The sequence below is a fragment of the Heliconius melpomene genome, chromosome 3 (assembly GCF_056956725.1).
Source record: "Heliconius melpomene rosina isolate 202511_hmr_F chromosome 3, ASM5695672v1, whole genome shotgun sequence".
Classification (NCBI taxonomy): domain Eukaryota; kingdom Metazoa; phylum Arthropoda; class Insecta; order Lepidoptera; family Nymphalidae; genus Heliconius; species Heliconius melpomene.
The window spans coordinates 763494-1051851 of NC_140391.1; the positions used below are offsets into that span (position 1 = coordinate 763494).

Sequence of the window (288358 nt, forward strand, 5' to 3'; positions counted from 1 at the left end):
TTTAAAATTAAAACCTATCTGCTACCTTAAAATATATTTTACATAAAAAATCTACATATTTCATTTTCAATAAATTGACTAGTGTTGATCTAAAACTATATTTAATTATGTAATGATAATATTTTAACTATAACCTATACAAATTATTAAAAGACATTAATTATCAATAAATAAAATTGTATTATAACATAATTTTAACTATAATGATAAAAGAATATCAGGCAACAAGTACAGGGAATTCCAAATTTAATTTAATAGTTTACCTATCCTATAGCTGTATGATTAACATATAGCAACTATTTAACAGGCGGCGTTCTCTGTTGCCAGTATTTTTAAAAAAGTATATTCTATGTGTCTATGCGCAAATCCTCGCCAGTGATTGGCCCGCAGATTCTCTTCGAGCTTCATTCTCTCTCTGAAAACGCCAAATACGCTTTCAAACCAAAATGGAGGATTTGTCGGTCGAGGTGTACGGTGAAAATGGTGCTTATTATAAGGTTTGTAAATCGTGAAGTACGTTTGAGTTGTACTTAAAACGCGTCATTTTCACTAGTGGTTCACATATTCAGTTATACCGAGCCGTTGTTTTCCAGTTTTGTCACATACTTACTAAAATATTTTTCCGGGAAGATCATCGCGGCTGGAATGGACGCCATGTCCGACTGACAGGGCGTGAATTTTCCATGTGTTTTATTGGTATCGCCTTCTGTAATCGTAGGCGTTATTGTGAAATTTTATCGGTGCTTTTATTACTTGAGGCTGATGCGTGAACTCTCCTAAGTTTGACCTAAAAAAAATATTTATTTCTAGCGCATTACCAAGTTATTGGATCATCTATGTTCTAAAATTCTTCTATATTTTTAGGCCATTGTCACCGACGTGCTCGACAACGAGGTTCTCGTAGCCTTTGAAAATGAGTGAGTTAATATATTACTTTTTGCGTTCAATTTTTTAAATACCGACTCTTTATTTACACATACCGTTTTGCTTCTAGCTGGCAGCCGGAATCTAAATTTCCATTTTCCCAAGTGTTTTTACCACCCAAGGATTCCGGCAAACACACAGAATTCGTTGAGAATCAAGAGGTCGAGGTATTCGCGAGGTCAAATGAGAAGGAAGCATGTGGGTGGTGGACAGCAAATATCAAGGTATTAAATTACAATATCATTACATATCATGTATAAACTTTTTTTATCTTTCTAGAAGTCAATAAACGAAATGTATATACTTTTAAATGTCTACCCTCAAATAAGTTAATAGTTTTTGCAATCTTGCTTTATTGCATATTAGTGAACAGATTAAAAAAGAGTAACATCTGCCTTTTATATTGATTGGTCAATAGAATGACCATGCACAATATAAACCAGTATTGTTGTCCTTTTTATATCAGATCTGTATTAGAATAATACAAACTTTTATATGGTTCATTAATGAGCTTTTTTGAGAGACCTTATGTGTTTTAATTTACATTAAATATAAAATATTTGATAACAATTTGGAACTTAAGTGGAGATCAGAAGTCCTAGTGTCTTAACTGTAAGTTTCTCTTTGCTTGTATTTCTTTATGTAAATAAAATAAAAAAAACTACTGTTATATTTTTTTAATATATCGGTTTAAAATAAAACACAGGCTGATGATATAAAACAATAATCAAGTAACAAATCTAAATCACTCATGTGTGGAGAGCAATTAATGAAGAAGTAGGTACTTACTAGATATTGTTGTATCATGCAAACAAAAGAAAATGTACTGCTAACTTGAAAGTGAGCATTATGCCTTTAATACCTATATAATTAAAATAATATAAATTTAATTTAAATAATTATTAAAAGGATAAACACATTAGTGTCTTGAGGGCTACAGGCTATATATTAGGCTATATATTATGTATTCATATTTGGAAATTTATATTTATATTCAATATCTACAATATTTTATTGAGCATTCATTATATTTGCAATTACGAGGCCAATCATGGATCAAAAGGTCAGTTGTGAGTTGAAAAACAATGAATTATTTTTTACCCCATTTTGGGAAGACAGTGTAAGGTTGTTTCACCATTCAACATGCAATGTTTTGAATTTAGATGGGAATTGTAGAACAGAGTGCTTAAACACTCTTGTCTTGTTCTATCTGCCTACCTTGCGATATGTGGGATACTGTTTATGCGAAAACATAATAACAATTACAAAGTGAAATCTAATTTTGATACAGAATAACTTTGCTTTTTTTTTGTCTCCATCCCTTTTTGCAAAATAAATTTCTCTAAACATTTACTTTCTTTGCTATATTTAGTCTTATACCTTTTGTTAATTTTTTTATAAGGTAATTTTGTTTGAAGGGCAATGACCATAACATCTTTTGCTGAATAATTAACAATTAAAATGTAATTGTTGAAATAACCTTGATAACTAAAAATACATCTAAAAGACATTTTAGTTCATTTATTAAAAGAACTATTTTTATGTTTCAGAAAAAAAGAAAGATGTAATAAGATTTGCAATAATGATATAGTAAAATAATTTCATTATGTTGAAATTTTATATATAAAATTTGTTTAAGAATGAAGCATAGATAATAGAAAGTAATGTCATGTTTTACAAGAAAAGACCTACTTGATTAAATATTATAATTTGTTTATAGTTATATTAATATTCATAGTTATTTTAAAATGTTTTTTTTATTTTATAAAAATAGATATTTCTCTTTATTTTGTGTAGCAAAGAGTGTTATTAATATTAAAAATGATTCTCATAATCAATATTTTTTGACATATTTCAATATTTATTTTTTAAATTTACAATATCCCTCGTATAGCAGGGTAGGCAGAAAGATCAATACATTCCACATCTCCACTTTCAGCTCAAACTCTAAATATTGCTGTTGATGGCCGAACTCAACACCATACTTTGTCCAGAATAAGGAAATGAGAATAATTTGTGTCCCTAAGTTGGGTTGAATACATAATTATGCTTACAGTCAAACATCCACTGTGCCATATTGGTCTTGATATCACTAGTCTTGTATTATGTTGCTATTATGTTATAAGATTGTCTTACTATCACTTATTTTAACCTAATTAATATTTTTTCAACAGTTTAGTAAAATTAATTACATTAGATTAAAAAAAAATCATTTAATAATTTAAATAAAATAATATTTCTTGTAGATCATGTATAATAACAAGTATATATTGTAATTTTTAATACTTACATTTTTACTTTTTTATTTTATTTTATAAAACAAAGGTTGAGGTCGTCGGAGCGGAGCGGCAGTGTCCGACTTAACGCGACGGTCACGGGTTCTCTTCATTTTAAGGAATAGATTATTTTCATTTCTATACTCTGTTGGTAACACGATAAAGACTTGAGTTTCACCGCTCAACATGCAATGTTTCGAAATTGGCGAAAAGTGTTGTATACAGGTTACAGCATGACGATTAAATAATACCAAGGGCTGCAACATAAAAGAATAGATCAAATGTCAGCTGCCTCATTTTCTATAAAAAAAAAACAAAAATAAAATAATATTAGAGATGATACCAATAACCATAAAGTAAATAATCTTATTCCTTTGATTAGCAATGTAGTAGTATACTATAGTAGTCTATATCCAGCCTTGACTGCGAAGTGGGGCGCGACCCGTTTGAGCGTTTCTCGCGTGTTTTCTCAATACTACCCAAAACTACTACTATGCTGAAACAGATTACCGTCCTACGCATTTTAACGAAAGCGTAATGGCGCAGTGAGTGGGATAGCGTGTGACTAAACGTTTTGGTCCTCGTTCGATGCCTGCTCGGGTGCATAAAACATTATTATTTCACGGCTCTGGTTAAACAGAGCAGCGTTGAATCCGCCATACTCGCAATTTTAAATCAATGATGTTAAAATAATCTATATTTTTATAGTACATGGGAGTATTATTTATTCTTTTACTCATGTTGTTTGAGGCCGTAGTGGCTTAGGGACACAATCGTGTCATTGTAACGCGATTGTTTTGGATTCGATTTCTATTCGGGGGGGATTGAATTATTGCCTTTTTTACATTATTTTTAATTCAAATAAAAAAATAAATATTATTACCATTTTCTGTTCTCAATATAAAAATATTTAGTACTTTAAAAGCGGCATTTTTCGCTTTTCACAAAATGTATAGTCTTAGAGATCTTATTTTCTATTTTACATTATCTTTTAACATCTTGTTTAATATTTATGCACTTGTTGGAGATCTCGTCCCCAATATGTCAAATTGTTATTTCTATATCAATATTAAAGCTTAATGTCTGAAAGAACTTCCTTTCACACTTTTAAAATAGGCGGTAAAAAAGGAATACATATATCCCTATTCTTTATTATTTACAATTTTTTTTATTATTTAAAACTGATAACTTTACACACATTCGATTCGTACCCATTCACTTCATATTTTTATGTTAATATTTAAATATTCATTCTGAAATTAAGCTACTATTATAATTGTTCTACTTTTAGTTCAACGCTGTATTTCAGCAGGGTAGGCATAACCTGGGAACCTAGTGGCATGCAGACACTCCTTTTCCCGAGGCAGAGCAAGTAAAAGGATTATCTTTTTCCCCCGTGTGGGAATTGATTCCACAACTGTCGCGTTTTTCGGTCGCACGCTTTTGCCCGTGCGAGACTACGGCCTCCAAACGTATTATAAATATCCGTAACAATTTAATAAAAATATTAACCATTTACTTATTATTTACAAAGTAGGCCCTCCTAATAGGGTTTATACATATGATTGTACGTTATAATCCTTCTATACGTATAATATTTAGACGCGTGTGTATAATATATGTTGAATAACTTTATCAGAGACCAACTAGTACGAGATTCTATTAATATTGCCAAACTTAACCGCGCCGTGGTCGCTCGTTCGTGACTTAAGTGAATAAATAACACTAACAATATTACTATACAAGAAATATTTGTGTTTTTATTTTCTAAGTTAAATAGTTTACATGTGTAATTGTGTTTTGGGCTTATTATTATAATTGGTATTGAAATGACTTGTTATTTTTAGGGTTCAGTACCTTTTAAAGAAAAAAGGAACCCTTTTAAGATCACTGTTGTCGTTCCGTCTGTCTGTCAAAGAGCCTTTCCCTCGGGAAGGTAGGAGATATTGAGATAAAATTCAAACCAAATATCCCTTGATTTCCTGAAAAAATCGTATTTCTACATTTACTTTTAAAAAAACATACGGCCGTTATATGCAATGTAAAAAACGCGTATTCTGATACTATAAAGGGAATCAAGATTAATAGCGTACTGCCTGCCGTTGACCTAGAATTATGAAATTTGGCAGCTAGCATCTACAGTAATCTGAAAGCTATAAATTTGTAGTTAAATCAAAAGAAATAATAGCCTTAATAAAAGGGCCAAATTTGGTAAAGTGATGTGCCGCTAGTAAAGTGATGTATCAGATCAAACGGCTCTGGCTAAGCTAAGCTTGAATTTCAGAAAAAGCTGGGACCTCTAGTTTTTGTACGGAACCCTCGGTGGGCGAGCCCGACTCGCGCTTGTTAATTTATTTTATTTCAAGTACGACGCAATACAAGGAAACGGTTGCATTTATTTGGTCGACTTTAATTTTCTTATACGGTTATGTGTGTAATTTTTCGCCTTTTTCACTTAATATTAATATATGGAAATTTTAGTTTTTATAGGTTTCCCATATTTCCACTGCCTACTCGGCTATGTGCGGGATACAGCGTGAAGATAAATTGTAGATTATACTCGGAGAAACTCTTCAATTCATTTGTAATCTCCATGCACCTTGCGTTCCGCACGTAATGTCTCCAGAATGTCTTCGACGGAAAGTGGGGAATGGAGTGTCTTAACATTAGGTTCCCTCTCCGTACCCTGCTGTGTGCGAGATACAGCGTGAAGTTATTAAACAAAATGTAAAGAATTAATACACATAAATAACTTGGTTGTGGATTCGATTACCACTTGAGAGAATGAATTATTGAATATATTTATTTTTCGCGCTCTGGTACCAAGACGAAGTATGATGTTGAGTTCGCCACCCAACACGCAATATCTTGAAAAAATCGATAGAAAGTGAGGAATAATCAACTACAACATCACCACTAGGTTCCCTCTGCTTGCCCTGTTTTATGTGAAAAAATCGATAGTTTAATTATTTATAAACAAGATATTCACGTGTCTATTTTCGTTTTCCTTCCTTTATCTCAAAACTTTAACCCTTAAATGCATGGATTTTTTTATTGTGATAAGAAAAATATATGTTATATATATAGGGGTAACAAATACGGGAAAAATAGTAAAATAAATATTTAAGTAATACTATCATAAATATTTATCAAAAAAGTATGGTATCATTTTTGATACAACATGCATTTAATACCTAATCAAGAATTCACGGCCCTTAGAGATTTTGGTTTTGTGATAAGGCGTTTTTTATTTTCAGGAATAATGAAAAATGTTTGCAAAGTAATGAATTATTTATTAGGTATAAGTAATTAAATGTGGAATTTGTTAAAACAGTCAGAATTTTTTTTTGAACACAGAAAAACTTTGCATTTTTCACATTTGATGCTGCTTAGCAGCTTACACCCTGGCATCATACACCGCATGCGATTATCCGTGCGTATTTGTTTGTGGTCAGTACCATCGTGTATAATGTCTGTTGATGGCACTACCTGAAGGGTATTCCTCCGCTTAGGAGCTGGTTCCTCTATAGTACCCTTAAGAATACTACAACTACTACTTGGTCGACCTCTTGCAGGTTGGGTGTGGATTTTATATTTACATAGAACATCTGCAAGTTCTGATCTAAACTCTGCTAAATTCAATATATCTTTCGCAGCTATCTTCTTTTTATAGCAAACCTGCTTATATAAGACCCACGAATTAATAACCGTCAAGTCAAGAAGATGATAAAATACTCTAATGTACCACTTCCTACTTTTCATGCGGATTCTGTATCTGCCCAAGTACGAGTCCATTAAATCTACACCGCCCATATGTGCGTTGTATTCTTTCACAACCTTTGGACACTGTATAAATTTCTTCCGCTTCTCAACCTTATCGTAGCGCTCAATCGTGGATATAGGCTCAGCGCCCACATAAGTAGACAGCAAAGTCACTTGTCTATTATCCTTCCAACTCACTGAAGACATTTCAATTCCATCGTAGCTGGTCACGTATTCTTCATAAGATCCCCTCTCCACAGACTTTGCCATCACTTGTTGCTTTGTAGGCAATTTGCAAGATTTTCCAAGACGGTTTCTCTGCACAGTTCCTAAACACCAAATGCCTTGTTTTGCCATATAGTACATGAGTGGCAAAGAAGTGTAGAAATTGTCAAAGTAGACAATGTGATTCATTCTTCTTGGAATGGCTCGAGCTAGTTTTATGACGATATTACCAACGGTTCCTACATCTGTTTCATTTTCTAACATGGGCTCATTGTCCTTTCCTGAGTATATAATGAATTTGTAGGCATATCCCATCAAGGAACAAAGCATGAACAATTTGAATCCCCACTTATGTGGTTTCAAAGGTAAATATTGTTTCATGAAATGACGTATTTTAGTAGCGCACATTTGCTCATCGATGGATAGACGTTGATCCAACGGTATGCTAGAAAATTTTTCGTTCAGATGATCTATAACTGGACGCAATTTGTGAAGTTTATCGTGATTGGGATCGTTTATAGGTTTGTGCTTATCGTTGTTATTAAAATGAATTATGCGCCTTATTTTTTCAAACCTGTTTACAGGCATAGTTTCAGATATGGGCCGAAAGCCAAATTTAGTATGCCAATAGGATCGAACGTTTGGGTATTGGTACACAGACATGAAGATCAATACCCCCATATATTTACGTATTTCAACGTCAGTTACACAATCAGGACGATCCGGTTGCTTTTGAACGGAGTATCTGTTCGATTCTTCAGTTATATTGCTGAAGAAATCCGGAGTAAAATAATAGGAGAAGAATTGAAAAGGCGTTTGTAGTGTCATTATTGATGCAGGAAGATCATTACAACCTTGAAATCGAATATTATCTTCTTGGGATATAAGTGACTGCTTTTTCCATATAAGCCTTTGCACATCAATAGTTTCATGAATTGGTTGGCTACCACTACTAGTATTATTGTGTATACCTGGCACAGGGTCTTCAATTAAAGGAGGATCTTCTATCACAGGAGGGTCTTGCACATCGGCTTGAGGTTCAAATTGCTCACCATCTTCAATTACCGCTCGCAGCTCTGCAGTAGTTAGAATTTCTTCAAAATCGTTTTCATCTACTTCGTTACCGTCGTCGGATAAGTAACCACCTTCTAACTGGCTTAAATAATCTTCAATATCCTTATCGGAAATTCTTTTACGTTCCATTCTAAAACAAAATACATAAAAAGCTGAAGCCCGCAACCAAGCGAAAATGTATACAAGTCAAAGTCCCAAATGCATGATGTCTCATTTTTGATACAAGCAAAAAAAATACTTTTATTATTTATAATATAAAATTCGAATGTAAAATATTATGGTACCATGCGATCAAAGTACTTACCTGCGATAAAATATTTTTTTTATCAGGATTAGCTTCAAGATTCATTCAATAACACCTGATGAAAACTTTCAAATTCACTTGTTGTTGAAACTTGTAACTGACAGCGAACAATGACATATTAACGCATCATAAAATGGCGGACCAATCACAATGCTTTACTTTTTCGTTCAGAAACTACTATTCGTTTATATTATAATTCAAAATTATGCGTAGTAAAAATTTTAAGGGCTCTGAATCGTGTAAAACTTTCTGTTTCGTTTTTGATACAATATGCATTTAAGGGTTAAGGTTTTGCTGCACTCGCAGACTTTAATTAACGATTAATTGACTTTAAATAAGTACTGATGCTTCTTGAGTACCGCTGTTAGAGAAATATTACCAAATCGATGACGTATGCTATGCAGTAAAATTACATGCTCGTGACTATATGTATATTACGTAACTGACTTTTCTGTTTCTTAATATTCTTCTTGTAGTAAGTGTACAAGCAAGAAGAATATTAGGATAATATAAAGCACTAACCTTTCGAAAGTTTTTTTTCAGAGTTTTAAGATAACACACATCTTTTAGTTAATTAAGCGCTTGTTTTTCTATTTTTCGTCTTTTTTACCCGACTGTGGCGCTGCTCAAAAAGAGGTTATGTTTTTAGCACGCATGTATGTCCATTATTTTGTTACCTTTTAACTGTTAATCAAGTGAACCTATTTTGATAATAATACGTCGTTGGACATGCTGTGATGGCGCGAGTGTTTGTGGATACATTAAATTAGCTTATGCAGTCGGGTTTTTTTGTTTTGTTTATAATTCAATTTTCTGATTGAGTATTAAAGTTCAAACCCAACGCTCTAATTACCCAAATGCAACTCGAATCTGCGACAATCGAATTTTGTCAGATATGCCAACTGTGATACGATAGCGTATTTTTATCTATACTTACTCCTCTCTAACATTATAAAGTTGAAATGTTTGTTTCGTTGAACACGCTATCTCAGGAAGTATTGGATCGAATTGAAAAGTTATTATTTGTTGTAGGATAGTTTGTTATATCCACATATATAATACATCACTTTAATCTCTCTGTATAGCTCGCGGTACGAGGGTACAGTGGATTGAGTTACCTTCGGACACTTAGAATGTGTCATATACAGACGTCCCTCGTATAACACGGTACTTGTACAACACGGTTTCGATATTACACGGTCCAAGAATTGCGACTAATATAACACGGTTTCGATACTACACGATGCAAGAAATGATATTAGTATAACACGATTTTGAAAAATATGCATTTTAAATTTGAACTTTTTTTTCGTTCAATAAGCTGTTTCTACTTGTTTTATACTATGTAATTATTATTATTAGTCTTTGAATATATTTTATTGTTGTATTTTTTAATTATTGTATTTCATCATAAAATAGAATTTAATTTATTTTTCTTAATATAAACTTCAAGATAACTTCCTTTTTCATTTATGTAGTATTTGGAACGAAATTTCAGCTATCATAAAATTTTACACCTTAAGATTTGGTTTCGATATAACACGGTACGCATTGCCTTTATTTGTATGATTTCAAAGTCTCGTATAACACGGTTTCGATATAACACGAGACAAGGTCTCGATACTACACGGTGTACAGTATGGTATACCTGGTTTCGTATAACACGGTTTCGATATAGCACGGTACGAATTAACCGTGTTATACGAGGGATGCCTGTATACTCTTAATTATTTCCATTTTGCCACGTACATAAAAGCAAGTAATATAAAAAAATATTTGTTCCGAGTAACTCAATATAATTATTATATTTATTTTCCTTGGACTCGGTCTTGATCTTGGCGATTATGGTAATTGTTGAAACCTATTCTAGGTGAGGTGTAAATCGCTTCTTCTATTTGAATTACATAATTATGTCTATCATAAATGTTTCTGATTAGAAATATAATATTTTCATTAAACGCTTAATAAAATTCTTAGTTTTTACAATAATTATATTATATAATATTATTTACTAGACTAGCTTTCACCTATGGATTCCCCTGCGTTTACAAATGGAAATTACTAAGAGCTTTATGTGACACATCAAAAGAGGACAATGCAACTGTGCCAGGTACCTAGTGAGTTGAAATATTCGAAACGCTTAAAAAGAATAATTTTCCATAGTCTTTCTCAATAGATAGACCTTCCAGTCACAAAAAAAAATGACTCTAAGGAGTAGTTCAAACTCTTACTGTTCAATTAGTATCAGTTAATTAGTAGTAGTAGTTTCAGTTAATATTTAAATTTATATTTATACTTATGATAAAATCGTAACGGATCTGTGTCTTTACATTGAAGATATATAATAAAAAAATGTTATTGATGGCATTTATTAACGTCATAGAATCAAAAACAATGATGTTTAAAACTTAGTCTCTTTGTCTGTGTATTTGTTTCACACTAATCTCAGAAACGGCTTAATCGATTTAATGCAGCTTTCTCTACTATATTTTGGCAAGCCTCCCTTGACATTGTTTGCTTTATTGCAATCAGTTTATAAATAAAAAAAATCATAAAGTTATTACAAAAAAATTATTAAGTTAATATTTTAAAGACTTATTCAACATAATTGCTATAAATAACTGTTTTATTGAATTAGCTGAAACTTTGCAGTATAGGTATAGATATTATTTATAAAATGATATTAATAATAAAAAACGGAAGTAGTGCATTAGTAAATTAATAACTATAAAGTTCAAGCGGGCGAAGTCGCGAGCGGGTCGCTAGTATATATTAAATATACTATTATAGTTGGGCGTATTAAATCTTTTTTTTTACTGATGCTAAGGCTATTTTCAAACACGCATAAGATTTCTAATTTTGATCCATGTCGCGTCGTGGTGACAAATTGCTATGTTTTGTCTGCTCAAGACCATTGATTGAGGAGTGTTTAATTTATTTTTACGCTTCTTACTAATGTGTCGTGTTATGTGTAATTGTTACATGTCCTAAATATTTTAATTTTTATTTGAGAATTTACAAAAAAATATATTTTTAATGTATTATCGCATTCAAGTCTTCCGGTTCATTAGTGGGGTTGTCACAAGCCTACTAAAATAGAATTGCATTCTAGGCACGATGTGTCAACAATAAAAAAAACATTACATGTCTCCTAGTGTGTAATATACTTTCTTTTTTACCGTACAATCTCCTTTGTGTGTTCTCCGTACAACCTGCCATTGGCGAAGTGATTGGTGCGCTCAACTGGTACGCTCGAAGCGTCATAAATTAAGAACTGAACTGAAAAAAATCATTGTTTTTTTTTCTTTACGCTGTAGTTACTCTTCATATTGCCAATGTAAACAAAAGGAATCTTGTATTAAGATAATAAGTTCCCCACGCATCGCCCAATTTTCGACACATTGCGTGACGGCTCAAAATCCACGCTTTGTCTTGTTATGGGAGCGAGGATATGAAAATATTTCTTCTCTAACTAGGAGTCGAACGCACAGCGTAAGGTATATCTAGTAGATTTTTCATGAAAATAAAATTCAATTATTATTTATAGCAAAGGAAGAGACATTTTACTGTCTTCGACCCGTGACCGCAAGATTAACATTACACATGACATGAAAAATTAAAAAATACACTATTTTTATAGATGTCTATTTAAACAAATTTTGGTCTACGTTTGAAATAATTATTTTGTTTCTATTTTGAATACGAATGTTTATTATTGTATTCTTGCAATTAAGTACAGGTGGTCTTGTTTAATCATTATTATGATTTATGTTTTAGTGTATATTAATCCGGATACATTTACTTACAAAAAAAATAGCTTCCAACTTTTCGATTATTGTGCTACATTTTATCTAACCAGAATCGGGAAAATTAATATATTTATATACTTTTTTATAACATAATATTTTTTCTGCATATCAGGAAAGGCAGAGGGAACCTAATGTAAAGAAATTCCGTTCTTCACTTTCTTCACATTTTCAAACATTGCATGTTGAGTGGCCGAACTCGTCAATGCGCTTTGTCTACCAGAACCAATATTTTTTTTGTTTATCGCACATAGCAGAATGGGCAGAGGGGGAACCTAATGTTAAGACATTCCATCCGCCCAATTCTGGACTATTTAATCTAAAAATATTGTTATTGTTCACAGATGATGAGAGGAGAATTCCTCGTGATAGAGTATTTGGAATGGGACAATTGCTACACAGAGATAGTGCCAAAGGATCGCTTGCGCGTCAAGACGCCGAAGACGCCTATCGACAAGACTACCTTCCACAAATTTGAGATCACCGTGCCTGATGATCTTAAGGACTAGTACGTATTTTATTTTATCAATTTATGTATAAGAGACAAGACTACCTTCCACAAATTTGAGATCACCGTGCCTGATGATCTTAAGGACTAGTACGTATTTTATTTTATCAATTTATGTATAAGAGAAAGCAGATTTCTGTAAGAAAACTTTTGCTCAGTATAGGTACTGGCCTTATATGAAACAGTTTTTTACAACATAATTAACGTTGCTTCTTCGCGTCTGTGGTTAAATGCAAATAACTAAGAGCTCTTAGTAACATAGCTATGTACATAGCTATGTATAACCCATATTTATCTGTAAACTGCTCTCAAATCTGAGATTACCCTCGAGATGCCATTATCATTCACAGATATAATATAATTTATGAATGAAATCGGTATCTCAAGATTGATCTCAAAGTAACGATTTACAAATACGGGCCTAAGCGTCCTAGGAATGGCTGGGTATGTTCTGGTAACATGTAGTGCGTGATTGCAGCGCGAAGGTGGAGAACGCGCACAAGGAGTTCCAGAAGGCGATCGGCGCCGCGCTGGTGTGGTATGTGGCGGAGCGCGGCGTGCTGGCCGTCGTGTCGCGCTGCGACTCCTCGCACAAGCGCGCGCAGATGCTGCAGGAGATGCACTTCAGGTAGCACCATATACACATGGGAATTATAGATCATTTACGTATTTATGGTATTAGTAAATAATCTCCAAAAATATATATACAAACATGATGATGAGTTTTATATAATAATGTGATTTATTAAAGCAGACAAAAACGTGGAAAGTGAATAAAGTACATATTATTTCCATCGCAAACACTTGGCACGCGAGCGAGCTCCAGTCGTTCAAATCTAACGATTACTCCTCAGGATACATAAAATTTGTGTTTAATACGTTATTTTATGATTACCTAATTTAACCGCGTTATTTTGAAATTAACACCATTTTGTTATGTTATTGACGTAATTTTAGCATTTGATGGAGTGCTAGGTAAGATGCTTATCTATATATATAAAATCGAAAGGTCACTCACTCATCACGAAATCTCAGAAACTACATGTGCTAGGAATCTCAAATTTTGCATAGGAGTTATTTATAGGACGTAGGTGCTCGCTAAGACGGGAATTTGCAATATTCGACTTCTAAGGGGTTGTTTTTGGGGTTGAAAGTTTGTATGAAACTTCGTTACTACAAATACTAGGAGTCTCAAATTTTGCGTAGACGTCACTAGGACGTAGTCATGGAGACAGAAATTAATAATAACATAGTTCACGCGGGTGAAACCGCGAGCGGGCCGCTAGTACTTTATATAGATATTTCCACCTTTTATGTCTAGACAAAGACTGACTTTGAGTCTATTCTATATACAATTTTTCTAAGTTCATTAACCTTGATAACTTAATGATAAAACAAAAAGTAAATATGTGTTAATAATACTAATCACATTTTTTTTACATTTATGTATTCACATACCCTAACGCGGGGGTGATGTGTCGACCGCCACTCTACGCGCAGTATTAAAAAAAATATTGAGCAGCTCTTGAGGAAGGGACTGCTTGTTGCACCAGATTCTCTTTGCCCGTATCCATATAGGGATATAGCTCAAAATACTTCTTAATTTCTATTTTATTTAATATTATTAATATAGGAAGAAGTATTGATTTCCCATCCAACTCACAGCACTTTAACGAAATTACAAATATAAGATTAATTTGTGATTTCATTTACTCTGTCAGCCGACTCACTGGTGGTGTAAATCTTGTGCTTACATGAAAGAAAGTCTCAGGGCCACTGGTGTTTAGATTTCCACCAAGATGGTAGTATGCGACTTGCGACACTCATATTGTCTTATTCATATCTCTTTTTTTCTATTTAGGTTATTTTTTTCCTAAACTAGCTTTTCACGCTGTATCCCGTGGGGAAAGGGAGCGTAGAGTTAAGGCACTCCCTTCCCCTGTTTTCTGTGGTGGAATTCAACGCCGCGCTTTGTCTTGTTACGCGAACGGACAATTTAAACTCACTTCCACGAGTAAGGATCGAATCCACAATATTGCATTTGCAGTCATGCAGTCGCACTCTACCGCAGCGCCTCGACGTTCAGTTTTAGATTTTTTTTTAATTTTAATTTTTTTTAAGTTACTTAAAGTTAATAAGTATAGTCTTGTTTTATATAAATGCATAATGATCAACAATCTAGCACTGGATATATAATACGATAAAACTAGCTAAAACTAAGAAGTAAAATACTATGGGTTATAAATAAACTGGGTTCAAAGTTCAAATTTTTATATTTTCTCTTAAAAGTATTTTTCTATTCTAAGTGGAAATAACACTTCAAAAATGTTAAAAATAATAAAAACTTTTTAAGAAGATATATGTAAAGTATAGTAACAATTTATTTCTTTTTTAGAAATTTAACGCAAAAGCTGCTACTGCTGAAAAAGACTGAAGAAGCCGCGAGGCAGCTAGAGTCTACAAAAATACACAATCGAGGAGGGTATGTATACAATAACTAAATTAAATTGCTAAATTAAAAAAATGTTATAAATATCGACGGAATGGTCGTCTTGTCATCTATTTAGTATATATGTTTTTCCCATGTTATTATTACATAAATGTTCATATTGTCGTATAGATACCAAGACGAGTTCAGCGTCCGCGAGGAGCTGATGGGGCTGGCTATCGGCACCCACGGCGCCAATATCCAGCAGGCGCGCAAGGTGCCCGGCATCACCAACATCGAGTTGGAGGAGGTCACCTGCACCTTCAAGATTTGCGGAGAGGTACCTTGCATTATGATATATATTCACCTAATAACCAATACGATCGTTGAGTCGTGGTCGCCCTGAATTTATACTTTCTGGACGTTGCTTATTGTACACTTAAGAGGAAAAGAATCAAAAGTAAGGAAAAGTCTAAAATGAAATCGAGCAGCCACGACCAGGACTTGTAACCGGCACTCATAAAGGTACTGCTCCGTTTAGAGACGTGCGCCGCTGGGTGGCGGCTTAATCTCTAAGCGGAGCGGTAATGTCGCAGTACCTTTATGCATACCAGTTACAAGCCCTGGTCACAACTCATTGACCACCCTGCTATGTGTACAGTGTATACATAGTAAGCAGGGAGAAACTAGTCTTAAATCTTCTTCACCCCAAAATTTTCGAGACATTGCGTGTTGAGGGGCGGATCTTCACGTCTTGTTAATTAATTCCCTTTAGTGCAAAACTGTAAAGTCAGACCTGCCGTATTTGAAGTTGTGCCGCTTTTAAATGTTATAAATAAATGAATATCAACTAATATGTTCCTCAATTTTCCAGAGTACAGAAGCAGTCCGCGCCGCTCGTTCCCTCCTCGAATATGCCGAAGAATCGGTCAAAGTACCCCGCGATTTAGTCGGCAAGGTGATAGGCAAGAACGGCAAGGTCATACAAGAGATTGTGGACAAGAGCGGCGTGGTGCGCGTCAAGGTGGAGGGCGACAACGAGCCCCAGCCCTCCACCCCGCGCGAGGAGGGCATGGTGCCCTTCGTGTTTGTTGGCACTAGGGAGAACATCGCCAATGCTAAAGTGTTGGTTGAGTACCATGTCGCTCATCTTAAGGTTGGTGGACTTTTTTATTACACTTTTGTATGTGTTGGTGTACTTTAAACGACTATACGGCGACGAAGATTCTGTAGCTGGAATTTCGATGAAGTAATCGAAAACGACATTCGACCACCCTAACCAAGAAACATCTATAAAGTATTTGAGGAAGGTCTACGTCGAGATATAGATGAGATCACCGATAAATGAAGATATACCTGATAGTATACATTAGGTACCTTCAATATGTAGTATTCAATTGTACCTTCCACCACCAAACAGGTCTATAATGGTGCCTAGAGGTAACCAACCGAGGGCAATCGAACCAAATCGGAAGTCAATTTTACCCGCAATTGTCAATTTAATATATTTACTGGAATAATAGAGAGTAAGATTTTTCTATCATTGTACTAACTGGCATTTTCCTTGGAACTTATTGAAGATATATTGGATAATTAATAATGTATACCAGGGTTACCAGAAAAGCCTCTTATTTATTGAACCTAAAAAGGAGGAGCTTCTAACCTATTTTACAGGTGTGAATTTCCTTGAGTTATGAAGAAAAGACGAAGACATGAATTCGAAAATGCAAAGCTCCAAATTAGTGGCTTAGATCGTTGTGGTATCTTTTGAACATTGTATTCGTTATTTCTTTCGTCATTCATAGACTTTTAGGAGAAAAGTCTACCATACAAGATTTTCACTCAAAGTTGGTTTTCACTAAATGAAAAATACTTGTCAGAAAATAAAAACATCTGTGATAAAGCTTCAAATAGTGACTAAATCTAAAAGGCGCTGAGTTCAAAAAGTAGCCAAATTCAAAAGGCAAATCTGATAATTCTACTCTGAAGTAGGTATATATATCAGGTCAGTTCTGTGAACTAAACTTTAACTTTATGTTAAGAATCCGTATTCAGCAATGCAATTTGACAACTTATTGAATCAATATCGCTACTAAATAAATAACTTCGTGAAAATTTACCCCACAAACTTATAAAGGTTTCGAAAATATGTTACACATAACGACTCTCTTCGATATATTATACCTCTTAGTAAAGTTTTATAAATGAATATTCTCCAATTTCTATTATTTAAAAATTATAATTGTTTAGATTATTTTATAGATATAGATATAAAATTTAGTGTATAAATCTGGTATATACGGGTATATCCAAATGTGTTATTTGTAAGTATTTATTTTTTTATTCGAAGAGTACCGGTGCCTATTAAATATACTGTATTGTCTTATGGAAGCCAATGTAAAGTACCAACAGTTAAATGTTTTATACCTATATATTTTACCCACTCAAAAATCTGATAGACTAAATAAGATGAACAAATAGTAAAAATAATTAAAATTCAATAACCAAGATATGTGAAATGAAAAAATCTCAGAGAACATGATGATGACCTTCATATCTATATATATCTGAACATCAAAATTATCGATACATTGTTGCTATATGTATTTACATAATGAAAACGTTCAATGACCAGCAAGTTGCTCGATATTCCTATTCCTAATCCTATATTCATCCTATATATTTGTTTAACATGTTCTTTGAACCAACTCGTATAACGAATACGTCCGCTACTTGTATAGATAATGTTTTTTGTCATTGTGGGCCTGTAGAAAAACAAATTATTACTAATCTGAGCTCGGATCATTGTGGGCAACTGTTTTCGGTAATAGATAAAACAGTCGCAGAACGTAAACAAATATCAATTAGACCAATTACTGAAAATAAAATTAATCTTTTTAATAATAGAGTGAGTGAAAGAATTGCAAACTTAGAAATAACCGGATTAAATCCGAATCAGCTATATTGTAAAGTTTTTAATTTACTCTCTACAGAGTTTGATAACATTTTTAAAGTTAAACAAATATATAAAAACTCGAAATTAACTTTTAGCGACTGGGCAACTGTTGGTATATACCGAAGCAGAAACACACTATACGAATAATATAATATGAGGCAATGGAATCAAAATCCGGAGTTCTTGTTAAAAATTAGAAATTTTTCAAAAATATTTAAAAAAGTATGTGGCCGGGCTAAGTCTATGCATATAAGAGCAAAAATTTTGAACTCTAATAATAAAATTAAAGCTACATGGGATGCTATTACTACTGTAACTGGGAGATCTAAAGCTGTCAGTGAACCTATTAAATTAAAAGTTAATAATATAATCTTAAATTCAGATTTAGAAGTGGCAAATACTTTCAAAATTTTTTTCTGATATATCAACTGAAGTAACACGTTCACTGCCATCATCTCCTTCGGAAGCAGAATTAATACTAAAAACCCATGTAAATAGTTGTAGACAAAATTTTGTGTTTAAGAATGTGTCACCAGGAGAAATTGACAAAACTTTTAAAAGCCTTAATTTAAAGAAAACTGGTGACTTATGGGGCATGTCTGTTAAAGTTTTTAATTCAATTATACCTAATATTGCTCCTTACCTTGCTTTAATTTTTAACAATTGTGTAGAATCCGGTACTTTTCCTGATTTAATGAAATATAGCAAAATAGTGCCGCTTTACAAAAGTGGAGATAGATCTGAGCCTGGAAATTACAGACCGATTTCTGTTTTGCCATCCTTAAGTAAAGTATTTGAAAAAATAATGTTCAACCAACTCACAATTTTCTTAAATATTACCAATTGTTTCCATAGTGAGCAATATGGTTTCACCAAAGGCAAGTCCACTACGGATGCGGGTGCTGCACTCCTAAAGCACATTTATGACGCATGGGAGAGGTCACAAAATGCAATTGGAGTGTTTTGTGACTTATCCAAAGCCTTTGATTGCGTAGACCATGTAACTCTGTTATTAAAATTAAAACATTATGGTATACAGGATACTGCCCTTGACCTTGTTGCCTCATATTTAAACCAAAGAATCCAGAAGGTTAGTATAAATAATGTAAAATCATCTGGATCTCCTCTAAAGATGGGTGTTCCACAAGGATCCATTCTTGGTCCCCTTTTATTTCTTCTTTACATTAACGATCTACCTTTTTATGTGAAGAACCTATGTGATATTGTACTTTTCGCGGATGATACCTCTTTAATATTTAAGGTTGACAGAAATAAAATAAACTATGACGATGTGAATAGCGCATTATCGCATATTTTTCGTTAGTTTGATGTTAATAATCTAATGTTAAATGCTAAATAAACTAAATGTATTGAGTTTGCTTTACAAAATGTTAAAAAAAATAATTTCAGTCTACTAATTAAAGGAGAAACTCTCAATTTGTCGGAATCAGCTATTTTCTTAGGCGTAACTATAGATTCCAAACTCAGTTCAACAGTGGAACGCTCATCTGGAAGCACTTGCGGATAAACTCAGCTCTGCCGCGTTTGCAATTAAAAAAGTAAGACAAATGACGGACGTTGACACTGCCCGACTAGTCTAGCTATTTCCATAGTATTTTATCTTATGGAATGCTGCTATGGGGCAGTGCTTCAGACATAAATTCAATATTTATCCTCCAAAAAAGAGCCGTGAGATATATTTATAAACTAAGAGCGCGAGATTCTCTGCGAGATGTTTTCAAAGATGCAGGTATTCTTACAGTTGCTTCCCAATTTATATACTATAATATTCTCTTTGTCCGACAAAATATACATTGTCATAGTAAACATAGTGACAATCATACGATAGAAATGAGAAATAAAGATAAGATTGTTACTCCAAGTTTTCGCCTCCAAAAAGTTAATAAATCTTTTATGGGTCTGAGCATACGTGTATATAATAAAATTCCACAGTGTATTCTAGATTTGCCACTTCCAAAATTTAAAATATCAGTAAAAAAAATTCTAACAAGTAAAGATTATTACACTGTTCAAGAATACTTAGAGGACAAACATGTATGGAATTAATGTCTATTGAATGTAATGCAGGATAGCTGCCAACTAATGTAATAGATTGTACCATAAATTTTGAAAAGAGCAACTGTTGAGTTTCTTGCCGGCTCTTCTCAGCAGAACTGCCTTCCGAACCGGTGGTAGCTTTTTTGTTCATATGTTCATTCGACGATTCAAAAGTGCTTATTATAAGTTTATTTGAATAAAGAATATTTTGAATTTGAATTTATAAAGTTAGTAACTAAGTTATAAATTTGCTAAAAACTTTAAGATCCTTTGAAATTGCTTTACTCCCCGGAAGTGGAAACTATTTTAAGATGTATATTGTGAATTGCAACCAAATATACATTATAGTGTAAGTATAGCGAAATTATTATTGTGATAAATTACTCAATAAAAAATATTTGGATAATAGCGTCATACATTGGCTTAGAGAACAGCAGATGTGACATTTGTAGTATGAAAAAGATTCAGTCGAAGCCTTACAGTAGATGTTGTCACTGTATTTTTGTGTTTCAATGCATAAAGAACTGTTTTGTTGACTATATATATTTAATCTATATATATAAAAGGACTTGTCCTCACTGACTAAGGTAAGACGCACGCACAGCCGTAACCGCTGTGCGTAGAAACGTGAAATTTGGACAGATGTTTACTTTCGTAATCTGGACATCCACTAAGAAGGGATTTTAAAAAATTATAACCTTAAAGGGGTGAAATAGGGGTTGTAAGTTTGTATGGAAAAAAATTTAAATCGGCACTGATTTTTATAAAATTTGAAATTTAGATTTTTAAAAGTATTTAATTAAATATGTGTTTTAGTTTTCTAGAATTCTCCCGCTAAGGGTGCAAATAAGGGGTTGAAAGTTTGTATCGATTTTTTTTTAATCGGCACCAATTTTTATAAAATTTGAAATTCAGACTCTTAAAAGTATTTAATTGAATACATGTTTCATGGTTTTCTAGAATTCAACCCCTAAAGGTGCAAATAAGGGGTTGAAAGTTTGTAAGGAAAAATCTTCAAATCGCCACCGATTTTTATAAAATTTGAAATTTCGACTTAAAAATATTTCATTGAACACATGTTTCATGGTTTATTAGAATTCACCCCTAAATAAGCTAGCGAAGCTGCGCGCGTCCGCTAGTATATATATATTTATATATATTTTGTTTAATATTATAATTAGTTGGTCTCATAATTTTTGTCCTATCAAATGTCCTATCGAAGCTCCTTACAATATGGTACCAGAAATCCCTGACGGTACTTATTGGTCTAGGTACTGAAAATAGTATTTCTAGATACAGTAAAAATCTAAAAAAAATATATCTGTTTATTTTTGCCTAACTTATTAAAATAAATGAGTTGAAATAAGGATTTTTTAAAAATATCTATATCCCGACGGGAAAGGGCATAAAATTAAAGGCTTAATCAAATTATAATTTTGATAACATTCAAAATAATCAACATTTGTGTTTAATTTTTTGTTGGTCTCTTCTATGCACTTCTATACACTTCTTACACTATACATTTGTCTTCCAGGAAGTAGAACAGCTACGCGCGGACAAGCTGGAGATAGACCAGCAGCTGCGCGTGGTGATGGGCGGTACGGTGTCCTCGTACCCGCCACCGCGGGGCGCTCCTGCCGCCCGCGCGCGCCGCCCGCGACCTCCGCACGCCAGATACCCGCCTGGTACTGTTATCTTGTTCATTAAATCTTTCTTTTCTTTCTTAAATTTAAGAATACGTAGGGCAGATTGAGAGGCAAAAAGACTCTTTCACGGGGTGGTCAGTAATATGGAGCGCTACGCTACGGTTCTTCTTTTCAGATTAGTTACAAAATAGACTGTAATATGGTATAACGACGGAAATTAATTCAATTATCTTTTTTGTTTGTACTGTTCTTAATATTTATATGACATTGTGTTTTCAGGTGCTCGCAGGACGACACCAGAGCTGGGAGAGGAACGCGGGGAGCGCGGTGATGGCTCGTATCGTGGACGTCAACGCCCACAGAGGCCCAATAGGTTAATATCATTATTTTATTTTTTAAATTAGCAAACGGGATTGATAAACTCACATATGACACCCAGCTATAGGTAGAGAAAAATGTAGAGTGTAGACACACTTCTCCACTGCATATATTTGAGACACTGTGTGCTCTAAATCTATGCCTCATATTGTCTACCATAATAGGAGATAATAGTATTCGAATTAAAATTTACGAACTCTTTATTCTAATTACAGTGGTATAGGCAAAAAGAATCTAGTGTTATGTTACTCTATTCTGTTTTCTGCCTGATTTTGAGACATTACATGAGTGGCGAAAATCTACGCCGCACTTTGTCAACCAGAGCAAAGAATAATATTGTTATTTTGTAAACTGTAACAATGCAATTTATATAATTACACATTTTTATATATCTTTTCATATAGTGTAAAATATGTAATAACAAAATCTACCTTCGAACATGATATAAGCCTAGTAGTAGTTTAGTGGTATGGTATTAGTGTAGATTAACCTAAAGTGTGGTGCACTTGGTTGCAGGTCGAGCGAGCGTCGCGGCGAGGAGCGGCGCGTGCCGCTGGAGAACGGGCGCGCGCACCCCCGGCCGCCGCGCGACGCCCGTGACACCCGTGACACCCGTGACACGCGGGACGCGGTAAGAAAAATCGCTTGTTGTTAAACACCTTTAGTTGGAATCGAACCTTCACTTTTACAATCAGACGCTATTTTTCACATTTTGAACAAATTGAACAAAGTATTTAAATCTACTTTTAATGTGAAATGAATTAAAATAATCCTCCTATAAGAGTGGTGGAAGGGTCTGCGCTCTTTTTACGGGAGCAGTACATAGTATAAAATATTGCAAAACCATACCTACCAGAATTAATCAAGATTCGTCAACAGTTTAGACGTAAGATTATTATTTTCACGATCTGCCACTTTCATTCTCAAAAACATACTCGAACAATAAACAGATATTTCTCGTTCTGTTTTACTCCCCTACCAGTTACCTATTTTCTATAATAAACCTAAAAAATGTTCAACTTCACCTGCAATACCTACGACTTGACTTCGTGAATTTCTTCTTCGTGTGCGATGTTGTTGTAGAGTAGTTAAAGTTAAAACTGCGCTGTCATTTAAAGTGGTGAAGACAAAAACACTTTCTATATTTTAAACCTACTTCGATCAAGTAAATAAAGAAAATTTATAACAAAACTAGAGCGGGCGGCGACGTGATGACCGTCGAAGGCAGCCGGACGAGAACAGCTCCGCGCTCGACAGCCAGGATGTGTCCAGCGCCGACAGAGGTCAGTCACCCACCTTAATTAGTAGTCTTAATGTCGTAGTACTTAGGTGTCTCAGTTCCCTAGTGCTCTAAGTACTGTAGTGTTCTAGTACCGTAGTTTGTAAGTGTAGAATGCGATTCAAATAAGAATAGAATCGCCATAGAAGCGCCATATCGTGACTTCATAGCTGTCAATTCAATCTACTTGAGCAGGGTCAGCAAAACAAGAATTTGTTAAAACAAAATTTATATTTACATAATATGTTGTGTGAAAATAAATTTTACTTTATTGATTCTAGCATGGCACACCACCTAGTTTTCAGGTGAATTGTATGTAGCCAACAATAAAAAAGAGAGAGAGTATTGTTTTTGTAAGTACATATCTCTCTAAACTAAAATGATATTTAATGTGGGTTACGTCAATATTAGTTGAAGAATTAGTTATAAAAAGTAAAATAACCGTTATTGGTATGTTAATTATTAATTTTCTATGCAAATGATGAGTTTCAAGTGACACTTGACTGATAAAGGACATTAATACTGCAATCATTCTACCATAGTTTTGGTTATTGTTTGTATTACATTATGTTACACTAATGTAGTAATAATGGATGGGTTTAAACAGCAATAATTAATGCTTTATTCTCCAATATATACCTCGTCGTCATATCGTAGAATGGACAATTTCGTGAAATTTATATCCTAAAATGATGCCCATAAAATATTTAATAAAAATCTCTTACAATGTCACATCTTATGAAATGACGTAATTTTTAATTAATCCTGTGTCTAAATAAAAAAAAATGATTTATTTAAATTAAATTATTTTATCCAGTGAATTAAATTAGATTACATTTATAACATTAAATTGGTGATTAAGCTAGGAGTAATTTTTGTGGTATTATTTTATAAAATAAATACTAATATTTTATTTTTTCGGTATAACACAGTTTTTTTACTCTTGGTCACTAATAAATTTCGTCTAGCAGCTAATCATATTGTTTAATTTTGAAGATTCAAAGGTCCGCTAAATACCATGAAATCTTTAATTATTACAATGCTACCACGATATATACAGTAAATACTTTGAATAGAATTAATAAAATAAACCATTTGTAATCTATTTTCTATAATACTTGGTCCTTTTATAAATTTTGCTTGTAATTTTTGATGGATAATTTAGAAATTCTATGAAATCTGAAAATATTACTGAATGTGCTAGTTAAAATGTAGTGTGTAGTGGTAATGGTAAATATTTATTTTATCTATGCTTAATTGTTTTGTTTTTTTCAATTGTGATATATAGAATAAAGTACCTGTGTACGTTACTTTTATAAGAATGTTTTGCAATAATTAAATTTTATATATAAAACCAAAGCATGTGACTGTGAACGCGAGAGATTGTGGGTTCGATTCATACTCTAGCATAAGAAAAAGAAAAATCATTTCTTCACTCTGGTGACGTTCCGTCATTAAACAGCAGCAGAATTGCCTTCTGCGTTAGTGGCAGCTTTGTTAGTTTTATAATTCAAAAGTAAAAAAAGCTTGAATAGTCTATTTGAATAAAGATTGTTTTGAATTAGAATTTTACAAAACCAATTACAATTATATGTAATAATACAAAAAAATATATATTTGTGCTTGTTACTCTATTCTATATATGAGCTGTCAATGGCAAAATTCTTTACATTTTAATTAGTACATACAAACTTGTGGTTTTTATTTATGTAGTGTGGGAAAATAACATTTTTTATCTGAATATTATATTCTTTATATATGTTTGAGTTTACAATTCAAGGTATTTAAGTTTTGTATTTGAATATGCTTATTTAGTTAATAACACTATGCTAGTAGATATAGAAAGTAGTATTCAGAAGTGTTTCTCCTGCGATCTAATGACGGATATGCTTTGAAGATTGACAAATTTAATCATTACTTCATTTATATTACAATATGGCATATATTATATAAAACATTACAAACAACAGCAATATTCAGATTTTTTTTGAAACAAAGTTAAATGTTAGTGTAAGAATTTTGAGGCATGTCCGTCGTGTGGGGGGATGGGGGCTAGGCAGTATGGGACACGTGTGTGTGGTGTGCAGAGTCCGCGTCGTCGGAGGACACGGCGGCCGGGGACGCGTCCGCGCCGCGCCCACGACGGCGGCGACTGCGGCGGCAAGGTACCCTGCACGCGCACACACATGCACACGTACACATATACACTTCTGAAATGCATGTATATACACATGTACATAGACCTGACCTATACATTACACTTATGCACTTACACTTCAGATGAGTTTTAAACTTTCTTTTACATGTACATGTTTTAAAATTTGTATTAACTTTTATTAACATGGCAATAATTGTATTTAAATGTATGTCCGTGAGGGGTGGGTTTAATGTGTTGAAATAAAACTTCAATTTATATTTTACTCACATTTAGATTATATTCATATTAAAAACAAATGAAATAGATACATACACATTATTAATTAAAACGTTCATTAAAGATAAACTTTTACTCACTAACATAAATTTTGTGCAATGCAATATTTTTGTGTTTGACTAGAAATATATTTTTATAATTACAAATACAAATATCTAAGTAATTAAAGTTTCTCAGTCATCTCATTTGCCGCTACACTACTAACCTTTTTGTTATTTACATGATCTACTTATATACTTATTGCTAGTGATATAGTACAGTACTGCTTATAAATACAGCATGTTAATTAATATATTATAATGTTTATTTCATGGGAGATTAGTTTGTGCATGTTATTTTGTATTTAGTATTTTTTGTAGTAAGTTTTTTATGACGTAAGATTTTCAGATTATATATCATATAAATTAAAAAAAATAATTATTTATAAGCGATTGCAGATTATATACTGTTTAGCAGTATGTTATGCATTTTAATTGTTTAATTCTGTATCGCTGTTAATAATATAATTGTTGTTATTTTTTGTATGATGTACATGTTGTTGTATATTAAAGGTGGCGGATGGAAGAATGGCGTGAGCGCCCCTAACGCCAACGCCAGCGGTGCGGCAGCCACTGGAGCCGGAGGCGCCGGGGCGGCCGGAGCGGCGGCGGCGACTGGAGCGGCGGGCGTGGGGGCGGCGGCCGGCGTGGGGGCGGCGGCGGGTGCGGGGGCGGCAGCAGGCGCGGGGGCGGCAACGGGCGGCCCCAAGCGCCGCGACGCGCCCAAGCCGAGCGCCAAGAGCGAGCCGCTGGTGAACGGCACGGCGTAGCGCGCGGCCCCCCACTAGACTTACTCGTATTATGCTTTTGTAAGAGATTCGTGATTTGTATTCCCGATTATTCGATATTATGAAAATTACACGTGTACGCTCCTCCACCGGTCGGGCCGGCCGCGGAGCTCTCCCACGAAATAAACATACTTCTGTGTACATACTTTGAATCGTATATTTTCTTGGCCCCGGCGCGCGGCGGCGGGCTCGTGAGATACAGCGACTAGTCAGACGTAACGGATGCGACTACCCGCGAGCGAGCGCTCGCGACTCTCGGAATGATTCAAACAAATAACGATTACAAATTATGTACGTACTCTAAGATTTTCACTTAGCCTATACAAATTCGAACCGACACTGCGGTGCGGGAGTCGCGCATCGAGCATCGTTGCCGGGCGGGCTCTCTCACGTTCGACATTTGGACTGTTTTGTAGACGTTTCGTAGTTTATAGGAACGTAACGCGGACGCCGATTTTTTCGTTTCGAACTGAATAAAAGATGACAGTGATGGAAAACGGTATTTTTTTTTCTTTGAACATTCAGATTATTTTTGTGATGTAAACAAACAATGTGTTGTTTTCCTTTAAGTAGACATTTGCCTCTATTTATTTCACTTACATTATATATGTAAATCATACTCTGATTTGTTTAGACTTTACTATTGTATCTAATAAAATTTGGAACTGATGGGGGTTTTTATGTTTTCCATGGGAAGTGCGAGATGAATGCAAATTCAGAATATTTTTCGTATACTTGAAATAAGTATGATATGTTACTCCTTTTTTTGCCTTATCCTTGTCTATAATAAAATTGATAAGAACACTATGGTTTAATTTTGAATACTAGAACGTAATTTAAGTTATGGCATATAAAAAAATCATAATAAATACCCTTTTGCTTCAAGTATCTTAATGATAGGCTAAAATTGCTGTTTTTAAAATAGTTTTTTTAAATGCCATACATTATACTCTGAACCGTTACATTGTAACACAATAAATAGTACATTTAAGCTAAAAAAATATAAAAAGAGCACGTTTATAAAAAATAAAATATATTAAAAACCTGTTCCGCAGTAAAAAGGATGTATAACCACTGTTGTCAAAAATGTGTTTTTTTATACATAAAAATGTAATCAATTTTATCCATTGCTTTTTGTTTTCTACAGCTCTTATAATTTATAATTTCGATCCTATATCCTTTTTACTAATGGCATAGATGTGTAAAAAAATTTGCACGAATTCATCGACAAATATACTGGACAAGTGTTTGATTGTATGTGTAATCTAATGCTTAATGTTTATATAAAAGCAACACCGCGATGACTTAGTTCATGATTGTTTTAATTTTGTGCTTTTTCACGCCTACATTGAGTGTAGATACGTTTTCTTTAATAAAGAGGTAGTTAATGTTTCGCATTTGCTTTTTTTATATTGTTTGTTTTGATAATTCGTCTTTTTTACCCTTTTTTTTTGTAAGAAAAACTGTTTTTTTTTGACACCTTGGATTGATTGTTTAAAAAGGTATTGAAGCTTGTACCTTCATTTTGGTGTTAACATATTTTTTGTTCTACAACGAATTCCTTTATATGTCATTACAAAAAGTAACTATAACTTGACTTAACGAAAGGAGATTGTATTTAAAGAAAAAAAAGGTATGACGACATACAGCCAAAAAAATGAATAAGTTATTTAACTATAGTGGTAGATTATAAACACTATACATATAGGGTTGCCACTAGTACGTAACTTGTATATCTTAGTGATGTAATTTAATAATCATAGTTTATAATAAAAATATATAGCAATAACTTCAATGTTAAAATTGTATTTTTTTATTATAAGTAGTTTTTAATCCAAGTAGTTTTTTTCGTAGAATTAAATAGATGGTATTTGATATGCATATAATTTTATTAATTAGTTTGAATCCTGTTTGAACAGTCCTTTGCCCTGCAAAGTTTAATAAAAAAACTTTGTAGTAGTAACTACATAAATATTATGCACATTTTCTTTAATGGAAAATGTGCATAATATTTGGTTGGTTTTGCATATTCTTAACTCCAATAATTAAATCTTGTGATCTATACTGATATTATAAAGCTAAAGAGTTAGTTCTTGAACATTTGTTCTTGTATGAAAATTCATGAACAGTTAATTAAAATTTTGTGGAATAAAGCTGATAAGTATCAGTTCATTTATTTGTAGGACTATACATCATGTAGAGGTTAATCGTTCTGATGTAGCCCACTGTATCAGCCATCAGTGACCTAGCACTTCGAATACGACTCTTAATTATTTCCTTCCTATTCCACGAGAGATAACGTAGGTAAAATCTGCTCATATAATAATATTATGAATTTAATATCTTAAACAATACAAATCAAATCAATACAAAGTTTTTCACATTAAAAATATATACGAGTACATACTACTTATTAAGGCTCATTCAAAAGTAACAGATTAAAATATTATTCTCTATATTTGCTCTGTGATTGTTACATGTGAAGTATTTTAGAAAATGAATCTGCTACCGTAATTTATTTAGATATCAACTGTTTTTGCTTATCAGTAAAAAAATCGTCTATACTTCATATAACGAGTATTTTAAATAACTTGAATCTGTACAAAAATAAGCTGTTAAGCAAGGTAATCTACATTTATATCAAATGATATAGTTTTTTATATAATTATTATATACATATTGCCCCATATGGGTCACTAGTAATACTAGTAATATGTATATAATTATTATATACATATTATTAGTGGGGCTTCTCTCACTTAAATTTATTGATATATTATAGACAAAGTATACAAAATTGCATAAATTGTAGGCTAAGTGTTATTCTGATATGTTGTAACTGTAAAGTTACACCTAAATCCGTTCAGACAATTAGTCTCAGTGTAACCACTTCTGTACACTTCAAGTGAAACCATTACTAACGGGGTTTTTTATCGAGTTCTCAATGCCATTCATATAAAATACATTGAAAGTGCTAGATAACAATATATTTTTTTTATAAAATGTAGTCTTCTAATCTTTAACTTTTATATATGTATATTATGTTTATATAATAATGTATTTAGTTTATCACTATGGTTGTCTTACCATCATGTCATTATGAAATCAGTGATCTATCTTATAAACTTGTTTGGTCGTAAACAAATATATACTTACAGTCAGGTTTTTCAAAATTAATTCTTTGTAAAATTTAATAATTTAGTAGGTAACGGTTTTACTTTAATGTTGTTATATTATTTTCTTTTGAGTCTGTGATACTTAATGTAGAAGTAGTAGTTATATATGTCACTGATACTTAATGTAGTAGTAGTAGTTATATTAGGCACGTCCAGTATTAATGTCGATGTACGTATATACTATATAAATGCATTTTATTTGATTTGAAACTAACAATATCGTCAAACCAATATGTCGATATCTTATGTTGGATATACAGCTTGTATTACATAAAAGTAGAAAACCACCACTGTGGGGTATAGTATACCTAATATTTACAGAAATTTTTGTTGCGTTCGCTGTTATGTAATTTTCGTAAAAATATAATAAAATATATGTAAATAAGATATTTAAAGATAATTTATTATTTCTTAGTATGTAATAAATGCAATTGTTAGATTTGAAAAAAAAAGATTTATCATTCTTTAGTGTTGCCATATTATAATTGGAGTTTAAGAAATATTAAGATAATTTTTGTGTAGAAATTAATTTAATATTAATTAACAAGAAAATTACACAACGCCAAACCAGCCCATATCCAACTAACATATCGTCTGAATTTGCATTCCCTATATCTAACGTTAAGCTAAACGAACGTGCCCAGCTCGTTGGGCCTGTCCCCGGCAACAATGAGATGGTGGCATTATAGCAGTCGATGTCGGTCGCAGTCGTCGCTGTCGTCGCTGTCGCTGTGCGAGCAGCAGCTGGAGTCGCTCCAGTGCTGGAACTCCTCCTTGTGGTGTTCCAGAGCCATGAGTGAGGGGAACAGGCTGTCGCAGGCGCTGCATCTGGAATTTAGGTGTGGGAGATTGAGTTGAAGGAGTTTATTTAGTAGTAAACATATGTTAATATATTTTTTAACTTCATGCTTAATCTGACATATATATAATAGGATAGCCAGAGGGAAACTAGTGTTAAGATACATCATTCTCCACTTTCCGATCGTAATTTCGACTCGCTGTCTGTTGAGTGGCGGAACTCAACGCATTGCTTTATTTGAGCGAAAGAATGGACATTTTAAATAATTTATTTCCCAAAGTGGAAATCGAATCCACAAGCGTCGCTTTTACAGTCATACCTGTTTGTGGCATTGCGTGGAGTTTATAAAATTATACCGTGTGGACATTGAAGCCTTAAATTTATTCAGTTACTTAATTATTTATATTTCGGAAACTGTGATTGCATAAAATGCGTTATGGAGGAAGAAGGAAATTGAATAATTTTGTTTTCTTTAGCTGTATAATATAACGTTTGTGTGTGTGTGTGTTTTAATGAACTATAAACTGAATTATACAACTATTTGAATTCGTACAACAACATAATATGATTATATAAGTACTTATATGAATATTGGTTTAGTTGATCACAGTCAGGCCTAGTAATAAACTATACTATACTTACGGGGTACTTTTAATGAAATGGTTAATGAATATATAAGTAAACTAGTGGATCCGTACGCGGCTACGCCCGCTTGAACTATACGAATATTTATGAAATTATTTTCAGTTTTCAATAGAGAGATGCGTTAAGCAAGCTCATTTTGGGAGACGTTTTCTAACAACAAACTTTGCAAATCTTTGCTTAGCAACGGTCGCCTAGCGACGGCTGTTATTAACATGGCGGAATAAAATGCATGTCAAATTAATAAATATTTTAATATATTGGTATATATCGAAAATATTACAAATATGAGAAAAAAAAAGTATCCTATGATCATCCCGAGACCCTCAAGTATCTCTATATGAGTATTTTATCACAATTGAATTATCGGTTTGGCCCTGATTGCGTAAAAGACAGACAGACAGACAGCGTTGCTTCCGAATTTATAATATATACTTAGTGGGTAAAAAAAGTATTTGCACACCTTAATTTTTTGAAGTTACACCTACAAAAAACAGAATGATTTTAGTTAGTTATTGTATTTAATAACTTATTCTATATATATTTCGAATTGGTTAATAAAATTTCTTAGAAAATAGAAAATAAAAAATGAGATGGTAAAAACACATATTTTAAAGTCAAATAAGTATTTGCACACCAACCGGCTTGTACGTATTTTGTAAAAAAATCAATAATAAATGAAAGAAAAGACACTTAATATTTTGTGTAGGTACATTCCATTAACATCAATGATGGCTTGCAATCTCCTTGGCATCGATTCCAATAATTTGGACGTTGTTTAAATCGAGATTTTAGCCCATTTCTCCACCAAAGCATTCTTCACATAATTTTTATTTAAAAAATTCATTTTCCTCACATTTTAATCCAGCAGATGCCATAAATTTTCAATTGGGTTGATGTCTGGCGTTTATGGCGGAGTTTTCAGCATTCTACGGGCATTGTACAACACCCATTAATTACGATTTCATAGCTGTATCCTTAGGATCATTGTCCTACTGAAAGTAGTCTGTCTCACATACGTCTAATTTTGATGCGCTGCAAGATAAAATATCGCGCAACACTTCAACGTAATCTACTGCTTTCATTATTCCTTCGATAAAAGCCAAGTTTCCGACACCATTTGCTGTCCTGCAGCCTCAAACCATCACAAGACCACCGCCGTGTTTGACTGTATTATGCTCATGTTTCGCCTGCAGTTCAGTATTTGGCTTGCGCCACACAAATCTTTATCTTTCCGATCCAAAAAGATAAACTTTGCTTTAGTCAGAAAAACATAAAATTGTTCCAAAATTGTAAAGGCGTATTTACGTATTCTTTCGCGAAAGTTAGTCTTTTTGCTATATTGGCCTCACTTATGAAAGAATTTTTCCTCGCTGCTCTGCTGCGAAGACCACCATTACCCAGTACGTTTCTTACAGTTTGGGCACAGACAACCTTACCTGAACTTGACGCGATATCATTTGCTAAGCTTTGAGCGCTTGTAAATAGTTTATTTTCTACCGATTTTAAAATTTATCGCCTTTCTCTCGTACTGAGCTTCTTCGGAAGACGGGACCTTTCCTTATTTTCAACAATACCCATTTCTTCTCGGTTTTTTAAAGTTTAGTAAAGTTAAACTACTACACAGTTTAGTAGTTTAACTTTAAATTTAACCCGATTTGGCGATAACTTCAACCTTCATTACGTAGTAAAATAACTTCTTCACGCGTCGATAACGACAGTTCAACTTCTTTCGGCATGTTGGCTTCAACATTTTTTCTGAACACTAAACAAAACTCTCGATATTAGGATACGTTTCCCGATGTTTACATGTATACAAGCGATGTTCAAATTTTACCTAAAGTGACAAAATGTCGCGGGAATAACATTGTATCAAGAGAATGGTTGGTGTGCAAATACTTATTTGACTTTAAGGAAAGGTGTTTTTACCATCTCATTTTTTTATTTCTATAATCTAAAAATTTTTAATAATCGATTCCAAATATATATAGATTAAGCTATTAAATACAATAATTAACTGAAATCATTCTGTGTTTTTGTAGGTGTAAATTCAAAAAAATTAGGTGTGCAAATACTTTTTTTACCCACTGTAGGTATGGATTGAAGACTCAACGTACAAAATTGTATCAAGATTTCCTTTTAGAGTTATTTATAGTATGCGTGATCTAGACCTGTTGAATTTAAAGTTATTTCCAAAACATTTCTAAAAAATATAAAGTAAATATTGAAAATAAATGTCTATATAATACATATAGGTATACAGTATACCTACATATCTCTCTCTACGAAAAATGTCTGAAAAATGAAATAGAAGTAAATGTTAGCTTACCCAAAATGTCTTTTCTTCTGCTGGTGGTCACTCAGTTGGCGTCGTGAGGCGAACGACCTGTCGCACACGTTGCAGGTCAGCGCCTCATCTGCAATATTCGATAATGTTCAGCTTCATGCTGTAGCGAGCATTCCAGAGCGAACCACCACACGTAACTGGCTTCACAAGTGGATTATTAATCTTTAATCTTAAAATAATTAAAGATCCTGCAAAAATACTATGGACACGGTAACACAAAGAGAAAATGAAATCTCCGATTGGAGATGGAACTCACAACCTTCGCGTCTACGGCCACTCCCACACCCACTGCGCCACGACCGCCTCACCTTACATAAATGCTACCATTAGCATTATTTTATAGATACAAGTATAATATGCAAAATATTACAGCGCGTGCGACAATCCTATCACAAATAAATACTTCATAATTATTATATAACATGTTCATAATCAACGTTCCATTTAGTTTGGTAGATTAAATTGGATCATCGCGTTCAAATAATTAATAGGCAAATATTTTAATTAAGGCTTCATTTATTATTATCGTAGAAGCTTTCATTATTTTTTTATATTTAATGTAAAATAGGGTGGCGGGTGCAGGGGGTGTGGTGCTGCACGCTGTATCCCGCACACAGCGGGGTAGGCAGAGGAGACTTAGTAATAACACGCTCCGTTCCCCATTTTGCGTCGAATTTTAGAGGTATGGCGTGTTTAATGGTGGTACTCAACGCCGCGTTTTTGTTGTTTCTGCCTGGATAGCAGAGCGAAGAAATAAAAATTTAATTAGATATTTCATTTTCTCGTGAAAGCGTTTGAATGTACATACTTATGCTTGGATTATAACAAGGTATAAATAAAACACAAGTAGAGTTTAGAAATATGTAATACAAAATATTAAACAGTTATTTTTTAATTATGTGCATAAGGCATATGAAACACGAGCCAGTTCAAATCTGGCCTCTTATAAAGGAGTACGATTGTAAAATGGGGTAAACAGGATTTATAAATTATAATTACATTTAACTAACATTAAATCTGTATCTGTGTATTCATATTGGCTTAATGTAATTTAAACTATAATTAAAGTCTATTAATACGAATAACTGTTAACGTTATCCAAAATATAGGTATGTTTTTCTTTACAATTTTGAATTACTTAATTATATAAGTTTCCTTTAACAAAAATAAATTATGTAGCTTCACCATATATCTCACATCTAGGTAGGCAGAGGGAACCTAGTGTTGTCTATTAGAACACTACCATCCGCCCAATTTTCGAGAAATTACGTGTTACATGGCCGACCTCAACGACCGCTTTCTTTTGTTACCAGAGCGAGGAAATTAAAATAATTCATTAGGTACTTAGTAGTGGAATTTTAAATTACGATCGTCGCTTTTACAGTCAGATGCTGTGCTACGACGGCCTAAACTTATTTGATAGATATATTTCATGTCATTTCAAACCATAATCATATAGATGATACTATAATCTATATAGTAGGAGAGCTGGCACCAATTTTTGAGTAGGTATTTATGGCAAGCTGAAAATTGCTTAATTATATACATAAGTACGTTCGTATCACCTTGCCTGAAATACGAACCCAAAAATAGGTTTCAGCTCTTGAACTAATATGGGTGCATATTACATAAAAATAATATATGAACGGAATCGATACAAACAGAAATTAATTGAACACTCACTGGAGAAAAAGGAGCATGTTAAATATCAAAAACAAAAACACATGTAATTAAATGTCTTATAATATTAGCTGCTTAATTATTTGTGCGTTTATCGTGATATGTAATTATTATAGTTATATTCAGTATAAATAGTAGGTACTCTATAAATTTATATTCTCTTTTCAAATACTCAATTTGTTTGGGGTAGCAGAGGGAACTTAACTTACTCCGTTTTACATTGTTTGATGGGTTTACTCAACGCCGCGTTTTCCTATATGGGAAAATGAAAATAATTTTGTTAATAATTGGGAATCGTACCCACAACTATAGCATTTACAGTAAAAATCTGTCTGGCTTCACTACACGATCACGGATAATTTATTAACATTAATTTTCTTTCATAATATATAAAACTGAATAATTTAAGACGTAAAAAATACACGTATGTAAATGTTAAATATCAAACACTCCTTTAATATTAGTAGGTTTGAGGCTAAAAACCATTCATATTTAAAACAGTCCATTGTAGAAATATTTACATAGGAATTGAGAAACTCCTTACCTCTTTAAAGAAAAATAATTAAACAATAATAATTATCACATAGTTTACATACTATACCACCTCACTCATAGACGTAAATTAACATTTAACTGATTATTTTCTTTAGCTGCAAGCAAAAACTACATATCGCAGGTGGACAGGATTTAGTTGAAAATCTCAAATTTTCTGCCCTCAATCAAATCAAATTTTGAGATATGGTGGCTTAAGCGGCGGAACTAAACCCTGCGGTTTGTTTCATTATATATTTTTTTAGTTGAGTTATATGCTAATTAGAAGTGCGGTCAAATAAAGGATATACCTTTACCTTTTATGTTTAAATTTAATCCAAGAAGAGAAATTTAATTGTTTTAAAGTAGCTAAAAAATCAAGACATCAGCTAAAAAACAATAAATTCATCTTTAACTTTTAGAAAACAAAAATGGTTGATAATTGATTTTTCAAGAAACTAAAGTAATTCATAAAAATATACATTCTCTTAAGCAGTGATACCTTGCCCACTTAAAAGTCAAATTAAAAGTTTAAATTAAATACAAAAAATAGTGTTGGCATATACCATACTGTTTAAAAGAACTGACACCACTTTTCGTAATTTTAAATATAATTATCTGTTAAATAGGCAAAGTGTTAGACACTGAAGACTTAAACATGCTTCCAAAGAATCTCGCTCCCGTGGAACCCCCAGGAATAGAACCCAACATCATCCACATTAACGCCATAACTTGTGCTATTGCACAAAGCACAGTCCACAGTGTACTTTCTAAGTATAAAGCACAGTATAATGTAGCTATTAACGTAAATCCATAGAGTAGCGTGTTAAGTACTTTCTCTTTGGAGAACAGCGATTTCATATGCGCCCATGGACCGTATAGAAAACTAAAACTGTAAACAAAATATTGAGATAAGTATAAAGATCTAAAATATACACAGTAAGAAAATAATAGCAAAAGAAAATGCAATATCATGCAATATTATTCCAATATCATGCTTCTATGGCTAAATTAGAGCAAATCTAGTTTAACAACACTGCATTCTTTGCTTTCGGCCTGAATTTGAAGTATTGAGAGTTGAGTGGCAGCAGCCAACACCCGACATTGTTTTTGCCAGAACAGAGAACCTAATATAATTTTTCTTCCCTTAAGTGAGATTTCAACCCACAACAATAGTCTACAGCCAGACTTTGTTTCACTGCACTACAAAAACTAGTCATATGTTATACCATATAAATGTTAAAAATATCCCCAAAGATAAGAACCCAAATTTTTTTTTCAAAAGTATATTTTATATGTCACAATGTTAAACTAATATAAGCCGTGGAAATGGAGCAAACTTTACATACAACCATTAAATCATTTGAGATAAAATATGAGCACATTGTAATATTGATAACAGAATTTTACGATTGGATTATTGTAATACTAGCTTTTAGTTGCAGCTTTACCTGTATTTCCAAATAAATATTTCAGTTATGTATTATATGATTATATACATTAAGCATGTCAAGGGACTGTGGTAACTCTGACCATCACTTCCATATACATTACAATGAAATTATTAATGTGATGCTTATCCCTTCTGTGATAAATAGACTATCCAACACAAGAAATATTTTTGAATTTGAACTAGTAGATCCCGAGGTTGAACAATTAAAACAAAAACTTTTTATATTAGTATAGACATATCAAATACTGGTGCAAATGAAGGAATGTGGTTCATCATACAAATATTATCAGCAATATGTTTATAGAGGTCATTGACATAGCATTGTTGTGGATGAATTATTTAGATACTTAAGATTATTAACATTGAAGTTATATTAAAATTAAATTGTCATAAAACTTACCTAAATATAAAGAAAACACTGCCCAATGTAAATAGGAGAGAGAATTTTTTGGCCTTCAATACTAAAACTGGTATATAAAGGAATGACAAAAAGAAACACAGAATGCCTAAAGCGAGGCATATACCAAATCCCATAAATCGTTGTGTTCGACTCTGAAATACAAAACGTAATTAGTAGGATTACTTAATAGTAAAAAATGTTGCGTTTTAAAAATTAAATAATATTAACAGATATCAAGATACAAGTTGTTTACTTACCAATGTAAAATATTCTTTCTGAACATTATCAAACCAAGTTCCGGTAGAGCTGTTAGAGCTCGTGGGAGTTTCGTCATTGCTGCGCGAAAAGAAACTAGGAGTAGAGAATGGTAAACTAATTTTATAGCTGCGGCGGTTCTCGTTTTGGAGTAAATACTCGTCTAAATCTGACTTTAAATTAGCCATGTTCACCTTATATTTGATTATTAAGTTGTATTTTATTTATCTATCGTTCGTTTTTTGTTATTTACAAAGTATTGGCTATAAATTCAATTGCAAATAGCAATTAATCACAGCTTAGTCCTAGTTCGCTATTCCAGTCAACACAACAGAATTTGCCTTCCGAGAATGACAGTGACAGCTGACATGAGCTATGTATGACTAATACAGACTATACCATAGACAAAATACTTTAGCCTGTACAAATGTCAATAGCATAATATTTCTTCATTTTAATCATTTGATAAATATATTTAAATAAAATGTTCGTTATCGTGTTAAATTAAAACAATATCATAACAATTTGTTAAAATATTTTTGTAGTATCAAACAACAGCACATTTGCTACTAGTGATGTACACGCACGCAAATTTCTAAGCATCGATAATTGTTGTAATTGTTAAAATATGAATAATTAGCTTTTACAATTATTAAATTACACCGAAAATATTAAGAGTCTTCCTCGACAAATAGTCTATCCAATACAAAAGTAACTTGTCAATTCGAACTTTTAGTTCCTCAGATTAACGCGTTCAACCAAACAAAGTGTTCAGCTTTATAAAATTAGTATAGGAGCATAAAATAAGTTTAGATAAGAAAATATTTTACCATAATCGCTATCGTCGCTAAAATCATCGTGTGCGTGTCGACGAATATTGTTATTGTACCGATCATGCGCACAAGGAGGGCAAACACCGCGCGTATCTCTCTCCTCTAGGTCAGTGCTGCTCGCGTCTGAGTCTGCTTCAGCTTCGTCTATGTGAATATCTTCGATATGTCTGTTATCCAGTTTCTCATTTGATGACAACTGGTTGTAGTCTTTGCGCTGTGGACGAGGCTCTGTAATAGAATAAAAATATTATGTATATAACTACAAATAAAAGGTTTGTTTATCTTATTTTAGCATTAATTTATTTTTATAATAAATAATTAAACAATATTCTTCAAGAGCAGACCTGTATTACTTAATCCTACAATATCAAAGTTATAAGTGCAGAACTTTAAAGTATAAAACATTTTTGTAAAAGTGAAAAAGTGTATTCGAAAGAAAGTAAAGTAATGACTGTAAAGTAGAAAGATGAAAGGAAAAAGTTTTATATTGTTATAAATTACTTTTTTTGGCTTCATGCTGTATTTAGCACGTAACAGGATAGGCAGAGGAAAATTTAAACTTTTTTTACTTGGTACTATTTTGTAAAGTATTATTATTGTCTGTAACATTATTTATAGACTAATTATTCCATTACATTTTGCTTTGAAGCAACACTGAATATATTAATATAGGCCCTTGCTGTTCTAAATTTCGTAATTTCGTATTAATTAAGCCATATTAGTACTGTTTATAGTGTCTGAAGTTTAGAAGCAAACTAATCATTTAATTTACGCTCATAATAACTCATGTAAGTATTTGAAATTACGTAATATAAGATACGTAATACGTACGTGTAAATTGTTATGAGATAAAATTTATTGATAACTTATTATTTATACAATCAAATATTATATATTTTATAAACAAATATAGACTGACTGATTAAATTTATTTATATTTTTTATTTTGTTAATTTTCAAAGTCAGTCTATGTTTTTGTATGTGATTTGTTCATTTCGGCCCCTCTTTACTTTTCACCTGGTCAAAGTGATGGCATAATTTAATCAATTAAGTTTTAAAGTTGCAGCGGTACAGCATGTGACTGAAAACGTGACTGTTACGGGTTCAAATCCCACGCGAGAGTTTTCCTATGGTAATAAGACAAAAAGAGTTCCAGTTCCTTCATTCAACACGCAAACGAAAACGGAATAACTTAGTATTGGGTTTCCTTTGCACTCCCTCGTCTATATGCGGGATGTAGCGTAAAGCTAAAATAAAACTTAATTAAGATTAATTAATTCAAGGTAATTTATAGTTTAAACGGATAAATATTTCGTGAATACTAGAATTATTTTTAACAATATTCTACATTTATTTTTACTAAATATTTTTAGTCAACCATTAGAATGGGCATATCTAATTTAGGAACAATATATGGGTCATATAACAATTTTATAAAATTAACCATCGTATTTTCATATCGGTAATTAGTTTTCATGGAAATCATTATTATCGTTAAGTATTATCTAATGTTTTTATTTAGTAATTACTAATTAATATAAAAGAATTCTTTTGTATACAGATAATAATGGATGCAGGTTCTCCGAAGTTAGCTATTCTGGGAGCGGGGGTTATCGGATCTACGGTAGCCCGTATATTGCAAAAAGAGTTAAGAAACGTTGATGTTACGGTAATTGCAGAATCTTTTAAAGATGATACGACTAGCGCCGTCGCCGCCGGACTTTTCAGACCAGGAACGAGCTTCAAAGGGCCGACGAAAAAAATTACCAAGAAATGGATCGATAATTCTTGGTATTTTTGGCAAGATATCCTCAAAAGTTCAGACGCACCACTGGCTGGTATCATGGCAGTCTCAAGTTACATTTTCTCAAAAGAAAATTATCACGTTACAAGGAACCATCTCATCGAGGATCTTGTACCTGTGTACAGAGCAGTGGATAAAGACGAATTAAAATTGTGCGGCGAAGGCTGGAAGTACGGTTCATTTTATTCAACCGTGAAAATCGGTTGCGATAGATATCTACCGTGGGCAGAAAAATCGTTTATCGATAACGGGGGTAGGATTTTAAATGAGAAAATCAATAGTTTTACATCACTATCTAATTACGACGTGGTATTTAATTGTACGGGCTTGGGAGCAAAGTATTTGTGTAATGATCACGACTTGGTGCCTCTACGAGGGCAGGTCGTAAAGGCGAGAGCGCCGTGGTTGAAAATGGCTTATTATGGGGACTACGATACTTATGTAATACCTGGTATAGACGGGGTAGCCACTTTAGGTGGGGTGAGGCAGTATGACAGCTATAATAAAGGAGTCTGTAAGCACGATGCCGCTGCTATATTTGAACGTTGCTGTGATCTTTTGCCTGCTCTTAAAAATGCGGAGATAGTAGCCCATAAAGTCGGTCTCAGGCCTCATCGTGTGCCCGTGAGAGTCGAGCCTGAGATAGTCGACGGTGTGAAGGTGGTCCACTGCTACGGGCACGGCGGGTACGGGGTGATGTGCGCTCCGGGGACAGCTATAGACGCTGTCAAACATGGCTTAGATTTGTTAAGGGGTGGCGTACGAAGTAAAATATAATTATATAACAATATAGTGTAATGCAATATATTACTTTTCTCAATACAATATGTTAAATAAAATTTCTTGTTTTAATTTTGAGTTTTTAATTTTTTCCTGTGTTTAAGACCAAGTAAGTATTCTTTAATATCTCAAGTTTTCATGTAGATTGTCAAATGACAATCTACATGAAAACTTGAGATATTAACTATTTATGTTTTATAGGAAAACGCTTTTGAAATTCTCCAATATTATCAATGTTTGATCTCACGGGCATTCTATCAAGATTCAATCGTGTTTTCAATTGACCTGAATTCTCATAAATATATTTTTATTAATCTATGAGATATTAAAATAGAGCCCAAAAAGAAAATGTTCAGGGGCCTTTCGTTTGGTTTAATCAATTATTTAGTGTACATCTAGTTCAGGTATTCTCCTATGGGAATATGTGAATATCGGTATTAATTAATGATGCAGTAAATATAAAAAAATATTTTCTACAGATTTAAATTTTAATAACATACCAATTGTACTGATTAGTGGTTAGGTTATAACTTAACGTTATATTATTATAGTTACGAGTTCAAATTTCAGTTGAATTATTTTATTAAGGACAAAAGAATAATAACTTCAATGAAGTATTATTAGTCTCACCTCACAAAATTCAGGAGTAAATAATATCTTTTACTATTTTCCTGTAAAAAATATGTTTATTTTGTATTCTACTCCACAAGTATATGTATGCTTGAGGCTGTGGAGTGTGTGTGTGTGTGTATTGTTTTATTTGAAGTCTTCGTGTAAAAGTTGGAGAGATTCCAATGGCTAACATAAAGTTTGGAGGTTTAAATTGGCCTTAATTTTAAATCAGTAGGCATATCCTAAGTGACTACAGACGATGTATAAAACACGTTAAAAAAATCTACAAGAGTTGCTTAAAATGACGCGATCGATGAAAACATATTTTTTTAAAATTTCAATTAGTATGATTGGAAAAGTGCCGTCGTGACTCTCTCGGGAGTTGCATGTATGTATGTACATACGTCATACATGTTATGAAATGAGTTTACAGTGTTCTATTGAAATATTCACATTTTCTTTGAGCAGTCGGTTAAAGGCATTTAGCTCGAAACGATATTTGTAGGTGATGACCAGGGCAGCACCCTCGTGATATCCATTCATCACTCAAATTATGAAATATATTAAAATATAGCATTCCATATTATTAGGACATAATAAATCGTACCCTAGTCACCATATGGACGGCTTTACCATCACAGCAAGTTGTAACTCAAAACAGCTCAATTGAATAAATCCAGAAATGATTTGAAAAGTCATGTCATGTTAAATAGCGGAACTCAACACCGCATTTTGTCCTGTTACCGGAGCGAGGAAATGAAACTGATTCATTTACCCGAGAGGGAATCGAACCGCCACATTAAATGTAAACAGCCTCAAGATATAATTAATAAGAGGAAATACAAAGAAAATACACAATTTCACTTGAGAGTTAAAGTTTTAATATCAAACATCTGAAAGTCAGTAACTCTTACCTCACGCTTCGAACAATCTTACTTGAAAAAGTAATTTATCTTTCTTAGTAGAATTTGCTGAAAACTGCTAAGATAAGTATATTGTGTATTGACTATTATACATCTATTTTCTCAGTTTGACTTGAAGTTTTTTTTTTTCCTCAAGTTGTATTCCGCACACTGCAGGGTAGGCAGAGGGAATCTAGTATTAAGATACTCCGTTCTCCATTTTCCGTCGAATCCTGGACGCCACTCAACACACACTGCCTCCAGAAAATGGCAGAAAATGCGAAACGTAACATATGACTTTTCTTTTTTTAATATTTCAAATAAATAAAATAAGCTACAATTAATTTTCTTTCATAAAACCCATTTATAATTAGTATCTGTACGGGAGTAGGTACAGGAGGATCTAAGCCTCGCCTCATTATCGCGTGAGGGATGGACGTACATGACTCTACACTCTGAACGGGGATGAAGTTTTTGCATAAATAATTATCATATTTTTCATCGTCATTTAGCCGCTACAATTATGCCGTTGAGCGTCTGACTGTGAAAAACTTTTGTGGATTCTATTCTTACTTAAGAAAGCGGCTTGTACTTTAAATATCTACATTATTTTTCATTTTCTCAAGTGGGATTCGAATCCATAAGCTGTCTTCCTCCTCTAACTACTCTGCTGCATGCGGGATCCAGCGTAAAAAAAAAAAAAAAAACAATAAAGGCTTCAACACACGACACGGCAGGTGCATAAGTGTGTCGTGTTGTGGGGTCGATTCCCACTCGGGAGAATTAGTTATTATTTATTAATATTTTCATTTCTTCGCACTGGTAACAAAACAAAGGGCGTTGAGTTATGCCCAATGCTAGAAAATTCGGGGGACAGTGAAAGCAAAAGCTTCTTAGAATAAACATTAATGTAATGTATCTACTGCGTTTTGGAACAGACAGACTGACAAAACGAAAAAGTTGAATTGAAGGAATACCTATTACGACTTAAAGCAATATGCTCATACTTGTAAGACGAGTTTAAGCCAGCGTTGTAACGAGGGACTGTAGAATGGGATTACTTTATATGTACATACATACATATCTATATATGAATGTATATTCTTGAAATATTAAGCCTTAATAAAATAAATTATTATCATTTTTTTATTAAATGCAGCGTTGACTTTTGACACTCATTGCCTCGAATTTCGGAGAAGGCAAAAGTAAAAGAAAAATGATTAATGGAATAAAGGACATTTTGAAATAACTCGTCTTAAATATTAAACTACTAAAACAAACAAAAGAATAAACGAACGCTAATGAATCTAAAAGATTTTTTATAAAAATATTCCAAATTACACGATAAATACTTGTTTTATTGTTTTCTTAGTTTTTTTTGTTTTCGTGTTTTGTTTTATCTACAATTTACTTTAAGCTGTGAAGATTGTGGCTTCATGTTTTTACTTTGAACGTAAATGCTAAAGATTTTTTTCGTTTGTTTTTAAAATAATTAGGAGTCGAACTGACAATTGTCACATTTATAGTCCCGGGCTGTGCCGCTACGCCACGACGACGCCTGTACATTAGAAAGAAATACTACAAATTAATTTTAATAAAAAAATGTGTACTTTAATAGTAAATTGTATTATATTTATAAAGTATTCATTTGTTGCGTGAGCGCAGTGCCCAAGCAATCGCAAAGTAGGTCGAGTCTTAATCTGTCTGTCGTACAACACATTACAGGGATTATTCGAAAAAACTACGGTCAATTAAATTTATGGACGTTTAAAAGGAGTTTATTTTTTAAGAAACCGTATTTTATTGGTGATGTATGTCTTCTGTATTAGTGGCATAGTGTGGAAAAGGGCTACTTTCAAATCTTACTGTAAATAGGATGTTTGTGGGTTCGATTCACACTCGGGGGATTGAATTAAATTCTTTGCCCCACTCTTGTAATAAGGCACAGCGTGGTTCTCTCTACCTTCTCTGTTTTATGGAAATGAATGTGAAGCTAAAATTAGAATAATAACTTTGCATAAATTAAGATTGACGAAAAATAGACTAACAGAGATAGTTTTATAGGCACTGACAGACAAACTAAATTTATTACCTACTCAAAACAATTTCAGCAAGATTCTTCTAAATCACCATCTAAAGTTTCTGCTAAGTTACAAACAGTTTGTCCTTCTTTCTTTGTTTTTCCTCAGGACGACATATTCTGTGTCTGACAAGTGGCAGAAAAACTTTCACCAACATTAATTTATATGTTGAGATTGACGGCGACAGATGGAGGATTGACTTGAAAAATATATTCGACTAAACGTTAAATCTTGTTTGTTTCGGTTTACTCTGACAGAAGAATTCTGAATGTATCTATACTAATATAATAAAGCGGAAGAGTTTGTTTGTTTGTTTGTTTGTTTGTTTGTTTGAACGCTAAGATCTCTGGATCTACTGGTCCGATTTTCATTGTTTTTGTTTTATATGAAAGCTGCATTCTTCAGAAGTGCTATAGGCTATATAACATTACATTACACATATATACTAATATATTTTAAAGTACATTCTAATTTGACATGCAATTTATTCTGCCATGTTAATAACAACCGTCGTTGCTACGCGACCGCTACCGCGACGTTTTGATATTCATCCTTATGAAAATAAATATAATAGTCACTTTTAGCATTTTATCTAGATTGAAATTACAGTTTACTGTATAACATTCTAATAAATAATTAAGGAGATGTCACTGATTCCAAATGACCTAGCCACCTAGCGGGCGGCACAGTATGACCGACGCGAACGGGCAGATGACGTTGACGGTTTTATAAATTTTCATACATTTTCGAACTTTATTTGTAGTTTATAATTAATTTCAAATACACTTTGATTCTCTCCTTATTTTATTTAATATTGCCCGCTAAAATTATCCTACTTAATAGAGAGAAATGTTTAGTTATTTCGTAGAGTCGATATCTATGTACGCACGCACGGAAAACTTTAGGTACTTTTTCTAATATTAAGAATACCTATCCTTTAGTTACTTTTAATCCTTTTGTTAGTTCATTTCAATAACTCAGATATTTTTTTCTAATAATGTGTATCTACTTATTATTCTTTTTGATTATTTGAGCTTATATTTTTTTACTAATTCTATTGAGAATTGAAAATAATTTCATGAATATATTTAATAAATATTCTTATAGTTGAAGCAGGCGTAGCCGCGTCCGGGTCCACTAGTAGAATATATTTTTTATTTTTCATTATCTATACATTACATATATGTATGTAAATAAATAATATTGAATGCCTGTGATTTTAAAATAATCGTAGTTTCCAAGTGCATGGTTATTTACGATATACCAGAACACAAGCAAAAGATTTTAATTAAAGATTAAAATTTTCGTTTGTCTGTTTGTCCGGACCAGCTGCACCGATTAATATGGGACTAACATTGAAACATAGAGCGGGCTGTGGAGCAACATAAAGGCTATTTTTATACCGAATTTTATATTTAATATTTTCATTTTCTTGTTTCTTGCGGCGTCAAGTTTCTTATCAATAGGTTCCTTGGTTCCCTCCGCGTTCCCTTCTTTGTGCGGAATGCAGATAAAAAATAATTATATTAGTCAAAACAAACTTTCATATCGAAACCAATCCAACAACCAGTATATTTTAGTACCAAAGACCAATACCTTTTGAGAACGGAGTGTTCTTCGATAAAAGTTTCGCCTACTTTCGATAGCGATATGAAGCCCGCGGGGGCCCTTCACAACTACCGTGACCCTTTTACCCTAATACAGCTGAACTAGGGAACATTGGTGCGTATTGAATGTGTGCTGTGTTTTTTGTTCTCTTTCAAATAATACAATTTTGTCGGTGTTTTCTATAGCGAAAAAACATACAAAGATTGTACGCCCAAATTCTTTTGAGGGTATATCTTTCAGCTTCACTGTTATATCAGCTAAGACCACATGCATCACCCAATTTTCAAGAATATACGTGTGTAGTGACTGAACGCAGCGGTTTGTCTTTTTTACCAGAGCGAGGAAATGGAAATAAGTAATTCCCCGAGTGGGAATCTAATCCGTAATTTTGACACTAATAACAATCTAAAATAGGGAACATTGTTATGTATTGAATATATGCTGTATTTTTTTTTCATCATTTTAATAACATGATTTTGTTAACGTTACTCTTATTATAACACTCGCTGCTTAGCGCGGCACTTTGTGTTCTTATCACATAGAGGTAATGGAATTAGTTTGTCTAGATAATGAAATTCATTTGTTGATTTCTGTGGAGTCAAACCTATACCTCTCACCTTCACAGTCAGCCACTGTGCCCCCGCGCCACTATTTTTTTTAACGTTTGATATAAATTTTGGGGTGTTTGATGAAAATGCCTTTGAAGTTGCTCGCAGTGGAAAATCAACAAGCGTCCAGAGTTCACTCGAACACGTTTCAATTGCGTCATCGAGGTGCAGCGGCGAGTTGCTGGTTTTACCAATTGTGTGTGGTCAGGCAAGGCAGGTAGTGAGTTCAAATTAATATATTTACGGGCATACTTATGTGTTAGTATCTATCTGCAGAATGTGCCAAACCAAAGCTAAACTACATTAAATTATTTTAATGTTTTTAAAGTGTTATTTCACACTTGGGTAAGGAAAATATTTTTTAGAAAATGGCGTGGTGGGATTTGGGGGGATGTTCCCCTACTTTCCCGTTTCATGTTAAATAGGAAACTTAAGCTTAAACTTATACGATTTCGTGTACAGTTCATAATTGATATTAATATCTGTTAAGTTGCAAAGTTTGACCGAACTATCTTATTTTTTGCAATTTTCAATTTTTTTTAATAAATTTAAATTTAAAACTGTGGTTCAAATGAGCTGAGAGAAATTGGCAACCTCAAGACCTCTCGCTGTGATGAGGTCGCTGTCTTCATTAGCGAGAGTGGAGGACTGGAATATCGTGATGTTCTATCATTTGAACAAGATGCTCTTAGATTTTAAAGTAGAAATTTACACTTTTCCCCGCAATGCAGGGTGCCCACTGTTAAAATACTCCGTTGCTGATTTTCTTCTCAATTTTCGAGACATTCACATTGGTTTTTTTTTCATGTTCATTTGTCACGACAGACGGAGCCTAGTGTTATAACAGTCCATTCCCATTAAGACACTTCCGTTTCCCACGCTGAATACTGAAGCAATTGTGTGTTAAGTGGTGGCACTCAACGCCGCGCTCTGCTTTGTTACTAGAACCAAGAAATATAAAGTAATAAATAATATTAAATAAATATTTCATTTCCACGAGTGGGAATCGAATCCACAAAAATCTTTTACATATTTGATCTTCAATATTACCCAACTACAGTCCTATAACAGACTAAACTTCTAAATCAGCGTGCGGTTGGCCGAAGTCCAGTAATATTGTTAAAACTTCATTTAAACTCAATTTAAATATTGATTTAACGTTTCAAAATATAAAGTTATTATCATTTTAAGTGAATCCAGTGATTGCCAAAGAACGAATTAGAACAAAGTAATTAGAAGGCTTGTTTGAGATGTTATGTTTGCATCAGGATTCATTAAGTCTTGTTTGATTAGGTTTATTTGTTGAATTTTAATTAAATGCAGTTTAATTTATGATAATAGTCATACGACTATGAAGGCGAAAGTAGTGGGTACGATTTCCAGTCGGGGAACGAATTTTATCGCCCTGGTTACAAGACATTGCGCGCCGTTGAGTTACGCCACTTAACACGTGATGCCTCGATAACTGGCCGGAAAGTAGGGAACGAAGTATACTAACACTAGGTTCACAGGTTCCCTCTGACTGAGTAGTCACGAATAAGGATTTCGTTGCAGCTTGAATATAATATAGGCATAGTGGCGGTGATCTGTTTCCAAGAGACGCGGGTTTAAATCCCACCACGCCATTTTGAGCCTGTGAACGCTGTGTGCGGGATACGGCGCGAAGCTTAAAATAAGGTCGGTTAAAAAGGTGTTTTTCGGTAAGCTTGTAGAAATAAGTGTAGTGATTGAAATGTAAATGATAGTTATTTTAATATCTCAAAGGCAAAATTTAACTAAAATAAATAGTGTTCAAGATGTTTCTTCTTCAAAAATATGAAAATTATAAGGATTTTATCAACGCAATCCCAAGAGACTTGTAAATTTCGAAACAAAATAACTAAAAATAGTTAGAACAGTAACATATTACATCTAGTTCGTCTGCAACAAGATCAAAGAGCCGACCCAAGCCGGTAATTTAAGGGTTTCCCAAATATCGGATACGGATCGAGTGTTAGTGAAGGGTCTGTCGATGTGCTCTAAGGGGATCTCTCCATTGGAAGAGGTGTAGCCTTCATCTATATATATAAAAGGACTTGTCCTCACTGACTGAGGTAAGACGCACGCACAGCCGTAACTGCTGATGGTAGAAACGTGAAATTTGAACAAAAGTTTACTTTCGTAATCTGGACATCCACTAAGAAGGGATTTTGAAAAATTTTTACCCTAAAGGGGTGAAATAGGGGTTCAAAGTTTGTATGGAAAAAAAATTAAATCGGCACCGATTCTTATAAAATTTGAAATTTAGATTTTTAAAAGTATTTAATTGAACACGTGTTTCATCGTTTTCTAGAATTCTCCCCTTACGGGTGCAAATAAGGGGTTGTAAGTTTGTACAGGTTTTTTTTAAATCGTCACCAATTTTTATAAAATTTAAAATTCAGGCTCTTAAAATGATTTAATTAAACATATGTTTCATGGTTTTCTAGAATTCTTCCCCTAAGGGTGCAAATAGGGGGTTGAAAGTTTGTATGGAAAAATTTTCAAATCGCTACTGATTTTTATAAAATTTGAAATTTAGACTCTTAAAAATATTTAATTGAATATGTGTTTCATGGTTTTCTAGAATTCTCCCCCTAAGGGTGCAAATAAGGGGTTGAAAGTTTGTATAGGTTTTTTTTAAATCGTCACCAATTTTTATAAAATTTAAAATTCAGGCTCTTAAAATGATTTAATTAAACATATGTTTCATGGTTTTCTAGAATTCTTCCCCTAAGGGTGCAAATAGGGGGTTGAAAGTTTGTATGGAAAAATTTTCAAATCGCTACTGATTTTTATAAAATTTGAAATTTAGACTCTTAAAAATATTTAATTGAATATGTGTTTCATGGTTTTCTAGAATTCTCCCCCTAAGGGTGCAAATAAGAGGTTGAAAGTTTGTATAGGTTTTTTTTAAATCGTCACCAATTTTTATAAAATTTTAAAAACAGACTCTTAAACGTATATGATTAAACACATGTTTCATGGTTTTCTAGAATTCACCCCCTAAGGGTGCAAATAAGGGGTTGAAAGTTTGTATGGGAAAATTCTTAAATCGCCACCGATTTTTATAAAATTTGATATTTAGGCTCTTAAAAATATTTCATTGAACACATGTTTCATGGTTTATTAGAATTCACCCCTAAATAAGCTAGCGAAGCTGCGGAAAATGAGGTACGGAGGAACTCTACACTAAAGCCACTCTGCTAAAAATACACCTAAAAAAACACATAAATCAGTCGTAACATTTCCCTCTACTCGTACAAGTCTTATTTATGTCTAGATTTAATCTCAACGACGAGCGTTGACACAAATCTTCACAACTATTTACTAAAAAAAACTTAGGCACTATATTTTTATATAGAAATGTTTTCTTCCAAGTATACTTACTTTTACATTTTCTTTTATAGACGCCGTTGGGGCTGAGTTACACGCTATTTGACCAAACATAAGATGGTAGTGAATTCGATTCTCATCAGAGTGAATGATGATAATATATAAATTATATTTCTTTTCACAATGTATAACGTGACAGTGTCAACACGATTATTGCGGGTCCTATCCTCAACCGGGGGAATCTATATATATAAAATCGAAAGATCACTCACTCATCACGAAATCTCAGAAACTACATGTGCTAGGAATCTCAAATTTTGCATAGGAGTTACTTATAGGACGTAGGTGCTCGCTAAGACGGGAATTTGCAATATTCGACTTCTAAGGGGTTGTTTTTGGGGTCGAAAGTTTGTATGAAACTTCGTTACTACAAATGCTAGGAGTCTCAAATTTTGCATAGACGTCACCAGGACGTAGCCATGGAGACAGAAATTAATAATAACATAGTTCACGCGGGTGTAACTGCGAGCGGGCCGCTAGTATGATATAAATGAACATATGTTTTGTAATAAGTTTGAGTTTAATTTTTTTTCACGTGTTGGATGCTGTATTGTAGGTAACTGTACAAAAAAATAATCTTTCTTAAAGATATTCCTTCTTTCTAGAAAAAGTTTAGAATAGAATACTTCACATTAAAAAGTTAAAAATTAAAGGTTTAAGAGTGGACGAATTTACATCCTAACCTTCGCTTAACCAGATCAGGAATAAATATGATCTTGAAACTTTTAAACCGGATTAGTCGTGGTCACGGGAAGACTACGGCAGCATCTGTCTGTCGGCTGACGAAGAAAATTCACACTTAATTTTTTGAACGTTAAATAATTTAACACCAGTTCACGAAACTAACAGCTTCCGTACCTAAGCGGTACCGGCGCAAGAAACTCTGTGGGACTTTTTAAAATCGATTAATTATTTAGAGATCTATATTTATTAAGTAGTGACAATGATACCTTCGAAGAAGACTAAAAAAAATTAAATACACCAAAAAAAATGTAGCCAGATATAAGACATCAGCGTTATCGGCGTCGTTCTACCAGTGGAAGGTTAGTTTTAGAATGTAACCAAACGTTAAGCATTCAAAGGACGTGTGAGATCAAAGAGATTCACGTTCTGCAAGTCGTGACGGCCTCGACCAAATACACCTTGAAGTGACGATGCTTATTTACAGTGAGGTGTTCTAATCGATCACGAACATTTGGACCACACCTACTTACTTATATAATGTGTTTTTTTTTAGCTTCAGGTAGGGTAGCAGGATAGGCAGAGAGAGTCTAGTGTTGAGACACTCCGCTCTCCATTTTCCGACGAATTCTGGAGACATTGCGTGTTGAGTGGCAAATCTCAACGCCGCCCTGTGCCTCGCCACCAGAGCGAAGAAATAAGAATGTTAAATATTTCATTTCCTCTAGTGGGAATCGAACCTGTAATATGTTTACAGCCACACCATGCTTATGCCCCAGTGCCACGACTGGCCTCAGGTCTTAATAATATATGTATGTATTTCTAGTAAATGAGAATTTTGGTAGAAATATAATGCGTAGATCTACAAACATCTAGAGTTAAGCTTTATTGAAAGTAAACATGTCTTGTTTGTTGGACGTTAAGTTTTCTATTATAAATAGTTTTTTTAGTATATTAAGTACTATCGGCTAAGCGCAATTGGCGTATAATTTTATTAAAAATATTTTTATTTTTTGTGTTTTTTGGCTTTGCCCACCCACATTCATTAACCACTACTTAATTAATATGATATCGTATCGGATCCAAGGTAGTGCGGGCTGGGAGTACTCAACTATGCGAGGCACTTCCCTCCCGTCGAGAGTCTCTGGGTAGCTGACAGGGTAATCTTGATGCACTCCGATCTTGACTTACTGAATGGAAATTCACGTCTTGAAATATATGAAAAATGGAAGTGTCTTTCTATATATAGCTCTGTACGTAAAAGGGGATATTTAAAAATTGTATTTACTTATATATACTAATTTAAACTTATTAAACTCATATGAACATTAGGTTCCCTTTGCTTATATTCGGGAATATTTAGCCAATTCGGCGTGAACCTAAAAAAAAATAAAGTAACACAAACTTTAAAAATCAATACACTCAATATAAATTTTATATGAAGAAGTCTGTCTGTACACAACAAGTAACAATGTTACAAGTCAAGTAGTCAGTCATCCTCTTCGACTTCTTTCTAATGAACGCGACATTCACTAATTACCGCCTCCGGTAGCTCATAGAAGGCTGTGGGATCGTTAAGGTGTATTGATGGTGAAGAAACAGTATGTCGTTGCCTTAATTAAGATTTTCATTCAGGATTTTTCAAAACAATTCTTCAATAATATGAAAAGATATTTTTTGAACTTTGAAGTGGTCTTAGCGCACTCAGCATGCAATTACCAACTGGAATTCCTCGGAAAGTGGAGAACGGATGGTCTTAAGTCTAGATTATTAGGTTCCCTCTGCCTACCCCGCTATGTGAGGGACACAATGTAAAGCTAAAAAAATATAATATAGACCAGATATTAATGTTAAAGATATAAATATCTCTATACAAACAACACAATAAACATATCGCCTATTATATCAACAATATTCTTTTATCAAAACAAAATCTCAGGGTTAATAACTAGGACTATATAGGGCAATATAGCTTACGATATTGGTTATAAGTTATACTTATTACCCAAAGATTTCAATAGCACAGTAAAATAAATAAAATGTGTTATTATATTATTATATTTATATTATTATTAATATTGTTTAGAGGCCAGTCGTAGCGCAGACGCATAAACGTGCGACTGAGAAGGCGACGGTTGTGGCTTCGATTTCAACTCAGGGGATTGCAAACCACGGTGATTGATGAGCTTAGCCACTCAACACACAATGTCTTAAGAATTCGAGTGTCTTAACAGTAGATTCTCAGAGTCCCTCGCCTGCGCGTAGCAGGGACTACGTGCGAGATACAACTTCTAGTTAAAAAACTTATCTTGTTTTGACATCTACCTTCCTAGAAACACTATTAATATAGATAATTCTATATATATAAAATCGAAAGGTCACTCACTCATCACGAAATCTCAGAAACTACATGTGCTAGGAATCTCAAATTTTGCATAGGAGTTATTTATAGAACGTAGGTGCTCGCTAAGACGGGAATTTGCAATATTCGACTACTAAGGGGTTGTTTTTAGGGTTCAAACTTTGTATGAAACTTCGTGACTACAAATACTAGGAGTCTCAAATTTTGCATGGACGTCACTTATAGGACGTAGGTACTCATGGAGACAGAAATTAATAATAACGTAGTTCACGCAGGCGAAGCCGCGGGCGGGCCGCTAGTGTTCTATAAAATTATTGGAGAGTAAAACAGTTATTTAATATAAAAATATTTATTGGAACATAATATGTAAGGCAAATAAAGCACTTTGGTATAGCGTGTTTGGTTAGGACTGCCCTGTGGCTTTGTGTTTTTAGTGACTACTATTCACCCTTTTCTGTATATATACGAGTATGAGCATATAATTTAAACATTATATTATGATTATCAAAATCTAAATTAAATTTAAAGGCCCAGCGGCACACCGTCTTACTGAAAACGTGACAGTCGTGGATTCGATTCCCATTCGGGGAAATAAAACTTTTTGAAAATTGGGCGGAGGTAAACAGCTTGCGTCGATGTGACATATTCCAGATGGTTTAACACAAAAAAATGCTAAAATTTATGTAAGTTTATTCATAGAATATATTATTTTCCAAAGTGTAAAACGCGTTCCGAATAGAGACACTGACGCTCGGAGTGACGTGACCTAAATGCTTCCTTTAGATGATATACCTTTGAAACTGTTTGAGTGAACTTGAAAGAGATTATTTTGTAGTGTTCACTTCGTTCTCTCACTCTGTATTTGTAGTATGTTATTTTTTTTTTGTTTTAAAATGTATTCCGCATATAGCATGGTGGCCAGAGGGAACTTGGTAACCTAAGTATTAAGGCACTTCCGTTCCTCACTTTTCGCCATATTCTGGAGTTATATTTCAGAGTTTGGCTTAATTAATTAGCAGAACTTACCGCCGCGCTTTGCGTCTTTACCAGAGCGAGGTAATGAAAATATTAAATATTTAAAATCCTCGAGTGGAAATCGAACTGGAATAGTCGAACTTCGAAAATAGATCGAACTGGGTTAAGTAATAAATACTAAGAGGTGAGTTCAATTTTATTTGAAAAAAATAAATACAGCATTAAATTCCGCAAAGTCTCACATTAGGTTATACATATATGCCCATCTTAGGGAAGGGACAAATCTATAAGTATACACCCAGTAGAAGAAAAAAAAATATAATATAATAAGTAAAATGATAAGAAATATATACTTACTATCATATAGTATTATATTGTGTCAAAAGCTCTATCTTAAGCCTTAATCCGTCGTAAGAACAAAGACTTCAAAGACCAGTCAACTCAGTATACATGAACGTAATCCTTGGATGAATAAATAATTCAGTATAATTGTGAACTTTAAGCTTTGTTACTCAAAATCTAAATTAGTAATAGTCAATTACATATTATAATAGTTAATAAACTAGGGGCTTCTGCGCGGCTTCGCCTGCTTGAATGATACAAATATTTATGATAGTTTATTATTTAAGTACATTTGGGCAAAATTTATAGACAATGTTTCTTCCATTTCTTCGGTTCTTCTCGCGTAAATCTTTTGCCGTGAACGTCACATTCAAACTGGTTTAGCTGTTGTTGTTGGTTGTGGTGATTGGCCGGAGCCAATCGGGGTTGCATCTGGAGCAGATGATCTTCTATCTTCTGGTATCTATCAAGTGCATCTCTCATAACCGTATAGAAATTGGCAGCGACTGCGCAAACTTTTTCCTTTTGTTCATTTCTGTGCATTATGTGGTCGAAACTGACTGAGATGACATAAATAAACCTCAATTCCTACCAGTCATTCCTGAGATTAGTCTGTGCAACTACACATACAGCTTTTTATTATTAGTACAGGATATAAACATTCCTTCAAAAATAATGTGAACCAATAACTATTGCATACTCACTAATCACGACTATCTATTTGAGCCAAAAGATCTCAATAATTTTAATTTATTCAATAAACATACATAGTACGTCCTACATCCTCCTCCAAGGGCGTCTGGTTTATGATATTATAGTGAACCGACTGTAACATACTTGTCAAGTGCCAAAGTAATTATAGTTTTTATTTTTATTATCTTGTCAAGTATAAATGTAGAAGCCAGGAGTTGAAAGGAACCAGTAAGTGCAAATGGACCATTTATTTTAATTGAGGCTGTCGTGGTGCAGCGACACGTATCCGAACTGTAAATGCAACTGTTTTGGGTTTGATTCTCACTTGAAGAGATGAATTATTTTTAAAAGCTTTTATTTAACTTGCAATGTATGTATGTGGGTTCGGGTGAAATCTTAGAGCTCAATTTTGAAGTAGATATCGTCAACCGATTGAGCTGAAATTTTGTATACACGTTTACTTTGGATGACAATGCATGATAAAATATGTGAGCAACTCGAAAAATAATGTGATGTCACTCTAAATCCCATAAGATGGAAATTGAAGATAGCCGAGTATCTATTTGGTCTTCTTCTACAATATAGATATTAAATGAAATGGGTCGTTGACCGTAATTCTAAAAATAATGTGACGTTATACTAAATCCAATATGGCGGAACATCTAAGATGGCGGAATAGTTATTATTTATGCACTACTGCAATATGGGTATCAAATGAAAGATCTTGCCGAGAACAATTAGAAAAATAATGTGACATCACTTGAAATCCAATAGAATTGACACGATTCAAGTTTTTTGTGCTTTCATATAATGAAAGGTATGTTCGTACGATTGAGCTGAAATTTTGTATACACGTTTGGTTTGGATGACAATGCACGATAAGGTTTATGACTTCATTCTAAATGCAATATGGCGGACCATCCAGGATGGCGGAATAGTTATATTTCATGAACTTCTATAATATGGGTATCAAATGAAAGGGCTTGTTGAGAGTAACTGGAAAAATAGTGTAACGTCATTCTAAATCCAATATAGCGAACCATCCAAAGTAACAGAATAGTTATTTTTGATGCACTTGTACATTACGGGTATCAAATGAAAGGGCTTCTTAAGAGCAACTTGAAAAATGATGTGACGTCATTCTAAATCTAATAAGGCGGACCACCCAAGATGGCGGAATAGTTATATTTAATGCACTTCTATAATTTGGGTATCAAATGAAAGGGCTTCTTGAGAGCAACTTGGGAAATAATGTGACGTCATTCTAAATCCAATATGGGGGACCATCCAAGATGAACGAATAGTTATTATTTTTGCAATTCTGCAATATGGATATCAAATGAAAGGGCTCATTGAGAGCAACTCGAAAAATAATCTAACGTCATTCTAAATCCAATATGGCGGACCATCCAAGATAGCCAAATAGTTAATTTTAGTCTACTTCTACAATATGGATATCTATTGAAAGGGCTCGTTGAGAGTAACTCGAAAGATGTGACGTTTTTCTAAATCCAATATGGCGAAACATCTAAGATGGCGGAATAGTTATTATTTATGCACATCTGCAATACGGGTATCAAATGAAAGGGCTTGCCGAGAATAATTAGAAAAATAATATGACATCTAGTGTGAGAAAGCTTCTTCCTTCTGGCATTAATCCCGGCTATTGCCAGGGTCTGCCTTCCTACTCAACCTACTCCACTTTGCGCGGTCTTTTGCGTCCTCGGTGGTTAGACCATTGGCTCTCATATCCGGCATCACAACATCCAACCAGCGCTTCCTTGGGCGTCCAGGAGGTCTCACTCCAGGAACTGATATAGCAAGGCACTTGCATCCGACATAGTCCTTAGACCGGCGCGTAACGTGGCCAAACCATCTCAGGCGGCGCTCTTGGAACTTATCCGCTACGTCACGGGCACCAAGACTACCTCGAACGAATGTGTGCGTATGCGGTCAGACCGCGTCACGCCGCACATCCACCTCAGCACCTTCATTTCCGTGACGTGAAACTCCTGAGTGTACCGAGATAGTGCTGGCCAACATTCGCTGCCGTATAAAAGAACCGGTCGTATGATGCTCTTGTATATCAGGCCCTTGAGCTTGGCGGTTTTCTTCGGTCACAGACCACACCAGTGACCTCCCGCCATTTGGCCCAGGCAGCACTTATCCGGCCATGGACATCGTGATCGATGCCTCCAGACTCGTGCATAACGGATTCAAGAAACCTGAACTTTTCTAACTTAACGGCTGGCTCAGGACCTATAAGGATCGTGCTCGAGTCCGGACTCCCGGAGGCCATGTACTCGGTTTTCGACACATTTAGTTTAAGACCGCCGTTCTCAAGCGTACCCTTCCAGAGGTTCACTTAACGCTCCAGCGTCAGTCGGTTCTCGTCAATGAGTGCTATGTCGTCGGCATACATCATCAGCCATGGAGGCTGCACTACATTGAATAAGAACGGACTAAGAGTCGAGCCCTGGTGAACCCCCACTGTAATCGGGAAGGGTCTAGTGTCGCCAACAGCATTCCTAACCATAGAAGAGGAATCGTGGTACATGTCTCTAGTGTGAGAAACCTAGCCAGTGGTAACTAAAAAGTAAAAAATAAATTATAAGCAAAAAATCATTTTTAGAAAAAGCTTTTATTTAAACGCTTTAAAGGAGAAAATAAAATTTCTCTTTTAAATTTTAACTATCAACTCATAACCTCATTGTACACAATTTATATGATCATAAAAGCTTGTTAAAGCTTTATATGATCATAAAAGCTTGCATTGTTATTTTAAAAATACAATTGGAGGCGACAGGTGGCGTTTCAGTCGACGTGTATTATACCACGTCAGCTAAACTATAAGAAATATAGTTCTGTCGACAGAATAATTATACATTTGCCAAACCCATTAAAATTTTCCTCTAAAATTTGTATGTAATATCCAACTACCCGTAAGGTATAATTTACATACCTCTATATCATGTAAACTGATGTAAATGTTCGATAGCTCGTAACCTAAAATTATCGTATAATAGTTGTTAGTAACTGATAGATATCAATTTATAAATTCCTTTGAACAATTCTTACCACGTGTAACGGGCAATGTTTTGAATTCGAGCGTAATTCTAGATATTGCGCTTGGAGTGTCTTAACACTTTTCACAGATCACCACAGATTTCCTCTTCTATGCGAAGGAAAGTTTAAAAATGCAGTAATAGTTATAGAATAGAACCCCACTTTTCGAGATGGTCTCCGCATAGTGTCTACTAGTTGCTTATAATAAATAACACTACCTTCAGAAAATAATATTTCGTTAAAAAACCTTAGTCTTTTCTTATACACCATCCTATAAGTATATAACTTGGTTCAAAGGGCAGGTGAGAGAATTGATAATCTCTCAAACGTAGCTTCAAAGGTTTTTGCAATCACTTTGTGGGATTTCAAATTATTTTCGTTATATCTCACTAATAAATCGTTGAAAATAACCAAAAAAATATTTATGGTGAATTGGTGAATATAATATTATATTTAAATCTGTTGTTCTCAATTAAATGGGAACGGAATTACTTACTTAACTTAACACGCACAGGGTCCCTTTGCCTAAGATGGTTCATTAAAAATATATCAGTGCCGAATATTGTTTTTTGATTATATTTTAAAATTAATAAGATTCGTCGTTGTGTAGAGACTATTGGGACAGCATTTAACTAAAACGTGACTATTGTGGGTTTGAATCCCACTCGGCGGAATAAATTATTTTTATTTTCTCGTTCTGGTATCGTGGCAATGCGTGGCTTTTAGTTTTATAGACTCAACACGCAATATTTCAAAAACTTGGCAGTACTTGGGTTCGGGGTGTCGTAAAACTTCCCTTAAAGGTTCCCCTTTCGTACTCTGCTAAATACGGGATATAATTCGAAAATTGGGTATGAAATAAGAAAGAAACATAATTTACAATTGATAAAGCCATTTCAAAATAAATAGATATAGTTATTTCAACAATGCCGTCCCTAATTGATTTAGAATATTATTAAATCATCAACGCTGCTGTATGGACATTTGGGCTTCCAATGAAAGTTTTATGTAGGTATATAAATTGATTGGTATGTGCTCGGAGCTTGGAAAAGTTAAATAATTTGCGGTTTACCTAGCACGGTTTTAGATGATTATTAATAATGTTATTTTGTGATAATTAGTGGGGTCGTTATTTTAGAATATGAGGATAGAAGATTTTATTTAAACTGATAGAAAATATTTAAAGAGACTAGCATGCCCCGAGTTGGAATCGAATCCACAGTCGAAAACGACTACCTCAAACATTTTACGAAATTTATATCACTAATACCTTCGTGGCACAGTGGTGCAAGCATGTCTCTGTAAGCTGCGACGATTGTGAGTTCGATTTCCACTCGGGAAAATGAATGAAAAAAAGGAAAAATGAATTATTTATTCTTATTTTTATTTCTTTGAGCTGGACACAAAGTAAAGTGCAATGTTGAATTCCACTACTCAACAAGCAATTCCCTGAAAATTCCTCGGAAAATGGGGAACGGAGTATCTTAACACGAGGTCTCTTGTATCTTGCTATATTAAAATAAAAAAAACTCATAATAAAACAAAAAGAAAAGGCAAAAGGTCAACAGCATTATATAAATATTAAGTTATAGTTTCGGCCCGAATTTAATAGCGGTTTGTTTAGACACCGTTCAATATTCTACTATGTAACGCTTCAGCTGTCACAGAGCACGGGTGTATCGTGGAGGTCAATTTAACTGGAAAATTAGAATTTTGGCTCAAAATAATTTGTAACTAAATGTGGGAGAACTCAGAACCCGACAGGGTAGACCTAGGGAACCTGGGAAAACAGCTTTTGAATTTTTAGGGGTCGTTTAAGCTGAATTTTAGTATTTGAGTCCCATATACAGTTCCTAGCTCTATCTGCAACACAATAAATCTAGGATAAATCTTAAGATAGATGAGATAGTGATTTTCATTTTCCTAATTTAATTTTAAACTTTGTTTAAGTATCAGTAACTTTCGAAAGATCTTACAGTCGATTGATTGACTTGTAGAGGCGTTTAATTATAAACGTTATAAATATCACCTTGAGTGACTTTCCATCTTGCTCGATATTGGAAATTATTCATTAAATTTATTTATAATTTAAGTAAAATTGATTAAATTATCATCGTGGAAATATCTTTCATTAATATTTTGAACTTAGTGTAGGGGACTGCACAGTATGTAATGTTACTTAAAACAAACATTTGTGAGGATGCAAAAAAGAATATTTTCTAAAGCGCAGTTGTGAAATCATTTTTAGTTATTGTTTCGTGACGTACGAATACTTAATTTAATATGTACTATAAATCAGTTGAATATTAAGCTTTTGATTATTTCTATAGCTTCACGCTGTATCCCGCACAAGAAGGGAAGACAGTAAGCCATCTTTGCAGAAATGAACCCCTTCATTATAGAAGTCCTAGACTACTAAACCACGAGGGTGTTAATTGAAAATCTATTACCATTCGTTTGAAGTCCATCAGAGTGTAATTATCTTTGTAAATTTATGTACGCACCTACGGAGCACTGTCGGTTAACTTTCACTCAAAGGCATAAAGGTATTCGTGACTTTATATTCATAAAGAATAAATTATTGATTTTCTTATTCTTTTTATTTTCCTTAAGACTTTCATGTTTAATTGGTTTCAATTTATAAATATAAGGTATTTTTTTAAATGGTGTTATATTATTTAATTTCTTGTAACAAAAAAATCACGTTGAATTTACTTTTTTATCTTCACACTGTATCTCGGACACTCCGTTCCCCATTTTCCGCCGAATTCTGGAGTTATTGCGTATTAAATGGTGGATCCCATAATAAATGTAACTTAATGCTAGTTTTAACGATGATTAAGCATAGCGCACTAACCAAAGCTATCATTTACTGTACCTAGTTAGCTTCGCTTCGCTTTGATTAATTGTATTTACTTAAGCTCGTAAGCTTTATTTGACATGGAAACTTGATAGACGTCGCGATTTACACCGAACTGGAATACGTTACTCTATGTACGAGTATATTATCATTTTATATTATGTGGCACAAGCGTGCGACTAGAACCGCGATAGCTGTGGGTTCGATTCCCACCGGGGGAGTGACGTATTTGATATTGTACTGTTTTGAATAAATTACGTAATGTCACACAAAGATTGTTGATTTTAACCTAGAAAGTAAAAGATTACTGCTACTAGGAAGAGTGTGTCTACAGGTGTATGTAAAAGAACACCGTCCAGAGCGAAGAAATGAAAATAACTTACACCGAAGTGGGAATCGAACTCTCAACCGTCGTTTTCAGTCAGCCACTGCACCACTACGTATTAAATATATAATACAGGCAGGCTTACAAATCTTAGAATTACATATACCCGATGCCAGATGTCGTCGTAAGTGTAAGTTCTCACGGGTCGTCAAAAACACGGTAGGGTATCCAATCTGAGTGAGGCGCGCTCTAGGAAATTTTTAGGGTAAAGAATTTTTCTTTTCATATAATATGAAATTTATATTTCGTATATGAAAGTGTTACTTTTTAGTCTTAAATATGCTATATATTCTATAGATTTATTTTCTTGTAAGTTATTTTATTTACGTTAGTTTTTTTAGCTACTTTTTGTATATAGAGAGAAAGTAAATGTTCAGAGGCGGAACTCTTGCAAGCGTTTATTTATTTTTTAATCTTTATAGGTGGGATTGGGAACGCACAAACATCGGGTTTACAGTTAGATTTCATTTCACCATGACGACCTCATATTGAAATATCATATAATTTTTTTTATCCTATATCCTCATATAAAACAATCATCTCAATATAACACTCATTAGATTCTGTAGGAACTCACTCGAGATTAGCGTTTCAAAGTAAACGTGTAAAAATAAAAACTGTATTAAAAAATGATTTAGATCTCGTTACGAGCGCCGCTTGCGAGCGTCTAACCATGCTATAATTAACCTAAGCTTTCAAATGATGTAACATATCGTACGCAATTTTAAAGATTGCGAGGGAAATTATGTACAAATATATACGTTACATTTAATAAACGTGAAGATTGTGGGTTCGATTCCCGCTCAAAGCAAGAAGGCTTTATAAGTTTAATGATTTGAATTAGTTTATTATTCTCCGCAATATAAAATGTCTCGAAAGTTGTAAGGAAAATTCGAAATATGTCTTAATACTTAGTTACTCCTAGCTAACTTAAAAAACGTGAAGCTTTCTTTTTCATATAAAAAAATATATATTCGTTCATTTTAGCGGTGAACCTTTGTAATCCATACCTATATTATAAATTCGAAAGTAACTCTGTCTGTCTGTCTGTCTGTCTGTCTGTCTTTTCCGCAATCAGGGCCAAACCGCTAATTTAATTGTGATAAAATACTCATATAGAGATACTTGAGGGTCCCGGGATGAACATAGGATACTTTTTTTTTCTCATATTTGTAATATTTTCGTTATATACCAATATATTAAAATAATTAATTTGACAAGGAATTTATTCCGCCATGTTAATAACAATCGTCGCTACGCGTTGCTAAGCAACAGCTTGCAAAGTTTGCAGTTTTAAGAAAACGTCACCCACAGTGAGTTTGCTTAATGCATACATGGTGCGCGCCGATATAGATTTATACAAATCTCTTTATACAAATCATTAACAAAAATTTGATGATTTCTATAATTTGATATTCATCCTTATGAAAATAAATATAAGAGTCACTTTTAGCATTTCATCTAGATGGAAATTATAATTTACTGTATAACATTCTAATAAATAATTAAGATGTGACTGATTCCAAATGACCTAGCCTACGAGTGGTATAGTATGAGTATGACCGACGCGAACGGGCAGATGACTTTAATGATTTTGTAATTTTTTATAGATTTTCCGATTTACCGATGTTATACACTTAACATATCGTAATTTTAATCATTTGAGATTTTATTTAATATTGTTCGCAAAAATTAATAATTATTTAATATAGAAAAATGTTTAGTACGCGCGCACAGCAAACTTTAGGTTTTCTTTTCTAATATTAAGAATTTCCTTTAGTTACTTTTACTTCTTTGGTTTGTTCATTTCGGTTACTCAGATATTTTTTCTAATAATAAATCTCCACTTATTATTATTTTTTAACTTATTTTAATGATTTAGGCTTATATTTTCGCGGGCGTAGCCGCGTCCGGGCCCACTAGTTAAAAATATGTAGCGAACATAATGTTCGAAATGGAAACCGTTACAGGCTTAAATGAACACAAAATGGGAAAATTGTTTTTAATTTTATATAACGACTTGACTGGAACTGAGTAGGTACCTACTGATATTATAGAGCCAGAATATGTATATGAAAAAAAAGAGACTATATTCTGTGCGTCACCAGAGTGGAGAAGTGTGAATGATATTAAACATTTTATTTCCCCGAGTGGGAATCGAACTCACAACCATCGCGCTTACAATTGCATTCTTGTGACCCTGCGCCACATCTGCGTAAGTTAAATTATTTACTGGTAACAAGAGAAAGCACAAAATGTAATTTCAAAAATTGTTTGAAAAGTGAGGAACAGAGGTGACCTAACACTAGGTTCCCTCTTTCTACCCTGCTATTTACGAAATACAACGTGAGGTAAATGCAGAACGTATACAGTAATGCGCTTTCAGTAAAACTGTTTGTTTTCCAGAACGCCGTCGCTCACATTATGCCTTGACAGGTTCAGAAACGCCCGCCCTGTAAGTACTGAGCTGACGGATCGTTTTAATTGCATTGCGCTTAAAATGCAAATGTCGTTTTCCTTTATAATTTTTTTTTCAGCTTCACATGTATCCTGCATCTAGCAGAGTAGACAGAGGGAGTTTAGTGTTAAGACACTCCGTTGCCCTTATAAGAAAAAAATAGAAAATAAAAAAAAACAAGATAATAATGTTTAAAACTAAGTAAGTTATTTGTATTATAATAAAAAGGGCTGTTTGTTCACCGCAGGGCGCACATTTCAACGTAAAAAGGTTTAATCAAGAGAATAATCGACGGTGTAGAAAAATTCAACTGCTAAATTACTAGATAGATACAAAATTGGCTTCGTTTCGCTTAAAAATTATTCTCGAAAATGTTTTATTATTTTTAGACAGGTTTATATCTTAGAATTTTTCTACGTTACCGACTTATTATATCTATATTTTTACAAAGAACAAAGAATATACAATAAATATTGTACAACATGAAAGTTAGGGCCGTTGAGGCGCAGAAGCGTACGGCTTTTAATGCAACATTAGGAGTTTCGATTTCCACTTGGCGGTAATACAAAGTTTCTACATTTAACAGTGAATGCCCCGCAAATTGGGCGAAACGTGAAGTACGGAGTGTCATAACACTAAGTTCTCTGTGTCTATCCTACTATATGTGGGATACAGCGTGATCTTAATAAAACATATCTAACAAATTAACAATTGATAATAAATTAACTATTTTATCGATAAATAATTAAACTTGCTTAATAGATTTATGTTTCACAATATATGTACTATAATTGATTTAGAAGTTTAAAATTAATAATTAATTTAATATTGGGTATATTATTGCGTTATTGGATATGTGAAGTTCTCTAAATAATGTTATATTAATATTGATATGTGGCGAGGCCGTCGTAACGTAGCGGCGTATCGTTACACTGTAAACGAGATGGTTGTGTGTTCGATAATAAGATAAAAAGGAGCGTTTAGTTACGTTATTCAACGTGAAATATCTTGAAATAGGATGTGTGTGATGTGCCTTAATACTAGATGTCCACACGGTTTTACCCGCATGTCAGGGAACGCTTGTCGAATTTCCAGGGGACTTGGACTTTAAACAAATGAGAAGAACAGTTTGAGAAGTTCGTATAAAGGTTTTTATTATTTTTCAGGGTTAATTTAATGTTAGTAATATTTTTGGAGTAGGCTATTATGGGGTGGGCACGGACTATCCGGCCACCTATTCCTACGCCTATGGGCAAAGGCAACCTAATGTTAAGATTGTCGCTAAATTGAAATCATTGCACGGTAACTCAACGTTGTGCTTCTTCTACAAGAGCTGGGAAATGAGAATAAATCCTACCAATATTATAAATGTAGAAATTTATGAGGAGGAATATTGTCCCTTTTTCACGCAAATATTAATAACTAGGTATATAGATTTTGATGGAACTTTGCAGTAAGCTTATACATTAGTATAACACATGACTAAAATTTATGTAAAGATTTTGTATCTATATATATATAAAATCGAAAGGTCACTCACTCATCACGAAATCTCGGAAACTACATGTGCTAGGAATCTCAAATTTTGCATAGGAGTTATTTATAGGACGTAGGTGCTCGCTAAGAAAGGAATTTGCAATATTCGACTTCTAAGGGGTTGTTTTTGGGGTTGAAGGTTTGTATGAAACTTCGTTACTACAAATGCTAGGAGTCTCAAATTTTACATAGACGTCACTAGGACGTAGTCATGGAGACATCAATTAATAATAACATAGCTCACGCGGGTGTAACCGCGAGCGGGCCGCTAGTAATCTATATATATAAAAGGACTTGTCCTCACTGACTGAGGTAAGACGCACGCACAGCCGTAACCGCTGATGGTAGAAACGTGGAATTTGGACTGATGTTTACTTTCGTAATCTGAACATCCACTAAGAAGGGATTTTGAAAAATTTTAACCCTAAAGGGGTGAAATAGGGGTTGAAAGTTTGTATGGAAAAAAAATTAAATCTGCACCGATTTTTATAAAATTGTAAATTCAGACTCTTAAAAATATTTAATTGAATACGTGTTTCACGGTTTTTTAGAATTTACCCCCTAAGGGTGCAAATAAGGGGTTGAAAGTTTGTTTGGAAAAATCTTTAAAACGCCACAGATTTTTATAAAATTTGAAATTTAGACTCTTAAAAATATTTAATTGAACACATGTTTCATAGTTTATTAGAATTCACCCCTAAATACGCAAGCGAAGCTGCGCGCGTCCGCTAGTTGACTATAATGTAACAATAAGTTCACACGGACGAAGCCGCGCATGTGTTGCTAACTAGTATAATCATTCCAAAAATTGGAATCGAACCCGCAACGTCTACCCTTCCGTTGCGCCACAACGGTCGCTATACCTATGTAATTTTACACAAAATAAACTTGTATAGCTACGAGTAGGTTTAACAAAGGCCAGTGTAATTCGCGCGGGTCGACTGACTTCATCAACTCCGCGGCCCTGTGGAGGCACACTGTGAGTGTACAATGTGAACTGGGTCTGGGGGGAATACGTTTTTGATGTTATTCTATAGAAAATGTGTTAAACAATGGTGCTTGAGAGTATTATTGTACAAGTAACGGTTCCCGGTTCTATTCCCGTTCGAGGTATATTTGTAGTTAATAACTGTATATACAAACAAACATCCTCATCGAATTTTCATAGCAGAACTTAACTCAGTGCTTTGCCTTGACAAAGAAGTAAATTAATAAAACTAACAAATATTTCTCTTCCTACTATGGGAATAGAATCCATAAACTTTTACGTCGATAGTTGCTCTACGACTGACAGAATACAGCATGAAGTTAAAAAAATGATATACATAAATATTGAGGAAGTAAATTTCAAAAGATGAAATAGCTCCAAGTCGCTCGTTTCTAAGCGAGCTCTATGTGCTTGTATATATTTTCTTTAAGTAAGTACCTGGTGGGGAATATTTTAGTTTCAACTGTCATGAGAGATGGCATTTTTATTTGAAAGCCAAACCAACTTGCATTTATATGATTATTTTTGTACATATTTTTAGTTGAAGATAACTAAGAAAATATTTTTATACGTGGTGGTACTCAAGATCGTAATGCAAATAATTAAAATAATTCATTGTCTCGCGTGAGAATCGAATCCACCATAGTGGCGTTTACAGTTGCTTCAATATCTTTCTAACGCCCAATGTTAATAACCAATCCTAATCCAAGAATTGCAACCATAGATTGAAATAGACAGAGATGGAGGACGGCATGCAGGTTAGTGATTGGATAGACATGTCGGACAGTACGAGATAGACGTTAACTGGAGATAGGAGATACATTATTAATATTGGGCGTAAAAGATACTCCGTTCCCATTAAGTCTCTTCCGTTCCTCATTTCGAATTTTGAACGCATTGTGTGTTAAGTGGTAGAACTCAACGCAGCCCCTTAACGCGCTACCACAACGAGTAATATTTGTTTTTATTTCCTCGAGTGGGAATCCCAAAACCCCAAACTGTCGTCTTTACAGACGCACGTTTTCTGCTCCTACGCCGCGACTGGCTTCTTTCTATATATGTATAGGCATTTATTTATAAATAAGTCATACAATAATCACTTGTCACAATATTTCACCTTCGCCTTATAACGTTTATAACAATGTCCTCCAAAGTCCTTTGAGCGCTTTGAGATCGAAATAGGTGAAGCCTTTGTATATTTGCTCTATATTGTTTTTGTAAACATCAAACAATTACGCCTGCTATATTATTACACTAGTATTAGATTTTATCTAAACTTCTATACAATAAACTACTTACTATTCTTTACTATGTCCAATATATAATTTATAATTTTTTTCATATTTCATGAAATATGTATATTCATAGGTGTATATAGAAAAACTTGTATTAGCCGATCGCGTGGACTGTCAACATTTAGTTCACCGCTTGAAGAACGATGGTCTATTAAACAATACTTTATAAGTGTTGTTTGCTGTAAAAGATTTTGTTATATTGTTACGCAAATATAAAAATTCAACAAAAAAATCTAAAGGTCAATGTAAAGTACAACTTGTAACAAACTTAAGTTTGCGTGCATTTGCACACGTTTTGTATAAAATGAACTACAAATATAAGTTTGCAATATTTTTTTGAGTTCTGTGCCTCAAAAGGTAATACGGAACTCTTATAGGACACAAGCTTAATAAATCCTAATATAAAATAAAGATAACATAAATAAGTAACGATTATTTCAATCGCACAATGGGTAATCACGATGCTATACGACCTAGACAGCTACTCGCAGGTCTGAGCGGCGATTAAACTTTTGTAGTGCATTTCGTGCCAGGAACCATGTTCAAGTTGAGTTTCTTTCGATGCTAATGTTAGTAGTAGAAAGCTTATATAAATATTCATATCGAGGGTTCTGTACCCCAAATTAAAAGAACTAAACGCTTTTAGGATCATACTTCGTCTTATCACATAACAAAAATGAAAACAAATTTAAATATAATCTTTGTACCTAGCGAGAATCGAACTCACAGCCATCTTACCATGATGGAGTCATAACAGATGTAGATTTCTACTAATCGAGATATTCTCAGTGGAATTTCTCACCTTAAAATAGTAATTGGAAAATAGTAATTCTAACGCAATTGTTAAGGTATACGCTTTAGTTGATAAGCGAGTCCCGATGGATGGTTAATATAATATCAGTATTCAAGTGAGGTCCAAACTTAACCAATATCGCACTTGGCTGAGCTAATCTAATATAAGTTGTCAGTTTGTTCAGACGGTATATATTACAATTAGATGGGAACTTTCGTTCCCAGGAGAACACTGTTAGTTAGGTATTTGGCAAAAAGTCACATAGTGTTTTGAGATTTTTGTTTTGAGTTAGTGAGTTAACCTTAGGCGTAGATTGTAATTAGTAAAATGGCTGTAAATTTGTTCAGCGGCATCAGTTTGTGCTTCACATGTTGTCCTCACGTAAGGTATGCAAAAACAATCTACTGTCTAGATACTTCGGTGTTAACATGTAAAGGTTATGGGTGCATTTGTGCTATCATTTCCGCAATTATCTCAGAGAGAAGAGAGAGAAAATTCAAGAGACAGACAATGCGACTTAAACGGAATCCAGAGTATTATTAAATGAAATGGAATCAAACACAGCCGGACAAATATTAATAAATATATCCAGTAAATAATTAAATATTTAGAGAAAAAAGAATATTTTTGTGGTAGATCAGCATATTACCTGAAACAAATAAAGCTAAGGTTATTATATAATTTTGTTTCAGCTTCACGCTGTATCCCGCACACAGCAGAGTAGGCAGAGGGAACATAGTGTTCAGACACTCCGCTCCCCACTTTCCGCCGAATTCTGGAGGCATTACGTGTGAAGTGGCGGAACTCACGCCGCGCTTTGCCTCGGCACCAGAGCGAAGAAATAAAAATATACATTTAAATAAATATTTCATTTCAGTGGGATCGAACTCACACTCAGTTGCGTTTATAATGCCACTTTGTGCCCCTGTGCCCCGACAGGGCTTAAATTATTTATTAAAACAATATTTATAATGGCCATTGTATAAAAGACAGACAAAAAAGGATCTCAAATCAATCACTTCCACTACATTGGGTCTAGTTGAAACAATAAGATCAATCACCAGCCGATAACCCGAGCTTTGATAGCTGACACCATCCAATAAATAATTTACACTAATATTCCAACAGTATATATATATTTCGTCATATTTTAAATAAAATTGAGTGAGTTTAGTCGAGGAAATAAAGAGGTTAGTCGAGGAAATAAAGTATTAAATATTTTTTTTACGTTCTGGTAAAGACGCAAAGTGCAGCGTTGAGTTTCACCATTCAACACGCAATGCCTTCAGCGAAAATTGGGGAACAGACTGTCTTAAAACTAGGTTCTCTCTGCCTACCCTGCTGTGTAGGCAGAGAAAACAATTTACGGGATACACGTTGATGTTAAAAAAACTTCACTAAGTTTTAGAGACCAAATTACATAAATAATTGCGCGAAGCTTCTAGTTTACACAAACTAGAATGTATTAGGTTTATTTTAAACTTTTAGACAATCGATTTAGACACGACGCGGACGTTCCAAGCGCTTTGCACAATGCAATGTTAAGTACATATTTAATTTACTTATTTTGGTAACAAGACAAGGAGCGGCGTTGGGTTCCACCAAATGTTTTGAAAATTCATCAGGTGCACAGAGAATGGAGTGCCTTGAGACTAAGACTAAGTTTGCTCTATTTACTATACCATTTGCAGGATTCATCGTGAAACAAGAAAAATATATGAAAAAAGAAGAAAACGGAGAATTATTCCGTAGTACTTATAAAAAAAAAATAAAAAAAACCATAGATATATACCATCTTCATAAAAGCTTTATCGAAATGTAAATGAAAAATCTATTTGAAAGGAAACGTCCAGTAATGAAGCGCGATAGAAAATTACCATTGGAAATGAGCCCACGCTGCCATCATTACTATTTGTATTAACGTTATAGGTATTACTAGCGACCCCCTTGCGGCTTCGCCCGCTTTTACTACTGGATTATTCATATAATGTATGTTTGCAAAGCACTTAAGATAATGTGAAAATTAATTAAACCCTAATGCAACCCGCATTTTCGTAGTGTCAATAAGGATTTTCCAATTGTTTTACACAGCAAGGATTTTTTAGTAGGTACCGTAATTTTAAGTCTGTGCTACTAATCTTTTCAAGTACTTATTAAAATATATTTAAATGACTATTTTTAGATATTTAAATGACTATTTTTAAACGGAAGAAATTATAAATAAAAACCTACCTACTAATAACTAATAACTACAAAAAATATGAAATCAAATATATCGCGCTGAAATAATATACATTCAACTACAATTATTCAATACGTGCAAACGCATCTAAATCTTCGTTACTATGCCTCTGTAGCGGGCGGGTTTTTTTTTCGAGCTTGTGGTTAATGCTGAAGAGGGTATTCTGTCCCTGATGAAAAGCAAGCACTACGTGGCTGCCTGTGAGGAAAATTAAATAGAATGCATTGGCCGGGAATCGAACCCGGGCCGCCCGCATGGCAAGCGAGCATTCTACCACTGAACCACCGATGAGTGCTCATGACGCGCTTGTATAAGCAAAACGTCGCAGGGCGCGTATCGCAGCAAGGATGTTTTGATATTGTAACAACTTCTAACTTAACTTATTAAAATGAAAAACAGTAAAAGACAGTTTTGATCTACATTAAATGGCCAACGTAACTAATATACTTATTTATATGCTGAGAGTAAGGGATAAGTAAAACTTGAGTCGGCACAGCTGATGAGTCAACGGCGTGATGTGTCAACAATTAAATGCGTTTTTCTCTAAAACTATTCGCAATTTCGAAATAGTGTAAAAAGCAAATTTTATCTTCGTTTAACGTAGAAAATTAATAAAGTATTTTAAAGGATAAGGATTAATACCATTATGGAAAAATATCCCTCACAATAAAAAATATATTGAAATTACTATTTTTAGACAGAAATATGATCACTACACGTTATCCTTAAAAGATAAAAATATGCTCTCGCGGACTTTTTTGTAGATCTTATTAAGAGGAACAATACTCTAGTACATTTTTTCATGTAGTACTTACCATTAAAGCAGCGCATGCGCGAAAGTGTCTCAACGGGTAGGACTTTATACATATTTATCGTATTTATGTTAATTTACATAAGAATGTACAAATAATAAACTATATATAAACCTTCCCTGAGAAATACTCGACCTAATGGTGAAAACCGCATTAAAATCCGTTGGGTGGTTTAGAAGAAGAAGAGTTAGAAAGTTCAGACAGACACAAAAAGCGACTTTGTTTTATAAGATATAGGATATTTCTTAATAAGTTAGAACGGTTAAGTTGTTATTCACACTAAAGCTTTATCGTGAAACCTTCACGCCGTATCCCGCAAATGTAATATGTATGTAGGCTGAGGGAACCTACAGTTAACACTCACCGTCTGCCAGTTTGTCGTCTGTTGAGTGGCGGAGTTAAAATATATCCATGTACTCAGTCGAACTCAAACTTGAGAGCGGTTTATAAATGCAGGCCATAGATAATAATTTATGAATGAAAACGGCTTCTTAAGATCGATTTCTGAGTTGAGAGCGGTTTATCAAAAGTGTAGATATATTATATTGTGTAATTTATTAAAAAAACTTAACATTTATATATTTAACTATTACAAGTATCTTAATAAAAAAAGTAAGTGGCAATTTTTTATTATATAAAATTTGAATCTACTATTATCGTGACATACGAGTACACAGTAAACTGCGCCACAACGGTGTTGAACTACGTACATATATTGCTATTTCCCACCGCCCAGTAATGGACGGTGATGATTGATGAGTTGATAGTACCTTCGAGAACATCAATCAATTATTTTAATACGGCATCGGATTTGTTATCGCTATAAGCAAACTGTTATAAAATAAACATGGTTTGTATTTTGAATGTTGATATAATTATTTATGATACAATATTAATTTAAATTTCAAGCCAAATTTAATAAAATTGAAGTGGCCGTCATTCATACGATAATAAAATAAAAGCAATTTTCAAATATTTGCCCGACCGTCTGTCTTTCTGTTTGTCCGGAACCGCTGGATTTTTTTTCTATTAAAAATATTTTTTGAGAAATTACATTAATTTAAATTACAATTGTGTTTACGTATAATATCCTAAATACACTTAAATAATAGTTGAGGCGGGAGAAGTCGCGAGCGGTCCGCTATTGACAGAATGAGAAAAGTAAATAACTGAAATATACCTATCCAATTGAAAAGCACATTCCAAAAATACAAATAGCAATATATATACACATCTTCAACGTTGTCGCGTAATAAAGGTAAAAAGATATCGTCCTTATCTTTCTTTACCTCGAGTCGTCTATAAGTCACGTACCAGTACAATTTGTATGGCCCGCGTTGGGCTGTGAAGGGAACTTATTTATTTACTTGTTATTTTTTAAGTCGTAGGTAGAGACGGCGCTTGGGGAGATATTTCAAGTTGTACTTTAAATTTATTACTTTCGATAATGATGCTGAAAAGATCTTCTGGCACAAGGATGAAACTAAACGCGACGGTTGTGGATGAGTTCTGGGACTTTTGGTAACGGGGCAAAGAATAGCGTTTAGTTCCACCATTCAACATGCGATGCCTCAAGAATTTGGTGAAAAGTGGGGGCGAAAGTGTCTTTATTGCTATAAATACTTTCGACACAATCGAGTGTCTTAATATTAGGTCCCTAGGTTCCCTCTGCGTCCCTTCGATTTTCGTGATTATTACACATTTAAAGATCAAATTTAAAATTAAATCGAGTTAACCGGGATTGTGTGTGCTTAATTTTTAATATCTCTGATATTAAAAATTAAGCAAATTCAATATCAGACGCATAGAGTTCAAGCTAAATAAGTTCCTTTTCCTTGTTGGCTTTGTTTCGTCAACAGGGCGAAATAATTAAAATATTAAATATATCACATTCACATAAATGGGAATCGAACCCATAACCGTCTCGTTTATAGTCGCATCCCTTCGCCACGTCAGCCTCCTAACGATTCTATTAATTTGTATTTTAATTTTTACAAAAAAGAAAAGAATATATAAAATTATAATTATTTTACAAACCTGCTAAAGTATCATGAGCTTTTTGAAAAGCTACCTAAGTTGTTTAAAGTTTGTGTTCAGATAATTAATTTAGTAGTTCTAACGAAACTTTCATCAGCAATTAGTCCTAACAGCGAGTCCATAACTTGTTAAACAATACCTTTGGGAAAAACATAAAATTTTAAAGTAATTATGAGTTTCTGAAATCTATCACTAATTGATCTATCTCTACACTCTATACAACTCTATACTTTTTAATGTCTGTAATTCGAGAAGAATGTGGAGAATTAAATGTTCTGATACTGGTTCTTTCTGCCTACTTTGCTACTATGGATGACGTAAAAAAATTAGCTGTACGTTTTAACTAGTATTCCAGAGTAGGTAGTTCCCTCTACCTACTCTGGAGCCTAGTACTTCCCTCTACCTAGGAGGGATAACTAGTGTTAAGATACTCCGCTCCCCACTTGTGAGGCCGTGCTTTGTCTCGACACCAGAGCGAAGAAATGAAAATATTAAATATTTCATTTCCTCAAGGGAATCCAATTCCTATATAATGCTGTCATCCATAAAAACCACTAACAATTTTATCATTAAATCACGATTTAGTTTTATCAAGCGTCATGATTACCAAAACCTTAATTAAGTTTTGTTAATTGCTTCAACCGTTAACGAATGTTTGTAGGTAATTGCTCAGAAACGTTAAGAACTCCTTTAATTAAATCGAAAATGACTTACGACTGTTTAAGAGGGCGATGAGGTAATCAGCCATATTTGCAAAGAAATGAGGGAGGGAAGGAAATTTTGCAAGAAATGAACTTGCGGCTTCGTCTCTATTGTCAAATGGAAATAACTCTAGATCTACTAGATCCTTAGACGTTGGCGTAGAGTTGGCTCGTTGTTAGTTTTTTTATCGCATATATTCCGACAACAATGCTTTGGAATTACACAATCCAATTCCAGCTACCCCATTTTACCATGGAACCTTTAGGAATACAGCTTCACGCCATCCATACATGGTGGAAATTCCGGATTGTACAGAAGAAACACTTTAAGATTTCACATTCTTCATTCGCACAACCTCACACACACACACACACACTTTTACAAACTTAGTAAATTCTGAGACGAAACAGCGTGCAAGAGCTAATAATATATAATAATTAATACAAATATTTGTATTTCAGAAACAGATGTTAGCTAATGAGAACAACGCACAAAGTTATGCTAATAGACTCAATCAGGCGCTACTTGTTGAATTAGCGAACGGGCGACAGTTCAAATAATCGCGCTCAAATTATAATTTTCAAGGTATTTTGAAGGATTTCGTAATACAAATGTAAATATAATTGGTGAATATTTGAATATATATTAGTAAATATAATTAAGAGGCAATTGTAGCACCGTTCCATGGTGTAGCCGTGTAAGCCTAATGTTTCTGGGTTTGATTTCCATTCGATGAAATTATATATTATTTTTATTATTTAAGTTTTCCCGCTCTAGCCGACAAGGTGCAGTGTTAAGTTCCGCAATTTAACAAAAAAAAACAGGGGCTATACATTATAATACATTAAAATGTCTTTGATTCGGGCGGAAAGCGGAGAATGGAGTAAACATACCTGTGTCTTTTTTCTTTTGTGTTAAATAGACACAAGTAGGTACCTATGAATTTTTATAAATGTATACAATAAAAATTGTTAGAACTTTAAACTTTTCCACTCAAAACATTTTCTACTTGGTTGAACAATTTAATTTAAAATTCTTTTGATGTAACTCACGTCGCTGTTTACTTTATGATATAAAATTTAACTGAGTGAGGCCAAACTGGTATGTTGTTTCAATATTTTACAGTGTATTATAAACTTGTTAAAAATTAACCGGAAAGTAATCTTTTATTTTTTTAGTTTCATGCTTTATCCCGCACATAACAGGGTAGGCAGACGGTAATTGGGAACCTAATTTTAAGACACTTGTTTCCATTAAGAAATTTTCATTCGACACCATGCAGGTGCATGTTGAGTGGCGGAGCTCAACGACGCCGAAAGTATAGTAAGAACTGTCATAACCAGTTTAAAAGTGAGACATACGACGGGAGATGTTTACATTTAAGAATGATTTTATCTCTTGTCACTAAATGGTCGGAAATTAAAGAACGGATGCCACGTTCCATAATTTCCGCATTTCCTTTGGATACTTAGATTAGATTCTCTTTGTCAACCCTAAATTAAAATGCGAGTGAAGCGTGGACGTAAAAATGTTAAGTCCTGGATCTGAATCCCAGAATAAGTTAAAGTGGAAGTTATATTTTTAAAAAACATTATCTTAGTCCAGGTTTCGGATCCAGGACGTAAGGTTTTCTGGGTAATGTTAAAATAGGAAGAAAGAAAACTGAAATGTGTCGGAAAAGGTCTCGGCTTCCGGCTCAAAGCTACTCAAGATACGAAAGGTTTGTTTTCAGTTTCAATAGGCCGAGACAATCTAAAGACCGAAATTCGAATACAAGCGGAAAAGGGTTTCCGCTTATATTCGAGACATTATGTATTAAATGGCGGAGTTCAACGACGTATTTTACCTTACTAGAGCGAGGAAGTGAAACCAATTCCTTTATGCCTTAAAACGTGTTTTATGATTTGATCTTTTGGGATAAGGTTTATTTTAAAAAGTTATTAACGATCGCGCTCCGTAACTTTTATACCGAATATTTCGTACAAAATTGATCGAATTCCTCGAATTTTCTTTTATACTTGTCTAACACAATTTATCTTGAATTGGCAGTATTTTAATATTTTATGAACAATTTGTAAAATATTATCTCTATTTTATTACAAAATTTGCTTTTAAATATATAGGGAAATAGACTACTACTATCATACTAATGATCCATTATTTTCTACTCTTTCTTTTATTATTGTTTAATTTCACGTCTCACGTGGAATAGTAGAGCATGCCAAATAAAAGAAGTTCGATATGAAAAAATATTTTTTTGTTGGATAGTCCATTTATCTAGCAGGGCTATATGCTTATATTACATGACAGAGTCAGAGTTACTTTGGGTATTTAGAATGTAAATTTTATATACAACTAATATTTTAGTAGTACTTTATATATAATTCAAATGTATAGGGCACTTAGTATTCAAGCACTTATGCTATAAAGCTTTTATCAATTCGACCACAAACCAACAGACGGTGCCTTCTGATGTTACACTTTATATGAATTTCATATTTAATAATATATTTAGGAGTTTGTAGAGTGTAATATTTGTACAATATTTTTAGTTTCACGCTTTATTAGATATTTATTTTTTACTAGCTGTCTGAATTTAAGATATTACGAGTTGTGACGCGGAATTTAACACCGCGGTTTGTCAAGCTAGAAAGGAAAATAATGTATTGCCCGAAAAGGATCGACCTTACAATTATTGAGTTTCGAGCCAGACACTGTCCCCCCTAAGACTAGGTTATAATGGTTTAATTAATTAGTTTGTAACTCAATTAAATCATTAATAATTCAGTGAATTAAAGCAAAGTATTATGAAAATAGCTGTCGTTTTAATCAAACATGATAGAAATTATTTACGCTGTAAAAAAAATATATATTTTTGCTGGTCCGATAAAAGATAACTAAAGCATAGAGTTATTCATTCTTCTTACATTTATAAGCTGCCACTTTCTCTTCTTACTGCAAATATCAATACAAATAACATATTTATATTAAATTCTAACTTAACATACATTGAACCTTTATATCAAATATGGTTCAGAATGATATTGATAATTCATAAGGATATACATTTTCTGCGATTCCTATGACCTCAATAAAAGGAAAAAGCTGCCTTTTCTAGCCATTTTTCTTATATTTCATAACGTCGATAAGATGTATTATATGTTCGAAGAAAGTATCTATTACGGACGCGTCGTGGCAAATAAACGTGGCGGCTGTAGGTTCAATTGAAAAACAGAACTATAAATTATTTTCATTTTTATAAAACAATACGTCTATTTTACGACATATTTTATTTATATGAGTATATAATGGTCAACTCAGTTAAAAATTATATTTCTAGACCAAATATTAAAGCACAGTTTAATCTAGAACAAACAGATCCATCATAAGATCCATTTCCCAGAAAAACACCGTAGAACATTTATTTTCACTTCACCTAGAATTCTTGTGTAATCTATATGGATGGAACTTGCTATTGACAGAATAATATTTTACGTAAGGCAAGTCTCGATATTATATGAAAATGACTGTAATATTACATAAAAGCTTATAGTAAGATATAATATTTATTTGAGGGTTATATATTTTTTTTCAGGTTCACATATTGCAAAATAGGCAGATATGCACAAACAGGGAGCCTAGTGTCAGGGCACTCCAAACTCCACTTTATTGTTTATTTAAAGACTAGCGGACGCGCGCAGCTTCGCTTGCGTATTTAGGGGTGAATTCTAATAACCCATGAAACATGTATTCGATGAAATATTTTTAAGAGTCTAAATTTGAAATTTTATAAAAATCGGTGGCGATTTAAAGATTTTTCCATACAAACTTTCATCCCCTTATTTGCACCCTTAGGGGGTGAATTCTAGAAAACCATGAAATACGTATTCAATTAATTACTTTTAAAAATCTAAATTTCAAATTTTATAAGAATCGGTGCCGATTTTAATTCTTTTCCATACAAACTTTGAGCCCCTATTTTACCCCTTTAGAGTTAAAATTTTTCAAAATCCCTTCTTAGCGGATGTCCAGATTATGAAAGTAAACACCTGTCCAAATTCCACGTTTCTACGCACAGCGGTTACGGCTGTGCGTGCGTCTTACCTCAGTCAGTGAGGACAAGTCCTTTTATATATATAGATAGACTAGTGGGCCCGGACGCGGCTACGCCCGCGAAAATATAAGCCTAAATAATTAAAATAAGTTAAAAATAATAATAAGTGGAGATTTATTATTAGAAAAAATATCTGAGTAACCGAAATGAACAAACAAAAGAAGTAAAAGTAACTAAAGGAAATTCTTAATATTAGAAAAAGTACCTAAAGTTTGCCGTGCGCGCGTACTAAACATTTTTCTATATTAAATAATTATTAATTTTTGCGAACAATATTAAATAAAATCCCAAATGATTAAAATTACGATATTTTAAGTGTATAACATCGGTATAGATAACCGAACTGAGATAAATTAATTATAAGCAGCAAATAATTACATAAAAAATAATAGTAATTCGAAAATATGTAAAAATTTACAAAATCATCAAAGTCATCTGCCCGTTCGCGTCGGTCATACTATACCACTCGTAGGCTAGGTCATTTGGAATCAGTGACATCTCCTTATTTATTTATTAGAATGTTATACAGTAAACTATAATATCCATCTAGATGAAATGCCAAAAGTGACTATTATATTTATTTTCATAAGGATGAATATCAAATTATAGAAATTATCTAATTTTTGTTAATGTATACAAATCTATATCGGCGCGCGCCATGTATGCATTACGCAAACTCACTTTGGGTGACGTTTTCTTAAAACAACAAACTTTGCAAGCCGTTGCTTAGCAACGCGTAGCGACGATTGTTATTAACATGGCGGAATAAATTGCTTGTCAAATTAATTATTTTAATATATTGGTATATATCGAAAATATTACAAATATGAGAAAAAAAAGTATCCTATGTTCATCCCGGGACCCTCAAGTATCTCTATATGAGTATTTATCACAATTAAATAAGCGGTTTGGGCCTGATTGCGTAAAAGACAGACAGACAGATAGACAGACACACAGATAGACAGACAGACAGACAGACAGAGTTACTTTCGAATTTATAATATAGGTATGGATTACTAGCGGACGCGCGCAGCTTCGCTTGCGTATTTAAGGGTGAATTCTAATAACCCATCAAACATGTGTTCAATGAAATATTTTTAAGAGTCTAAATTTCAAATTTTAAAAAAATTGGTGCCGATTAAAAAAATCGATACAAACTTTCAACCCCTTATTTGCACCCTTAACGGGAGAATTCTAGAAAACTATGAAAGACGTATTCAATTAAATACTTTTAAAAATCTAAATTTCAAATTTTATAAAAATCGGTGCCGATTTAAATTTTTTTCCATACAAACTTACAACCCCTATTTCAACCCTTTAGGGTTATAATTTTTTAAAATCCCTTCTTAGTGGATGTCCAGATTACAAAAGTAAACATCTGTCCAAATTTCACGTTTCTACGCACAGCGGTTACGGCTGTGCGTGCGTCTTACCTCAGTCAGTGAGGACAAGTCCTTTTATATATATAGATTATTCATCGTAATAAGCGTGTGATTGTAAACGAGACGTTTGTGGGTTTGGGGAATGAAATATTCAATATTTTCATTCTCTTTTTTTTATATTCCTCACTCTGGTCACTTCCTCACACCACTCCATACGCAATGCCTTCAGAATATGTTGGACAGTGGGGAATGGAAGTACCTTAATGGGGACGGAGTGTCCTAATACTAGATTCCAGGTCCTTTCCTTTTACGCTGCTATGTGCCGCGCAAAATTAGGCTACATACAACTTCATACTGTTGTATATTTATCCTTTTGATGACCAAAAGGTAAAAGATAACATATATAAATAATTCAAATGATGAAACGAGGCCTTGACCTAGTAGTATGAAACCTTTCCTTACATATGTGGATTTTTGCGGAACAAATAGAAAAAAAACTATAATTATGAAAGTCAGTTCTTTCCTCTCAGCTATTATAGCACTATATATCATTTTTTTTCCAGCCGTCTAAATTGTATGTTCGTTTCTAGAAATATGAGCATATTTGTATGTTAATAATTATAGATTTTTTTAAGCCACCGAATTTTCAAGGCATTGGGTGTTGAGTGGCGGAACTCAACGCTGCACTTTAGATTCGGGGCTATATTGCGAATAATTCATTCCCCCGAATGGGAATCGAACCTGCAACCGTTGCGTTTCAATCACACGATCGTACCTTTAAGCCACGAGGGCACTATTATTCAGGTTTATTTTTTTAAGCAAAATGTAAAAAAATATTATATCTCTGTTATTTTAATCTTATGCAGTGCCTTTGAAGTGAAATCCCACTGTTACTGAGACAGGTGACAAGGGTATTATCAAATGTTTTCTTGATCTGAAACCTAGTAAGAATGGAGATAGTACTGTCGAAACACAACGCCCACTCTTTGCGTATTCAAAGAAGATAAATATTTAGACTAACATAAAGCTTACGAGTTTATTTGAACACCCAAATCTCAAGAACTACTTTTACGAATTGAATAAATCCTTTTGTATTAGATAGCACACATATAGAGGAAGCCTATATGCTAAGGTAACTCACTGTACCAGCTGAGAGTGTGTCAGAGTTACTTAAAAATGTGTCATGTGTCATATACAACTATTAGTCGATATAACTATTTGAACACGGATGCCAAACTGCAAGTAAATTCTAAATAAAAATACACCAATGGTCTTAATTTTAATATGCTTCAAAATTCGTAATACAATATTGTTTTTAAGTATTTTTAGGAAAGAGGTGGAAGGGCACAAGCGTGCGACTGTGGTTGTGGGTTCGATTCCCAGTCGATGATTAAATATTTAATACTTTTGAAAGATACCAGAAACGTGCAGCTAAAAAAACATCATCATCATCATCATCATAATGTAAAACAATTAGAACGTTGCAAAATTTCAACCTGCACCTCTTAAAAAGATATATAATATCATACCTGTACTTCATCCAAAATACATGCTACTATATATCTTCTATATACTCGTATATTAGTCTATGAACCTACACATCGCACGTTCCCCGACAATGCATTAGCCGCCGCGCGAGCTGACATCCGGTAAACCATTAAAGTGGACCGATTTACTTTCAACTTTGTCAAACTACCCACATATGTAATGTATATGTATGTGCAGTCTGTACTTGTATAGCGCTGGTAATCAACAGTGGTGTTGTCTGTGGAGCTCTGTGATCATTTTATATCTAGTTATAATTTTGGAAGATTATAAATTGTATTGAGGCACAGGGGAGCACATGCGCGAGCTTGCGACTGTAAATGTGAAAGGTTTTGGGTTCGATTCGTACTCGTGTGAATAGAAATATTAAATATTTCATTTTCTCGAATGGGATCGAACCCACGACCTGTGACGTTTACTGTCCTCAAAATTACACGTATAATTAAACAAGATAGAGCTTCACGTACAAGTATGAGAAGTCACATTGTCATAACACCAACTTCTGTCACAAAAGCACACACTCGTATGGCGGACAAAATTCCAACCTCCTTTAATACCTTTATTGAACATAAATCAAGGAAATTGCTTCCTTTGTTGCTTTCGATGCGGAAATCTATTGTACTTTTATAGTTACATTATATTTAATGTATCTGGTACATTTTAGCGAATATAAAAATTTAAGGTATAATCATCAAGAATAAAGTAAGTTGACAGTGAAGGCCAGTCGTAATGCAGGGACATAAGGGCACAATTGCAAACTTGACAGGTTCGATTCCCACTCAAGGAATTTAAATATATAATATTTTAATTTTTTCATTCTGGTAACGAGTGGGTGTAACTATAATTACGTAACATGTCGCCATGGTGTTGCATTTATGCTTTGAATATTTTCGTTTCGTTGGTCCACTTCGGCGGAATATTTTCGGTGTTGTGTTACGCTACTGACAAACTCTGTCTGCATTTGGCCGGGGATAAATGTTGGAATGTTGGATTTAAAGTCTCTTGCGAAGAGTATACCTAATAGCTATATTTAAATTTTTTTATTAAATTCCATTTTCCATTTTAACCAAAGCGTGCAAATAATTTAAAAAAGTAAATTTACCTATTACGTGTTATATAAAACAAGTTTATTATCTGTATTAACAAACTTCGCAGAATTAAGAGCGAGGTGGGGAAAATTAAACTGCGGGAGGTTCTAAATGAAGGAAGCCGGTGAAATGTGGTTATTTTATACTGTTGTTATAATTTTATACATGTAAAGTATAAATATATGGTTTTTTATAAATAAAATTTTGTTTTTTTTTTTTATTTTATAAGAATACCTACCATCACAGTCGTAACGTAGCAGAATAGGCAGACTGAACCTGGGAATCTAGTGTTAAGATACTCCGTTCCCATTAAGACACTTACGTTCTTCATTTTGCTCCAAATTTTGAGTACATGCGTTGCATGTTGAGTGGCAGAGCCTCGTTATGCACAACCAGTCACGTTCACAGTCGCACGACTGTGTCTACTAATATGTTAATGAATATATTCGTGTAAATTAGACTAAGAAACTATTTAAAAGTAAGAACGAAACAGATGAACTCGTTAAAAAGTAATAATAGAGTTGTAACTTATTTCTTCTTCTTCTAGGAAACGACGTAAACTGTTACGTTAAAACCGTATAAATGCTAACCCGGTAGGGATACAGATTGATTATTTGCAGAGAAAATAGAGATTATTTGTATATTATTTTGTGCAGTGGGAACGCTTCTTTATTAGCGATGATTGTGGGTTCGATTTCCACCCCGAGAAATGATTACACTTAAACTATTGTAACAAATTTCCTGTGTTGGTAAGTAAAACGAGTTTTTGAATTCCGCCACTTAGCATACAATGTGGTGTCTGTGGTACTTTTTACCATTTCGCAGAAAGTAAAGAGCGGAGTGTCTTAACACTAAGTTCCCTCTGCCTCCCGAGTTAAACAGAGAATTGCGTGAAGCAGTAAAAAAATACCTTCGTATCAATAAATAATTTCATATCTTGCAAAAAAGCATAAAAAAGCCAACTTCGAAAAGAGCTATAGGTACAAAACTAAGATGCATGCCGCATATAGCAGGGTAGACAGAGGGAACCTAGGAGGGAACTAATAAGATACCATTTCCACATTCCATATTTTTTATGCGTGTTGAGTGACAGAACTCTACGCCGTTATCTTTAACTGGAGAGAGTTATAAAAGTTGTAGATTCAATTCCCAGTTAAAGCAATACAATAAATGTATTAGAAACAGATACAAGTCAGCCTAATAATTTTCCTCAGTTGCTTTGCAAAATAGTTAAAAGTCATATACATAATTATATATACTCGATACAAAGAAGTGCTGATTTTCGTACATTCTTCGTCCACCCATTGTTCCTAAAGCACTTCGAAGTAGGCTGTTTATCTTCCTACTGCTAATGGATGCTCCATTGTGTTAGAATAATAGTTCAATTATCTAATAGCTAATAGTAATAAGATTTTTAGTTTTTGTACCAATGTGTGTAGAAAATAGGCAATTTCACAATTTTTTTCCGTATGGTATTGTAGGAGAGAATTTAGTGCTAAGACACTCTGTTATCCACTTCCCGTACAATTATTGAAATATTTCGTGGTGGGAAACTAAAAAAAAATTTCAAGATGCAATACTTGGTATATACACTATATGCGTGATAAAGCGTGAAACTGATAAACTTACACGCATAAACTACTATTTAACATAATCTTTTCATTGTAACAAAACAATCGAATGTTTTACGATGCAAAAACACATAAATGTGTATCGGCTAGTACTGTAGTATAGGAGTCCCGCAAGGTGGTCGTATATCGTCATAAAATGTCAGTAAAGTGAATTGTTCCGCTGTTGTCTTTATTACATCTGTGGCATATTTCAATGTAAACGATAATATTGGGTTTTTATAACACTAGTTTCTTTTATCTGGTTTTACTATATAGTGAATTTGGCTATACTCAATCAGCTTCACGCTTCAGCCGCACACAGCAGGGTAGGGAGAGGGAACCTAGTGTGAAGACGTTCAGTTCCCCAATTTCCGCCGAATTTTGGAGGCATTGCGTGTTGAGTGGCGGAACTCAACGCCGCGCTTTGACGCTACACCAGAACAAAGAAATGAAAATATAGATTTATATAGATATTTCCTTTTCTCGAGTGGGGATCGAACCCACAACCAATTGGTTTACAATCACACTTTGTGCCCTTACGCTTGTCACTATTTACAATATAAAATACCAAGAACGCGGAAATAAGAATAATTGTATTACACAGAGTTTCCTCATTTCATTTCACAGTAATTGTTCTGCTTCTTTTATTACTAAAGAACCCAATAAAAGGCGAGTAAATATTGTTTCTCATTAAAATAATAACACGGCTTAAAAATAAAAGTATGTTTTTAAATTGCCTCTTAATTTTGGCCAGTAGGTACCTATTCTTGTACTTTGAGTAATATGTTTTAACTCTGAAATTACTTTGGAAAATTTGAATTAAGTTGGAGACACTGCGTATTAAGTGGCGGGACTTAACGCCGCATTTTGTCTTAATATAGAATGAGAATTTAAAGAAATTTAAATACACTCGTACATAATTTTATTATTTTGTCAATTGGGGACGTAGAAAAAACCTCAAAATCCCATTAAAAGTACACATTTTCCATATATTCAAGTGATTTTATATACAATCCACAATATTTTTCTTACTCTACAGCTAGAGCACTAACCTACCCTTTTAAACAATTTGTTTCAGCAAATATACCTTTTGTATTCATTCCGCGAGCAAAGAGCACTCGCTTCAAGAACGGTTGACGGTTTTTGTTCTTTATTTATTCAAAATAACGATATAAAAACATCGTATGTAACATACATATACGAGTATGATATAAGACTCTAGTGATGAAAATATATGAAAATTAAGTTTTATCTATTTGGATGATAGATCTCTCGTAATCTTATCGCTTGTCAGGTTCTCGCTCTGACTGCTTAGTAGGGTAGGCAGCCAGAACCTATTATTAAGATACTCCGTTCCTTACTGACGAAATATTGCGTATCAAATTGCACGTCCGTCAAGGAAAAACTTTATCCAGCGGGGAAATGTAAATAAATTGAGTATAATTAATTCCTTGAATGAGGATCGAACCCATAACGATAGTTTTAATAATCAAATACTGCCCCACTACAACAGCTTTGATTTTAAAACTAATTTAGTGAAAATTATATTGTCTCTACGTTTCTTGGGATAACAATCGCTACGCCGTAGACTTTATATAGAATCTTCGTAGATTCTACGTTGGTAATTCTAGTCTGTACCGTACGAACGTTTCCAGGACGCGCGTTTAAATCCCGCTACGTTAAAAAAAACCTTTCAAATACCGAAAGCTAATTTTTGTGCTTAGAACATTCAAAAATAGAAATTATTTGAAGAAATACAGGGTGTCCCAGGAGTCAACGATAAAACGAAACCAGGTGATAGACCAAGTTGTGACAGTTATGAGAAAAATATAAAAAAAAATCTTTGTCAAGTATTTTTCATATTATATTGATTTTAAAAAATATCGGAAAAACCGACACCCTGTGATGATTTTTCAAGTCCTAAGACTACAAATATTACTCTTTCTTAATTTTTTTTCTGTAATGTAATCATGAGTAACCCTTCTGTAAATTATAGTTTAAGATTTAAACATACCTGCATCAATTTTCAATAAAATGTGGTGTTTTTGCCAAACATTAAATTGAAAATATTTACTACACCCAACTTTAACCGACTGTACTATAAAAAAATGTACTACACTGTTTTTGCAAGTAAGTTTAAAAGATGGCGCATTTAATCTGGATTCCGAAATGGTACGACGCTTGCTGGATTACTTCTTTGTTGGAGAGAGAAAAATCGAAATACACGATAATCGGGATGACGTTCAGCTTTTTGGTATCTTTTCCGATACATTCTAGCTGCAGCATTTGCGTTACATAACCATTCTCCATTAATGAAATACATATTGGCAATGTGTCAAAGACCGAGTATATGGCCTGGGAAAGTAAGTTGGAAAAGTTCAGGTACCTTGGATCCGTCATGCACGAGTCTGGAGGCATCGATCACGATCTCCTTGGCCGGATAAGAGTTTGGACGGTATCCTGCGATCACAGACCACACCAGTGACCTCCCACCACTTAGCTCAGGCAACGCTTATCCGACTTAGGAGCTGGCCCAGGACTTATAAGGACAGTGCTCGAGTCCGGGCTCTCCCAGGCCATATACTCGGTCTTTGACACATTGCCAATATGCATTTCATTTATGGAGAATGGTTATGTAACGCAAATGCTGCAGCTAGAATGTATCGGAAAAGATACCAAAAAGCTGAACGTCATCCCGATTATCGTGTATTTCGATTTTTCTCTCTCCAACAAAGAAGTAATCCAGCAAGTGTCGTACCATTTCGGAATCCAGATTAAATGCGCCAACTTTTAAAGTTACTTGCAAAAACAGTGTAGTACATTTTTTTTATAGTACAGTCGGTTAAAGTTGAGTGTAGTAAATATTTTCAATTTAGTGTTTGGCAAAAACACCACATTTTATTGAAAACTGATGCAGGTATGTTTAAATCTTAAACTGTAATTCACAGAAGGGTTACTCATGATTACATTACAGAAATAAAAAATGAAGAAAGAGTAATATTTGCAGTCTTAGGACTTGAAAAATCATCACAGGGTATCGGTTTTTCCGATATTTTTTAAAATCAATATAATATAAAAAAATACTTGACAAAGATTTTTTTTTATATTTTTCTCATAACTGTCACGACTTGGTCTATCACCTGGTTTCGTTTTATCGTTGACTCCTGGGACAACCTGTATATTACGGTATAGTAAATAAGTTTTCGTTATTTTTTCAGACACTCAAACTTAAGATATAAGAAATCATCTATTATTCTTATAATTTCTCAAAAAATCTGTCAATTTTGTTCCTCGATTTTATTTGAACCTAAATCTACATACGCCCAAGTTAAGGGGTTAGGCCACTGTAAATTTTTTGATTCACCCTCTAAAATCTAAGCCATCACTATGTTATCTGCATCTAACATGTACTGATAATGTCTATAATACATGTAACTAATATAATTAATTAACTGAAATTAGCTCAATACAAATAATTATCATAATAATGAATATAATGTACGAGAATATAAAGCTGTCTCACTGTTAACGCGACGGTTATTGGTTCTATTCCCAATCTCGGGGATGAATTATTTTCATTTTTTCATTTCTTCCATCTGGTAATAAAACGAAGGGGGCGTTGTGTTATCATCATCAGCATCATCATCATCAGCCTGTCCTCGTCCACTCCTGGACATAGGCCTCTCCAATGGCACGCCACTGAGCTCGATCTTCAGCTCTTCGCATCCAGCCGTGTCTATCCAGTTGTGTTGTAGTGGCGTCCTATTACATAATAATCTACTTCACTTTTTTATTACATATTTTTTTTTAATTTCTTGTGACTGTACATTGCATATTCCACTTCTGCTCACCATTGCCTAGTACCTACTAGTGCCAATAAAAAAAACTAAAAAAAGAAAAATATTATAAAATTGACAATAAAGGCGTTAAGTTACAAAGAATAGTCTGTAACATCGAGAGCGTCAAGTGAAGTCCTCCGATAGCAGTGATAAACACTCCTCAGGGACAACAGGATCGTGTTTCAGAAGCACGTTCGAGTGCCAGTTAATAGATGTCGATGAGATGGAACTATTTTTATTAGTATTATATAAATGTTGAGGTCAGAGTGACCCATGTTCTGGTAAAGATCGGCAATTCTAGTGGACAATGAAGTGTCTCGGCACTGGGTTCTCTTTGTTTACCCTTCCATATTAAACGGGATACAACGGGAAACTCAACAAAATGCCATTTAAAATACAAGTGAATCAAATTTTATCGCAACCTGGTAGTTACAAGTCATTTTATTAGTCTAACAAGTCCTTATAACCTAATTTACTAACAATATCTATTGAAAAAATAAAATCTCCAATGATCCATTATACTCCAATTCTAATAACAAGAAAGTAAAGCGAAAGCTTTTTGGGAAGTTAAATGAGCTTTCAAATATAAATAACAATTCTGTTTGAGTTTGTTGTTTGTTATTTTGTTTTTCATTGAAGCGTTCCTCAACGGTATGTTATGAACCGTCTGACTATAAACGCAACAGTTATGGGTTCGATTTAACCTCGCAGGTAGGAATTATTTTCGCTCTGGTATGAAGAATCAATTATTTCCTCAGAAGTGCGATATTGGGATCTCTAAAAAGTAAGTTAAAAATTATAAAAGCTTTTTTAAAACGAGTTTGTTTTTAAACTGCGCCACGTGGGATACACTGAACAAAGAAAATATCTACTCGTATATTACGTAATAGGCTTAGCCCCTTAGTCTCTGTGTGGATTTTATGATGTCAAGTTAAAAATCCTCTGCTTTGCAATTTTGAAAATTTCAAATTTCAACTTTTTTAGATCGAGATCGTTTTTTGAAATCATTTTCATCATAGATTATTAAAACGGTAACTCAAAATCGCCGTTAAGTTCGTTTGCAGAGTTGAGAACTACTGAACTAAGTTAGTAGGTTCGTATCTCATTATCATTAAGTATGTACATATGTATGTATGTGTATACGTAGAGCTCTCTCACCGCACGCGGAGGCACGAGCCCGTACGCTTCATTAACCGCGGACGTGATGGGGACACATTGGTGTTTAGATTGTGCGTAATCGCTGTGAGCCATTTTGTAACGTTCTGAATTATATTTTATTTGTATGTATATTTTTTTAGCTTCACGCTTTATCCCTCACTTTTCACCGAATTCTGGAGGTATTGTATGTTGCTTTTTTTCTTGTTACCAATAAATGATAGAAAAATAGAGTTTTTATTATCGTTGGTTAGAATAATAACAATATTAAATTCCATTTCACTTCAGGAACAGAAATTACGTAATTATCTGTTATATATATGCAAATGAATATTGATATTAATGCGTCTGATAGGTTACGTCATTAGTCTTGTATTGTAGGAATTTAGATATGTATATAGATTGTGTACCAATTATTTTTTTTTAGTTTCACACCGAATCTCTCAGCCAGAGTGGGTAGGGCGAACCTGTGGGGGAAACATAGTGTTAAGAAAATCCGTATCCATCAACACCTACCCTGCTACGTGCGAGATGTAGCCAATAGTTATTTCACTTTATATACGGTTCCAAAAACTACAGAAAATGTACCATACATTTCTCTTTGTTTGCAATCAGAAAATTTTGAATGGAGCGTAACTCGAATGAAAAATGGTCCGTTATTACTAGAGCGGCGACACATGGCTCGAAATGCTAAAAAGTTTTTTAATTAACGAATTTGGTGTGTTTGAAAGAATTTACTGCTTAAAAATAATAGTTGAGTAAAGATAGTATGAGATAGTACAACTATAGGTGCAGTGGCACATGCGTACGACTGTAAGCGAGACGATTGTGGGTTCGATTGCCGCTCAAGGAAATTATATATTCAATATGTTTATTTGCTCGTTCTCGTTTGTTGCGTTCAGTCTGCCGCGTGTGCCCCTTCTATATCGTAACTAATTCTTAATTTTAAAAAATATATATAAAATTGGCAAAAAAGTTGAACTTACTTTGAAACAAAATTAAGAAATATGATTCTATTTGAACATTTCTTTCTACAATATTTAAGTCAAGAGGGTAAAATAATTGAAAAATTAAGTGAACCAGCAAATTCAAAGTCAATGGAAGCGGGTCGAGCTAACAAAAAAATTCTTAAGAAAGTAAGTCGAGTTCTTAAAGGGCTGTTAGGGGAAAGTGTTTTTTAACTGGCGATTATTTGTTTATACTAATTCGTCTTGTTAGGTATAACTTTATATTGCGATGGGAAATTATTCTACTTTTATATCTTTTTTTCTATCTTCACAGAGAGAGGTAGAGGCTAAACAAAAACATTGGCTCTCTTAAACTCTCCAGCTTTATAATATTAGTATAGATAGTAAAAATTGAAACGTCGACTTTCCTATTGGATACAAATTAAACAGTATTGGACACTTTTAGATTTATACTCGGGAAGAACATGAACACACGAACACAATGTGAACACATAAAATATGAGAAATTCATAAATAAAATCTATTTGATTTTTTCACATTTCTAGAGTTTCATGCTACAAGTAGGAAAGAAAAATATTCCTTTTAGAAAAAGTAAAACAGAATTAAATGTAGCGGGATGCGAACCCACTAAGCTATACATTGAAGTTGACTTTCGTGACTAAAAAAAAAATAATTAAAATATTTTTGTCACAAAAACTCAAGCAAAGAAAGGCCGTAGAGTATTATTGTAAAGGAAAGCGGAAAGTAGGTCGAGGCTTAATCTGTCGTAGCAGGTTGTAGGGATTATCCGAGACGAGACACTTGAAAACCAGAGCAACAACTTTACACGACTGATACAAAAGAGTGTACAAACTCTTCTTGTATTTTTGTGACTGGATTTAAAAATATTTACAATGGATATATACATACTCGTACATTATTATAAAATTGTGATTATTGGGAGTTCGATTCCTCTTCGGAGAAATAAGTAAATTATAAATGTATAAGTAAATAATAAACTAGTAAATAATACTATACTAATTTAATAGATTTTATGTTTCTTACTATGGCAACAATACCAACGACCAAAGGCCTTGAGTTTCTCGTTTCAATTCGATTCTCGAATATTTTGGGAATGGGTCGGAAATCCAACGGGATGGAAACGGAATGGCAGCGTAACTCTGCGTCACGACGACTTCAATAGCTTTAATATTTATATTACGAAACCACACAATTCCACATTTTAAATAACCAAAACGAATAAATCAATTTTAACGTCGTAAACCTCCACAAATGCCTACATATTATGAGGTAAATAGTAAAAATACTTTACTAAAACAAAATTGTTATATTTTTTTTACTTCACTCTGTATCCCGCATATAGAAGGATAGACCAAGATAACCTGGGAACCTCATGTTATGATACTCCGTTCACCATTTTACACCGAATTGTAGAGGCATTGCGTGCTGAGTGGCGCACCCTATTTACCAGAGCGAAGAATAAAATATTAAATATTATATTTCCTCGACTTGACAATCGAACCACGACCTGTCGCGTTTATCGAGATTATACTATCTGCACGCTTGCTGCACTTTATTATACTTTTCAAAATTATAATTTAAATTCATTTACTTCTGTAATCTACCAATTGTAGTCTAACGTATTTATTTTGTTTACAAAATAGAAGTTGTAGCAGATGTTACGAAAAGTAATGGAGACCTTTCGTTAATTCTGTATTGATAAAGTGAAACTTCTGCGTTCATTGAATTGGTTGAATTGGGTGGTTCATTGAATTTAACATGCCATATGGCACAGTTACTAAATGCATGCAGCTATAGGTGTGGATTCGATTCACATTTGTAATTGGTTATAGTGAAGTAATATTAGTTTATTTACAAGAGTATTATTAGTTTATTTAAAGATGTAAAATATTCGTTAGTAGATATATATTTTTCTAAGTCCAACTTATAAAACTATGGTTATAAGTTAATAAGTTATTTCTGAACTGCGCTTCAATGGTCTACAGCGCTATGATGTCGTATAAAGTTGTACGATAGGACCTGTACTAGGGCAAGCCAATAAAAAAGGTCACACGAACTGCGAAAGTTCCCTTAGGGACGATAGAGAGGAAAAATCGGGAAACTAATGAATTTTTATGGCGAGAGCTCCACTTTAGTTGTTTTATGTTTATTGCATACGTACTCGTGTGTGTATTACTAACACCTGGTGTTCTGGACAAATGGAGAAAAAAATAAACTTCTTCGTTTGCTTAGGATATATTTTTTTAATATATTTATACATTAAATCAGATGAAACTTACAGAATTTATCCAAAAATGGTAAACAGAAATGTCTTAATTGGAACGAAGTGTCTTGCATGGTAGGTGACGTAACAGTTTATTTTCATTTGTTAACGACAACGTAAAGGTTTATAGAACCGGTTACTTGTAAAACTAACTTGTCCAAGAGTTTTACACATATCTGCTTTATCCTCCTAATGTGAGGATAGGTAGAGAGAACTTAATGCCAAGACACTCTGTTTTTTACGCCCGAATTGAAGTCGCGACACACGGGCAAAGGCACAAAAAAGCACGGACAAAAGAAAGTCTTAACGCTATTATATATTTTCCTTTTGAAATAGACGATACAAGTAAATTTTCTCTCTTTAATCTTAAATTCAATTTTCTTTAAGCACACACGTTTTAATTATGTTTATTTCCTATTAAAACGAATACTTTAAAGTGTGAGCAATCTCTCAAGATCGCAGCTCTCAACGTAATGAAGTCGCTACCTTCATTAGTGAGAGAGGCACGGATATGGAAAAGACGACGCTTGTGCTTTTTTAATTATTGCTACGTAAAAGTTGTTTTTTTTTTCTCTAGTTTTTGAGTATGTGTGTTTAATTTTTTTTAAGTGTCACCTTGTATTCTACGTATAGCAGTGTAGGTAGAAGGAAAAATCTGGTGTTGAGACACTCCGATATCCATTAATATTCTTTCCGCCGAATATGTACGGCTATGCGTGTTGAGTGGCTGACCATAGGAAGGAAATTAAATATGAAATATTTTATTCTCTCGAGCGAGAATCACATCCACAACCGTCGCGTTTACATTCACACGTTTGTGAAATGATTAGGGTGATGTTATATAGTCTAAAATCTGCCTCATCAGATGGACTTTTTAAACCAAACAAATCTATTAGTTTCTGAGATTAGAGCGTACAACCAAACAAACTCTTCAGCATACTAATATTAGTATAGATTGTCTATTACAAAATTCTATTGAATTTCAAGTTAATAATCTTATTTTTAGCCTATAATAGCGCTTTGTGTGATGGAAATTAACGCTGTTTTCTTAGTAGAGTGAAAATAGATTACAATATAATAATTGCCACAAATGAGACTCAAATCTAAAATAGAGAAATAAATAATATAGAAACTTCATTATAATTAACGAAAACCGTGTTTTTATCTCGACGTAAACGAGCGTCCAGACTCCAGACGGCGGCGCGACGGTAAATACTGAATACACAAATTAAAATTACTTTTAAATTTATTAGAAAAAATATGCTAAATTTAAAATATTTAATGTTAATAACATGAATTCAAAACTGAATTTGAAAATTTTCATGATTTTTTTTCAGTAAAAACTAGATTGTGGACAGTAGTTACTTTTACATATAAAAACATTTTGTAATAATCTTCTAACAGAAATCTTGGAAATAACTAAACTGATTCTTACATATTAATTTAGTAGATTTTTTTAAAAAAGGCGTCACGATTTTTCAAAACGAAAGACTAGTGCTCTAGACTAGTTTTCAGAAAGTAAGTCTTTCAGACAAAATGTAAAATGAAAATTTATTAATGTTGCCGATTGGGAATGGAATCCACAAACCGTTTTTTCCGTTTTGTTTTCTATTGAGATATAGAACCCCAAAAAGGATGTCATTTTAATAAACATATTTAGTCATTCTACAAAAGCTGTCAAACTGTCGATCGAGGTTGGATCTAAATATACCCACTAAAGGTGGCTGAAGGGCTCTGTGACGAGAACAATGCGGTCCTTATGTAGAAAACGCTTTTATATAACGACTTAATCGAGTAAACAAGATATTATGCCTAATATATTTTAGAAAGCCATCGTGGCGCAGTAGCCTATGAGTGTGATTGTAAAATACATTGGTTGTGTGTTCGATTTCTATTCGGAGAAATGAATTATTAAATATTTGAATTTCCCTTCTCTGTCTTCACGTTCTGGAAACAAAACAAAGCGCAAAAGCCCAAAAAGAATAAAAAACTGATTGTCTGCTAAATAATTTTTCATGATAACGTCAGGAGAAAACATTGGTGAAAAATTGAACTTGAATTGAATAGAGCTTGAGATCTCTCTGCGATTTTGAAATAAATGGTTTTGACAGAAATAATCTTTAATAAATAGTTTTTTTAGTTTTACATTGTATCCCGCATAGAGCTGGATAGGCAAAGGTAATCTATTGTTAAGACACTCCGTTTTCCGCTGTCCACCGAATATTGATACCAAAATGTTTGAAATAACCATATTTAATCTTTAATTCTCCTGAATGGGAGTCGAACCCACAACCTAAAATTTCAACAAGAAGCAAAATCGCAAAATAAAGTTAGTTAAATATTATTAATATTAAGTAAAAGTTGTTTACTGGCGTCTATATTTAACCTGATTTGCAAACTAGTTTAATAGTATTTATTACTCTATAAGTCATTCAATATAATTGTTATAATAATAGTAAAAAAACACAGTAGTTAATATTTACTTAGTATACTTGTAGCCACCGTCGCACTGCAAGCTTACTAAAAAACTTAAAATTTATATTCTTTTGTGTAAAATAAAGTTTGATAGGGACACTTTGAAAAATTTTGTTGGTGAGCTTCATAGTGTTTCAGATAAGAAGAAAAATAATGTGATCGGTCACTCTTCTCGCTACTTACTTTGCAAGGTAAGTTTCAATTTGAAAATTTTGCAGCGTGTCCAATGAAAATAATTATATAGATATAATTTTCAGGAAGACCTTGGCCTTAGCTTTGAATGGATCTTTTGGTTTTTTTTTCACATATTTTTTTGGCTTTAATATATTAAATAAAAAAAAATCTTAATAGCAACATAAACAATCTTAATTAAATTTTTATAACATAGCTTTATTAGTAATTTAAAAAATTCTGGCCACCCAACTTTTCTTCAAGAAGATCTTGTGGCCATCCCTTAAACAACACTTATCCGACATGAAATTAAATTTTTTTTACTCGCATTTACCACGGTAGAAACATGGTATCCTACTGTTAATATTCTCCTTTCCCCATTGAGATACTTCTGTTCCCCACTTTCCGCCGAATTCTCGAAGCATTGCGTGTTGAGTGGCGGAACACAATGCCGCGCTATGCCTCGTTACCAGAGCTATTATCAAATACTTCATTTCTCTCAAATATCCTATATTCATTGCATATCGTCAGCAACTATATTAAAACAGTCCCATACAATAGCACGTTGATTATAAATATATGGACATCGAGGTTATTCATGCCTTCCATAATGACTGGTAGGTACGGTACCTGTAACAAATGAAAATGTGGATAGATTAATATTCGGTATTCATTTGATTTTTATCTGCCTAATAATTACGAATTATATTTAAGCGATAGTGACGTAGCGGTATAACGCGATGGTTGTAGATTCGATATTTTCGTTTTATTATAAACTTCATACGGGATAAACAAACAAACAAACAAACAAACAAAATACTCTTTATTGTACTATAGAAAAGACACATATACATGTATTTAATACATAGAACAGTACAATTGGCGGCCTTATCGCTAAGAGAGCGATCTCTTCCAGGCAACCTTTGGGTAGAAAAGAGAATACATTGTCTGAAAAGGGAAGGGGTGTACAGAGCTGATATCTAATTTTACACACACATACATAAATACATAAATACCGACATACATACATACATACATACATACATACATACATACATACATACATACATGCATACATACATACATACATACATACACACATACATAAATATATAAATAAATACATAATACTTTGGTTATAAAATAATTTCTTTTTTTTTTTTTTGAACATAGAAACAAGAACATGAAATAAATACAAAAAATACTATCGAAACCTAGGTACTTATAGCGTTAAATAATAATCTTTCAGCCTCTTTTTAAATGTTTGTATAGTCAAAGCTTGTTTGACTGTTATGGGTAAGGAATTCCACAAGCGGACAGATTTGATAGTGAAGGAATTGGTATAGAAGGAAGAAGAAGAACGAGGAAATTCAAGGGTTAAACGAGACTTAGAGCGGAGTGGTAAATTATGTGATTCACATAAAAACTTAAATTGTTCTTTAAGATATGAAGGGGAATGCGTAGAAAAGAGAACATTATACAAAAGACAGAGAACATGAGTATTCCGGCGAAGTCGAATAGGGAGCCACTTGAGTTTTTTACGAAATTCGGATACGTGGTCGTACTTGCAAAGTCCAAAAATGAACCTTATGCAAACATTTTGGAGCCGCTCAAGCTTATTTAATTGCTCCTCTTTTATGTCAAGATAACAACAATCAGCATAATCGAGAATTGGTAGTAGGAGTGATTGTGCCAGCGCAACCTTAGTAGGAATGGGTAAGATATTACGTAGACGACGTAACGACGCAACAGCTGAAAATATTTTTCTACTTACCTCACTAATTAACGGTTTCCAGGATAAATGCTGGTCAAACATAATTCCTAGATTTTTAACTTTGTCAGTAAAAGGGACGCAGGTTCCATCAAGCGATAATAATGGCAATTCATGAAACGTAATTTTAGAGATAAGTCTTGGACTACCTATTATAATTGCTTGAGTCTTTTTTGCATTTAGTTTTAAGCCTAAGGATTTACTACGTACTGTAATAGCTCTCAGTTCTTCATTTAATGCTAAGATTGTGTTTGAAAGATCGTGCAACGAACTTTGACGACATATTTGCAGGTCGTCAGCGTAAAGGTGGTAGGGAGAAGCAATATTATGACAGAAATAATTAATAAATAGTGAAAATAAGAGAGGGGACAACACGCCACCTTGTGGAACGCCAGCAAGCACCGGGGACCATTCAGAATAAGAATCCTGTGTCCGGATACGTTGCTTGCGACCATGCAAGTAAGAATGAAACCAATCAATCACTTTAGGAGATATGTTAAGAGAATACATAATGGCTAATAGGATATCAAAGTCTATGGTATTGAAGGCGTCACTAAAGTCAAGCAGAATCATAACGGTAACTTGTAACGGATACATCGTATATAGGAGTGTGGGTGGAGGGAACCTTATTTTAAGACATTCCGTTCCCCACTTTCCACCGAATTTTCGGGACAATGCATTTAGAGCAGTGGAACATAATGTCGTGCTTTTACCGTGGTACCAGAGCGAACATACAAAAAATGCTATCTTAAAATATCTATACTTAGAAAAAAAACGATGAAATGCCTTTGTTTACAAAAAAAGGGGCATGTGGATAGAGACGGCGCGATCAAGCAAAGCAGTCACGTTGTCTCATAAAGGAGATTGCATTGCGAATAAAAACTGACGCTTTAAATATTCACAGGTCTAATGCAATATACATACTTGGATAATGGAGGAAAATATTGTATTAGTATGTTTTTTATTCGAGACCGAGTGGCGTAGTGAGGTAACGTAACGCAATGGTTGTGTATTCGATCTTTATTCAAAATTAATTATATTCAAATGAGTAGTAGTATCTACTCTGGCAAATACCGAAATCCATCGTTATGTTGGTACTCTTATACTTATATTATTCGAAAGTGTAAAAAATAAAAAAAAAATTATTTTAAAATATTTAATATCATATAGTAGATAATAAAAATCAATTTTTGATATAGTAAAAATCTGATAATATATGTATACTCATTATTTTTATAAAAAAGTTTTAGGTTTTCCCTGAGAATTTGCTTAATAGGTAGCAAGCAGTTTACACTCTACGCTGATGATATTCCAATAAGGTTGGGCTTTATCCACCAAAGCCAGGATATCCTCGCTTAACGCCCGACGCCATGTTAAGTCCGCCACTCAAAAGACAGGGCAATTTTCATATTTTTCATTCAATACTTCGATTTTTTATACTATTTTTAGTACTTATAATAGATATCAAAACAAATATTTAAATTAACTCATAAGAACTAAGCAATTAATAATAAAGAGGCACCAACACAATCGTGAACCAAACATCGCTCGCAAGAACAATATCGTCCTTCGAATATCTCGAGCATGGAACGGAAATCTCAAAGGAATGCCTTTTGTTCGCTAACAATGCTCCGTGTACTTCAATCTTATCTGTAAGTGGTGAATTTATCTTAAACTACCTACCGTCTGCGAATATATAACTCGAAGAAATTTAATTTATGTATTTGTGAAATAGGCTTCGGGTTTTTTTTATTATAATTATAATAAATTATTTTTTAACAAAAAGAAAAACCGACTTCTAACAACAAACTAAAAAGTGAAAAATAATTATATAAAAATTTTATAATTTTGAAGTCGGTGTCAAATCTAATTACTAAGCCTTTTTGTTTTACTTTGCACCGACTTCAAAATTATAAAATCTTTATATAATTATTTTTCACTTTTTAGTTTGTTGTTAGAAGTCGGTTTTTCTTTTTGTTAAAAAATAATTTATTTTACGATTTTTAGTGATGGGTAGATCTTAAAATGATGCTTCTTGAACGAGTGGTGATGGTGGTGGTAGTGGTTGTCAACGAGTGGTTGTGATTGTTCTATGTAAAACTTCATTTAATTAGGTATTATTTTTGTGCAAAGTTACATTTTGGTATATTGACAAGAACATACATAAAAAGTATTCGGGTAAATTCGGAATCTCCCTTTTTTGAAGTTGGTTGAAAATGAGAACATCCTCTTTTTTGAGATTGGTTGAAAAGAAATGCAACGATCATGAATCTCATTTCTGACATCAATTTAAAAAGTTTTTGCTTGTAACTATTACAGTATAATCAATTTTTTACCAAAAAAAACAAACTTTCTCAATTTTCTCCGGATTCCATAATCGAAACCTAACCAAACTTTTACAAAATTATCCTTGAAGTGTATCCTTTCAAATAAAAAAAGAATCATCAAAATCGGTTGGCGCGACATTGAGTTATTCGGCTATTAGTCGCGCACATGCCTAATGCAAATTTAAGACTTATGTGATTTTCTCATGGATACCATTGTGAGACATGGACCAAAAAAAAATGGGACCATTCGGGAAGCTATACCTTTCAAACAAAAAAAAAATTATCAAAATCGGTTCACCCAGTTAAAAGTTATGAGGTAACAAACATAAAAAAAAAAAAAAAAAAAAAAATACAGACGAATTGATAACCTCCTTTTCTTACAGAAGTCGGTTAAAAAATATAATAAATAGTTTCAAAATTATTAATTTAGTTCATTGAGCAAGGCTATCTTATCTCTTAAGTAAGCAATATGCCTTATATGGCAATAAATAAAGAGGAAAAAGAGTTAGTTTAGGTCTTTTCATTCTCCAAGCCTTCGTATCAGGTTGTTTGCTACTTGGGTGGTAATTAGCTCGGCACCGAAACGGCTTAATTGCGACAAACAAAAGGACGCAAAACATTAGCATTACCAACGTTTCAACATTTAACTCTTAAATAAGAGGTTCACAGTAATTTATTTTTTAATAACATTTTGTTCTTATAATTTATTCTTTGGTTTTCCTCATTATTAGTATGAGGCTCATTATTAGTTTAGTATTATAAATGATGTTTAGATTTCTTCTTCTGTTGTCTGTCTGTATATACAATTTTTCTATACGTGTGTTGTCATCTTACTTCTCCCAAAAGGCTGGACCAATTTGGATGAAATTTTGGATATATTTAAAAAGGTTATTGGATGGTTAGAAAATATAATTAGCCCTGATAGGTGTAGATAGATGGTGGTGTTTAGTCACTGTTTACTATAAAATTACACAAAAAAAATGTTTAGTGTAATAAGGACATTTTGATATGGAACAGGAGTCCGCCGAATTTTTCTCATTAACCTTTATTTTCAGCTTGACACATCTATAATAATTAAGATTAAAATAAATATAAATACTTATATTATGTTGGTTCATTAAATAATAAATCTCTTTAAAATCTAAAATATTAATAAAAGCAATTAAACATTCATAAACATCTCAAAATATTATTTTAATGACCATCAAAAGGTAATTATTCCGTAACATTAAAGGAGCTCCTTTAATTATACCGAAACGAGCTTCTAAACACTTTTCAAAGGTAAATTGTTATGGGAATTTCAGTCATGCGGGATAATCGCCAGCTGTAATGCTACAAAACGTTATTAATTACATAGATTTTTAAAGAAATTAGCATAAATCACTTATCCATACCTATATTATAAATTCGAAAGTAACTCTGTCTGTCTGTCTGTCTGTCTGTCTGTCTTTTACGCAATCAGGGCCAAACCGCTAATTTAATTGTGATAAAATACTCATATAGAGACACTTGAGGGTCTCGGGATGAACATAGGATACTTTTTTTCTCATATTTGTCTTATTTTCGATATATATCAATATATTAAAATACTTATTAATTTGTCATGCAATTTATTCCGCCATGTTTATAACAACCGCCGTTGCTAAGCAACGATTTGCAAAGTTTGTTGTTAGAAAACGTCACCCAAAATGAGCTTGCTTAACGCATCTCTCTATTGAAAACTGAAAATAATTTCATAAATATATTTAATAAAAATCCGTATAGTTGAAGCGGGCGTAGCCGCGTTCGGGTCCACTAGTGTAGTTATATAGAAGAAAAACCAATGTGAAATCAGACCGCAAGTTAAAATCTTCGTCGAGTAAAATCGAGTAAAAAGTAAGCAAAATCTTCTCAATCATTTTTTTTACCTTCATGCTACAACGTACACTAGTACATAGTACGATAGTCTGAGAGAACTTGGGTACTAAGTGTTAAGACACTCCTTTCAATTTAAGACACTTTCGTTTTATACTTTCCACCGAATTATCAAAACATTGCTTGTTGAATGGGAATGGGAATCGAAACCGCAACCTTCGCGTGTACAAGAGTTGCACGCCAAGTTCTCTGAGCCACTACGACCTAACTAACTCTTGTGTTATATGCATATAATTTCTTTTATAATGCAGAATATCTGTGATATTCTAACTTATCATAAAATAAATCTTCTATATCTTCTTTTTTAATTTAAATTTGAATTGTAATTTAAATTTCGTCAGAAAAAGTATGTTATTTTAAAATAATGGAAAAAATTCTGGTTCCAATTTTAAAGTATGAAGTTTCAAAGTTTTTTCAACGTAGAAGAATATTTTTTTAAATTAGCAGTCTTTAATTTAATAATGTTGGAATAAATGAAATACATATAAAATATAATTAAATGGTGAACTGTAGAACTGTAGAAATAATGTAGTCATGATTTTATGAAAATCTATAAAAAAAAAACAGTCGAATTGATAACCTCCTTCTTTTTGAAGTCGGTTAAAAAATACACTAATACTAAATTACTTAAAACTTTTTAATTTTCGAGTTTCGGAAATAATTATTTTAATTTTTTTTTCTAAAGAAAGTTACTCTGCAATAGATTTATATAGAAATAAACAGAGACTGTATTCAGAATTTCAAATTTATACGATACCTTGTGTGCGTATGGTAATTTATACGACCACAAAGCTTTGAGACTCACTCATACAGGTAAGTTATATTTTAAAACTTCGTAGATAAGCGTAGTATTATTGTTAAACATACATACCTATTTTAAACATTTTAAAATGTTGTTTCAAATTTAAGAAGGAAAAATACTTTTCATAAGAACCTAGCCTACTCTACAAAGCCACGCTTCGTCTTCTACAGCCAGAAAATGAAAAAAAAATATATATTGTCAAATGGAAATTGAACCAAGAACTATGCTATGTTTTTACTTGCTTCCGTCCTCCTGGCATTAATCCCGGCTATTGCCAGGGTCTGGCCTCCTACTCAACCTACTCCACTTTGCACGGTCTTTTGCGTCCTCGGTGGTTAGGCTCTCATGTCCTGCATCACGACATCCAGCCAGCGCTTCCTTGGGCGTCCAGGAGGTCTCACTCCAAGAACTGATATAGCAAGGCACTTGCATCCGACATAGTTCTTAGGCCGGCGCGTAATGTGGCCAAACCATCTCAGACGACGCTCTTGGAGCTTATCCGCTCGTCACGGACGCCAAGACTACCTCGAATGAATGTGTTGCGTATGCGGTCAGACCGCGTTACGCCGCACATCCACCTCAGCATCTTCATTTCCGTGACGTGAAGCTCCTAAGTGTGCCGAGATAGTGCCGGCCAACATTCGCTGCCGTATAAAAGAACCGGTCGGATGATGCTCTTGATCAGCCCCTTGAGCTTGGGCGGTATTCTGCGGTCACAGACCACACCAGTGACCTCCCGCCATTTGGCCCAGGCAGCGCTTATCCGCCCTTGGACATCGTGATCGATGCCTCCAGACTCGTGCATAACGGATCCAAGGTACCTGAACTTCTCCGACTTAACGGCTGGCTCAGGACCTATAAGGATGGTGCTCGAGTCCCGGCTCCCGCAGGCCATGTTCTCTGTCTTCGACACATTTAGTTTAAGACCGCCGTTCTCAAGCGTACTCTTCCAGAGGTTCACTTTACGCTCCAGCGTCAGTCGGCAATGAGTGCTATGTCGTCGGCATACATCATCAGCCATGGAGGCTGGTCCTGGATGTGAGCCGAGACAGTATCGAGCACTACATTGAATAAGAACGGACTAAGAGCCGAGCTCTGGTGAACCCCCCACTGACACAGGGTCTAGTGTCGCCAACAGCAGTCCTAGCCATAGAAGCGGAATCGTGGTACATGTCTCTGATAATCTCAATATAGGCCTCATGGATCCCTTTGGATCACAATGCCCACCAGATACACTGACGAGGCACACAGTCAAAGGCCTTACAAAACATTACAAAAATATAAATAGCATTTTTTTGGTCTACTGCGCTACAACGGTCAGAAATTTATTTAATACTCGAGAAGCTTAAAATCCTCCTCAGCATAGCCATTAAAGCTTACTAAAGCGTTAGACCGAGAAATGAAGATCTTTTCAAGACAAAGATTAAACGATAAAGGTTAAATACCGCCATAATTTTTTTTATATTATCGGCATATATTTTAATGTATATAGGTATTAGTATTTGATTTATTGGTGCAGTTCACTATGATAATAGTGTAAGGTTCAAATTTTGAACAAAAACTAATGGTAGGTTTGCAACCCAAAATGGGAGAAAAACGAGGAATTGAATTCTTAGTCTTAAAAACGAAATAAAGAAAAATTCATATAAGAAGAAAAAAGAGATTCTATTGTGATTTCAGTCCGTTCACAAATTATTGCTATAGATAAGTTTTACTTATACGCTATAAAGACCGTCCTTAGAAAAAAGTATAAAAAATTACAATCCGCCATTTTGTTGCGGCGGCCATTTTGAATTAACAAATATATAGATTATAAGTAATTTTATATTCCAGTTTACATCATTTCAGATCCACTAACACACATACTAACACGACAAGTTAAAAAAATCTTGTAATTAGACAGAATAATTAACGACGACGTTGTGACGGAGACACGTGATTGATTACACGCGATGTGAGCTAGAAAGTGATAAATACTCGCCACTATCATCACGAGTCAAAAGTTTTTCTGTGCTTGCATGACATATTTTTTATCGCTTCACGCTGTATCCCGCATATAGCAGAGTAGGCAGACGGAATCTAGTGTTAATCTTGTGGCTTGTGGATCTCCACCACGAACGGCCTCACTACAATTAGTCTAAGAATGTTGAAATTTGCTGTGTAGGTTAGAGACAGTAGATGAGCTCTAAGCGGAGAATTTCTCAAAATTCCTGCGGCTACGGTAAACAATGGGATTTTCCATTGAATTGATGTAAGCGCAAACTAGGTTGCGGCCAACAACTAATATTCGAGTTTGTTTCGTTGACCGCGCTGATCCCAGGAACTATTGTATAAGATAATCCATTCAACGAGTAAGACATAATATACCACTTTATGTTTTCAAAGGAAGCTGCAGCTTTCCCTGCAGTCGGACTTACCTAGTAACTTCCACTAGACCACTTGGGGGAACCCGCAGTAAAAGCTAGTATAGTATGAAACTAATTAAATTGCCCTCCAATCAGTTTAATAAGTCAAATGTCGCGCGCGAAGTTGCCTGTACTTTGCGGTCCCGTATGAAACTTTAGCCACACACTTTGCAGTACAATGGTTTCAGTTCAAACTTAATAGAATTTAAGTGAAAATACTATACAGATAGACTCGTAAGGTGATTGTCAACTCTATGGCTTAGTTAAATAACATTTATTTATTTTATTCATCTATATATATAAAATCGAAAGGTCACTCACTCATCACGAAATCTCAGAAACTACAAGTGCTAGGAGTCTCAAATTTTGCATAGGAGTTACTTATAGGACGTAGGTGCTCGCTAAGACGGGAATTTCCAATATTCGGCTTCTAAGGGGTTGTTTTTGGGGTCGAAAGTTTATATGAAACTTCGTTACTACAAATGCTAGGAGTTTCAAATTTTGCATGGAGGTCCACTTATAGGACGTAGGTACTCATAGAGATAGAAATTAATAATAAAGTAGTTCACGGAGGCGAAGCCGCGTGCGGGCCGCTAGTTTATAATATATTCAATATTTTCCTTTTCTCGCTCTGGTAGTGAGGCAAAGCGCGGCGTTGAATTCCGCCACTGCTTCAAGAATTCAGCGATGGGGCACGGAAGTGTACTAACTACCCTACCCTAGATTCCCTCTGCTTATCCTTCTATGTGCAGAATACTGTGTGAAGTACTGAAAAAGATAAAAAGTAAAATAAAATAATATTAGCATTATAAATTTGTACCAACCCTTATCAAAAGTATTTAGATAAGCATAACCGCAGGATTATAAAAGGAAAAATACCTAAGCTTTGTAGAGATTACAGTACTTGAAACTTTTGTAATCGTTATTCGAGAGACATAATAGTTAAAGTTTAATTAAAAGTCTCTATTTATATTAGACAATTATAAGTTTAATTAAAATTTATATATTTTATTTACAGATTTGTTTTATTTTTACTTTACCCAGTTTCCGCCGATTTTTTGAGGTATTGATGAATGCCATCAATGCCTTTAGAATTCCGTGGAAAGTGGTAAACGGAAATATCTTAATGGGAACGGAGTGTCTTAACACTAGATTCCTAGGACCTGTCTGCCTACCCTGTCACTGGTTAGGGGAATAAAACTAAAAAAAAACTCACGGGAACAGAAAAAAGGCCACACAAACAAAATTGATAATTTAATACAAAAGTAGTTTCATTCAAACAATTTTTATTAACAGCTTCACGCTGCTTGTTTTAAGAGGGAGGAAATGAAAATATTAAATATCTCATCTTCTCGAATGGGAATCGAACCAACAATATTATTGGATCATCATTATGAATACGCACTCTATAATATTCTAATGTGTGCATTTGTATGGAACAAACCAACTTTAATATAGAAACCATTTCATTCAACTTCTGAACAAACTTCGCATCTAACTAAATATGTCATCATAATGTAAATAGAAGCGAATGCATTGCCATAATTAAAATTCTTGGAAAAGAGACATAACTATATACAAAACACAAAATTGAAATGGAATACTAATAAACTGGATTGTAGTCGTTGTGGCACAGTTGGAAAGAGTTTATATGCCATGGTCGTGGATTTAATTCCTTTTTAAGGAAAAATGAATTTATTTTTGGCATAGGTGGACAATCTGTTCTTCGCCTTCGTCTGCATTAGCGGCATTAGATATTATGAAGTGTATGAGTTTTTATCTTGTTTTTAAAAACGGTAACCGCTTCCGATTTGCAAACAACAACAGAACATTATTTTATATAAGCCTGTAGATAATATATACAATACTTAATTAAACGGCTGCTCTTAATTATTCATACGCTTACCTCGTTCAGTTCGGGGATTACCCGTGACACGTGAAGCGAGCATTACCGATACGCTATGGAAGAGTTACATTATAAATTATTAAAGTTTTTTGTATATTATTAGTTTCGCAAAATGCTGTTTTTTGTCGTTGGAATTTAGAGAAATTGGTTCGTAATGCCCGAATTCCGTAACTCCCCTATCCATTTGGTGTCTCTCCTAGTCTCTAAAAGGAACCTATATGCCACAGGGTTCTACGCCGCGTAGTCTCCGCTGTGCGTTGTTTGTAAGTTGGAAGTCGGTTGGCAGGTAGTGGAAAAAATTTATATATATTTTTGTGGAACCAGACTTTTTGGACAAGACGGAACAGAATTTAAACTCATGAAACTTTTTTAAGAATCACGATTCTCTTTTGCATTCAATTAAATAATCTATCAATCCATATAAGAGTAACTTATCTCTATATTTTTCACGTTAGATATATGTTCTATGAACCCACCAACCTACCAAGTAAAGACTTAGGAGAGCGTTTCAAAAATATGTCAGCGTAACCCTCATAGTTACTGAGCCTTTGTCATCCGCTTGTCCGCCCTTACATCAACCTGTCAGAAGTCCAATATCCCTCAGGTAAACTATCAATATTGTCATATTATATTACTATACTAGACCGTTTATTTCTGAGATGTAACACTCTTGTAGCCCAATTGTTATGTTGTAATTTGTTTAATCTTACGCGTGGTCGTAGGTTGCAATATTTTTTTCCCGTAGGTAGAGGAACTTGACGCTTCATCGCAATTCTTAAAGAGGAAATTAATTTTTAGCCTTCACTTTTTATCTTTCTTATAGCATAGAATATATAGAGATTGACAACGCATTTCGTCTTGTTATCTAAGTAAATGAAGATATTTCATTCTCCCTAGTGAGAATCGAACCCACAGGCGTCGCGTTTACACTCACTGCGCTATGACGGCCTTTATAAATTGCATGGTATGTATTTGTATAGTGAAACCTGCTTGTAAACTACTTTACCAGAGTATAGCGTTTTAAGCAAAGACGCTGTTGAGCATCGTTGTCGCTAGCAAGTTCCTTTGTACATGATATCTTGTCTACACTATGTGGGACATTCGGTTCTTGTACCACGTACTTTAATATAGTATTTTTAAGCACTATTTAGAAAATCCAATTTAAACTACAAAACAATTAGATTTTAATTAATTTTAAATATTTCAAGTAGAAATAATCCTTGTCCTAGATTCTTCGTTTTTCATTAATCGATATCAATCACAGCACTTTATCTCACCTGATTGAAAAATCGAGAATATTTTAGGTACCTCAGTTGACCAGCGTTCGAGAAAATGTATGGAAAGGTGGGTTATGAAGAAGTTGATGACAGCGAACGAGAAAGAGAAAGAGGTATGGAGAAACCGTAGTGTGAAGCTAAAATATGTTACCACGACTGAGAATCGAACCTTCATCCGTCGCGTTTATATTCACACTGTTCGATTACATCATAATATCGAGTTATTTAGTAATAACAAAGTTTATCCTTACACAGCTTACATATAATCTCTAAAATTATATTTATTACAATACAAGTTATAATAAATGCGCACCACGTATCGTAGTTTGTGAGGGGATGAAGTACAAAGCCGGGCTCCGGTAGATGTCAGATTATCTGCGGGGTATAAGGCCGGTTGGTTTCATTATAGTTTTTTTGTCTGTGATACACTTTTTTTATTCTTGGCTTAGAATAGGTTTTGTAGAGAAGCTCGTCAATTTGTGCGAACTGAAGTCTAATACCATGAAGCAGACAGATTTCAAGTGTGTAATAGTGTAAGATTTTTGTTATTCTGGTTTTAATGAAAATTTAATGGAAATAATTGAGTAGTATATTAAACTTTTCCATTACTGAGTGACTAGGTACTGTATTTACAAAGTTGAAATTTTAAACAGAGAAAGGTTACGGAGTATCGACTAAGATAGGATTTATCAAAAAATCTTACGGGAACGGGGAAAAAACGAGAATGGCTATATTACGCGCCATGTTCTTAAGATATATAAAAATAAATTTCCTATATGCAATGTAAGAAAAGAAAAAAATATTAGCTTATCATTCCATCATAATATATGTATGTATGGTAAGTAAGTATATAATATAATGTTATGGGGAAGCGCGACACGCTGATTCCCCGTTATATACAACATTCAAAGTTATCTCAATGACACGGATGCTGTGTTCGAGATCGTTAGCGGTAACGGCGTTACCCATAAGAACATATACCTAATTACAAGTGTATTACAATTTTTGAGAACGTCGTGTTAATATTTCACTCAAACAGGGGCACTCAAGCTATCTATATTATATTCTATCAGTAAAAAATATAAGAAAACTTCACTTTATATATTTTATGAACCGATGAGAAAACCTACACCTACTATTTGTTTCTACTGTTAGAGCGTGAAAATTTAAATATAAAAATACACCGAGTGGAGATCGAACCTACAATCATCGTGCTTTCCATCAGATGGCCTTAATAATAATTTACTTTAACCAAATATAGACCATATTTGGTTAAAGTAAATAAATGAAAGCTTCACATTCATGTAAGCTAGCCAAACCACATTTTCCTATTACTTTTGCGAAATAGAACTTGATTAAATAAATTAAAAAATAAATAGTTTCACTGTATCTAGCTTCACTGTACAGCAGTAGCAGGGCACACAGAGGGTACCTAGTGTTAAAACTTCGTTTAATTTTTCGTGTTGAGCAGTGAACCTAAACGCCATGCCTTGTCTTGTCTAGGGTAGGGTAAGAAAATGAAAATAATTCATCATATCAAAATGATTCTCCCGAGTGGGATCGAACCTACAACCGCCATCGTGAAGCTGCAGTTATGTCTTTTAATTATTTTTTTAATGTATAATTTTATACACCATGAGTTGTCGTATTAAATCTGGCTACTTGCTATTCCGTGCGCGAAGAAATTTGATGTGATCCTTTTATGATAGCAATAAAATAAAAAGCGAAACCATCATAAAAAACGGGCTCGAAACATTTCATAGCGCCTATAAAACATTTATAAAAGCTGTTATATGAAAAATGGACCAAGATATATTTTTTTAAATTTGTTTTTTTACAGTAGGTATTCGATTCGCAGGTTAAATTGCAATTAATTAAGTTATTACTTTATATCAATCGTGCGGCTGTAGATGCGGTTGTAGCTTAGATTCCCACTAGTTATAATACTTGTATAATTATCTCCTATATCTCGTTATCTATCTCACGTCCACAACGTGAACACATGTGTGGACATGTGGACATACGATCTCTTGTGTGAAAATTTTTATATTATTAGTATCTACAAATATTTATTAGTATGCGACACCCATATATTATAGTACGAATGCATCCAATTTTGATTTTGTATATTAATTAAATAAGCAGGCGAAGTCGCGAGCAGGTTGCAATTATGTATATACACATGTATATAAAAGCTAAATATATGTCTTATAAGCAAATATATTTTTAATATAACTGTATCCACTAATAAAAACTATATAAAAATCTTATTTATAAACTGACGCAGCCAAGTCTCATGGGTACCTACTCCCTCATAAACCAAAGTAAATATTAATATTTCATTATAGAGGTTTTAACTTAAAAATATTTTATAGAACTCTGTTAATGAAAGCTAGTATGTTTGAGTTTATTTTAGTTTTATATATATATCTCAATTATTTACGTCACTGCGATCCCTCTGTTACTATTTAGGGCTATTGGGGCAGTGGTACAGTGACTAAAAGTGAGCGTGATGGTAACGGATTCGATGTCCATGGAAATTGAAGCAATAATGAATTCCCTAGATTCCTACTCTGATTTGTTTAGTTACACAGTTGTACATGCCACGTTTTAAACGGAGTGTATAAAAAATTATATTATTGTTTTTAGCGTTATGGGGACGAAGAGTCTTAACATTAAGTTCCCAGGGTCCTTCAGCCTATCCTGCTACATGCGGGATATAGCGTGAAGGTATGGTTCTGTGGTTATGGCGTTCCGAGTGCCAGTTGAGCACATACCACTTCCCCAATTATATAATTGAAACATATCCTGCAATATAACTATCAAGTAGGTATAATGCACATGACGTACTGCCTCTATAAATCCACGTTTGGACACTTGCCAGCGCCGCAGCTGCACCGCGATGCATCGTTGTGGAAGAATTTAATTTTAAAAGTGAACGTATCAATATTGCATCAGTATTCCTATGTGACCTGGATGTGGTCAGGTAGGTAGGTAAATATGTTTTGTTATATCTACCTCTAAGGGCATCATTTTTAAATCACAGCAAGGTAGGAAGAGGGCACACGGAACCCTAGTGTTAAGATACTCCTTTTCCATTAGGACATTTCTGTCTCCCATTTTCTGAATTCTAGAGGCATTGTGTGTTGATTGGTGAAACTTTACGCCGCGGTTTCTTTATTCAAGCATATTTAAATCGTTGGATAACATAATTTAGTTTTAGAGAATTTTGTGGACAAAAATACAAGCACTTGCAAAATTAATTCAGGTGCTTCGAAGCCTAAATTACTATACCACAATATTTGAAACTGAATACCTCCTTTTTACAAGTCGGTTAAGCACAAGAGCCTTACATTTCTCTCATAAAAGATTCATTCATAATGAAAAGCATTTGAAAAGAAAAGTTTCCTACTAAAAGAAGCTAAGAAAAAGGCATCGGGGAGTATAAAACACAATAAGCTCTTTACAAAAGTCAAATAAATCTTGAAAACGTCGTTAAAAGTTTAGATTCTGAAGCAAATATGAATATTAGATATTCTGATGATCCATTTAATATTGAGCTTTGAGATGTTGTTATTTATTCTTTTTGGAAACTTGTATTATTTGTGGAAAATAAAAATAAAGGCTTCAACCTGCCCAGTATATACCGGGGTAAGAGAAAAGGAACTTGGTTAAAAGGCACTCTTTTTCCTGCTTTTCACCCAATTTTTGAGATATTGCGTATAGAGTGACCAAACTCAACGCTACTGCACTTTGTTTAATTAGACAACCTAAAATATTTTAAATATTTCAGTTTTTCTTGCAAATATTTCCATTTCGATTATTATCTCACAATTTTATACTTTGTTTGTCATTTCCAGATCTAGTAAGAACGTTGAATTCCGTCACTTAACATGTAATGCTTGGAATTCGGGCGGAAAGTGGTCTAGGTTTACCCTAGGCTATGCGAGATAACGCACTAGGCTCTTTATAGACATAATTATATTGAAATTTCTATAATATTATACAGTAAATACAATAGTGAAATAGATTCTAAAGAAGAGGTATGTCGTGGTGCTTGGGAATAAGCGTGTGACTGTAAATGTGACAGGTTTTGGATTTGATTCCCACTCGAGGAAATGAAATACTTTATTTCTTCGTTTTGGTGAGGCAAAGCGCTTCGTTGAGTTCCACCACTTAATATGCAATGCCTCCAAAGTCTCGTCAGAAAGTTGGGAATGGAGTGTGTTAACACTAGGTTCAACGTGAAACTGAAAAATAAAATGTATAATAATATAAGAAAATTATACACGTTGTATTAGAAATGTCTATATTAATATAGAAAAATGTGATTCCAAGCCACAAAGACATATAATTTAACTAGCGGCCCGCTCGCGGTTTCACCCGCGTGAACTATGTTATTATTAATTTCTGTCTCCATGACCACGTCCTACTGACGTCTATGCAAAATTTGAGACTCCTAGCATTTGTAGTAACGTAAGTTTCATACAAACTTTCGACCCCAAAAACAACCCCTTAGAAATCGAATATTGCAAATTCCCGTCTTAGCGAGCACCTGCGTCCTATAAGTAACTCCTATGCAAAATTTGAGATTCATAGCACATGTAGTTTCTGAGATTTCGTGATGAGTGAGTGACCTTTCGATTTTATATATATAGATGACCCTAACTTCCTCGCGTCCCTTCACGCGGTCCACACTTCCTGCTACCATCGATTTGTTTACTACGTACACTGCGTACTGCACCTTCGCATATTGCGCAATATCTACTATGAATATATAGTTGAGGTCGTTGTGGCGCAGTGGTAGTAAGCGCGACGGTTGTAGGTTCGATTCCCAAGGGGAAATTAATTATTATTTATTAATATTTTCGATTTTGCGATCTGGTAACAAGACGGAGTACTTTCTTTACGTTACAGTGTAAAACTATAAAAAATATCTTTGATGTATTTTTGAGTTAGTGTTCCATTCGCCTTTACGTGAATATTATGTATTTTTTTCTAAGTCAACCAACACCTAAATAAAAATGCGTTAGACGCATATAATAGAATAGTGACTATTTTGTAATTAGGTGGAAAGCGTGGAAAGGAAGTAAGTATCTTCATAGGAAGGAGTACCTTAGAATAATATTCCCGGGTACCATGTGCTTACCAGATAAAAAAAAAGTTTAAATCCAAATTTTACTGAAATTGAAACTTTTGTGACGTTTTATCTTTTTCGTTTGATGCAAAAGTTGAAGTGAAGTCGGTTGTGGGTTCGGTTGGGGAATAAATAATTATTTATTATTATTTTCATTTGATCGCTCTAGTAACAAAACAAGGCGAGGCATTGAGCTGCACCACTCAGTACGAAATATCTTGAAAATTCGACCGAAAGTGGGCTACGGAGTTTGTTTACATTTTCACACTACCCTCTGCCTACCGTACTGCACGCATTTTCATTGATGATTTCAAAAAAGTACGGGTTCCAATCCTGCTATGTTAAATTTTTTATAAGTGTCCTAACATATTACAGAATTTTTTTTATTAAATTAAAATTGAATAAATAAAAAAAAATTAAGAAATTGACGAGGCAAGAAAATAAAATAAGCAGAATAAATAGACTAAAAATATATTTGTTCCTCCTGTTTTCGTGAAAATTGCTAAAATAACTCTGATATTACGTGTTGAATTGCTAAACCCGACGCCGGGGTTCATCTAGCTACGAGTAGCTACACTGGGGCAACGCAAAATATTTTGAATATAAACATTCTCTCTAATGAAATATAAATTACCAAGGGCTTCTAAATATAGAATAGAATATTTCAACCTTCTTCCAACTATAAAAAATGTGAAAACACATTTGATTTTCAACTGATGTATCTTAAAGGGAACCTACTAGGTTGCCGGGTTCAATTTGCCTACCCTGCTAAAAGAAATAATATCTACAAGCTTTGACCTGCGGCTTTGCCCCTGCAGTCCACTGAAAATAACTAAGAATTGTGTGTGTGAAGACAGATAATACTCTAAGTGCCCCAAGTATTATGGCTTCAGGTACAGCGGTTTTAAATTCATTAACGTCATGTTTACATAGCCATCTTATAACACTCTCCAATAAATAGGCTATCCAAAACAAAAAATAAATCCAATTAGAACTAGTATTTCTTAGAGCGCTTAAGCAAACAAACTCTTAAGCAAAGTAAATATTTGTAAATATAATACTATATTAATATTATAATATTACTATGTTAATATTCTAAGACTACGATATTAAAATTCTTAAAAAAAAAGTAATGAAGCTATATTTAATATTGTGGCTACTGGATGCCTTTTATGTACTCAATTTTCATAAAGATTATTATTAATAGCCTTAATACAAAAACTTTTTTTTTTATATATGAAAAGCTACTTTTATTAAGGAAACTTCTGAAAGGTAAGTCTTCTATGGTGCAGGAGCACAAGCTTGTAACTGTAAAAGCGAGAGGTTGTGAGTTCCATTCCCACTTTAAAAAAATGAAATATTTAATATTATCATTTCTTCGCTCTGGTGTCGAGGATTCCCTCGACATACCTAGCCAAGACACTCGTCTAGGCTGCCTCTGCCTACCCTGCATGTGGGATATAGCAAAAAAAAACATTAAGATTATTAATACAAGAAAACGTTTATTTTTATATCTGGAAAGCAATTTTTTAATAGCAGAAGAGATTACAATTGAGAAAAAGAAAATTACACGCCTCCTTTGTGTATACAGACGCTTGCATTGTTTCTAAGTATTCGTTTTGAAGTGGCACTTCCGCCCGCTGACTCGCACTGTACCTACAATTTTATTCAATTTTCAAGCAACTTTGCGTATTGCAATGGAAAGTTTAACGAGTTTTTAAATTATTATGCTTTTATTTTCATTTCTATTAAACTTATTAGATTTTGAGAGCTTAAATACTATATATATACGAGAATATAATTCTTCTGTATGTGTATTTGTCACACACACTGAGTGTGTACTCACTAGAAACGCAACATAAAACTAAGTTTAACAGTTACGAGGGAACAAAGGAAGTAGGAACGGACACATACATATACATACATGCACGCTAAAATATAACCCTCCTTTTAGATTTCGCTGCAGTTGGGTAAAAATGTTCACTACCCAAAAGCTTAGTGCCTGTCGCTAATTAGAACTGATGTTGGGACATTTAGCTAATTACAAAGCTTGTACCATAACCTTTTACAAGACGAAAACTTATTTGATGAAGAGAAATGGAAGATATTTTCTTATGAAAGAAAAATATATAAAAATAATGAAATCAGTTAATAATATTATTATATTATTGGGCCCGTCGTGGTACAATAGGACGGTCTGAGGGTAAACTTTAAATCCTGTTCGGGGGAATAAATTATAATATTTTTCTTGCTCTGGTAAAATAACAGAGCACAGCGTTGAGGTCGGTCATTCACAATATCTCATAAAATAAGCGGTAAGCGAGCGAGAAGCGTTCTTAATACTTGATATCATTTGCCTTTCCCGTATTAAAAAATAATAATATTCTAGGCTCCAGCCTGTGGTCATCAGATGGACTTTTACGTAAATTATAATTATTATTGTTCGTTCAAAAGAATCCCTGTGCCTACTCTGCTATAAAAAAATATAACTACACCAGGAGCTCGTAGCTCGCAATTTTATGTGCGAGTAGGTACTACGAAAGGAAAAATCTCATTCTTTTCTCGTTCTCGAGGGAATTTCATGAAATTGTCTCTTAGTATAATAACTACGTGCTTTCCAGTAATTTGAGCTATGCCTTGTTTGTCAATCACTATTACTTTTATACAAACTATGTAAACAGATTTTTTTAATAATCTTATTCAAAGAGTGCGGTGTTGGTTTCAATTATTATTTGACAAGACGTAAAATGGAACATCCTGTTTTTCAAGTGCTTGTAAATATTTTGAAACATCTTTTTTTAATGCTCCCCTACACTCCCTAACCTCCTCTATCACTCAGCTAATTACAGAAGAATTTTATGTTTATGTATAGATTGTGAACTGATACTATATTTCTGCTCCAATACTACGAAAAGAAGAACACTTCTTTGGCAAATAACAATACTGCTATAATAAAAGAAGTAGGTATATATATATACTTTTTTTCTGCTTCACTCTGTATCCCGCACACAGCATGGTAGGCAGTGGGTATTGCGTGTTGAGTGGTGGAACTCAACGCCGTGCTTTGCCTCGACACCAGAGCGAAGACATATTTTAGTTCCTAGAGTGGGGATCTAACTTACAACGAGTCGTGTTTACAGGCACACACATGTGCCCCTGCGTTGCGGGGGGGGGACTGACCTCGGTATATACCTACATATTCGTAGTATGTGTAAGTTACTTCAGTCGATATGTAAGCGTCTCTCAACAAGACGCGTTAATGAGAATTTGGCTGAGAGCGAGAGCAAATACGAAGACGATAAAATTGATTTAGTATTCTAGGTGGAATGATTTAAAGCTATTGTTAAGTAATTATAACGTGTTATACTTATATAATCGTGGTAGAGTTAACTAATATCTGACTGTACCTATTCGAGGGTTGTGGGCTTGACCGCTCACGCTGTATACATATATACTCTCGCACTTAGCAGGACAGGCAGAGGAAGCCTGAGAACCTATTGTTTACTTCGTTCCCATTAAGACTTGCTCAACGTCGCAAGTTCCCATTAAGGCTTGTCTCGTTACCGAAGCGAAAAACTGAAAATACTAAATATTTCTTTTCCTTGAATGGGAATCAAACTCAAAACGTGTCGCATTTACAGTTTCCTTTGCCTCTTTTTTCTACGAAATGATAATAATTAAACATAATCATGATCAAACCCATAATCATCGCGTCAGACGCTGTTCCACTGGTGGCACACATAGACCTTAATTAATTTCATACCCTACATAAATAATATTTTACGTTTAAACATTTCAGTACGAATGTTAAAAGATAAATAATATTATAAAAACACAGTAGAATTTTTTCAAATGTGTGAATGAATACCCCGTCGACCGCGGAGTGGTCCGGTAACGAAGTTAACGCGCACAATTTACATAGAGAATAAGCTAATACTTTTTACCAATTTGAATTTCATTAAAACTGACCTTTTTGGTTCAGATATAACGTTGTGAGGCTACTGTGATACAATCCTGTAAATGCCTGGCCTGGCCGTAAATGGTGTCCATCACAGTGTCTGGCTGTAAATGCTCTCCACTCGTGGAAATGACTGATGAAAGACTATTTTTTTATCTTCACGCTGTACCCCCTACATAGGAGAGTAGGCAAGTGACCTGAGAACCTAGTGTTAAGACACTCTGTACCCATTACGACACTTCCGTTCCCCTCTTACGGCCGTATTTTGGAGGTAATACCTATTGGAGGTGGAACTCAGGGCCGCGCTTTGCCTCAACACGCCTAGAATTCGGCGGAAAGTAGGAACGAAAGTTTAATGGGAACAGAGTGATTTATCAAGGCTTTCCAGGTTCCCTACCTGCTTGGTCCACCCTGATAAATGTATCAGGATATAAATGTGGACCTTAAAAAAATAAAGGTTTATATATGGTAAAAGACGAACAAATCAACATCCCCATTTATATTCGATTGAGGTTTGCGATCTATTGTTTTCTCAACAAACACGAACAACAGTATGAAGAAGCTAATTGAACATTTTAATTGAATATTCATTGTTCAGAGTCAGCTCGTTAAGTATTGAAACACAAAAGGTGAATGATTTCATTATTTTTTCGCAGAATAGGTAGAGATTTCTATGTATTCTTATTTTCTATTCAAAATGGTTCTAAAATGAGGGTAAGCGGACGTTCCTTTTAGAAACATTTTGTGCGGATGAGTCCAGTCGTGGCGCAGGGGTACAAAGTATGGCGTAATATTTAATTTCCTCGATTTCTTTGCTCAGGTGTCGAAGCAAAGCGCGGCATTGAGTTCGGCCACTCCACACGCGCTGCTCCCACAAATTGATGGAATATGGGGAAAGTAGTGTACTTGCACTAAGTTCCCTCTGCCCGTTGACGTGCATGACGTTCACGTAGGTGTATATATTGGGGTTTGATTATTACTAGAGCAAATATAAAAGTTTATGAATATATTAATTTATTCGAGACCTATTCAGGTATAACTTCTACTTGTATGAAATTTATTTTGTCAATGCATTAACTGACGCAGAGAGGGAGAGAGTATTTTCCGAAACCCCAAAGAGAACCAACAAATAGCAGGGAAGGCAGAGGAAATCTACTATATTTTTCCGCACTCAGCAAAGAAAAATACATTTTAGAAAACACACAAAAAAGTTTAACGTCGCAGGATTCGAACCTGCGCCTCTATCGGATACCATCCAATTCCTACTATAATTGCATAACGTTAGTGTCACAATACATACATATAAATATCCGAACACAGTCAATAGCAATTGTTATCGAACGGAAACAGCGCTAATAAATTATAGCGACCGCAGTTAAGCTGCCAGGGAAGTGCTCTAAGGCGATTTCCTATACCGTTTAATAAGATATATAAAGGCTGAACGATACCTTTGTAAAAAATACTGTTATATTTAAAAATATATCCAATTTTATAAAAGTATCGATGAAATATGTATAAACACTAGAAATATTTTTTTTAAATAATTATTGATTGAGGCTGTCCTGGCTGAGCGAGTAGTTGTAGGTTCGATTCTGGTAAGAGGTATGGAAATTCATTTTCTCGTTATGGTAACAAAAAAAATTAAGTTAAACATTAAGTTCCGCCATTCAACGAGCACGATCCCGAAAATAGAGTGGTGCATAAGTGTTAAGACACTCTGTTCCCATTAAAGCACTTCCATTCACCACTTACCGCTGAATCAGGTTAATGGAAATTATCCATTAATAAAAATAGTACTTATTGTGTGTTGTATAATAATTTATATGGCAACATTAATTATTTTAATAAATGAAATTCATTAATTGAAGCTCAACTTTTCAATACAACTTTAAAAGTGTTACTTCAGCTAAGTATGTACTACAGACAAGCGAATGGTTACTTCATTTTCATAATATTAAGATATAATATTCTTTATAACCTCTTTTTAACAAGAATAATTAAAAAGAAGCCTCCTGTGAACCCATTTAATTAAAATACTTAATTAATTGTTGTAAAAAAATGTCAGTTACTAGACGCGTACTCTTATATATTTAAATAGAAAAACATTTAAATGAAAACCCATGACGTATAATCTGTGTCTGTGAAAAACTTTAATATTAAACACCAACCAAGTGATGATACCTACACATTTAAAAATAAAAAAAGTGCTTCACGCTTAGCAGGGTACATAGAGGGAACCTAGTGTTAAGGCACTTCATTCCTCACTTTCCGTCCAATTTTCAAAACATTGTGTGTTCAACTGCTGCTGAGATAAGAAATTAAAACATTTCATTCTGGTGGTGTCTTTTACATTATTTTTAATACAAAAATAAAATATTTTAATATTAAATTTCTAATTTATAATACCAGAGTGTTACATACAGACAAATAATGCAATTAAAATGACAAAACAGTAATTTATATTAATATCAAACAAAAAATAATAATAAAAAAAACTAATGAATATCATTTTATATATACGAAATAAATAATAGTTTTTTTTCAGAAATTTTTACTAAATAAATTGATTATTCGTAGACTCTGTTGAAATATGTTAAAATTGTAAATTTTCTTCGTATAGAACCTTTTAAATATGCATTAAGAATAATGTTTTTCGTTGTATCTCTCAATGCCAGACAGACTTAATAAATATGTTATATAAAATAAATTAATGAAATATTAAGTGAACATATTTTTTAACCAAATTTATTGAATAATTGTATTTTGTAATAATTTCTGCCCTCAACTTAGTTGCGTAGATTTTAAGCTACTTCCATTTATTATCCGTTGTCAATGAAACTTGCAGCATGTAGAGAAAAAGAACTTATGCCCGTGTTTATAAATCGCTAACAACTCTTAGATCGATCTTGAGAGCGATCTTTAAGAATTGAGAGCAATTTATAAATACCGTTCTACCTTCACGGTACCGTTATATCGGTATATAAAAAACAAAATTGGCGAAGTGATTAGTGCTCAACTGGCACGCTCGAAGCGCCATAAATAAAGAACTGAACTGAACTGAAAAAAGAAAATAACATTATAGTCCTCCTATACATAAAAATTAGCAAATGAAAAAGTATAGTTTTTGAATATTATTAAATGCCAATGCCTCCAAAATTGGGCGAAAAAATGAGGATTTACGAGAGAGAAGAATTTACGCTAGGCTTCCCTCTGCCAAACAAAGACAAAAAAATCTATTATAGCATCATACATACAATTATTTATGATAAATTGGAGCCCATTCGTAGCTGACTCCTGTTCAACAATATCACGTCACAAAGTGAGAGTAAGAACAAATAAATAACGTGTCTGTTGTTGTGTTATATTACTTGGATAGCACCGTCGCGTCGCGTCAGTTACGTCGATTTTTCACTGACAATTTATACGGATTGGGGTGTCGTATGTACAATTTTTACGTAACATTTATATTTTATACTGTATTTATTTTATATTACGTCGTTTTGACGTAATTTGAAACGTTTTTAGGGTTCCGTACCTCAAGAGAAAAAAAACCTTTATATTATCACTTCGTTGCACGTCTGTCCGTCTGTCCAGACCATTTATCTAAAGACCATGTGGAGATATCAAACTGAAATTAATATCAAATATCCAGGTCTACGGCTCCTTAGAGCATACAAAAAAAGGCTTCTAAGTCAACACAGTCAAGAGCAACGAGCTTTTAACATTGTACAAACTTAAGTTTGACCTACACTTCTAGAATATATACGGAACTCTGGGTGGGACATAAACGAAGAATAATACTAGATCCAACACCCACACTCAAAAATAAATTCCCATATTTCCCATTAAGATTTACCCAAAAAAAATAATCTACAATAAAAAGAATTTCATCAAAACATCTATCTACCCTACGTACCTTACCTCATATATAGTATGATCAAATAAAAAGAAGATTGTTAAGGCACCTGAAGCGTATAATAAGGGCACATCACTCATGCCCACTCATTTCACGTATGACATCCGCCGTATGAAAATGTCGGGATAATATGAATTTGTTTATTTAATATTGTAATTATTGTAGGGCTCGAAATGTTGACACATGCTCAGTATCGGAACACAACGCCGCGCTCTGTTTTACCAATATACGAAACACAATTGATTCATTCCCATGAGTTGGCATCGAACCCATAACGATTGTGTTTAGATGCGCTCTGATCTGTATTTATAAATCGGGAAGGTTTTGTGTTACTCAGTGACTGAGAGAACGTACAGGCGAAAGTACTGGACTCTATGTTGAAAGGAAAGTTAAGAAGTAAGGCCAGTCGTGTGACAAGTGTGCGTGCAAACGCGACTAGTTGCAGGTTCGATTCCCATTTGAAGAAATGAAATAGTTACTATTTTCATTTGCCGCGACTTGACATGTAATGCCTCCAAAATTTGGAGAAAAGCGGAGAACGGAAGTACCCCAACCCAGTGTTTTAATACAAGGTTCCCTATTCCAATCCTTCAGTGTGCGGTATACAACGCTAAGCTAAAAAAACGTGAGAAAACAAACATTTCTCCATTAAATATTCCCTACTTAAAACACGTCTAAATATTTAATCGCTTGTCTGCTCAGTACCTTTTTCTTCATGTTATTATTTTTGAACATCAAAGGCATTATTATGAAAGCATTATGTTATAAAAGTATCTTTATCATGTTAAGGTTTTTAGTTTACTTAACTGATGTTGTTTTTGAGACGAACTTTTTTCCTTCATAATACCTTATGAAGGAAAAGAGACAGACAGCGAGAAAATAGTGTTACGACACTTTGTTCTTTGTGTATTACAGGTTTATTAATATCACATTGTATCGCATTGCATCGTATATAGCAAAGAAAACAGAGAATATCTAGTGCTAAGACACTCCGTTCATTACTTTCCGCCTAATTTTCGAGACATTGCATGTTGAATGACAATAATTCATCCCACCGAGTGATTTACTTTCTCAATTTTTCACCCTTGCCAACATAACCCAAGGCTGCTTTACGCTTACTTTCGCTTGATGACTTCTCAGAGGTCAAGTATGAAGAATTTGATGACAATAGTCGAAGTTATTTTTCAGTAGAAAATTAATTTCTATCTAAATTTCAAGGTGTAAAAATATTCTATAAAATAATTTCCAATAAATTTCTATAAAACGCACTGCCTAAAATATCTAAAATTCCTTTTAAGGTCGTCTCGTGATTTAGAAATATTGCAGAATCCAACAAGAGGCTGTTTTTTATCGACGTTATAAAATACAGTAGAGACATACTTTTTTTTATTACAGAATACTTTTCTTCGTTTTATTGCTTTCACAAAGCGATCGAAGTCAATTCCATTTGAGGACTTTTTCAAGTGAAAGATAATTTCATATTTCAAGGTTTATTTGAATGCTCTGTATATGTTTTATATTGATATACCCATAGTAATATGTCTTGAAGAACTAGATAGTGTTCTTTTTTATATAAAAATAATCGTTTTCGTTTTACATAATACTTCTACCTGCCTCAATAAAAGAACTATCTAGCTCATAAGCAATAACAATTTCAATTAAACCCAGTAGTTTCTGAGATAACCGCGTTCATTCAAACAAATTTTCATCTCATTATATCCAGTCTACACAAAAATAATTATTTATTCCATACAAAAGACAACAAATTGAAAACAAATTACACAGTCCAATATTCCAAGAAATCAACCGTAAATAATTGAATATAACAAAAAAATCCAGAAACACCTGCAGAAAGTTCAAACGAAATAAACGAACGACAATCGTAAAAAGGAATGGCCGATTCAGAGTTTTGCGCCGTTGCCTTTAAGCTGTTTATAAAATCTACGCCAATTCTCCTTTGCTTAAATGTATTTTCTATTAGCTTATTTTTATATGATAATTTTTTAATGTTGTAATTATTTTTGCTTAGTCCTAAATATTTGTCAGAATTTGGGCCTTCTTGGACTCAATTTCGTCATAATATTTTTAATTGCTTGGGAACAAGGTAATTCCATACAAACCCTTTGTTATATAAAACACATTACGACTAGGATATACTATAAGGGTCGTAGACATAACTTCTCACTCATAGGCTTATTTCAATTAAATTTACAAAGTTCAGGTCAGTGTAAATGAGGCCCTAAAGTCTGTTTTAATGCCCACGAAACTACTTAAAGTTTGGCTTGTTAATTAACTTAAATAATCTCGTGTGGAAGAGATATCTTATGTAGCTTGTATTTTTAGGGTTCCGTACACAAAGGGTAAAACTATCAAAATATTTAGTTTATTACTACTCTGTTTGTCCGCCTATCACCAGTTTCACCACTGCGTGTCAAGAACCTTGATAGTTAGAGAATTGAAATTTTAATACAAGATATATTTATGTTCCCGTAAACGTTAACGTGCGCACCCTGTTTGGTAAAGAAATATCTATAAAATCAAAAAAGCTTTTAGGTTCTTCGTGGCACTTGCAAACGTACTTATACTGACAAACAATAAAACACTAAAAACAATCAATTGGCAAAGAATGTCGCTGTATCTTAAGGGCAAATATATATTTTTGCATTTTTAACAAGCGTAGGTAGTTACCGGTATTTACTCGTAAAACACAAATCAAGAACGCGAGGGTAACTACAATCCAGATCCCCCGCGGGTTAATTCATATCCCTTCTAACTTACACAATTCAATTACAAGAAAATTAGTTTCCCTATGAATACATAACACACTATTATTTGTGTTAGTATTGTTATTTGAATTGAGTTTAAGTTCAGAATTTAATCACTATATAAACAAATATAAATAATATATTTATAAATAATACGCGGCGTTAAGTTCCACCACTCCATGTCTGTTAGGTAAAGGCTCCAATTCAGTTGCAAAGAGTTTAAGAGAAATGCATTATTGGCATGTGGAAATTAATTATTGCATGTCAGTTTTTTTTACTTCACGCTATATCTTACAAATAGCAAGGGAGGCATTGGGAACCTATTGTTCGCCGTTTCCAATAAGATTTCCGTCCCCAACTTTCCACGAATTCTGGATGCTTTCAGTGTTGTCATTTTATGTATCAGAGTAAATAATTCAAGTATAAGCATTCCCCCAAACGTGGATTGAACACGCAACCATTGCGCAGACGCTGTTCCTGGCCTCATTTGATATGTAAGTCATTCCTATAATACCACGACATTATGATCACATCTTTTATCTACAAGTGTAATGGCACTAGTACTTAGTTTTATTCTAAAAACCCACATAATAAAATCATATAAGGGTCATAATCAGAAAAGTGGACATTTTCGAATTCGTAACGTAACTGATAAGTAACAACACTGATAAAGTTTGTTACGAAACTGATGACATAAGGCATTATACACAACAAAATAACGATATTATATGAATAAAACTATTGTTTTTTTTATTTAATGAGACACAGATCAAAATTTTAAAGGTTCAATCGTTGAATTAACAGATTATAAATGTAAGAAGAAAACATAACAAAGTGAGAATATTAACAATATAATAATGCTAGTTCGTAACGTAATAAACTTATATTTCTAGTTAGAGATCACAAAGTTAATGATAAAATTAAATTCACTTTAAAATATATCAAAATTTGAGTCGTTATCATTGGAATTAAGTTTAATTCTTTGTAAGTGTTTATTCCGCATATCTTCATATTTAATAGGATTGGTCTTTTTAAGACGTTCTCTATATCTAAAAAAAAAAAGCATTTGTTTCAGCATTTGACATAGGAGCTTACGCTTACTGAAAATACAAAAATATATATCAAAAAATAAAAATCACAAAATCAAAACTAATTTCAGAAAGAATAAAAATAAATTTAACTAAATCGGTTCAGCTGTTTCTGAGATTAGCGTGCACAAACACATAGACAAACAAGCAAACAAGCAAAAAAACTTAAAAATCATTATTTTTGGTTACTTTACGTTATGAAAAGTCACTAATAGTTTTTTTCATATGCCAGCAATTTTTTTTTCTTATATACATATCTTCCATATACAAGCACCGGTTCGATAAAATTTTATTATAAACATATATAAGAAAACATTGGTACCGTAATTGTGAACTAGGCTTCATATTTTCTCAATTTCGTTACGTAACGAAATATAACGAAATTGAGAATGAAGTCTGAGAAATTCTAACCTTTTTAAATATTTGCTCATAAGCCACGTGTTGCATGTGCAAGCACTGACGTTCTTTTTTGAGATTTTGTAAAAAGAAGCAAATAACATAAACAAGAAAACGAAATTATAGAATACTTACCAAAATAAAAGCCGTTTATAACCCTGAGATGTAATTTTACGCATTCTCTTTAAAACATTTGAACCCCTCAACTGCTGCGAGAACACTACTGGTTGTAGCTACGATAGCATTGACTTTTACAATTATGGTGCCACAATAAAAACTAATATTAAATACCATCCAAAATAATTGCGTTCATATTTTAATTGTACGTTACTAGCCCTGAGTAACAAAAAGACAATATTTTGGGACAAATTTACTTAATTAATATATATTATTTATTAAATAATGTATCAATAAAAGTAGTTCTATTTAATATTATGCATAAAGTAAAGTAATATAAACATATCTGAAATCAAATAAAACCATAAACATTCGTAACAAATCAATTTTTAAAAAGTAAAGTGGTGAATGGGACACGAAAAATTGTATGGAAGCATTTTGAAAAGTTTTTTGCAACTAACAAAAAATACTATTAAAAGCCTTAATACATTTAAAATATTACAAAAATCTTTAAGTTAATAAGTAAATTTATCTTAAATGGCAAAATATTTAAATTATCTTTAAAATTGTATTTTTAAAACGCATTCAAAGTAGCGGGACAAGAAAAGACACAAAATGTGCACTTTTTCTGATTATGACCCATAAATGTCAAAGGATTTACTGAAACAAAAAAATATATATTCTTTAAAAAGCTTTAAATTGTTTTTTAATGGTTTTACTTAACTTTAATGTTTTAAAACGAATATAAAGTCTGAGATACAAAAGTAGAATTTCATATTTTTTAAATTATATTACAAAGAAAGTCTATAAATAGAAACTTCATCAAATAAAAAACTGATTTGTTAATTGTTTGAAAAGTTTCTGAAAAATGATCCACGCTTCTTAGTATTGTAATAATAGCAATTTTTATATTAAGTAAAAGTCGTCACTAATAACGCAGGCACCTGGCTGTGAGTTCGATGGTTATCTATTTGATAGTTGGATAGTCCGTAGGAAGATTCTCACAAATTTCCGCTACCCAAAGATGATTCCTTAGAATTATGACTTGGCGAGGAAAAAAAAGGGGATTTTTAGGAAAAATGCAAAAATATGCAACTACCGAGATTTCAATGCTGTGCCTCTTGGAAACTACCTATCGTTCCAAGTAAGCCATACAGCAACATATATAAGCTATAAACAGAAAATCTTACAATGTTATTCCCAACAGGTCCAAGTTAGACTGATCTTGTAAATTTAACACTAAACTTAGCTTGACTTTAGACTCTCCAGTTCCAGCAGTAACCTAATAATAGGTAGAGCAGTGAGCTGACGCAGTTCGCATACCAAAAGGCAAAAGTTGGACATAGTAGAGATGCAAGATTTATAATGACTATTGAATTTCTTTATTAAACTATCCCACTTGCATTATTAAAAAATATTACTTAATTCTCCGTTTCGCTTTTTTTTAGCTTCACGATGTATTCCGCACATAGCAATCTGTTTCTATTAAGGCACTTCCGTTCCCCAATTATTAATATTTTTGATTAACAAAATCAACAAATCCAAATAATAAATTGAACCTACTATCTCTAACTTTATAATATTTGTGCACATATCACCAATCCATATCAAAACCGAACACAGCACAATATGCACCATGCCGTAGAATTACAAATGGAGTGGTCCAACCTAAACGCAACGAGGACTCTTCATGTTGTTCAATATTCAAGAACTTCCTCGAGTTTCAGTTGTTGCAGTAGAGCTGAATATTTGGAAGCAAGGTACTAACAAGTAATGGTGTTATAGCTACATTTGTTAAAAGGTTCTTGTGGGTTAAATATTTTTTGTTTAAATTTATAGTATACTAACTTTTTCTTGCGGCTTTGCCTACGTGGTCTAATGGAATTATGTCAAAATTGAATGAAGTTAGAAATGGACAATCCAAAAACGCCTTTTAATTTGAACCAGTGGCTATTTTATTAGAATAGATTAGTTTAAATGTAGGATAAAAAAGTTATTTTCGGTTACTTCATCGTTGTTAGCCCTTTTCTTAGGTTTATACCTACGGATCACTATAATAATAATAATAATAAACTCTTTATTTCAAAACCATTTATCTTAAGAGCGCCTGGGGGTATCAAGCTGAAATTAATATCAATTATTCTGGTCTACAAACAGAAAAAATCTACCTACCTCCTAATCCAAGTCGACACAATCGCCGTGTAATCAAAACGTATAGGGTGCTTCCAGTGGACCTATTGATATGAAATTAAGCACGAAGTGAGAATTTACAATAGAAATAATGAAAAAAATTGGAGTTTAAAATTTTAATTTATTATAGAATAAGGCAACAACTTAACACATAAGACGAAGTCCAATACAAAACAAATACAAATATCAAAACAAACCTGACCTGACTTAAAGTTTCCACTCAAATATACGGTATGAGGGTCGTGCAAACCGAGTTGTTCTAACAATATTTATTTAGAGTACCGTCCGGATATAACACCACTAGCTTATTTTATTCAATTCTCTAACGTTATAGAAATAACAATAGCTGTTCGTGTGGGACGGTTGTGGATTGAACTCCAACTCGTCGTAATGAAATATTTTTTTTAAATAATGATTCATTTTCACTCGTCATAATGAATTCTTTTCACGCTCTGGTTATAAAACAAAGTGTGACAAATCTACAGGTAACTAAAATACTTTACGATATGACATATGCGGCATACTGCGGAAATAATAAAATAATACTTTTAAGTAATAAGATTTGACATCATTTACATTATACGTTGTAAATTTCTAAACATGACATGAAAACATTTTCTGAGGAGTATGAATATATTTTTTTTAATTTTCGTTTATGTACTTAAAGCACTATACACATCTCGACGAGAGCGGAAAGTACGAAACAGTTACATCCATTAAGATCGCTTTGTCTAGTTCTTTGATAACGAGCAATGCGGTTAAGACACAAAATAATTATTAAAACAATTAAAAAAATAAGAAATTAAAAATAAAGAGTATCGCCTCTAAATACCTCCGTCGCTCTAACCATTTAATCCATACATCACGTGCCATTACAGGGAAGCTCTACCCTATTAAGTTAGCACGCTCGTCCGGTCAGGGTTAAATTTCTATTAAATTGTGGTAATACTGTATGAAGATATACATATACTCGTACATATATTTATTATTAAAATTTTTAAAGTGCTATTCCACACTTATGAACTCAAAAGACACTTCTTTGTACAATTTATATAAGTTACTTAGGTTGAGGGCCTAAGCAATCATTTCGTATGAAATTAATTACAATATTGGTTTGTAATGATTTTTAGGGTTCCGTATCTTTTAAGGAAAAAAGAAACTCTTATAAGATCACCTTGTTGTCCGTTTGTCTGTCTGTCAAGAGCATATACTTTATGCTGGAATAAGGGAAACACTGTGAAGCTGCTTTTGGCATTGTTAAACTTTTCCTCATACAAACAAAATTTAACATTTTATCAACGTCTCTATACAGCTTAGCTCTAAACTAGGTCAGAGACGCCCGACTCGATACAGGTATAATTAATCAAATTGTAAACTATTTAGTAACTGTTGTTTGAAACCACTAAATGTTTCTACGAGTATGTAACAATAATAAAGTGGATTTTGCAACTATACTTCAATACAATCATTCGTTCATTGTTTGTAGGGATGCCAGTTGAGCAGGAATAACTATACCGATATAGAATAGTATAGAAGATCAAGTTGTATGCGAGAACAGTAGTGGCACAGTGGTACAAGTGCGTGACTCTAAACGCGACAGGTTGTGGTTTGATTTTCACACATTTCCACTATTTTCATGTCTTCACTCGCTGGTGTCAAGGCAAAGCGCGGCCTTGAGTTCCTCAAAAGCTACTGAAAACGCAATGTCTCCAGAATTCGGCAGAAAGTGGGGGGTGGAGTGACTTAACACTAGGCTCCCTCAGCGTGAATCTGAAAAGAAAATATAATTCACAGCACCTATGGTTAGAGCTACTACGAGCATTTACAATGTGCGGTACGCAACTCTTCATGTCAGTCGATACATCGGGGATATCGCAAAGTGCCTATTTAAATTTACTCGTAAATATGAAAATAGTAAATAACGCTTTCGAATTCGTGATGGCAATTTGTGCCCGATGTGGCGGAAATAAAGCGGAGAGTGATGGACGAAGCTATTTTTGACTAAAAATAACACTAACAGTAAAAAAATATTAAAAGAGAGAGTGGTTAAAACCTAATATAATGAATGAATAAATTGTTATAAACAACGCTATTATTATATCAAATAACACTATAAACGTTAACATTTACGCATAAATGTCAGAGTCGTTTCATTCATCAATATCCATTCCTTACTTTATGGCCCACACAAGTCCCCCATAAACTTTCACCTATTAAATAAAAATTGAGTTTTTAAAAATTTCCTTGAACAGTAATTGTATAAGAACAAAAAATCCATATAAATTAAAAGAACGTAGTGATAAATCACTTCTAGCTTCTAAGTTGAGAAGAATTCCGTCCTCAAAGGCGAAACTCATACAATGTCTCACTAGAAATGGATAGTAAATATTGTATCTAGTGTTAAGACACTCCGTTCTTCACTTTCTTTCCACATCCTGCACATAGTAGGATACGCCTGGGAACATGGACACCTAGCACTATTTCTCCGTACGTAATTAAAATGCGCATTTAGAAACGGGACTCAACGTCGGACTTTGCCTCGTTACCAGAGCGAGTAAATACTTAGTTCTCCCGAGTGGGAATCGAACCGTCAACCTTCGCTTTTAAAGTCGCACACTTGTGCTCCTGCCTCACGACAGCCATATACAATATCATGCACCATCAAACCGTCGATAAAATAAAGTGTGTATATAAAGCTACTGACAAGCCTCCACCCGGTAATGAAATCAATCCCCACCGCCGATATTTCGGAAATCCCGCGCATAAATACATGATATTTACTTGAAATTTTGCTATTTCCAAGAGATTGGAGATTATGTTAAATTGATTGGATTTTATTAAATGTACTGCTTTTTAGTTTGAAATTTTTGGATAATATTAATTATTTGTGGGCATTATCCTTTCTTTTAAAGTTTTTTTAAAGGGGGCTCAAGCTTGTGACTGTGAATGCGACGGTTTTGGATTCGATTCCCACTAGAAGGAACTAAACATTACCTACTTATTTTTATTTATTCTCTCCAATAATAAGAAAAACCCGGCGTTGGTTCCACTAGTCAACACGCAATGCCACGGAAATGTTAACATTACGTTAAAAGGTTCCCTCTATCTACCTACCCCCTTCCCTACTATGTACAATATACAGAAAATAAAAAGAGCGAAGAAAAATGACATAATCAGAAATCAGTTTCCCAAAATCCATTTGTTAAATTAAAAGGACAGATGGAAAAAAATGACAAAGCAATTTATAATTATACTCACACAGCTTCCTCTTTAATCATTCTTGAATGACAAGGACAGATAAATTATCTGACAAAATTTGTCATTTGGTCTACAGATGAACTGACTTAACTACCTTCGTTTTTTAGCTTCACGCTGTATCCCTCATATAGCGGGATTGGCAGACACTCCGTTCTCTACGTACCGTCTAATTTTCGAGACATTGCGTCTTTAAACTTTAGTGGGAGAATTAATACCGCACTTTGTTTTGTTCCCAGAGCGAAGAAAATAAATAATTCTTTCCTGAGAACGAGAATCGAACCCACAACCGTCGCGCTCACAGTCTATGCTGCAAATTTAACATATTGCTTATTTTATAATATTTTACATTAAAATATTATTCAGATGTTTAAAGCCGTTTATAAAATGATAGTTTTACTATTGGTTTTCTTTAATTCTTGATGCCTTGAAATATACCACGGATTTTTTCTATCTAATTTTCTTTATGCGGAAAAAAGCGGAAGTTGCATTTTTACTTTCAACAAAATGATCGCCTACAAAAACTGAGTAATCAAACACGTGCCAACCTCACCCATTACGATCAACTTCCCAAGACACGAACTAGGACGCTTCTAAAATGACTAACTAAGTAACTAACTTAATAACCACTTCATAGCGCTATTACAATATATATTTTCGCTTAAGTATACGTAAACTTAAGACCCCGTACGTGGAATATTGGCAAACTTTTAATTTAATGTATCGGGCCTGTCCGAAGTAATTCGATAACTGATGAGGTTTCCTTATCGTAGGTAGATTTGAGCGTTTATGGTAGTGGCGCAGTTGGATAGCGTGACGCTAAAACTTGTGGTAGGTTGTGGATTCGGTTCTCTATCCCTATTCTGATATGGTGTGTTCACACGCGTGACAAGCAGCCTGACAAATAACGCAGCAGGCAGACCGACACGCAGCCCATGCGTTTGGGCAGACCAAGTGCGTTAGTCACACGCTAGGGGCATATTCTTCATTGCCATTAAAAATAAACTTAATGATTTGCATCCTAATACTTGTTATTTTGGGGGTGCCATATTACTGACTCTCCCTGATAACTCTCCAGGAAGTATAATTTCTGATTCTGAGACCACTCCGACATAGACATAGACATATGGGTGGATCGATGCACAGTATATGTGGACGTCGCAGTACGAACATCCGAACACTATGAATGCATTGAAAAAGACAATAAAAAAAGCGATCATCAATAAATCTTTGCTTATTAAACTTTCCTTCCTGGCTACAAGTGTCTATAGGTAATATAACATATCTATCAATTTTATATTTCCTTCTAAGCCGAACTCCTTCAAGTGTCTACACCGAGTACGGAAGAAATCTGTCGAAAGAAAATTATAGTGCAGTGAATGTGACAAGGTTTGTACAGAATATATAATAATATATAACGTCAGAGTTTCTGGCTGTAAACACTTATGGTTATGGGTTTGATTTCCAGTCAGGGAGACTATTTTCATTTTCTCGCTCTAGTTAGAAGAGAAAGCGTGGTATTGAGTTTCAATGCACAAAATGTTTAATATAAATTTCTCACATGTATGCAGACAGTACCAAGAGTAACGTCACTCTTTTTCCCCTTAAAAAATAATGAGTGCTGGCAATCTGACAACGTCCCGTTTTTAGGGTTCCGTAGTCGAATATTAATTATATGAAATATTTCTTCGAGTACGCATCGAACCCACAACCAGTCGCTTTTACATTGAGTCACACACTTGGCGCTGCGCTACGGCGTGCCTCGATATGTGAAAGGCAAAAAATATTCACATTCAATTATTTTAACAATTTTCCTGAAATAACTGCTAAGTTTCTTGTTGTGTCTCAGGGGAAGTGCCCTATAAGCGACTTGTAGATCCCCGATGAACTACCAACTCCGATATTATTTTATAATCAATCAACTGAAAAGTTCTTATAAAGCCCTGATATCAGAATATTTTAACATATCTTTTCTAAAATAACAAACAAAAATAAAATTTCAATTTAAAAAAAATAAATAAAAAACAACCTTTCTACATTTTTTCGGTATTGTATTTTACGAAGCAAGCCGCAATAATTCAGCTTTTGATACCTTTATTAGGTGAGTTGTGCAAAAATTTGTAATCCACCGCCGTGTTGCCTGGTTACTAGAGGAAAGAAATTAGAATATTAAATACTTCATTCACCCGCGTGGGAATCGAACCTTAAATATTCGAGAAGAAAAATACAAAAAATAAAGCAGTTTCAAACACGTAGAGTGTCAACAGTTAACATCGTAAAGGCGCGAGAGAAATTAAATTATTCCTGAGATGATCCCGGCGACGATCAAAATCCACTTAGCTTTGCCACTTGCTACCGTAAATTACTGAGTTAATAGGTAAATATAGGATTTTAATATTTTTTTTATTTATGTGTAAATAATACACAGTGAAAGTGTTTGACATTCTATTACACAAAGTGACAAAGACAAAGTGTGGCGTTGAGCTTCGCGGTGCACATGGTACCGAAATGAAGGAAGAGCTGTTACGCTAGGTTCCCTCTGCCTACTTCCTATTTATTATATTGCGTAACGTGAAACTAGAAAAAGATAAAAATATTACAAAACGTAAACTAAAAACGAAGATAAGATTCAAGACAAATGTGAATTTAAAAAAAGCTTACAAACTCCATAAACCATCTCGTCTACAGTCAGGTCCTGACCCACTGCATCACGACAATCTCTGTAAATATAAGTAAAAGTCAAAAAATCCTCGTCTCCACCAGACCTGAAAAATTTATGTACTGTAGCAAAGGTCCAGCCTCCTCTTTGTTGCGGATACAATGAATAACGTTTATTATTTCGACGCCACCGGTTAAAATAGAATAATTGGGTGTATTATATTAATATATTTTTGAAATAATATTTTTTATTAATATATTCTTATATTATATCTAAGAATGTAAAGTAATTTTTCAATCCTTCGTAATTTTCATTTCCAATCGAGAACATGACTTACTTTCACTTCTCCTCATGCTTTTTACGTGGCCTATTACAAATCAGGGAATAATATTACCACACATTACTTCAAGGAAAAGCCATTTTTATTAGTATTTATTTAGTTCATAAGGCATTTTTATATGAAGGATTTCTTAGTAGTCGAGAAACATAATAGCAAACCAAGCCTATTTTTTAGGTTAATTACACAATGCGCTAAATTATTACTGCAGTGGTTATACATGAATCTAAAACAAATAAAATGTTATGCTTTTCATAACATTTATTTTACATACACATACATACGTACATTTATTTGAGTTGATTGAAAGAAGGAAAAATTCCATAAATTACTTTTACATGTGTGACTTCGCCTCCGTTGATGTTATTGATCATTAAAAAATAATTTATAATGTAAAAGAAAAATAAAAAACTGAAAGGCTACGCAACGCTACTAGTGTTTCACTAGTAACTTTTAAAAGTTTCGCTATTCAGGTTCTGGCTCTATCATCGACTCTATCATATCATATTGCTTTATTGTCTAGGTAACAGCAACGAAAGAAGTGGACCAATTCAGTTTCTTAGACTCTATAACATGGTTATAAAAATACAAATCAATGTAATTCGTTTATCACGCTTTCATGCCAAAACTACTCGACCGAGGATCGTGAAACTTTGTACTCATAGTTGACTATATTTTTACAAACATTTCTAATAAATAAAAAAAAAACTTTTGCAAATGTCACGCTTTGTCTTATTTCTAGAGTCAGGAAATAAAAATTATTTACTCCCACTGTGGGTATTGAACTCACTACTATCGCCTTTACAGTCGCGACGACGCGACGCTCTCTACTAATTCTGAATACTTTTTCTTAATTTTGAACTATTATTTAAACTGCACTGGAAAACTTTGATTTAGCATTATTTGCTATATATGATTAGTAAGTATTTAGATGAATAACTTCTAGGAGTCTCTTCAAATACCGCCGAGTTAATGAGCATAAAATACCAATGTAGCGTGACCATGCCTTTATTCATTTTACATGTTCACATATCTCCCATTTTAAGATCGCTATGTCTCAATCATCCTGATTGTAAACGCGACGGGTCTGGATTTCATTTGCATTTGAAGGCCTGAATCTTTTTCAGTTACTCTTTCTAGTAAAAAGACCAAGCGTGACGTTGAATTCTTCAATTCCACACGAATGTCACGAAAATTTTACGGCATGTGAGTTACGGAGTGCCTTAACACTACATTCCCTCTGAGTACCCTGATATATGCAGAATACAGCGTAAAGCAAAAATATATGTTATAGACGTAAAACTCTTATAAATAACATAAAAATCCACCTGATGCCACTTTTACCAAAATGCTGGCTAAATAAACAAAGTTACATACTTAATATTTGCCTACACTTTAAGGAGGTGTTTATGTAAAAAATATACTTGAAATTGTTAGAAAAAACTCGGAGCCACTCTATTTTAGTGGTAAATTCACAATTTTCGTGAAAAAGTTATATAAGCAACGTAAAACCCGACGGTTTCCTTCCCTGAGTGGAAATCGAACCCACGACCTGTCGCAATCGTAGTCGCAGGCTTGTGCCACGCCACAACGTGCCTCAATACATTTTCACTTCTACTTTAACACATTTTATAAACACAAAATATTTTTTCTTCACAAAAAACCCATCTCGATTATAGTCATCATCTTCAAACACTTGACTCGAGTACTAAGATTACCGCAAAGCCTACTCACCCTACTTTTCAAGCACAAGAAGGAACTTGCGGGGCCGGCACGCCGTATAATCAACCCATTGACATTGGAATGACAGTAATATAAATATAATACATATCTACATTATAGTAGGAGAGATAGAGATGTTAAATTTGCAATTACTTAGTCATGGGGACCTCTATAGGTCCCCAATCCTATGATTGTGATGATTAGGTCCCAAAACGAATAAGAGCTTTTGTTAAGTTTTCCGTAGTTTTAGCGAGCAGAAGAGCGTGTACAAATTTTCTAAAATATAAAGAAACTGTCAGATGGAGATACTCGACCGCGTCAGATATTCATAATGTATAAATAAGCGCTGTCTTTCTGATAACCAAGAGATATAAATCTGACGAGTAATTAGGGGAGGATAGCAATTTATATATAGCAACATTATAATACCTTATTCCCATAATAATAATAATCCTTTTGGCAATCCGGTAAACACTATGTTTATGTTCGAGTGGGCTCGGGAGATTAATCCATTTTCATTTCTTCACTCTGGTAATAAGACAAAAAGCTGCGTTGGGTTTCGGAATTCAATATGCAATATATAATATAATTGGGCAAAAATTAGGGAAAGATTTTTCTCAAAATTACCTACAATTTGGAACCTAAGTACGTAAAAAAGTATTGTAAAAATTTATACTTAAGCTTATCGTTAATGTTTCTACAAATACATTAACTTTATATTGTATGGACTTTTATCTGAATAAATACAACAAAAATATATAAATATAGAATTATTCCGTTATTGATTGATTGAAAGTCAACGCACAGACAATAATTCGCGGAGTAGAACGCACAAATTAGGGGGAAAATAGGGATTAATAGGGGAGCGCTAAAAGAGGATATTTTTTGAAACTCCAACGGAAAAAAAAAACTATTTAAATACATAAAAGAAGTTGCTGGCAGCTTATACAGAACATTTAAAAACAAATATTACAAAAAACAATCAACCAACTGATTTTAAATAACCTGTTATATAAATTTAAAATCAATATAAAAAATAAAACGTACGAAATGTAATGCAAAGTATGAATTGCGATACCGCCATTTACCCGGGTAGGCTCGATAAGCACGTAACACCTTTATTACGCTGCCTCCATATTGGCACATTTCTATTGATATCCCTCAGGAATAAAAGAGCTGGAATTAAAATTGGCGTGACGTAGAGGTAGGGCGTCTGAATTTAAACGTGACGGATCTGAGTTCGATATCGACTCGAGGTATTTAATTATTTTCATAAAGTCACGCTATCTATATCTTGAAAATTGGTCGGAAATTGAGGATTGCTATGTCTCGTTCTAGGTTAAGACTATTTATTCATCATTCGGAGAAAATCATGCTGTATGAGGCCTTCATGGCAAAGCAACACAGCTTCTAGAAGGACGTATTCAATTCTCATTGACAGACAAAACGAGGCGTTAAGTCCCGCCATTGAACAAGCCGTATGCAATATTGGGATGTAAAATGCGTACCTTGCTCTATACGAGATTATTAATGACAACTTTGACAGAAGACTTTCCGAATAGAAAAAACAATTTATGAAATGGAAACATCTATTACTTTACATAGTTTTGAAAAAGAAAAATATTAAAATGAAAATGATTCTTCTTAATTCATTGTTGTTATTTTGTTATAAAAATATTATAGGAAAATGTTGGTAAAACATATGTATAAAACTTAAAGGTATAAACCAGTTGCTCTAAGTAAACAACGTTTAAAATCTAATTAACTTGCACTGCAATAGTCTAAACGGACCTGTCTTAGCAATGTTGTTATTCGTAGTGCCGGCTGCTTGGCTAAACAACGAAGCCCCAGTAATCCGAGCGCGGCGTAGAATCCACCACATGTTTATACTTTTCCAGCACTATACACTCAAAAACTTTCTAAATATATCAAAAGCACAATATACTGTAAAAGCTTTAAAAGTTCAAAAAGCTCAAAAATAAAGTTTTCTTTTAAAACTTTTTACTCATCGACTGTATTTTTACGATTTTGTTCAGTGGTAGCTGAAGTACAGTCTCGTGCCTTTGGAGGCTAACGCCGAACTGACGGTGCCGGCTGGAGAGCAGATCATGCGCATTAGAATTATCATTTAAACAGGTAAAATCGTATTAATAATATAAATTCCTTTTTCTGTATTTGTATTATAAGTTCTCACCTCGTGCAATTTCATAATTGCAGGTCCACGAGAAGTAAGGTGAATATACAAAATGCAGCAAAATCGATGCATAAATGCTGGTACGTGTTGATTGTGTTGATTTAGAATCTTGACTCTTTCAGTGTTTTAAGCACGTAAACTTGATGTTATTTCCAATTTGATACCTTTACGTCATCCCGAGAAAAATGGTCTTAACAGATGCACAATAGGTAAATTTAGGTGATCCTAAAACGTTCCATTTTTCTTTTTGCTTTACGGATCTCTAAAAAACTAAATGTATTCGCTTTTTTATCCTTCCTTGGGTATATAGATATATCCTAATAAGGCCATAATAACGACCGACAGAAAACGCTATAATGATATTCATTATCTAACTTGGTAAAGTTAGTTACTTGAAAGTGTCTACGAAGTGCTACGAGCTACGACGGCATATAAATTACACTTTACACTTTAACCACACTTTATAGCCAAAGAGTTTTTCTTTAAAAGTATTTGATCAAAAAATATTGCAAGTTATTAAAATATAAATATTAGTATAGGTTTGAGACAAACGTGACGATTGTGGGATTAGTTTTCTTTATAGGAATTTATTGTTTTGATTTCCTCGATGCGGTGTTGAGTTCACTCAACATGCAATGTCTCGAAAATAGAATACCTAGGCAAAGTATAAAATAATATTTCATACATTACCTACACGTTGAGACCAGACATGGCGCAGGAGCACAAAGTGTAAGTGTTCTGGGTTCGATCCCCACTCGAGAAAATGAAATATTTATTTAAATTTATTATTTCTTTTCTTCCTTCTGGTGTTAGTGCAAAGCGCCGCGTTGAGTTCCGCGACTTTTTAGCACGCAATGCCTCCAGTCCGGAGTGTCTTACACTAGGTTCCCTCTGCCTACACTGCTCTGTACGGGATACAGCATGAGGGTGATAATTTGCCAATAGAGAAATTTTAAATTTATCCATCACACAGGTGTTATACAATTTTCACCCTCTTGAGATATTGGATAGCTTTAAAATAAGATCAACAATTTTACCATAAAAATCTATCTTTAACTGCTTAAACTGGGATAAAATGGTAATGGTAATGGTTTGAATAAAATAATGCCATCATGGTTCAGTGGCTGGGCGTTGTGGGTTTGATTGAAATATAAAATTATAACCTAAAGACTTTTTCTACCTTATCCCTTGTGAGAAGAGATTTGAGTTAATGTTTGTAACAATAATTAAGGGCGTGTTTGAAACTGACAAAGTCACGAATTCATTACATAAAGTTAATTTTCAAACGTTCTCGTAAAATTTGAATGAAATTCACAATTTTTTCGTGGGGTTAGTAAATCGAGGCGGTCTCGAGGCTTTTAATCCTAAAGCTTATATCAAAAGCTCTCCTCTAAGTATATTGAAATTAATCGACGATCGTTTCGATCCTCTTTTCTCATCAAAAAACGGTAAATTGATTTTTTTTCAATATATTATTTATTATAAGCATTTTATATTTGTGAACTTTACTACTTTATTCTTAAATTTATGGAACGAGGAAATGAACATTCAGTAGTTTTAGTTTCTCGCTCCGGTAACTAGGCAAGTTTCGGTGTTGAGTTCCGTCACATACACATTCGATACACAATGCCTCCAGAATTCTGCGAAATATTCGGAACGAAAGTGTCTTAATGGGACCGGAGTGCCTTAATATTAGGTTCCCAGTTTCCCAGGATATAGCGTGAAAACAATTATGATAATAATAACAATCAAATTGCACTCAGTCAAATGGCAAACGCACTCTCTCGTCTCATTAGTTACCATTTCATTCTGCTAAACACCCAAAAAGTTAATTTTCTATGAACAAATAAACGGATTTTCTATGTACGATAAAATCTCAATTCTATTTTAATTATAAATTGAACAGACACATTCAATGAAGTCTATGAAATTCGAATCTCGTCTTAATCATATTAACGCCTCGAATGAACGCGAAAACTTCGAAACAAAATTTCAAACCTAAAAGTTTTTCAAATTGGCCAAACCAAGAGGCATTTTAATTGAAAGTTTGAGATAATTGGAATTGAAATATAAATAAGGATTATTTTCCTATATCTATTGCATCAGGTTGTGGGTTCGATTGCCACTCGGGGAAATGAAATATTTAATAAGTATTTACGTTTCTTCGATCTCGAGTAAAAATAAAGCGTTGAGTTCCGCCATTCAACTTGCAATGCCTCCATTATTCTGACATGCAAATGTCTTCAGATATACCCTTGACAGTTATAATTTACATTCTCGTCGGCTATTTTTAGCAGAACTGCCGTACCTACTAGTAGTAGCTTTGTGTTCATTAAAAATGATTGTATAAGTATGTATATATAGATAACGATGCTATTCCCACTCGAGGAAATAAAACAATTAATATTTCCATATCCTCAGTTCCATACTCTGATGTTGAGGGAAAGTGATATTGAGTTCTGCCACTCAACATGCAATGCTTCCAGAATTCGGCGAAAACGGCCCATGACTCGAAGAGGGGATGAAAGCGTCTTAATGGTAACATAAGATTTTCGGGTTCCCTTTACCTATCCTGCTATATGCGGGATACAGCGTGAAACTAATAAAAAATAATAACATAAGAAAATAAACATAATGTTAATCCTGTATCACACGTGTGAGATCACAGGTAATTCCTATATACTTGTATATTGTACATACATATTGTAAAGACTCGATCCAAGAACTATTGTTTGTCTCTACTTCAAATTCCACAACAAAAGGCGTCAATACATTGATTTATTTATTATATTTGGGAACAATATAATATAATATTAGGGCCGTTATTAGTTCAGCCTCGAGAGACTACAGCTATACTCGTATGAGATTGCTCGGCGATCCGTCCAACTAACAATACACTATCAATATTGTATTTTGATACAAAATTGAACGTAAAATACAAATGTGTATTGTTAACAAATACATCTTGTAATTTCTAAGAAACAATTGAATATGCCATAATTTTGTTTTATATATATGGTATTCAATTTTAATAGAAATATGGGTATATCAGAGCGCATGAAGAGAGATAGTGGGTACTTTTTGTTCAAATCCAACTCAAGAAAATATTTATATAAATAACTTCAAATATGACAGGTATTTAACTATATTTAAACATGAAAGTGCATGGGTGCAAGTGGAAGTTCAGGGAAATGTGTAATGTAGATAAATATATAAACATACACTTACAAAATTTACCATATGTGCTTATAGATCTCTGAAAAATATAATGTAAAACATAAATAGAACCCAGTCGTAACAACATCGAACGCCGACCGATATCGATTTAAAGCAAGCAAAGCTTTCGTTTACACCTGAAGTGTACCGTTTAGAAAATTACAGCACTTTTAACCGACTTCAAAAAAGGAAGATTTCTGTCAATAGGACAACAAAGTTTAGACTTTCTTACTTATATTAAAAATAAATTAAGAACTCCAAACTAATAAAGCACACACTAAGATCGATTGTTCCAGTGCTCACGCAAAATTTGACACAGCGTTAAAACAAAAAACAATCACAAAAAACTCTAACTTTGCTCCGTTACCAAAGCAAGGAAATGAAAATATTAAATATGTCATTTCCTTCATTTGGAATCGAACGCACAACCTCCTCACGTTTGTCACACGCTTGTGTGTTATAAACCATTTTAATATACCCATACTTCACCAGGAATTTTACTAGATATTTTCTTCTAGTTTTCTTTTCGTTTTCTCTTTTATTAAAAAAAATAAGAGAGAAAACGTATTCCTTTGAAAGCATTTGCTCTGTAAGTTCAAATTTAAGTCAAAGTTACTAAGAACTGACGTCAGCAGAACTTGGACGTCAAGCATCAAACGAAGTTAAAATGATATCTGTTACTGTGAAAATTTATGATTACTTTTCATAAATGAATTTTAGTTACGTTTGTATATTGAAAGATATTAAAAATTATAAACTAATGAAATTTGGAGGCCATCAGGGCGCAGTGTGATACATCAGCTTGTAAACGCAATGGGTGTGGATTTGATCCCTACCCGACGCTTTGTGAAAATACCTGGGGGTTAGTAGGATTTATTCCGCTGGTAAGCTCTGCACTCATCACACATTTTCTTGATTACAGGCAAAAAAATAATTATATAGTTATACTAGTCGTCGCAAAAGACCGTGCAAAGTGGAGTAGGTTTAGTAGGAGGACGGACCCTGGCAGTAGCCGGGATTAATGCCAGGAGGAAGAAAACAAGTCGTCGCCCGCCACATTTGTTTTCGTAGATTTCAGACATAAGATGGAAAATCTAGTTTGTTGCCAGTTTCATAGGATTCCATAGAATTCCATATACCAAATTTCAACTTTTTAATAGTTTGTCGTGACAATAGAAGAGGGTAATAACTATTTAGATAATACTTTCATGCTAAAATATAAAATAATATAAATATCAAATAAACACAACGGGTAAGAATCAGACCATGTCACGAATGTAACATAAAAGTTGTTTCTTCAAATATAATATATTACGTTATACCAAAGGGTAAACTGTATAATACCATTTATACAATTCATATATAACCTTTGAAAAATGTAATATCCTGCAAATATATAAAAAAAATTGATCGTGCTCGAGCGGGCCACAGGTTCCAGGATGGTTCCGCCTTCCGCATATTACCAAGCAACAAAATATTCTGAAAATTATTTTTAAAATTTGAAAATAAAACAAAAGTAAAGTGTTTGTGGTCGTGGTGGAGCAACGGCATGGAATCTGACGATAAACGCGCAGGTTAAAGTTCAATTCACACAGGGGGAATTAATAATTTTCATTTCTTTACTCTGGCAAGAAGACAACACGCGGCGCGGAAAATGGGAAATCGGGGGATCTTACCTAGGCTTGTCTATCTACCCCGATATATGGGGAATACTATGTGAACCTTCTCTGATGCATTTAGTGAATTATAAGAAAGAGAAAGTAAAAAATATATGGTTATTGTGTGAGGTTGTAAATTTATGAATATTTGTAGAAATTGGTGAACCACTAGCCAAAGGATCTCTAAAATAAATATAAAAGTCAGCAATCTTGAAGGGCGGTGTAATTTTCCTTCTAACTACACGATTCGACATATTGTTTCGGCAAATATATATTTTTTTCACAATTCCTACAATATGCTCGGTATGGGTATTTTCGCAATAAGGCAACATTGAAACCTTTATTTTCATGACAAAACAGGATAGCCCTGTTGACCAATTATATAAGTTCTTTTTTTTTCTTTATATAATATATAAAGTTTGTTTTTAATTCAAATAACCCAAATACTCGCTCAGGTAACGAATCAAAGCGGCCGCGCTTTGATTTTCGCCATATAAATTATTTATAAAATATAATTTTTGAGTGAAAAACACATTTTTTTGGGAAAGTGGGGAACGAAAATGTCTTAATGATTCCCTCTGCCTACCCTGCTATTTGCGGGATAGAGCGTGAAAATAAAAAAAAGACAAAAAAGATAATTGAATAAGACTTCACCCGCTTTCACCGAACGCTCACTCACGGTAATGAAGCGCGAAGAGAAGGTGAGATAAGCTGTTAAACACGCGCGTGCCTCTGCCTCGCGGCGCACTGTCAAGTGTGCGGAATTATTTATTTATCGTACTAACGAGATTGAATACCTAATACGGGCCGTCTGGGAGTAAATTGTGTTGAAAAATTCTAAATTATATGTACTCATATATGTGTGTACCCACGTCTTATTTATTAACCGACTTCAAAAAAGAAGCCGACGTGAGCAAGATGTGACTGTAAAGCGACGGTTGTGTGTTCGAACTCCATTCGAGAGAATGAATAATTTTATTTAATAATATTTTCATTTCTTCGCTCTGATATCAAGAGTTCCGTCACTCAACACGCAATGCCTCCAGGACTCGGCGGAAAGTGGGAAGCGTAATGTCTTAACACTTGGCCCCCTATGCCAACACTGTTACTCACGGAATACAGCGTGAAGCTGAATAAAAAAAGGTTTTTCTCATATATCATCCAAATACAGATGGGTCAGTTACAATTTTATTATCCATACCTATATTATAAATTCGAAAGTAACTCTGTCTGTCTGTCTGTCTGTCTGTCTGTCTTTTACGCAATCAGGGCCAAACCGCTAATTTAATTGTAATAAAATACACATATAGAGATACTTGAGGGTCCAGGGATGAACATAGGATATTTTTTTTTCTTATATTTGTAATATTTCCGATATATACCAATATATTAAAATAATTAATTTGACAAGCAATTTATTCCGCCATGTTAATAACAATCGTCGCTACGCGTTGCTAAGCAACGACTTGCAAAGTTTGTTGTTTTAAGAAAACGTCACCCAAAGTGAGTTTGCAAATGCATACATGGCGCGCGCCGATATAGATTTGTATACATTAACAAAAATTAGATGATTTCTATAATTTGATATTCATCCTTATGAAAATAAATATAATAGTCACTTTTAGCATTTCATCTAGATGGAAATTATAGTTTACTGTATAACATTCTAATAAATAATTAAGATGTCACTGATTCGAAATGACCTAGCCTACGAGTGGTATAGTATGACCGACGCGAACGGGCAGATGACTTTGATGATTTTGTAAATTTTTATATATTTTCTAATTACTATTATTTTTTATGTAATTATTTGCTGCTTATAATTAATTTATCTCAGTTCGGTTATCTATACCGATGTTATACACTTAAAATATCGTAATTTTAATCATTTGGGAATGGGATTTAATATTGTTCGCAAAAATTAATCATTATTTAATATAGAAAAATGTTAAGTACGCGCGCACGGCAAACTTTAGGTACTTTTTCTAATATTAAAAATTTCCTTTAGTTACTTTTACTTCTTTTGTTTGTTCATTTCTGCTACTCAGATATTTTTTCTAATAATAAATCTCCACTTATTATTATTTTTTAACTTAATTTAATTATTTAGGCTTATATTTTCGCGGGCGTAGCCGCGTCCGGGCCCATTAGTATGTATATATATTCGTATATACATTTTATATAGGTGTACTACAAACAAAAAACAGAAATGCTGGAAACATAATAGTACAATAAATTACCTACTTATTTTCATTATCTTTAATTATATTAATAGGTTTTACTTGCTAGCAAAAAAATTAATACATATAAAAACCGCTCTATGTTTATACAAACTATATAAACAGAATAAAAAAAATATTATGCAAATGAACTGCGTAATTAAAAATTATTTATTTTTATTTATTTGTCTTGTTTTGTAATAATAATCAACTACTTAAATAAATATCAAAGGACAATGGGTTTCTTTCCTTTCTTATTATAGCTTTGTTGTCACACTTGTCCGTTTAGAGATATAATAGTGTTAAGGTTCGTGTTTTTTCATTAATTTTTCATTCATGAAAGTAAAGCTAATAATTATATTTATTTAATAGTATGATTACATTCATAAGCACTATAATTAAATCTACTTCAAAATCTCTAGTCTGGTATTTAGGGTACGCGCGACTTAGGGATCATCTACTGTAATTTTTTTATACGCTGGTGCAATTAACATATCGAGACAGTGTGCTAAATAAAGTATTACCATAAATCAAAGTAATAAGCACAATAAAAAACGTTATATTAATTATAATTTTTGTCTAAAATTTTCTAGCGAACAACTGTGTGAACAAAGCTGTCAGAACAAAAGTAGTTTCTATTAACAAGATCTATCCAATGGCATTTGTTTTAAGCCTGGCGACGTAGTGTTAATACTTAATACACTTCATTTTCGATTGAGACACCTCCGTTCCCCTTTATTTCGCTGAATTCTTTAACATTGCGAGTGGAGTGATGAAACTAAACGCCACGCATAGCCTCTGTACCAAAGCAAAGAAATAAAAATATTAAATATTTTATTTCCGCAAGTGCTAATCGAACCTACAACCATCACGTTTAAAGTCACACTGCGCCACGTCGGCCTCGAAATATGTATACAAAAAAAGTTTTAATAATATTAACCTCGTACATACATTAACACGTGAGAGTTAATTAAAAATAATTATTATAAAAATAACAATTATTATAATTTACTACATGTAATTGTAGATCCAGAATTGAAGAAAAAATATAAATTACTCGAGACTGAAACGTGGCTTCGCTCCCTTATTTTTATATTAACTTTTACTTATTAACCTAAACTTATTTTTATATTAAAGCCAAAGAAAGTTATCTATATATATAAAATCGAAAGGTCACTCACTCATCACGAAATCTCAGAAACTACAAGTGCTAGGTATCTCAAATTTTGCATAGGAGTTACTTTTAGGACGTAGGTGCGCGCTAAGACGGGAATTTGCAATATTCGATTTCTAAGGGATTGTTTTTGGGGTCGAAAGTTTGTATGAAACTTCATTACTACAAATGCTAGGAGTCTCAGATTTTGCATAGACGTCACTAGGACGTAGTCATGGAGAGAAATTAATAATAACATAGTTCACGCGGGTGAAACCGCTAGCGGGCCGCTAGTATTTTATAAAACTAAGTTATATTGTTAAAATATTTTTTTTTATAAAAAACATTGTATCTTTTCTAATACTCCTAAGAGTGTGTACAAAGTTTCATGATAAACGCTTGAGTAGTTTTTGCGTGAAAGCGTAATAAAGAAACTAACATTCACTTTTAAAATATTATAATAGTATGATGTTAAGTAAATTTACCATATAGTACGTTTAATTGCCTTTTTACATTACTTTATTTACGAAAACTTAATTGTTATCTCGTGTGTTTCACGTGTTGAAATTATACAAAAAACATTTTTTGCATAATATATTATTATAAATTTCTTTGGCTAATTATGGCTCAGGGCCGCCAGCGTGTGACTAGAACGCGATGGATTGTGAGTTCCGTTACTCAACACGCAAAGCTTCAAACATTCGGCGCAAAGGGGTCTCAACACTTAGTACGCATTACCTAGCACAGTAAACAAATCACAGTAGCATTTTTTTATTTGCTGACAGCATCTGATCGTATTTTTTACCTTAACTCTGTATCCGACACATACCAGGGCAGGAAGAGGGAACCTGGAAGCCTAGACACTTCCCCACTTTCTGAATTGTGGTGGTTACCAAAGTGAAGAAATGAAAATATGAATTATTTCATTTCCTCGTACGCTTGGGTCCTTGCGCCACGATAGGCTTTGAACTTGTACAAAATGAACTATAAATATAAATTCGTAATATTTTTTCTGTAATATACTGATAAATAATTATTTTAATGGGTTTTTATGGCCCATTTCCACACGATTCACTTTGCTATCCATTTGTCCGTCTGTCAAGCCTCTTTATCTCAAGATCACGTGAATGTATCAAGCTGAGATTAATATCATTTATTAAAGTTTATAGTCCTCTAAAGCACAGAAAGTTGCTAAGTCAACGCAATGAAGAGATACGAGCATTTAATTTGTATTTTGCATTAAATGCGCCGCGAAATCAAAACCAGCAGCTAAGAGAAAAGGAAAAAATCCAGAAAACTAAGTGGAACTCTATAGGTATTTCATTGAAAAAATAATTACAAACTTATATTTGTAATTTATTTCATACAAAATTAAATTTTCACACTATTGACCTAAAATGAGCGAGTCTGACTCATACTTAACTGATTTTTATTCTTTTTTCTCATTTCTTGAATTCACAAAATTACATAACACTATATTTATGGGAAATACTCTATAGGATTCCTTCTTTTCTTTTTTGAGGTGCGGAACCCTATAAAGTTATTAATTTAAAAGCTTTGCAATATTATGTTAATTTACACAAACATATTACTTACTACCGTATTACTATTTATACATTCTGCAAGTATTTAAGGATAAAAGGAAGTTTTAACGTAATATATTTCATTTCGTTAAATATATTGAAAGAGCGTGAACAGTGCCTATTTTTAATTTAAATTATATTAAAAAAATAAAAGCCGTGTGTCGTATTAAGAATTAACTTAAAGAAATAAAAAATATTTAAGTGAAATTTTAATTGACATCTAGAAAAAACACAATTAACTTGTTAGTTTTTCTTTCTTTAATACTTTTGTATTTTTCTTCAATTTCAACCAAGTGAAATCTCAAGTACGGCGTTGAGTAACGCCACTTAATGCATTAACGCAGAACTTGGCGGCGCATGGGGTACGGAGTGTCTTAGCACTAAGTTCCGTGCGCCTACTCCGTTATATACGGAAAATAAAATAAAGTTAAAATAATTAGTAGTGTCGAAGACAAAATGTGTCTTTTAAAATTGTTAATATAATTATTATTTTTACAGATTATCTATCCTACAATAAATACATATTTAAACAATTAGAACATCATTTAAATTTAATATCATCAATAATGATACGATTCTTGTATCTGACAATATTGTCGTGGATATCAATAGTGCCAGTTCTATGCGCGGTTGAGGCACAGCTATTTGACTCGTTTACCGGGAGAATGATAACGCGGCAAGAATATGAAGAGCATGTAAAAGAAAATACTACTTTGTAAGTACCTACATTTAATATACGATATACTATTTTGTAAGGTTATGCGTTACAAATTTAGCTTATTGTTTCTCAAACCTATTCTTAGATAAATATTCATAATTTTAAATAACTCGGGAGAATTGTTTTTTTAGCTACACGCTGTATCCCGCATCAAACAGATCAAATCTAAGACTGTCTTAACCCTAATGTTAAGACACTCCGTTCTCATCGAGACACTTTCAATCTTAGTGTCCAGGCATTGTTACACGAGTGACAAATGAACACCCAGGTGTCTCTTTTACAGTCAGGGCGCAGTGACAGTTTGTCCTACTCATATTATAAATGTGAAAATTTATGAGCATCGATCAAAAACTGCTAAAAGGATTTAGATGATACTTTTTTCCATATTATAAAAATAATTTTAAGCGGGCGAAGCCGCATTTAGGACTATAATTTATAATTACAGTTGGTGTGTTAATAAAATCAAACCTTGTGATTACCACGAAGGGAGACGCTTGGATGGATCTTGCAACAATTTACGATATCCAAGTTCAGGCGCCGCTCATACACCGTCACTGGATGTACTACCACCAGTTTATGATAAAGGTATAATGCTGATTTTTCAATTTTATCATTATTATCCCACGAACTATAAAATAGAGGATTTAATTATTAATTAAAGCATTCTTTACTTTTATTGTCACTTCAGACATAACACAGCGTACTGATTTTAGAGAGTCCCCATTGAAGAAGATATTGTAAAATATGAGATTTATATATTACTAGTGGACCCGAACGCGGCTCCGCCCGCCTGAACTATACGAATATTTATTAAATATATTTATGAAATTATTTTCAGTTTTCAATAGAGAGATGCCTTGAGCAAGCTCATTTTGGGTGACGTTTTCTAACAACAACATTCTTTGCAAATCGTTGCTTAGCAACGGTCGCTTAGCAACGGTCGCTTAGCGACGATTGTTATTAACATGGCAGGATAAATTACATGTGAAATTAATAAGTATTTTTTTATATTGGTATATATAGAAAATATTACAAATATGTGAAAAAAGTATCCTATGTTCATCCCGAGACCCTCAAGTATCTCTATATGAGTATTTTAACACAATTAAATTAGCGGTTTGGCCCTGATTGCGTAAAAGACAGACAAACAGAGTTACTTTCGAATTTATAATGTAGGTATGGATAATTTTATTATTTTACAGATTTCAAACCAAGGAAAGGTAAAAATGGTGAAGATTTGCCTCCAAGTAGGAAGGTCCGCACCACGCTGCTGCCAGAGGGGCGCGTGCCGGACTCCTACTTCACGCACCTCGTCACGTACTTCTCCGTGTTCGTCTCTGCTGATGTTCTCTCTTTTCATGATACTAGTAAGTTTATAGACACATTTTATTATGCTGGAGTGGCCCGATAGAAGGGTGTGACTGTAAATGCAACGGTTGCGGAATTAATTCTCTCTCGGAGGATTCTTTTTTTAATATTGTATTTTTATTTGCTCGGGCTGGTAAGGAGAAAATGCGCGGCGTTGAGTTCTGCCGCTCCCACGCAATGCCTCCACAATTTAGTGGAAAGCGGGGAACGAAAGTGTCCTAATGGGAACGGAATGTTTTCTTCTTCCAGGTTCCCTTTGCTTAACCTGCTATGTGCAGGAGAAGGCGTAAAGTTAAAAAAAATATATTACTTACTAGTTGCTAGTGGCGAACGCAAGGATGGTTTTGTTAACTTTATTGTTATTCATAATCACTAAAGTGTGACGAATCGTTTGGAAGATAAGAAATATTTTTATTATAATAAATTTTGTATAATTATTTTATATTAGTGTAATCTTGTTTATAACGTTTTTGTTTTAACTTACGAACTACGAGTATGATGTCAGTTAAGCCTTGTTTAATAAAAAAATTATAATTGTAAATAACTTGACTGCAAAAGAAACTACAATGCGAAAAATAAGCCCAATAGTTTATTAGTATCAATAGTTGGGCCCAATTCAAATTTTAAAGGCAAGCAGCCCTTTCAAGTGGTTAAAAAAAAAATCAAAAATTCAAGTGGTTTTTAGTTTAGAGTCAATATATTTTTTAAATTTAATTACAGTTAACTATCTAGTTTGGAGGGATTGCTGTGACAAGAAAGCGGAGTCAGATCCGGAATGTGCAAGACAGTACATACCAAACGATGATCCTGTACATCGCTTTTCAAATGAGAGATGTTTCAATTTGACACATCCGTGGACGTTTCAGGCTAGGGGGTGTGTTAGGAATAACACTAAACCTGAACGGGTATGTTTTTAACTAAATATTTAATTTATTTAAATATCGTTAAAAATGTAAAATGAACTACGCCTCTAAAAAATAATATTACTATAAATAATAAAATTTTATTAACGATATTTGGAGATTCGAAATATTTTCTTTTTCAGATTATAACCGCTACGCCACTATTTGATTTATCACATATATATAGTAATAGTACCAAGATAAGGTTATTTAAAAATGGCTTGTTAAGATACGAAATGGAAGAGGGCAGAATGTGGCCGCCGTCTTTTAAGCCTAACATCAAGCTATGTCTCCTCAACCAAGGATTAGAAACAAGGTGTCATGACATAGGTATTTTTAAAAATTTAACAGATCCGTCCGATCATTTTTTTTCCGCATCACAGAGTTTCCCACCGCAATGTAAAATAATGTCAAAACACTCCGTTCACCACTTTTCGCCCGTTTTCAAACACTGTGTTGAGTAGTTTTTCGAAAATAGGGCTGTTCGTGATAAGTGGAGTGTCTTAACAATAGGTTCCCTCTGTTTACCGTGCTATACGCAAAATTCAGTGTGAGTTGTACCTATATTATTATAATTTGTTGATGTTTACATATCTCTTAAATTTACTATACCACTTTTCACAACTTAAATTTACTATACCACTTTTTAACACGAGTTAAAATGAAGTGTAATTTACATAAATCAAATTTATAAATTTAATGAACATCGTTTAGCCAGTTCCATGAACACTTTGGAATACTTTTATTTAAATATTATTCATAAATTCAGATATCATTGCGGTGTATTTTGTGGTTTACGGTTTAACGGTATATTTTTGAGGTATTTAGTCTTATAATCTCTTTGAAGCATTGTCACAAACATTTGATTGGGACGCGCAAAGTATAAAAGCGCGACGTTAAGTTCCGTTCCGCCGCACGCATTGCCTGGAAAATTCGGCGAAAAGTAGGGAATGGAATGTCTTAACGCTAGGTTCCCTCTGAATATCTAATAAACCTTCCTTTCCTCCATCAATTGCTTCCTCTGAAAAGAATTCCTGGCTCTGAAGAGAAGACAAAGGGCGACGCTGAATATCGCCACTCAGCACTCAATATTTCGAAAATTGAACGATACATGTACGGTATATAGTTTTAAGCAAAGAACTAAAAAAATATACTTTCTTCTCCTTAAATAATTTAAGGAGAAGAAAGTAGCAACGGCATATTGGGTACCAACCTGTTCACAATCTGGATGTGGCGTCACCATAACCACGTGGCGACTCAGCTCGCGCGCCTCAACCCGTGCTGGGGAGACGAGCGGTTGTTCCACACCGCGAGGGACATCAACATCGCTGTTGTTACACAGATATTCTATTATGAACTCAACGCTTTGTTATTAGGTAAGAAATACTTCTTTTTAAGCCCATGGCATCAAATAAAAAATTGGACAAGCGCGAGTCGGGCTCACTCACCGAGGGAATAACTTAAATATTTTTTCAGGTGAAGAAAACCTTTTGAGAGAAGGTATATTATCTCCTACACCGGAACATAGAGATTTGTACAATGAGAATGTGCCGCCGGCGGTGTCTATGGAATACGGCCTGGTGTTAAGATGGATGCATACCATTCAGGAAGGCATAGCTAAGTAAGTATATAAACATACGTGTATAAATATATATATTTATTTTTTCGAATTTTCGAGACGTAGCGTGTTGAGTAACTGAACTCAACCCCGTGACTTGACTCGTTACCAGCTTCTGTAATTTGTGCTATGAGTTTAACTTATCGTTTTACGTATCTTTTATTTTTTTGGGTACTTTAGCCTTACAGTTTTATCTATTTCTTTAATTGGAATCTTCAATTATCACAAGACTTCTTTTATTTTTAATTTTTGTATTTCGTTAGTGGCGACTACTCGTGGCTAAAATAGACTACATCAAACAAATCGTCGTTGCGATAGAAATTATTGTAAACAACATTTCGATTCAATTAACATTTAATTAAAATACTCAGACGTTCAAAGTCGATATTTACGTTCAAAAGCCTACGAATTTATATATAAACCCTTGTAAGCCTTCTTTTGATTTGTATTTGACTATTTTTATTTACTGTGGTTGATCAATTTTTCTTGTGTTATGAAGATTTTTTTTTGTATGCTAATAATATGATACTTTTTGGGGGTTCCATAGCAAAAGGTAAAAACGGAACCCTTATAGAATTGGTTTACGTTATTGGTTTATTTCGAAATTTTATCAAATTTAATATGTATAATAAAAGTAAATAAATACTTGTTACAGAATGTATGACACAGAAGGCAACTATCTTAAGAGCATCCCAATCGTCAACTTAACATTGAGAACTGGCTACCTGGCGGATCAAAACCACATAGATTACATGACGCAAGGAGCTTTTAGACAGCCGGCTGCCAACATAGATGATATTGTGGATCCTGATGTAAATTTTTTACCCATTTATATAATATATGTAGTTATAAAATCCAAGCCGTCGTGGAACAGTGAGATAGCGTCTACACAAACCAATGGTTAATTTCAACCACTCAATATGTCCCGAATAGCTATGGTTCGAATTTGTAGAGTTCGAAACACTGTCATAACACTAGGTGTGAAACTGGAAAGTAGATGATAACTTTTAAGCTGAGTGGCAAAACTCAACTCTATATAATTAGGAAAACGCATACATATGTATAGCAATTATGTTTTTACTTTAAGTTGGCAATAATATGGCAATTAAGATATTTATCGACAACCAGCCTTCCATTTTGAGAACAATTTTGAGTTTTCATTTTCAAAACCCACTTGGGTGACATATTTATAACCCCTCGTGGTTTCAAAAATCCTTTTAAAAAATAAAAGAAATTACATTCATTTTTAATTTTAAAAGATTTTTACTATTACTAGATAGCAGAAATAGGGCTCGGACCACTACAACGAGTTTCGGACTTACCGACAAGTGACCTAGCAAAGAATCGCCTCTTCAGCCTCGCACCTTATACCTGGTATAGAAAAGCCTGCTTCGGAGAAACTATAAGAACGTTTGACGATCTTATAGTTGCTATAAACCCTGAGGTAGGTTTAACATATTTTTTTATATAAATCCTATTTCTATTTATTATAAAGATCTTTATTATCATAAAAATCGTTATTTGAAACGACAAATATAACTAAGACATGAAAATAATGTTTTAGTTTTTGTATGAACGCTTTACCCCAAGGCAACGTACTAAACAATGGGTAACGTATTACTTAATATTTTTCCTTTTTAAACGGACTTTACAAAAAATAGAGATACCTATAGCTAATTTCAAAATACTACTTTGAAATAAAATTAATATTTCACTAAAATTTGATCAACATGTTCCTAATCAACTAAGATTTCTGTATTAATTTCTAAACTTTAGAATACTCTTCTCATTACCCAGAAAATCGAGCTGTTCAAAGAGTTATACAGCTCCGTGGAGGACATTGAGCTCCTCGCGGGCGTTTGGACGGAGCGGCCGGTGCAAGGCGCGCGCGTGCCCGCCACCTTCTACTGCCTCGTGGTGGAGCAGCTGCGCCGCTCCGCCGCCAGCGACCGCCACTGGTACGAGGCCGCGGACCGCCCCAATGCCTTCACAATGCGTACGTACACCACTGTACCCTAGTGTGCCCTACTGTATCCTGTTGTACCCTACTGTACTTTGCTGTACCCTACTAATATACACATACTCGTACATGATTACTGCAGGTCAGCTGCTGGAAATCAGGAAGGCGACGATAGCGCGTTTGATGTGCGACATCGGTGATAGTGTGACAAGCATACAGCCTAGAGCGTTCCTTATACCAGGCCCGGGGTAAGTTCAATTCAAGGCAACCTAGGGTCAAGATCGTTCGGTCCCCACTTTCTCCCCAATTTTCGAGACATTAATGGGAACTAGGTTCCCTGTACTTATACTGCTATATGCACAATACAGCATAAAGCTAAAAAACCTTTAAGATCTTTTCTATTCTTTAATTATTGCGTTGTGTTGCATTTTTTTTTCATGCACATACATCCATGATCTATAAGTGAAAAAAGTACGGGTATCCCTACGTATATATTATAAACATTTCTCCGCTTTAGATAGTCAAAGTGGGTGTTATTCTAATGAAAACACAAAATAGAAAAGCTATGATAATACCTTGTCACCTGTCTCTCACAACAGTCAACAGTTAGGTTTCAATTTAAAGACATTCAGAATCGGATCAAAATAACAGTACTATTATCTTATGTAAATCAAATTTTATATCTTAATATTTTCATATAATATGTAATGAACAAATATTTTTATTAAAGAAATAGCTATTTATTTCTACAGCGAAAACTATAGCACATATTTCTCGTTCAGTGGCGGAACCCAACGCTGCACGGTCTTGTCAGTGCAAGATGCACGATGACCCATATATATTATTCTTAGATATTTCTAAGATATCTTTTATTGTTATTTGTCATTTTAGAAACGAAATCGGAAGCTGCAGCAGCATTAAGAAGATTGACTTAAACGCCTGGAAAGATCCCCGCTGTCACTATCTCTAAAGATGGATATATAAATGTCATTATTTATAATGTTGTTACTGATAATAGCGACTTTTTTTGTTTTATATATTTAAGTGTATTAATAAATAGATTAAGAAGAAATTAACAATTTGAGATTATATGAATAAATTATTAAGAATTTATCATGTTTTTTTTTAAATCCTTACATTTTGGTATTTATATATTGTTTTATTAGAATAGGCTAGACACAAATGTATGTAGATAATATCGACCCTCTCCACGTAGAACTCAGAAGCAGAAGTACGGCAGAGCTACTAATCGTAAAAAAACTAGCGGGAAATTAAAAATATGCTTAATATTTAAGTTTGAAGTTTGAAATGGTCTATTACTGGTGTCTGGTGCAGGACTGGTGCACCCATCCTATATAATAATTTGTGTAATAACATTCATAAGTTATAAAAGAAATCAAATTCAAAAAAATCCTTCATAAAATGTCCAAACTCAATTGAGAAAAAACCTTATAAGCTAAGATTTTTACATTTTCATTGCCCATTTTTTATGAGAAAAACGATTAAAACACAACGTGACGTACGAAAAGAACAAAGTTCCTATCAACGGGAGACACGTCTGTGTTAGAGACAGCCAATTTCGCTGAATTACCTCAGTAAAGAGATTCCGTGTAGGGTTGGCTCTTGACGAATTCTGATAATAACTGAGATTTCAAAATATTATTTCTATGTTTTTAAATTGTTAGTCTATTCTTCAGAAAGAAATGTACTTTTTACAAACTGTATAAAATAAATAACACTAGGTTCCCAGGTTCCCTCTGACCCTATCCTTTTATGTGCGCGATACAACGTGAAGCTATAAAAAAATATGCAACAGAATTTGATCTCAGTGTCCGATCGAAACAAAGTTTTCAGCCGAAACCGAAATCAAAACTTTTTAATATACAGTATAATTAAAGACAAAATGAAACAGTCGCTAGAGGTCTTTACGAACTATTTTTACCCTATTTAATTGCATGGTCTATAGTTTTAACATACTCGAGATATAAGGCAAAAATTTCACTAAATTCCATCCCCATTCGAGGAAATGGAGGAATTTCTTCGCTCTGATGTTGACGCAAAGGGCTACGTTGAATTCCGAACTCAACACTCAATGCCTCCAGAATATGGCGGAAAAAGAAGAGTGGAGTGTCTTAACACTAGGTTCCTTCTACCTAGCCTGCTATGTGCCGGGTACAGCGTAAAGCTAAACTAAAATATAAGCAAGCTACAAATACAAACTACAAAAAATGATATGTGAATGTAAATAGCTTTAAAATTCAATTGGGTATCAGTTAGTATTAGAAAAAAAATCCAGAAAATATATGTAAAAATAAAAATTTTAGATGTATATCCTAAGTACCAACCCTTAAACTATAACACTTAAAGGTTCAGTTAAATGAAATTTTAATGAAACGTCCTCCTTATAACTTTGGATAACAGTACAATATGGCCACTTTTGATATCATAAATATATAGGTTTTTACTGCAAATTCGTACTTTTACGAACCAAGTTCACGATTTTTTACTTCTAATTCGTTCTTCTTTAAATAAAAAAAAATATATATTTCAACAGCATATTTATTAAAAAAACTATTATATTTTTTTCAATAGCTCACGCTGTATCCAGCACATTGCAGAATAGGCAGAAATTACCTAGTGTTAAAACACTCCGTATCCCGCTTTCCACCGATACAACAGTATTGAAAAAGATAGTGGATATATCAATAGACGTCCTTTAAGGTGATCTGTCGAAGCCTACCGAATTAACTTGAAATCGCTTGGGGTTGTTGAGTAAACTAATTACTAACTCGGAACTGCCCTATCTTCTAATAGGAAACTAGATATAGATTAGGGTGCGGTTGGAAAATAATGTATTTATAACATCTTTGGTTATTCACTACCTGCCGTAATTTTGCCTGTTCACGTGAAAAAAATTAAAATTTCTTTTTAATAAAAAAAAGTCCACCCGTTACATCCCGCTACTTTAAACATATATATATATTTTATATATCCAAAAATATTTCTTAAAATTATTATTATTATATTATATTGTACGTTCTTTATTAGTATAAAGTAATGCTCTAATTTAATAGATCCTTTCTACCTAAACATCAAAAATATTATAGAAAAGCATAAGAGGACAACTGAGTGATATTTTACTAGACCTTTCCGTCCACCTCCTGGGCTATGAATAGCCGTAACTAATTCATAGTGCGATTAGTGAGGAGTCCACTTTATTAGTTTCGTCCCTCCAGGGCTCGGGGATAGCACTTGACCTTGAGGTCGCCTTCAAGATTACAAGGTTAACGTGACCACTAATGTCAGTGGTAATTAAAAACTAAAAAGATTCTTTCTCTATATATTTAAGGAGTTCTATAAAAGATATTAAACAAGATTCATTTAAAGAATACACAGATTTAAAGAAGATTAATTTTTTCATTTTATCATCAACGTGACAAATGGCACAACCTGATTCTAAAGACGGCTGTGGGTTCGATTGCCATTCTGGGGAACAATTTTTTTCCATTCATACATTTCATTTTGGTAAGAAGACAAAATGCAGGGTTAAGTTTCGCGAATCAACATGCAATGTCCCAAAAATTGGGCCGAGTTAGAAATGGACTGTTTTGACACTTAATTTACCTCTTCCTACCTTGCGTAGCATTTAGTTCCGCCACTCAACACGCAATGCCTCCAGAATTCGGCGGAAAGTCGGGAAGGATGTGTTCATTATGTTCCTTCTGCTTACCCTGCTGTGTGCGGGATACAGCGTGAAACTGATTTTTATTTGACTTTGTCTTTGCTGCGGGATACAGAGTAAAGCTAAATAAAAACCATCTTTGAATTCCTTGATTCTGGTAAAATCTTTCCAGAAAGAAACTACTATGAATTCAGTCTGCGCTCGTGACTTTTACGTCGTACTCGTAACAACAGCCTGTATATTTTTACAGCTTCAAGCCTTTTCTCATATAGCAGAGTAGACAGAGGCGACATAGTATTAAGACATTATATACCCTCCTTTGCATCAAATCAATTATCGTGTTGAGTATTGGAACTCAACGTCGCGCTACGTCTGTAAGAGCGAGAAAATGAAGATTAATATAACAATTTTCCCGATGATGATGACCCCATCGAATCCACATTTGCTTACAGTCAGAGGACTGTCTGCACCAAGACAACTTTAATATTATTTTATATATTTTTTTAATACGTAAAAATTTAATATAAAACAAAATAACCCACATTCCAAGTCAAGTAGAAAGCCATTCCATTAAATTGAGTCTCTAAAGCGCCTTTAGATATACACGATTACGATCTTTCTTTACCTAAAGTAAAACTTAGCGTATTTTTTCCTTTGTGTCGAATTCTTATATGTATTCAACTTCTTAGTGAATGTGTCGATATTGGTTTTATTGATTTTTTATCGATTTTGGTTACTAGTATTTATTTATTTACATCTGTGGAACTCATAATTTTTATAGTAACTTATATGTAACAGAAAATAATAGAATTTATTAATTTTCTATTTCTTTAATTTCAATAAATTCAACTTCCTAACTAATATAATAATTTAATCTTAATTTAATAATATATTATAGTACTTCATACAGTACGTTTTGAGGTACGTCGCACTGTTGATCTTTCCAAGCAATAAGATCTATACTTTCAATATCTTCACAACTGCCAATTTCATTCCTGAAATAAGAATAATATAGATAACAATTTCTCAATTAAATTAACTAATTTCCCATGCGATAAAAAATATTATTTTATTTAGAAAAAATATTTTTTGCATTATATGAAGTTATTGTTTATAAAAAAACTATAATACAAAAATTGTCACCAAAAACGAAAAGTATGAAAGAGTATACGAGTAATAATTACCCTGGACCGGACACAAGGAATGCTTTAGGCTGTATACTCATAACGCCATCGCCGACATCGCACAGAAGCCGTGCCACCGTCGCCTTCCTGATCTGTAGTAGCTGACCTACAAGCACATAAGTCATACGTGATACAGAAGTTCCTAGTAGGGTACACTATGATACAGTAGGGTACGTACGCATGGTGAAGGCATTGGGGCGGTCCGCGGCCTCGTACCAGTGGCGGTCGCTGGCGGCGGAGCGGCGCAGTTGCTCCACCACGAGGCAGTAGAAGGTGGCGGGCACGCGCGCACCGCGCACCGGCCGCTCCGTCCACACGCCCGCCAGGAGCTCGATGTCCTCCACGGAGCTGTATAACTCCTTGAAGAGCTCGATTTTCTGGGTAATGATAAAATTGCACCAAAGTTAATAAAAAAAATCCGCATATTTTTAGTTGGCGATTTCAATTATTTGATATTCAATGAGATTACAAGCAGTATATTTTTAAATTTATGAAATTCCTCATCGGAAATATTACTTATAGATAGAATCGGTAACAAAGAACTAAGGTCACCAAAATTATTTTACGTTATATAATAAATTTAAAACAATTGATGATACTGGCGTCTGGCGCATACGCCGTTAATAAGAATTTTCTTGTTATGTTCTTCTTCTTCTTGTCATTAATTCCAGCGTATGGACCTTCTTGCTTACCCTACTTCTCTTCTCGCCAGCAGAGGTCCTTACCATAGAAGCGGAGATATGGTAGATGTTTCTGATAATTAAATATAGGCCTCAGTAATCCCTTTGGATTGTAGTGCCCTCTATTCTATACGACACTGATGAGACACACATTCGAAGGCCTTTATCGATTTAAAATATAAAATTTGAAATTCAATCTAAGAAAACAGTACTCACCGCACGATCTATAGCAATTTCTAAGTCATCAAACGTTCTTATATCCTCTCCGAAACACGCCTTCCTGTACGCGACGTAAGGCGCTAAACCAAACAGACGGTTTTTGGCAAGATCACTTGAAGCCAGGTCTGTTAATCGAAGAATCGGACCGAATCCTGTTTCTGCTATCTAATTGTTTAATAGAAACATGTTATTTTTATTTTTTTAAGCTTCAAGCAGTATCTTTTAGTAAGATAGGCATAGAAAACCTTAATATTAAAACACTTCGTACGGCTTTGGATGATTGGCTTTGGCTAGGTTTTGGCGATTTGAGTAACTTTTTGAATTTCATACCAAAATAATTAATTTCTTAACTTTTTATGGAAATACAATTATGTTTTAAGCAAAATAAAATAAAAAAAGGTTTAACAAATTTAAACAAAACAAAACATTAGTTACAACTTACATCAGGATCAATGGTGCTATCAATCTTCCCCATGCGTTGTCTGAAGGCACCTTGCGTCATATAATCTAAGTTGTTGTCCACTGCTAAGTATCCCGTCCTTAGCGTCATGTTTACTATTTTCATGCTTTTTATATAATTTCCGTCGCCGTCGTACATACTGTAAAATAAATCAATATAAGAGTGCATTTGAAATCAATATGAGACTGTGGTGGTTCAGTGGCACAGTTTGGCAACGAGACTGATTGTGGGTTCGATTCCTGCTCAGAAGAATTAATTATTTAATAATTTCATTTCCTCGCTCTAATAGAGAAAAGAGCGGCATTGAGATACACCACTCAACAAGCAATGTCTTGGAAATTCAACGGGAAGCGGGTAACTGAGAATCTTAACCCTAGCTGAAGCTACAAATAAATGATATATATGTTTAAACTTTATACATATATGTACTTACAGATATGTATACAGCTAACCTGGATATGAATTGGAGACATGAACTTCCATTTATTAGATAATTTCTACTCAGATTGTCAGACAACATAAAAAAACCGAATATGAAAAGACTTCTATTTTCTTCTAAACCACAAAGAAATTGGCATCGCATTAGCGTTCACTTTTTAAAAGTGAATAATTTAACTGTCTTTAATTAATTTTAAAAAATCTGTAATTTCGTGAAATAGCTATGAGTAATTTCAACTCACTTGGCAATCCCCTCCTGTATAGTGTGCATCCAACGTAATACCATAGCATATTCCATAGATACTGCAGGCATCAAATTTTTATCATACAAACTCCTGTAACCAAGTGACGGGGACAAAACACCTTCTTGATATAGATTTTCTTCGCCTAAAAATTATAATTTAAAATTAATAATATATATTTAATCAAAACAAATCTGTGCTCAAATATGGAGTGCCTTTAAGTTGTCTCTACCTCCTGCTTTACTTACTAAGCTAAATTCAAAATTCTAAAAATAATCGTAAATGCAAGTCCTACAAATTTTGTTTAAATAATATGATGTTAGCACAATATTTATATAAATAAACCAAAATACGTTCAAAATTTCATATACAACGAGACAAATACATAACTTACCTAATAATAAAGCGTTGAGTTCATAATAGAATATCTGTGTAACAACAGCGATGTTGATATCCCTCGCGGTGTGGAACAGCCGCTCGTCCCCCCAGCACGGGTTGAGGCGCGCGAGCTGACTCGCCACGTGGTTGTGGTGACGCCACATCCAGATAGTGAACAGGTTGGTACCCAATACGCCGTTGTTACTGTTGTCACCTTGATTGGGTTTGGGGTAAATTAGAGTGAGTTAATAAGAGCTTAAGAAGAATTAAGGAAAACAATCGACTTGAAATTGATGATTTTTATTGTTTTTTATTGTTTTTTTTTTATTGTGGTTACAAGTGAAGTAAAGTACATTACTATAGAAATCAAAGCAAAGTGCGTTCCACCACTCAACACACAATGCCTCTAAAATTCGGTGAAAATGGAGAACGGAGTGTCTTCACACCAGGTTCCCACCGCCTACCCTGTAGTGCCCGGCATACAAAATAAAACAATCTTTATTTACCCATATCATGGCATCTAGTTTCCTTTGGGCCAACGTTTACTTTACAAACAATTTTACTCATATTCAAATCATAGCTCGGTGGCCATATCCTCCCTTCTTCCTCTTCATATCTCAATAGACCATCTCTAAATAATCTTACTTTTGTTTTCAACTTATTATTGTCGCTGCCGTATAGTTGCGATAAATCGAGAAATGGTGTAGCTGATACAATCTGAAACAAAAACAAAAATCTTGACACAGTTTAGACACTTATTATGCTATGGTCTAAACTCTAAAGAATAATAAAATGTATAAATTAGCTTAACGACATTCGGCCGTTTCCTCGCTTTGGGACCTACATAGACAAAAGTCCCAAAGGGACACAAAGGTAGGAGGGGAACGAAGTGTAACGAACGGACAGAAAGAGTTAACACTAGGTAGGATACAGGATAAAGTAAAAAAAACTTACTCTCTCCGGCATAGTATTATTCTTCATACATCCTTTAACCTGAAAAGTCCAGGGCGTTGTCAGGTTCAGACAACGTTCTCCAGTGAAGCGATGTACTGGATCGTCCTCTGGTATTACAATTCTGGCGCATTGAGGGTCCGTCTTCCCTTTTTCTTCGCAACAGTGTGTAATCCAGTATAGGTAGTTAACTGCAGAGTAAAGACACAATTTAAAGAAATTATATGATTATTTCGGCATAACAATAAGACTAGTGAGATATGTCTTAATGTAATGTATACTAATATTATGAAGTTTAGAATAAGAATAATTTCTTTGGTTAATCTCAAAAACTACTTTTATTGTCGTATAGAAAATTAATTCCATTCCAGTCCATTTTTCGGGGCAGATTATAGGCTACCCCCACGTCAACCCCTTCGATGTACGGACTGCATCTGCTTATTCCGCAAGCACCCTTAGGACGTGAGAAATTGAAAACAAAACTTATGGGATATGTATAATAATCATATAATTAATAAATAAACAATGCACTCTATGTATACCAAGACATATAAATATAGATGGGCATGGACACATGCATAGGTTTAATATAGATGAGCTTATTATTTTGCATAAACTTACTAGTATCATGAAAGGAGAGCACATCGGCCGAGACGAACACGGAGAAGTAAGTAACGAGGTGTGTGAAGATGGAGTCCGGCACGCGCCCCTCTGCGAGCAGCGTGGTGCGGACCTTCCTACTGAGAGGCAACTCGTCACCATTTTTACCCTTCCTTAGTTGGAAGTCTGAGAACAAATATTTGCTATTTAGAACAATTTCATTGTCATACCATCGCATCGTGATGAGTCTGACATCTAATTAAATGTGTTTGTTGTAACTGTTGTTGGGTGAAATTCTATAAAGATTATCTTTAAATCAAATTCATTATTCAAATCAAATTCTTTTATAAGCACTTTTGAATACATGAAGCTACCACCGATTCGGAAGGCAGCTCTGTTGAGTGAGAAGAGCCGGCAAGAAACTCAACAGTTGCTCTTTTCAAATTTCATGTTACAATTTTATTGCTTCATACAATAATGATAGCTATCTTACTTGCTTTGCAATGATTTTATCTAAAAATATTTCTAATTAACGCTTTTACAGTTATTTTAAATTTCAGCAGCATCAATTCTAGAACACATTGCGGAATACTATTATAGAGACGTAAACCTAGACGCATAAATGATATATTTACTTTTAAATTCTTATTAGACCGGTTAAAAATTTAAAAGATGAAATGTTATAATAAGTGGATGGATACTTATACAAACATACATAAATTTAGGATGTACATATTAAACAAATTATAAATATAATAAAAATATATTCTACATTAATTAGTACAGACATCCGGCGGAAAAAACAATAATATTATAAATGTTTTTTATTTTACTAACGCACTTGGTTTATCGGTGAAAAATGCTAATTGAGGTAAGTATTTTAATTAAACGGAGGTCATCTTTTGTACAAAATTTATTTGTATAAGGAATTGTAAATGATACAGTAAACCAGTAGTTAATGCAACAAAAACACATTATTTACTTTTTACCCGACTGTGACGAAGAAGAATGAATGTCCGTTCCTTTATTCCCTTGTAACTGTTAAACTTGTGCATGAGTGTTAATGGTACTGATTTCGTTCAGGTTTTTTGTTTATAATTTACTTGCTTTTTCTTATTTTAGCATAACTATATCTCACATTATTCCCCGCTTTCTACCCAATTTTAAAGGCATTGCTTGCAATACTAGTAATAGAAAACTTTATACTAAAATACTAATAATTAATTTTCTCGAGTGGTCATCGAACGGATACGCAACGACGGCCTCGGGGCCTTGAAAAGCTTTATAAATCAACTTATATTTTTTTATTTCGCAGGCAACAACACAATAATTAATTTTATACTTATTCACAAAAACACTAAATTAAATTTCATATCTATACTTAAAATTATAAAGTAACAGGGTTCAAGACAACGAGACATTGCGTGTTGAGTAACGAAACCCTTGTTTCTTTACCAGAGCGAGGGAATGAAAGTATTAAATATTTCATCCCCCGAGTGTGAATCGAATTCACTAATCATACTGTCGCATTAACAGTTGCACGCTTGTGCTCCTACGCCATGACGTCGTTGGTACATGCCTGACTGGCCACTACATGTGTGGAACGTGAGAAATATATTATAAAACAACATTTAAATATTTCAAATAAAGCTCATAAAAAGTATAAGCTGCGTATCCGTAGAGGTCAGATAAAATCTTAAAAACTATGAAAAAGAATGCAGGTCATCATGACAGTTCACACAGCATTCGATCGCCACTCATGGAATGAATTATTTTCATTTTCCTACATTTTGCTAAGACGACATGCAGCGTTGAGATCTGCTACTCAACACTGACATGTGACTTATAAAAGTGGACAAAGTACCTTAATGGATCAATCTACTTATAAATTTATTTGACTGGAAACTTTGATTACGAGGCGAATTACACACAATATACAACAAAAATTAAACTAACGTGTGTATTGCCATAGAATAATAAATAGATTAAAAATCTTTTCTGTGCTCCGAGGGACTGTAGACCTATATTTGATATAAATTTCAGCTTGTTACCAGCACGCAATTGTAAAAAAATTGGTGTTGCCAGATGGACAGACACATATATAACAAAATCCCATAGGATATTTTGTTAACAGAACTCTACAAATGAAAAGAGGGACAAAATGACTTATCACTACAACTTCATCTATAAAATATTGAAAATACATGAAAATAAAACAATACCTGAATCATATACCGGCGGTAATACTTTGTAGGTGGGCGTGTGGGGTGCTCCTCGACCGGGATGTTTTAAATTATTACAAGTGCCGTCCACTCGTCTGCCTTCCAACGGGTCACAAGGTTCAATCTCATTGACGCACCAACTAAAATCATTCTTAAATTATTTATTAAAACAAAATAAATATTATAATCATTTTTAAAAAAAATACAAATTTATTCCGCTCTTTAATATTCTTTTAACTTCTTACAAACTTAGTCTCAGTTTTTTACTTTTAGTTAATTTTTTTGTGACGACTAACAGTAATATTATAAAAACGTCAATTATTATTAATTAATTCATAAAATTAAAGTAAAACTGTTACTTACAAAGATCTATTTAACTTCACATGTTCCTCATATACCTTTTGTGTTACTATGTTACCCGTAAAGGAGTCGTATACTTGCGTCGCAACAGCGCCCAAAATGGGCACGGGCGACAATATCAACCATTGTGATAACAACAATATAGGCCAAAACTTCATTTTTGTTCAAACTTGTATTAATAAGTGCTAAAACTGAAAATCAATAAATTTTTAATCATAACAAAACTATCTCCTAACTTAGGTATCAATGATATCTTAACACCAACACGACGACTATACAAAAAATTTACAGTTGGAAAGAAAAATATAGGGAATAATTTTAAATATTTTTTATTACTTCATATAAACTAATAAAAACTAAAAAAATAAAAACCTTTTAACTTTTATGATAACACTAACTGACTATAAAATGCTGGAAATTAAATCTGTACACTAATCCCTGCCGTACTTATGAAAAATGAAATAATTAGTATCATCCTTATACATATATATAAGAGTCAACCATTTTTTTGTTCTTAATTTTTTTGTTATTTTTCTTGCAATAGCTATATATTAAAATGATAAAATGTAGATTATAAATTAACATATTTAACATACATAACATACATTATTTAACATGCACATTCATGACGTAGTTGAGATATATAATCTGCAAAATAATAATTAGAAAAAAACAAAACGTGACTTCAAAACTTTATCATATGCACATAATGAAACAAAAAGCAACAGCTACAAAACAATATTTGATTTTTTTTACAATAAGGATAAAATAACAGAACAAGTAACCAAATTAATTATATTGAAATCTAACTTAGTTGTTGAAAAAGTATATTTAAGTACATTTAAACCTAACTTCATCATCATCATCAGCCTGTCCTCGTCCACTGCTGGACATAGGCCTCTCCAATGGCACGCCACTGAGCTCGATCTTCAGCTCTTTGCATCCCGTCGTTGGCCCCCACTTTGCGAATATCGTCACCCCATCTAGCTGGAGGACGTCCTACAATACAAACATAACTTAAGTATATGTAAATCTAATTTAATCTACGACTTAATTATTCAAAAGGTGTCGGTGTCAGCTCAGGACCACATGAACGGAGCACTAAAAGAGAGATGCCATCTCACCCGCTCGACTTGTGGATGTCCAAATAGGACAGAGCTCGCCTTATAGCTTTACCGCGGAATGGTTGGCGGCGTTGTCATCCTAAGTCGAGTGCGACGATTGAGAGCGTCCAAATCTGATGAGTTCCAAAGGGCTTTCCAAGCTCTGACGCTTCTCACCCATTACGATATGCTCGGACCTTATTCTGAAAATTTACCACTTTAAAAACCTAGAGGCTCAGTTATACTTCTTCTTTGAGGCTGTCATCTTCGGATCTCAGATTTGATATGCCTCGTAGAAGTAGCAAGGTTAATGATGCGAATAATAAAGTTTTTTTTTTTTATAGTGTATTATTTGTATTTTCTATTAAATATCTACAATTTTTTACTTTTTGGATTTTTTCCTCTATTTGTATTGTAAGATCTTACTTCGTTTTAAATTTCATACTTGTAGGTCTACAGTTTGGATTACGCGGTGAATTTCACACAAAATGAAGAAAAGAGCTCGAGATTCTCTGCGAGATATTTTTAAAGAAATAATATCTTTATTACAGTTGCTTCACAGTTTGTGTAGAATAATATTCTGTTGTCCGACAACATATACAGTGTCATAGTAAAAATAGTGATAGACATATGGGTCTGAGTACAAGTGAATGTATATAATAAAATTCATGTATTCTACGTTTGCCACTACCACAATTTAAAGTATCTGTAAAAAAATACTAACAAGTAAAGCTTCTTACACATAATAAACTTTACTTATTAATATTTTACGTTATATTTTTTTGTAAAATATGAGTATAAATAATTCTAGATATATGTCTTATTTTAATTGTAATTTATTTTAATTTGAATAATTTATTAAGAAATTATAATACATTATACAGTTTGTTTTGCCACACCTCGCACTTTGGATCTTCCCAAGCACTCAGATCAATATTTTCAATTTCGTCGCAACTGCGAAATTCGTTTCTGAAACAAAAATATAATGGTAAATTCAAGATTTTTTAAAATTAAATTAACAAATTAATCTTCTATGAAAAACACTACAAGAATTTCAATTCCTTTTCAAATGGTAAAGGCAAGCAAATCGGACAGAATAAAGAAAGATACACAAAGAATAAAGACATGAGAAAAGTATCAAAGTTTCACATTTACCCCGGCCCGGGCACTAGGAACGCTCTAGACTGTATGCTCGTAACACCATCGCCGACATCACACAACAGTCGCGCCACCGTCGCCTTCCTGATCTCCAGTAGCTGACCTGCAAGTGCAGTAGTCACACATATAGTAAGGTACAATGGGGAGCAGGTCGCTGCAGAGGAATAGGAAGACCGCTGTAGTAATGTAGGTACGTACGCAGCGTGAAGGCAGCGGGGCGGTTCGCGGCCTCGTACCAGTGACGGTCGCTGGCAGCAAAGTGGCGCAGCTGCTCTGCCACGATGCAGTAGAAGGTGGCGGGCACGGGCGCGCCACGCACCGGCCGCTCTGTCCACACGCCCGCGAGGAGCTCGATGTCCTCCACGGAGCTGTACAACTCCTTGAGAAGGTCGATTTTCTGGTAAACGACAAGATTACGCCCAAAATTAAAGATAAATTAAAAAAACAATAGATCATTACTAAATAGCCTAGATTTCAATAAAAGAAATGCGATGGAATTAATAATAAAAAGTGTCGATTTATCTTTAAGCTTTCGTGCACTTACCTCCTGATCTATAGCAACTTCCAAATCTTCAAACGTTCTTATATCCTCTCCGAAACAGGTCCTCCTGTACGCGATGTATGGAGCGACACCGAAAAGACGGTTTTTAGAAAGATCGTTTGTAGCCAGGTCTACTATATATTGTAACGGGAAACCCTTTGCTGCTATCTAATTGTATAATAAAAATATACAAAGAATATCATAATATATTATGTGATATGAATAAATGGTTTTTTAACTTTACACAAACGCATGGTAAGTACAGATAATCTAGTGCAAAAACATAAGTGTTCCAATCCGATCTATATTTAATGATTAATTGAATTAGTTCTAAAGCAATTTAAACTCATTATTTAATACCACAAAAACAATCATAATATTTTCTAATAATTACAAACACCTAGTTGTTGAAGTACTTATACATTACATCGCTCCTTTAGAATTATAGTGACGTTTTAAAAATATGAAGATTTGGGAAACAGGCTTACAACATTTTACACAGTCTTTATTTAGACAGAGTTTCTTTACACTAGGTTCCCAGGTTCCCTATGCGTTTTCTCCTACGTGCAGGATACAGCATGAAGCAAATAAAAAACTTACGTCAGGATCAATAGTGCTATCAATTTTCCCCATGCGTTGTCTAAAAGCGCCTTGCGTCAAATAATGTAGGTTCTTATCCACTGCTAAGTATCCCGTCCTCAACGTTAAGTCAACTATTTTCTTACTTTTTATGTAATTTCCTCGGTTGTCGTACATCCTGTTCAATGACATTTCGATTAATATTTAACTCCTAATCTGAATTTCTGTCATGTTCCAATAGCACTATCATTTTAGAGACTCTTATATTTATAAAATGATAGTTCCAGTCCCATATAATATATATTTTACAAAAAGTGGAATTTTCAAATTATTATTTCACATTCAGGACAGATAAAAAACTTTTTTGAAAATGTACAACAAATTTAACGTAGCGGATTTCGTACCAAACCTCTTGTAAACTGTGAAAGCTTCTACTACTAAATGTTAACTAACTGCTAACACAACATTTTAAGTGAATTCTCCGAAATATAATATTGAAAACTGCATTTTAATCGGTTAAGCCATTTCTAAGATTTGTACACAAACACACAAATAAACAAACAAATATTTATGAACCGATTGTAATAAAACGAACATTAAATGTTACCAGAAATCCAATAGTAAAAACTGTTAAGCCGATTTTTAAAGATAATATATATAAAATACTAGCGACCCGGTCGCGACTTCGCTCGCTTAAACTATTCAATTGTTTACTTAATACAATGAATTACATTCGTGTTTTAATATATAATATATTTTTCCAAATTTATGAAAGTTTTATAAAGTTAAAGTTAGTCTAGGTTCAATAAAATTTCAAGCTTACACTACTTAAATTGTACCATAAAAATAAGTTATTTCTACTTACTTAGCCACACCCTCCTGCACAGTGTGCATCCAACGTAACACTGTGCTGTATTCCAACGCAATTGCAGGCATCAGATTTTCATCATACAAATCCCTGTGACCAAATGAAGAAGACAAAACGCCGTCTTGATGTAGATTTTCTTCCCCTAGATTTTTTTTTAATTTACAGGTTGGTTTTAAAAAACACCTATATTTTCCGAGACGTGGGACAATAAGAGTAACGTCCCCAAAGTATATATTTTTAAAAATATATGTAATAATGACTTACCCAGTAACAAAGCGGTAAGTTCATAATAAAATATCTGTGTAACAACAGCGATGTTGATGTCCCTCGCAGTGTGGAACAGCCGGTCGTCTCCCCAGCACGAGTTGAGGCGCGCGAGCTGACTCGCCACGCGGTTGTGGTGACGCCACATCCAGATTGTGAACAGGTTGATACCCAATATGCTGTTGTTGCTGTTGAAACCTAGTATAAATAACTTAGGGTAAGTTCCTGACAGCTTGATGTTCCTCTTTTCAATTTAACTTATACATTTTTTAAATTTTTATTTAATTAATATTAAGAAACTTACGATAATTAGTACAGGAACCTAGTGTTAAGATATTCCATTGACTTGACATCACAGCGAAGAAATGAAATATTTATTTTCCTCAAGTGGGGATCGAACCCACAACCAATCGCGTTTAAACGTTACGTCATCACGATTGTCCTCTTGGGGTTTGTTCATGTAGAGAAAAAACACTTATATTTACCCGTATCATGGCATCTAGTTTCCTTTGGTGCCACGTTTTCATGACAAACTGCATTACTAGCATCCAAACCGTGCGTCGGCGGCCATAAACTCCCTTCTACATTCTCATACTTCAGTAAACCATCTTTGAACAATCTCACTTTTGTTTTTAACTTGTTATTGTCGCTACCATATAGTTGCGACAAATCGAAAAATGGTGTTGCTGATACAATCTGTTTTGAAATTTAACAATTAATATACAGAGTGTTTTTGTCAGCACCGCTTTAAATGAAACCACAGTTTTAACTACTCTATAAAAGCCTAATGCAATTAATATTTTTTTATTCCCAAAAATGTTAAAAAAAAAATTTTTAAGGAAAATGAGTAACTTTTTTTTTCACGTTTACTATCGATACTATTTAAAATTTTATACTGTTGAAAAGCAAGAAGTAAAAGTAAAAGTAGAGCATTAATTTTATTTTATCGACCAAAATGCAAAAAAGAATTTATAAAACAACTTACTCTTTCCGGCCTAGTATTTTTCATCGCACATCCTAGAGACTGAAAAGTCCAAGGCGTTGTTAAGTTAAGACAACGTTCTTCAGTGAAGCGATGTACTGGATCGTCTTCCGGTATTACGATGCTAGCGCATTGAGGATCCGTCTTCCCTTTTTCTTCACAGCAGTGTTTGGTCCAGTATATATAGTTAACTATGGACCCAAATTTAAAAATAAATATTAATTTATATCGATACTGTACGACACAGTAAATGAAATGATAATTGCTCGCACAATTTTCGAGACATTGCGTATTGAAGGTGGAACTCAACACCGCGCTTTGCCCTGTTACCAGAATGAGAAAACCAAATTAATGCCAATTATATTCAATATAATCCTCTTTTCCACGTAAACTTACTAGTGTCGTGAAAGGAATGTACATCGCCAGCCACGAACACGGAGAAGTAGGTGACGAGGTGCGTGAACTCGGTATCCGGCATGCGTCCCTCTGACAGCAGCGTGGTGCGGACCTTCCTACTTAAGGGCAGCTCTTCACCGTTTTTAGCCTTCCTTATTTGGAAATCTGGAAAAAATGAATACTTGCGTTATACTGGAATTTTATTGTGTATATTCATATTCAACTTGAAGAAACTCTTATTTATATAAAGGTTCCTTCTAATATAGTAAAACAAAATGTGATGAATAATATAACAATTAAAAAATACCTTTATCATATACCGGCGGTAATATGTTATAAGTGGGTGTATGCGTTGCACCGCGACTTGGAAATCTCAAATTATTACAAGTACCATCCACTCGTCTTCCTTCCAACGGGTCACAGGGTGCGATCTCATTGGCACACCAACTAAAATATTAAGGAAAATCAATGTATACAAAACCTGGAGCATCCAGGTATTGTATGAAATATTATGAATATTATTACCCATTACATACTTTACCTAGGCAATGGATAAAATTCCCAGGAATTATATAAAGTACCTACTATTCCACCGACAACGTGTAAAGTAAATAGACCTCGATCTGTTATTCTATTCTCCTATATTCGAGCTACAGATTTAGCGGTTTTTAATTGCCAGTTAGGTTAGGTTAAGAACTTTTAAGCTTAAACATAATAATAGGTTCTTAACCGCATGTGCGTGCATTTGTAGTTTTCAAAATATAAGGTACACCCTGTATATACGCAGTGAGACTTGTTTACATTATTTAATTTCTATATTTAAAGTAAAACAGTTGTACTTACAAAGATCTATTTAGCTTCACATGTTCTTCATACACCCGCTGAGACATGATGCTGCCGGTAAAGGAGTCGTATACTTGAGTTGCTATCGAGCCAACTATTGGCTCTGGTGACAAGAACAACCAGAGCGAAAACAATAATATAGAACCCAAAGTCATGCTTATATTTTTAACGCACCTGGAAATTAAAACATTCTCACGTATAACCAAACAGACTGATCTTACTCGTACAAGCTTAGATTATAAAATTTCAATACATACCTACCGTATGATAGACAATTTTATTAATCTTTTGTAGAATTTAACATTAAATCTCAGCTTCAACCAATCCTCCAATGGCGATGAAAATAATGAAGTAATAAACATTATCCTTATAATATATAAGAATTTAAATTTTTACTTATAGTTCTTGTTGCAATGACTACATATATGTATGTATATATGAAACTAGTAGCTGCCGGCATATTTGTTTGCGTAGAGTTTATGAATATGCTTGCTACTACCACGTTATACTACTTGAGTAATTTCCTTTTGCAGATTTTAAACAACTTTTGGTAAAGCTGAGAGTTGTCGAGACCTAAGAGCTAGATAATAAAAAATCATTGAAATCCCAAAACTAAACCAAAATATATTTTGATTAAGTATGTCTATTCCCTGAAAGAAGGATTTTATTTTAGTTTATGTTTTTAAAGAATATATTTCACAGTTTAATTATATCCTTAAATTGTTCTTCTTCCTGGCATTAATCCCGGCTGTTGCCAGAGTCTGCCTTCCTACTCAAGTGCAAGTCAGCAGCAGCAGCAGGCGAAGCTGGGCGCGTGCGCTAGTATATTATATTCTTAGATTATAATACTCGTATAGTAGCTTAAAAATAAAGAGACACTTGAGTTTGTATTTAATACTAATTCGAAATTGGTACGTTTCTTCCACGGTTTCTTGAGAAAAAAAATCCAGACAAACAGACTAATTCTTATAATCATATAGGTACATAATATATTCATATTTTTATTAAAATCATTTAAATAAAAATTACATAAGTAACGTTACGTAACGTTTTTACATGTTTGTATACAATTTATATTTCTGATATGGCACGATTGCATTATAATTCTTTATATGTGTTATAAATTAAGATGGGAAATTGAGGTATATTTTACAAGATTTATAAAAAAATAAAAGAAAATTACGTTAAAAAGAATCAACTTAAACAACAATTAAAAATATTCTATATAAATAAATTAACTAAATCAACATTTAATTAAGAATACTTCTTATAACAATATTATACAGGGTGGAAGAGGCAGCGCTTCTTTTACTGAAACTGCATATAGGGTAAAATATTTCAAGCCCAGAGCTAATAAAATTAATCAAGGTACCTCAACAGTTTTGACGTAGGATTTTTTTTTCATTTCACGATTTTTATCCATACCTGTATTTCGTGTGACGCACACATAAGTCTACGAAGTGGCCGCTTTGACAGGTAAGTGTGTGCGTGCCTATGTTATACTTTACAAATGCCGTTTTATTTTAAAACGATAATTTTATTATTTATTTTGTTTGAAAAAATAACTTCTTCATTTTTGGAAATTATTTTATTTCTGAATTATAATTAGGCTTTTATAGAGTAGTTAAAACTGTGGTTTCATTTAAAGTGGTGCTGTCAATTCCAGTATAATAAAAGGTCGGTCCAAATTTTAAATTATAGGCAAATGATTGAAACAATAAGTACTTTTACGTGCATTAGTCTTTGTTATCAGATGGAGATTTAAACTATAAATAATAATATAAAAATTTCATGGAAAACTACTATAGTTTTCCATTATTAATTTAAACTGTTTATAATATTACATTTTATTTTGTTTAATCTTAAGACTTCAAACCTATCTCAGTAGAATGACGAGTGAAGTGGCGCACCATGGATTTTTTTTATTTTCAGCTTCACGCTGTATTCCACATGTAACAGGATAGGTAGAGGGAGCCTAGTGTTAAGACACTCCGTTTCCCACTTTCCGCCGCTATGGCCCTCCATACCAGAGAGAAAATGTGAAAATATTAAATATTTCATTTCCTCGAGAGGCGGCCGGATCCACAACCTGTCGCGTTTACAAGTAGTAGCAGTGACACGCTAGTGCCCCTGCACCACGACTGGCCTCTGGACCACGGATCTACTCCCGAGTATTTGAAAACAGAACTTGTTAATATTAAATAAAAAACCACTAATAACTATATTATAATAATTTTATTTATATTAAAAAGGCACAAATTTTACATAGAATATATCATGATTATAAAAATCATTTATCCTGAGGTGCCTCCTTGCAAAGACTCCTTGAGCCGGTTATTTTCAGCCACTAGCGCCTGAACTCTTAACTCGTACTTTTCTCTTAATTCCTAAAATAATAAAAAAAAATGTTATAAGTATAACAAATATGGTAAAAAATGTTAACATAGCAAACGTTAACTTGCACTTCTTGAATTCAGTGCTTCTTTTTTTTCGCGCTACATCGCACACATGGTGTGAAGGGGGAACCTACACACCTACTGTTAAGATACTATGTTCCCATTAAACGCCACTTCTGTTCCCCACTTTTCGTCGAATTCTCTAGTCGCGTCGCGTTTTGCGTAACGTCGCGTTAAGTGTGGAAATGAAAATGTAAAATAATTCATTACTCTGATTGGGAATCGAACTCACAACCGACACACTGCGCCAATACACCACGACCACATTATTTTATTGTCTGTTTGTAATGTTGTATACACATTTTTTTTAATTATTGAAAATCACATATTATTTAATAACCACGATATATGGCATCAAATAAATAAATTTTAAATACGTATAATTTAAAAACAAAACTAAGTATTATACAAAAATAATTCCGCCGTATATTTTTATTTCTAGGAAATAAAATGATAAAATAATAAAAAATATATACATTGTTTCAATTACACAAAAAAATAGAGTCATAAATAAACCGTTGTTAATTATAATTATATAAGATACATAATAATATTTTATGGTTGAAATGATTGTGACGCATTTAGAAAAAATCGTACGTTATTATCGTACACTATTGTTTAAAAGATTTCTTTTTTTGCTTCAAGCAGGATAGATTGAGGGAGCCTGGGAGCCTAATGTTAAGACACTCTCCACATTCTCCACTTTCTCCACTTTCACACTAATTCTCTAGGAATTGTGTGTTAAGCGCCGGAGTTCAACGCCCAATCGATTGAAGATATCTACTTCAAAATTGAGTTCAAAGATTTCACCCGAACACACATACATACATTGCAAGTTAAATAAAAGCTTTTAAAAAAATACCTTAAATATGGCGAGTTGAGTTTCATATTCCTTACGTAAGTCATCATTTATATTGTTGCTGGTTTGTGCGCGTTTCAATACGAGGTCGTATCTTTCCTTCTCCGCTTTGAACCTCGACTCCATGGCTTGGAAACGATCCTGAAATAAATATTTTAATTAAAAAATAAATTAAAAAATACATCATCGAAGATATTACCAATTTCAATAATATATATTGATTTGAGTCCAGACGTAACGGCACAAGTGTAGATACTGCCGACGCGACAGGTCGTGGGTTCTATTCCCAGTCGAGAAAATTAAATAATTGAGTCCCACCCCTCAACACGCAATGCCTTCAGAATTCGGCGGAAAGTTGAGAACGAAAGTGTTTTAATGGGAACGGAGTATCTTAACACTAGATTCCTAGGTTCCCTCTGCTTACACCGTTAGTGCAGGAGACAGCATGAAGCTAAAGTAAAACATTTATTGAAAATCGAACCTGCAACCATTGACCCAATGAACTATCCCCATATACTTACTTCCATAGCTTTCACTTCAGAGTTTCTAATCTCAAGTAAATCCTTTGTAATAAGATTAATGTCCTTCAACGACTGCACTTGAGTCGTCAACGCTTCTATCTGGAGCTCCTGGTTCTTCACCATTTTAGTTTTATCAAATATCATGCCACGAGCTTTGCTTAGCAACTGAAATATAGAAGAATATATTAAAATATTAAATCACAATAAAAAATATATAAAAAATAATACAAAGTTTTTAAATGCTCTTCATACATGTTGTACCGGACGGGCGGAACTCAAGTGAATGAGCCGCTGACGCCCTGCACACTATAGGTTCCAGATCATGGGAACACGGAGTATGCTGAGACCCCAAGACGTTCTTGTGAGTCGTTCTTGTGAGACGTTCTTGTGAGTCGTTCTTGTGAGACGTTCTTGTGAGACGTTCTTGTGAGACGTTCTTGTGAGACGTTCTTGGGAGTCCTTCTTGTGAGACGTTCTTGTGAGTCGTTCTTGTGAGACGTTCTTGTGAGTCCTTCTTGTGAGACGTTCTTGGGAGTCCTTCTTGTGAGACGTTCTTGTGAGTCGTTCTTGTGAGACGTTCTTGTGAGTCCTTCTTGTGAGACGTTCTTGTGAGACGTTCTTGTGAGACGTTCTTGGGAGTCCTTCTTGTGAGACGTTCTTGTGAGTCCTTCTTGTGAGACGTTCTTGCGAGACGTTCTTGCTATACATTGAAACAAGATACTGAAACAGGATGTTGAAACAGGATATTGAAACAAGATGTTGATCACTGTATAACGGTCGGTGACTGTCGGCTCTATTCGTGTCTTGTTCCGATTCTATCTTCTTCCTGTTGTGCTCACCGTTGATTGCCGACTGTCTCTGTCTCGCCCGACGCGCACCTCCGTTGCGCGGAGCTAAACGGTAACGAGAGCCGCGAGCCACCGAGCCGTTTTATCTTTATTTACAACAATATTTTTACTATGATTATCACACATTTACATTTATATTTTAATAACTAAAAATCGGATGTTTTTACAATTTATACATATTAAAAGAACATAAAAATATCTATCTATCTATGTATAAAACATTATACTATTTAAGTATTATCTATTATTAAATTACGAAAAATGCTGTTACGATGACGAATTTTACATGAGTTTTTACAATGAAAATTCTCTCTAAAATTAATTACACACATTAGGAATATACAAATCTGTTATTTTGTTACAGAAAACTATGACAAACAATAATTAATAATAAAATTTACTATACGGAAGTTACTATTATATAAAAAGCGATTAATGCGGCAAATCATAGTACAACTATACAAATAAGATATAAAGTCGAAAATTATTATCTAAAACGGAACCCAAATCTATTTATATTTATTATTTAATGTAATTACTTATTTACAAAGGAAAAAACACTATTAATTTAGAAAAGACACTAATAATAACATTCAAAATTACGAGAGTGGTATGACGTCACTTTTTGCCAAACTAAACAGTCTCTAACATGTTGTGACGAGTTCACAGCCGATGATGCGCGTCGGTTGTCGCGAACATTTCTCCCGCCGTGCAGAATCAGGTCTCGATGTGATGCTGCATCTTTCCCGCGGTGAGCGACGACGTCTTCTTACTTTGGAAGCGGAACGAGTTTTTTGGTTGGCCTTTTCAGAAGACCACCCTTAGTGCGTACTTCAACTATTCGCACTTGTCCATCTGCACCTGGATATACTTTTTCTATGCGTCCTCTTGGCCACGTATTTCTTGGAAGTTGTGAGTCGGCTATAAGTACCGGGTCACCTATTTCATAAGTAGGGCCTCGACCATGAGGCTCCCGCCGGTGTTGAAGTTCAGGGAGATATTCGCGAACCCAGCGTCTCCAAAACATGTCCGCTAATATCTGTGAGCGTCTCCACTGCTTTTTGCTATCGATGTCGTCCTCACTAAATGTGCCAGGTACAGGTAGACGAGCTGAACCCCCAAGTAAAAAGTGATTGGGTGTTATAGATTCTTCGTCGTCATTGTTTACAGAAACATGTGTGAGGGGACGACTATTCACAGTATATTCTACTTCGCAGAGTAATGTAGCCAAAATTTCTTCTCGGGGGTATCTCTCACGAAGAATAGTGTATAGAGCTGTTTTCACGCAGCGAACAAGACGTTCCCATGCGCCTCCCATGAATGGTGCAGATGGTGTTATGAAACGCCATGCGATGCCTCGACGACTGGCTTCTTCTTTGAATGCTTCTCGAAGTTCTTTGTCTGCTCCATGCATGTTTGTACCATTATCTGAGTAAATTTCGGAAGGACATCCTCGACGTGCAGCGAATCTTCGCAATGCAAGTATGGCAGAGTCTGCGCTTAGGCTGGCGGCGATTTCCAGGTGAACTGCTCTAGTGGTAAGACACGTGAAGAGTGCGACGTAACGTTTCACGTGTTGTCTGCCGACGACTACTGTGAGAGGGCCAAAATAATCTAAGCCGGTGTATGTAAATGGTCTTCGATGATGAGCGAGACGGGATTTAGGATGATCACCCGTAGAAGGCTGTGGGGGTTGTGCCTTGCGAATACGACACTTGAGGCACTGATGAACTATCCTTTTCACGGTGGGACGAAGACGAATTACCCAAAAATGTTGACGTACTTCATTTACTATTATTTCGGTGCTGCTGTGGTGAAGACAACGGTGGGTCCAATCAATATATAACTGTGTGATGTAGTTATCTCCATCTAAGACTTGTGGTTTCTTTGTTTCGTCTTTTATTCCCTCGGCGGCGGCTATACGGCTGCGAAGAACGACAATGTCATCTCGGAGTTCTACGGGTAATGAATGAAGGCGACTTTGTTTGGCAATAGTCCTGTTGTATCTTAAGTCTGTGATATCTTCATTGAAAGATTCTTCTTGAGATGTTCGGATGAGAAGATTTTCTGCTTTTGTAATGTACTTCGAATCCAATATCAGAAAATTGTTGGAATCCATAGATTTCTTGCTATGTAGAGTAGTAGATTTCTTTTGCAATGTTTCTCTTCGTTTGTTCCACGTAGGATCTGATTCCATATTTCTACGTGTTCGCTTATAAAAGATCTTCTCTTTTTTATTTCTGCAAATATCTAAAAATTGCAAGACTCTAGCTGTGGCACGAAGTAGTCGCTCCCATTTTGAGAAGCGTTGTGGATCAGGAATTGCTTCACGTAATTTTGTCTTCAGCTGGAGTTCTTTAACGGTAAAAGTATGTTCTTCACCAGTATTATTTGACACGACCGGTTTTTCGATAGGCCAGGTACTCGGATTTTCTTTCAAGAAGGCAGGCCCGTGATACCATTCATGATCAGCTCCAAAATCAGATGGTACTTCTCTGGTGGCTATATCGGCGACATTGAGCTTAGAAGGTACCCAACGCCATTCTTCAACTTTGGTATATTCTTCAATGGCTGCTAGTCTATGTGCGACAAATGGCTTATAAGACCTGGCTCCATTTCTTATCCACGTCAGAACTGTCTTACTGTCTGTCCAAAAGATTTTGCATTCCGGCGCAATACGATGTTCTTTTATGACAGCTTCTGCTATGCGAACTCCCATGACGGCTGCTTGTAGTTCTAAACGAGGAATTGACATAACCTTGAGCGGGGCTACTTTCGCTTTAGCCATGATCATGTTGACTTGGACTTTTCCATCCGGAGCAACCACCCTCCAGTAGGCAGCTGCTGCGTAGGCTGTTTCACTGGCGTCGCTGAATATATGTAGTTGTACAGATGTGGCATCACTATAACCAGAGTAGCATCGAGGTAAGCTCACATTTTTCAATTTCTGAAGGTGTAGCATCCATTCTGCCCACTGCTTGGAAAGATCTTCATCCAGATGTTGATCCCAATCTATAATTCTTCGCCAAGATTCTTGAAGAATTTGTTTAGCACGAATAGTAACGGGTGAAGCGAAACCAAGTGGGTCATAGAGTGACATAACTATCTTCAGAGCTTCTCTCTTCGTAGGAGCTGTTTTCTTTAATAAACTGGGCGGTAATCTTGCTAGTTTTAAATTGAATCGTAATTCATCGGTTGACGGTCTCCACATTAAACCCAAAATCTTTTCTTCTTTGGTACCCAGGTTAATAGTTTCTGTCATATTTGATTGTTTTTCAAGTTCATTTATTATTTTCGGGATATTTGAAACCCACTTGCAGAGTTTGAAACAAGCTTCTCGGTGGATATGTTGGACCTTTTTGGAAGTTTCTATAGCTTCTTCTATACTTCGGAAACTGTCTAGGTAGTCATCCATATAGTGGTTGTGGATGATAGCTTCCACTGCTTCTGGATGCGTGTCGATGTACCTTTTTGCGTTCCAATCTTTAGCGAATATCGCGGTGCATGGTGAACTCGCAGCTCCAAATATAAGCGACGTCATGCGATATTCTTCAGGAGTTCCCTCCCGCCGGTGTCCTCTCCACAGGTAGCGAAGGGCATCCCTATCTTGAGGTCTTACTTTGACTTGCATAAACATTTCGGCTATGTCGGCTGATACAGCGAAAGCATGACGGCGAAATCTCATCATGACTCCAGGAAGCGATTGAAGAAGGTCTGGTCCAGTCAAGAGGAAATCGTTTAGTGACATACCTTTGGTTTTAGCAGCGGCGTCGTGAACAATGCGAAGCTTCTCTGGTTTAGCCGGGTTTTGCACGTCGAAGTGTGGCAGGTACCATGTTCTGCCTGGAGAGATACTTTTAGGTGCCACCTCAGCGTAGCCCTTCTGGACGAGTGATTCCATTTGTTCGGTGTATCTCCTTTTCAGTTCAGGATCACGATCAATTTTTCTCTCTATTGATATGAGCCTCTTCAGCGCCGACTCATAATTATTAACCATGATGCTGTTCTCTGATTTCCATAAAAGTGTGGTTTCAACATGCCCATCTTGTAAACGGTGTGTGTGTTTCTTCAAAATGTTTTCAGCCTTTATTTCTGGATCAGAGTCTGGCCGACGCGGATTAATGATAAGAGATTCCAAGGCAAAGTAATCTCTCAGTTGTTCATCCATTCTATCTTCAATAGCAGTAACTTGATTGACGAAATGGATTTTCTGACCCAATGTCCTATTGTGCGCACCATGTAGCACCCACCCGAGCGACGTGAGTGAAGCGATTGGTTGGTTCTTCGGTCCTATACGGACATCTTCGGCGAGTAGTAAATTCCAATTGTCTTGACCAATTAGAATTTTAGGCGTGGCTGAGTCGTAGGTGAGCTGGTTCTTCAAATCTATTAGATGATCGCAGGCAGCTAAGTCTTCTTCACGAATTGTTTGCGGGGAAAGATTAAGATGCGGAACGGTACGAGCTGTAAAGCTAATCTTCTTTTTCTGTGAATTAGCAAGTGTCACGGTAACACGCCTTGATCCCGGCGTTTCAATAACTATATCCCCGATTGCTTCCATCTTTAAAGGATCCAGCCGTCCCTCAGCACCGACTTCCTTTGCCAAAGCTTCATCTATGAGAGATACAGTTGATCCGTCGTCTAATAGAGCGTATGCGGAGGTTTCTCCCGCCGGTCCATGAACTCTGACTGGTATGATTTTAAGATAAGCATGCGCCTTTGACGGTACCCATGCGTTGGCCACGGTTTCCTTTTCTTCTTGTTGATTTCGAATTTCTGATTTCTCCTTTTTATCATAGTGTAGTAATCGATGATGAGTACCGATGCATCCCTTAATATTGCACTTCTGTGGTTTACAGGAATGTCCTGATTGTCGGAACCGCAGGCATCTGAAGCACAGTCGGTGTTCTTTGGCGAGTTCCCATCTTTTATCTGAGTTGGCATCTTGAAATTTCTTGCAGCTAATACTGTGATGACCTTCTTTGTTACAAATTTTGCACGTACTTTTCACCATTCCATGAAATCTATTAGTTTTCCTTTCTTCGGTAGTATTGTGCGTTCTATGTATCACACGACGAGTAGGCTCTGAGTGCGGGATCTCTGTTGAATAAGGTGTGCGACATGCTGCTTGTTTGGTGAGAAACTCGCTGAAGTGCGTCAGGTCTGGTTTGAATATAGATGCTTGTTCCTCGTACCACCTGGTACATAACGACGATGGTAGCTTTTCACGAAGGGCCCTCGTTATATCTGGCGCAGTGATAAAGTTGTGTAAATCGAGGGCGCGAAACAGATTGACACTGCTTCTTACCTTACTGGCGAATGCATGTATCTCCTTTGGATTGTCAGCACAACGAGGTAGAGATCGAAGCTTGTCATATTCACTATATGCGATTGCATCTGGACGACCGAAATTCATTTCAAGCTCTTCTATGATGGCATCCGGTTTTGAATGAGCTATGAGTTGTGTGTCGACGACTTCCAATGCTTTTCCAGTTAGGCTTCTTCGAATTCTGGCTGTATTTTCAACTTCATTGAAGTATCCCTTAGTGTTTTCATATATGGCCCTGTATGATAGCCATTCATTTAACACTCCACTATATGTAGGAAGATCCATGATGACTTTGGACGCGACGGGAAAATTGTATGACGATGATGGAGGTAACATTGTAGGTTTAGGTACCTCTGTTTTCATACACAACGATGTAGGAGCGGTTTCGGCTTTTTCGCATCTTTTCTTCAAATTTTCTATTTCCTTTTTTAGCTCCTCTATTTCCTTTGTTGAATCTCTCTGTATTGCTTGTTGATTTTCGGAATTGTTGCCGATATTCGGATGTTGAGGCATTCTATAGCATGACGGCACTGGATGTGGTTGCCTCGGAACATCTGCACATGGTGTAAGTGATTTTTGTACGATTTGTGCATTATCTTCAATCCAGGAGCTAACGTAGTCGGTTTTCGATATATTATCTTCCTGGGATTCTGAACTATCTGATTCAGCATCTTCCAGAGCTATTTGCGCGAGTTCAAGCTTGATGCGAAGTATTTCTTCACGAGCATTTCTTGCTCTACGTCTGGATTTCGTAGACTTCTTCGAGTTTGCACGTTTCGAAGTTGTCGACTTTATTTGTGTGCCTTCAAATTGTTCCTCCTTGTTAATTGAAATAATTCTTGAGTCTTCCTTTTCGTCACTTGGTACTATTAAGTTCTTTTCTATTTCGGAATCCTCTTGTGTATTCGTAGGCGGGTGTGTCACCTCTGTGTGACTAGATGAAGGGTCGGCTTCATATCTCAATCCCTCGGATCGACCTCTTGATCTTGTGATAGGCATCTTAGTAAAAACCTACGATAATTGGTAAAACTCACCAAGACGAAACGATAATACTCGAAGGCGGATGCACGAAGATTCTCGGAGACGAACGACGACACTCGAAGGCGGAAGCACGAAGATTCTCGGAGACGAACGACGACACACGAAGGCGGATGTCGGAGGATGATGCACGAACACTCACGAAGACTTACGATAATACTCGAAGGCGGATGCACGAACACTCACGACGTGACTTACGGCGCGATAGATGTCAGCGCAGTAGCGAGCACGACAGTCAATGCGGACGCCAACGGAGGCGGCGGAGAGCGCAGCGGAGAGCGCTATGTGACGGAGAACACTGCGCGACGGAGAGCACTGCGCGATGTAGTACGATAATACTCGAAGGCGGATGCACGAAGGTTCTCGAACACTCACGATAACACTCGAAGGCGGATGTCAGAGGCTGATGCACGAACACTCACGAAGACTCACGATAACACTCGAAGGCGGATGTCAGAGGCTGATGCACGAACACTCACGAAGACTACAGGCGAGTAAGGCGACTTCAGCACAGTTGCGAGCGCGACAGTCAATACGGAATATACTGCGCGATGGAGCACGGCGCGACGGAGAGCACTACGCGATGGAGCACTTACGAAGACTCACGAAGGCGGATGCACAAAACACTCACGACGTGACGGGATATGTGACGTCAGCGCAGTTGCGAGCGCGACAGTCGATACGGATGCGAAACGCGACGGCGAATGCGTTTGCGAGCGCGACGGAAAACACTGCGCGATAGAGTACTGCGCGACGGAGCACTTGCGCGACGGAGCACTGCGATAACTTGCACGATGACGGATGATGCTTCAGCTTCGGTGAGGAGTCCCCAGATCCGGCTCGAAGGACCAGCACGTTGTACCGGACGGGCGGAACTCAAGTGAATGAGCCGCTGACGCCCTGCACACTATAGGTTCCAGATCATGGGAACACGGAGTATGCTGAGACCCCAAGACGTTCTTGTGAGTCGTTCTTGTGAGACGTTCTTGTGAGTCGTTCTTGTGAGACGTTCTTGTGAGACGTTCTTGTGAGACGTTCTTGTGAGACGTTCTTGGGAGTCCTTCTTGTGAGACGTTCTTGTGAGTCGTTCTTGTGAGACGTTCTTGTGAGTCCTTCTTGTGAGACGTTCTTGGGAGTCCTTCTTGTGAGACGTTCTTGTGAGTCGTTCTTGTGAGACGTTCTTGTGAGTCCTTCTTGTGAGACGTTCTTGTGAGACGTTCTTGTGAGACGTTCTTGGGAGTCCTTCTTGTGAGACGTTCTTGTGAGTCCTTCTTGTGAGACGTTCTTGCGAGACGTTCTTGCTATACATTGAAACAAGATACTGAAACAGGATGTTGAAACAGGATATTGAAACAAGATGTTGATCACTGTATAACGGTCGGTGACTGTCGGCTCTATTCGTGTCTTGTTCCGATTCTATCTTCTTCCTGTTGTGCTCACCGTTGATTGCCGACTGTCTCTGTCTCGCCCGACGCGCACCTCCGTTGCGCGGAGCTAAACGGTAACGAGAGCCGCGAGCCACCGAGCCGTTTTATCTTTATTTACAACAATATTTTTACTATGATTATCACACATTTACATTTATATTTTAATAACTAAAAATCGGATGTTTTTACAATTTATACATATTAAAAGAACATAAAAATATCTATCTATCTATGTATAAAACATTATACTATTTAAGTATTATCTATTATTAAATTACGAAAAATGCTGTTACGATGACGAATTTTACATGAGTTTTTACAATGAAAATTCTCTCTAAAATTAATTACACACATTAGGAATATACAAATCTGTTATTTTGTTACAGAAAACTATGACAAACAATAATTAATAATAAAATTTACTATACGGAAGTTACTATTATATAAAAAGCGATTAATGCGGCAAATCATAGTACAACTATACAAATAAGATATAAAGTCGAAAATTATTATCTAAAACGGAACCCAAATCTATTTATATTTATTATTTAATGTAATTACTTATTTACAAAGGAAAAAACACTATTAATTTAGAAAAGACACTAATAATAACATTCAAAATTACGAGAGTGGTATGACGTCACTTTTTGCCAAACTAAACAGTCTCTAACATGTTGTGACGAGTTCACAGCCGATGATGCGCGTCGGTTGTCGCGAACACATGTAGTGTTCTTTCTCAGCTTCCCGTTGAGCATATCCTGCATATAGCAGGGACATATTAAGGCACTCTGCGCCCCTATTTTCACAAAAGAGAGGTAATAATTAATTCCCCCGAGTGGAAATCGAACTCACAACTATCGCAATTACAGTCACACATATGTGACCGTACGCCACGACTGGCCTCTTATTTAATTTAGTATATATATATATATATATAAACATTTTTCAAAAATAAACATTTTTTTCATTTTAGAACTTAAATTATCTTTTAGTGCAACAATTCAAAAACAAAATAATCTGTGATTTTCAGGTGTTTTTTTATCTTTTGTTAGTTTCACGAAACTCTATTGTATATTTTAAATTATATTAAGTGTATTTTTTTTATATTGACCTTTATTATAATAGAGGCCGTGGTGATGCAGTGGAACAGTATTGAACTGTAAACGCGATGCTTGTGGGTTTGATACCCACTCAGAGGAATGATTATATTTATTTTAATTTCCTCGCTCCGTTAGATGAACCGCGGCGTTGAGTTCCATCACTCAACAGTTATTACCTCTTCATGTTGTTGTTTGATCTTCTCAATCATGTCCTGGTTTTTTGCGCCGGGCTTAGAGAGCGCCGCTTGCAGTTCAGTTTCTAAGTTCTTCACACGAGCTTTGAGTAAATCAATTTCTTCTTCACGTACCTACGAGTAAAAAAACAAATGTTTTATATCGTTTAATAAATTTAAAAATTTTGTTATTTTAATTTTTTTTTGAGTTTAATATCTGATATAAAAATTGCGAGTCGGACCATCCTATTGAGGGCTCCGTACTTACTAATTTCAGAATTCAGATCAACGAGAAATACAACTTATTACTAATACTAATATACTAATTACTGAAAGTTGACAAATCCTGATTTGCTAGCATTTGCATATATAATATATACCTATATTGCTGATAGTTATTTTGTAGTAGAAAATATTTAATTTCCTCGAGTGGGACTCGAATCCACCAGTCGCTTTTGCAATCGCACCCTTGTGCCTCTGCGCCATGACTAGTCTCCTTATTAATAACTTTAAATAATAATTACAATTTTCTTAGAAGCTGTGTATGTCTAGTGCAAATATGTTTGCACAATATTAATTCCACGTATCGTTAATTCTAATTAAATGTAATTAATTATAATATGACTCACTTTTAATTCCAACTTGAGGCCATCTTCGCTCCTTTCAGTTTTCACTTTTTCCAAGTCTTCGATTTTCTTCAGAAGCTCTTGTTCTCTTTCTTGCCAATTTCCCTAAAATTATTATCACGCGTTAAGTATCTATAATATTTAAAGAATCGGCTTTTGTAAAAAATATTTTCTGAAAAAAAAACCTTCATAAAGCAGAGTTAAAACAATACTTTAGTAATTGTCACTTTAAAGTATTTTATTTTTAATTTTAAAATTCACCTGCTTATCTCTAAGCTTGTAAAATATTTGTTTTTTAGTTCTCATCATATCACCTCAATTTCCAATCCCTATAAATACTTGAATACTTATCATGCGCTAAGGATAGCGGTGTTCAAAACTCAAAAAACTTTTAAAGAAGGCTTTAAACTTACGAACTTTCGATCCGATAAAAATATTTAGTACTATCTAAACGGCTCTTGAAGTGAGCTCTAAAACTTCGATAAAGATTCTCAACATTCAGCCGAAATACTTTAAAAAAATCATTTTTCCATAAAGCTGTAATCTATATATATAAAATCGAAAGGTCACTCACTCATCACGAAATCTCAAAAACTACATGTGCTAGGAATCTCAAATTTTGCATAGGAGTTATTTATAGGAAGTAGGTGCTCGCTAAGACGGGAATTTGCAATATTCAACTTCTAAGGGGTTGTTTTTCTTCTTCGTTCTACAAACTTCGTTACTACAAATGCTAGGAGTCTCAAATTTTGCATGGACATCACTTATAGGACGTAGGTAGGTACTCATGAAGACAGAAATTAATAATAACATAGTATACGCAGGCGAAGCCGCGGGCGGGCCGCTAGTTGTTTTATAATTGCAGCTTTGCGTATTGGGTGACGGAACTCACCGCCGGACATTCGTCTTGGTACCAAAGCGAAGAAATGAAAATATTAAGAAAATTATAATATAATAATTCATTCCCTCAAGCGAGGATCGAACGTCACGTTACAGTCACACCCTTGTGCCTCTACGCCACGACGGTCTCAACAATTTGGTATAAAACAAGAAAAAAATACTTACTGAACTAGCAGATTCATTTGGTTTACTTTCTTCTACTATTTCTGATTCTTTCGGTTCTTCTTTCAACTCTTCTACCTTAGGTACTATTTCTGAATTTTCTATTTGTAATGGATCTGTTGGAGTTTCTCCAACTGATTCAGGTGAATTAGGCAGACTGTTTTCAAGAGGTTCTTCTTTTATTTCTTGCTTAATCTGTTCTTGTTGCAAAATCTCTTCAGGGTTCACTTCTTCCTTAATCTTCAAAGAAAAAAGCTATTAAATTATTTGTAAATAAATGAAGTACTTAAATGATAAGTAACTAAAAGAAAACATATTATTTAATGATTTATTTTAGCTTCACGCTGCATCCCGCATATGAAGCAGTGTAGACAGGACGACACGACCCTAATATTAAGACATTCCGTTTCATACATTCCGACCAAATTTCGAGACATCGTGTGTTGAATAACAGAACGCAACGCTGCGCTTTCGGCTTGTAATCATTCCACCGAGTGAGAATCGAACACACGACCGTCGCGTTTACAATCAGTGCCGCTGCGCCAGGACGGCTCTCTCTCATCTCTCATTTTTGGCGAGTCTATGTGGAAACCCTCACTCTAAAATAAAGTTATGTTGAAGCCAAAAGAATTTTATAATAAAATATTCATCTTACTAACGAATTGTCTATAAAAATATATATTAAAAAAAAAAATTTGTACTTTTTACAAGGAAATGGCAGTTACTAGGTACTTTCAAGTATTATAATTTACTTTTCGAAACACAAAAATTAGGTTAAATCTCTTCACAAATACAGATAAACATTAAGTATAATATTATAAAATATAAATTATTACAGATTTGGCATCTTCGCAAATATTTTCAGCCGGTTTCGTCTCGAGGGAGCCCTCGCCCCCGCCCGATGGAACTAGCGCTGGGTCGGCCTGCAATCCAATAGATATTGAAAAACTAACTAACATACTTTAGAAAGTTTTCTCATAACTTATATTACAGGTATGATAGAAAAAAAATTTTGTTTATTTTCATAAAAAAGCAACTTCCCGCGTTTTCCTCAGAGAGAACCTAGTGTTAAGACACTCCATTCCTCAATTTCTGACAAATCTTCGGATATACAGACAATAAGTGACGGAACTCAAGGCTGTTATTAGTCTACCAGGGCTAGAGTGGAAATCAATTAAATTAAAAGTTAAACAAACAGTAGCGTTTATTACTGTTACTAAGTATCATGTTATAAAATGTAAGAAATTAAATTTGGCACTAACAATTTTTTATATCGAGTAATAAATATGTTGCAGGAATGCAATGTTTTGATACATAAAAACACAGAACACACACTATTTTTTTCAAGTAGGCACAAAAAAAGAAACAATATTGTTACTTAAATAAAAGAAATCTTGTATAATTATAAAAATCAACATAATAATCTTAAAACAAAACTAACTTCTTGTAATATCAAGTTGAAGTCAATGGCAGTTGTAGTTTCGTCTGGCTTTCGTAATTTCAATCCAGGAAACCGTTTTAGAAACCTATGTACAAATTCTCGTCCAGCTACTTTTGTAGTTGTGTTGAATCTGTGCGTAATCTTATTTATTTCAGCATATTCATACAGGAACTTCTGGATGTTCTGCATGGTGAAATTGTTTTTAAAATCTTCACATCCTTTAATATATTTGTATATATCATTTTCTTGCTCAGCGTTGAAGGTGGTAGAAAATCTGCCCAAACTTTTGGCTACTTTACCAATTTTCAAGCGTTTGCGCAGAGTACTCTCCGTGATTCCGACTTGAGATGCAGCTTTACGTTTACTGGCACCCTTCGAGATTAATAATTTGGCGGTTTCTAACTGGTCTTCTGTGACCATCATTCTGTCCGGAGCTTTTCTTTGGTATTTTCGAGGCATTTCCAATGTTTCATTGGCCTCTGAATCAAAAAATTATATGTATTAAAGAGAATGAAAAACAGTAAAAAAGTTATACTTCTTTGGCGGAACAAGAAAGAAATCTTTCAAAATTTCATATCTTTTGCACGTTATACATACAACAGAATTATCGGTAGTTTTTTTCCATTTGTTACAGATTTAGGAATGATTAAATTAATAAATATTTATAAATCATTTTTTCTTAAATTATTCGAAATAAAATTATTACTGAGATAAATAATATGTATTAACACTTTTTCTGGTTTGTTTTCGATTTCGGTTTAACGTAATTGTTTAATTTTTTTAATTCTCGTTTTAAATACCTATATGCTTTATTTTGATACTTTTGATACCATTAAAATGAAAAATAGTATTTTTTTTTATATCATTACATTTGATTTTAATCAGATTAATTGTTACATGAATCTCTTAGTTCTATTTTATAATTATTTTTTGATGTCTGTGTGGTGATTATTAAAGTTTGTAGACGATTAATAATAATGATAATGAGATTAATCAGGACTTCTACATTACAAAATGTTTAACGAAAGTCACATATACAAGAAAAAACACAATAGAAAGATAGTCCACACACAGTTTATAAATAATACAGAAAGAGTAAGTGTACATATATCAGAAAGAAAGCTAAGCCAATAGGGCACACAGCATTAACCTTATGTAAGAAAAAAAAAAGAAAAAAGAAATAAAAATAAGGTAAGTAGGTACGTGATGTAGTGACCGATAGTAAAGGAGATTTGTATCTCGCGGCCAGCTGTGGATGACCCAACATGACGTCACGCGCCGCAGGTAGGATTTGCCTTGCAGATTATTTATTGTTTTAACCGATGCCGCTGATTTGTGTGTTATGTGTTTTATATTTGAATATAACTATTATATGACATTATAAATTTTGATATTAATATAATGATTCAATAAATTTTGTATAAATAAAGATTGAAATATTAAATAAATTAATTGGAGCTAGTGGGAGAAGCTCACGTTATATTAAAAAAATATACGATGTTCATATTAATATAAAATCAATTAATATTATTTTTTGTGAGCAAAATTTAACCTTTTTATTATAAAGTTAAAGTTCATATTTGTCCACATTATAGAATGTGAAGTTTGTCATTATAACCTCCAAATGCAACGATGCGCTATGGTATAAATTGACTCTCATCAGTTTTCTCTAACGCGCCAAAAGAAGTATAACTTAAAAAATAACTAAATATGCAAGAGGGGGCAACTGTACGCATGCGTACACTTAGACGCACATTTAATCTAAGCCTCTGAAACGTAGTATTATCATAAAATATCAACACTGACAATTTGTTTAGGAGATATTCAGAAGCGCTCGATAACAAATGACGTGTTTTCAAAAAAATTACATGATTATAATAGATAATGAATGTGACAAAATTTCGTAAGTATTTAAGTAAAAATCTTCACTTACCTGTGAATGTAAAATAGCGCGCAGTTCATCGAATTGATACGAGCACTTGGCACGACGCCGCGCGCGGTACTGAAGAGGGGGGACTCTGTGCAGTTTGAATACTCGCTGCGCACACTTAACCCACATTACTGTACTTGTACAACCAATACAATAATAAATTGTCTTTAGGGAATACGCATATTAAACTTTGTTTAAACGGAAAATGGAATATTCATTGCTCTTTATCTCTACATGCATTAAGCGTAATGTATAAACCTCACCACCCCACCCCACTCAACACTTTTTTATATATTACCAAAGGAAAAGTATTAAATAATTTAGTTTTAATAATCCCTCCGAGTTTACAGCCAACTATTCACTACGCCCCTAAATCAAGCTAGGTTCCGTTTTTTGTTACATAATATATATGAGAGAGAAAACAAATAAAATATAAGAGGACAGCCTTTCCAAAGTAAATACTATCAAACTTTCATGTTCAAGTCTTTCGGTAAAAGATAATCGCCTAACTTTTTGTAAATCTCTTAAAAAGATTCGTATACGTTTTAAGTTAAAGGACTGATAGTCCAGTAAAATATCGATATAGATTTCTTTTGTTTTTGTTACAAATATGTACTCGTAAAAGTCATGATAGATATATCTATACTACTGATAAAGTATAATATTAAACCTGTCATGCACCGACATATTTTGCTAGAAGCACCAACATGCACGGTGTTAGTCAATACTCAATAATCTTACTTTACGTCAAAAAATAATATTTCTTAATATCTTATCTGTTTGTTTACGCGCCAGGTAATGAAAAAAATTAATAAAGATCTAAACTGAACTAAATGAAGAATATTTTTTGATGCAAGACGAACCAAATATATTTATGTAGTTAACATATTACTAGAATAAGTTACTCCATTTTCTACTTTCAGTCTATTTTCCGTACCTCAAAAGTAAAAAACGGAACTTTTATAGGACCACTTACTTGTCCGTCTGTTCGTCTGTCAAGACTACTTATCTCGAGATCCCGTGGAGGTACCAAGATAGAATTAATATCAAATATTTAAGTCTGTGGTCCATTCAAACAAAGAAAAAAATCAAGAATTCTTAAGTGACACTCATATACGTTGAAAGACTTCTATAATTTTTATGGTCTATTTAATTTTTTTTTTGTTTTAATTTATTTTAATATTTTGTTGGATATTTAATTCTACTCAAAAGCATTTATTTTATTAGCATGTGTAACCAATTAAACAAACCAATAAATATATTTTTTTATTTACTAGTAGGTAAATACTTTTCTAACTCCTTTGTTACCTTAACATAACCAGAACCCACAACTCTCGTCCATATAGATCTCATATTCTTAATATTCCCTAATATCGTAGTAAATGTTACGCTTTAATAGAATATTCATTATCTTCCATCAAATACGTTGTACTTTTACATTTTACGCACGTGTATTAAATTTACCGACATGACGTGACAGATTTATTTTTAATATTATTCATGGCATTTGTAATATAAATATTATGCCGCTAAGGTTGTATAATTATTTATAAACACTTACCATATTAAATTATCTTGTAAATGTAATTATTTTTTATAAATTATCACAATATTAGATTTAGTTTTAAAAGTGCAAGCAACGCACAAGTAACACCCGAAACTTCAACTATCTATTTCAGGAGTGCAGACGTGGGGATTTAAAAATAGAAAATGGTTGAAAGCGCTCAGAAATTCTCAACTTTCCCGCGTAACTTTCAATTTGTGGATAATTTCTCTCATGAATAAATTGTTAGATGCCGGAAAAGTTTTTGAATGAGAATTAATCGATAGGAATCATAGTAAATGTTTGAATATTTGAGAAGTTACGTTTTGTTAAACTTGATACCCCACATACACAAAGTTGTTGGCAACAAATTGAAGAGCAGAAAATCAAACTCGTGGCGTGCCATTTTAGAGGTCTTAGTTTAGACGATGGTCATGATAATGTAACTTGGCATGTATAGCTTTTGTTAGTTACAATTCAAAGATAGGTAGATGTGGTATTTACTAGGCGTCTGTAGTACCTACTTCACAAAAAATATTATTTTACATTCGTCGTCGTCGTTCGTCGTTATACTGTAATCACATGATTTAGATGTAGGTAAGTTATCATTATAATTTATAAATATTCAACTACAATTGATTGAATTAACCAAATCAATTAGTAAGTTAGTCAGTTTAACATTTTTAACGTGATGACGTCTTATAAATCGATAAACGCCGGCTGCACGCACGAAAAAGCATGATTCATTGTCACGTTCCGCCTGTCGCCAGCGAGCAAGCGAGAGTGCGATACAAGCGATAGAGAGGCACGATCAACCTAGACGTTCGTTAATTTTTTTTAATTCCGTGTGTCTATTTATATGATAATTAATTGATAATAATACCATTCAATTCATAAAAATATGTCATTTATCAATTTTATCACGTAAAATTATCGTCCGTATGCCGACCTTAGAGAAAACCAGTTAATTATAGAGAAAACTAGTTAACCATAAACCACTTATAAGTTTCAGCTGGCTAAGAACTGCGACAATCCTAATATCATGATATAATCCTATAATAATATATTGTATAATCCTTAATACTTATTACTTTAGGTTTGTCTCATTTGTGGCTTCCAGGGAAGTATTTATTATTTCATCAACATTATGTTTATTCAATAGCTCATTGTCGTTTTGTGAATGTCAATTATTAATATCAAAAGATTAAACGATTTCATGATTCCTAGTTTTCTTACCAATACATATATTATAACGTACTTAAATTTCCACTCATTACAATTAAAGTCATCTAAATAATATACGATAAATTACGTTATTGATAATATATTTGGAAAACTTTTAAATACTTCAATCTGTATTGAAATACTTTTACCAAATGACATACTTCTTGAAGTTTTTGATAGTCTGTGAAAACAGCCTTGTAAATAAATTGACGTTAAATTATATGAATTTACTATTTGACATTCGCTTCGGTTAACAAAATCTTTGTAAGTTCCTATGAAATTTAATTAGAAAACAAAAATAAGAGTTATAGTTAATAGTACCTATTTCTTCAACCTTGTAAGTGATAAATATATATAAAAAACGTGAGCATTTTACACAACCTTTAGTCAAAGCAATATTTTTATTTTATTAGTGATGTTACCCTTCTTATTTACAGTGATTCAAAATGACTTCAGAGAAAAACGCACAGATTGGACAAGCTCGTGAAACTTTTCAATTATTATATCAAATATCTCAACTACTCAATACAGGACTAGATACAGAATCATTAACAATATGCATAAGGCTTTGTGAACTAGGAGTTGAACCAGAAGCATTAGCACTTATAATAAAAGATATAAGAAAAATGGGAGAGAATGCTGTAGAAAATAAGCCCCCTAATTTACAACTTTAATTATAGCACATAAGAAATCAACATTTATTTTACCACTTAATAATAATTAAATATAAATTTATTTCAGGCCTTTAGGCCTTTAATTTATTAAAATAGAGATAATTCTTTTTGTATCACATATTTCTTTTCAACATAGTGACAAAATACTTTATTTTCCACTTTTACTCCATGTGAGCTATATATTGGAACCCAATGCTATACTGCCTCTTAGAGCAAGGAAATAAAAATAATTTATGGTCTGAAAAAGGATCAGACTACATTGTGTTTATAGCTTCTATCCCACTGCACAATGCCCTCAACAACATTTATAGAAGATGTTTTTTAAAAAATGAATCTCGGTCAAAAATAACTTTTGAATATTGATATTTCACTTAGTCACATTGTTTTCACCAAAAAACATGTAAATAATAGGAATTAGGAATAATTGTAAAATAAAAAACTAAAACCACTTTTTATAAATATTTATTGGTATCCATTTTAAAACTTTATATTAGAATCTATTTCAACCAAAATAATATAATCAACAACTTGAAAATTTGATAAGCAATCTAATAGAAGAATGAATTAATAAATCTCCTAAAAGATATTTATCTATACTTTTCCATAAAAAAAAATCACAAAACAACATCAAGGGGAACAAATAAATATGTTGTATGTGAAAAATGGCTGAAATAAATTATAATATACATATAAATATGGAAAATTATTTTTTTACATTGTCAAGTGCAATTATAAGCAAACAGTATGTAACTGAAAATATCACAGATGCAAATAATTCACTCAAAAATGATGGGTGGGGGTTGTTTTTTTGTATAGGTTTTGCCAATTGGCAAGATTTGTTAATACAAAATTGTACAGCTATATCAAAAATGAGAAAAAAATAATGCTGCCAAAATGTTATATATAAGGTAATGTTAACAGTTGTTAAAATTTTTTGGTATATATAAATAAAATACAGCTTGAACTTTACACATTATAAAAATTATAGTTTTAATATTAAAAAAGATAATTTTGATTTATATAATATGAATTTGTTTATATACTATCAAATTCATATGAATTTCTATATATTTTTTTTATTTTACTTTCATAATTTTTTTGCATGTGGCTTGGTAGGCACTTTTCCCATCTTTTGACACCTAGCTAAGGTCTCTGTTCTAGTGAAACACACTCGCCCAATCTACCAAAGGGGAAAATGAAAAGAATTCATTGCCCCAAGTGGGGGTCAAACTTACGACCATTGTGTTTACAATTGGCTTCTGCTCCACTGTACCACAATGGTCTTAAATTCTATTTTATCAATTTAATTACAATTCTTAGTAGTTTCATAATGAGTATGACCCTAAGATAACCTTTGTCATGGACTATTCAGCTATAATTTTGAAAAGCAACTACTAAATCAATATTAGAAATCATCTATTCTCAAATAGATAAATTCAACAAGAAAATTTAAATTACTGATTAAATGAAACCAAAAACAAAATTTATAAAATACATATATGAATATAGAATTTTCATACTAATTGCAATTATTGCATCAGATCTCACACATATGCTTAAATAACTGCACAATTTTGTTTTATTCTACATATCAATCATATTTACTGAAAATTCTGTCCCTGTCCTTGACTTTGTCCTAAAACTGAAGGATCTTCGAATATAGGTTGTTGGGGTTTAAACTGCTCGGAGGATAATCTAGTGAACATTATACCTACACCTTCTATTAGAGCTAAGAGGATACCACCTACTAACGCACTACCTGCCATCGCTTTGGCACCTGGAACAAGATTTATAATCTGTAAATTACATATTAAAAGCTAATTTAATCTATAATTAGTTAGGTAACTACAAAAAAAATATATAAAATATAGATTAATTCAACAATCTTGTATTAAAATTATTTAATGTATATAAAGAGATTATTAAAAAATATTTTTACTGAAACACAATGTTCTAGGAATAACACTAGGTTTCCTGTCCTTTTAAAACTTATTAGAGATTCATGAATACTGTTAGCAAAAAGCTTCTAGTGTTAAAAAGTATGAAACTTTTATCTAATTAAGACCATTGTATGTTGAATAACAGGAAGAATTTTCTTTTCCCTGCACATAGCATGGTAGGCAGAGGAGACACTATTCCCATTAAGCCTCATCTCCTATATTTTGCGGAATACTCTAAGTATTACTGTTGAGTAGTATAACTCAATGCCATGCTTGTTACTAAAGTGAGAAAATGAAAATATTTAATGTTATTTCCCCAAGTGGGAATTGAACCCACAATCATCATGTTTACAGTCATGCACTGGTGCACCTGCCCCATAAAAGCCTCAAATGCTACACTTAAGTTTTCTGTCTAAATATTTAGGCTAGGATATTCTACCAGGTGAGGACCTATGATTAATATGTATACAATAAGACACTATACCACTCTACAATAATAAAATATATAAATATGATCTTATTAAAATTACCATTTCTAGCGGCTAAAATCCCTGCTGTAATTGCTCCACTACTAATGGAGTTCCATGGATCTTCTTTTTGTCTCAAATAAACTAGTGAGCAATCAATTGTAGAAAACATGCATCCCCAAACAGCAAAATTACCACCCACTATGGGTGATCTTTCTTTTATTGCTGCTAAGCTGCCCAACTATAATAATTTATAGAAAAAATATTAAAAATTATAAGTAAATAAATCAGCTTCATGCTGTATCCTGCTCACAACAGGGTATGCAGAGGGAACCTAGTGTTAAGACACTCTATTATCCACTTTTTGCCGAATTCTTAAGGTATTGCATTTGCCTAGACAATAGAGGGAAGAAATGAAAATATAAATTTCTGCTATATAAAGGTCTTTATGCTTTCAATTAGGTACTTACTTTTATAATTGTATTGAAAGTATAAAAAAATGAAGTAATTGTAATATCAAATATACTTTCAATGTTTATCTTGAGTAATTATAGTAATTAATATATATTTATAACCAATACAGATTGAAGATCGTACCATTTTCCTGTTGAATCCGACTGGGGCATTCCGAAAACCTTTGATTGAATGAAAAATACCTCCACCGATGGCTCCCATTAAAAACGCACCGCCAGCATCATCTAATATACGCCATGGACAAGGTTCTCTCGAATATTCATCCATTTTTTATTGATTTATAATTACTGCGAATAAGTATTAGGTAAGAATATAACCTACAAATAATTAAGTATTGATTTTGTCAGCAATTCATCCACTTACTAGTACATAAACTTTTATATAATAACTTTTTTATTATAAGCGTAATTTAATTTATTTATGGTGTTTTTGTTTTATGTAATATATATTAAATTAACAACATCGTTTTAGTCGAGACCGAGGACAAGGGTCAGAAAATCAGAAAACTATTGAAAATTTAAAGCGACCATAGAGAATATATTAGAATATATTCATTTTTATATCAAAAAAGAAATTCTACAGATTATTTTCATTTAGTAAATAAAGCTAAATATATATGAAAAAAAACACTCACGATATAACTGTATCAATAATTTATTTACAAATGAACGTTTATAAAGCTTAACCCGAAATTATTTTTATAATAAATTTGGAATCAATCACAAAAATAATAAAAACAGTGGAGAAATTTAACCAAATAAAAAACTTCTTAAATATGTGCATTTTTAATGAATAAGAATAGTTCATGAATAATCCTTTTTAAATAAGTTTATGTAAATTTAATAAACCATTACACATTCTTAAACGTTACGGCAAATGTCCTTATCAAGTCTGCAAACTGCAACTGCAAAGTGCAAATGTAAACTTCAAATGTGAAAGGGCTCTATTTATTTTTTGGTTGGTCCAATTCAAAATAAAAAATAATTTCACATAATGACGATTCATAATTTATATATTTTTGATCGCTATGGTACCTTACTGTACTATGGAGAATGGAACAGAACGAAACAGGCAGGAATGTCTAGAGAGGAGGTTGATAGATAATTTACCATAATAATTTCTTAATTGAATTTTATTTAAATTGCTTTTTTAATATGTATCACAATTTTTACAGTAGACAATTTTGTGATAAGTCACTATTTGTCTTTTTCAGGAAGGAAAATTAATGTATGGAATGCTTTTTTCCATAAAATCATTTGTTGCAAAAATCTCACCTCTAGATCCAAAAGATGGTTTCTTAAATTACAAAACATCAAAATATACTCTTCATTGCTTGGAAACTCCATCAGGACTTAAATTTGTTATGAACACTGATAACCAAGCTCAAGGTGTAAGAGAATTGTTAAAGAAAATCTATGGAGAAATATATGTTAAGTATGTTGTAAGGAATCCATTGTGTAGTATTGGAGAGCCTATTACTAGTGAATTATTTAAAAACAAATTAGATTCATTTATAAAACAGGCCCCATTATTCGCTGTTAGAGCTTCTTGATGATAGAATGTTTTATATTGGAATTTGAAATTGCTTACTTGTACACTTATAACACTTTTTGTTAATAATCAGAATGAACATACCTCATCTATAAATTATAAGTTAAAACTCATGAAACTTTTTTTGGATAGCATTTGACTGTATATGCAGTGGTTGATGGTTTGGTCCCTACTCAAGTGAAATTATTTAAAGTGGGAAATTAAGTGTCTTTAAATTAGCTTTCCTATGCCCTGCTATATAAAAATATGTGTTAAGCTAAAAACAAAACTTTCACTTCTACATTTTTGTTAATTTACTTTTCCATATATTTACATAATCTATAGCAATTTCACATTGTGAAAATAGAATGAATTGATTTCATTTAATACATAAAATAATTTACTTTGAAAAATACACATATATTGCGGAATTCATACTCTATAGTAATACTTATAATTCCATTACTAAGGTAAAATTAAGATTATTGTATATTAATTATTTATAACAGTTACATTTAAAATAAATTGTAATAAATTTATTATATGTGTCTTAATACCTGCATCATGTAATCTAGGCAACAAAAATGCTATAAAAATTGGCAACAATATAAAATGGTTACTTATTGTAAGTAAAGGTAAGTAAGGTAGAAGTAATATTAATAAAAAAAACGATATATTTTCTCTTCTTTGATATTACAATAATTAAAAATTATCGTTTAATAATTTATCTTTATTATTATTTAAGTTAGTAAAAAACAGACAATATATTTTTAAAAAAAAGAACCGACGTCTTCTAGGCAAGCATGTGTATCAAATCAAGACTTAATATTAGGCTTCAATATAATTTTTACAATAATATTGTTCAATGGCCCACTACAATGACAATATTTCGCTGTAAGATCTGATACAGTTGCTCAGTAGCTTTATTTGCGTGCGGAAGTATTAAATCTGTAAACGCAACAGATTGTGGGTTCGATTCCCACTCGAGGAAATTAAATATTTAATCGTTCGGTGAAGTTAGTTAATAAGCGTTCGCCTCGTTTCAATTACTGACAATATATATTTTATTAACGATATTATTGTACGTGTGCGGACGTACTTGGACCTTTTTTATTGAATTGAAATATTTTGAGCGCTAATTGCAACGCGTCCTGAACGTTTAGTAATTTTACTTATTTCTAAACGTATGTATTTATAAATGTCATTTGATCATTGACTTTTGTTGACAGCTTCTAAATGTCATAGAACTAGAAGTACCTTACTAGTTACTACCAACATTCTAAAAACTATATTCTAATTTCTATAAACAAATTAAACCGTTGTTGACTGTTGATGGAACTATATCAGTGTTTTATAATTGTTGAAAAGAACTCATTTTTATTTCTTCATATAAATGTATTTCTTAACAATACACATATAGAAATATAATGGCTTTTGTATTATGGTATAGTAAAATGTGCAGCTCTTGTGATGAGTGAGACCGACGATACTGATGTCCTTTTGCTGATACCTCCGAACTTCTTCCTCGTGGATAGTTCCAGCTCTGAAGACACTTTCCTGGACTCCAGTAGGACTGTTGTCCAGAAGTCAGCTTCTTGTACTGCTCAAGTTCTAGGCCAACTGGTTGATCAGGTTTATTCATTAGAATCTCGTTTGGAAACTTTAGAACTAGACACTAGTAACGCTTTCTCAACTGTTAGCTCACATAAGCGTAAATCTTGGGATTCAGAAAGTGATAAACGTAGTTTAGATCGTAAATGTTTTACGTTCCCGCGTAGACGCCGACGTAAAGTAAGGAAAGAAAGACTTAAAGATATTTCATTGACTAGTTTAGACTCTATTACTACTGCAGAAAAAAGTTACAACCAAGGCAGCTTTAATAAGTTAGGTACGAAATCAATTGAACTTCCATTAAATGACTTGCAAAGCATGGATGGGGACATTAGCAGCATTGTGTCTACTCCAAGTAAAAAGAATGACAAACTTTTACTTCACGAAATAGATGATTTTTTAACTAAAGTTGAATCTTATGAGACTCCTGAAATAAATTTTAAAAAACCATCTGGTTTTAGTCCCGCAAATGTGATAAAAGCAGCAGGTGATTATATAACTCAAAAGCTAGATCCTAAAAGTAGTGCTGATACAATTCAACTACCAAGTGGACGGACAGTGTCATCAAATGTTCTCGATAAGTATATTTATTTAGTTAGAAATAGTGCAAATCAATCACCGCAAGCCAGTACATCAACAAACTCACAAGCTGACAATAACAGAGAAACTAACTCATGTAATGCTCAACAAAAGCAAGACTTAAAGTCCCCAAGCATAAGAAAGTTGAATTTCTCAGAAAACAAAGATGTACAGCCAACGTCTACTCCAAAAAAACCTAATCAGTCATCTAACTATTCAGATGCCTTTAAACCATCATCAAATAAAATCTTAGACCGAGCTTCAAAAGTACTGGAGCATTATAAATCACAAAATTATAGTCAAAATACATATAGATCTATGGCAGATAAAAGTGATATAATGTCCTTAAAGAATGAAGAGTTCAAAATGCCACAATTAAGACCTTTTGGTTTAGAACGAGATGCTTATAAAATTGATACTATAGATACTGATTTACTAAGTTTAAGTGAACTTTGGGGTGAGAAACCTGATAGGGGTGATAAGGTTGATAATATCAAGTTAGAAGAAGAAAGGTTGAAAAGAGAGGTAATATTTTGTCATTAATTTTTTTCTTATTGAGGCCACTGTGGTGCAGTAAAATGGTTTGACAAGTTCTGTTTTTGAAGCCAATACTGCACAGTGGAACAGTGTTTGATAGTTTATGCAATAGTTATGGGTTCATTTAAGATTACAAATATGTAAAAATAAATTATTTTTGTATTTCTTTGCCTTTGCTAATACACTAAAATAAATGTTTATTTACAGCATTGTGAAGCCATAATTCAACAATTACAAAGGAAAATTCTAGAACAACAAGAGAAATTGGCTGTTGCAGTCAAAGTTGATAGAGCTAAGGATGCTGCAATTAATAAGTTAAAGGAAGCCTGGCTAAGATTAACTGGTAGTTTAGATAAAGCAGAAGAAAGACATAGGACTGCCCTAGACAAGATGTGTAGAGAGGTTGACAATTTTAAAATGGTTGCTGGTGATGCTCAAAAGGTCTGTTTATTTTTTTTAGCTGTATGTTGTGTCAGATTTTTTTAGCAGAGGAAACCTAGTGTTAAGACACTTCTGTTCTCTACTTTTCACCAAATTCTTAAGGCATTATGTGTTGAGTGGCGGAACATAATGGTGTGGAATTGTGGTGACTGAATGGGAATCAAAGCCCCAACAGATATCTATAGTATCTATAGTTATATTTTTGTTACAAAATATGCGTAATTTGGTTCTTGCAATAAATTAAACAAGATTATACAAAACTATTATTTGATAGAAATAATCTAATCATTACTCAAAAATAGATTGCTTTATACTAATATGAGTTAATCATTAAAATTATAGAAAACAAGCCACTTTGAAACAGAATTATACAAAGCTTTGGACTTAGCTCACGATTATCAAGATAAATGTAAACAAATATCATTAGCAAAGAAAGAACTTCAAGAAAATATGGACAAAATTATTGCAAATAAAGAAGAGAGTATAAGAGTTAAAGAGAAAGAAATAGAAGTTATGAAGGAAAACTATGAAACTGTGATGAGACTGAACAAACAGTCTACAGATTGCGTTAAGAATTTAGAAGATGCTTTGGGAAAGGTAAATTATGTAATATTTTTTTTACCATAGCGAGAATTGAATAATAAATTCATTCATTCTGTTGAATGGGAACCACAACTTGGGCCAGTACCCTGCGACAACCTCAAAGCTAGGTTACAAAATTATAAATAATAATTGTACATGAGATTGTCCTGAGTTCGATTCTCATTTGGGGAATTAAATTATTTTCAATTTCTTGATCTGTAAAGACAAATCACAATGTTGATTTCCACACTTAATACACAATCTCTCAAATTCGAGTTGAAAGCGGAGAATATAGTACCTGGACACTAGGTTCTCTTTACCTACCCCTCTATAGCTTAAAGCACAACATAATAAATATGAGGTTTTGCAATAAAATGAATGGGTAAGTGACGTAAAGCATAGTACAATAACTTATTTTTTCTTTATTATTTTATATTTTCACGCAGTATCTCACAAATAGTATCGTAGGCAGGGGTAAACTAGTGTTGAGTAGCGAAACTACACGGCAACTGTCTGTGGTAACGAGGCAAAGCTTGAGTCCCTCCACTCATCACACAATGAATCAAGATTTCAATTCGTATCCACGGAAAATGGAACCTAGCGTTCCCTGGTTTCCTCTGTCCACCCTTCTCACGTTCAGGATATAGAGTGAAGAAAAAAAATAGAACTGCAAATACTATTCATAGCTAGGGATTTAGTTCGATATATCAAAACGTAACTTAAAACCGATATGTTAAGGAAAACATAACGTATCGATATATGTTTTTAGAAAACCGTTTTTACAGAAACTTAAAACTCAATATAGCTGTGATCTGAACAAAACCGTAATAACGCAAAACTTTTGAAACGTCAAACTGTTTTATATTAAAACTAACTTCCTCTCTTTCTAAGTAACTTATTCCGAACGGGCGTAAATGGGATAAGGCGAATATCTGATAAACTGATATTCGCTACCTCTCTTTCTATCAGTATATTCTTCACGGGTGTAAAAGAAATGAAGCGAATACCCGATAGCTAACTAACTAACAGATTCATGTTTCGGCGGTTTTCTTACATTACATCTACAAGTTATTGTTTCGTCGTTATAAAATCGAACTTCTAAATAAATGAATAAAGTTGAAATTTGGATATAATTTTGTATTTTAATATTATTTCAATTTAATTACTAAATATTGTTTTTTTTACATTTGATTATAGTTTTTATTTATATGTAATACTAATTACATATATTTATTATGATATTATAATGTTATAATTATGATTTTGCGTTTATTGACAATTCGAAAAAAAAAACGATATCTGAAAACCGTTTTTGATATCGATACGAAAACCATATATCGGTTTCATAACCGTTAACGGAAAAAAACGATAACGCCCATCTCTATTCATAGCATATTTTTTAACTTATTGTAATACGTATTTTTTTTTTCAGGAGCGTATAGACCATGAACAAACAAAAACTAAAGTAACAGAACTTAGCAGTAAACTACAAACATTTAATGAAGAAAAGTCAATGATACAACAAGAAAGAGATATATTAAAGGATAAAGTCAGTGAGGAACGATCAAGATGCAATATATTGGAACGACAGTTGAGTGAATCGCAATATCAAGTGTCAGAGTTAACTAGGAAATATGTAAGTATTTTTATGTATGTTTTTAGAATATATAAAAATTGTTAGTTAGCTGGATTTGAACTCCCGCCGCCGTTAACCGCCTTTCTTTTGTTTTTTTTCTGTTTGCGTCACGCAATTTATAAAATGGAAAACTACAAATACAGCGTACGAATACGAGTTCCACCGTGGCACCTGTGCTGTGGATACGGCTCGAAGGGCTAATGGTGTGTATAGCGGTCGTGTCACAGAAGAATACACAGTGCGTTTTTGGTTACATAGTTTTCATTCAGGAATTCTCGACCTGCAGAACAAACCCCGTCGACTGCCGGTGACTCGAAAATATTCTGAACTGCTTCGAGAAAAGGGTGGTGCAACCGTGCTACTTTTTTTGCTTAACTTGGCTGCCGCATTGCCGTGCCCCATATAATATATTCTTGTAACTATAAACTTATTAGAATCATTCGATTCTGGTTCTAATATTGATTGCTGAATGAGTAAGTCAGGATGGCCGAGCGGTCTAAGGCGCTGCGTTCAGGTCGCAGTCCACTTCTGTGGGCGTGGGTTCGAATCCCACTTCTGACAAATGACTTTTTTTGCTATTTCTATAAGCTACATTTGTTTTTTATGTATCTTTAATTTTATTTTCTATTACGTAAATTAAGGGTTTTATGTGATGTTTTTTCCAAATTTTAGGTTTTAATTATATGTTCCTCTATAAGTTTAACTTTCTTGAATTATTTGTATGTTTAAATTAGATCTTTCTATATAAAATTTTCTATTTAATTAAATAAACCCCCAAAAAAATATCACACAGGATTTACAAGATAATGAAACGAAAACACTAAAGAAACAACTTGAAATACAAAAAGTAGACCTCAAAAACCACTACCAGCAACAATTAGAAGATGCAGTATTAGGAAAGTTGCAGGAGTTCCAAAAACAATTGGAATTAGCTGAAAGAGACATGGAAATGGCTGCCAGGAATAAGGAAATGCATATTGTGGAGACTTTTAACAAGCAGATAATTAGGATTGAGGAGCAGTGAGTTCTTATTTTTATTATTGCTAGGGAAAGAATTGGAGCGTACAATACGCGTTGCCATAACAACGTGACTTTATACAAATGTGGGTATTGTATAACATATGGTAGTGTGTGTTCTATTTATTTTTGATTTTGAACCATTGCATTGACCATAGCATTCATTAAGAAATATATCGACCATATTCTTATAGTGTTGCTTAAATATAATTATATTTATAAAAATTACTATATAATTTGAGGTAGTCGTGCCGCGGGGGCACAAATATCTGATTGTAAACGCGACTGGTTGTGGGTTCCATCCCTACTGTGAAGTTAAATATATTTTTTTAATTTATATGTTTATTTCTTCGCTCTGGTTTCGAGGCAAAGCGAGGCGTTGTATTCCGCCAGTCAACACGCAATGCCTCCAGAATTCGGCGCAAAATGGGGAACGGAGTGTCTTAACACTATACAGCTTGAGCTACTATATAATTTTATTAAATTTTTTTTTTACAAAATATATAAATGTAAGTAATATAGCATGATTTAAATATTGTTTATTTACTGCGTTGACACTACTTCTTCTTCTTCTTTTCTAAATGTGGAATAACATTTTAAAAATGTTAAAAATAGAATTTTGTTGCTTACAGACATAAATTAGAAGTAAATGTGTTAGAAGAGAAACAAAAGGAAGAAATTAAACTGTACAGGCTACAACTAGCGCAGGCCAGCGAGAGGATAAGTCTATTAGAGGTAAAACAAATTTTAAAATTTTTAATTTAACAGAATATTCGGCACATGCACATTCAGCGGAAAGTGGGCAACAGAGTAAAGTATAGTTTTTTTTCTTTAATGATTATTTTAATGCAAAACCAATCAATATTATATATTAAAAAAATAGATTAAGGCGGATTGTGTGTAAATGTGACGAGTGTGGGTTCGATTCCCGTTCGGCAGAACACGACAATTCAACACGCAATGTCTTGCACAATTTTCAAGAAGCGCGGATTCAAATCCCGCTTTATTATATTTCTTATACGTTATCTAAATTAAGTTATCTAATATTTATTTAATTATTTACAGAATAAGTTAGACACGTACCGTCGTCGTCGCGGTGAAATAGCATCTCAGCTGCACGGCGTCATGGAGGCGCAGTGGCGACAAGCGCTAAGAATACTCACCAGTGGGGTAGCGGCTTCGAATGCCAATAGTGGGGTTGGGGGGAGTGCCGGATTTCATACTAGTGTGGATTGTAGTGAGTGGGAGATTTTTTGTATTTTTTTTATAATATCTGTTTATGCTATTTGTATGTAATATGACTTATATTCTTAATTTCTTACATTCTTGTTGCCTTTATACATCAATGTAACAAAGACGTTATATGAAAAAAATGTGACTTTGTGTCCTCTTTATTTTATATAGGATGGAAGCGTCAGCGCTCCTTTTACGGGAACAGCATATAGGGTAAAATATTTTAAACCCATACCTAAACCAATTAATCAAGATAGCTCTGCAGTTAGACGTAGGACTTGCTTTAACGCACGCAGTGATAATAATATTATAATATTATTATGATAATAATAAACAAATATATATATATTTTAGTGTCTCCAGTAGCAGAATATTCAAAACCAACACTGTCTCCACCTGAAGCGCGATCAAAGGACCATGACATACAACAATATATCAAAATGGTAAAATATAGTTTATTATAAAAAAAATCATTTGTTTCAAGTCAATCTGAGCCCTTGGTTGTTCTGTGGCGGAACTCAACGCCGCAGTCAATTTAACTCTTGTTTCCTTTGACTGAGGATCGAACTTTATTATATGGAAAATATAAAAAGGAAGATTACAATGTTTAATTGAACTTTTATGTTATAATTTAGAAATATATGATTAGATAAAACCGTCGATTCTATCCTAAGTTAAAACATTAAAAGTAAATAATTTTATAGTTTGGTTAGATTTCATAAAAAATACAACACACAATATATCTCTATACATACTAATATATTCTATATACCTACAGCAGTTTCTATAAACAAATAAATATTAATTATATTTCCCCAGTTACTAACAAAACAAGCGAATTTTGAACCCGAAACACCAGAACCAAGAGATAACATAGAGATCGATAGTAAAGACATGTATGAAGAACCCACGACCGACCACCCGGAGCGGAGGGACAAAGTGCGCAGAGCCTTACAGGGGAAACCGCCGTGGAAAGCATAGTTTTAATGTATATTTTTTATATAAGCAGCTTTTTAAATTTAATTTTCACAGATTATTTTGTATTATGATGGTTTGGTAGACACACAATTTTGTTAATATCACTTTTGAATGAAAGTGATCCAACTTTAAATTTCATTTTTTTTTATTTTGACAAATAGGATGATAATAGAGGTTTATTGTAAAATTCCATAATTGTTGTCCAAAAGTAATTTTGATGTTAAGCCATTTTTATTTTGAGGTTGCGGTATATTGTAGAACTAGGAGCGGGAATGAACAAAATTATACGAAGAACCCACCGACCATCCCGAACAGAGACATAAGTATGCAGAGTTTTATAAAGGAGTCCGCCGTGGAAAGTATAAAAATATATTTAACGATAAAAGTAATCGAATGAACTTAATGTATAAATATTTCAATTTATGGAAAAGGAGCAATTTGTAACATATTCTCATTGTTAATATTTTATTAAAAAAAAACGTATTTTATTTCCAAAATATTTTTTTCATTTGGGCCACTTTTAATTTAAACGATTTTTAAAACTAACGACTGTAAATCGAAAAAATAGTACAAAGAGAAACCACCGTAGAAATTATATTTTTTAACTTTTTTTTATAACATAGACATTTTTAAAGTAATTTTTACAGAATACTCGTATTTTAACGGAAGAAAAACTTGTAAGTGTTTTTCTTTCTAATTACTTATTTATTATATACTTGAAAATATTATTGATTTGTCTCACTTATGTAATAATAATGATTACATAGTATACTGCAGTGCCTTTCTCTTTTTTAATTTATAAAATTATTTCATAAATGAATTTAAACAAGTCTTTTCTATTTCGAGCTTTTAATTGTAATGTAATTGTTATTTAAGAACATTCCATTCTGTTAATAAAAATATTTCTATTCATTATGCAGTTTTTTTTATTTTATTTCAAGAATTAATTTCAATTACACGTGTATACGAAATTATACTTTATAAATTTGTTTCAAAGATCAAATCAGTGATTTTACCAAAAAAATATTACTTTTTTGAACTAAATTAATAACAACAATTTGATGAAAAATTACATACTTTTAGGTATTGAATTGAATCACTGAATTATCATTTATGTATAATACAAAGAAGGGTTTAATTAAAATATATTTTTTTAATAAATTTTATATTGATTTTTTTTTTTTTTATATGGAATAGGCTTGCGTTTGACCGCATCAAGTCTGGTGAGCGTTGATGCGGTCTACGGTGGTGCACGCTTGCCTAGAAGATACCTATTCACCCTTTCTTTGAAAACCCCCACATTGTATGTCACAGGAAATACAGTTGCCGGCAGTGAGTTCCAATCTCTCGCAGTGCGGATAAAGAATGTAGCCTCAAAGCGTTTCGTTCGTACGGTAGGAATTTCTACCGTGTATGGATGGCGTAAAGCTGTATTTCTGGAAGTTCTGAGGTAAAAAGGGGCTGGGGGAACCAAGCTATGTAAATCATGGGCACACTCTCCGAAGTGTATCCGGTAAAACACAGATAGAGATGCAACCCTACGCCGGTGGCTAAGGCTCTGCAGTTGAGTTTCAACAAGGGTCCCGTCATTGATTAGCCTTCTGGCTCGTCTCTCAACTGACTCTAAGGTCTGTAATTGGTACTTGGCAGAACCATCCCATAAATGAGAGCAGTACTCCATACATGGTCTAACTTGTGCTTTATACAGTGTGAGAAGATGTTGAGGTGTAAAGTACTGTCTCACCTTGGAGAGGACGCCAAGTTTCTTAGCAGCCAACTGAGCTCTGGACTCAATGTAAGATCCAAAGTTAAGAGTCGATGAAAGAGTAATGCCAAGAAGTTCAAGGTGGTCGCTTAACGGTACCGATACATCTCGAAACGAGGGGGATAATTCGAATGGCCTTTTTTTCGCGGTGAACAGACACGCCTGGGTCTTAGTGGCATACTTGATACAGTTATTTGTACTCACTAGCCTGAATACTTTTTTAATTAAATTATACAGAATAATTACAAGTGTGAATGAATAGATGGGTCACAAGCTGAACGCTTAGGCACTATAGAAAGGAGGAAATATGAATTAAAACAAAGAAAAACAACAGAATTAGCAATATAACGATTTATTAACGTGTAAATGCAAATTAATCATATACAATAAAGTTATAAGATACATGGCATGAGTTATACGCTTAAACATAATTTTTATAATCACATATTTTATTTATATTCGAAGGCAAGAATTACTTGGAATTGTGAAAAGTAACAAAATATATACATTAAAAAATTGATATCAGTTTGTATGTTGGGTGTTTTTATGTGCAAAAAACACTTAAGACTTTTTTAGGCTTCTTGCTGTATCCCGAACATAGCAGGATAGGCTGAAGAAACCTGGAAACTTGATGTAAAGACACTAGGTTCCCATCAGGACACTTCCGTTTCCCATTTTCCGCCGAATTCTGGCATTGCTCGTCGCGTGGTGGAATAAATTTTCTCGAGGATGTTTCTTTATCTGTCTACTTCTATACTCCGATCATTTTAGAGATAATGGACAAATAATATAAATTTCTGCATATCTAAGAAAAACTTATTTTATGACTTTTTTACAGGAAGTTTACCACAAATTAATAAATAGAAAATCATGTTTGAAGCAACCAATCATTTTGTTAAAAAAACAATTTTCTTAAAAGGCAAATACTGAAAGTCATATATACATAATTTATATTTGTGATGATTATTCCAAGTTTTCTCTATAAAATAATAAAAAAATATTGCACAACATACAAACTCAAAACCTTTTTACACTAATATCAGTTAAGTGCTTTTATTTATACTTAGAAAATAGATCATAAGAAATAGAATTTAATAGAATTTTATAAAAAAAGGTTACTTAAAAAAATATAAGTAAACAAGTAATATTTTGTAAAGCTTTATACAATTTTGATGTTTCTTAAAAAATAAACGTTAAATTCCTATCGCTTTTGTAAGAAAAATACGCATCGAAATACATTTTTAATATTAGTTGATAATATCTTTATTTTGGAATAAATATTATAAATTAAACAAAATATATGAAATTTTTCTATTATTTAAGTTTAAAATTAAATATTAAAAATTTGTTAGATTTCTTATATTTGCGCTACTTTACTATGTATGTTAGTTAGGCTTTAATTTTTAACTTTAATTTCATAATGGTATATAATTTCATAATTTTTTTCTTAGCCTTTTTTTTCATATATTTCATTTACCTTCATTATATAAAGATGTTAAAGACAATTTAGTGTTAAGACACTATTCTCGATTTTGAACTCATATAGGGAGATTGCGTACACAATTGGAACCAAACAAAACAAAAATGTTTTCAAACATTTTGGCAAGTGGCCACGTTTACATTCGCATATTTATTATCTATATAATCTGTGAAACTAAAGCCTAGTTCACACTATTACAAACTTTATTTCCTAGCAGTATTAGTAGTACTAGTATAATAAAGTGTAAACAGGTTTTTAAATATTTTATCCATCATAATATCCTTCTTATATTTAATTATTTAAATAAAAAATATATACAGACATACATTTATATTTTATATGTTATATTCAATATTAAATCAAAATCACAAAATCTACAAATTAAAGTTTCTATTGCACATTTGTTTGTAATATTTTAATTAATTCTTAATTTTTGAAAACTGCCATTTTAGTTATGTTAAAAATATACCTAAGGCAATTTAAATACATTAACTATAGAATATAAAATATATTTATTCTAATTACTTTTCCTGTCTTTTAACATATGTTTAAGTGTTATTTGAAGTTTTAGTCACACTTAAGCAAAATTACTATTATAAAGTAAAGTGTATCATAGAAAATATCATATTAAATGACCTAAAAAATTAGAGCAACATGCTAATTAGTAACATGTGACGTCATAAGTTACTTCAGCCATTTTGGTTTTAATATTAATACTTGATATACCAGTCCTAGATGGGAATACATACAAATGTTTTTTATTTGTTTATTATTAAAATGTAAAAAAAACTTTTAATTATTTTTTATCTTTTTGCCATATTTTTCAAATAATATATTTATTTAATCTTGTTCCAATCAGCTTTACTTTCATATACTTCATTTATATAAGCCATTACTAGCTCTTTCTAACAAGTCCTTTTCAAGGCCATTATATGACATAACAAATAAAGATCCCATAGAAAAAATATTGGGTTAAAATCAAAATTCTTAATTACTTAGATATTTAATCTGTAGATATTCAATATCTATACACAAAATCTTTATTAATTTATCATTTCTCTCATTTTCCCATAAAAAATAAGAATCGATATATTAGCAGTTCTATTCATATAATAGAAATATGTTAAAGCCATACCAATTATATAAAGAAATTTAGAATCGACTATCCCAACAAGAAAAAAAAAATCACAAATACTGTACCTCGCTCCCTCCCACCTTTTTCTGTATTTGTTACCTTCTAAGCTAGAGCAGATGCAGGTAAAGAGCTGTGTTTCGGTTTCGCCTTGTGGACAAACACTTTGATGCAGCCGTTGAAGTCCGCACTAACTAACACATGTCCGGTTTGAGAGGAGGACACCATGCCCGCGTCTGGTGCCTTTTGCTGAAATTGAATATTAATTATTTTATACTTTTATTAGTGTCATGCGCTATCTCACACATAGCAGGGTGGGCAGAGGTAACCTGAGATCGTCGCGTTAAGACATTTGGTTCCCATTAAAACACTTCCGTTTCCCACTTTCTGTCGATCTCCAGAGGCATTGCGTGACGAATGGCGGAACTCAACACCGCGCTTTACTTTGATACCAGAGAGAGGAAAATATTAAATATTTCGTTTTCTCAAACTGGAATCATAGTTATCCTATCGGGTGACGTAACGTCGCACGGTTGTGCCCCTAGCGGAAATATCTGATTGAAAGCGTGGTAACGATTATTCTAAAACAAATTTCAAATTAAAATATATTCTTTTATTAATACAAAAGAAAGCACGTAAGCTCGTATTTATAAAGTGTATCAATAGGAACGGAGTGTCTTAGCATTATATTACCAGATTTCCTCTACCTACCCTGCTATACCGCGTGAAACTAAAAATAAAATTTTAAAACTTAACGGATAACCTTAACAAAACTCACCACCTCATCCTCCCTAACCCCCTGCGCTTCCCTCTCGCTTATCATCCTTATCATATGATCCGGATTGGGCGCGAACACAGCACAGGTAACCACCGCATTGTGGGCCTTGATGCCCTCCCAGAAGTCGTTCCTGTCGCGCCTCACAGAAGTAAACTTGGAGTAGTCGTGGCAAGTCTTCCATATATAAATACACTGGTTCTCCGATCCACTAACTATATACTTCCCATCATGCGAAAAAGAAGCTTTAATTTGACTCGACACGTTCACATAACCCTTATATTTACAGGATAAATTTAGATCTCTCAAATCGTATAGTCTTATTCGACTATCATTGGAAGTTACTAATATTTTGTCATCGTTAGGCATGGGTTCGATTCCGCTTATTTTACGTCCGGTTGAGTTTTTTCCTCGTGTCGATCTTACATCTATTTGGGTGTGATATTTTAGTTGGTCTGTTGTGTAGAAAATGCATCGGCCGTCATATGTGCCGACGACGGCGAATTTACCGTTTTGACAAAAATTAGCTGCGGTTATTAGTTTTGTTTTGCCGTCCACTTCGTTCCATACGGCTACCTGTTTTGTGAAATTTTGATATTAATTTTAAGCTCAAACTTTAATTCAATAAGTTACAATATAGTTGAAAAGTATATTAATTGTGAAAACGATTTTTTTAATTTTATTAATTATTTTATTATAAGAAGTAAAAGTTAATACATAACAAAAAATCACCTTTTTATCAGGTATATCCCACAATCTGAGCTTCCCGTCCAAACTACCCGACAAGAAGTACCTATCATCTCTCGGATGAAATACGATGGCCGTCACAAAATCAATATGCTGAAAACAGCATAGGCACTCCCCTCTCGAAATATGCCATAATCTAACAGTTTTATCCATTGAACTGGACAAAATGAAGTTATTTTTGGACCAAGAAACATCTAGAAGGTCTGAAGTATGGCCGGAGTATATGCAAAAGGGTTTGGGGCAGAAGGGCGCTGAGGGGGTCAGGGGCGGGTCCTCGGGGGATGGTGGTGGGGCAAGGGAGGATAGTGACTCTTGAGAAGGGGTAGGAGAAGATTTCTGTTTGGCATTATATTTTGTGCGCATGTCCTGGAAAAAGTGATTTAGAACGTTAGACTATTATATAGTTTTTCTATTGTCAAATTGTCCGTAGCGTTTGGCGCCGTTCTCTCTGACTACCCCTCCAGGGATAAACACAATATACTTTACTTGGGGACCATTGCACATTGGAGCTGCTTTTTTATAAGAATATTATTAATTATCATCAAAACACTTTCACACATTAACTTTATATCATACATATATTTATTTCTATTTCATATACATTACTACCTATCTATACTAACCTGGAACATATCGTAAGCATCTCTGGTGACCCAAATTCTTAATAACTTATCCTGTCCAGCTGTGGCTAGTAAACGTCCGCAAACACTGAATTTACAGCACCATACTGCCCCTGAATGACCTGAGCCCATTTCCTGAGAAAGAATATATGATTAATATTATTCCATAAAAAATCTTGAAATATAAATATAATATTGCAGAGTCATTTAGAAAAATTATATTATCTTTATAGATGGCTATAAATGAGTTCGATTCAAAATATTTTTATTATTTATGAAAGTTTCTGTATGTACTGCGAATGCAAGATATATATTTTTTTACTTATTTACGATTTTTAAATATTTATCTATATAAAACTCTTCCTAATACTAAATTCCAAAACTAAAATACAAATTGCTATACAATCAAACCGACAAATATTTAGAAACAAACTAGAACTGAGTCCCACATGGGGCGCGATAGCTCACCTGCACATATCTAACACATCCATCAAAATCATAGGGTCCTTTATGAGAATTCGACGCTTTTAATTTAATATTATGTTCTCCTCTGACATCGTCTACAATATCCGCCACATCCTCCTTGTGTCGAGCGTGAGATACTTCTTGGGCTAACGACTTAGCTGCATCTACAGTTTTCTTCACTGTACTCCCGAAAAATCTTTTTAATCTATAAATAATGTTTATTATTATATATTTTTTTCTATATGGGTATGGAGAAGTGAAAGTGGTTAGTCAAAAACAGTGACAAAACAATTTCGTAAGCGTTAACTTAGCAACGTATTGTAGCTTTGTTGTTTGTTCAATTTTAAATCGTCATCAAGACAAATATAATAAAAATATTACTGATATTTTTTTATTTATAAGAAAATTTTGACTTAGATACCAAGTATTTAGAAAATTGAGATCTAATCAATATCATAATTGACGACGATTTAACTCATAGATAAAAAAACCATAAAATATAACACGATCACAATAATTAATGATAATGTAAGCTTAAAAAAAACCACTCAATCTGTCTCAAATGGTAAGTTTTAGAGTAATTTCGTAACAAAATGGTAAAGTACAGGCATATTGCAAACATTGCAAAAGTAAACGCAAGCAACGCCACCGTCACCTGATGTTTATGTTGTCTTGGGAGTGACACTTCACTAGATCTGCTCGCATCACTCTAAATTAAAATTTAAATCTTATTTCAAATACAAAAATTTTGACTAGTCCAAGTTAGTAAAGTAATCAAAGGTGAATTTATTTCTTTTTAATTTCACGCGTCTTCTGCATAGAGCAGCTTTATCTATTTCCCGCCCAATTTCTCTACATTTTGTGTTAAATGACAAAAATGAACGCCGTAATTTACCACGCCAGGGAATTTAAATACAATCATAATATACAATACAACCAATGTGTCCTATAACATTACGAAAGATTTTCTTTAATGTTGAAATCGTTCAAATGTACAAGTTTTTTTATAGTAGTTTAGTACAACTATGCACAGTACGACATTTGGCACCACCACTCAATGACAACTATTAAAAAAAAGATGAAACCGAAGTAAGATATACCAGTAGATTAACTAGTTTTAAGAATATGTTCTTATTTATTGTTAAGATTACGTGAGCCATAATATTTAATAATTAACACTGTTATATAAATTACACGTAAACAATAAATTTCATTAAAACGATTGTTTAATAAATTTGATCGACTATATATATATATATATATATATAACGAAAAATCCACAAACTGTTCTTAGGTCCCACATTGGGCGCCAAAAATAAAGTTACACCTGTAACCAAAAGCTATAAATATATAAAAACTTACTTTTCAGTCTTCCTTTTAATAGCTGTGGTCTGTCTGTCGGTACCCTCTTTCTTAGTTTCCTTAGCTTCATCTTCAGTACCTCCAGCACATACACTTTCACTTTCTTCGTCGGTTTCTCTAAAATTATTTTATACAATTGTAAGAAGATATACTTTATTCAATAATTAGAGAAATAAAACATTAAACATTTATAAGCATATTTATTTCATTATTAAGCTACTTTCTTGTAATAATGTACGAAAAAAATATATATATAAAATACACCCAACAATTGCACACATAAAACAAGTTTTTAAATTATCTCATTTCTTAAATAATTGCATATAAAGCACTGAACACACGATGGTTAAATCGGTTCATCTTGATACTTAATTATTTTATATATCACTAAATAATTTAGTATCGAGATATCACCAAAACGAGAAGATTAAGATATTATAAGTGTTCATAAATATTTAATTTAAAACTAAAAAATGACTACGACTATTGATTTATTAATAAAAAAGGCCACTATCTCGGTTTACCGAACTACCCTACTATGTCGATAAAATAGCTAAAATTTAGCTTAACTACATTTTTTACATAAGTATAAAAAATACATTGTAGAGCACAAGCGTGCGACAATAAACATAACGGTTATGGGTTCGATTCCCACATTTCCTTGTCTTGGTCATAAGGCGGGGGTGGGGACGTTGGGGGTCAGAAGTGTCTTAATAGAGATGGAGTGTCTTGAGCTACAAGCAACATTAGGTTCCCAGTTTCCCTCTGCTTACCCTTTTATGTGCGGGATACGACGTGAAGCTAATAAAATACTTTTTTCCTAAGATTAGAATAACATAATATTTGTATTTTACAAAGCAATTACACAAACAGTAAAAGCTAGGCGATATTGATAAAGCCAAACTGTAAACAAAAAGCATGTACGTATTTTTGTTAATTTCTAGTTATAAATATACTATAATATATATTACATTTATATAGGAAAGAAATATATAAGAATTATAAAAGTGGTATGTGTGTAGAGTATAATTTTAGAGTAAGTCAAAATTAATTTCGGTATAAAGATTAATATTATTGAATATTATATATTTTTTTATTTATTTGTATTTTATTTTCATCTATCTGAACGTTTACAATGACTATAACCAAATATTAGTAAATAATCCTAACAAATTCTGATTTAATAAAAAAAAAACTACTATTACATAGTAAGTATTGCAAAATTAACAGAAAAACGCCAAAACAATATCTGTAATTCCCAGTAACAAAAAAATCCAAATATATAAACAAAGATACAAATTAATAAAGGTGATATGTTACAAAATTGTAATTTTACCAAAGTTTTAATTTTTTTTCAACTAAAGCAAAATTTAAAAACAAAACACATCACCTTCGTCCAAATATCTTCATTTATTTTTATAAAGAGACGCAAAAGGCACATTTAATATATATGACTCATCGATAGACAACATAACGGCATAAACAAATATTTGCCCCAGTCGGGAACTGAACCTAGTGTAAACGCTGATTGTAGACGAAGATTTCTTCAGTAGGTTGAAAGAACTAGCGTAGTAACTGATGGAGGCGCGTTGCCTCCACATACTTTTTTTCATCTTGACTGAATTACTGTAAATTTGTGTTTTTTTATAATTTTTTTGTAGATTCACGCTGTATCTCGCATATAGCATGGTAGGCAGAAGGAAAATAGTGTTAAAACACTCCTTTCCCCATACACGGTCTAATTTTAGGGGATTGCATAAATAACGAAGATGAACACAGCACTTAATATACTAGAGCGGGAAAAAGAAAATAATTTGAATACAATTATTCTTCCTAGTGGGGATCGAACCCACAACCATCGCCTGACTATATACTCCGGCGCCACGACGCACTTTATTACATTTTTATATATTGGTTTATTAATTTTTTTACATACTTTAAGTATTGTATTTTAACCCCAGTCTTACGTATACGACATAGATAACAAAATTGATATTAACATTAATGCATAGATAAAAAAAAATAAAACGAGAAAGTTTTTAAATAACTATTATGTACAATTGTATGAACGTATATGTACCTATATTCTGCATTCTGGTAATGTCTTATTGTATTTTTTAAATATATTAAATATGCATTTATATATAGTGTGGTGTGCAAGGCTATCATTAAATCTGAAATGTAGTTAAATCATTTTTTTACGTTATTTAAAAGAGAGACAGTTATTCACTATGGATGCAATCAGTTTTAATCATAAAGTGAGAAAAATCATGCAATAATAGAGTTATTACAAATTTTTATAGGCTAAATACAAAAGAACATAAAAATATATTTAGTATGAAACAATAAACATAAAAAATGAATAATAGTACAACTTTGTTCTAGTGGAAAAAAGATTACCAAAGTAACTTAACTTTAAGTACAATTATAAAATAAATAAAAACAGAAAGTTCATTTATATTCAGCCTAAAAGTAAATAAATATTAAAATCAAACTACCATTCACAATATATAATCTGTATCAACATGTCACCCATAATATAATACATAACTGATAGCTGTCATATTATTCATTCAGAATAAAACAGAAGAGAGAGAGAGAAAGATAACCATCTTAGAATAAAAATAAACTTTTTATGGCGAGTTTGTATCAAAATGAAAAACATAAAACCAATATAATATAGTTACAGTTGGTACAAATAACATGTAGTTATTTTTTCAGTTATGGCGATTCGAGGATGCCAGTCCAACATAATTCACTTTGTAATTCACTAATATCATTCTATATAGTGAAAACACGAAGCTTAATAATTGGTATAAAAGACATAGCTATACACAATTATAGTAAAACACATCTACAAATAAATGTTGCAAGTGTAATTTTCAGCTTGTAATATAATGGTTGATACAAGTAATACTCAGTTAAGTAGTGACTCGTGCACGTTCGGGACACCATAACTAAAGCTCACGGTAGACAGATGACAGCTGACAGCGGTCACGTGACAGCTTACAGTCGATTATACAATTAAAATACAGTTAGGTGGTGACTCTGGTACGTTCGGAACAAAGCTGATAGCTGATATCTGACAGTTGCCAGCTGTCACGTGACAGATGGCGTGAGGTGGCGTACCTGGCGCGGTCGTCGTCGGGCGGGCGCGCTATGTACTCGGAGGTGAGGCGCATGATGTGCAGGCTGAGCGGGTTGATGCACTGCGGCAGCTTGTGCTCCGCCACGCTGAGCGGCACGCGCTCGCCTGCGGGCGGCGCTGATGTGGGTTTAGGTTGTATGTCTCTTTGTGGGGCGGGGGGGTATACCTTGTTATTTTTTATTAGCTTCACGCTGTATCCCGCTGGAGCAGCAGTAGGGAGAATCTATTCTCCGCTTAATTATGGAGGCGTTGAGTAAGTTGAGTTGACCCAAACTCAACACCGCGCTTTGTCTCATTATGAAAACGAGGAAATAAAAATATTAAATATTACTTTTTCTCGATGGGAAATTGTGCTACGTTTGGCCTCACTTTGTGATGTTGTTTTTCACCTTGTGATTTTTTTATATTATATTTTCATTTCCTCGTCCTGGCGCATAAATTACAAGGTTAGGTTCTACCGCTCATCACACAGTGTCTCAAATTATCGTTCTTTCAACCTAATATAAATATGTTATCTATACAATAAAAATATAACTGGTCGCTGTCACGAAAAATATAGGCAAAATCTATAATCGGTAACATTATCGACAATAGAACCCAAAACAATGATTTTTTAATATTTGTTTATTCATCTGTACGTAGGTTAGTGCTAATCTCAGAATACTACTACGCTTGACCCCCAGTGGACGTTGAAAGGCTGATGGATGGATGGATGACCCATTTATCTGTGAAGTGCCATAGACATATTGTTGCCATAGACAGACATATCTATAGGAACAGAACTCAATCCAACTGGCCTTAGAATCGGATCAACCGATTAAAATTTAGTTTTTTTTTTGTTTAAAAACTGACTTAGACTCAAGTGTTCTTAACCACAATTCAAAACAATGTATTCAGTCATTTGAATACTATCCAATTTTTCTAATTTTTGGTTTACCTTTAGAGCTTTTAGTATCGAGGGGTTTTAATATTTTTTAAATGTCTATAATAAATCCATCACAAGGCACCTGTATCCAAGTTGAGTACGGTGACTTGTTCCAGTATCTCCATGTCGGATAGTTGCTGTGCATTCAGAGGTGCACCCTGCGGGGAGTCCCCGGCGGAGCGACGACGGGTGCGCGTTCCGTCTGTGCGTCTGGAAAGTTAAATATTACATTTAGTTTAACTAAAAATAATGATATATTTAATTTTTAATAGCTATCCATTAACTCAGATCTTATTTTCATATATCTTCCATCCCGCTTCCACCTAACAAATAAGAAAGAGACAATACGTTATTGCACTATACCTGGATGTAGAACCAAGACTAGAAGCGCCAGTGGGGGGCGGACGTCCCTCACTATGCGTTCGGCCTCCCATTGATCCGCTAGCTGCGCTCGTCACGCCCACTTGGCTATTGGTCCCTCCCGTTATCCCACCTACTCCGCTAGCCCCACCCCCTGACCGCCATCTTTCTTCGTCATGTGCTTTTACTACATATTCTCCTATGTTACGTGCAATGAATTAGTTTACATGAGATTATTATATTCTATTTATATATATTGTAAGAGTTGAACAATAATGTAACTAATTGGACTATATATTTTAGATAAAAAAATAAAATAAAAGAAATATTGTACATTATTCACCTTTAACAGCCTCCTTAATATCTAAAGCAGAATGATGCGATCTTTCAGATCGCGACTCGTTCGCACTCAAAGAAGACAAGTCCGCTGAAAATAAATGATACAAATTAACCTTTAATAAAGACAAAACATATATAAACGCTATTTTATAAAATTTTAGGACATTACGGTGGAAGTATTTTTTATTTTTACTTATTTTTACGTATCAAAGGAAGTATGTTAAGATAGCATCGGAAACGGAATATGGTGGAGGTATATTAATTGTAATGATAATTATGCATAAATTTAAATGCTATTTATGTTCATTCCAAAAACTAGAAATTGTTATATTTGTTAGCTTTACTCTGTATATCCCTTATAGTAAGGTAGGCGAAGAACTTATTGTTAAGTCGACCACTTCCCCACTCGGCCTAAAATTTTTGAGACATTGTGTATTGAAAGTGGCGGAACTCAAAGCTACTCTCTATCTTGATACCAGAGCGAATGGGAATCGAACACACAACCGTCGTGTTTCGTTGTGTCCACACTCAAATTATATTCAGGGGATTATGGACTTGTGGACTTTTCAAAATGCCTCACGAGTGAGATTGTACTGTATTTATAATTTTTAAATTAAAGTCCTGAGTATTTAAACAAAAAAAAATCTATTAAGTGATTTACAGTACGGTCTGCGAGTCGTGTCCGCTTTAAACTTAACCGCCTAGTTTCCTCCCAACGCTAATAAATAAAAAAAATAATACAGACACAAAAAATATAAAAACCACTTAGTTCTCACCGTATTTAGACTGAGAAAGTTCTAACGAGTCCTGAAACTCTCTCGTTAAGGATTCTATAGTACTGGCGGGACTCGGCAACGCCATTGTTTGACTTGCCGTCGTATTTGATAAGGCTGGCTGAAATAAATATAAAAAGTATTTAATATTTACGTAGAGAAACGTCACGAGAAATTAAAAACAACTCAATCCCTCTCCTTGGATTGAATTCGCGACTGTGACGTGACTCTCTATGACTTTTAAAAATAATGTACATATACATACATATCGCCGGCGTCCATGCAGTAACATTGAAACTGCAATTTTGGATTAAAAAAATACTTGGAGTGTTTATCTATATAGTAATGCAATTATAAATTAGATCATAAGAACGTTGTATTCCCATCACTATTAAGACAGTTTTTATCTACTATAAAAAAACATAATTTTTCCCTTAAATTTTCACTGACGCCGACGATATATAAAAAGCGCAAACTTGCCTCCACTAACAATCTTTCAACGTGCGGTTTATCTCTTACATATCGCATGTCATCAGTGTCTGTGCACATACTTAGGTTGTCACCGTCGGTGGTTGACAGTGATTGGGAACCGTGTAGTTTGTCTAAAAATATAAAATATACTTATATTTAATATTATTATAAAAAATATATAGATAAAATTAAAGTTTTTTTTAGCTTCAAGCTGTATCCCGCTTGTATCATAATACGCAAAGGGAACCTGGTTTAAAGACATTCTGTTCCCCAGGTATCGTCCAACTTTCGAGACATAGCATTTATGGTTTAACAGAATTAAAAACCAAAATAATTCCAACAAATTCAAAATAAGAACACAATAGACTAACTACGTTTCTTCTTCCTGGGCGGCGCGACGGGGCGCGGCTCGGTGCTCGCGCCCGACACCGCCACAATGGCGGCGGGCGCGGCGCGGCTCTGCTTCAGGCTGTTTGCTTTTGTGCTCGCTATCACGTCTGGTTCCGCCATTGCTAGGACTGAGGAATAGGATAATTATTATTTATATTTTTTTAATTAGCAAAATAATTAGAAAGTACTTTTGAGTAACAACTTTGTTTTAGATTGTTTGTTTTTTGTTCTCACTGTTACGAGTGACTATTTAATTATGCTAGTATTATCACATCTACCACTTGGATAATTATTTTTAAAATTTAAAATCACATACCTATGGTTTGATTTCTATCTACTGCTGGATCATCGGATATTGTCGAAGGTTCTCTCGACGAGGCCGAAGGTGCTAGGATAGATTCCCGTATATTTTCTAAAATTTATAACTCTTTATATATGTATAAATAAACAAAAAACATATTTAAAGTTCTGATGAAGCAATATAATATTTTACCAACTTTATTATTTTTCAAATTTACATGAACATATTTTTGACGGATTGATGCTTAATAAAGTTGATTTCAATCTACTATACTATTAACATTCATGGGGCACAATAACAAAAAGTATTCAAAACAGTACTATTACTCACAGAAAAAATGCGAACAATAAAAAAAACACTATCTAAAAAAACATCATATTAAACGATTTCATTTGAAATCTTATAACTGTATTTGAACCCGTATACTAACGGTGTGAATCGGCGGCCCCGCTCAATATCCTGCCGATCCTGCCCAGCGACGTCATACTTTGCAAACTCATCGTATCGTGAGATATGATCCTGAAATAGATATTTTAAATGTCATAGCCTTAGATCATTATTTAACACTATCGATGTTTTTCAAAAAGAGTATAGAAGAAGAGTATACTTTCCTTTAAGAACTATTTATAAAAGCGGGAAAATAGGGCTTGGGGGGAAATGAAATTATTCCCACAGGTAAGACCGAACAGACAATCATCGCACAATAAGCAATTTGTTTAGCCAAACAAGTTTATCTAAAAAGATTCTAAAGTTAATAACTTATTTTAAAACATAAAAAAACGAAGTAAAACAAAAAACTCGTAATGTCAGAAGTGGGATTCGAACCCACGCCCACAGAAGTGGACTGCGACCTGAACGCAGCGCCTTAGACCGCTCGGCCATCCTGACTTACTTTCCACATATCATAATAATAGATCACTTTACTATATAAAAGCCATAAAAATCATAAATTTTAACTTTAAATATTTTGTTGCATTTTCTTATGGAGTAAGTACTCAATGTTTAAAGGACCATATTGCAGCCAATGTGGACAAACCCCTTTTAATAAGCTTTATATATTTTTAATGGTATTATATTAATGTATTAAATTAACATACTGCAATAGTAATATGTCATGTAGGTACAACAAAAAAGTTTTTCTTGGTAACAAAATTTATGAAAAGAATAAACATATACAAATACAATAAATATATACAATTGCAACTTACTTGAATGGATGTTCCATTGGTGCAGACAGAGGAGCACCAGGGTCAGGTTCATCTTCTTCTTCAGTTTGCATACATCGTCGTAGCTCTTGAAATCGTCTACGTCCTTGTACGACCTTGAAAATAAGTTAACTTATAATAACTTCAGTATAATTATTTAAAATATTTCATATAATAAACGAACAAACTCCTAATTTTTTGAAGTTGCTTAGAAAACTGTAAAAATAGTAAAAGCATTTAAGAGTGTTTAAAAAATCCTGAATTGAAGAGCATTAAGCAAAACCATTTAGTAATAAACTAACAAGATGCTATCCTCAGCTTTCTGTCCAATTTCAAGACATGACATATTGAATTGCGGAACTTAACATCATACATTGCCTTTGAAGAGTGAGGAAAAGAAATTAATCATTCATCACTCTCCATAAATAATTCCTACAATCAGACATTGAGCTGCTGTTGCACAATGAAATCTAAGAGATTCAAAAACCAAACCATCAAATATCAAATTTTTATACAAGATTATACAGATGTTTAAATAACTTTAAAATATTTGTAATTAAACACAAAAAATATTCACTAAAGAGTTATTTGTGACTGACAATGATTTATTTTACGACATAATGCTTTTTGTCCTATATTACACATACACACATACTCATTCTAGATAATGAAAAATAATTATTTTACATTTTGTGTAAAATGTTTAAAATGTATTCAATATCTCAGCAAATCATCATTCAAACACAGGTTTTACATGTATTTAACCCTGTTGTGGAATCACTGAGATTTTAAAAAGGTTGTGGGTTTGGTTCCCACTGGGGGAATTGAATTACTTTTACTTCCTGGGTCTGGTATCAAGACAAAGTATGGAGTTCCATCACTCAACACATGATGGCTCGAAAATTATTCCCTCTGCATATTGCTCTATATGTATGTGCAATACAAAGTAAAGACAGATATGTCATTTCAACACCGTAAGGAACAATTAAATTTTTAAATATAATGATTCTGGGCTATCATTCTGTCTAGTACTAGAAATTTTTTACCAGATACTTAAGAACATTTAATCGTCCCAATCATCAAGTTTACAATAAATCATTATCACTTATGCTAAGATAGCCTCAAATATTCATTGATTAAATCTATTTTATATTACTTCTCAATTATAAAAGACAAAGTTTTTATTAGCCGTCATAACACAGTGGCAGTGGCAGCATGTGACAACAGACATATTAACTCCTGGTGGTTACAGATTAACTCTCCTCTCTAGTATAACAGTGTGCACCATTGAATTCTATCACTCAACACATAATGTCTCAAATTTAGACATAAATCAGGAAATTCATTTATATTTTTGTTTAAAAAATATTGATATACTTACACTTTTAACAGTACTCCTATCATCTTGCAATACAGGTTCAAGGGGAGTACTTGTAGCAGTAACATTACTGTCAGGTTTACTCAGTGTTTTATCCTCTGCCTCTACACTGTTAGAGATTTCAGTCACACTTATATTCTTACATAATGAAGATCTTCTGTAAATATTGTTTTTATATTTTTCATATATTGTTTATTTTTTATTACTATATTTTTGTAACTTTACTATTTCTATGCAAAAAATAATTCTATATATTTTGAAATTTAAACTTGTATGATATCACAAATAGAACTAAATTTCCTTACTTTATTGGCAAACACAATAACATGGCAGACTTAGCCATTGTTCAACAACAAGAATACAACTGAGCCAAAATAATAACCAGCTTACTTCTAATGTATTTAATATAACACAGTAGTCACTAATATTAATAAGTCTCGCGCCACTAACAACGAGTAATCACCTGGCGATACGTACAAGGACGTACAGGTACCAAAACATCTGTTAAACTAGATAGTCCCGCAAAACTGGTTATTGAACTACTAATATTATATAAACAGTTCAAACTAGGTATTATAGGAAGCCAGGTGGAAAGTTCTTATAGTATTCTTGTAGTAGAACTAAATTCATAAGTATTTTTTACTATATCGGAGTGTAATTACTCACTTTGATCCCTTCACGGGCGTGAACTCTTCAGCGTCGAAGAATTCCTCTGAATCGCTACTATCACCCATTTTGTAGTAAATATAAATGACTTCTTAATAGATATTTGTATTAGAATCATCTAAATCATCGTTTATTTTCTAGTTATTTGCAATGAAAGTTGATATTAATCGTACAACCATTTTCGAGTTTTTGACATTTTCAACTGTCACATGACAGTGAGTGTACTGTCAAATATTGTTTGACAGCAACAAGTGTGTGTTGGTAGGAGTAAAAATATTTTATAATTGTAATGTTTCTAAACTGAATGCCGTACGTTACCGAACCGTAAATCGAAGCTATATTTCAGGCCCTCCTCAGAAAATATCTGTAGATACGCTAATGTCTATAACAAAGATTAATAATCTTGAACTTTAATACAGTTATTATATTAAACACTGTGTACATAAAAATATTACTCTAGCAATTGTTTTTATGAATTCCATTGTACAATCCAAATATAGTATTTAAATAAAATAAGACGCTGCTTTTTTTATACAACATTCATAACTAAAATTCCTTATTAAAACGTATAAGTACCTTGATTAAGTAATATATTTGCGTGACCTGTCCCAGTCGTGGCGCAGGGGCACAAAGTGTGACTGTAAACGTGACTGGTTGTGGGTTCGATTCCCACGCGAAATACTGAAATATTTATTTAAATTTATATTTCTATTTTTACGCTCTGGTGTCGAAGCAAAACGCGGCGTTAAGTTCCGCCCCTCAACACACAAAACCTTCAGAATTGGGCGAAAAATGGGGAGCGGTGTGTTCACACTAGTCTGCCTATGTCTACCCTGCTACTTGCGGGATAATAAACGTGAAGCTGATAAAAAATGTCTATAGGAACACGTACCTACGTATATACTGCTCAGTGCTCAAAGAACATTTGAAACAATTAAAAAACATGTTTCAATCTAACGCTAAGCCATGTTTGTTAAAAACTTCCGTATCATATAAAGCTACTTTATACACACGGAATAAGGACGACTGCTGTGCTGGCCATAACTATTGTTCTAACCTGTCACGCTAGACGATTCGAGGATTTAGAACCAGGCTGTGCGCCTGAGTTCCTTTGACATATGAGATGTAGTCAACGAACCCGTATTTCCGAGACAAAATCCTGTTAAAACTGTCACACGAATATAATGCTAAATTTCTCCATTTAGCAGGTCGAGTAGAGACTATGTAGTGTAATGACACTCCGATCTCTACTTCCTGACGAATTCGAGACACGTCATATTGAATGATCAAATTTAACGCCTCATTGTTTACGGGGAAATTGGAATAATTTTAATATAATCATTACCTCGGACGGCATTCAACCTGGAACTTTCGTGTTTACAGACGCTGACGCTGTCGGTATTGTATAGATTAAATGGATATTGTATATCTGAAAAACATTACGTGTTGAGTGGCGGAACTCAGCGCCGAGCTTCTTATACGAATATATTTTCCTAAAATATATTCTTAGGTTACGTGAATCAATTGAATGATTCTCTCATACAGATCACATTATGTAAGAAACACACTTTTAGGATATTTTCTATTGGTAGGTACCTTGTGTAAAGTCCAGTTGTAGGTACACGAAATAAAGAACAATCCTTCGTTAATTTCGGTATCCCTTTATAAGACAGAAAGAAACAAGTATTTCCTTCATTCACTACCAGCAAATATAACCATTTTTTTATTCTAATTTTAGTTAAATAGCATTACAATATAAAGCCAAGTAATCCGTAGGTTACAGCATCATCAGGTCATAAATCAGATATGTTGCGCTAGCCTAGTAAAAATACTTTGAAAGGCACTGGTCTGAAGTAGCTCTTCATAGTGTGAAAAGACAAATAATCTTTAAGGTTCATTAAATTACACAAATATAAAACTAAATAAAATTAAACGTAAATGACGAAGAAGTCAAAACAATGAATTTAAGACAATAGTCCAGACCCAAGAACAACTCGCGGTGAGCATTTCTTTTGCCATTTTTGTTTTCTTTTTGTGTCATTTTATTATCTGCACGAAGAAACTTATTCGTACATCTTCTAATAAAATTGTTTTCTTTTATTATATTTTCACAAAAATATTAACACAAGTAAAAAAGATATTTCTTTATTTGTGATAAAAATAATATATTTTTTTGTAACAGCCCAGTTGCACTTTACGAAGTAATCCATACCTATATTATAAATTCGAAAGTAACTCTGTCTGTCTGTCTTTTACGCAATCAGGGCCAAACCGATAATTCAATTGTGATAAAATACTCATATAGAGATACTTGAGGGTCTCGGGATGAACATAGGATATTTTTTTCTCATATTTGTAATATTTTCGATGTATACCAATATATTAAAATACTTATAAATTTGACATGCAATTTATTCCGCCACGACTTGCAAAGTTTGTTGTTAGAAAACGTCACCCAAAATGAGCTTGCTTAACGTTCTCTCCATTGAAAACTGAAAATAATTTTATAAATATATTTAATAAATATTCATATACTTCAAGCGGGCGTAGCCGCGTTCGGGTCGACTAGTAATATATAAAGCCTTAGTAACATTTATTCAGTTTTAAGAGCAACAAGCACAGCAATAATTTTGTTAAACTATCAAAGTAACTTCAAAGTTAGTTTTAAAAAAATATAACCAGTAAATAAAAATAATAAAATTAAGGTTCTGTACCTTAAAAGAAAGAAGTAGAACCATGTCACTTTATCAAGAGCATTTATCTCAAGATCGCGTGGATATATCAATCGAAAATTAATAGCGTATATTCAGATAGTGAACGCAATCAGAACTAACGAACGGTTATGCATTGTTTTCGCATTGCATTTTATATGAAATTTGCCACGTAATTAAAATCTATAGGATAATGCCCATGAACGTATAGTCAAAAATTTTTCCAAGAAGTAAGAACTTACAGTACAAATAAAGGAAAAACATTCAAAAATTAAAATTTATAGATATTTCATCGAAAAACAGTCGTTGCACACTTATAATCGTAGTCCATTTCATACAAAATTACATTTATATGACATACAATCAACAAGGTTGACGTACAATCTTGATATTGGTACGGAACTCTCAGCACGCGAGTCCGACTCGCATTTGACTGGTTTTTTTATATTACTCACTGAAGAACGCATATTTTAACCTAGTGTCCCTAGTACAATACGAATGAAAATGATCATTAATACCTTTCCAATAAAATATGAAGAAATTCCAAAATATCCAATATTATATATTTCTCGATTATATACAAGGAAAACTGGGGTCACTAGTCAGTAGTCAGTGTAGTATATAACCGTCGTCCGCCCCCCACTAGCGCTTACTCTCAGCTAAACCGCTACTCGTGCTGACGCCTCGCTATCCACACGTAAGTTGAAAAGTGCTTTTGTGTTTATTTGTATAGTTAAATTTAACGGTGACTAGTTAAATTTATAACTAACATTAGATTTGCTAGTTTAATATTAGTTTGTCTATCCTGCTGTGTGCGGGAAACAGCGTGAAGCTGATTTAACAATTAATAGGTAAAATTAACAATAGCTGGCTCTATCTTTTTAGATAATGTTAATGTTAGTAATCTTTTTATATACTGATAATAATGCGTGGTATGATTGTTTTATATATTCATTATTATTAATTATATGTCATACGTGCTACTGTTGAGTTTTTTACCGGTTGATCTCAACAGGTGCGCCTTTCAAGCCGGTGATAGCTTCCTGTAAGACTGACATTTTTATGTAATTCAAAATTACTTTTATTGTCCTAATTTAATAAAAAACTATTTTGATTTTGATTTATTTAATCTAAGTAGATTTTATTGCTATCTAAACTTTAACCAAAATATTATTTAACTTTGGATTCCAGAATTCTAGAATGGAAATGTCTCTAAAATTCATGAAAAATGGTAAATATAGTGCTTTTGGAACTGAAATCTATCTATCTTCTTTAATTTAGTTATATATCAATATTTTTTTAATTAATGTTTGTGACGTGTAATTAATTTAATTTAATAAATTTGTTGCAATGTAGGTTTGGTTAAGTAAAGGGAAATTTTCGTAATAATATTCTAACGGCAATGTCAATTAAATTTATGTATCATTAAAGTTTTTCTACCTTTCAGTTTTAAAATGATAAAACTTATTAATAAATAAATCATTTGATAATTCTTTCTAAGCCTTTTTTTTTTCTATATACTTGCATATAGTAAGCAATAAAAAGCACTGGAGTATTCTGGTAATCACAGCTTAGTTGTGACAACTTGACAAGTGCGATTAAATGCAATAGAATTATATTTTTATTAAATATTAATATGTCATAATTATCACATACTCGGAAAGTGTTTATTTATCCAATATGATTGTGGGTTCAATTCCCATTCAGCCTCACATAGGTAAATTTATATGTTTAGTTTTTTTTTTGTTTTCACCATTAAAAATTTCATTTTATAGACGAAATATGTCCAACTGCGCTAGTACGTCCTCTCGATATACTATTCTCTAATGAAAGTTATATTTATTTCCAATATTTACAAAGTGTGGTAGGTTACTGTTGCACTTAAAATGATTAAGCGTGAAATATAGGGAAAAAAAACTATATATATAGAGGTTCTAGAAATTAATGTTTCTAGAAATTAATTTTAATTCAAAATTTGATAGTAACTAACCTACTTTAAATTATATATAGGTAAAGCAAAAGATGAGCTTTTTAAGCAACGAAAAAACCAGAGACATTTTCCAATTCAGATACCTATATATATTTTTATAAACAAAATTTTTGGTGTGAATTTATAAAGATTTGGTATTAGAATTACTGTAATATTTGTTAATCGATTCATACTAAATATATTATTTATCAACGTAGAAATAATTACTATCTTTATATCAGTTAAGTACATACGAATGATAAATTGTTTAAAAGTTAAAGTGATGAATTTTTAAGTACCTCCATAAGTATACTTCTATAATATAATAAAGCGGAAGAGTTTGTTTGTTTGTTTGTTTGTTTGTTTGTTTGTTTGTTTGTTTGTTTGTTTGAACGCTTAGATTTCTGGATCTACTGGATCGATGTACTTTGTTTTTGTTTTGGATGAAAGCTGCATTCTTCAGAAGTGCTATAGGCTATATAATATTACATTAGACGTATATACTAATAAATTAAAATACTTTCTAATTTGACATGCAATTTATTCTGCCATGTTAATAACAACCGTCGTCGCTACGCGACCGCGTTCGTTACCGCGTCATTTTGATATTCATCCTTATGAAAATAAATATAATAGTCACTTTTAGCATTTCATCTAGATTGAAATTATATTTCTATAGAAATTATATTCTTATATTTCAAGCAGGCGTAGCCGCGTCCGGGTCCGCTAGTATTATTATATTTCTCTAGTAATTAATATTTTAGTAAAATAAATTGTGATATAAATAATTATATGTATGAAAAAAAAAAACTAAAGAACTGTGCTCTTTTAGTGAGCTATTTTATTCTCAACTTTTATTGTTTTCAGTATAATAAACAATAATATTGAACGTTTATTTTTTATCCAATACATAGCAGCAAAATGAAAGGAGAACCTTCGTACTTAGTTGTAGCTTTAACAATACACTGACCTTCGCGGTTCCCCACGCTTTCAATGGAATTACATAAAAAGTAATTTCCCTATTTTACATAGCGCTATTATACTTTTAATATTAGTCTCTAGCCAAATTTCTGGTAACCTTGTGGGATATGTTGATTGAATCTCTGCTCGATCATGACAATGTTGAGTGCGGTGGAACTCAGCGCGGCGTTGAATTCCTCCACCCACCGCGCAACGCCTCGAATTTTTTTTTATTAGATTTTAGATTTCATAATAATAATAATATTTATGGCTAAAAATAGTAGATATTTTAAATTCCATTCATTATAAAACAATAAAGCTGCTATTCGCGTCCGACGTTCGAATTTCTATATACCTTTAATTGCTTGTGTTTATGCTTACTAATTATTGTTATCTTATCTATAATATTTTTAATACTTATTTGTAAAGACTTTAATTTATCTCTTTGCTAAAACAAATATATTGGTACGCAAGACGGAACACGACGTGTGTGATAAAACGGCAAGTGTTTTCTTACATTAATTTAATATTAATAATAGCTTAATTAAATATTTCAATCTGCAATTCCTAACGGACTATTTACATTTTTGTTGATACTGATGATCCTTATTCAATTATTTTCCACCTTTTGCTTGCCTCTAGAGGCAACAGTGGTTTTCTCTTGGCTTTCTCTTTAAAACAGAAAAAAAGCAAACATTTAAATACTCTAAACAAGAATCGAAACCATAACTATTATGTTGGTACACTGTATGATAAGAAACTTGGTATGTTGGCCACAATGACTTTATTTTTTTCCCAAAAAACATAACTTGACTCATTCATCAAATATTTTTAAAATTAAAATCTGATACGTCGACTAACGTCTATGTTATTCATAATATAATATGCAAGTCATGCTCAGTAACATTTTTCTAATCAGTATTTATCTATTTTTTTTGCTGATTCTTTGAAAAAAAAAACGATCGACCTTGCAACGAAGTATTGAAAAACCTACTGACACCAAAAAAACTCTAAAACATTGTTCTCTTCCTGAATGGTTTAGGTTTTAAATGCAAATCTAAATTGTTCTATTGATTGGTTTATTAAATGAGAATCAGGAACAAAAAAAGTACAAAAAGTATTCAGTAATTTCTATTATTTTTATAATTTTTGTATAAATTAACTAATCGTTTCCAGTTTATACGAAAAACCTTATTTACAGTCTTTATTTGTAGTCTTCAACCGTAAGAGATTTTTTTGCTCGGTTTATATTATTATATTCGTTGTTAACTTAATTCTAAGATAATTACTGAGAGCTATTGCCTTCAAATTCTATGAAAGACCATTTTTAAATACCATTATATTGATCTAGATAAAAAAGTTACGTCGAATTCTAGTTAATTAATTACTGGGAATCGTTTTATCTTTCAGTTTTATCTGAAAATAGTATTTTTTTTCTTTCAGTTTTATCTGCAATCAGTTACGTTCAGTACTTTTGAACTGTTTTAAGAACTTTTCTATTGCAATAAATTATTCGTATAGAAAGTAAATGTTCTTCTTCGTTTGATATCGAAATAAAATATATTGCTTACAAATTGTGACAGTAAAAAAAATATTTTAAGCTACTCACAAATTTCGCTACATAGTTCTAGGAAAATAACTTACGGCCTTGCATTAAGTTATATTGTATAGAACCGTACGTACGTAGTTACGTATTATTGATTACATTCCGCGTTATAAGGAAACACGACGTGACACAATTATTTGTAGGCTGTTATTTTACAACAAGCGGCCTGCCCGCGGCTTCGCCCGAGGATTTATGTTGTACTAAAGTATTAGAATGTTTAAAAGTCCTCCTGACGAAATGAATACTTAATTTAACAGTATGTTTTATGCGTTATCAAGATACTTTAGTACCTACCATTTGTTGACAATAGATAGCGTTACATGTGTCTATTTCTACAATCTCAAATATGAACTTCTTAAAAACTTTAATACTTATATCTTTTGATAGAGTGAAGCGATTACAATGAAATAAAAACTAAAACCTTCTCTGAGTTACTTATAATTTTTATATATAAAAGTTGCTTAAATTTGTTGTGTACTTTTTACGTGATACGTGTTCACATAAACAGACAAACAGACAAACCGACAAACAGACAAAAAATCCAAAAATGCTGGAAATGGATTCTGGAAGTTGTCCTTTAACACCCTGACTAATTTTTTTTTAAATATTTTCAATGTACAGAAACGACCTTTCTACAGTTTTCTTAGATAACATCATAGTCATATTACGGAATATTAGAAAAACGATTATTTTATGTGTTTACTAATATTCGAAGCTGTAGGGGCGCAGGGGCACAAGGGTATAACTGTAACGCGATGTTTGTGGGTTAATCCCTTTCTCCCTAAGACTCATGCTACGTTAGTAATTTAAAAAAGTTATTAGAGAAACGTCGTTGAGGTTTCGTGACTTAGTTGGACCGCGTGTGATTGTAAACGCGATAGTTATGGGTTCGATAGATTAATGATGATATTTAATTTTCCCACTCTATTAGACGAAGCGCGGTTTTAAGTGCCACCACTGTCTCAATAATTTCACAAAAAGTGAGAAATGACTGTCTTAACACTGGATGCCATGTGCAAGCTGGACGTGCAACTCATCCAACAATATACGCTAACAATTAACAATTTCGTTAAAAAAATATAATTAAAGTTAAACAATAGTTTAGTTAAAAAAAATAATACTAACATGAAATTAATAAAAATATTGAATAAAAATAAAAAATGTATCTCAGTTAAAAATTAATGTTGTCATTTTAAAACTATACATCTACAATTAATAACTATATAAGTAACTAGAAGTAAATCAAGTGTAAATTTCCTATAACGCAGACTCTATAAATAAACCCGGTAACGTTCATACATCCTAGTCATACATACTAATTGATTAATGTTTGTAATTGCATTTTGCAACACATGTCCTATGCGTTTAAGCTTTGGTATATTTGTAATAGATGTTTTAAAATGTGATAGAATATTCTTCAGTACTATTATAATTCTCAGCTTCGCACAGCGCACATAGCAGGGTAGCCAGTGGGAACCTGGAAACCTAGTGTTTAGACACCCCGTTTCCATTAAGAATGAATTATTAATTTATCATATTTTTTATATAGAAAAATGCCAGTCGACCTATACTACGTTCCCGGCTCAGCGCCCTGCCGGGCGGTGCTGCTCACCGCGCGTGCTCTCAACTTGAACCTCAATCTGAAACTCGTGGATCTTCATCATGGAGAACATCTTAAGCCTGAATATCTTAAGGTAAGAATTTAATATTATACGTTTTTAGGGTGAATATATCTCTGTCTCAGCTTCATGGTGTATCCTGCAAGTAGCAGGGTTGGTTGAGGGTGCCCAGTGTTAAGACACTCCGCCCCCCACTTTCCTTGACATTACGTGTTGACTTGCAGAACTAGATAAATGGCTTATCAATAATTAAAATTAATTAAGATAATTAAAAAGTAAATTGTATTCGCGTTCAATATACATATATTTTTATTATCAACCACTTAATACATAAGTATAAACAATAGAATTATTCATTATAAATAGGTTGTTGCTTATAACATACCTACAGACCTACAGTGTGCATTCAACACTCATTATTTATTCATCCTTGAGATAACAATAATTGCTGCATATTTGAATTTCGCAAAACAATGCAAAGGTTTAGGTTTTTTTAGAATAAACCATTAACACTTTTATATTATATATTGTTGCGTGTTTCTATAATATAAGTACCTACTTAGTTAGGTTGTGCTTCTACCTGATTTGTGGCTAAGCATGGTTATTTGTCTAAATTCCAATTGAAGGATGTTTCCTTTCGGACATATATTTATTTTCTGAGAAGTATTTTTGTATTTTGTATAGTTCTTCTTATTATTAATATTATGTTTCTAATTTTTATATAAATTTCATTTAAAAATATTAATATTCAACAATAAAAGAATTTAATACTCCCAAAAATTCATGGAACCAAAATAATTGTGATTATAAAAACCTGCCTCTTTTTATAGTATCACCTGCTTTAGCTTAAATGCAATTTTACTCCTTAAGTTTGGTATCATAACTATCATATTCCTATAAACCGTGTGGTGAAGGTCAAACCCGTTATGATGTAATTTCCCGGCAGGTCGTTGATCTCTAGAGTCAGTGTTTCACTTCGATATGTTATTTAGCTTTTATTTGCCTTCAAATTATGAATGTATATCAAATTTGAATTTAGCTATTTTACATTAATCAGTTGTTTTTCTATATTTATTGTCCTTACGACTATTTCCTAGTATAATTATATGTATTATGTAATAATATCTTATAAAATCGTGTGAATCATTTTTTTTGTAGATACTTATAGAACCAATTAAAATATCAATTAATGAACCGTAAAATTTAAAAAATCACAAATTTACTTTGATACATAGTTGTCAAAACGTTTTTAAACATAGCGAAATATTTTTAAATAAGTGTAGGCTCAACATTTCCTCGAGAGTAAATCAAACTCACAACCATTAAGTATCTATTCCCGTCTGTGCCATGATGTTTTTCTTTTTAATTGTATATTTACATAATATTTATTCAATTTATTTCTCTATTAATCTATACATTATTAATTATTTCTATACTATTTCTAATAAAGTAATGTAATGCAATGGCGCGTTGTTACCCACACGGTATCTAAGGTACCTACATACACAACACGGACCGGTTACGGTCACGAAACATTCCAATCCACTTCGCTAGCATTAACTAAAATTATAATCGAACTACCGAATCGTGTTTTAGCTTTCAGAAAAAAAAACATTTATTTCTAATCATGTTTTAATTTATTGAAATAATAATAACTATTTTTCGTTCGAGGGACCACAAGTTTTTGTTTAAAAACTACTCATTGAATTACGCTTTTGATACTGTATTAAGTAACAAAATTACATATTAATTTATAAACGCAGCATATAATGGCTTAACCCAAACTAGGAATTCCATGAAAATTTCTACTTCTTGCACATATTTTTGACTTCTGTTACTTGTATAATACCTAAAACATTTTTTTAGCTTATATTCAACGAATTAATGAATAAAGACCAGTCATGGCGCAGGGGCACAAGCGTCCGACTGCAAACGAGACAGGCTGTGTCGATTCCCAGTCGAGAAAAAGAAATATTTAATATTTTTATTTCTTCGCTTTTGTAACGAGGCAAAGCGCGGCTCTGAGTTCCACTGAACACTCAATGCCTTCAGAATTAGACGTAAATCGAGAAACGGATGTGTCTTAGCGGGAACCTCCATTCCCGTATTTCAACAATAGGTTTCCAAGATCTCTGCCTACCCTGCTAGAAACAAATTAAAGCTAAAAATGTATATGATCTGCAGATAAATCCACAACACACAGTTCCTACCCTCGTGGACGACGGCCACCCGATCTACGAGTCGCGTGCTATAATAACTTATCTAGTGAACAAGTATGGCAAAGGCAGCGCGCTGTACCCAGAGGAACCCAAAGCCAGGGCCCTCGTCGACCAACGCCTGTACTTCGATATCGGAACTTTGTATCAGAGATTTGGTGATTACTTTGTAAGTATATTTTTTTGTTTTAATGTAGAATTACTTTGTGTGAGGAGGTGGGTTCTAGTCCCGAAAGAGGGGATCGAAAAAAAAGTGTCATTTTTGGCGTAATCTAAAAGGCAATGAGAGTTTTCATTGTTAGAATGTTACCAAGAACAAAGACGTAGTTTTAAAACTAATTTTAAAACCTAAATTGGTACTAATAATGGCAATGGCTTTTGAAAACGCCATATTTGATTAAGTATTTATTGTTAGCATATTATGAACGTGGGAAAATCTCTACACATAAACAATATATTTAAGCTAAAGTACAACCGCTATATCTACATAAAAAACACTATAAAAACAAAATAATAATAATTCCAGTATCCACAAATCTTCGGCGGTGCGCCCGCGGACAAGGACAAGCTAGCCAAAGTAGAGGATGCCCTTAAACTCCTGGATACCTTCCTCGAAGGTCAGAAGTACGTCGCCGGCCCCAACCTCACTGTGGCCGACCTGAGCATCGTCGCTGGCGTGTCCAGCTTCGAAGCTTCGGATATTGATTTCAAGAAATACGCTAATGTTAAGAGGTAAGGTGGAGTTGATTATTTTGTTGATATTTTATTTATTGCAATAATAGAACGTTATGTGGAAATTACAGATAATATATGAGCTAGTATATTTTTTTAAAGATGTAGATAAACAAAAACATTTTTGAAATGGGCTATACTTACATAATAAATGGAGAGGAATGTCACACTGAATACAGTCTACCTAGTCCTATAGATATTATATATATTTTTTACCTTCATTTTACGGTCTCTGCCTACCTCGTCCACTGTCATCCACTGTCAGTTCTTCATGAATGCCCTCCTGGGGGTCCTCTTGCTTTTAACGTAACCTTCCTTCAGTGTCATCGCAACTATATTCTCGAAGATCAACCGAGGTCTCCCTTTACCTCTCATCTTCATAAATCTTTTTGCCATTCTTCCGTCATTCATTCTCTTTTAGCGTGTTTTTCTTCTTCGCTACAGCTGTCATTCTGTGTATCTCTTCATTACCGATTTGATCAGCTAATCTGACCCCGCATATCCTCCGAAGAGATCGCATCTCCACAGCATTCATTTGTCTTTCTTTCCTTTACTGTTACTTACGTTTCGCTGCTGTATAACAGTTCATTCTATGTATTTTGTTGAAACGATATTTTTACAAATATTTATTTCAACATACTGTCATACTATGTACAATTATAATATTATATAATTATAGTATAGATTTCACCGAAGCCCCCCAGATAATTTTCTGTTAGTTATAATCAACAGCACGCGACATGTCATTTGTTTAAAGGGGTCCCCCACTGTAATGGAGTTTTAATAGTCGTTCATGGGTTATATTTATTAGGATATTAGAAATATTACTAAAGCTACTATGTAACATACAACATATTAGTATACTACTAAGTATACTAATAATATAAATGCCAATGTAAGTTTGTTTGTTTATCAACCGATTATCTTTAAACTTTGTACACATACTTACTTATTCTTAGAGATATTAGAAAAGATATAATATCTTTTTAAAATATATATTATCTTTAGGCTATATTATAAAAATAAGTTTAAACAAGCGAAGCCTCGTTTGAGTCTCTCGTTTATATATAAAATAGTACGTATTATAGTATACGTACTCATTACTTATATAATAAATAGTTAAAAAGCAAGATCGATAACTGTTGAAGTGCGGTTAGTACCAGCTACAGAACGATGAACAAGTTGTGGCCGCCTTAGTTTCTGAACTTATGCGCATTGTTCATTCAAGTAGAAAATATTCAATACTAAAAATCTTAAATCAAATCTGCGCAACCATCTACAGCTAAGTTCAAGGCGGCCACGACTTCTTGGCCGTACTGTACTCACTTACCAACTAATGTGACAGTAAAAAGGCGTAGCGCTATTTAATCAATTATGCCGTACGCGTGGGAATAGGAACAGTTGCTTATACATTTTATAATACGAAAAAAAAACGTCATAGTTGACAGCTGAGACTTAATTGATGATTAATTTAGTTCAAATCCTAGTAGGGAAATCTAAAATTTAAATATACTTTAGGTATTTCAATGGTAACATTCATCAGAGAAATTATTAAAGACATTGTGTTATCAGTGGCAGAACTCAACGCCGTGCGTTATCTCCTCGTCAGAATACAGGCAGACACTGTATTTCTACCATTATTATATAGTATTAATATTATATTAAAATATTTTCCAGATGGTATGAAACGGTGAAATCCACAGCACCCGGCTACCAGGAAGCCAATGAGAAAGGATTAGACGCATTCAAGGCACTGGTCAATAGTCTCCTCAAGAAGTAAATTAGAACAGCGCCCCTCACATTGCTTTATACTAAAAATAAGAAACACTGCTTGCTAAAATAAGATATTCTGATATCTAGTTTAAGTAATACGTAAACTAAGGCACAAATAAATTGAACTGAAATTTTAACTTTATAATGTTGTATTATTTATTTTTTTTGCAATTTCAAAATGGCACCGATATTTTACTTTTTGGGATTGAATTGTATTAATATTCAATTTACTTAATAAACTTTTATGCAATTTATGAATTATTTACTTGTTACCTTGTTTATAATTATTTTTTAGTAGGAGGCAGAGAAATTATAACTATCACTATGTTTTTGTCACCTTTGCGGTGTATACCCAGACAGCAAGATGGACAGAGGGAACCTGGTGTTTAGACACTTTGTTCCTCATATATTCATATATTATAAATTACTTAACAAGTCTTAATAAAAGTGAGAAATTTTCATTAATTCTTCGCTCTGGTGTAGAGGCAAAGCGCGTTCTACCACCCAACACCTCCTTGCCTCCAGATTTCGACGGAAAGTGAAGTGTCTTATGCATTAGGTTCCCTTTGCCTGCATCAAGCTATCCCTAGCTCCGATCAAAACACTAATAATAAAAACGCACAAAAATTTACATAATATTTTTTTTTATTATTATTCTTTGTCTTTAATAAAGTAATTACAGATAGGCACTAAAAATAACCATGCATTATAAAGACCATAATACAATTAACATGTTTATTACTTACAAACGAACACCGCACGAGACCAGCTTTTTATGATTGTGGAATGAGAATTCAAATGTTTTTAGTTTATAAAAGCTCCCGGGGCATTAAAATACCCTAAATGTGGCTATATAAGCATACAAGTAATCATTGGGAATCGAACCCGCTATATAACAGACCAATCAACTTTGTATATACATACATAATATATATAATTTTTAATACAATAATAGTTTCTATACATTTTCTTCTAAGTGAAATTAAACTTGCGAATACGACTTTTGAATATGGGAGGCACTGAATTCCAGAAATTTTATTTTAAAATTAATTATTGAAAAAAAGACATTATATTTTTTATAACACACCAATTACGGTGGAAACATCAAAATATTTCAATATTTAGAAAACCCATGCAAAAAACAAAAGAAAAACAATTTTAACAACATTATTTATAATAATTACTTCTTACAGAACTATTATTGATAAAAAAAGCGTTATATGAAAGAACTAAGAATAATTTTAACTGAATTAAAATGAACATTATAATCAATTGAGTTGCATTAAACTGCCATTTAATAAAGTCGGGTTATATTAACATATTTCGTATAATATGAACTTAAACATTCAACAATTAGATAAAAAATTAAAGGCACATAAGATTAAAAAAATATACTTTCATAAACTATTTCCAATTGAAATACTATACAAATAACTGATCAATTGCAGAGCGATTCAAACCCATTAACTTTAGAGTAAAGAATCAAATTTATCCATATTAAAGTGATAAATCCCTATGATGTATAAATAAAACTTTCTTTCGAAGTAATTTCAATGATGACGTCACAGTTCCTTTAAAAATCAAAGAAATGTCTAGATATTATTCTTTTATTAACTAAATAAATAGATATATATGAATTATCCACTAAATCGAACATAATATAAACATAATATGCGGGCTCCGTAAATAACTCAACTTTATAATAATAATATAAAAATCTGAAATAAAAAAAACAAGAAGTTTGAAAAAATAAATTTAATAGCGCCATTTTAGTTTAATCACAATAAATTTATACGTAACCAGAATAGTAATAATAACCAAAATAAATCATACTAATACAGAATTCAGTTATTTACGGAATTGAATATAAAAAACGATATTACTTTTTAAATGAATAAATTTACGTGTACGTTCTAGAAGCGCCAAAATGAAAATAAAAAGTGCGTTTAGCTCTGATTCGTACTACGTGATAATTAAATTGCCATTTTCTATAATATTATATAATATTATTTTAATGTATTATGATTATAAGAAGGACTGTAAGTTACTCCTTTATTTTATTTATTATATTCATATTATTATATATATATAATTTTGTATCGACAGACATACTATATGAAGTAAAAATAAAATAAATTATACATATAATTGTATATAAATACATATTTCTTTCTTTTTGTTACACGCTGTATGCCGGGATATAAGAGGCAGGCAAGGGTACATAGAGTTGAGCCATTCCAATCCTAAGCTATGCTCCGCTCTATCTCGTTACAAGAGCAAAAAAATAATAATAACTCATTCATTTAAAATAATTAATTCATTTCCCGAGCGGGGATCGAACTCACAATAATCGCATTTACAGCCAGACGCTATACCGCTGCGCCACGACGTTAATACATATAATATGTACATAATACAAAAAATAATAACACCAGTCCATTTCAAAAAATCGTAACACATCAAAAAAATATTTAAATTTAAATCCATACTAAATATCAATTAATAATTAATTACACAAAGCTATCTACACGAGCCACTGCTGATCAGCTTCAGTGTTGCCATAGGAAATTATTAACAACATTAAAAAAAGCGTTTCACAGATTTTCACAGATAATACTGTAAACATATATTTGTTTTTACTGAATGGCAGGTTTTATTGTAATTTGTTTGATTTTATTTTGGAGCTGGCAACATTAGTGATGACCTTGTCTGGGAATGATTCTTTTTCATTTTTTCCATTGTGTTGTATATTCCGTCTCATTTCTCACTTCCACACCAACATCATCTGGATTTTCTGTAAATATAAACCAATATGACGGAGATCTTTTTTTTGCTTTACGCTGTATCTGGCGCGCTTTGCCTCTTTACCCGAGCGAGGAAATGAAAATGTTGAATATTTCATCCCTCTGAATGGTAATCGAACCCACAACCGCCGCGATTATAGTCACTTGCCTGCATCCAATTATCAAGCACCAATCTACTGGCACCACAGACACAGCTACCCCCACCCAATCAACACTAAGTATTGATGGGTTTCCTTTAGAACTGACATTACTGACATTGACGTGTAACATTACAATCCATAGAATACGCACCACTCTACTGGCAGCACTGTTTCCGGACCGAGTCGGCGCCAGAGGGGCGCACGTCGGCGGGCTCGGCGTCGGCGCGGATGACGTCGCCCTCGGGCGGGTCGCGCATCTGCTTCTGCGACACGATCCTGTAGATCTCTGTAACGCACGAACATACGGACAAGGTAAATAAACATGGTGGAGTAACTTCTGTGCTCATTCAGGGAAATTGGATAAATTTATTTGCTACAAGTTGTTTTAGCTGTATCCAGCACATAGCAGGGAAGAGAGGGAACCTCGAAATTTTATATTGCGATACTCCACTTGCCACTTTCTGCGTGTTGAGTGACGGAATTCAAGGACATGCTGTACATCATCAAATGAAAATTTTAAAAAAAATTATAAAATAAACCAAAGTAACCGCAGGTGCAGTATACAATAGACTATCCAACATAATAAAAACTCTATTTAAACCAGCAGTAGTTTCCGCGATTAGTGTTCCTCAACCAAACCGACTATTCAGCTTTATAATATTATATCGCGGCTTCGCCTGCTTCAATTATGCAATTATTTCACTTTTTCTACTTATGAACAGATTGAAACAAACACGAATATTCAGTGAAGTTTGCCAAAATACAATACAGTAAATTGCATTTACATTGGTTAAACTGTTTCTGAGGTTAGCACAAACTAGAGAAAAAAATTTATAAATTAATTAATTCTCCCAATAGTAGATTTGCTCATATACGATTTATCTACAAACAGCGATCAGTTACATTTTTATTATATGTATATTATAATTACCGGTTAATATATTCTGGAACGCTGGCTCCACGTTGGTGGAGTCGAGTGCGGACGTTTCAATAAAACTGAGCCCGTTCTTTTCCGCGAACGCTTTCGCCTCCTCTGTTGGGATAGATCTGTAATGTGAGAGTACCATTTGTCATATAACTTCAAAATAATATATTTTTTTCCTACAAGTTAGTATTACAAATCTAAGTTACATTAATTTATCATAAAAATAATAAGTCACTTTTCGTGTTGTACCAGTCGTAGCGCAGGTGCACAAAGTGTGACTGTAAACGCGACGGTTGTGTATTCGATTCCTACTCAGAGTAACGAAATATATTTTAATTTTCTCGCTCTGGACAACGCGGCATTGAGTTCGGCGGGAACTTGGGCGGGAAAATGGGAAACGGAAATGTCACAGTAGACATATATTATGGAGACAGAGTTTCCACCAGGACCTCGGGATCCCTGTGCCTACCATGCTATCTGCGTTTATTTCATTATTTAGTTATTTTCATTTCTCCGCTTTCACGAAATGTCTTGAATATTCGGTGGAAAATGGATACTGGACTTAACACATAAGGAAACAATTCCTTTACCTTATCTCACACAAAAAACAAAAAAACACAAAAAAAAGAACCAACTCACCTAAGATGCCTAAGATCGCTCTTGTTACCGACTAGCATGATCAGTATGTTCTGGTCGGCGTGGTCGCGCAGCTCGCGCAGCCATCTCTCCACGTTTTCGTACGAGAGGTGCTTCGCTATGTCGTAGACGAGGAGGGCGCCGACTGCGCCGCGATAGTAGGCGGAGGTTATAGCACGATATCTCTCCTGGCCGGCGGTGTCCCATATTTGAGCTTTTATAGTTTTGCCGTCAACCTGGAAATTAAAATTTTGATTTTTTTTTATTTATGAACGATTTTTTAAGATATCGCGCTTTCTCTTATTACCACTGCGGGGAAATGAAAATTATTAATTCCACCGAGTGGATATCAAGACTGTAACATCGCATTTTACAGTTTACCTTTATGAATTAAGGAAGTTTTACATAAACATTAAACTGATAAGACACTATTGTATAGCAATTTAAGAAAAGTCTTGCAGCCAAGAATTCGTTTACAAATTCGTTTTAAAATGCCACAGAAAAATATTAGTTTTAAATAAGTTTTAAAATTAAGGAAACATAGACATGACCCAATCACAACCTAAACACAAAATAACTAAGATGACAGCTTTCCAGGCGACAGTTAAAAGTAAGTAGGCGGCGTCCTGGATCTTACTATACGAGCGGTGACGCAGATAGTGATTTACAACCTTAGTAAGCAAAACTAATTTACATGAGGCCCAATAGAAAATGCCATACCAACACTGTTGAGCGTTCGGTGGGCGTTTTGATTGACAAAAAATATATAATTATATATAATTTCTTAGTTTCTGTGAAAAAAATTACAAAAGAGAATAAATCTAACTCTAAATACAAAAAAGACATCTATCTCATTTAAAAAAATCTAAATTGCTCTTTCATCGGTGAAGTAGGTATAGGTCTCGTATAAAATATAAATCAGCACTCATCACGAGTGGTTTCAAACCATATTCGACAGCGAGAGAGCCATCACATGTCAGCGGCAGCTAATTGCCAATGTTAGAAAAACCGTGAATTATTATTATATATTAATTATTATATACACGCCTAAAATAATTTTTATTTTATACATATCTTTTTGTATAAAGTACAACATATGAAAATTGAAACATTTTTTGTTATTAATTAAGGAAACAACAATATTGTCAGTCTAATAAGAAGTTAACACCGGGCTCGAAAAATAGTTTCTCCAAGAGTTGGCGAAAACCTCATCAGTTGTTGTTTTTAAATGGTAATTCATAATTATGAAAAGACAATCGTAGCTTAAATCTCTAAAAGCGATAGAAATTCAGCAATTTTCATACAACGCAGAAAAGAATGCAATTTGTCTTTATTCATTAGAAAGATTCCTATCAGAACAAAAATTTAGTTTATGTAATGGTAAACAACAATAACGTAATTTTTTTTTTTTTATGGAAAAAGGACAAGGCAAACGAGCGTTCGGGTCACCTGATGATGATCACCGCCGCCCACGACCCCGTGCAGCACCGGGGGAGCTACAGATGCGTTGCTGGCCTTTGAGGTGGAGATAGACGCGCTTCTTGAAGGTACCCATATCGTACCGACCTGGAAACACTGCCGCGGGTAGGCCATTCCACAGTTCGGTGGCGCGTGGAAGGAAATTTCTACGAAACCGCACAGTAGTAGAGTGCCACGTATCCAGGTGGTGTGGATGGTAAAAATGACGTAAAATGACCACTTTACGTGTTTTCCAAAGTACAAGGCTACAAGACCATCAAGATATCGATCTACGAAATGTATAACTCCTTATACGACCTAGCGACGTGCAAACTTACAACCAAATCAATAAATAAATCTTCGCTATAATAATCGCTTGCATACGACGGTTGTTCAAATATATTATTATATATGTCCTATACAACAAATCTACTACAAGAATAGTATAAAACGTACTATAATCGGTCGGAGTAATCGTACGCGATTACGCGACAAGCATATAAAAGGTGAAAACACAACTAAATTGAGACGATCCTCCTTTTTGATGTGAGTTAAAAAAATTACAAAACTTAAAATTTCTTCACTTTTCATACGTCAGAAATAAGTAAATTGCGATATTAATTTAAATAAACATTCAAGAGAATCCCGCGTGAAAGAATTTCATCAGTTCGACTGGGTCAATTGAATAATGAACATGCATAATTGAAATTGAAAAAGAGAAATATGGTATAATACTTCACATTTATTAGTTTGCAAATACACTATGTATTATTGTAGTAGATATTGTCTGTTTAATTATTAGAGGACAAAATAAATAATAATATACCACATAAGCAAAAGTTTAGACCAAAAAGTTCGGCAGTTGTCTATCTTTCTTTTGACACGTCTTAACTAAAGAACTGTTTCTTAATTTGCTAATTTTTTGAAATAATAATAATGTAAATAATAAAACATGTTAGTTACACTTTCGATTGTCTTTAAAATATTATTGATAAAACACAATTAAAAAAATAAATAAATCATATATTTTTGTAATAATTTATAAAAGAATAGTACTAAATCTAAATAGAATAACAACAAGTAAGTACAAAAATATAAAACAACTTCATACAGTTCAAGAGGTTTAGTAGCGGCTGTACACTAATTATAATCCACCCTCAAAACTTCTATAGAGTTGTTAAAAGTTTTATTTTCGATTTTTATACTAAATTTCGACACAAGTGTAATCCCAAATGTGAGCTTTCTTAATTCTATGAAAAAAAAACATTAGACGCCGTCGTAGAAGGTACAAACAATCATAACTCATAGAAATAATAAAAACAAAATTTATTTTCTATACCTAGTAAGTAGACTTCTGTCACTCAACTAAATAAATTAATCGAGTAGAGATAAATAATACAATACATATAAACGTCACATCAATAATCGATATTAAAATCTTAGGGTCAAATAAATTCATGGGGGTCACTGACACCATCACACAAGGAAGCCTCACCGCTGATCAAAGGACATTTGGAACAATTTTTGTATGTATGACACATACATCATATATTATACTTGTAAATTATTGCCTATAATTATATATAACTGCTTATAATTTAAACCTATACTTCCGTTATATTCTCATAGATTATCATTACAGTTATGTTACTGTAAATGTATCTACTAGATGTTATTAGTATAGTAACTAGTAGTCACGTGTCTGATAAAAAGCAATAGAGTCGAAGTTGTTAAAAAAACTTAAGCTAAAGTTTAGATGCAAACCTAAAGTGTGTTAACGGCTTCTAGTATATTAATTTTGTAATAGTTAGTTTTTATAGAGTACCTAATGCCCTTAACCTACGTTTTTAGTAGTAACAAATAATCAGCATAACATTCTCTTTTAGTCACATACTCTGTCCAGCATACAGCAGGATAGGCAGGGCGACACTAGCGTGAAAACATTTCGTTATCCACGTACCGCCCAGTTTTTAAGACATTGCGTGTTAAGTTGCGGAGCTCAACACTGCATAGGATTTGTTATAAAACAATATAAATATAACTCAAATTCAAATCCTAAGTAGATATCGACCTTACAATCGTTATATACAAAAGATGTCAGATAATACTGGGAGGCAGTAACCTATTTAAAAAAAAATATCTTAATTACATTTTGAAACAGAATATTATAATTTTGATAACCCACCAAACATTCAAGCATAATATAAACAAGAGATAATCCGCATAGATGATGCGGAAATGAAATAAAGTTCAAGCGAGTGCCAAACATTTGCAATTACACGTTATTTACAATATGGTAAATATTGGCCTTATTTCGCAGACGACAAACAAGAGCAGTAAATAACTTTTTTGCATATGTAATTTTGAATTTTTTGTCATATATTTTAATGTCATTCAAAAGCAGAATGAGTATGTTTGAGATTGACAGATTTACCGTTTATAATTTGAAAAGACAAACCGACCGAGCACAATAGCATATTGATAGTATAAAGCTAAAGAGTTTGGTTGAACGCACAAATCTCAGGAACAATTGGTTTATATTGAAAAAGAAAGTACAACAGTCTATTTTTTGAAGAAGGCTATATAAAGCTACATTAAATCCACGTGAATATCGTTTCAAGTACTCGATACCTATATTTGCGACCAAAGTAATATTTGTAATAAATATTTGAGACAAAAGAAAATTCAGTTCATTCACCCTAAAAGTCTGATATGACGACAATTTCTCAGGCTTATAATTACAATAGTACCAGTATTATAGTGTAATAGATACTTTCTCGCGGTTCAAAAGTTATTTCTTCGCATTGTTTTCACATAATATAATGATTTCATTAACGTCACATAACTATGACGTTCATTTCAGGACACTCCGTTCCGTTCACATTTATGTTAAAATTGAACGACAAAGGCGAGTTAGAACGAGTAAAACGACAAATACAGATTAAACATTAACAATTATTTTTTAAAATGCTGTTAACCCTAAATCTACAGTTAAGGCAAGTCCAAAATGTATTCCACTACGTCCAAAGTCCAACTAAATAAAGGAATAAAAAAATCAAGCAATATTTATAATTTATTTAAATTTACAGTATTTTTTTTGTGATGACCAATAAAACATCCGTTAGGTCACCATATCTTATATCACTTAAAAAATATGTGAATCACAAGTGACTAAATAATTTTGAAAAAAATAAAGTATCGTACTGTCAAATGTATTATCAAATATATCTTAAATATTAAATTTAAAAAAATATATATTTTTACTATACTCAATACTACCTGTGTCTAAATTTGGACAAACACTATAATGCAAAACATAACAATTAAAAACAATAAATTAAAAAAAATATATAGTAGAATTTCAAACTTAATATATAGTAGGTATTATAAAGTTTATGTTCATCCTTAATTTTGTTACCATTAATATTCTTAAAGCATACAATTTGAGACAAACGGGTAATTTGGTAAAATATTTTGTATACTAATAAACTAATCGTATACTAAAATTACGTCATACAAAATCGATAGCTAACTACTGCTGAGTAACAAACAAAAAATGTACGTGGGTTGAAAATATTAAAGTATGGGTGGAATTTTATGATAAATTTCAATACTATACACGTGTCAATATCATTATAGCAATAGCAATTACGATGATACTGGAGGGAGATCACGTGAAACTCATGAGTTTGGCGCACTGGTCTCTCTGGGTACTCCGTTAGGAACAAAACTGTGAAACTAAAAAGTCTTAGTTTCCAATAAACTAAATAATTTTGGGAGACTCCCATTTAAGGATGTGTATGTAAAAATAACTTAGGATACATTTTTTTTCTTTATTTAATCAAACTGAAAAAACAAATTATGTTAGGTGCGTAGGTAAGAAGATGTCACAGTCAGAATGAAGAAGTACATGCTCAGGTCGTTTCGGCACGTCGAAAGAATGAGTGGCAAAAGTATGATGAAAAAATATGTATATGATATACTAGCGGACGCGCGCAGCTTCGCTTGCTTATTGCTTAGGGGTGAATTCTAATAAACTTTGAAACACGTGTTCAATAAAATATTTTTAAGAGTCTAAATTAAAAATTTTATAATAATCGGTGGCGTTTTAAAGATTTTTCCATACAAACTTTCAACCCCTTATTTGCACCCTTAGGGGAAGAATTCTAGAAAACCATGAAACATGTGTTTAATTAAATACTTTTAAGAGTCTGAATTTCAAATTTTATAAAAATTGGTGCCGATTTAAAAAAAAATTATATACAAACTTTCAACCCCTTATTTGCACCTTTAGGGGGAGAATTCTAGAAAACCACGAAACACGTGTTCAATTAAATACTTTTAAAAATCTAATTTCAAATTTTATAAAAATCGGTGCCGATTTAATTTTTTTTCCATACAAACTTTCTACCCCTATTTCACCCCTTTAGGGTTAAAATTTTTCAAAATCCCTTCTTAGTGGATGTCCAGGTTACGAAAGTAAACATCTGTCCAAATTTCACGTTTCTACGCACAGCGGTTACGTCTGTGCGTGCGTCTTACCTCAGTCAGTGAGGACAAGTCCTTTTATATATATAGATAAGCAAGAGTTAGTGATAAGAGAAACTGATGGAGACCTCAGTGAACCTTCGAAAATACAGTATCGATGATAGCGGAGGAAAGACACGTACGCAAAACAAATAATACAAGAAACAAAAAAATGTTGCATAAAAAAACAAACTCACAACCATCGCGTCTAATATCCCTATTCCATAATACAACTATGCAGCAAGAGTAACCTTTAGTTGAACATATTACATATAATATTATATACTTACAATAATAATTATCGCAATCAAATGCTGTCTAAGCATTTTGTATCAATTTCATTGTTTCTTTGCCTCTACGCCTATTCAAGGCCACATTTACTGGCCAATAATGATCAACTCGCGGTCTATTAGTACAGCTGTATGTCGTCTTATTTAAATATTTTATATTATAACGAAAATAGTTTAGAAAATTATGTTAAGTATTCATTATTTGACACCACAGGGCCACCACCACCACCGCGACAGTTGTAAATTAAATTTCCACTCACTCACTTGGTACACGATCGAGATGAAAGAGCGCTTAGTGAGAAATCATTTTATTTTCAATTTTTTGCTGATACTGACAGCATAAATTATTGATTTGAATCACAAAAATAAGTGAGACTATGGGTAAACATAAAAAATAATAAACACATCGCAAAAAACGTAACGTAAAAATATTTTAATTATAATAATCATTTCCATTAATAGAGAGGTGAGAGAATAATGTCACGTTTTTAAATATTATATCCAGAACAAGACAAACTGTTCTCCCGAAGGAACTCGAGGCATTTTGTGTTGAGTGTTAAATCACTCACCAAAGAGTCCAGATTAAAATAATTCAATTCCTCAGCCCCAAGCAGGAATCGTACTCACAAGCGTTGCATTAGCTATCAGATGTTGGCTATGACGCCACGATAGTCTTATATTAATAATAAAAATAATTGTACTTTTATTAGTAAGTCGAAATAATATGTTAAAAATAGTGATGTCACAATATGTCATTCTTTTTATAAAAATCGTATATTGAGAAACTTCAATAAAAGATGGCACACACTGTGCAAGTGTGCATGACGTATCTTATTGAAACTTCATATAAAAATATATTTTTAAACAATTCTAAGAGAACGAATATAATGTTTACATTAAAGAAGATGTTTCAAAATGTAAGGTGTCCGATTCTCCCAAGATGAACGCGAGTTCGATTCCAACACAACAAAAAGATTAACGCCTTATAACTAAATATCACTTTATATTGCCTGTTGGGTGCTTAACCCAATTTACAGTTACTTTTTATTGTAAATAAAAAAGTGCCTACTTCCTTTTAAAACACTATGTGGAATTAAAATATGCCGCAGGAACTAAAAAAACGGATGTCGCTACTACACTTGGTATGATGAGTCGTTAGAATTTTAATTTTATTAAAAGCACTTGTATCCATTATCATATTATTTGTATGATTGTATTTAGTTTATCTATAAGTATATCTATCTATGCTAATATGACACAGCTGAAGAGTATGTTTGGTTGAAAGCGCTTATCTCAGGAACTACTGGTTAGAGTTGAAAAAATCTTTTTATATTAGAAAGTTAATTTATAGAGGAAGGTATCACTAATATTAGGTTAATTTTTGTTTACCATTACAATTCATTACTCAGTACATACATATGTACTTTAATAAATTTAAAGGAGCTTTCACATATAAAGTACCGATTTTTAGATAATTTATAATTTTCGTAATTTTTGGCATTTCTTTTTAAATTAGCTGCAATTTTCTAAATAAATATATAAGTATATAAGTATAGATAATTTATAGCTTCAACCCAATTTATTGTTAAAAAAACCTTTCGACACATCCAAGCTATACTATTATGCATTATAAAACATACACTTCTTAAACTATGTGCGACTTTCAACATGATCTATCGTAATATTACATTTGAATTGCAATCATAATAGTTAAGTATGACTTCCTTATTTCTTTAACAAAATATAAAAGCTTATAAATTATGACCTCTCTGAAATATAAAGAGGTCAATTTAAATTCACAAATTGTATTAAGTCAGTGTATAGGTACACATAGATACGCACGTCTTGAGTATGAACGACCTTTAAATGGTATTCTGCTTTTTAAATGAAGATTAGAAAATACCCACTATTTTCAAATAATGCCTCATTCTTGATGAAATAAAAGAAACATACATAGTAACTGAAAATTGAGGAGATGATTGATTACTACTTGTACAATTTCAATGATAGAGGGTTTCCGCCCACACAAGCTGTTGTTATTTGAAAAATAACAAAATATTTATATAATGTATACAATTATTATAAATCTTAAGAGTTTGTTTGGCTGAAACTACACACACAAACACACTAATAATTAGAAGCTATTGCTTCAAATTGAAAAATCTTTGTATTGGATTAGCTTATTTATTGAAGATAGTATATTAATTGTGCTGACATTCTCTACTGTATCTCTTAGTTAGGTCTTAGTAAATACCATTTACACAGGTGAAGAAAATCATCACAAATATTTTGCACATTATTGCTCAGAGGTCAATAAAGGTTATTTTAAAAATTGTTTATAATTCATTAATACAAAAAATATCAAGCATTTCTCTATAAGTTTGAATAGAAAAATGAAGAGAATAGTGTTTTGACAATAGGGCCCATATTTGTAAACCACTCTCATCTCTACGATCAATCTTGTCATGCGGTTTTAATAATTATGAATTGTTCTAAATATGACCTAAGTTGTCTCAGTAAAAATAAAATTAATAAAAATGATGAGTTCCATTGAATGTATCATCTGAAAGTCACTTAGAACAGAAAAGCCAGCCAATAGGATCATTGCCCTACAATAAGACATTTAAACAAAAAAAATCAAAAATTACTGTAGCATTATTTGAGATCAACAGTATTACTACTACATTTAGATATGAGCCAAATGTGACAAACTCTTTGCGGGTTGTCAGTGATAGTTGACATAATAATGGCACAGTGGCTCTTAAGTGTTGTTAAAAAGAAAATTCTCACAGCATTATAGGCTATATTAAATACTTTTATAAAAAAATAATTAAATCAGCTTCATTCTGTATTCAGAGAAGGCAGAGTTAAACTAGCATAATGACAGTCCAATCCCCATTTTCTGTTGAATTCTGGAGGCATTGAGTCTTGAGTGGTGAAACCCAACACACCCTTAGCTTCGACACCAGAGTGAATAAATGGAAATATAAATTTGAAATAAATATTTCAGATCAGTTTGTGCAAATAATAAATATTTTTGAATACAAATATACTTCTTTTTTAAAAATGTTTAAGTTAAAGACAATCATTACAGATAATTATATACATTCTTGGCAAATATCACAAGAATAATGGCTTTGTTACTCTTATCTCCCTCAAATTACTTATGACTAATATTTATGTTAAACAATATTTTAAAAGTAACCAGTGTGTAGTGTGCATCTTTTAAAATGCTCCCACTATTTTTATTGGGGTTTATTAAGATTTAGATTTTTGATGCATTGGGACAACATCTGACAGTAAAAGCAATGGTTATTGGTTCAATCCACAAATCCAGTAGTTAATTATTTTTATTTCCTCACTATGATGGGTAGATTAAATGTGAAGACAAGTTCTTTCACTTAAAATGCAGTCCCAAACCTGGACAGAAAGGGTGGAATGAAGTATTTTAACACTAAGTTTTCTGTCTAGCTTGCTATATATGAAAACAATGTTTAGTTTAAGATTTTTAAATGCTTGTTCATACATTTTAATATCTTTTCTTATAAAACCTCCAGTGACATCATAATATATTGCTTTTATTTATGACCATTATTATTATTAAGATTTAGATAGATTATATTTTACTATTGTTTGAATCATAATATTTTTGCAACTATACAACTCTCATAGGAACTGATTTCTTGATAATGACTATAGAAAAAAGGCAATGATAAGAGATTATCAGTTAACAATGTTCAGATAGGTTTTATGTATTACTTGCTCTAGTACTTTAAATTTCTATTTTATATTAAAATTATTAATAGTTGATTTAAATTTATTAAACTTAAATTAAAAAATTATTGAAATACAGGGTAAGCAGACAGAAACTAGTATCAAGGCAACTCGATTGGCCAAATTTGAAAACATGTGTTGAATGGTGGAACTTTGCACTTAATTATAAACAATAATTTTAAATAAATGAAAAGTAATATTTTTAAAAGATTTCATTATAGTTAATAAAAATAAGCCCTTTATTTGAGTTAAACCTGGAATATTTAATAACATTACATATTGTATTTTATGATACAAAGAACAATAAAGTCAAATTCCACTCCACAGAATGATTCATCAATTAAGACTTAATAAAGAAATTGTTTACCTCTATACTTCTTGTTGCAAACTCCACTCCTATTGTAGATTTTGATTCTAAGTTGAATTCATTTCTAGTGAAACGTGAGAGTAAACTACTTTTACCCACTCCTGAGTCACCAATCAGAACAACTGTAACAAAAGAATTCGTTATAATAAGTTGTATTTAAAACACAAACATTTATAATTTTTATGTAAAACTAATAAGAAAAAGTAATTAAAATTTAGGTAAATACATCATGCAAGTGACTCATCGTAAACGAAAATTTATGAGAAATCGATTGTCACAACCCCATCAGCTGATATAGAACAAAGCAAATCTCATACACTATGAACGCAAATTTCACATTATGCATGTATTATTGGTAATAAGGTTGTTTTATTGTTATAACAGTTTATTATGTGTTAAAAATTCGCTACACAGGTCAATAATCTACGTCATTCAAGATGTAACAATAGTTTGTACGTAACATGAAATACCTGACGTACTCCATTATAATCAGTTATATTGTATAAGAACTGCACAACATAAATATTCATGGGAGTTTACCTTTGAACAAATAATCGTACTCGTCCTCTCTTGTACCCATTTTGATTATCTAGCGGTCCGTTCGACGTCAAAATCGGTCAACTAATAACGTCAAGATACGCAAATCGTAAACAAAATAGTATTACACAAAAATATCACAGGCTCTTCAAACACTGCACAGCTCACAAAATATCACTTTCGATGAAGGATTAATTGAAAAAAGATGGGTTAAAAACTATATTAAATACTAAATTGTCACTGGAACAAGATGGCGGATTGTTTTACGCCCCTATGTTGCGTTCGGAAATTTTTACATTATCTTTGCTTAGCTATTTATATACAGATGACGTTTCGAGTTATGAGTAAACGTTGCGATCCGATTTACGCCATATCTTTTGAACTGTTTATAAATTTTACCGACAATTAATTTGTTAAATATGATTATGATTAGTATATTTAGTTACGTATAATTTTATACGTAACTAAATATACTAAATTAAAATAATTTGTTATGACTTGGTTACATACCTATCAAAAGTGAGTGTATTAATTACACACCAACGTGTTTATGATATTCGAATGTTTTTTGTTCTGGGAAACGAAAGAGTTTAGATAACAAACGTATAGATCATATAAGAATTTAAATTATATTCATTCATTTAATAAAATTTCAATACTTTAATAAAAAATAATAAGGAGAAATAGTTAAACAATGTAAATAGGGAAATACAATGAAAAGAAACATATGATTTTTATATTACTTTATTTTTAACTGACAACTATTCAAAATCTAAATAATATACATATACTAAGCTTTAGCGGCAATTTCTTCTTCGTCGTCACTCTCCTCTTGCACTTCTTTAGAGAGAGTGCGATCAACGTGAGCAAATGGATCTATCTTAAATTTTTCTGAAGATGGAGGACTAGTTATGAAACATCTGTGTAAAAAACATAATATATATATTTTTTTCCTCGTTTTTTATTAAAGAGTAATTGAGCTGCGGACATGTCCACTCTCCTTTTTCCATAATATATATTTTTTTCATATGTTAGAAAATTTTAAAAGTTCACTTTTAAACTAAGAATTCATAATTCATCACCCACAACCCCATATAACACCAGAGAAGCTAAAGGTGGTTTGCCTTGATGTTTTGAGGTAGAGATATGAGTATATGCGCTTTATGAAGGACCCTTATTGTACCCTAAGGATATTCAAACTCTTTAAATTAGCATGACACAACCTATCCAAACTCAAAATGACTACTAACTGCCAAATTGTAAATATATTTTAGAAATCAAAGCAGGCTTTTTATTAACTATATAGATTTTCTTCTGTACCCCTTGCCTCGCCTTTTACTGTATCAGACCGACATTACAAGTTTAATAAAGTTGACCTTAAATGCCTAATAATAAATGTTTATGGTTACACCATTTAATTTTTTTACCTTGTAATAAAAAGGCCATCACGTTTAGGGCGCGCAGATTGTATATCTTTTAGCAAACAATCAATATTCTCTGCTACTTGTTTGGCGTCCATATTTATCTGTAGCATAATAAAATAAAAATTCGATTATTTTCTTTGCAAGTGAACAGTACTTCAGAAAGGTTAACTTCAGAGCGGCCATGACTCGTCGACCGCACTTTATTATTCACATGGTCTGCATATGTACTATAGTAATGACGCTGGTTAAAAATACAATTTTAAAAATTCTGTCTTAAAATTGTATTGTTTTACACAACATCCTAACATTTAGGTATATTTACGTATATTTTATTTAAGTAATAATTGAAATTATATTATCTTCATAAATTTATATTCATATTCCACTAATTTAAAAAAATACCATTATTGAACTGCTTAATTTCTCCAAAGCTGTAATTTATTTAAAATAAAAAAGTAGGCAATACTACTAAAACAAAAAATATATATAAAACTAAATTTAAAAAAAAATCACAATTAAAAAAAAAAAAATAACATTACCCTCCCAATAGGAACTTCGACGGAACCAAAATTTTGTTGATTCTCATCTTTGTTAACCCTGTACTGTATGCCGGCCGCAAACTTCTTCACTAATTCACATATATTGGGGTCTAAAGTACCGGCTCTCACGTTAGGAAAACGTCTCTTCATTAAACCTCTTATTGGTACTAAGTCGGTTAAAATATTAGGGTGTGCTATTACGTAGTCGTAGTCGCCGACTTTTATTTCACCTTCCTGTGATATAAAATTTAATATTTAGGTAGGTAGTACTAGAGGACCTTAATTTTAACATACTCCATTAGCTACGCAAACAAACCCTAACTGGCGAGATTTTTTTTCACTAATAATTTCGTTAGCATAATGTTAAGACACTTCGCGTCTTAAGTGGAGAGCGTCTTACTTTCCGCTAAATTCTAGAGGCAATTCCAAACACGGCGCTTTGGCTCGACACCAGAGCGAAAAAAAATAAAATCAAATATTTATTTTCTTGAATGGGAATCGAAAAATCAACATGTCAAATTGCATAACGTCGGTTTTGAGTGTACTATCAGTTCGGTAAATTGGTTCTTACAATTTCAAAAATTTATTTATATTCTCTGTAATAAATGTATAAATAAAATAAATGTCAACTTTCTATTTTTTTAACACTTTCCAATGCTAAATATATATAACGAAATAACAACAACATTTAGCATTTATTTCATAATTACCATATTTATTCTCACATACATCTTGTATACAAATTACTAATAAATCTCACCTGAATTTTCTTAATCAAATCAGTGCTACCAACTTTAGTGGCTCCGGCCTCCTCTACCTGTTTAGCCAATTCAGGTCCCTTACAAAATGCGAGGATAGTCCTTTCTTCTTCACGGGGGAAAAAATGGGGTAAGAGGGCTAAGCGTGTAAAGTTGTCTATGTAACGATTCTGTAATATAGAGATTACTTTTTAAATTTTTCTTTCAGCCTCACATTTTATAATTTCACTCTTTATCGTACATATAGCAAATATAGCATAAGCAAAAGAAACCTAGTTTTAAGGCACTCAGTAAGGGACAATTTTATTGTAGGCATAGTGAGGTATTTAATCATTTCCCCGAGTGAGAATCGAACACAAAACAATAATGAGGAAGGCAAAAAAAATTTGTTAAATATAATCTCAGAAATCATATTAATTAAAAAATTACAGAAAATTATTATTAAATTACATTATATCTATACAAATATAACTGAAAACTATGTTTCCTGAATACCCTAACCCCAGGAATTGCTGGTTCAAATAAAAAAATCTTTTGTGTTGCAATGTAATAAACTTCATAGAGTGAATATTATAAATGTGTCACCTTATTATTTCCAAATATTGTCAATAAATATCTCTAATAAACTACCTTTTTAACAGCTTCCATATTCATTTCAACTTGTGCATAAATATAAGAATCCATAGCATTATACATGGTTGGGTGATGGGTCTCCTGGTGAGCTTTAACCGCATCCTCGGCAGTGTAAATAAGCCAACGATAGTACTGCATTGGATATACATCATCATTGGATATTGATTTGTAAGAATCATCTTGATGTTTATTTATGTGGACTGTTGTTGTTCTGAAATAGATTTAATTAGTATTTTATCAGCCTTACATTGTTTTTTTATATAGCATGGTTAGGTATATGTAAAGATAGGCAAAGGTAGGTAAACCACTCCAGCCACCAAGCATAATTAAGTATAATTTTATGTCCAGCACTCTGTTGAAATGATACTTTGTCTTGTCACCAGAGCAAGGATATATTCAAACTCATAATGGTCTCATAACAGTCAGTGATTATGCAGTTACAGCTAATTTCTTATTTAGTACTTAAAAGTTTTATAAGTAATCAACTTAAATATTGAAAAAAATTAAAACATCAATGAAAAGAAAAATAAAATATGCAAATAAAAAACAAACATGAGTATTGATAGAGTTATATAAGAAAAAGATAATATCATATCATAAACATTTATAAAAAAAAATACAAATGAAAAGAATTTTATATGTTAATTTTTTTGGCATAGTTTAAAAATTCATCAATTAAAATACTTACTTTCTTCCTCTTTGGTTATGCGGAATGAAGCCCACCTTAGTGATTTCAACTTTTACTTTCTTTGCTCGGGCTTTTGCCCTGGTTCCTTTTCTAGCTGCATAATAAACTGGACCACTATGGATGGATTTCTTAAAAAGATATATTTTCACACATTAGTAATAGTTTTACTTTAATAAAACTATTACTAATGTGTGAAAACTAACTATTTTATTATTATATATATTTATTAATGCTTTTACTTACAAAAACAGGTGCGTTAGATTTTTGTAGACATAAAGTAGTATTAAATAGGGAACCTGAAATAATATTTCCTTATATTTATTCAATTTGCCATTAATAGATAACAATAAATAAAACAGTATAAATGGTTTTTTTCCTGCTTTTAAACTTACGAAATAACGTCCCAGCCATTATATATAGCTAAATTCAGGATATGAATTATTGAATAATATTTATTATGAAGAGCTACTTCAAGTTAGGTTATGAATAGACATAGACAATTTACTAAATTTTATTTACCTACATTGCACATATATGTCAAAGGTCAATTGAAAATTTAAATTATATGGGAAAATTCTTCTCAGGCAAGTTTTGTAAAGAACTCTAACACCGCAGCTTTACAATAAAATAGATTTTTAAATTTAAATGTACAAAAACAAAAACTAATTATTAAAAAAAAACTAAAAATAAAAATCAGCTTCACGCTGTATCCCGCACACAGCAGGGTAGGCAGAGGGAACCTAATCCTGGAGGCATTGCTTGTTGAGTGGCGGAACTCAACGCCGCTCTTTAGCCTCGATATCAGAGCGAAGAAATGAAAATATGTTGATTGAACCTACAACCGTCGTGTGTAAGCGTGCGTTTGTACCTCTGAGCCACGACGGCCTCAAAAAAATACTAATTTAAAATACTCATTATTATTAAAAATATGTAGTCTATGTGTCGTTATATTTATAAACTATGAATACTATCTGTGGGTTGGGTAAATCTATTCTGTGGTGTTAAGTTAAGCAACGGGCAAGCTTTTCGACTTATTCGTTTCCGTCAAATCAAAACAATCGGTCGGTTACCCGTAAAGCCTTACGATAGTTGATAATACTTACAAATTACAACAAACAATGCAGAATACGTAAATAATGAATTAACTTAATGATTCTGTGTGATATTAATATTAAAGAACAGTGTTGACTGTGGTTTAAAACATGGAGAAACTCAATTGGACGTTATTGTTAATTTCTTTATGTGTTTTGCTTTGGGGTGTGGCCGGGCAATATGAATGGCAAATTCGCGATGCTTTCGATGATATTCGAGGTAGGATGGATAAAATAAATGCTGACAATTGTTATATTGCTCACGTGGATGATCTTGCTCTACCAAAGGACTCCGTTTCTCATCATCCTGACGTGAAAGAAATAAACATTAACCCTGTGTTTGCAAATCGTACTGCAATGTTGCATTTACACAATATGGCTTTGACTAGAGCTTTCTTTTGGAGCTATATTTTACAGTCGAGATTTATTCGGCCTGCAATAAATGACACTTACGATCCCGGAATGATGTACTATTTTTTGTCTTCTGTGGCCGATGTATCAGCTAATCCCTACATAAACGCTAGTTCTGTATACTTTTCTCCAAACATGTCATATACGTCGTCTTATCGTGGATTCTTCAATAAAACATTGCCTAGATTCGCTCCACGAGCATTGAGAGCTGACGATTTTAATGACCCTGTACATTTACAAAAGATATCAACATTAAACACATTCTATGTAGAAGATCTAGGCGCATTTGATCCCGATAGTCTTTCAAAGGATTATACATCAGATTTCTATAGAACAAATGAGTGGTACAAACTTTTATTACCCGACAAAGTTGAGAAGAGACATGACACTAAAACAACATACCAAGTTGAAATAAGATATGCAAACAATACTAATGAGACATTCACATTCCACGGACCTCCCGGGAGTGATGAGGTTTGTATAGTTTATATACTTTTGTTATTAATGCAAAAAATATGGGTTTTATTTTCATTCTGGAAATTAAGTATTTTCCTTTCATCATTGTCGTAAGAAAACAAAGAGTACTGCATTTATTTCCTACATTCGAGACATAGTCACTAGTCTAAAATAGGTGGAAAGCAAGGATGTATGTTTATCTTAATACTACTATATTCCCTCTGCCTACTATCTTAAAGTTAGTATGTTAATTGAAAGCTGGTTTTATAATATAGCATAACATATTATGCAAATATCATTTAAATTCAAAATTGGGTCAAATTTAAAATTACAATTTATTCCATTTATACTTATATAGTAATTTATTTATTATATATTTCTTTAATTATCTGTAAACAGTTACCAGGTCCTGTGAACTGGACTAAACCTTATTTTGACTGTGGAAGACTTAACAAATGGCTTGTGGGTGCAGTATCACCAGTTGCCGACATCTATCCTCGTCATACGCAGTTCAGGCATATTGAATATCCAACGTAAGTAGAAAGTGGAGAATAGAGAGACTAGATTCCCCTTTGCCTACCCTATAACCGAAACTAAAAAAAATGGCATGTAAAATGTGACAGATGTAAGTTCCCTTCCCATTAAATAGTAAAATATAATTTTTGTTTTTACATTTTTTTACAGATACACAGCAGTAGTTGTAATGGAAATGGACTATGACAGAATAGATATTAATCAATGTCCGCCGAGTGCGGGCAACGACAAGCCTAACAGATTTGCAGATACCTCACGGTGTAAAAATGAAACAACTGAGGTTAATTATATGATTATTTTAGTGTATTATTCAACACTATTTTGTCAACCAGAGTAGGGAAATGATTTATTCCTCTCAGCAAGGATAAGCAACAAAGACAATATTGAAAATATTAAAAATTCCATCAATTCAAATATTAAATATTTTCCCTTTACAAGAATCGAACCCACAAATGTCTTGTTTACAGTCGTATTCTTGTACCCTTTGAAAATGATCAACTCTACAATATTAGAATAGGAAACAGAAATATTGAATATTATTATTATTTTCAGTGTGAACCATTACACGGCTGGGGTTTTAGACGTGGTGGCTATCAATGCAGATGTAGACCTGGATATAGATTACCAGGCATAGTGAGGCGGCCATTTTTGGGTGAAATTGTGGAACGAGCTACTTCAGATCAGTATTACAATAATTTTGATTGTTTGGAAATTGGATGTGAGTTTTTTAATAGACATAAATCTATACATGTATTGAAAATGTGGCTGATTAGTGTATGTACATGCAATGTATATGAAATTTACTATTTGTGGGAAAAAACTTATTGGGGACATTTATCAATGTAATAAGATGATGGAAATTGAATGATTTTTAAAATTGTTTGGTTTTGTGCACACTAATCTCAGAATAGCTTAACTGATTTGAACTAATTTTCATATTTAATATTTTTTTTTATTTCAATAATTTCATTGATAAAAGCATTATAATAAATTTCATTTCCACATATGACAATTCGGCCATCTTTAATATTTAACATAGTTGGTTTTTTCTAATGTTTCAAAAGGCACATTATATTAATGTAAACAAAGCTATATAGGTTTTTAAACTACATCGTTTATTTAATTAGGAAAATACAATTACTCATAATGTATAAAGATTAAAAATATCAATTTATTATCTCTTTTCCTATCATAATATAACATTATGTTTATATAAAGGTCAAAGTTATAATATAAACATTTTTTATATGTTCAATTAATTTATAGTAATGCCCAATTGCACAAGCATGGGTTTGATTCTCACTTGGGAGAATTATATTTTTATTTTCCTTATCTTTTCACTTTAGTAAACAAAGTGTGAGCTTGCCGCTCAGCAAGCAATTAGATGAAAATTGGATGGTGGGGAACAGTGTCTTAACACTATATTCCCTCTGCATAGCCTACTTAACAGGAACTTTATTATACCTTTATATTAATTCTTTATTAATATTATATTGATCCCTACATGGCACAGTGGCATATGACTAAACATATTATATTTTGATTTATTTGCTACGATAACGAGGCAAAGCTCGGTGTGGAGTTGCGCCATTCAACACACAGTGCTCGAGAATTCTGCTGAAAGTGAGGAACAAAGTGTGTTTATCTTAGGTACCCAGGTTTCTTCCGTCTATCCTTAAATAATAATAATACATTTTAGGGATCCAAAAGCTGCCAGTCCAATGGGAGAAGGCCCATCCATTCATAAGAGCCATCTATGCGGATAAATATTACGAATATGTAAATGCGACCAGCGGACCAGCCTCCTTACACACTGAGAGAATAAATGTATATGAAGTCATCAATTTTATCAAAAGTGTACAACCTGATAATTGTAGCTTGTAAGTATTTAATTATAATAGAATAATAAATCTTTATTTTAAGAATAAAATTAAAAAAATACAATTTATATAGACTACCAATAAATTGCTGACATGATATAATTATAAAATTTTTAAATTATGACTCTTAAGATAAATATATTTTATTGTATCTTACTTCTCAATAGGCGTGTCTTAATTACTATACTAATATTGTAAGTGTAATACATATTTGTTTCACTTTCACGCAAAAACTACTGAATTTATTAGTAGTTAGTGCGTAGGTCACCAGTATGATAATAAAATTACATAAAAAAAGATGGTGAATGAACTGGGTATAGGTTTAATCTCAGTATGGGGTGTGTATTATTTTAATTTCTGAAATAAAGTAAAAAAAAATGCAGGATATTGAGATTCTCCTTTAAATAGATACATGTCTAAAATTGTCTGAAAAGTAGAGAATGCAATGTTCTTTCGCTCTGTTGTATGTGGGATACAGTGTGAAGTTGAATGTACTATATGTAAAATAATTTATTGCGGGTTTTAAATTCTTTCTCTCTTTCTTTTTCTCTGTGGTTTGTATTTTACATGATCTATATAGCTCAAGGGGAAACTCAACTATTAATTGTCTAATGTGACTGTTAAGTATAGTAAAGAACAAAATTCAAAATATTTATATATAAATTAAGTATAAATAATATATACATTTTTTCAGATACAACCCTTCAGATTTAATATTAAATGGTGATATAGCGTATGGTGCAGAGGAGCAGTTTGAAAATCAAGCCAAGATGGCAGTGCGATTGGCTAATTTTATTAGTGCTTTCTTACAGGTAATTGTTTACCGTATATTATTATTATTTTACCTGTAACTTCGTGACTTTGGAAATAAGTATGAGTTTTATATGAAATTGGCATCTAACCGATACAGTGGACAACCTCGAAATAATTGTTTCAGCTTCTCACTGTATCCGGCACATAGCAGGATAGGCAGAGGGAACCTAGGACTCCAATCCCATTAAGACACTTCCGTGCCCCAATATTCCGCCGAATTTTGGTAGCATTGCGTGTTGCACGGCGGAACTGTACTCCGAACATTTCTATTGAAACAAATAGTCTGGGATTTTCAAAGTAACTATTAAGCTAAAGTTAAGTGTTATTTTAGATAATATAATGTAAATGTTTTAAAAGTTGTTAAATTAATTCTAGGTGTCAGATCCAAAAGAAGTTTTCAGTGGTACTCGAGTGGCGGACAAACCCCTGACTGAGGATCAAATGTTGGGAGAAACTTTGGCTATAGTACTTGGTGATTCTAAAGTTTGGTCCGCTGGTGAGAATAATTCATTTATGTATAAAAAAGGCCTTGATTTATTCTTGATTCCCCATTTATTTAATAGATCTCTTATATTAAGATTTGAACATATAAGTACTATGTATAACATTTGTGATACATCACCCCTTCAGAACAAAAGTGATTAAAAAAGTTAAAAATTATAAATCCCACAGAATCTGATAAGCAGCATATTTGATCATGTCAAAACTAAAAGTTAAAGAAGTGAAGCCACTAGAAAAAATCTCAAAAGTGAAATTGGAATCCACTATTTTTAACATACATTTTAGACACATTAATAATGTCATGTGCTTTATTAAAGTTTTTTTTTTCTAGGTACATATTGGGATAGAAATAAGTTTACGAACAGAACGTTTTTCGCGCCATTCGCCTACAAAACTGAGTTGAACACGCGTAAATTCAAATTGGAAGATCTGGCTAGAGTTAATAAGACAGGTATGTTATATTTTTTTATTTTTAGTCGCCTTTTTATTTTTGTTTTTAGTCGCCCTTTTGTATGTTTAGATGTCGCCATTTTGTTTTCTTTACTGTAGCGCAGTAGTACAGCGTGGACGAAAGAAAGAAACTGTAGCTTGTGTAGGTTCTTCTCAGTTGGTCATAAAGTTTAATTGAATTTGTGATTAATTATTCGATGTTCAAAAAAAGGAACTTTCAGGACAGAAATTTGGACACCTAGTGTTACGACACTCTGTCCCTATTAAGACATTTCCGTCGAACTCTGGAGGCATTACGTGTTGAGTGGTGGAACTCAACGTCGCGCTTTGCCTCATTACCAGAGAGAAGAAATGAAAATATAAAATATATCAATCCTTCGAGTGGGAATCGAACCCACAACCATCGTGTTTATAGTCGCATCCTTGTGCTAATGCCAACAGCCTCAGAAACGGAATAAGATTAGATATTAAATATTCATTATATACTTACAGAGGATGTATACACAAACAAGCCGTGGTTCCAATTCCTAAAACAAAGATGGTCTACCAATTTCGACAGCCTAGAGAAATTCTTTCTCAAAATGAAAATACGTGACGATGAAATGGGGAAATATTTGAAACAATACGAGAGATATCCAACATTTTATAAAGCTGCTAACTTACACCACGGACATTGGACTCAGCCTTATTATGATTGTAGCGGTAGTCTAAAACAATGGGTTATTACTTATGCTGCACCATTCTTTGGTTGGGATAATGTTAAAGTTAAATTGGAGTTTAAGTGAGTTTGAGTTTTGTTTTAAAGTGACAAAAAATATTTAAAAAAAAGTATTCAAATTTGAATGTAGTTCCATCATGTAAGTGCTCTAATCACTAAGCCATATGTTCTTATCAAGGTATCTTGATTGATAAGAATGTGGCAAAAGTTTCAATGGTTTCTTAGAGACGAGGGTTTGAATCCTGTTATGTGCAAAAATTTTGTATGTTTCTAAATATATTTTTTAAAGTATGTATCAATATTTCTACTTGTCTTAAATTATCTTAAATTTTATATACTCAATTTTATTTGTATTTTCAGGGGTGTTGTGGCAGTGACAATGGCATTAATGTCCTTAGATATAAACCAGTGTCCGGACAAGTATTATGTGCCTAATGCTTTCAAAGGCACTGATAAGTGTGATAGAAGTTCCTCCTATGTAAGTTATTGCTGTATATTTTATTAGTTTTACAGCAGGGTTTGCAAAGGGAACTGAGGAACCTAGTGTAAAGATACTCCGCCCCCAGTAAGACACATTCTGACTGAATGTGGGATAATTACTTCAGAAATATCTAAAGTTCAACTAAGAAATATCGATTTTTAAGCAAAATTTATATCCCATTAACTTTGACTAAATTACTTTATGTATTAATAATAAATTGCTTCTGATTTTATTATTACCTTGTGTTTCCTGGTGGCGTACGTCGTACAACTGAAAACACGACGGTTGTGGGTTTGATTCTCACTTGGAGAAAGGTTTTTTTTTCGAAAATCGTCACTCTATGACAAGACAAAGCGGTCTCAAAAAATGAGTTTTAACACTAGGTTCAATTTGCGTAAGTAAAAAATATTTCCTATTTCTTTCCACTTATTTCGTATGTTTTTTGCAGTGTGTACCAATACAAGGTCGCGGGTTCGACACCGGCGGTTACAAATGCGAATGCCTCCAAGGATTTGAGTACCCATTTGAGGACCCCATAACATACTATGACGGCCAAATAGTTGAAGCCGAATTCCAAAACATAATAGAGGATAAAGTGACGAGAATTGATATGTTTAAATGTAGGTTGGCAGGTGCTAGTAATATACAAGTTAGTTTTGTCATGTTGGCCATATTGTTGACGTTTTTATGGAAAATTAGGTAAAATATGGTAATTTTTGGTTTACCTTAAAATGTTTGTGTTTGTTTTCGGATGGTTTCAAGTTTTTGTTTGGTGTCAAGATGGTATTTTAATGTAAAAGATTAAAATAAATTAAGAAAAGTATGATTGAAATATTACTGAATATCTGCGCTAAAATTACAAGAACAAGAATATACAAAATGAAAAATGGGACATGTAATGTAGTATGGAAAAATATGCTTAACATATATTTCTAGAAAGGATATCTCAAAAACATTACAAACAATTTATATGAAAAACCATTGAAAAAAACATTTCAAGGTTTACTATAATATATTATTTTTTTTACTAGTAATTCAGTTTGTTAAATAAGATTAAAAAAATATCGTATTTTATCATTTTTATAATATGTATCTATAAAGAACATCACCAAAAAGTATTGAATGTTAATTTTAATAGATAAATATGGCAATACTAAATAATTTCAAATTATCTTTTATATTATGAATCTCATATGTTATAATTATATTATTTTTATATTTTTTGATATAATATTGTAATGTAAGTTGTAAAGTGTGGATACAACATTTTTCTTATTTTTATTATAGTTAATATGTTCAGTATATACCTTATTAATATTTTTTTAATGAATCTCGATATTAATATTTGGTACCGTAAGTGCTATCATTCAAGATAAATAAGTGTTACGTGTTCTATTTAAGGAAATCTGTAAATTATGTCACACGATTTTTATAATTTTATGACCCCTTAGTACAGCTGGTCATGTTTGTCACATCCTATTTAATGACATCACATATTTTGCAATTTTTATACATAGAAAAAAAAACGAACATCTTGTTTTTGTACTTTAAATATTATAGTTTTAATGTGATGTAACGAAATGTCCCTTGTTGTGCAACCTCACACACTGTCGACCCTCTTTAAATCCATTTAACTTGTGTCGTAAATGATGTTCAGCAAGGTCGACGAAAAGTGACCGCTCTGAAGTTAGAACTTTCTAAACTTTTGCGTATTGTACACTCGATAAGGAAATAATCAAAAGTAAAAATTATTTGGAAACCTCATGGGGGTTATGACTGGTTGACCTTACTGTACGCATTTTTTACTTGATAAATAAAAAAAAACTTGTTCTGGGTAGTTCATCGTTTTTAAGCAATAGCACAAAGATGGAGAAATCTGATAATTTTATTATATTATCTTTTATAAAGTATTTTGTTATAAAATGCTTATAATAGTGTCAGCACATTTTCTTAATAGTTTACCTAGTACAAATTAAAAACTTTTTTACTTTAGTTGAAACTATTATCTTTTAACTATTAAGGTAAGGTTTTCAACTATTAAGGTAACTAATAAAAATTTACATTTTAGTACTCTTTATTTTATCTATCTGTAGTACAAAATTTAGTAAAGTTTGAACTTTACTCCATTTTGGACTGCAGTTTCAATAAAATGATATGCAAATTAATTGCTTAAAGAATATGAATATTTCTTATATTTAATGTTTCATATATATTCTATTAATTCTGCATTTATGTAGTGTAATCACTTTTTGCATTTAGGGCTACTTACTATAAGTAATATAATTATTTTCTTCTCAGTTTGTAATCTCATTTTTTAAATTTGTTATTTTTAATATATATTTAACTTTTTATAGAAGATCTATATTTTACGTATTTTAATTTAATAAAACATTATTTTACTTAGACAGTTTCTGGACCATTAAAGGAATTTAAAAAATATTGTATTCTTATATACCTGTAGTATAGATTTGTATTATATTAGATTATAGATTGTATGTCTATAGGTAATATGACTTAAATGTAACATTCCAAAGGTCTTCAAAGCCGTCCATTTTCAAGTGCCTTTTTATATATTTTTCTTAATAAATCCCACGTGAGTAGTAGTAATGTTGTTTTATTTAATCGTTTCTTTCATACATGTGTTCTGGTATACTAGAAAATTTATAAAGAATATATAAATATTATGGCTAGGATGATAGTTTAACTTATATTTTCTAAGAAAAAAAGAGATATTACTTATTTATTGAATAGAATTCTTAATATCTAAAACTAGCTATAACTTTATAATTTTTATATTTATTATATGGAGAATGGTCACTTACTTGTGCTCCGACATAATATTGTGGCGTACGTAAACTAAGACTCCAATTAAACCAACATATAAAGTTATGTAAATAATCAAATATAATATTATTGCTGTCTTTACTAAATTCATTTTTTTTTGGTCGGATGGCAAGATTTCCAGTTATTTTTTTAAATTTAACATGTTTTTATTTATTTTATTGTAGGAAATAGAAATTTGGATGGTTTCAATGTTGTCACTATGACTGTTTGCAGCTTAAGGTCAGTGTATATTTTTTATCATATTTTAGTATTATTAATTTCATGATATTAACGGAACATTAATACGATTTTACCAATAGTAACATGAAATAAGAAAATCTGTTAAAAAATATTTTAGTTAAATGATTAATTTAATACTCAAAAATAATAAATATTTTAAAAATAGTAATTTTACATATTAGTCTTAATTATATATTTTATTGTCATAATTTTGTTTGTCATACTTTCCGAACGAGCCCTTATCAATTATCAGTTGACATTGTACTGACAGTGACAGCTATAGCGCTTTTAAACTTGAGGAGGAATTCGTGTAGATTTCCTCTAAAATATTATTAAAGACGTGTTTTCTCACTGATAACGCAATAATAAATTTAAAAGGTATCAAAATGATGTTTTAGAAATAACTTTCCATTCATCTTTATTTGAAATAACCGTGAAGAAGGTCTCAACCTTGACATCTATTGAAAAAGTGAACACGTAATAATATGCATAGAAATTAAAATGTATGAGTTCTAGCGGCATGTAGATTAAGAATATAGCTTATATTTTAGTTTATTTACTTGTTATATAATCATTGTTTTTTTTATATATTCATAAACTTCATTTTTGAGTGTTATAATCTAATTATTATCATTTTTTATTGTGTTAAGGTAAACAATATTTAAAATGCAATTTTTATATGTTTTTTATTACAGCAAAATGAGTGCACTAGCAAAGAAATTAATTGATCAGCTGAAAAGCAAAGAATTTAGAGAATATTTAATGAGGTAATTTATTTTAATTAAAAACTTACATTATAATTAATAAGAGTAATCTCTTAATTTAAATTTATTTAATTATATTTTAATTACTTTTTAATATTTTTTATATTTCAGCACCCATTTCTGGGGTCCTGTAGCAAATTGGGGAATACCATTGGCCGCCATTGCTGACACCAAGAAGGATCCTAGCTTTATTAGTGGCAAAATGACTGTTGGTATGATAAAGACACAATTCAGTATATATTTAAACTACTATATACATCATAAATGTTTTTTAGATAAATATTTATCCAGTGTCAGCTCAGTGTTTTCACAGTAGACATTGTAGGATTCAAACTCAACTCCGAGGAATGAATTACTATCATTCTAGTCCCGTTACCAAGGTTTTTTAGTTTATTTAATTTGAAGATATAGATTTATAGATTTTTTGACGCAGTAAACAAAAAGTCTAAAGATGGACTAGAGACATGGTTTGTGGAACACTGAAAGAACAATAATGATTATGCAAGATGAACTTTAGTAAAAATTTATCATTTAAATGATTTTTCAATACTTGTTTTAAGACATTGCTTTGCCAATATCTGACAATATCTGATATATCTACAGACAATGTTTAATAAACATGTACATATTGTGTTAACTTACAATTCCACAGAATGTCCTAAAGAAAACATTAATCATTTTTAACTATGCTATTTAATAACAATTTCAAACTCATGAACAAACTGACCAGGAATAGTCTTATAGTTAATTATTATACAGTCATAGTATGAAGCAAAAGGTATAACAAATTTTTTTTTTTAATCTTTTATCTGACTTACATTTAGGTCACAAGTCTGAGGTACTGGCCCAATAGGAATATCATAGATAGGCTTTGGTACAATGAATTCATGAATTGATAGTTTGTTTCTTCTTATGTAAATTGTTACATAGGGCACAGCAACTGACTGCCAGTCCGCTGAATTCCTGAGTCATTGCGTATTGACTTGTGGAATTCAACTCTTTACCAGAATGAGGAAATGAAAATATGGAAATGTATGGTATGGAAATCAAACGCACAATCTGTTGCGTTGACACACGCTTGTACCTCGGTGCCCCATCTAGCCTCAAAATAAAAAAAATATGAGGCCATCTTGGTGTAGTGGCACAGTGGCTGATTGTAGATACAGCGGTTAGATTCCCACTCATTGGAATTAATTATTTTCATTTCCACTCTTTGGTAACAACATAGAGTTCGGTATGGAGTTCTTAACTCAACACAATGTCTAAGAGATTTGCAAAAAGTATATATCAATTAATAATTTGAGGTCACCTTACATTTAATATTATGCCTTGAATAGATTGTTCAAATTATTTATTTATATTATACAGAGATACTAGTTACAATTGTGATAACAGATTAATTATTTTTAAGGCAAAATTTAAATAAAACAGCCAGATAAATACATTTTGCAGATATTTTGTAAATGAACATTGTTTAACATACACGTTTTTTCAACTTCACGTTGTATTTCGAAGAACAATACGCACATAGAAGAGTATACATAGGGAATCTAGAGTACTGTCTTTACACTTCCCAGATAGGCAGAGATGTGTTATCCCGCTAATAGCAAAGTAGACAGGGAACAGTTCACCTCGACCGTTTAAGTAGCGTAACGCAACGCAGCATTTTGTTTTGTTATCAGAGCGGAAAAAAGTAAACGATAAATTTCCTCGAGTGGGAATCGAACCCCCAAGCGTTGCGTTTTTATATATAAACTATTTATATTTGCACCTGGTTGTCCAGGTTTCCCATTTATTCTTTGAAAATTTTTAACTTCATAATCTTATCTGACAATAACGCTTAGCAATAAATAAAAGAATTGTAGATTTTATGTTTATAGCTTTTAGCACTTTATATGAGTGTCTTGGTTTAGTTATTGTAAAGATAAATAAGATAAATATATAATAACAAAGTAAAAAAGTAAAATGTTCTTGAAAATACTCGAAATTGTGAGTACTTACACTAAGAGAAACATTCAGTTTATTTATGGAATAATTAGTCTTTAAAGTTGTCAAAATTGTATAGCAGGTTAGGCAAAGAGAAATTAATAAACCTAATTAAAAAAATATTCTGTTCCCCATTTTCCGTTCAAATTTCGAAACTACATAACATATTTTGCTTTATTACCAGAGTGAAAATATTTATTATATCATTTCCTCGAGTAGGAATCGAACACACGACCAGGCACGTTTATAATCACACGCTTATGCTCCTGCGCCACGACGGCCTCAAAATTATTTTAATACCTAGACTTAATGGCACTTAAATATTAATTGGTATCTTTACGTGTGACAGTAAAATTATTTTTAGTAAATTGGAAAGTGGCTTATTTTCCCAGTTCCATTAAAATTCTCTGTGGGAAATTAAACATTTTTTAAATCGAATATTGTAATTACGTATTGTCTCATTCGATGAGCAATTTAATATCGGAGTCGTCGAAGCGTGACTTAAGGCTAATTAAATATTTTAATTGTGTTTTTTATATATTCGGCGACTTTTACGTCCGTAGTTCAGAGATATACCTAAATCTTATTACCCTGGGGACCTAGTGTTAAAACACTCCGTTCCTTTAAGACACTTTCGATTCCAACTTACTATGGAACTCTGGAGGAGGCATTGAGTGCTCAGTGGAGGAACACAAAGCCCCGCTTTGCTTCGTTACCAGAGCGAAGAAGAGAAGCTCGAGTGCGAATCGAACCCAAAACCTGTCGGGACTGGCCTCACTTTTAGTAAACGTTCTTATTAAAAAATAACACGAAAAAAATCTACCTACAGTAAAAAATTCCGTTGCGAAATCAAAAGCAACAGCATAAAGCCTCTCCAGATAAAAACCGGCGCTAACAAGTGTTCGAAGATAAACGATATGAGATCCACGCTTCAATAAGATAACAGTGAATGCTATCTCCATTCCGTTTTCAGTGATTCTCACTTGAAATGATTAAATTAAATGGGGCCAGCTCTTATATTTTCGAAGGTATTAACTGAGTAACGCGAGGGTTGTGGGTTTGATTCTCGCTCCGGGGAATGTTTTATTTTATTTTTGCTCTTGCTTGTGGGGGAGGGTGGCGTTAACCGCCACTGTTTGTCTTGTTCCCAGAAATCAACAAGTCATCGCGTCATATTTCGAAAATTGGGAGATGAGTTGGGATTGGAGTGTGGCTGAAAGTTATTAATTTAAAATAATATCATATTTTTGGTTACCTAAACTTTTTTGACCTTTCAACTTTAATAGAGGTCTAATTCAAAATAAAAAAAGTAACTTATCGTTATCGTCCATTAGATAACGATGAGTGATGTATATTTATAACATTTTATATTTAATTAGTTAAGTCTTGAGAAAAAGAGGAAATAACTATAAAATTTTAGCCTCATGCTGCATCTCGCAGAGGGAACTTATTATCAAGACACTCTGTTCCCCACTTTCCGATTACACGATGTTGCCTCGCTTTATCTTGTTACGAGAGTCAGAGTGATCATATTCATCATATTTTTTTTATTTGTATTAAATATTTATAAATTTTACATATTACTCTATTTTGATGCATTATAACTTTATCGGAGTATATAAGATTTATTTATCGTAAGATGTTTATAAAATTAAATTTATATTCTAATTGTATTTTACAATATAGATATAAATAAGTTTTATTTGTTGTTATCAATTTTTTAATAAGAGTAGCAGGTTATAATACTGCTGTGTCCATTTTTTCAATCTTTATACTGTTTTTTTATAGAATCTTATATCATAAGAATATTTTTGTTTCAGCCTTGTCGCTATATTCTCTTATGTTCATGAGATTCGCCTGGAGAGTCAAACCGAGGAACATGCTGCTATTCGCATGCCATTTCACCAACGAATGTGCACAAATTACACAGGGTGTTCGATTCGTTAATTATTACTATATACAGGGTGAGGAAAAGAAAGAAGTTAAGCCTTAAGTTAAATAGATAATAGAGGGTAGTATAATATTTAATAGGTACAGTCGAAATGACCACAACGCTATAATTATGAGTTTGTTATCTGATTAGTATGGCAATCTATATCTGAGCACTTTTACATTGTATTGTCTGTGCAATATGACTTTTTACTATTTTTAATCTGTGCAATATTGTAAAATAAAAAAAATCTTAAATGGTCCAATACACACTTAATATGGAATATTGTGGAATGACATTGAATGGTGTCTTTTTGATATTAAATAGTAATCATATATTGGGCAATATATTTTAAATTTTTATTGAGTGTGTATGAGACGATTTTTATTCAATAATAGATTATATAGAGTTGAATATTATATAGAAACAAGCTTGCCAAATAGAAAATGAATTCAATTGTTAGTCGCCAAATGTATATTTAATAGATATTTTAAATATATCTAAAAAGATTAGATAAATAGATTTATAAAGTTAGTGTGCACTTAAAATATATTCTATGAACAAATACACAAAAATAAATGATGAAAATGTTTTATTAGTTAAGAAGAAAGCTTTTTAGTAAGAAAGTAAGGTACGTTATCTTGTACATATTTGTACGACATATGTAAGAGTATAATCATGTAATTTGGTGTAAAATTCTTTAACAAGAATCTTGTTTATAATCTGTGTGATATTTTTATGTATGCTAATATGTTATTTGACTATCAAAAAAATACTATTGAGATGAGACTATTCTTTAAGTCGTTGTTTACTTGTTAAAATAAACGAAAAAAAAGAATATTGCTAATATCTGAAGAATGATTTATAAAAGTAAACCTTTTTTATTACAAACATGCTGTATATAAAGCTGTTATAAGTGAAACTTTAAAATATATATTGTAGTTACTATTATATAGTTGATATTTTATAATAACTATCTTTGTATGTCCAATAGTTAAACATTGTACATTTTGTTATTTCTTTTTTTATAATAAGTCTTACTTCTATCTATTTATTTTCCCTATCTTTTGGGATTATATCTTACATCTTTATCTTAATTTGACTATAATTATTTAATTACACAATTGAATATTTTAAAATATTATGGCTGTTAAGAAGCGAGTTTTAGTATTTTTAACAAGTGACAAGCGTTGTGGTCATTACATTGTGACGCTGTTTGTGTACAAAAGTATATTTTTTGAATATTTATAACGATCATATCGAATTATACTCTATTGTTGATCTGTTTTATGGAGTTTTCTTTTTAGAACCACCTGTATATATACATATTTTTATATTGAGTTTTATAATTTTGAATTTGATATTGTCATTCTGACTTTACGCTGTATCATGTATATAGCAGGGTAGGCCGAGGGAACGTAGGGATGAGACATTCTGTCATGTTAAATATTCAAGACGTTGTGAGTTGCTTTATCTTGTTACCAGACCGGAAACCAGGAAATTAAATAATTCCTTCAACCGAGTGGATATCGAAACCACAACCGTCGCGTTACCAGTCGTTGAGTCGTTGCGCTGTAATTGCCTCGAATGAAATTATTAATATGCCAGTAGAAATCAGAATTCGCGGAAACTAGGGAGCGAAGTGTCTTAACACTAGGCTCCCTTTGGCTACCATGTTAAATGCAGGATACAGCGTGAATCTAAAAAAAGGCAATAAAAATACTATCACAGATTCTGAGAGAAATTAAAGACTGACTTGGTTAGATCAAATGTGACAAAGGTTGAATCCACAATCACTAACGGCCTAGCATTCTTGCCAATTGTACAGGTGAAACAATAATCAAATTTATATCTATACTTATAATAAAATTGTAACTAATACATCTGTATATGCAGAAATATGAGAAATAACGTTATTGGGGGTATTAAACAGTGTAGCCAAAATTATTATTTTTTAAATCATTGTCAGTTTATTTGCCCGCGCGTTTGTGCACACTAATTTCAGAAATGGTTTAACTAATTTAAATGCTCTTTTCACAATTATAATTATATTGACAAAGTTCCCTTAACATTTAGTGTCTGTTTTACTCCGATTGGTTCATAAATAAAAAAATCTCTGTAAAGTATTTTGTAAATTGCTGGAAGTTTTACTGGCTGAATTTTTGTTTTTTAATGTACAGATATTCTAGTCTTTGAAATGACAGTGATATAAGAAAACATAACTGTCGATGTTTCTAAATCAATAATTGTGTAGCTCAAGCGGACGAAGCCGCAAACGGGTCGCTAGAATAATATATTTTCATATAATATGGACTATATTATATGCAATACAGTAGCCGATTCAAATCACAAATTAAGTATGCATCAAACATGCACAACCACGTGTGAATGTCAATGGGTATAGAACCTATTTCCCGCGGAGTTCGCGAACAATGGAAACTGTACGAGTGTTTGAACACTGTGTGTGATTCAAGCTCGCTTTGAGCTCTTGATTTAATGAAGTGAAAACTACTGTACGGTAGTGAAGTGTATTGTGTGTACAGATCCTATTCATGGTGAACCGTATTGTATTGATATTGTAAGGTTTTTTGAGGTTTTAGGTGAAAAAAAGCAGATTTAAAGCTTTTTTTGCCGTACGGGCAAAGGGAAAGTATATTGCATAGCATGTTGGGCGGCAGAACTTAACGCTGCCCTTTGTCATATTAACAGAGCGAGAAAACGAAATTATATATTTCAGTCGAATCCACAACCTTCGCGGTTACAGTTAGTCAGTCAGTTATCTGTGACGTTATAAAGCGAAGGGAAAGGGAAGGGAATAGCTTAGAAGGTGTTTTGTTTTAGCGTCACGCTGTATCCCGTACAGCAGGCAAAGACAACATAATGTTCAAACACTCCATTTTCCGCCGGATTCTATAGGCAATAACAGCAAATAATATACCTCCTCCTCTTTAATAATCCTCTTTAATAATTTTCTAAGTATTATATCAAAAATAGGTGGAACAGGGTGAGCGAAATGTCTAAATAAATTGTGAACTGTCAGCCTGGTGGTAAATCTGTCACTTGTCGACACAGTAGGTTTTCATTATTTAGACTGTTTAGTGTTACAGGTCCTTCAAGTTAAAATACATATTCTTTAAATTTCTATTAGAGTTTTATTCAAATAAAATTAATGTCCACTACTCACTAGTAATAAATAAGATGAACTGTGAATCTTTGGTTAAATTATAAAATTAAGTAGGAAGGATCCTTCTTAACTGTTCTTTTTTACTTTTACATGCCTCCTCCTTGTTAAGTTTGTTCCTATATTTGCCAATCAAAGTCATTGGTAATCGAGCTTATTGAAAGGATTTTAAAAAAAGTATTTTAAATAATTCTCAAGGCTGTTGTCGTGCTGAGATGAAGTGACAGGCAATTATGGGTTCGATTCTCTTCTGGTAACAAATCAAAGCACGACGTTGAGGTCCGCCACATATAAAACAATGTCTCGAAAATTGGGCGGAAAGAGGGTAACGTAGGGACTTATCTCTCTATAAATTCCCTCTGCTATATCTAATACAGGTTACAAGGTGAAATTATAAACATTTTCATATGAATCGAATCCATAATCACCGCATACCCAACACTGAGCTACAATGGCACTAATTAAAAGGGTTTATTAAGCGATCGTTCAGATTTCAAGCCGAGCCACGTTTTCATTTCATCAAATCAACTGGGAACTGGGAACTTTGGAATTGCGGTCGCGTCACACTTTGTATAAAGACGAGTGTTTCTAAACACTGCGTATTGTTCGTGTCTCGAGTTCCTGAGAAATAGATGTACAAACAAACTTTTACAAATAAGCGATGTGTTGGGGAGTTGTGGTTTCATATCTGAGTGGTTATTTATTGTCGGCTATTTGGCGATGTTTAGAGACATTTCTCAGTGGCACAGTTATGAATGTCTTATTTAGTATGTGATGAGAGCGGGTTCAAATATCACGTAAAGAGGAGAATAATTTGATTAAATGTTACGGGAGGTTTCGGTACTGAGAATGGAGTGTTTTAACACTAACTTCGCTTTATATTTGTACCTAATTAGGAAATATAAAGAAAAAGACTAAAAAGAAGAGCTAGAAAATAAACGTAGAGAAAATATTCACCAGATTATGATATATGATTTATGATTTATTATGATTTGATAGATACTTCTTTTAATAATATCGATGTAAAATAATTTCCAACAATAAAACAAGTAAAAAGGCTTCACAGGAATTAATTAAACCTATATTTTTTTATGAAAAATATGTTTGACGTTGAAATCCATGGCACTCAACTAATTGAAAACTTATATAATAAACGAAATTTGTACAATGGGCCAATTTACGAGTATATTATATTTATATTATACTGGACGAAATGTCTTAAAACTAGGTTCCTAGGTTCCCTTTGCCTATCTGCTACGTGTGGGATACAACGTAAAAGAAAGGCATATTGCCTATAGGTATAGAACATCAGATTGTTTCGTACACTTGTTCCTGAGGTTACCGCGATAAAACAAACTCTTTAACTTTATAATATTAGTTTAGATGCATAGTTGTGCCACTACGAGGTGTTGAGCCTCCTAAAAGTGACGACAGAGCCCACTCCATGCTGTCAGACACTATCAAGAATTCAAGACACATCGTTTCCCACGCCCTGTTCAATTTTGATCTGAGAGCGAGGAAATGAAAAAATTCTTACCCTCAAGTGAAATCGAACCCATAATCAGTCTCGTTCACAGTCGGCGGCCATGTCGCTGCGCCACGAGGGGTTACGGCAGAATACGTCATTTGCTATCATATGATATTGTAAGAGATCTATAAATAGGTACACCGAATAGAATAAAGCTATCCGAACAAGAGGCTTAAAGGAAAACGTGATAAATCTACATCTATAGATATAATAAAATTGTAACTGATGGGTGTCTGTACATGGAAGGTGTATGAGAGAAATTATTATTGGAGACATGCACCCATGTAATACAACTTTAAAAATTGAAAATGATTTTTAAAATATTTATCTGTTTGTCGATTTGTCTGTTTCCTTGTGTACTTGTGTACGCTAATCTCGGAAATGGCTTACTTCTTGTAGGTACCGACTAAAATCGATTTGTAAATAATTTATTCTGTTTGACAAAATTGCTACAAGATACCTCAGTTTCCAATATAAAATGCTTTTAAAATAATAGTGGTATTAAAATACTAAAAAATTCAGGTTAGTAAATATGATAGAAGTAAATAAGATTAGTAAACAAATAATTGTGTAATTTAAGCGGGCGAAGCCGCGAGGAGTCGCTAGTATTACGTAAAATAAAATATTTGTCCAAACTAAACACGAACAAAGTGGCATTAGACATAGTTTGAGTGTTGGATATCAAGAACGCTGTCACGTACGGGGCTGTGTTAATAATAAATATGTTTTTTTTCGTATCTTATTACAGAAAATGAACAACGGAATATATTTAGGCATAAGATACTCCTTTTGTTATCTTAAAATGTAAGTTTGACATTTGACTTTACAGAAATTTCAAAAGTACATCTATAGAGAGAAAATAAGCTAAGAAATAAATAAATTATAAGCAAAAAATCATTTTTAGAAAAAGCTTTTATTTAAACGCTTTAAAAAGGAGAAAATAAAATTTGTCTTTTAAATTTTAACTATCAACTCATAACCTCATTGTACATAATTTATATGATCATAAAAGCTTGTCGCGCGATTTACTTGTGTAAATTAACTAGTACTAATTTAATTATGTAAAATCTGCTAAGTTTCAATTTTTAAAGTTTCAATTTAATTAAATATTGAATAACGCGACAAGCTTTTATGATCATATAAATTGTGTACAATGAGGTTATGAGTTGATAGTTAAAATTTAAAAGACAAATTTTATTTTCTCCTTTTTAAAGCGTTTAAATAAAAGCTTTTTCTAAAAATGATTTTTTGCTTATAATTTATTTTTTACTTTTTAGTTACCACTGGCTAGGTTTCTCACACTAGAGACATGTACCACGATTCCGCTTCTATTGTTAGGAATGCTGTTGGCGACACTAGACCCTTCCTTACTACAATGGGGGTTCACCAGGGCTCGACTCTTAGTCCGTTCTTATTCAATGTAGTGCAGCCTCCACAGCTGATGATGTATGCCGACGACATAGCACTCATTGACGAGAACCGACTGACGCTGGAGCGTAAAGTGAACCTCTGGAAGGGTACGCTTGAGAACAGCGGTCTTAAGCTAAATGTGTCGAAGACCGAGTACATGGCCTGCGGGAGCCCGGACTCGAGCACGATCCTTATAGGTCCTGAGCCAGCCTTTAAGTCAGAAAAGTTCAGGTACCTTGGATCCGTTATGCACGAGTCTGGAGGCATCGATCACGATGTCCATGGCCGGATAAGTGCTGCCTGGGTCAAATGGCGGGAGGTCACTGGTGTGGTCTGTGACCGAAGAAAACCGCCAAGCTCAAGGGACTGATATACAAGAGCATCATACGACCGGTTCTTTTATACGGCAGCGAATGTTGGCCGGCACTATCTCGGCACACTCAGGAGCTTCACGTCACGGAAATGAAGATGCTCAGGTGGATGTGCGGCGTAACGCGGTCTGACCGCATACGTAACACAATCGTTCGAGGTAGTCTTGGGGTCCGTGACGTAGCGGATAAGCTCCAAGAACGCCGCCTGAGATGGTTTGGCAACGTTACGCGCCGGTCTAAGAACTATGTCGGATGCAAATGCCTTGCTATATCAGTTCCTGGAGTGAGACCTCTTGGACGACCAAGGAAGCGCTGGTTGGATGTCGTGATGCCGGATATGAGAGCCAATGGTCTAACCACCGAGGACGCAAAAGACCGCGCAAAGTGGAGTAGGTTGAGTAGGAAGGCAGACCCTGGCAATAGCCGAGATTAATGCCAGGAGGAAGAAGGTTTCTCACACTAGATGTCATATTATTTTTCTAATTATTCTCGGCAAGCCCTTTCATTTGATACCCGTATTGCAGATGTGCATAAATAATAACTATTCCGCCATCTTAGATGTTCCGCCATATTGGATTTAGAAAAACGTCACATTTTTCGAGTTACTCTCAACGAGCCCTTTCAATAGATATCCATATTGTAGAAGTAGACTAAAATTAACTATTCGGCTATCTTGGATGGTCCGCCATATTGGATTTAGAATGACGTTAGATTATTTTTCGAGTTGCTCTCAATGAGCCCTTTCATTTGATATCCATATTGTAGAAGTAGACTAAAATTAACTATTCGGCTATATTGAATGGTCCGCCATATTGGATTTAGAATGACGTTATATTATTTTTCGAGTTGCTCTCATTGAGCCCTTTCATTTGATATCCATATTGCAGAATTGCAAAAATAATAACTATTCGTTCATCTTGGATGGTCCCCCATATTGGATTTAGAATGACCTCACATTATTTCCCAAGTTGCTCTTAAGAAGCCCTTTCATTTGATACTCATATTATAGAAGTGCATTAAATATAACTATTCCGACATCTTGGATAGTCCGCCTTATTAGATTTAGAATGACGTCACATCATTTTTCAAGTTGCTCTTAAGAAGCCCTTTCATTCGATACCCATAATGTACAAGTGCATCAAAAATAACTATACTGTTACTTTGGATGGTTCGCCATATTGGATTTAAAATGACGTTACACTATTTTTCCAGTTACTCTCAACGAGTCCTTTCATTTGATACCCATATTGTAGAAGTACATTAAAAATAACAATTCCGCCATCTTGCATGGTCCGCCATATTACATTTAGAGTGACGTCACATATTTTATCGTGCATTGTCATCCAAAGTAAACGTGTATACAAAATTTCAGCTCAATCGGTTGACGATATCTACTTCAAAATTGAGCTCCAAGATTTCACCCGAACCCACATACATACATTGCAAGTTAAATAAAAGCTTTTAAAAAAACTCACTACCCGAATCATTATTAAACCGATTTCCATCATGCATACAGTCAAAGAAAATTACCCATGAACCCCAAATATTAGCTTTTCCAAAAATTATGCGAAAATAGTCGTGGTACAGCGGCATAGCTTTTGCCTATAAAATTGAATATGTGGGGGGCTCAATTCCACTCTGCCTCACTCTCTTAACAGGGCTAAGCGTGGCGTTAAGCTCCTCCATTCAACACATAAAGTATCGAAAGTTGGGAGGGGTGTGCAGAACGAAGTGTCTTAACACCAGATTCCTCTGCCTACGACTACGGTTACGAATACGAGAACTTAATGTGTTAACACTAACTTTCCTCTGTCTACCTTGCTATTAGAAACATTTTTTAAAACTAATAAAAACAAGAAAAACAACACAATTCCAACATAACTACCTCAATACATCACGTAAGCATCAGACAGGAGTAGGAGGTAGGAGTAGGCAAACGGTTAGCGCCTCACGCTCGATTGAGTGGCAAGTGCGGCGCCGTAGAGCCTCCGTCCGGGGCTCCGGCCCACGCCCGTATATTATGGGAATACATTGTTTTATGTTTTCTATGTTTTATTATTATTATGTAGATAGTGTGTGGGGGTGTCTGTCTTTATTCTTTGTTTTTGAGTAGCTTAGTTTTGGGGTGGTGTTGGAAAATTGATTTTGGTTTTTTAAGTAAGTATATGAAGTAGTAAATAAGGTGAAGTACTGAACTCAACATCTCGTATGTATTTTCGGACAAGTGAGAAATTATACGTCAAATATCATTTACATCATAAATATTTTTTCTATTGTTGCTCATTGACAATGGGAAAGTTTGTTAATTTTCATATAAGTCTTTTTAATGTCATCAATAAATAATTTGTATATTAATAGAGGCCAGGGGCACAAAGTGTGCCTGTAAACCGATTAGTTGTAGGTTCAATCCCGACTCGAGGACATGAAATATTTTATTTACATTAGTATTTTCACTTCTTCGCTCATGAGTTCGATTCCCACTTTGAGGAATGAATCATTTACATTCCCTCGGTCATGTCACAAGACAATATGCGGCTCTGAGTTCCGCTAATCAACAAACAATGTGTTGAAAAATGTTTCTTAACAGGAGATTCACTGTGCCTACATGCGGGATAGAACGTGAAGTTAAAAAAAAAGATATAACATACTTATATAAGTAGTTACATATGTATGTACATATATATAGTTAACGTTATGATTCAAACGTCAAACAAGTTCACGCGTTCACGCTCCATTGCCCGGTGAGTGTAGCGCCGGCGCCAGCGGGCCTCCGTCCGGTGAACGGGATACGACCGTCTCCCGTCTCCTACGGTATGAATGTATTTATATCCTCTTCTGAACAATAATATTATATGCTCTCTTTGTTTTTTTTGGAATGTTTATTCTCATTTTTTTCAGCTTCAGTCCGTATCCCGCAGGATAAGGAGGAAGCAGACTCGAACTTGCCCATCTTGGAAGCCGTAGAAGTTAGAAAACATTTTTTATTTTTAATATCTATAAATCTCAACCCTACTATGTTAGAAATGCTGCTCGTCCCTACATAGTCCTACAAAATAAGGTAAAAGGACAAATTATTATGTCCGAACACGTCACTATATTTGTCAGGAGAATGAAAAAATACAATATTTTCAATGTTCCGAGCAATAAGGGCGAGAAGGACGAAAAGTTGTTGAATTATTAAAACCACGGCTCGGCGTGTCTTCGCTAATCTATCTTTTGTCAACGGAGGGGTTTATTTTGGAATATTTTAGTTCCCATTTTAGTTGTGTACTAGCGGACGCGCGCAGCTTCGCTAGCTTATTTAGGGGTGAATTCTAATAAACCATGAAACATGTGTTCAAAGAAATATTTTTAAGAGTCTAAATTTCAAATTTTATAAAAATCAATAGCGATTTTAGAATTTTTTCATACAACCTTTCAACCCCTTATTTGCACCCTTAGAGGAAGAATTCTAGAAAACCATGAAACATGTGTTCAATTAAATACTTTTAAGAGTCTGAATTTCGAATTTTATAAAAATGTCTGCCGTTTTAAAAAAAAATCTATACAAAGTTTCAACCCCATATTTGCACCCTTAGGGGGAGAATTCTAAAAAACGATGAAACATGTGTTCAATGAAATACTTTTAAAAACCTAAATTTCAAATTTTATAAAGATCGGTGCCGATTTATTATTTTTTCCATACAAACTTTGAACCCCCATTTCACCCCTTTAGTGTTAAAATTTTTCAAAATCCCTTCTTAGTGGATGTCCAGATTACGAAAGTAAACATCTGTCCAAATTCCACGTTTCTACGCACAGCGGTTACGGCTGTGCGTGCGTCTTACCTCAGTCAGTGAGGACAAGTCCTTTTATATATATAGATAATATTTTATACAAAAAATAGCTTCCAGTTGTATCCTATGCATATTGAGAGTAGAAGAAGGGAATCTGGTGTGAAGAAGCTCCGTTCTTCATTTGTTAAAAGATTGTGGAAATGAAAATAATTCAATTCCCCAACGTCGGCTTCACTTAATTTATATTAATAATAATTATAATTACAAAAAAATATAAAACATTATATATTATGTACTTGCGGCCTCGTCGCCCGTGGCCCGTGGCTTCGCCCGCTTTAATAATTGGAATATTTATTTAATATTATTTAAGTGTACATCTTATATATGACGGCGCGCTGCTATGTATTAGTTTTAATTATAATTTCGCAATTATTACATTTCGATTTTAATTGATTTATGTAATGGATTATATTAGAAGAATATTTAAAATGGAGCGGGTAACCCCGAATAGGGTAGTAGGTGTAGCCACGAGTAATAGCGGACGTCAGATAGGTTGACAGCTATGGCGTGAGATGTTCACCAATTAACCTATTGGCTCCTAATCGATTGTAATTTTATAAATCTTGTGATATTTATTGTAAAACTGTTGTGTAAACGAGAAATAAGACATTGTAGAACATAAGTGCGACTTTTATTTAAACATCTCTGTTGCTACAACGCCCACAAATGAATAGTAACAGCCAAGACCGCTTTGAGGCCCCTTTTGATGCTTCTACATCAGAAGTGGGATTACCAGCAACGAATAAGGAAGAAAATACAGAACAGAGTGTTAAAATATGACAAGATGTGAAAATTGTAAAAAAATGTGAACGTTGAAAATTTATTTTTGACAAACAGAAACAAAATTTTACGGGAGCCATTAGTATCTGACATTTAAAAAACAACGTTATTAGAGTTTAATTCTGATGCTGCAGACCATGACGTTCGCAGTTGGTGTGACATATGTTTACAAGAAAAACTTATTTTGGCAGTGATTTGATAATTACAATGAACAAGGCACAAAAAAGTTAAGAGAGAATTTGACAAATCCGAGATTGTGAGAGCAAAATCAAATAATAAGAAATTATGGAAAGTATTACAAAAAAAGTTAAGTATTCGTGACAATAAGAACATCGCTTCTGATTTAATGCGGAACTCAAGTTCCCGCAGGATTCAGTTGACATAGTTAATGAATATTTCATCAGCATTGGTGGAAATCGTGCCGAGAAGAGAAAAAAAATAGGTGTTCTAATATCAGTGGAAAATCACAAATAGATAACATCAAACTGTCGTTCGTTCTACTTGATACTGATGAAATCGAAGCTGTAAGAATTATAAATTCGTTAAAATCTAACTGTGATTTTGGTGTAAGGGGTAACGGACACAAACTATTCTAAAGCTATCTCACAGATAGAATGCAATGCTCTAAAATAGAAGAATATACCTTCCTATCAAATATGGCATTCCACAGGGTAGTATATTGGGACCGACCCTATTTTTAATATTTATCAATGACCTGTGTAACTTACCTATAAACTTTGAAACAATTGTGTCTTTTGTTGATGACACCGTTTTACTGGTAAAAGGAGAAACCTGGGAACAAGCCTTTTATAATGCTCAGGCACTCAAGGGATCGGCGTCATCTTGGCTTGCTCAAACTAGTTATTCCCGGAATTAAATGGCCACAATTAAAAGATCTGTTCTTAGTTAGATTTGATACTGTTGAGACTCCAGCTGCAAATTTATAGCGATTACACAATGGTGGTCCAAGGGAAGACGAGTGTTTATCTGCGTATGTCGGACGCAGCTTATTACACTGTTCAGAAATATTTAGAGGATAAACATGTATGAAAATAATGTCTATTGAATGTCATGCAGGATAGCTGCCAGCTAAGATTATTACCAAATTAATGATGTTATAAATGATAACACGCCTTGGGAATTAAATGCTCGTTCCAGTCTGTTTCAAAGAAAAAGAGGACACCCGATTGGTGAGAAGAGTACTCCGACTATGGAAGTGAAAAATCCACTAATACAATTATCACAGCGATGATATAACTGTGACAAGCAGGGTCTTGTACCCAGTGATTGTTGTAACAATAGTAGTTGTAATAGCAATTTCTTATTTACACTGTGAGATTTCAGATACTACCTCATCTCTACAGTCTAAGGAAGTTGGTGTGCATATGGAGGTGATTACTCCAACTTGCTTCACGTGTGGTGAATGCGGCCACACCGCAATGCGCTGCATCAGTATGGATATCAAGGCAAGCGATGAACGGGTTGAACGATGGGTGAATGTTTGCTCCATTCAACTAGCTATGGATCAGTTCTTAGATGAATCTGGTGAGAAGTTTTCATTTTGTTTCGGCTCTGTTGCCGAATGCTCTTTAATAAAGTCAGCTCTGTCGAGATAGATAATAATAAGTCATGTCAAGATGCATTTACCTGACAATCAGCTAGCTATTAGCGCAGCTATTATGAGTAGGACAACCAGGGCGAGTCCTTTAGAATTGTTAGTAGTAAAGGTTTCTATGCCTCTAAACTTAATGTAATTAGCCACGGATGAATTTGATTTGAATCTTATTATCGAGCAATCGACACGAGCAAAAGAAGTTAATGCTTCTTCTGAGAAGGTTTAGTTTGATAAACGTAAAGCAAAGTTAAAGAATTAAGTAGGTGATTATGTGCTGTAACCAAACCAAGCTTGACCCAAAATTTTAAAGATTCTTAAGAGCCCGTAAGCCCGTAGTAATTGGCTTTCAATTCTAGTAGCACGTAGTAGTGCTGGAGATTGCAAGCAACAAAATAAAGTCAGAATGTGCCGATGACGGCCATGTTAAATAGTTACATACCCTTTTACCCTGTAGTAGCCTGTGGGGCTAAGACAAACAAACAAAGCTAAGACAAACAAAACAAACAAAAAAAAAAACCAAAAAAAAAAGAAAAACTAGCCTTTGTGGCAACGACTAGCCCTTGTGGCAACGACTAGACTTTGGGGCAACGACTAGCCTTTGTGGCAACGAGTGGCCTGTGTGGCGACGAATAGCCTGTGTGGCGACGAGTGGCCTGTGTGGCGACGAGTGGCCTGTGTGGCGACGAGTGGCCTGTGTGGCAGCAGCTGGCCTGTGTGGCAATGGCTAGCCTGTGTGGCAAGTACTAGCCTGTGTGGCAATGACTGGCCTGTGTGGCAATTACTAACCGTTGTGGCAATGACTTGTCTGTGTGACTGTTAGCCTATGTGATATTGAGTAACGGATGTGACATTTGTAAGATTGTTATGTTTGCCTTATACGAAACATTTCGTAGTATTTGTAATACACTTATAAAATTGTAATCACTATGAGTTCAGTGTTACATCCACTAAGGGGAGATATTGTGTGATCAGGAAGACCGAACGGGACGTATTGCAAAGCACTATGTTTCTTGTTCACAGATTGAACCTATGCACACGAGGGCGTGTGACGATGCAGGACGGCCGTGACGGCGCGCTGCTATGTATTAGTTTTAATTATAATTTCGCAATTATTACATTTCGATTTTAATTGATTTATGTAATGGATTATATTAGAAGAATATTTAAAATGGAGCGGGTAACCCCGAATAGGGTAGTAGGTGTAGCCACGAGTAATAGCGGACGTCAGATAGGTTGACAGCTATGGCGTGAGATGTTCACCAATTAACCTATTGGCTCCTAATCGATTGTAATTTTATAAATCTTGTGATATTTATTGTAAAACTGTTGTGTAAACGAGAAATAAGACATTGTAGAACATAAGTGCGACTTTTATTTAAACATCTCTGTTGCTACAACGCCCACAAATGAATAGTAACAGCCAAGACCGCTTTGAGGCCCCTTCTGATGCTTCTACATATATATAAAATCGAAAGGTCACTCACTCATCACGAAATCTCAGAAACTACATGTGCTAGGAATCTCAAATTTTGCGTAGGAGTTACTTT

General features: G+C 33.3%; 18 protein-coding genes, 2 long non-coding RNA genes and 2 other non-coding genes across 33 annotated transcripts; 11 read left to right on the forward strand and 11 right to left on the reverse strand.

Annotated features, from left to right (window-relative positions):
* The first annotated feature begins 344 nt into the window (after positions 1–344).
* Positions 345–28561, forward strand: Fmr1 (synaptic functional regulator FMR1). Of its 2 annotated transcripts, XM_085208039.1 has the most exons (14): positions 345–497; positions 865–917; positions 995–1148; positions 12716–12879; positions 13358–13507; positions 15275–15361; positions 15500–15647; positions 16182–16463; positions 21856–22006; positions 22247–22340; positions 22862–22976; positions 23541–23628; positions 25712–25789; positions 26610–28561. In XM_085208039.1, exons 1-14 carry the CDS (start codon positions 447–449, stop codon positions 26864–26866), a joined length of 1872 nt encoding a protein of 623 aa, XP_085064165.1. In that variant the 5' UTR covers positions 345–446; the 3' UTR covers positions 26867–28561. The 2 variants fall into 2 exon arrangements, with proteins under 2 accessions (XP_085064165.1, XP_085064166.1); XM_085208040.1 differs by lacking the exon at positions 25712–25789 and having other exon boundaries at positions 346–497.
* LOC146539768 (uncharacterized) lies at positions 26794–137672 on the reverse strand. Its single transcript, XM_085208044.1, has 4 exons — positions 137401–137672; positions 38998–39228; positions 33831–33918; positions 26794–30888 (listed from the first exon to the last, which is right to left on the reverse strand). Exons 1-4 carry the CDS (start codon positions 137489–137491, stop codon positions 30744–30746), a joined length of 555 nt encoding a protein of 184 aa, XP_085064170.1. The 5' UTR covers positions 137492–137672; the 3' UTR covers positions 26794–30743.
* On the reverse strand, positions 34696–38531 carry LOC146539769 (uncharacterized). Its single transcript, XM_085208043.1, has 3 exons — positions 38170–38531; positions 37913–38064; positions 34696–36951 (listed from the first exon to the last, which is right to left on the reverse strand). Exons 1-3 carry the CDS (start codon positions 38353–38355, stop codon positions 36681–36683), a joined length of 609 nt encoding a protein of 202 aa, XP_085064169.1. The 5' UTR covers positions 38356–38531; the 3' UTR covers positions 34696–36680.
* Daao1 (D-amino acid oxidase 1) lies at positions 39626–41656 on the forward strand. Of its 2 annotated transcripts, XM_085208042.1 has the most exons (3): positions 39626–39788; positions 40061–40283; positions 40562–41656. In XM_085208042.1, exon 3 carries the CDS (start codon positions 40568–40570, stop codon positions 41579–41581), a length of 1014 nt encoding a protein of 337 aa, XP_085064168.1. In that variant the 5' UTR covers positions 39626–39788; positions 40061–40283; positions 40562–40567; the 3' UTR covers positions 41582–41656. The 2 variants fall into 2 exon arrangements, with proteins under 2 accessions (XP_085064168.1, XP_085064167.1); XM_085208041.1 differs by lacking the exon at positions 40061–40283 and having other exon boundaries at positions 39627–39788.
* Positions 95533–155311, forward strand: LOC146539771 (peroxidase-like). The gene is made up of 13 exons (XM_085208038.1): positions 95533–95687; positions 148131–148347; positions 148796–148935; positions 149553–149717; positions 150439–150623; positions 150764–150950; positions 151799–151996; positions 152097–152241; positions 152894–153050; positions 153515–153682; positions 154036–154234; positions 154341–154446; positions 155090–155311. Exons 2-13 carry the CDS (start codon positions 148199–148201, stop codon positions 155166–155168), a joined length of 1878 nt encoding a protein of 625 aa, XP_085064164.1. The 5' UTR covers positions 95533–95687; positions 148131–148198; the 3' UTR covers positions 155169–155311.
* A 3426-nt stretch (positions 155312–158737) lies between these two features.
* Positions 158738–163270, reverse strand: LOC146539772 (peroxidase-like). The gene is made up of 10 exons (XM_085207925.1): positions 163054–163270; positions 162436–162623; positions 161988–162198; positions 161498–161695; positions 161104–161248; positions 160406–160562; positions 159961–160128; positions 159243–159441; positions 159065–159170; positions 158738–158875 (listed from the first exon to the last, which is right to left on the reverse strand). The coding sequence occupies exons 1-10, from the start codon at positions 163268–163270 to the stop codon at positions 158773–158775; spliced, it is 1692 nt and encodes a 563-aa protein (XP_085064051.1). The 3' UTR covers positions 158738–158772.
* Positions 163271–164584: 1314 nt separating this feature from the next.
* Positions 164585–165911, reverse strand: LOC146539773 (uncharacterized). The gene is made up of 3 exons (XM_085207926.1): positions 165618–165911; positions 165255–165394; positions 164585–164622 (listed from the first exon to the last, which is right to left on the reverse strand). Exons 1-3 carry the CDS (start codon positions 165770–165772, stop codon positions 164585–164587), a joined length of 333 nt encoding a protein of 110 aa, XP_085064052.1. The 5' UTR covers positions 165773–165911.
* Positions 165912–167565: 1654 nt separating this feature from the next.
* Positions 167566–172534, reverse strand: LOC146539774 (salivary peroxidase/catechol oxidase-like). The gene is made up of 12 exons (XM_085207776.1): positions 172349–172534; positions 171813–171952; positions 171506–171670; positions 171113–171300; positions 170613–170823; positions 170128–170325; positions 169861–170005; positions 169017–169173; positions 168420–168584; positions 168074–168272; positions 167873–167978; positions 167566–167686 (listed from the first exon to the last, which is right to left on the reverse strand). The coding sequence occupies exons 1-12, from the start codon at positions 172501–172503 to the stop codon at positions 167584–167586; spliced, it is 1932 nt and encodes a 643-aa protein (XP_085063902.1). The 5' UTR covers positions 172504–172534; the 3' UTR covers positions 167566–167583.
* A 2030-nt stretch (positions 172535–174564) lies between these two features.
* Positions 174565–192870, reverse strand: LOC146539775 (uncharacterized). Of its 4 annotated transcripts, XM_085207702.1 has the most exons (10): positions 192720–192851; positions 191162–191289; positions 189229–189707; positions 188624–188710; positions 187791–188027; positions 186729–186830; positions 186103–186234; positions 176185–176349; positions 175667–175804; positions 174565–174735 (listed from the first exon to the last, which is right to left on the reverse strand). In XM_085207702.1, the coding sequence occupies exons 3-10, from the start codon at positions 189685–189687 to the stop codon at positions 174643–174645; spliced, it is 1413 nt and encodes a 470-aa protein (XP_085063828.1). In that variant the 5' UTR covers positions 189688–189707; positions 191162–191289; positions 192720–192851; the 3' UTR covers positions 174565–174642. The 4 variants fall into 4 exon arrangements, with proteins under 4 accessions (XP_085063828.1, XP_085063829.1, XP_085063831.1 ...); XM_085207703.1 differs by lacking the exon at positions 192720–192851 and having other exon boundaries at positions 191162–191294; XM_085207705.1 differs by lacking the exons at positions 189229–189707; positions 191162–191289 and having other exon boundaries at positions 192720–192870.
* Positions 192871–194020: 1150 nt separating this feature from the next.
* Positions 194021–195048, forward strand: LOC146539776 (uncharacterized). Its single transcript, XR_014879440.1, has 2 exons — positions 194021–194262; positions 194363–195048. It is a non-coding gene; the product is annotated as an uncharacterized LOC146539776 (long non-coding RNA).
* Positions 195046–198001, reverse strand: Tim17b (Translocase of the inner mitochondrial membrane 17b). Of its 3 annotated transcripts, none has more exons than XM_085207313.1 (4): positions 197844–198001; positions 197604–197767; positions 197070–197247; positions 195046–196376 (listed from the first exon to the last, which is right to left on the reverse strand). In XM_085207313.1, the coding sequence occupies exons 2-4, from the start codon at positions 197745–197747 to the stop codon at positions 196201–196203; spliced, it is 498 nt and encodes a 165-aa protein (XP_085063439.1). In that variant the 5' UTR covers positions 197748–197767; positions 197844–198001; the 3' UTR covers positions 195046–196200. The 3 variants fall into 3 exon arrangements, with proteins under 3 accessions (XP_085063439.1, XP_085063441.1, XP_085063440.1); XM_085207315.1 differs by having other exon boundaries at positions 197604–197797; positions 197870–197991; XM_085207314.1 differs by having other exon boundaries at positions 197870–197985.
* A 360-nt stretch (positions 198002–198361) lies between these two features.
* Bet5 (blocked early in transport 5) lies at positions 198362–199550 on the forward strand. Its single transcript, XM_085207316.1, has 2 exons — positions 198362–198572; positions 198694–199550. The coding sequence occupies exons 1-2, from the start codon at positions 198474–198476 to the stop codon at positions 199030–199032; spliced, it is 438 nt and encodes a 145-aa protein (XP_085063442.1). The 5' UTR covers positions 198362–198473; the 3' UTR covers positions 199033–199550.
* A 727-nt stretch (positions 199551–200277) lies between these two features.
* Positions 200278–208539, forward strand: LOC146539779 (uncharacterized). Its single transcript, XM_085207317.1, has 9 exons — positions 200278–201725; positions 201945–202178; positions 202521–202775; positions 204193–204396; positions 205190–205416; positions 206046–206148; positions 206479–206650; positions 207001–207089; positions 207466–208539. Exons 1-9 carry the CDS (start codon positions 200481–200483, stop codon positions 207625–207627), a joined length of 2691 nt encoding a protein of 896 aa, XP_085063443.1. The 5' UTR covers positions 200278–200480; the 3' UTR covers positions 207628–208539.
* Positions 204874–204957, forward strand: TRNAL-CAG (transfer RNA leucine (anticodon CAG)). The gene has a single exon. It is a non-coding gene; the product is annotated as a tRNA-Leu (tRNA).
* Positions 208540–209726: 1187 nt separating the features above from the next.
* On the reverse strand, positions 209727–226148 carry LOC146539781 (WD repeat-containing protein 44). The gene is made up of 19 exons (XM_085207493.1): positions 225927–226148; positions 225264–225417; positions 223886–223998; positions 223108–223196; positions 222693–222788; positions 222358–222504; positions 221996–222117; positions 221519–221636; positions 220747–220830; positions 220407–220602; positions 220126–220253; positions 219100–219223; positions 215971–216087; positions 215264–215317; positions 214612–214813; positions 214147–214278; positions 213509–213889; positions 212780–213352; positions 209727–212250 (listed from the first exon to the last, which is right to left on the reverse strand). The coding sequence occupies exons 1-19, from the start codon at positions 225992–225994 to the stop codon at positions 212107–212109; spliced, it is 3042 nt and encodes a 1013-aa protein (XP_085063619.1). The 5' UTR covers positions 225995–226148; the 3' UTR covers positions 209727–212106.
* TRNAL-CAG (transfer RNA leucine (anticodon CAG)) lies at positions 223482–223565 on the reverse strand. The gene has a single exon. It is a non-coding gene; the product is annotated as a tRNA-Leu (tRNA).
* A 3027-nt stretch (positions 226149–229175) lies between the features above and the next one.
* Positions 229176–239766, forward strand: LOC146539783 (glutathione S-transferase 1-1-like). Of its 2 annotated transcripts, none has more exons than XM_085207978.1 (5): positions 229176–229334; positions 234722–234866; positions 236976–237176; positions 237534–237739; positions 239417–239766. In XM_085207978.1, the coding sequence occupies exons 2-5, from the start codon at positions 234726–234728 to the stop codon at positions 239517–239519; spliced, it is 651 nt and encodes a 216-aa protein (XP_085064104.1). In that variant the 5' UTR covers positions 229176–229334; positions 234722–234725; the 3' UTR covers positions 239520–239766. The 2 variants fall into 2 exon arrangements, with proteins under 2 accessions (XP_085064104.1, XP_085064105.1); XM_085207979.1 differs by lacking the exon at positions 229176–229334 and adding an exon at positions 231926–232067.
* Positions 239767–240139: 373 nt separating this feature from the next.
* On the reverse strand, positions 240140–255288 carry Rab11 (RAS oncogene family member Rab11). The gene is made up of 6 exons (XM_085207980.1): positions 254974–255288; positions 254434–254555; positions 244021–244253; positions 243388–243503; positions 242608–242742; positions 240140–242306 (listed from the first exon to the last, which is right to left on the reverse strand). Exons 1-5 carry the CDS (start codon positions 255011–255013, stop codon positions 242612–242614), a joined length of 642 nt encoding a protein of 213 aa, XP_085064106.1. The 5' UTR covers positions 255014–255288; the 3' UTR covers positions 240140–242306; positions 242608–242611.
* Positions 255289–255698: 410 nt separating this feature from the next.
* On the reverse strand, positions 255699–259549 carry mRpL1 (mitochondrial ribosomal protein L1). 2 transcript variants are annotated; one of them, XM_085207503.1, is made up of 8 exons: positions 259405–259549; positions 259256–259308; positions 259013–259140; positions 258322–258535; positions 257694–257861; positions 256934–257167; positions 256398–256495; positions 255699–255890 (listed from the first exon to the last, which is right to left on the reverse strand). In XM_085207503.1, the coding sequence occupies exons 1-8, from the start codon at positions 259421–259423 to the stop codon at positions 255761–255763; spliced, it is 1044 nt and encodes a 347-aa protein (XP_085063629.1). In that variant the 5' UTR covers positions 259424–259549; the 3' UTR covers positions 255699–255760. The 2 variants fall into 2 exon arrangements, with proteins under 2 accessions (XP_085063629.1, XP_085063628.1); XM_085207502.1 differs by having other exon boundaries at positions 259256–259323; positions 259405–259502.
* Positions 259550–260073: 524 nt separating this feature from the next.
* Positions 260074–268950, forward strand: LOC146539786 (uncharacterized). Its single transcript, XM_085207501.1, has 11 exons — positions 260074–260988; positions 261370–261503; positions 261655–261784; positions 262057–262222; positions 263204–263384; positions 264079–264196; positions 264573–264693; positions 265030–265149; positions 265641–265929; positions 266227–266344; positions 266796–268950. The coding sequence occupies exons 1-11, from the start codon at positions 260215–260217 to the stop codon at positions 267048–267050; spliced, it is 2406 nt and encodes an 801-aa protein (XP_085063627.1). The 5' UTR covers positions 260074–260214; the 3' UTR covers positions 267051–268950.
* A 699-nt stretch (positions 268951–269649) lies between these two features.
* Mpc1 (mitochondrial pyruvate carrier) lies at positions 269650–275377 on the forward strand. 3 transcript variants are annotated; one of them, XM_085207706.1, is made up of 4 exons: positions 269650–269788; positions 270106–270177; positions 270286–270386; positions 273981–275377. In XM_085207706.1, the coding sequence occupies exons 2-4, from the start codon at positions 270110–270112 to the stop codon at positions 274151–274153; spliced, it is 342 nt and encodes a 113-aa protein (XP_085063832.1). In that variant the 5' UTR covers positions 269650–269788; positions 270106–270109; the 3' UTR covers positions 274154–275377. The 3 variants fall into 3 exon arrangements, with proteins under 3 accessions (XP_085063832.1, XP_085063833.1, XP_085063834.1); XM_085207707.1 differs by having other exon boundaries at positions 269787–269913; XM_085207708.1 differs by lacking the exon at positions 269650–269788 and adding an exon at positions 269843–269887.
* A 9635-nt stretch (positions 275378–285012) lies between these two features.
* On the forward strand, positions 285013–287429 carry LOC146539788 (uncharacterized). The gene is made up of 2 exons (XR_014879477.1): positions 285013–286386; positions 286561–287429. It is a non-coding gene; the product is annotated as an uncharacterized LOC146539788 (long non-coding RNA).
* The last annotated feature ends 929 nt before the right edge of the window (positions 287430–288358 follow it).

What these genes read in the sequence shown, in the direction of transcription:
- Fmr1 (XM_085208039.1), top strand. Translation starts at nt 447, where the DNA reads ATGGAGGATTTGTCGGTCGAGGTGTACGGTGAAAATGGTGCTTATTAT. An exon ending in GCACGCCAGATACCCGCCTG is followed by an intron (nt 22,007 to 22,246) that starts GTACTGTTATCT and finishes TTGTGTTTTCAG; the next exon opens with GTGCTCGCAGGACGACACCA. An exon ending in CGCCCACAGAGGCCCAATAG is followed by an intron (nt 22,341 to 22,861) that starts GTTAATATCATT and finishes ACTTGGTTGCAG; the next exon opens with GTCGAGCGAGCGTCGCGGCG.
- LOC146539769 (XM_085208043.1), bottom strand. Translation starts at nt 38,355, where the DNA reads ATGGCTAATTTAAAGTCAGATTTAGACGAGTATTTACTCCAAAACGAG. An exon ending in AGAAAGAATATTTTACATTG is followed by an intron (nt 38,065 to 38,169) that starts GTAAGTAAACAA and finishes TTTGTATTTCAG; the next exon opens with AGTCGAACACAACGATTTAT. An exon ending in AGTGTTTTCTTTATATTTAG is followed by an intron (nt 36,952 to 37,912) that starts GTAAGTTTTATG and finishes TTTTGTTTACAG; the next exon opens with TTTTAGTTTTCTATACGGTC.
- Daao1 (XM_085208042.1), top strand. Translation starts at nt 40,568, where the DNA reads ATGGATGCAGGTTCTCCGAAGTTAGCTATTCTGGGAGCGGGGGTTATC.
- LOC146539768 (XM_085208044.1), bottom strand. Translation starts at nt 137,491, where the DNA reads ATGTGGTGGATTCTACGCCGCGCTCGGATTACTGGGGCTTCGTTGTTT. An exon ending in TAACAACATTGCTAAGACAG is followed by an intron (nt 39,229 to 137,400) that starts GTCCGTTTAGAC and finishes ATTCTATTACAG; the next exon opens with AGCCTCGTCCACAGCGCAAA. An exon ending in TAGCGACGATAGCGATTATG is followed by an intron (nt 33,919 to 38,997) that starts GTAAAATATTTT and finishes CGAATATTGCAG; the next exon opens with ATGAGGCGCTGACCTGCAAC.
- LOC146539771 (XM_085208038.1), top strand. Translation starts at nt 148,199, where the DNA reads ATGATACGATTCTTGTATCTGACAATATTGTCGTGGATATCAATAGTG. An exon ending in ATAACACTAAACCTGAACGG is followed by an intron (nt 150,624 to 150,763) that starts GTATGTTTTTAA and finishes TTTCTTTTTCAG; the next exon opens with ATTATAACCGCTACGCCACT. An exon ending in ATTCAGGAAGGCATAGCTAA is followed by an intron (nt 152,242 to 152,893) that starts GTAAGTATATAA and finishes TACTTGTTACAG; the next exon opens with AATGTATGACACAGAAGGCA.
- LOC146539772 (XM_085207925.1), bottom strand. Translation starts at nt 163,270, where the DNA reads ATGCGATGGTATGACAATGAAATTGTTCTAAATAGCAAATATTTGTTC. An exon ending in ATAATACTATGCCGGAGAGA is followed by an intron (nt 162,199 to 162,435) that starts GTAAGTTTTTTT and finishes TTTTTGTTTCAG; the next exon opens with ATTGTATCAGCTACACCATT. An exon ending in ATACAGGAGGGGATTGCCAA is followed by an intron (nt 160,563 to 161,103) that starts GTGAGTTGAAAT and finishes TTTATTTTACAG; the next exon opens with TATGTACGACGGCGACGGAA.
- LOC146539773 (XM_085207926.1), bottom strand. Translation starts at nt 165,772, where the DNA reads ATGAAGTTTTGGCCTATATTGTTGTTATCACAATGGTTGATATTGTCG. An exon ending in GTGAAGTTAAATAGATCTTT is followed by an intron (nt 165,395 to 165,617) that starts GTAAGTAACAGT and finishes GAATGATTTTAG; the next exon opens with TTGGTGCGTCAATGAGATTG. An exon ending in ACCGCCGGTATATGATTCAG is followed by an intron (nt 164,623 to 165,254) that starts GTATTGTTTTAT and finishes CCACACATGTAG; the next exon opens with TGGCCAGTCAGGCATGTACC.
- LOC146539774 (XM_085207776.1), bottom strand. Translation starts at nt 172,503, where the DNA reads ATGACTTTGGGTTCTATATTATTGTTTTCGCTCTGGTTGTTCTTGTCA. An exon ending in AAGTTGCTATAGATCAGGAG is followed by an intron (nt 168,273 to 168,419) that starts GTAAGTGCACGA and finishes GTCGTTTACCAG; the next exon opens with AAAATCGACCTTCTCAAGGA. An exon ending in TTCCTAGTGCCCGGGCCGGG is followed by an intron (nt 167,687 to 167,872) that starts GTAAATGTGAAA and finishes TTTTTGTTTCAG; the next exon opens with AAACGAATTTCGCAGTTGCG.
- LOC146539775 (XM_085207702.1), bottom strand. Translation starts at nt 189,687, where the DNA reads ATGCCTCGAAAATACCAAAGAAAAGCTCCGGACAGAATGATGGTCACA. An exon ending in CTGAAGTGAAAGCTATGGAA is followed by an intron (nt 175,805 to 176,184) that starts GTAAGTATATGG and finishes TATTTATTTCAG; the next exon opens with GATCGTTTCCAAGCCATGGA. An exon ending in CTCAACTCGCCATATTTAAG is followed by an intron (nt 174,736 to 175,666) that starts GTATTTTTTTAA and finishes TTATTATTTTAG; the next exon opens with GAATTAAGAGAAAAGTACGA.
- Tim17b (XM_085207313.1), bottom strand. Translation starts at nt 197,747, where the DNA reads ATGGATGAATATTCGAGAGAACCTTGTCCATGGCGTATATTAGATGAT. An exon ending in TCGGATTCAACAGGAAAATG is followed by an intron (nt 197,248 to 197,603) that starts GTACGATCTTCA and finishes AAATTATTATAG; the next exon opens with TTGGGCAGCTTAGCAGCAAT. An exon ending in GATTTTAGCCGCTAGAAATG is followed by an intron (nt 196,377 to 197,069) that starts GTAATTTTAATA and finishes ATCTTGTTCCAG; the next exon opens with GTGCCAAAGCGATGGCAGGT.
- Bet5 (XM_085207316.1), top strand. Translation starts at nt 198,474, where the DNA reads ATGACGATTCATAATTTATATATTTTTGATCGCTATGGTACCTTACTG. An exon ending in CAGGAATGTCTAGAGAGGAG is followed by an intron (nt 198,573 to 198,693) that starts GTTGATAGATAA and finishes TGTCTTTTTCAG; the next exon opens with GAAGGAAAATTAATGTATGG.
- LOC146539779 (XM_085207317.1), top strand. Translation starts at nt 200,481, where the DNA reads ATGAGTGAGACCGACGATACTGATGTCCTTTTGCTGATACCTCCGAAC. An exon ending in TAGAAGATGCTTTGGGAAAG is followed by an intron (nt 202,776 to 204,192) that starts GTAAATTATGTA and finishes TTTTTTTTTCAG; the next exon opens with GAGCGTATAGACCATGAACA. An exon ending in TACAACAATATATCAAAATG is followed by an intron (nt 207,090 to 207,465) that starts GTAAAATATAGT and finishes ATATTTCCCCAG; the next exon opens with TTACTAACAAAACAAGCGAA.
- LOC146539781 (XM_085207493.1), bottom strand. Translation starts at nt 225,994, where the DNA reads ATGGGTGATAGTAGCGATTCAGAGGAATTCTTCGACGCTGAAGAGTTC. An exon ending in AGTCTTGGTTCTACATCCAG is followed by an intron (nt 220,254 to 220,406) that starts GTATAGTGCAAT and finishes TTAACTTTCCAG; the next exon opens with ACGCACAGACGGAACGCGCA. An exon ending in ATTAAAAGGAAGACTGAAAA is followed by an intron (nt 215,318 to 215,970) that starts GTAAGTTTTTAT and finishes ATTTTAATTTAG; the next exon opens with AGTGATGCGAGCAGATCTAG.
- LOC146539783 (XM_085207978.1), top strand. Translation starts at nt 234,726, where the DNA reads ATGCCAGTCGACCTATACTACGTTCCCGGCTCAGCGCCCTGCCGGGCG. An exon ending in AGAGATTTGGTGATTACTTT is followed by an intron (nt 237,177 to 237,533) that starts GTAAGTATATTT and finishes TAATAATTCCAG; the next exon opens with TATCCACAAATCTTCGGCGG. An exon ending in AAATACGCTAATGTTAAGAG is followed by an intron (nt 237,740 to 239,416) that starts GTAAGGTGGAGT and finishes AATATTTTCCAG; the next exon opens with ATGGTATGAAACGGTGAAAT.
- Rab11 (XM_085207980.1), bottom strand. Translation starts at nt 255,013, where the DNA reads ATGGGTACAAGAGAGGACGAGTACGATTATTTGTTCAAAG. An exon ending in TTGCAACAAGAAGTATAGAG is followed by an intron (nt 244,254 to 254,433) that starts GTAAACAATTTC and finishes TTTAATTTCCAG; the next exon opens with GTTGACGGCAAAACTATAAA. An exon ending in AGCGATCTTAGGCATCTTAG is followed by an intron (nt 243,504 to 244,020) that starts GTGAGTTGGTTC and finishes CTCACATTACAG; the next exon opens with ATCTATCCCAACAGAGGAGG.
- mRpL1 (XM_085207502.1), bottom strand. An exon ending in AATCTAACGCACCTGTTTTT is followed by an intron (nt 259,141 to 259,255) that starts GTAAGTAAAAGC and finishes TATCTTTTTAAG; the next exon opens with AAATCCATCCATAGTGGTCC. An exon ending in ATTTGATTAAGAAAATTCAG is followed by an intron (nt 257,168 to 257,693) that starts GTGAGATTTATT and finishes TTTATATCACAG; the next exon opens with GAAGGTGAAATAAAAGTCGG.
- LOC146539786 (XM_085207501.1), top strand. Translation starts at nt 260,215, where the DNA reads ATGGAGAAACTCAATTGGACGTTATTGTTAATTTCTTTATGTGTTTTG. An exon ending in AGGCATATTGAATATCCAAC is followed by an intron (nt 261,504 to 261,654) that starts GTAAGTAGAAAG and finishes ATTTTTTTACAG; the next exon opens with ATACACAGCAGTAGTTGTAA. An exon ending in CAACCTGATAATTGTAGCTT is followed by an intron (nt 263,385 to 264,078) that starts GTAAGTATTTAA and finishes ACATTTTTTCAG; the next exon opens with ATACAACCCTTCAGATTTAA.
- Mpc1 (XM_085207706.1), top strand. Translation starts at nt 270,110, where the DNA reads ATGAGTGCACTAGCAAAGAAATTAATTGATCAGCTGAAAAGCAAAGAA. An exon ending in TTTAGAGAATATTTAATGAG is followed by an intron (nt 270,178 to 270,285) that starts GTAATTTATTTT and finishes TTTATATTTCAG; the next exon opens with CACCCATTTCTGGGGTCCTG. An exon ending in TAGTGGCAAAATGACTGTTG is followed by an intron (nt 270,387 to 273,980) that starts GTATGATAAAGA and finishes TTTTTGTTTCAG; the next exon opens with CCTTGTCGCTATATTCTCTT.